At 40.0% G+C, this 288,358-nt stretch overlaps 1 protein-coding gene across 2 annotated transcripts; it reads left to right on the forward strand.

The window, feature by feature from the left end:
- The first annotated feature begins 51,097 nt into the window (after positions 1-51,097).
- Positions 51,098-229,408, forward strand: CA10 (carbonic anhydrase 10). 2 transcript variants are annotated; one of them, XM_050318968.1, is made up of 10 exons: positions 51,098-51,316; positions 51,947-52,436; positions 87,384-87,458; positions 121,543-121,685; positions 192,143-192,328; positions 217,699-217,794; positions 219,036-219,108; positions 224,894-225,048; positions 227,223-227,397; positions 228,195-229,408. In XM_050318968.1, exons 2-10 carry the CDS (start codon positions 52,376-52,378, stop codon positions 228,215-228,217), a joined length of 987 nt encoding a protein of 328 aa, XP_050174925.1. In that variant the 5' UTR covers positions 51,098-51,316; positions 51,947-52,375; the 3' UTR covers positions 228,218-229,408. The 2 variants fall into 2 exon arrangements, with proteins under 2 accessions (XP_050174925.1, XP_050174926.1); XM_050318969.1 differs by lacking the exons at positions 51,098-51,316; positions 51,947-52,436 and adding an exon at positions 57,012-57,066.
- Positions 229,409-288,358: the final 58,950 nt, after the last annotated feature.

Here is a 288,358-nt window from a genome sequence, read left to right on the forward strand (position 1 = left end):
TGAAGCTGGGACCTGATGATAATTCCAAGCAGCCTCATTGCACCTTCTTGGCAAAGCTGTTCAAAAGCCCCGTTTCATTCCCCACTCTGATCAGTGGATCTGATGCTGCTTTCAAGCTATAAGACACATTTTGCTTTTTGATGATGCAATGAAGAAGCTGATGTAAATAAGTAAAAGAAACCAAACTTTTAGGAAAGAAGGAAATCCAAGATCGCTTTGTTGAAAGCTGGAAGGTCTCTAAACTGTATCACAGCACACTTCCATAATGCAATCTAAGATATATATAAAGTGCCAGAGATTTAGATTTCAAAGTTTAAAAAAAATACCCATGCAATTAGAATTGTCAACATGTTTGTAAAAGATTATGCAATAATGTTGTTATGTCCTTTGCTCTCATTTAAGCTGTCATTAAGACAGAGAAAATTCTTCCTCAGATGGCAGGAGCCTTGAAAGAGATGGTAAGATACCTCTGAGCCACTGGAAAATCTCAAAGACACACAGACAAAACCAACAAACCACCAAAACACAAATGCCAAACAATATCTACCATAAGAGAAGTAAAACAGCTCATGGAATGCTGGTGAGGAGGGACACTCACACTGCTCTTCCAGCTTTCCATATGGATGAAAATTCATTAGAGTCTAGTCTTTCTAGGAAACTAAATTATCACAGGTTTCTGTCATAATCAATGTGGCAGATGGCTTGGTTTTCCTAGAGAGATGACAGCATTAGAAACATTTTGAGAGTCATATATTCACACATGAAGCTGTAGCATTCTTTATCTAAAGAAGTTTACATTTCCTTTACAAGCTGTTAATAGCTTCTCATAAAATCAAGGAAATTAATTATTAGCAACTGATCTCTAAAGGTAAATTACCGAAAGTGATTGTAATTCCACTTTGATCCACATTAAATCCTCCATCTCGGTATCGATTTCTCCCAGGCTCCATTTACAGAGTTTGCATTTAAAAAATAAGAAAGAATGATTGGTAATGAATTGGCACAACAATGAAGCAGCTTAAATTCTCAGCACTGCCCACAAAACTTTTCCATACATCTTAAATATAGTTATTCCAAGAGAATCATAAGATGTGTTTTCTTACCCATCCTCTGGAATAAACAAGTTTGAAAGGAAGCTGAGTTAAACCTTAGCAGGAGGTCTCAGAGCCCAGTTCCACAGCCCAGGTTGTTGGAAAAGACACAGAGTAAAACACTGTTCCTCAAAATAATCCGTGTGTAGAAAGCTGGTGCAGTTTGCAATTGAGGATTTTATATCCAAATCCTGACACTAGAAGAGGGCACAGACACAGCAATCCCAAATCCCAGTCCCCATTCCCAAAAATGCTCCTGTAAATCAGGTGCTACCTGTACCTGCCTCTCCTTTCCAGCTGATGCTGCAGCAAATCCTCACTGCAAAAAAACCTCCAGCCACCTGAGGAGTTCACTGGTACAGCTCTGCCATGGAAAGGCTTGGGTGGAAAGGATTTGGGAGGAGAGGGAGGAAAAAAAGGGTTAACTAGCATCCTGTCAGCTCAACAAGGAGTTGGAAATAAACCATTTTTCACCTCCTCAAGTAACAGATTCTCAGAGTTATATTAGTACAAGGATTTGCATAGGCACAATTATATGAGAGGAGAGTTTAATTTTCAGCTTTTGCTAGAAAATTTGCTAATTCACCATACTTTCTTCTCATGGGTATTTGCTTTATAGTTCAATAATGTCAGGGCACAGGTCAGTCACTAATGCTCTGCAGAACATTTACCATGAGACTACTAATTAAATTAAACAATTTACGCAATCTCACTTTCCAGTTCTCAACCTGAGCACAAAGGCAAAGCAAAGAGAAAGAAATTAACTTCAAAACAAACGCCTCATAATTAAACTCTAATTTTCATAAACATGGAGAAAGTTAGCAGCATTTGCTACCCCAAATTAAGAAGTCAGCCTGTTCCCTTCGTGCATATATGCACATCAACCATTAAATTTTAATGTTAATACAGTGCCAGCAGTTCTCATATGCAAGGACTCTAATCCTCACTCCAAGAATCACCTGTTCCTACATGATACCCTTTACCACCATTTAGTGAAGTTTGTGCACCCTCTACACTCAAGGAAAGGAGGGAAGAAGAAAATAAAATTTAATACGGTTCAGTTGAGTAGAGATAAAACACACCATTATTTTCAGGCATTAATTCAAATTAAAGCCAGTCTGCACCAACCACGCTGATTTGCATTTCTTGCTTTCTGCACACAGTTTTGTAAGTAGAGATTGTTACTTGTAGAAAAGCTACTGAGTGACAGAAATAGGAAAGCATCTCTGCAAATTACAATATTCCAGTGTAAAATTCAGCAGGGTCCCTCAGACTTGGGCATCAAGTCCTGCCTGTGTAAATCTCTGCTGCCAGAGCAGGATATTGTCCCACTCAAATCCCAGCCCTCAGAGCACTGTACAACTCCCTGCTGCAGGTGGAAGTCTGGAGTATCACCTGCTGCATCAACCAGCAGGAAATAGGATGAAACCAGAGCAAATCCACCAAATGCATTTTTCTGGAAGGACAGTCCTACTAATACACTCACCCACTGTAACTTTCCAAATCAATAAAGCAGCCAGACATAAAGCTTTTTGCTGCAGATACAGACTTGCCTTCCAGGTCGGAGCCACGAACGTGGCACAGAAGTGAAATAGCAAACAGCAGAGAAGCAGATTTGTGCAGAAACATTGTTCTTGTTGAATATGAACAAATTACACTTGGACACAGGCACACAAGCCAGTTTTCCCAAGTAAGAAATGCCAGATTTGATTAAGCCACAAGTTTTGTTGGCTTCAGTTTCCAAACCTGTAAACACGGACCGACAGCTCCCCAAAGCTTTGAAATCCCCAGGGAGTCCTGTATTGATAAAGAATTGGGATAACGAAATCTAAAGAGAGTTTTAAAATTTCAACACCTTTTCTTTTGTGTGGAATTGGGAGATGAACTGAGAACCACCTTAGTTTTGAACATGGTACAAGTCTCAGAACTGTGAATCACTGCTGGCTACCTGGACATCAGGCTGCTGTGAGACACAGTAAGGATGAGAGCATTATTAGAGTATTTTTAGTGGTTTGATTATTATTTTTCATTATAAAAGATTAGGAAAATGCCCCCCTGCCCTCCTTCACTAAAGAAAAAATAATTTCAAGCCAAAACAGCAGAACAAGTCCACTAGGAAAAGCTGGAACAAAGGTAAAAATACTTCTAGCATTTAGAGATCTTGAGGTTTTTATGCAAGAATGATGAAATAAGGAATTCCATAAAGCCTGAAATAAAATGGACTTGTTTCAATGAGTCAAAGCTTTGATTTTTTTTTTTTCCTGTTCAATCCATTCACACCATTTAAAAACAGAAATCTGTGTTGTCCCCTTTGGGGATGCCCAGTTATGTATTAGGAAATTGTGCTGTAATATTCTCTTCTGTAGGCTACTGGTGCAGCAGTCAGCCCTTTTGCTACACTTTATCTTTAGCATAACTACAGCCCCAATAGAATTCTGCATGAGTCCTTGTTAAAAAATAGCAGTAATAATATTTTTCCCCCCAAAACACAGGTAGGAATCCAGAGTCAGCTGTTTTAAAATTTATGAAAAGAAGCAGTAATTTAAATGCGAGATGGGAGCAATTTTAGTCCCATTTCAACTAATGCTAATGTTCAGATTTTAGTTATTAAAATTAATTTGCTTCAATTATATTAAAATCAGTGGAATTGTGTGCCACTGTATTGATGGATAATAGCAATATGCACTAAGTATGATGTTTGAAACCTCTACTCACTATCAGCAGGAAGCATAAATGCAGCCACAAAGCCAAGAACAGAAAATGGAAAAGAAAACTCATCCCTTTCACAGATAAAAGCAGAAGGCTACACACAAAATACTGTAATCCAAAAAGTAAACTTTTGTCTGCATTTTAGGTAAATCATACTTTGATACTGAGCCCATATTCATGGACTTACTAAAGCTTGGCCAGCTCTCAAAATTCCTCTCCTACAAAGTTCTCTTGTGTTCACCTTAAGACACAGAGTTCATCAAATTCTGCTGTGCACTTCCTTTACATAAGGCAAAGCCAAAGGGTCTGGTTTCCCCTCCACTGTCATTACAAAAAAAAGCAGAGACTTCACTTCCCAGCAGAAAGTACGGGCAGGGCTGCAGAGCAATGCCTGGCAAAAATGACTCCATCATCTTGGTAATCTTTAAAGGAGCTTTGATTGATCTTATTTACAAAAGGTTCACATGGATCTAGCTTTCCTTAAGACTGGAAAGCGTGTAATAGGAGCCCACAAAGCTAATGGAGGTAAAATTCTTCAATATTGTGATCAATTATGAGCTGCCTTACATTTATCACAAGTGACTGTTTTTCTTTGAGCTGATCCTAAGGCCTTTATCTTCCAGATTTCCCTCCTTCCTTTTTTTTTTTTTTTAATATGTTTATTGAATGTTTAGAAAACCTTCAACAGAACACAGAAAAGAAATGAGCTTGTAAAGTATCTGTGCATTCAGGCAAACCCAACGGATAACTGAACCCCCTCCTCATGGATGCAAAGATCCTTCTCAGTTCTGACATGGAAGAGAACAGAATATTTAGGCAAGACCTGGCACAGACATGATTAGCCCTGAGAAGATGCTTCATTCAGTGACAGCTATAATACATCAGGTACAGGCTCTTTGAGGGGCATGATATTATGGGGTAAGTAGTCGTTTTCATCTGTAACATCCCCTCTTGCTATGAACAGAAATCCACATTACTGTGAGGTAGGAGCAGACCCTTACAGACTTCACTCGGAAAACAATCACAAACCTCATTAAAATACTAGCAATTTTGCTGCTGGACAGGTTTTACACGACTTGGAAGATCTCAGCTCTGCTGTCCCAAGGTGTCACACCCAAGGCACAGCCATGGCTTTGTGCCTCCTCACAGTCCACCATCCACCCAGACCAAGCAGCAATTTCCCAGCCTCCCAACGCTCCAGTTGCAGTCACAGCACTTCACTGAGCAGCTCTTCATGGTTGACATTGAGTAATGGGAAGAACAAAACCCAGGATTGCTGGATTCAAAGGCAGGAAGGCTTATCATCTACAGCTCAGGAGTCTCTAAAGTTGTAAAGACAGAGAACCAAATTTTGACAGTTCAGTTACCCAGTTACTTACAGAGCCTTGAAAGAATGCACAGTACTTAAAATACATAGGGTATGGCTCCAGTTGGAAAACCTTCACTGGGGGACAATAAAAAAGGAATAAACTTACAGACTTTCTGAATGGATTGAGAACTTGCTGTTGTATGTTCTCATACACTTCCAAGCCAAGAGAGCCTTTAGACAAGGTAGTAGTCTAGAAATTAGAGTTTCAGAGCTTGGCCTTCATTAACTGAATTGTGGGATTTCTGTTTAAAAGAGTGTTTAAATATGCAGGTTGTTCCTAAGCAACATTGGTCCCTTAGTCCCTAAAGCTGAGAAAAGATCTCCTGGATTTTAAGTGTCCCCTTTGAAACGATCATTCATTGCACAGAGGTTTTCAGCCATGATAAATTATTCCAGCCCTTTAAGTTCACATTTACCTCTGGTTTTTGTTGCCCTTTACTTCTCCATGGAAGCCTTAGAAGGGTTCTCTTTAGGGCTGCAGTATTTTATTGTAAACTAACACAGACCTTTGCTAACATTTTCATTTACTTGTAGAGTGAGTTACGGACCCCTTCAAGGATATTGAATGGCCAAATGATGTGAGGTCAAACAGAGTTTGCCAAAAGCTAATGCATCTCAAACCAAACTGCATATGAAACTTAACTGCTATCATTCTTCCACCATACTGCTTTTTTTTTAATTATTATTATTTTTATCTTCTACCTTTGGAGAGGACAAGACAGTCAATAATACTGTGGGGGATTCATCATACAATAGGCAGGACTTTTCTGAGCAAGGAGCTTGCTAATGAAAGTATTGCAGAATGATCTGTACATTTTAATGGACCTTGAACAAAGATTTGAGCTTTCCTTTCTCATTTTTTTTTAAACACCACATGAATTTTTATTAGTATATTACTCCAGTCTTGTTTTGAATACTTAGGGGTCACCTTCTTTGTTGGAGCCTGCATAATGGCAGAGAGGGCAAAGTAGAGCGGAATGAATAAATAAGGAAAGATTACACTTTACATTTCAAGGACAGGAACTACAAGTACAGTTTGGGGGTTGCTAGTTTTGGTCTTTTCTCCCCTTCCCAGGTTTTAACCTTTTCTTTTTCTTTAAAGTTGTCAAAACCTCTTGCTCTGTCACACATGGCAAACATCTTTCAGACTTTTGGACTAGCAGTTCATTTATTTTTTTGTATAATATAATATTTTTCTGTCAACCAGAAGCAGTCCTGATAATTCAAGCTTTAAATTAAGTTTGCCTAAGGGTACCAAAGAAGAGCTAATGACAACTTAGCTACAGATGTCATTAAACATTTAACCTTATCACATTAAGCAAAGCCCATCCTGCATTCTGCAGTCAGCCAGGAGAAAAAAACCCCAAACACACTCTTTGAGGATAAAACCTAATAAATTCCTAAATATTTGGGGGTTTGCAAACAGAGGTTAAGCTTTGCCACTGATAAGAGTGCACAGGTGTGAATCCTGCCTCTTTGCACCTGGAAGGATGATGTAGGAACAAGAGTTAACCTAAAACGCCAAAGTTTGGCTACCACTGATACAAGGGGAGATCCACAGCTTCCTACAGCTCATTCAGAGCCTGATGGGATCTCAGGATCAGGGAAAAGGAAGGAGGGAGCACACAAGGAAGTGGTTCAGCTTTTTAAATAATAATCCAGATCACTAACATCCTGGCTGTCTCCATGGCAACTGAGCTGGATTGCTTCTGAACGCAATTGTGGGTTGCCAGTTTTTAACCCTCATGAATAAAAGGGCACTGGAGAAGCCCACTTCTGTGGGCTTGAAACCGGTTTTCAGCAAGGAAGTGATTTAGTATGCATGCACTTCTACAACAAAACATATTAAAGTTAGTTTTTATTTATTGTTTGAACCAACAAATGCAGAACTACTCCCAAAATGTTGAAATAAAATATTTTTCTGTGGAGCCACCTGCACTGGAATGTGAAAATCCCACTAAATATGAGCTTAATTGTAACTTTTCCAAGAATTTTTAGAAAGTCGTTTTGCAGTCACCTAAAGAAGAGATAATAAATAATAATAATAATGGCCAGTCTTCGCGAGCGAAGATCCGGGGAAGGTCTTTACACCTTCCAGCCTGCGCATTGGATTTTTTAGGTGAGACCCAGTGTGCGCGGAACTGAGCCCACCCTTTAATCCTAAGGTTCATCTGCCGGGGCCAAGCGAGCTTGGACGGTGGCAGTGAGGTCCTTAGGACGTAGGTGGGTTGCCTTTAAGGGCTAACGAGCCCCACCTGCCCGGGAGTGGCCCTGACCGGGAATCGAACCCGGGTCTCTGCGGTGATAGCGCGGCGCCTTTACCCCCTAGACCACCAGGGGCTCCAAAGAAGAGATAATAATTTCTGAATTACAGCAGACAACACAAGCAGATGAATGTGAGCCAGCCCTCACCCTATGTTAAAATGTTCCCTTGATCATACTATTGTATCAAAACACAGACTGCCATAACAGATCAAATTAAAATGCAGAGCTACCACAGACATTAAACAGCATAAAAGCATTTTTAATTGTCATATTTGTTGCAGGGGGGTTAGGTCAGAAACCTATCATTCATTTCGATCTACAAGTGATGGAGACACAAAAAAATACAGAAAAAAACCCCACCAAGACTATAACAGGGCAAACTCTTGAAGCTGAAGAGCACATTTTACTGTTTTGGGTTTTTTTAAATATGTACTGATAGATTTCAATAAGCTCAGGTCAAATGCTGAAAGGTTCTAAGCACATTTGATAACAAATTACTTATCTCTTGACCTACCCAGCTGAACAGGGCAGTAGATTCTCTATGAGATTCTCTAAGGTTTTAAATAAGATTGGAGTTACATTTGACAGATTCTCACGTGAGGGTTCCCTCCACTAAAACAAGACCTCCTAAGTTTGCCATCAAGTTTGTTGCTGCAGTCTGCTTCCTCTCACTTCAGGGACTGATCTAATGCACTCCTAAATATCTGGTAGCAAGGAAAGTGAGACCACTAGAATAACATTTATTGTGTCAAGCAGAGCTCAGACACATCTATGGCAGAATCCAACCCAAAGTCAGAGTAAATCTATCAACAACATGTCAGTCTTTGCTTTGCTCTGGCCATGAGTCAGTTATTGGAAACCTGCTCTGCAACTGAACATTTTCTCCTTTAGGAGAGAAAAGTAGTCTAGCTTTATCCTTTAACTGTCAAAAAGAACTAGGATCAAGTTTCTGATCTGCCAGGTTTTTATTTTAGCAATCCATTGAGCATCTCTCCGCCTCGGTTTCATGGAAATAGAGTAGGGGTTTTTCTGACCCAGGTACACAATCAAGATTCAGAGCTATCCATCTTAACTTGGACTTGACATTGATGGGAATTGCTTGATTTCACTCCACTGGTGTCAACATTTAAAAATCAGGTGCAGTAACAGACTCCTGGTTTGCTTCTGCAGTGTCAACCAGACTCAAATAAGAGTCCATTATTTCACGTCATAATTTATGAATTCATCAATCTAAAGGGCCATTATCAGAAACCCCATAGAACAGGATGTGGGCTGTGGTACATGCCAATATTGCAGTAATTCTGTCATGATTATTTTATTAAGTACTTATTAGCAGCAGCCAATTCTGCCTCACAGTCAATCCTTGGGCAAAAGGGGAAAATACAGAAAAAATGAACCCACGCTGCAGGCATCTTGACAACCTTAACAAACTGTCATTAGCAAAATTGCCTTTTCCTCCTTCAGAGGTGTCAGAATTTATGCTCTATCTAGACACACTACTTGAAAAACACTGCCATCACCACATGGCAGCCTCTCATTTTATACCAGTTAGAAGCAAAACCTCCTTTGGCCTGTGCTGAGGGATGAGCAGCTGTAAGGGTTTGTGCTACTCTTGCATTTCTTTGCAACTTCACAAGAAGTCTAGCTGTATGAAAGGATGTTGAAAATCAAGCCCACTTCATTGTCTCCAATGAATTAGCCTGAGAAAAAAAAAACCCCATCTATTAAAAATAATTGAAGAGGCTTCATAGAATTATTTAAGGTTTCATTTCTTTTCCAATTACAGCTTGACAGATTCGCTTTCTGACATCTATGGACAACACTAAAAACATCCATTTTCATCAAACACCACCTCAATGTTGACAGAGCCTAATTGAAATTCTCGGTGTCACAAACTACATAGCACCTATCCTAGGAGGAGAATCACCTTAAAACTGCAACAGAGATGTCCATACAGAACTGCCAGAAAGGGTCACAACTTCTGGGCTGCAAAAATACTGTCAGCTTGCTATAAATTCCTCCATCATTTTTCTGGCAGTGTTGCATCTTAATTTATAGTATTGATTGTGCAAAGCACTGGGGTGTTTAAGGGTTTGCTTTGAAAGTGAAATTTCTTCAAAATAGTTTAGCAATACCCTTAACTTTTCGAATTAGATTTTACTGTCCAGAGGTCCTGCTTACATTATTGATCATTCTGTTAGTTTCTGCTTTGACTTATTCTTACAGGTCTCTTAGACCTGTAAAATAATATAATATTTCATCCATGTCCCACATAGCAGCTTCATAATGTCTGCCTCCCAGTCCTGCTCATCAGGAATTACAGAGCTCAGGTAAAAACTCCTGTGAAATGTCATCTCTGATTCTTTATTTGTTTTCAAGTGACTTTTAATTAAACATTGATGTGTGAAAAATGTCAAAACCACCTCTTCACAGATCCCTGAATGCAGTTGTGATTAAATTTTAAATAAATAAATAGTTGTCATTTTAATCAACAGCATAAACACCTGAGAGTTAAAGTAGGAAGCGTGAGCACCCTCAAAACACAACTCAGGTTGTGTTACAGGTTTCCCAAGGATGCTCCTGTCAGGCTCTTCTGCTGTTCAAGAGTAAATAGATCAAGCAGGATGAGAACTAGAAATCAGCAGCTGAAATGGCCTAAGTTGCTCGTAGTTTGTTTTCCAGAAACCACAATTTAGTATAAATTTCATGGAATACCTGGCATCTGCATATTCTTGTCAAAATATAAACTGATTACAACTTCAGTCTGCCAGCAGCCTGAAACAACTGATATATATATATATATTTATGATGGATGTGTGAATTTATATAATTTTAAAGCTGTCAAGAGAATACAGATTTAAAGAACTGCATTGTTTGATTCCCAGTAGATAAAGAAAAGAAAAGAAGGAATATCAAAACAGGAGTCTTGTGTGCTGTCGCAGGTGGGTGGAGCTTGACAGTGCTCATCAAGCCTTCACAGCTAATTGGCACAGAGATAACGAGCAATCCAGGGTGAAGGGGACATGGGAGCAGACAAAGCTGCAGGAACAAATATATCCTCTTGAGTGTGTGCCCAGGGCAGTGATAGATGCTGTTATACCCAGCTCTCATTTATAGTCCTACACCACCATATTGCAATAATCAGGCAATTTTTCAGACCCAACTCCCCCTGCCCCCTCCATTCCACTCATTCTACACAAAACCTCAAACCAAGGAGCAATCGAGTCTATTTTCTGTTTCCTCTATGAAAATATGGTACTGTAGCTTGAATACAGATATGCTAAATCTAAAATCCAGTGGCATTTTTCTTTAATTCTACAATGGCTTCTAAATTAATATGCAGTTCTTGACAGGATGAACTTTATTCTAAATGCTTCTATTAATGCTACCCATACGAATAGCAGAGGTGTTAACAGTGGTTGCTGCTGATTGGTTTGCCTATCATGTTCATTTGGTTAATGTGCAGAAACAACTGGCCTTATTAAAGCATGTGTTTGAGTCTCTAACTTCAACCAGTAAATCAATATAGTGTATTTTCTAGGATGGAGGAGTCTGGGTAGTATCATACAACCAATTCTCATGCAAGCAACCTAAGTGTAAATAAGCAACTAAAGAAGACCATAATTAAATACATGAAAAAGACCTTTATTAACCCCAGTTTTGATATTTTTCACTTGGCTAGAATCCTAACAAACAAGGCAGGTGATGAGCAGCACCATGTAAGTAACACAAGTGCCATCCTCACACTGCTGCACTCCCCCACAAATACAGCAAATATACTTGTGGGTTGATCAAAGAAAGGAAACAGTGTTCAAAAGCACAATTTTGATAATCAGAAATGAATTAATGTTCCTGCAGTGCTTTAGAAAGCATCCCACAAATAATCCAAGTCCATTGAGTTCCTATGCAATAAGCACAATACTTCACATTTCAAATGACCACTGTCCATTCCAACAGGAACTACTGCAATTAAAAAGGTGTTAAGAACAATCATAGTCTGATTCAGAATTAATCATACCATGGTTAAGGATTGTAAATTAAATAGAAGATAACATCCCACCTGTAAAATTTGTAGTACTACTTCTACCATGATTCATTTAAACCAACGAGCTCATTTAGTACAAGTTGATTAGAAATGCCCTGAAAATAATGAGTGGATACTTTCTGTGGGGAGGACGTTGTTCTGCTAGAATGAGAGATGCCAGTGAGCCCCAGGGTTACACACAGCCTCTAACAGCACTGTAACCTATAGTAAAATAGTCCAGCAACTTACACATAACAGCAGTTAAAGAGGTTAATAACTATCCTACAGCTGTGCAGAGGACACACAGAGCTGTCATTCTTGCTGGGGAAATAAGATGGGGTCAAAATAAACACAAATTACTCAATTTACTGGAGGTCAGGCAAGCCAATCTGAATGATCCTTCTTGGCCTTGGGATCTATAAATTTTCTCGTGCTTAGATACAGGTTCCTCTGGCCCATATTCAAGCTTGCTTGCAAGTGGGTTTTTACTGTGTCAGTGATCACACTGATCAATGGATACAGTGCACAGGATAAGGTCTGAAGCATATTTATCTATAAGAGTCCACAAGATTTGAGTTTATGTAGCCCAAGATGCTGAATTATCTACACCAAGACTATTTTCTTCAAGGGAACAGCAAGTCACTGTCAGAGATCCCAAGGGCAAACTTGCCTCCTTAAATCAAGTAGAGCATAGATGCCTTTAGATGCCTAATTTTTACTGGTATTCATTAATAACCCTGCAAACCAACCATTCTTGAGCCTGGCCTGAGATTGTTTAATGCCACAGAACTGAAAGGATAGAAGCAGAGAGAGAGAAAGTGGAACAGCAATCCTGAAGCCAGACCCTTGTGTCAACAAAAGGGCCTTGTGTGGAAAAGCAAAGGAGCTTAGGGTGTGGTCAGTAAAGTTAGTGTCTTCTCAGAAATATTGCAGGTTTTGCCTATGGATCTGTGATGGATGCAAAGCAGGGGAACGAGGAAGACTTTCACTGGAACATAGACAGATGGAAAAATAGCTACCCTTCTTTAAAGTCTGCTTTATGATTGTCATAGAATGGCATGGGTGGGAAGGGATCTTAAAGACCATCCAGTTCCAACCCCCTGCCATGGGCAGGGACACCTTCCACTGTCCCAGGTTGCTCCAAACCCCATCCAACCTGGCCTTGGACACTTCCAGGGATGGGGCAGCCACAGCTTCTCTGGGCAACCTGAGCCAGGGCCTCCCCAACCCCACAGTAAAGAATTTCCTCCTAACATCTAATCTAAATATTCCAAGCCATTCCTCCTTGTTCTATCACTGCATACCCTTGTAATCTTTTTATCTATGGGGAGTAACCCAATCTTCAGAGCACCCTCATCAGAGCAATTAAGACTCCATAAACATCACTCTGAAAAAGAGACTCTCCCCAGTAAACATCCACTCTAATATAATCACATTTCAGCACAAACAGGGAGGAATGAAAAAGAGAATGCCCATATTTGATACATTTATGAATTTAAATTTTAAAGAACCCAGCATAAAAGGCTGTAGCTCCACAGAGAATTTCAGCAGCAGGGAACAAGTTGACATACAAAACCTTTCATCCCCACATAGCTGGGGGTCATTAACACACAGGCCTCAGGCAAGGCTATTCATTTCCCCAGCTGTCTAAGAGTGAGATGTACAAAATAAGCTTTTCATTACATATTTTAACAGTGTTAGAGTCTGCACCAGGGCTACAATTCAGAGTTTTGGCTTAGTGCTGGGTTTTGTGGTTTTTTTTTCAGTTTGTTCTTGGTTTTGATTTTGTTCTTGATGGTCTACCTGTTTTTACCTACTGGAATACGTCCTGCATTCCAAGACAGTCACATGTGGGTCTGACAAATAGCACAACTGGATTTAAAGTTGCTTATCATTCAAGAACCTTTAAGAATGACAAATTCTCCAAAAGCATATTCCTTTATAATCCTAGTCCTTGTTAATTCTTTAGAAATACCTTCTGTGACAGAAGGTTGCCAGATGAGCACAAAATTAATAGCAGACAGCTCTGCTGTGTGGGTCATTGGACTTTCTACTGCCATCCATTCTGGATTTCCCCCACAAAATCCACACAAATTGGGGACACAGCCATTCCAATAATGCAAATGTAGACAAGAGCATTTATTGCATCTTGTAGGTCAGGGAGGGAGCAGGACAGCTGAGCACAAGCACTGGTATCGCTGCCTCTAAGTGCTAGGCCACCCATCCCCTGAGAAATATGGCACAGCCCTGAGTCATCTCCTTTTGGTCTACGTGGCTGAACCAGTTCATGATCACAGTTTATTTGAGTACCTAATAAAACCCCAGCATTTGTGAACAGAACCAGGTATCTGCATTTCCCACAAAATTACATTTTTTTGGTGCAAGAAAAGGCTATTTTACAAAACCCATGAACATAAAGAAATCCTCTATAATTTGATCAAGAAAAAAACCCTGTAGGTAATTTTATTAGGCACCTTTTTTTTTTTTTCCCGATTCTCTTTGATAACGAAGTTGCAGCGATATTCTGAACGTGTTGGCCAATTGAGTGGGTTTGCAAAATAAAGACAGATGGCGATGGATAACCCAAATGTTTCACTGTGGGAAGGCAGCCATTTGCTGTGCCTCCAACAGGATTGTTTCTAAGATCCCACCCTGCTTAGTTTTTCCCACAGCTTACACACCATCCATCCCACCTGCTGCCCTATTATGGGCTGTGGGGTATGAAGAGGTGACCACTGTCCCCTCAGCAATGGCAACAGGAGAGAATGGTGTGGGAATTTTATACATACAGCTTTCACTACAGTGTGGCCAAGTCCCACTTGCTTTGAAGCCACAAGAAGTTGATGTGACACTGAAAGCACCGAGGTGAAGACACCGATGGTGCCCTGGGTACTTTCTGATTCTCCCCAAGCATCAGAAGAATTAGGTCAACAGTGAGTCAGAATTGTCCAGAAACCACAGTATCCCTGATTCTTCACTCACAAAGTGATGCCAACTGGAGCCAGAATAAAGGCAAAGTGTAAAACTACAGCCTGTGCCTGTCTAAGACACAGAGGAGTGCAAGTTAAATAAACTTTCCAGGACATCCATCACTGAAAAGGCATTTCATGCCTCCACTATCCAGGTAAAGAAACCCCCAGGCAATGCCATTTTGGGAACTCAAATCTTTGTTGCTGTTCTGAAGTAGCCTTTTTAAATAAATGTGTTTTTAAAAATAATGATATTGGGATACCAGTTCACATATCTGGTTCTCTTCTACTACAGCACCAAAAAGGTCCCTTTCCAGGCCTGGTTGGTGGTATAATTCACATAAAACTTTGGAGTGGATGGTCCTTCCCATCCTTCATTCCTTATAAATAGACAGACAAAAAGACAGGAACAAGCTCCCAGTCTCTAAAGCCACATTTTATTACAAAACACAAAAATAATAAAGTAGAGGATAAGTCCTTAAACACAAAAAAGTCCCAGGTGCGCTGAGGGAGACAAAGTAAATAAAAGGCTCAGAAACAGCCCCCTTCAACAACATCAGGAAGGATGACTGGAGTTCTTTGAGCATAGTTTATTCTGCAGATTTCCTCCTCTATCATGGCTCTTTCCATGTTCAGAAAGTGCTTTATTTTTCAAATGCAATTAATCCCTCCCCTGGTTTCCACAGCCATAATAGGCACCACTCAGGCATGTTAAATAACATAAGACTGAATCATTCACTTATATGCTTTAAAATATTGCAGCCACCTAAAAGTTTCCAGTCCCAGCCATGGACAAACCACACTGGACATTGATTCTCGTGTCCCTGTGCTTGGCCAACTCCAAATTTCAGCAACCAACTCCTGGTAAGCCCTGGGGAGCTCAGGGAAGGTGATGCTGCTGCTCTGTAAGCCAGGGGTCTGTAAAACACACCCTGCCATCCAACAGAGCTTCCTGGGAAAAAAATAGTATTAGTCTGGATAGATAAGATCAGACAGCTTTTATCTTCTTATAGTACCAGCATTTCACACTGTGTGTGCAGTCTCAGCCCCAGACAAAATTCACACAGACTGCTATCCCAATCTCTTCTTTTCTCCCTTATATTCACACATTATAATGAAGGAGGAAAGAGGTTGTCAAATGCAATAGGAAATCAGGAGAAATATCTTCACATTTCAATTACTTTTACATATCATTGGGACTGCTTTGCAAATGTCTCCCTTGCAATTTCAGGAAACCATTTAAATCATCCCCTTCCAAGAGCACTAATTCAGACATTCCTAGAGCCAGGTATCCCCAGAGTGACTATCTTTGCATTAAACCACTGAAACTCTGAGTGAGGAATTTAGAGCAGCTAAGCTATAAATCTCTTGTTGCATTAAGGGGTTTCTTGTTAAAAAAAAAAAAAAAAGAAGAGGTTCGTTTCTGTCTTGTGATATGACTGAGCACCAGGATCCTTTAGTTTAGGCAATTAACATACCAGCATAAATCTATTTTTTGCCATTCAGTTTCACTCATGATCCCTGTGACACAACAAGATGATCAGGGAATTTCACAATAAAACTGTCCATCAATTCAAACAAACTTGTAACAAATTACAGAACAGTAAGGGTCCATATAAATGTTGGATTATAAAACTATCTTTAAAGGAGTTCTGAATGTGCAAACATTATTAAAAACAACAGATGTGCAGCTATTTTATGCAATATATAAAACATTTTGCCTTTGACAAGATTAATGTGAGGGCTGAGACTTTCATACGAGCAGGACCAAAAAGCCCTACTATAAAAATGTCAGCTCCTCTGCAATAACAACCAAATATCTGAAACACTCTGCTCTTTGGGAAGAACAGAACTAAACTGAGGATGCTGAATTAATCATTGGCAGTTTGGAATGAGGGAGGGGAAAACAAAACACCTTTCCCACAGTGCTTCAAATTTCCCTGGGTTGTGCCCGACACTCTTTGGTCCCAAAGGCAAACAAGGCTCATTCAACACCTTTGACCTTTGCCAGTGCTGTAAGAGACCACAACACTATATTTTTTTCCATGTTGCAGTTAATCAGATGAAATGAAGAGGTTAATTAGGTTAATTAGGTGAACAAGGCTCACTAATGGTAATAAGTGACAGACTGCACCAAGCAGACTTCAGTGGATAAAACAGAGTGGCAGCTGCTGGCACAGACTATCCACAAGTATTTAAATCAGACTTGGCTGAAGAAAGAGTGAATTCTGGTCTAGCAGAACACATAACCCAGAGACAACCATCCTGACCTCAGTACTTACTTGCCAATGCCAAAGTCAGGCCTGAAGAGAATTCATGAAAAAAGAGCACAAATTACAACCTTGTTCCTCAGACCTCTTCAGAAGTTGGAGACACTTCCATTAAGTTTCATGGGCAAAATTTATAGACCCAAGTTACGTCAAGGAGAAATGAAAAGTTGCCTAATTTACCATGTGCAGCTCAGCTTTGACTCAGATTCTATTCTTGAGCATTACATTATGCAAACTACTTCATAAAGCTCTATAATCCCCTTAATGCAGCCCACACTGGTTTAAAAATTAAAAAAATCACTATTGTTTCCATTATCCTCTTAATTGGATGATGGCATGACTAATATACAATATAAAAGTCAACTATATAATCACACATAATCATCCTGTTTTACATTTTATTCATGCCAGGTATTTCGAAATTCAGATGTTATACTGTCAATTAACATAAAATTTGTAGCTCTCAGCTTTTCAGACACCCATTTACCTCCGAGTCAGGGAAATATTGAAGCATGACTGCAACGCATGGTGGGAATGCAGTGTAAAAATCAATAATTGCATACCCGAGCCTGGATGTTCTGAAACACTTCCTTTCAGATTGTTGTGATTCCTCGACGTGTGTGAGAGACATGGAGAGAACGCAGGGAGCATTAGCCCTAATAACAAGGCTTGTTGCCTTAGCATCAGCTGCAACACCCCTGGGAAACCCAGAAGTTCCTTTCTGCTTCTCTGCAAGAGGTTGGAGGAAGGAAAGAATGAGAAGAGCTTCTGCTCAGCAGCACATAAGCCCCTGCCTTACTAAGCATTATGATGAGCTGATTCCTATGCTAAATTGAGCACCATATACTGATGCAGGGGAAAAAAAGGCATCAGAAACTCCTCTAGCAACCCTCAGCCTTCAAGAGAAATTCTGCCTGGCTGAAGCAATTCCCCCATGCAATATTACATTGATTGTGTAAAGATACTGTCTGGTATTTTACAGTATTTAAGTGACTGGCTACATAAATTATTTGGTTAGAGGAAGGACTGCACATGCATTGTAGCAGACAACATGAAAGCAGAACAAAAATATCCCAGATTAAGGTATACAGGCAGCTCTTTCTGGATTGCCAGAGAGACTAGACAGTGTGTTCCCTGTTAATGCTCAAGTGCCTTGTCTGAGTCATTTTATAAAGCATCTCAGCTAGAGCTGCTCATTAATTTTTAAATCATTCTTAATAAATATTGATTTGCTAATCATTTTGCGGAAACAGTTATGCCTTTTTTTTTTTTTTTCTTATTGTTCAGACAAATTTTCTGTTCTGGCAGAAAAAAACATCCAGAACAGAAAACCATTAAGTTGCTGCAAAGCCATGTTTTGACATTTTATAACCAATTTCTTCACACAGACTTCAGAATTACAGAATGGTTTTAGTTTTTGTTCCAAATGTAAAAGGACAATATCTCAATGAAATGCCTTGATTAACCCAGTCCCTACCTTTTTATATTCAGTTCACAAACCATTCCAGGGTTTGAACTTTACATTAATGCTCTGAGAAAAGAAATATTTTTCTTTTTAATATTCATTCTCACTCCAGCCTGTATTTCCCATTTAAAGATACACTTGTATATGGTGAAATATTCATGGATCACAATTTATACAAATGAACGAAACAGAATTCTTCTAAGTTTGTATAAAACATGGTAACTCATTTGAATGGCAGAGGGAACACTGGATCTGTAGAGGACTCATTTATTTGGGAGGTCAGTGTATAAAACATGTGAAACACTCCAGTATTTAATGAGAAAGTTGAGGAATAGAATACAGTTTGAGTAAGGAAAAGAAGGTAATATTTTTCATAATAAAGTAAGAGTAAGTTACGTGCAATTTAAACTGTAAAGCCATTACAGAAAGCAGGAGTTGTTAATGTCTGTATAAAGTTGTTACTACAAAAAAAAAAAAAAAGTGGCTCTTATTAGAAATAACTAGTAACTGGTTGAGTTGTACAGTTCCAAAGGAGACAGATGGAATCAGTCTTTTCCTAAATAAATAGCTACCACCTACAAAGCACATACAAAACCACAAAAGATGTGCAAAATTGAAGTGTAATCTGAAACAAAATAGAAGGAAAACCAAAACATAGTATTGAGAAAGTAAGACTGCTGAAAACCAGAAAGGCCAAGAGTCCGTAATATTTGTCAAACACAGTTTGTAGAGTAGTTCATCACACAGAGAAATAAACCAAGCTTAGGTGTCACCACAACTAAAAGAATCAACTACATAGATGGAGCTGCCATCTAAGAACAAATTTAAAAAAAAAAAAAAGCTTTGATTACATTAGGGAGCTTTTTGGGGGGTTGGGGTTTTTTTTCTAGAAATAACTGTATAGCATAACACATGTAGTTTGTTTTTGAAAGTTTTGTTTCAATTAGGTGAGAAGTGCCTCTGTGATACCAGCATTGTGTAGGAACTAGACTGAAAAGCCAGGATTCTGTTTTGTTTTGGTTTTTATCCCAGTACTGAAGGTTCCAGGTTTACATGGACGTAAGAGATCTGGTTCCAGAGCCATGTCAGAGGGACTGGACTTCCCAACACACAGAGGTTACCAACAGGATAATTTCCAACCCATTCTGCCCTACTCTCTGCTCAGGCTGAAGGAAGAAAAGGAAATTTTCTTGTGCTTCTGCCTGCACTCATTCATTTCCTCCTCAGTCTGATGCACCCCCTGATCCCTGTGTTCCCCATCAACTGCTCTGAGCATCTCTGTTAAAAGGGAGGTGAAATAATTGAACTTTGGAGCTTTTGCACAGATCAGCTGCTGAACAGCCCCCCATCAATGTCCAAAACCCAAACCTGCTGCAAGAGGGTTGTAGAAACCTGAATATTGTTATTGTGCCTGAGAAGGAATAAAAGCCTTCCCTGAGACTGAAACAAAAGATTGTCAGCACCACCACGGCACAAAAAACCCATATAATTCTTTGCTCATCTTTCCTCTCTTGCAAGTGAGTTGGAAAGTGGTCCACAGCATCCTTAAGTACCTTTGTACACAGTTTCTGTTTGCTCATTTGGTTTTATAGGTATGGTGTTTATCAGAGTGCTACTGCATTTTGTAGATGCAATAAATCTAAATAAGTATTCATAAAGACTTTGGTTTCCCCAGAATTATTCCCTTTTACGTGTCTGCATTAGCTCTGCCAGAACCATTTCACCCTAATTAGTATCTTCTGTACAATGCTAATTCATTGTGTTGTTTAAGAACTACACATATCATTGACTTCTCCCACTAAAAATATGAGGAATAAAACCAGCCCATGTTGAATCACAGATATCTTAAAACTTGATCTGGTGGAAATGACAGCTTTTTTCACAACTTCCACCAATCATTATGATTTTTTTTTTTAACTCAACAGTAAGAACAGCTTCGATTTCAAGTTCCAGGTACCGATTTTATGTTTTGTAGGTTCTGCTTTTGTTTTCTTAAGAACAATTTAAAAGCATCATTAATTCTTAGAAAATTTACAGTTTACTCCATATGAGCTTGTTTTTTTTTTTTCTTGCTCTGCAAAGTGTGCTGAAATAATTAAATAATCAAACTGTTTTCAGTAAGACTTTCAGTAGGGGAAAATATTGTAGAATTGCACAAACAGTTACGTAAAAACAGACCAAAAAATACTTTGAGTTTGGTAAACAAGCACTGAACTCAGGCTTGCCTCTGCATGAAAAAAATGTGATTTTTCTAATAGAAAAGAACTCAAATTTCCCCATTTATGTAATATAGAGTCAATGTCAAAGAGAAAAAAGAATTTATACCATTTTTATGTGAATCAACAGCAGCCAGAACCAGCAACTCCTTGCTCACATGTCAGGCATTCTAGGGCTCCTTTGGGCTGCTGGACTGGCACTTCTCAAAGGTGATACCACATCAGCAATTCTGCATCCAGAGCCTGCAGGAGATCCTACAGGAGATCCCCGAAAAGCCTCCTAGCAGGTACCTCATCACACCGAGATAAAGAGGGATTTGGGTGTCTTGGGCTTGCCTTTGTCCAGGGAATTCACTGGGAATCCAACAGGTTCTTTTCCCTTGGCTTTCAGTTTTGCACAAACTCTTCTGTACTCTGTGCCTTTCCCTCTCTCTCCTTAGCCTGGAGCAGAGGCTGGTACAGTCTCATCCCTGTTCCTCTGGGATTATTCAAGGAATTTGCCACACAGTAAATATTCACAGTTCTTTAGGACATTTCTTATTATGCCCAACATCAGTAAATGCATTAGTCCATCTTGCACCACCCTGCCTTGATAGCTTTCTACATGCTCTTTCATTCATAAAAATGCCACAGATATTCACAAGTCTGGTTTCAGTGCTGAGTAGAAATCTCATTTCTTTACGCCTCTTTCTGAAAGTTTAATTTCACTGACAATTTTTGGCGCTATTTCCCATAAAGCATCAGGACCAGATGAAAGCAAGTAAGGGTGGCAGGGTGGATTTAATATCTGCTTCTATGTATAACTTCTGTGAAAGCCATTAAAACACCAACAGAAAAGCCAAAATTTCAAAGGCCATGCTAAGAGAGTGCTTCTGTTTCTACTGGAGAAAAGAGAAAGGAGAAACAGGGTTCATCTCTAAGACTGCTATTTTCAAAGAGGTTTTTCTTCACCTGAAAGCAGAGAACTCCTTTGAAAAGACCAGATTATGAAATTTAGGTCTGAGTTTTCACAGCAATAAGGGTTAATTTTTCTATTGATTTTTCAAGTCAAACCACTTCATGTATAGCATGAGCACATAGCATGAGAAGATTTCAGAAAAATATCTTGGCTGGCTTCCCCACTGAACTGCAATTGCCCAAGTGTTCCTTCATAGAAAAGGCACAATTCAGAAAAAATAATTAAAAAATACACATATGAGTCAAAATGAACCTTCTCCTTCAACGGATCCTTAAAGCATCTGAGTGCAAACCCCTCTGTCTTCACCCCAAGGGTGATGATGTGTTTGCAGGCAGGTGAAGGCTCAGCCACTTGTTAATGCAGTAAATTATACTGTAGGGAAAAGTGAGGGTGACAGCAACCAGCTGTAACAGCAGGCACACAAAATGTAGGCAAATAGTTTAATTACCCAAACATTGTCAGCTCCACAGAGAAACTGATGAAAGATTAAATTTCTTTTTTAATCCCCTTCAACTTCCCCCGTGTGAACATTCACCTCCCAGAAGTACAGCTCTACTGATCAGTTAAACAAACACAAACACAGCCTGACCATTCCTCCTCAGCTTCACTTCACACCAACCTTACACCATCCCCAGTCTTTCTCCTTGTCTTCTGGATGAACAAACGTGTTGGAGGTAAATCAGATTTCCTCTTTGTGGTATGCAGTCGAGTCAAGGGGAAATCAGTCTCTGTGGAAGCTCTTTGCAGCTTGAAAATAGGAGTTTAAGGCTTAAACAATCACACACCCTTCCAAAACACCAAAGTGCCACATGACCTATGGCAGCCACAGGTTTGGGTTTGGTTGTACTGATTATTAACTGGCTGCTGGCAACTTCAGCTGAAACACAATTACTTCCACTGCCCTTGTCCCTCCAAAGCCACTGTCACCTCTGAGTCCCTTGCACACCTTGTCATCCCCTTTCCCCTGTTTGCCACCAAACAGGTTTTACACTGTGAGTAAGCAGAGCCCATTGTTAAGAGGAAAAAAGGCTTATGGCAAAGCCTGTGCCAAGCTGAAGAAGCAGATTTTACTATGCAAATGGCAATTGCAGCAGTCTTTACAGAGAGGCTGTTGACAAGCTTTAGGCAAGGTAAACACAGGCAGAAGAAAGCAATTAATTTATTATTTTCCTCAGTAAAGAACAGTGTATCGGTAATGGCCCATTGTAAGCATGAATAATACTGAAGCTGGGAGCAACATGGTATAATTTTAACATTCTACAGCCTTTTTTAATCAATCTTATTGATGTTCATCACATCCATAAAGCTGAAAAGAATGGGTTTACTAAACTTAAGGAAAATATAAGATCTCATTTTGCGCCTTTCAGTTTCTTCATTATGTTGCCATAATGTCGCCAGTGTAATATATTTCACCCCTTTGCCTCTGTTTTAGCATTCATTTTTTGATTCTGCTGTGATCATGGCTGGTTCTTTGAAGCCATGAGATGAATTATGAATACTGCTTCAACTCCACTACCCATCCAGGAGAGGAGCATGATGTGCTGAGAGGAAAAGTGTTACCTGCTTTAGGACTGGGAAGTCAACACTAAAAAGCAGAATATCTCACCAGCCTACATAACTGCCCTAAAGAACTGTGGGACATTAACAGTGAGAGCTACAGCTGGAACCAGTAGAACTGGCTTTGCAGGAAGGCTTTAGCCAAAGATTTGCCAGTTTAGGAGCATAATCACAGAATTGTCCAGGTTGGAAGAGACCTTCAAGATCATCTAGTTCAACCATCAACCCAGCACCAAAGGTGACACTCTGCAGTATGAAATGAGATCCAGAGAACTGTGTTGTCTCTAGAGCAGAGAGGACAAAGAATCTTTTGCATCTTCAAACCCCAAAAATTGGGGCAGAGTTACTGAAGAGCCACCTGGCCATTGCTGTAACAATGTCAAGAGTCCCCTGATTACCACTGGACAAAGACTGCAAGAAAAAGTTTACTTAAGCCAGTTCTTCCACAGAAGATCTGCAGTGTTCTAGTCTAAGAAGGTAGATCAGCAAGATCTACCTGTAATGGCCAAGTTTCAACATTGCATATCCTTCTGAGCCAGCATCTTACTCTGGAGTTGATGGATTTAACTAGATTATCCAAGGGGGAACAGCTCCACTGGAGGCACATTGATATTTTATTTATGAATTCAAAAGAGAGAGGTCCAAATCCTTACTCCAAATCAGGTAGAAAAGTCACTTAAACTGGGACCCTTAAACCACTGTGGCTTAACACACTTTTGCCAAAGTGTCTTTCAGAGTTAGGATGGAAAAAAAGAGACTTATTATTGTGCTCATCCCATGTCCTCAGATCTTCTTTCCAAATGCCACCCCCTCCTCTCACAAACCCAAGAGAGATCACTCTTGGGTGATCACTGCACAAGAGCTGAGATTTAATTAAGAAAACAAACAAAGTTTGAGAACTGAAACATATTGGACTTTGTCAAAGTTTTCTGCCTGAATGGCACATCAGAATCATTTTAGACTTTCCTTGCAACAGACACAATAGAAAAGGGAAAGAAACAAAACAAAATGAAGGGGCACACACAGGGAATTGTGTCTGATGGATTTTGCTTTACTCAAAAAGTTTGTGTTTTACCTGCAAAGTTTTCAAAGTCATCACTGAGCATCTTAAATGAAATTATTCAGAAGCTGTTTGTAACCACATGCTTGCCCTCAATCTGCCTCATCTTAGTTTGTAATTCCTTGGGGAGAATGACACTTTTTAAAAAAAAAATTTAAAAAAGCAGAATCATACAATGTATTGGAATCCTGCCACTTTCTTATTAAAAATGAGCATCTACGCCCAAGTAGTTGTGTGCAGACAACAGAAATCTGTGAATACATAATTTGAAGCATAACTGCATGCAAATATATTCAACACTTCATCTTGCTTAAGAAGCCTTAGGAAAAAGGCACACTAAACAAAAAGCGTGTGAGGCATTCCAAGTGCATCCTGCTATGTTTGCAGGCATCACTTTATTAAAAAAAAAAAAAAAGGCAAAGAATGGGAATTAAATCACCCATCTCATAATGACTCTGTAAAATGGTGATCCAAAGAGAATGAGACCACAGTTAGATGTTCACCCTCAGTGCTGCTTACAGTCACCCACTTTAATCCATATGGCCCCACCAGGAAAGGGAGGGATGGACACATCAGGCAGGGAAATAAAATTCAGGAACAGCTTATCCCAGGAAAAAGGTTTACATGTAGCTACAGCCCAACAAACTACAGATGAAGTATTAAACTTCTAAATGTGCATTTGAATAATTTAAGTCATCCAGATCTACAAGTGCATTTACTTCCACATCAGTTTAAATTACTAAGATTCACTGGTAGATTTTTATCATCACTTAATGAATTTTAAAGGAAGCATCATGAAGTTCTGAAGTTTTGTTTGCTAAATCAGGTATTTAGCCTGCTTTTCTATTGATAACATAGGAAATACATAGAATTATAAGGTTTCCATACAAGGCAATGAGCAGATTACCTGCTTTTTACCAGAATCACACAGGCACAGCCCAGTGTCCTTAGTGTAACACACACCTATCCAGACAAAAAACCAAACACAAACATGCATTTCCAAATTAGTACATGCCAAGAACCAGTGCCTATCAAAGCTCAACTAGAAATCCAAGATTTGGGTCCAGCCTTAACACAAGTTTATATGTGCTCACTTATCCAATTGTTACATAACATTTATATACCTGTTACCTCAGTAAATAACCAGATAAGTCATCAGAGACTCAGCTGTGCACCACATCCAGGCTCTCATAACTGGGAAGGAAACCCAAAAGTGACCAAAGTCAGGGAACAATTATCACTTTGGACTGTGACTTATCCTATGATAATGAAATGTTCCCAAAACTGCACAGGAACTGTTCTTATTTAATCAAAAGGCATCACGGTCCCCAAGACTTAAACATTCAGGATCCGTTTGCAAGGAAATCTTTCTCATTTAAAGGCAGATGTTTGTAAGGCGGTTTTTCATTTGGGGAAAGGTCACTGACTACAGTCGGACAGGTCACTCTGTGCCACGCAGCAAATTGTTTCTTTGCCTCCACAGAAGATTTAATATCCTGTGAATCAAAGCATAACAAGCTTTTTGTTTGCTTACAAAGGACTTTATCATAAGCACACGCCAGCAATTACTGGCAGAACAGACCGTAACTGCAGCGAGACGGACAAACCTCTCTGTCCTAAGAGCTCCAAGAAACGGGCAGCACCCCCTAAGTGGTCACAGCACATGGAAAAAAAAGGAATGACTTGGACCATAAGAGTAGGATGGCATTTTTTTGCTGTTCATCACTTTTAGCCCCTGGGGCTTGTCCCACTTTCTCATTCAATAACCAGAAGCACTCGACTCCGGGGTATGTGTTTAGACCAACATCTCCCCCTTCCTTCACCATTCAACTGCTCTAACCAGAGAGCCATTCACAATTTCAGTGGGATTGGGATAGCTGGGTCTGGAGGTGACCCAGGTGAGATAATCAGGTGTGAGATTCTTCTTGGTTGCTTCATGACCTTAATATGTGAGTTTAGTTTGCCCTGAGAGCCACGAAAGCATATCAGGTTAATCCATAAAATGTAAACAGATTCCTAGTGTGCCTGGACATTTTCCCATCTGAATTTAGGGTAAAAGATGTGTTTAATACTCCATAAGAAACTCTCTACTCTGGGACTGCAGTGGAAGAGCAGCTGTGAACAAAGGAGAGTTGGTGCTGCTTTTCTTCAATATCTCAGCACCATCAGCTATTTTCATGAGTCTATCTTACTTTTGCTTATCTTTATTGAATAGTTACATGGAGGGTAAGATGTTTCTCTCCCATATCCTCTATCTGATCAGTTTGAAATGTATTAATCTGAACAGCATCAAATGAATAAAACCCATGACAGTGACATTTGTGGTATCAGAGAAAGCATAGACCATCAAAACTTGATGTAATAACAGTGGCTGATTAAATGCTTAACCTCTCCATTATTTTTGCAGCTGATACAAAATGAACACGAGAACCTTGCTAGCAAAGGCAGAAGACAGAACTCACCCCCCCAGGTGCTCCAGATCAACTACAAACATTTAAGCTTCCGTGATCCTTTACTACCATTTTTATCTTGCCTCAATCTTCCACACCCGCCACAAATCCCTGGGCTGTAAGCATACCTTGTGAAAATTCCAGGGAAAACACACCAGTAGAAGAGGCTGAGTCTGTCCCTACTGAAGGGCCTCAACCTGAGGTATATGTTTTGAGGTATTATCAAGCCTTTTAACACATCAACATTTGGGTTAGACATTAGAAAGAACAAAAACATAACTGCAAGAGACGCTTTCTAAAAAATGTGCAGATAAATGTAGCAGGTCCTGCTTGTCAGCAGCTGCAAATTCCACATGTGTAGCTGCTTCTCACACCGCATTTTGGAGCCCAAAAATCTGTGAACACCAAGTGCCTGCTGTGAAGCTGAAGGCACAGAGGTCTTCATGAGAAGAAAGCTGAAAGACATCTCCTTAGACTGCTGAGTGCAGCAGAGCAGAAAACCACACCAGCACACAAACAAGGAGATGGTTTAGAGCAGGATGGCAGAGAGAGCTTTAGGAGCTAATTGGCCGTAAATCATCTCATCACACAAAACACCCAGAGAGCAGAAGAGAGTCCTAGTTTAAAATGGTTTTGCAAAAGACAGTAATAATAATCCTACTATTCAATTAGCAGTGTTCTTTAATGACCTTGTGTTCAATCTCAAGGTCTCACATTCATGAAGTGTTCTAGAAGCCTCAGTTACACTCACTCTTCAGACATTTCATCTCAGACATTTTACAGGCAATCACTGATCTCAATTCCACTTGAGTTATTCTTTACAGCACCGTGCACTTAAAAGGTATCAAAGTATTAAATACAGTACAACAAACACTGGTATTTAATTCTGGTATATAAAATATTTTCATTGCCATTCCAAAGATAATGCAGATAGCAATTATGATAATAGTGCAGATTATAGACTACAGCACTCATCATTTACCTGCTGCAATTTTACCAAGGCAAGCATTCTGTAAGTCTCCATACTGCATGTCTATTTGCAAATCCACTGTTCAGCCTGCTCTGCCTGATGTTAAATGCATTCATACATATTCAAATGAAAACTGAGAAAAGTAAGTATATGACCATGACTGCCTATTGGAATGTTTCTCACACCAAATATATTAACAGGGAGCTCTGGGTTATTTGTATTTCCAGGGCAGTACTGGGAAGAGGAGCATTGCTAGCCTTGCTGTTCTGGACAGGTTCCAAGGCTGGTAATTGCTTTCTGCATACTGGAATCATCCCTGCATTTAGAGTCAAGACCTCCAGTTCCCAAACACTGTAAGCTAAAGAAGTCTTTGCCTCAGCTTGCTGGAGGGACTCTCATGTGTTAAATGACTTACAACATTACAACAGAAAGCAGTGTCACAAGGCACTGTAGTGTGTATTGCAGAGATCAGAAGTCCCTAAGAGTAATTTAAAGGTGGCAGTCTAAAAGGGAAAAAAAAAATATATAAGGCCAAAAAATAATAAGGAGAAAAGGCACCTTCAGTTCTCAGAAACAGCTGCCCTTAAAATTCGTACTATTAAACCAGAAATAAACCCACAGAGAAAAGGGATTTAAAAAACCCAAAACAAAACAAACAACAACAAATAAACCAAACCAAACAAAACCCATAAACCCATATCATCCTTAATGGACACTCATCATACTGGTCTTGTTGATTCATGTTCTTGGCTAGCTCAGCCTCAGCATGAAGGAGGAAAAAGAATGAGGGAAAGAGAAAGATTTCACACTTCCCTTCCAAGATCACTTGTTAATCTCAGGGTTATTGGAGGTTTTTTTGCCTCGGTTTTAAAGAAACTAAGACAATGTCCTTACTCCACATCATCGTGTAGGCACCAGATTCTGTCAAAGTGATGTGCCTCTAGGATTTGTTACACAAGTTGACACTTCAACAGGTTTTGAAATAAACTTTAAATAAAATAAGCTGGGAAAGGAAGAAAGAGACTGCAGGGAAAGGTCTTCAGTTAAATGAATGAGAGCAGCAATGCTGGAGATTCCAGAAATAAGTTTCACTTGAGCTAAAGATCCGACATATATTTTTTTTAAGAGAAATTCACTGCTCAAAGGAAAAACTTTTAAAGAGTATTTATAGCAGCCTGTCTGAGCCATCTACTTGTCAGTGAAAGTGGTTCAGTGCAGTGCATCTTTTCCAGGCTAATCCTCCAAGTCAGGAAACCTCTTCTAGAAACTAAAAGCAACACCATAACTTAATATACCTAACGCAATTATTCATCATCATCATCCTCATCATCATGACCTAACACAATTATTAAGCCTCTCCTGGATCCCTGTGCATGTTAAAATAATCTTCCCCCCCCCCGGTATTTGCCAAGATATTTTTATTATTTTATTGTTTTTACTGTCTCTTTTGAAGGTTTTGAAATTCATAAATTCACTCATGTTGACTGATTGGGTTCCAACACCAAATATGTCCTGTGGGGGCATTAGTCCAGCAGAAAACCATGTTGAGTTCTCTGTTTCTCTTAGTCAGCCTCAGAAGAAACAAATTAAAACACTGAGGGAACTCAGTTCCCTTGTCTGTGAAAGGAAGGGAATGCCAGAGGAGGTTAACATTGTTAGATTTGTCCTTCAGGAAGATCCCTCCTGCTCCTTCCCAAAGAATCTTGACTACAGAGCACGGAAGAAAAGAACTGCAAATATGAAACCATGAATTTAAGGAAGAAAAAAAAAGGTCCCAAACAGTATAAGAAGTGACCCTCATCTTTTAATACCCCTACTTTCAAAACAAATAAACCCTCTTTTAAACCAGCAAACATCTGCAGCCAGTTAAATAAACTCAGCAGTACCTGTTTTGGGGAGCTCTAGCACAGCAAGTTGAAATTTAAATTTTAAATTTCTAAGGCAAATTAAATCTGTTTTCTAGGTACACTTCAGGACTACCTGGAACTGCACCTTTGAGTAAGAATAGAAGGAATCCACCTAATATTTGGCTGTATATAAGATGATTCAGTATGTGTACTGACAAGAACTATGCTAGATGCATGTCCTTTCCATTACAGAGAGAATTATTGATTTTTCCTTGGTTTGCTTCATTTTCTTCCATCTTTATTAAAAAAAAAAAAAAAGTAAGTTATTATCCAAGGGAGACAGCTGCTGCTCAGAGCAGCAACCAGAAAAATAGCATCTAATTTGGTACTAAGTATTCAGGATGATAACAGTCACTGTACTCCCAGCACATCTCACAAAGGGAAAAAAAAAAAAAATCAAGTGTGCATACTGTGGGAGAAAATGCAGAGACTCACCTACTGCCAATGGAGCATCAGAGCAGGGGCTCACAGTCATCAAAGCAGGATGTAAAATAGCAGTGCAGCTCTTGTGAGGCTCTTCTTACTTTCGTGAGACTGAAAGACACAGCAGCCTTTTCACGTAAAAATGCACATTCATGGAGAAATCCACACACTGCAAACAGTAGGACAGATTTCTTCTAAAACAGCACTGTCTCCTGAACAGAAGTTTTTCAAATATCTGTAATAATTAAGCATTAGGAGAACGCTGCACTGGATAGCACTGTTTCTCCTCTCCCCTAGTGAACACATCCTGCTTGATGGTTCTTCAGCCATTATTCACTTATTCCTTACTCATTAGGCAATTCAAAAGCAGAGCAGTAGAAATCCATGCCAGAACACCAAGAGACAGAAACTTAAAAAGAAATATCATATATGCAGTACAGAAACTTTTCAACAGCATTTAAAAAGGTAAATACAGACCCAAGGTCTCTCAGGTTCCAGTTTCTGCTTTCCCCACCTTGTCATGTGGCACTGAGGGACCACCTGAACCCAATCAAAGCCTTGAGCAGGTCTCCAAAGCCTTTTCCCCAGGTGTTCTCTGGTGGGGCAATCTGGCACAGAAAATTAGGTCCATAACTGCCAGGCTGCTTAGAAGTGCCTGTGGCACCACCTCCAGCTGCTCACCATTCACAGCACTGGGAGAATCTACATCTGAGGAGCCAGTTAAGGCATTTTCCTTTAATAATAAATCAATTTAGCAATAAAATGGGACTAATAGGATTCATCCTGAAACTTCATATTGCAAAATATTTCAAAAATCTTACATGACAGTGAGAGGTACATTGTAAAATGGCTTCACAATGTTCTTTGGAAACTTGCTCTGTATCTTTAAGCATTGCAAATAGTGAATGAACTTGCTGCTTAGACTGCAAGAGAAAATTGGCCTCCTAAGGATGTTGGTGGGCATTCCCTTGAGGCTGATGAAGCCATCCAAGCACTTTAGGTGCCTGCCTCCACTGGGAGCAGATTCCCAGACTATTTATGCAAATTGCATAAGGTACTGTCTGCATCTTTTCATGTTTTATAAGCACCTCTGTGAATTTAGCCTTGGGTACAGTACAGGAAAAAAAAAAATCAACAAAGCCAATTAAAATGAGGCTTCCAAGTGGCATTTTAGTTTTCTTTCTTTTCACATAAAAGTGGCAGATACAATGCTTTACCTTCCTGAAACAAATACATTCTAGAAGGGCAAAGCATTGTATCCTCCACTTTTACTGGATTGGATCTCAGAACATTCTCCCACCATAATTAATGAACATCGCCTCACTGCTCTTCTTTAATCTAGATAAGCATCAGCAATATTTTACACAGCAGGGAATAGGGGAACACAGGTGTTAAGTGGCTTGCCCAAGGTCACACAGCAAGGCTGCAGCAGAGTTAGGACTGAAATCAGCTCTGCGGTGCAAGACATCCATCCACAAGTTCTAAAAACACTGCTGAAGTAATGCTGGTCCTCTGAAATGACAAAGCCTTGAAAGTCCTTCTGTGCAGTCTGTGGATGTCTTCAAATCTTCCTGGAGAGAGGACCCTCAATTTATATGTTGTACTGCCCTGACATGGGTTGTAGGGCTAAGGAGAAAGGGAAGGGCTCAACAGGTGTCCAAAAGTGCAGTACCATCTGTGATAGGGTAAATCTCACCACCCAGTAACCCTTCAAAAAATAAGATTCTGGACTGTATTAATTTTTCTATCACAGCATCCTGCTTGTGAGACTCCTTTCTTAAATGTGATCCTGATGGCCACAGAGCAGTGAAGGGTCACTGGAGGTTATGAGGAAAGGGCAGATTTGGGGGCTCCTTGTCTCTATTGCTTGGAAATCAGAGAACAATCTACACCAAAAGGGGAAAAAAACCCCTAAACCAAAGCACCTGTCTGTTATATTTTCTCTCTCCTAGACAGCTTCATGATCTATATTGTTAATATAATGACATACCTTGTTCCATTCTTCAACTGCTTGTCACCTGAACTTGGCAGACTTCAGAAGGCCGAAAGTGGAGAGAAGGCAGCCAATAATTACCTGAAACAAACCCACCATCTTACAAGTAGGAGAGGCAGAAAACATGAATTACCAAATATCTGTCTGTCTGTCTATCTATCTAAAGAAAACAGCAACAAATGACAATGTGCTTCTGTTATGTCACACAGTTAACAGAATCATCAGTTTTAACCAGTATTTTTTAAGCAAGAATAAGGAATATTCCTTAATAAGGAATATGTGTATTCCTTATGATCTTCCAGTCACATCCTTTGTTAGCTGTCCCTGTTACCCAAATAGTGCTGTATCAGTGTTGGGTGTTCAGTGCAAATAGGATGAAACCATTTTGTCCTACAAAGGTAAAGCAGGGTGATTTTGTTTTATCTGCTACCAGGTAGTTTCTGATACAAAGATTTATCCTCCTTTAGCAGTTCCATGATATCTTTCCATACTTCATTAAAAAATAACATGACTAATTAAGCATCACTTTGAAAATTCATCATCTGCTCGGGGGAGAAATGTTTCCAAATACCATGGAATTATTCAGTTTTCCATATTAGAAAACTGATGGTGTCTGACAGAGGGCTGAGTTTTCAGCTCATTTGACTGGTACAACTGTAACCAGACTGTAGCTGTTGGCATTATTTACCATTGTTTACCACAAGCTAAAACTTTATTCACAAGAATAGTTCTTCATAAATACGAGTAGAGATGCCAAAAAATTAGATTTAAGGCCCTATTGCCTGGAACTGAGCTCTTTATGAATAAGGATTACTCGCAAGAGCAGAAGGTGCCCAAGGAGATCACTAAATCAAAACACAGACTCAAACCCAAAAAGGAATATATTATAATGAGAAGAACAGGAGAAAAGTAAACAGGGCAGACATTTGGAGCTGGAGAAGAGTGGTAAGAGAGAGTAAACTGCACTTCCCACATTCTCAGTTGTCTGAAAAGAATCAGCTTGGCCTGTTGCTGCTAAGAAAGTGATGCTATTGCTCTGTTAGCACTATCCCATGATCTCATGCCTTGTCCCCTGCAGAATTCCTCCAGCCTTAAGCCACCTCCTCACATGCACATTAGAAGCAGGTGACAGGGTGGCTGCAAACAGCTGCTTCCAGCAGCTTTCTGATGGTAGAGCTTTTCTCTTAATCAGAAAAATTCCCCAGTACAGTTCTTAGATCACTGCAACAGACTGCACTCTCTGATTGCCACTTGCATCACATAAATTTGCCTAGTAAATTTAAGAATTTGGTCCTGCATTATGAAGAGACGTGAATCATCAAAATGAAATGCTGAAAAGCTTTGCAGGTAGAGTAGACAATAAAAATTTAGCTTGTCAAATCCAGCAGGTCCACAAATGCTACATTAGTCTCTGTCATAAGGCAAAATTCACAGAAAATAAATTGCAGGTGTTGAAAATGTGATCTCTAAGAGGATAGTCTTTGACAAGCAGTAAGGGGATTAGAATAAGAAAAATGAGGTTAAAGGAGTTGCATTTCAATCCTTCGTAGTGTTGTTGAAAGTAAAAGTCTACAAACTGACCTTGTGGTTGGATGACTGGGGCAGGTACTGGGTCCGAGATACAATGATTGCAAAATGGTTTTTACCCACTTTTATTCATTACCAAGACCCCTTGAATCTGAGCATCCTCTAGTTAAGCAACTATAGGAAAGAGAAGTGTGGGAGAGGACTGTGGAGAGAAAGTGGGATGCTGCTGACCTGTCATCCTGGCTGGTAATGGGTCATATTCATTCTCTGGGCACTACATCTTGATGGCAAAAGAGGCACATTCACAGTAAGAACAGTCTGCCCACAGCCAAACTGGACAAAGTTATGGCTCTTGCTCTATTTGTGTGTCTGGGTTTTCCCCTGATGAAAATATAGAGTAGAAAACAAGTAAGAGAGTGTGGAAGCATGCCTGGAGCTTCAAGTTAGGAGAGATTCCCAGATCCTTCCTCTTAGGTGCAGCACAGGTCACATGCATTAAAAAAAATGCACATGTAACTTAAGTCTGATAAAATATTTAATAGAACTGGAAAGCCTAATTACGTGTGGAGAGTTTAAAGTGAACCATCCAGATTGTGAAGTGACAATTAACCAGCTGTGATGGGGAACAAAGGGAAAATAGCCTGTACTGAGGAAGAAACAGCAAAGGCATTTACATAATTTACACACATTCTGATCATTTGTAAATCAGGGTTGGGAAATACCAAAGCATTGGCTCCACACAGGGTCACCAGGCATTTGTGTTTATATCCAACAATTGATTCTGAAGCAATATACACAGGTGTAGGTGGGAATGAAAGTCATCCAGAACTTTAGGAACCAGAGAGATGCCATAAAAATAAAAGAAAGCAGCCTCATATTTGCAAGGTTAAAAGTTCCCCTTAAAACTGTGACACTCAGACACAATGATATGTTCTGGTTATATCTGAAAGGATTGTATATTGATACTGAGCACTTCCTGAGAAGATTTTTAAAGAATCTCATCCTCTTGATTACTTCCCATTGGGATAATTCAAAGAATCATGATTAGTAATGAAATACCAACCAAAAAATACCAACCTTTGTCTGAAAGAGTAATCAGAGTGGAACCATTTACCCATTCTATATAAAGAATATTTCTTACCTCTCAACAACTGTCCAATATTTGATTTAAAGCAGGATTTTTTTCCTCAATTTGATTTGCAATTGGCCAGATCAAGAAAGACATTTTATTCTTTCTTACTCCTATAGAAAATTTCTGCCTTTGTACCACCTTCAAATACAGTATCATATTCCTTTTATCAATTCATAATTCAAATAAGGCACCCTTTCTTCTTTATAGGCTTACACTGCCACAATGCACATTAGTTAGAGATGTCAATGTATGCTTTATTACAAAAGTCAAACTAGGCTTTATCCATAATTTTCTAAATCTCATTAAAGTTTCTTTCATATTGCAGATGGGATAAAGCAGCACTTTAAACTTCACGAATCTCTTTCCGCTCTACAGCGAATCTTTCGCCATCGGTGGCTCCGGCGTCTGACAAAGGGATGCCTTGGGGGTGAGGCTGCTCCAGTGCAGATAAGCTGCCCTGCAATGAATCACTGTCCTCTGGAAGGGGCTGGCTTATTAATAAAAGGTCAGAGATCACAGCATCACTATTTCTCCAGCAGAAAGAGAAACAGGGGCTGGATTTTCTTCCTCGCTCCCTCCTTTTTCTTGTCTCCTCACTGAAGGGCTCTCGAGTAGCTGTTCTTGCTCCCGCTGGCTCGGAGCTGCACACGAGCAGGGCCTTTGGAGGCAGACACTGTGCAATGCATTTCTAACTAGGCAGGGCTGCTACAGAATGGGACTGGACAGATCCCTGACTTCTTGCAGGATGTGATTCAGCTCCGCTTTTGTTGTTAAGAACATGCATTTCTCAGTAACACAAAGCCTCCCTATTTTAAAATTAGGCTAATACCGAAAGATGTGCCCTGGAGGACATTTCTAATCAGGGATTATACTCTAGGCCTGCCAATTATGGCACCTTTATTGCTCTTGACTAATTCCACTGCATTTTCTGAATGGAAATATAATAATGAAAGTTTCTCTATATAACTTAGCAATTTATATGTGGCAGTCAAGGTTATGTTTCCATTTTAAATTTATTTCGCTTCAGGCTCCTTCTGTAAAGAACTAAGATCATGACCAAGTACTTTGCAGCACCAGCATTTTGGTGGGGGCATTTTGACTCCAGAGTCATTTCACAAGCTAAGATTCCATATTCACTAATCAGAACTAGTTAATTCTTCTCATGTAAGTTTGTATTTGGCCAGAGGTCTGGGCATACCCCAAATACTCAGATATGGTTTTATCATGATAATTTACCTAGTGAAATTTGCAGTTAAAAACTCCAAAGAAGCCATTCACATATTTAGACTGAAAAGACAGTAATGCTATAAGAGCTCTAGCTAGCCAAGAAATATTTCCCAACAACATAGTATATAAATTGGTATAATCCTGTTTAAAATTATCAAATGCACTCTAGGGAGCCTGCTCCCAGAATAAAGCAATCCAAAACAAATAGACAATCAGGTCCCAGAGATAATCCTTATTATTGCATTTTACAGCAATTCTTTTTCAAAGGGATCCAAAAACAGCAGGGCTGCAGAAGTCAACAGGATAAACGAGAAACCTTCCCTGAGAAACCTCCTTGACTGACAGATGGGAGTGAAGGGGAGATAGAGCAGAGCTGGGATTCCAAAGGAAGCAGCTGGTCACTGCTTAAAGGGTTTTATCAAGAGTGGAGGATTGGATTTCATTAACCTGTACAGATACAGCAGGTACAATTCACCTGAGCAGAGCAGTGCATTTTATACTATATCAGACTTACAAGACTGTTGAAGTGTTGTGTGGGTCTTGTCCTGATATGAAATTCAAGGAAGAAAGGGAAATAATAAAGGAGAATCTTGAAAGGCAGTTTCTCTCACCTGCTTTTCAATTTCCTTGTTAGAAACTTATATTACATCCCCAGCTCATCTGACCTCATCCTTCCCCTAGAGAAATCTCACGACTTTAAAAGCATCTTTCTAGGCTGGCCAGCTGTTTATTATGTAAGAAGAGAACATACTCCACACAGTGTCTGATGCTTCTGATACCAAAGAATCGCTACCACAGAACTCCAGCCTTTCAGTCTAGAAGGGAATTGCAGAGAGAATCTCTCATTAAAGCACCCTCAGTGATCTCTTGGATGAGTCACTTGGAATGGCAGCCACAGACCCTTTGCAAGACAAGACAAGAAGGGTTAACACTTTTTTGGGACTGTGATTCTTCCTTCTTTGCTCACTTTTCTCCAGCATCTTGGGGCATTCCCTTGAGCTGATCTGTACCATGTCAGACACCACAGTCTGGGTCTCTCTTGCAGTCACAGCTGAGCAAAGGTGCTGCAAAATTTTAAGCAGTGCAGTTTGGCAGCATTTCCACCACCCTTAGGTAGATGAACATACCTGTATGAAGGGGAAAGGTGCACAGTGAAGCCCAGTGAAATTCTCCTACACACAAAACGTTGACTCTGAAAGGCCCGTATTTTCTACAGGGGGAGAGATCCCTGCCACTTTTCTTGCTTAAAATTTTAGAATGCATTCGAAATTCAGAGGAACATGCAATCTACACCACACTGAACTCAATTCTCATTTATACAATGCTCCATTTATACCAGTCTGTCAGCTTAAGGGACCTCTGCAGCAGGAGTAATTACAGTTATGCACACTTCATGGTCCCATTATTCTGACAAAGTGGCGTAAGGAAGCTCCGATGCAGAAGGAAATCAGGTCTACTTATTTTTTAATACAGTGACTTTAATATGGTTGTGCTTTATCTTCAATTCTGTCTATATATCTCAGTCCTCTCCTGTGCTTTTGTGTGGTATTTCTATTGCTTGATACTATACTCAGTCTTCTTGGAGTATTGCATCTTTAATAAAATATGAGAACGTTAGGGATGAAGAGTAAGCTCTTAATTCAAGTCACATACTGAGTGACAGGGGAATGAAAGCCTATGTGTTTTGAACTTGGGCCATTTTCATTCTTTCAGATGTACTTTTGGTTCTGCTCTGACTTCAGGTCTGTTCTCAGTACTTTATTTATCAACAGCAACTCCATACTCACTGCATGGTACAGATTTCTTAACTCAGCTCCTGTGACATCTCAAAGTTTTGAATTGATCTGATTCTCCTTTCTGGCAATATTCCTTGCCATTATCCTTCCCAGTAACAAGTAAACTAAAGAAAAAAGTTATTTTCTCCCTTTAACAATCTTTCTCTCATAAACAAGTGACCGTGATCATGGGAAACTTGATGGGAAAGTTTTTGAACTCTTTTGGGCATTCATTCCACCATATTGCAATTAGGAAATGCTCTTCAAAAATTCCTAGAAAGATTCTAGATCAGTGAAATCCTAGGAATTATTAGAAAGCTCTGAGGAACCTCTAGAAAGGTTTTTGACTGGGAAAATCCTAGAAAACGTGATGGATTCCCAGAAAGGGTCTTCAGGAAGGAACTCCAGAAAAAAAAATATGGAGAAATTCAAAGAAAGCAACAGGGAATTGATCTCTTCTTCATCTTCTGGAGTGCCATACAAAGCCATATCTGTGTTATTCATCTTTAAGAAAAAGGGAAAACTTAGGCAGCAAAGAGACACAAGGAATAAAAGGGGATGGAAGGGTAAATGAAGACATAAGAAGAGTTACTTTATAAGCATTCATCATTCTTGCAGGAGAAACCCATTAGTTGCACTTGTTTTCATGGTGCCTTTCCAGGATCCTTATATCTCCTCACCACAGAATCCCATTTTCTATGTTGCAGTATCTAATGCTACTTTCCAGTCTCTTTGGTGGAGCCCACAAACCCACAGGGACAAGATGTGACGAAAGTGTGGAGGGGGCTTTAACCACCACAGCTTTCATTTGCATCATCTCTGGGTAATGTCTGGCTCTTGATGAATATCTTGATGAATAACAGCTGTGTAATTACTGTACTTCAGAATTTATAAAGTATTATAACAGTCCTGGTAATTCTGTGGCCAGAGAGAGACCTTTCATAAAGAAGAACTGTGCTGAAGAAAGAAGCTTGACTTTAGTGAATTCAAAGGTGAGGAAGGGCCCTACTTGACAAATCTGAGTTGGCAGCATAAACTATTTTAAAAATAAAAGCATGTGGGGAAAAGCATCTTGGAGAAAGGCTCAAGAGGGAGATGAGAAGAGAAGCAGGTGTCTAACTTAGCCTTCGGTCATGGCAGTCTGTGATGCCTTGCAGATGTTAAAATTTCAGGAGGCTGAGTGCTACTGAGTCAGCCCCTGTGCATGACATGCCCCAAAGATTAAAGTAAAGGTAAGGAGAATACTCCTGACAAAGGTCACTTTGAGGGTAAACATCTCCAGGAGAGAATAAATTTCCCCTAGCTGGGGGCCAGCATACCCCCACCAGGTGAGGAGCAGATGATTCACAGACTGGAGTGTACCCTAATGATCACACCCCTCAGTGTACACCAGCCCACATCACACACCCTTCTGGAGGTGAAGCAGCTCATGCCAACACAGCTTTTCTCTATTTTCAGAGGCAAAATCCACAGGTAAGAGGCAACGCTGCCAGAAGACAGAACATACACCAAGTGTTTGTCAGGGAAATACAGATCAAAGCCACAGGATTTCCAATTCCAGCAGTGGAAGGTGTGTTTCTTACAGTGTCAGATGATGTGGGGTTCATCTGTGCCAGACTTTGTACCTCAGAGCCCATCACCCCGAGAGACTGCAATGCAGGCAGAAGAAATAAAGCACAGGTGAAAGAACTGCCTCAGCCATGCAGAACAAAAATGCCGTGGTAGAAAAAGCCAGGTTGGCTTTGTAAAGCTAGGTTATTTGCTGAAAAAAAAAAAATCAGGGTTCTTTTCCTTCTCATTTTCCATTGCTTCCTAAAGAAGAATAAATCCTGTGCTAGAAGCCCATTAGTAGCAACTGTGATTTAAATGACTGCAGGAAACAGGATTCAGATGCAAGAATGAAGGGCATGAATTCTACAAGGCATATTCATGGATATGTATTTTTGTGATGCAAATAGACTGCATGTGAAAGCTTTGCTTCCTGCTGTATCTAAGGGCTCATATCTGACAATTCTGCTGAAGAACAAGGTAATTAATTATCCTACCAGAAAATAGTGTAGTGGTGCTGCCCTTCTGCAGCTTCTGTCTGTGGGCAGTTCCACACCAGTTGTTCCAGTTGCCCCTGTGCAATATTTGACTTTTTGAAAGCAACCTCCCAAATATAAATGAGTATTCCAGATTAAAATTAAAACTTGAATGGAAACACATTGTTGAAAGGTGACTGTTTAGAAGTGATTTCAGGGGGAAACGGCGTATTAAGGTTAACCTCACACTGTATGAGGAGATAAAAATCTTTCCTGTTCTGGTTCACTGTAGGTTCCCTTTTCCAAAGCTTTCTAGCTGCATCCTGGAAAAGAATTTCCTGCATATATATATATGTATATATATATTCCATTATATATATTTTCCATTATATAAATATATGATATTTTATACAAATAATATTTTACATATATATTTTCCATTTTAGGTATAAACAGTCAGAGCTGGGCTCACAGAACATCACAGCAATCAATTTTCCATGAGTTGGTAGCTTCTTATTCTGATTGGCCTTAGATGTCATTGGGCATTTAAGTATGTAAATGCTATATGAATTCATAGGTACATCTTCTAATACTAATAATAAATAATAATAATAATAAATAATGGCCAGTCTTCGCGAGCGAAGATCCGGGGAAGGTCTTTCCACCTTCCAGCCTGCGCATTGGATTTTTTAGGTGAGACACAGTGTGCGCGGAACTGAGCCCACCCTTTAATCCTAAGGTTCATCTGCCGGGGCCAAGCGAGCTTGGACGGTGGCAGTGAGGTCCTTAGGACGTAGGTGGGTTGCCTTTAAGGGCTAACGAGCCCCACCTGCCCGGGAGTGGCCCTGACCGGGAATCGAACCCGGGTCTCCGCGGTGATAGCGCGGCGCCTTTACCACTAGACCACCAGGGGCTCCTAATAATGGCCAGTCTTCGCGAGCGAAGATCCGGGGAAGGTCTTTCCACCTTCCAGCCTGCGCATTGGATTTTTTAGGTGAGACACAGCGTGCGCGGAACTGAGCCCACCCTTTAATCCTAAGGTTCATCTGCCGGGGCCAAGCGAGCTTGGACGGTGGCAGCGAGGTCCTTAGGACGTAGGTGGGTTGCCTTTAAGGGCTAACGAGCCCCACCTGCCCGGGAGTGGCCCTGACGCACATCTATGAAGTAATCTGGTGAGGAACTAACAATTAAAAAAAAAATAAAAATTTAGATTTATCTCTGCTAAAGTGAATACAAGTTCTACACACAGTATACATATTTTACAACTGTATCTTGGGCAGGTAGTAAAAATACTCTCCTCCATGCATATTTCATGTGTGTAAGGCTGCATTTGTATATGCAATAAAATACAAGACCTGTCTTTGTGCTTCAGCTATAGTAGTATTAGACCATCTAGTCTAGGGCAGGATGATACATTTGATGCAGATTTGTATTTCTGGAAATCTGGGATCTGATCCTTAGTAAAAAATGGGTGTGGGCTTTAGCAGTCAGAACAAGCCAGCTCCACTTCCCAGGGCCTGAATGCCTGTATGGATCTGGTTTGTGGTGTGGCAGGAACACTGTTCTCACCTCTAGACTGTTTCTCAGTGAAGAAAAATCATTAACACTGGCCTTGACTCTAGACATTTCAGGAGTTTGAATTCTCAGTCATTCCTTCTTAGGCTAATAGGAATTTGTAGGGAATAGTGCTCGAATTTCCTGTTGCACTTAGGGGGTCTCTGATCCTGAACAACCTCCTGATCCGAGGCTCTGGGTCTCCCCCTTGCTTTTCCATTGGAGACATTATCAGCAAGCAGAAGACAGGACTTGGTTCAAAAGATTTGTTACACATTCCAACTCTTTATAACTAATTTAGTAACAAAAATATGCTACCAATCCCTTTCACAAGGCTATCTGCAAGGGTGACTTCACAGCTGGCTGAACCATGCATGACACATTTAATAGGTAGGACAAAAGAAAGACAGGAGTGCTGTAATAGGAACCAAAGGATTTGGATGCATGAATCACACTGAAAAATGTTGCTATTATGGTTACTAAATCCTCTATTGCCTTTTTTTTTTTTTTTTCCCCAAAACAGAATAAATATTGAAATGTTTCACTTACTGCAGCACTATTAATACCCATGGCTGGAATAGCAACAAGCTGGCTCCTTGCCTTGTCTTCCAGTTGTCCCCTTCTTTACCAATTCTTGTCACTACAGCTCAGTTCAATTGTTTCAGAGCCTTCCCCTCAATGCTGTGATTTCAAAGTAATTCCCGACTACATCCATAAATTACCAACCACTGCACGTGCTCCTGTATCTCTGGGGGGAACTAACCAGCCAGTTTACGTGAGAGCGCCTTGCACACGGGAAAACCACTGAAACAAACTGATCCATCTTAAACTTGTTGGTCAATTCCTGTTTGCTTTATGTGTCTGAACTGCTCAGCTCAGACAGGACAGCAGTTGCAGGCAGAATTTTCAAGGAGAACTCTCTGCCTGACGTGGTAAAGATATCCTTCCTCACCTCGACGTTTTACTTGTGCGTTGACGTTGATTTTGATGAAGGGACTTGTCCAGCGGTCGAGGTTCTAAAAATGGATGATTTCTGTGTAACATGCAAGCCATACAGATTATGTTCTGTGTGGTGTTTCACAGAGCAATACTGCCACAGAAATGCACATTACCAAGCTGTTTTCCTCATGGTGGCAAGCGGTGTTTCAAGGAAGAGAGGAAGAAATCCACACCATGGCAAGACCATAATACCAAGGAATTCCTAGTGAGGGTAGAGAACAGAGGAGAAACAGATGAGAGAAGCCAGCAAATAAACGTAAAGAGGGATTTATTGCAGTGCTAACAGATTGAACGAAACGTGGTGGAAAATGCAACAAATTGGGAGATAAATATTGAAATTCTCAGCTGCTCAGATAGATATGACTAATATTTATAAATTGGGAATGCACGTAATTCAAGTCAGCTAGCAGCAGATAAAATCCTAGAGAAGACAAGGCTTTTAGTAACCTTTTTACCAGTTAACAGGCCACTCATCCCTAAGGTCTTTTGCCTTGATCTGCTAACTCATAAACTGCTGTGATTTAGGGTTTTACTTCATTTTATATTTTCCTAGTGACATTTTACATTTTTGTACTGAAGAGACAAGGTGTGCAGAAAGAAACAGAGTTTAACTGCTTTCACTAGATGAATCTAGAAATTTTAATAAACTAATTTATAAATGATTGTCTGTAATGCTACTGTACAATGCATAAAGAAATCTAATTAACCACAGTGAGTCTAACAGCACTTCCACTGTCAATCAACAGAGCTGCTCTATATGATGAAATCATTATGTGTGCTATTTGCTCTATACACAAATTAACATTTTGGATGGTTGCTACCATGATCCTTCTACAGGCTGCACTTCAAACAAAATAAAACACATAACAAATGGAATTAAATCTAATTGAATAATGTAATACTAGCCTCAGTCCATTTCTCCCCAATCAAAGATGTAATAGGTTTTGTAATACTAATTATTAATGACTTGCAATTTGTAGAACAGATTTTTAATAGCTGAGTTAGGATACCCACCAGCCTGTAATTTGAAAATTATCTTTTTATTTACTGGGATTACAGATTTTAGTTTGTGATGAAGTTGTTTTCCAACAACTAATACATTTAATAAATTTTGGCAAAACATGGTTCCTGTATTCTGTACCTGCAACTCTACCCAGAAATTATGTTATGATTCCATTCAATAGCAAGTTAGTCCTTATGTCTCCAATACTTTGTTTAGTTTACCATTTATTACCACTTCTATTATTTCAATAAAAAGGAAAATTTGTTACTATTGTTAATAAAGTGATTTGCAATGTTATTGCATGTTTGCTCCAAACACTTACCAAGACTTTTTTTTTCTTGATGCAGAGTTTAACTGAAATTGTAGCCTGTATATGCAGCTTACTCATGTTAAATGAGTTTTTTTGTTTCAGTGATACAAAGCAAAAGGACAGGAAGCAAATTATGGGACAGGAAATAACTTGTTCACGAAGGAGTTAAAGTATTCATCCACAGGAGCACTTTGAAAACACAGGAAATTCTGATCCATCACTTAGCTGTGGGCTTAGGTGACATTTACAACAAGCGTGTATATTTTGAGATAGTTGACAATGACATCTTTATGTTTTTGTTATCAAAGCTTCCATCTTACAATCCCCTTTGGTCCTGAGTATTGTTAAAAATGTGCCAGGGTTATGGCTGTTCATACCTTTCCACTTCTAAGTGGTACAATGATCAGAGAAGAGCAAAGCTTTATGATCCCTTCAAGGTATTTGAAAATGACATTAAATGACGTTTATAAAGATTTCTAAAAGTCAGAAGAGTCTTCTTTTCTTTTTGAGGGCTCGTTCTCATCCTTTTGAATTGTGTTAGATGCCAATTCCTCCACTCTGCTTCTAGAAAAATACAAAGCATAAGCTTCACACGTCCCATAAATCCACTGATAGCACCTGCACATCAGCCATCATGGACTTCTCTGGAAGAACAGCTTTTCTTAGGACTTACATGGTATTGATCTGCAGAGCTTTCTGAGAGCATTACCTGGTGTATTTTTGCATCTTGGTGAGGAGTCTCCCCATTTTACAGAGGGAAAGTGAGGGAGATGAAACCAATTTAGAACCAGGCATCAGTACAAGTAATTCATCGTGGAACTTGGAAGATTTAGAGGAAGGAGTTAGAGGAGGGCTGTTTGCTTCTGCAAATGAACACAAAAGTTCAGTTCACACAGTAGCTGAGGAAGTGCCACAGACTGCAGCTATTCTGGTTTGTTGACTATAAAGAAAGAAAAAAAAACCAAAACCAAAACCTGAGTGCATCTCTGTTTTAAGCACATGAATAATTCCATTTGCTCAATTACTTTTGGGATGAAAGTTATCCAGCTGGTGAAAGGCTGAATTGAGGCTTAATTCCAAAGGAAATGTGTTAAAAATCAAAGGGTGAAACTCCCATTCACTTTAATGGGAAGAAGTCCAGGCCCATAATTGATGCTTTATGGACATCTGCAACACATGAAAAAGTTGCAGGAAACAACATCAAATGCTAAGTTGAGCATATAAAAAAATATTTACTGGAGAAGTAAGGTATTTTCTTGCAGAAAAAAGATCTGTTTAAAGAAAACCTTGACTACAAAATGTTGCAAATCTAGAGTGAGACAAGAATGACACCAGTTACTAAGTGTGCTTCTCTTCCTTAATTGCTATTCTTAATTGCAGAAAAAGACAGCAATGTATTTCCCAAGAAAAGCAAAATGCTTTATGGGAAATGCTAATTTGGGAAAATCACAACTAGAAACAGGCAAAAATTTTAACAACATTGTGCCTCATATTCCCCATGTGCACAAATCTAAACTACATCCACACAGAGAAGCCAAGGAATGTGACATTTTTTCCTGCATGTACAATTTTTGGGTCCTAGTACAAAGCTCAGGAGAGAACAACCTCTGATGAGTTCATGCCCCTCTCCCTGGGCAGTCAGGCAGGAAACAACTCTGTGCTCAGAGTTCAACTTTTTCCTGCCAAATGTCTCAGTAGCAAATCTCAGCCCAATGGGAAAGGTGGCAAGATACCTCTTACATCCTAGTGGGAACATGAGTTTCCAACTCAATCCACCCTGAGAGCAGCATAGCTCTTAAAATTTGCAGCATAGCTGCCTTGACTCACACATACATAATATTAATATGATGTTGCAATCACCATTTCTCCATGTGGCATAAGAAATTATATTAAACAGGCACTAGGTGACAACTAGCTGTCAAAATCTGTAATGAGGAACCAGTAAGATCCTTATCAGAATAATTTTCAAGATGTGTGTTCTTTTCTTTTATATTGAGATGACAAAGAATTCTCGATATCAAAAAATACATATTGCTTTTGATCTTTTAATTAATTCAAACTTGCAAGAGACAAGGATGGAGGCAGAAAAACAGAAAGCAAGAAGTTCTCTTTCCTGCTTTGTAGCTGCCGCAGGTGGTTTTAGAAAAAATCTCCCTTACACCAAGAGAAGTTGCCTGAATGTGGCAGAAATGTTCTTGAAGAGGTCCTGGAGCAAGGTGAGAGTGCAAACAGCAGGTCAAACCAGCCCACCTGTGCCTGTGAGGCTGAAGGGGCTGGTAAATGAAGGGGACATTAAAGAGCCACCAACAGAGACCAAACAGCCCTGTGTGCCAGAATGACCCTGCACAGAGTCTCTGGTTTGAGTCAAAGGCAAAAGCTGGACTGAAAGAATGTCCCTTCTCATCATCCACCACTCTTGGACTATACTGCAGCCAGTTATTACAAAAACAACCTACCTCCCAAACCCTGCTTTTTCATCTTTTTAATTATTCCTTCATCTACTCCCCAGCTGTGGGAAGCACAAATATTACATGGACTGTAATCACTGCACCACCTGAAGTCAGTTTTATCTGGTGACTTTGAAACTAGCATAAAAAAAATCAGTTTTCCCACTCTCCATGCCCACTCAGAGAAACCCAGTTCTGTGGGTGCCAAGCTGCCAAAACTCCAAGGAGCCTCCAGAGGTTTATTGAGGAACTGCAGGATTGCAGGACATTTTAAACACCTTTGTGACTAAATTCTCATTCACAGAAAAGCTAAATTACTGCATTTGCCATGTGCCTTTTTGAATTAGAGGACTGTTATTTCAAAAATACTTGATGTCTTAACACTGTTTGCTGGAGTTCAGACATAAAAAAGGGGGCTGGACTGAAAATAAGTCATTATGATAATGAATAGACTGACTCACAGGAAAAACACATTGATTGACTTAATAGTTAAGTGCCAGTCATCTTCCTTCTTATTTTGTTGGGAGTGTTTTTAACCTCAAATAAATTGCATCATTATTTCTACCAGTAAAAATGTAAATTCCCCCTTGGTTTTGATAAGGACCATCAATACAAGAAAATAATTACCTGAATGCCCATTGCACTGATGGGTTCTTAGAGACTGTATCTTTACAACGAAATGTTAAATTTTTTATCAGTTTCCTTAGTGAGGTCAGCACTATTTATAAGCACTGAAGATATCAGAAAATACAAGAAAGCATGGCAGAAACAATATATGAAACAGAAGCATCAGAAATTAAGTGGTAATATTATCATTCAGTATTTATAGTTACATTCTCAGAACTCACCTGTTGATAGTGGCTTTTTAATACTCACTTTCTTAACCTCTGAGCCAAGAAGTTACTTAAGTATCTTTGTAATCTCAGTGGGGCTACCTAAAAGCTTAAGATGAGAGATATGACTAAAATGACTGAGTTCAGGCATAAACAAATAGGAAGTTGTGGGCACAGACTGCTGACAGTGATGAATTCCCAGCAACACTAAAGAGAACTTTGAGCCTCATCCTCCTTGGCTGACTGGGACCACTAAAACAGCACATCCCACACATCCAAAGAGCTGAGCAGGCAGGGCTGGAGCTGGCTGAGTCTTGTGTTTCCTCACATCTGCTCAAAGGAGCCAGGACACTGCTGGATGTTTGCACTCCTGAAGTGGCACGAGTCAATACTACCTTTCTTCCTGCAGATTATTAACCTGCTCTTAGTGAATTCCTCGCTGAATTGTAGCCCTTTTTATAAATGCAAGACAGTGAGATACATACAGCTTGTCAGAGACCACACAGTCAGTGGTGGCACAATCAGCACTATAAATTTCCTAATCCCAGTCTACTCCTTGAGATTAGAGTTCCATGTACAGGAAATAAATAAATACCAAAAAGTTTGAGTAGACTAATTTTTGTTTCTTATTTTAAAAGAAATGTGTATGTAATTCATTATCATAGCTTTAAAAGTTTGCATGGAATCCATAGAATTTTTCCTGGCAGTTTTTTTTTTTTTTTTGCAAGTTATTATATTTTACTGTCTCATCTGAAGTTGAGAACTTGCATAGAAAGACATTGAAATGAAGAGTCTAAACACAAAATCCCTTTCTGTCTTTCCCAAACAATTCAGTTAATTGTAATAAAAAACTATTATTGCAAGTTCTACCTGGAATATAAGTGTAAATTTGAGATAAGGAGGCAGAGTGTCATGTTTATATGATTTATGGCAGCAAGGTTCAGTGCTATCATTATGATAATTTATTGCAGACAACCACTTTCATCTCAGCAGTGGTTAAGGCCCAGTTCTGGTACAGATTGCTAAAGTTCCCTGAGCTGGACACCAATAGACTGATGGTTTGGATGATCTTCAAATGCCCATTAGGATTTGGGGTCCCATGAGCATCCTTTTACCTTAGTGAATCACAGCACTAGCCCTTGCTTTGATTTTGCTGTAACATTGATTTTGGTTCATGCTTGTATCCCAGGCTGCTCCCAGCAGTAATTCAGCAGCTGACTCACAAGTCCTTCCATCATCCCTGCCGAGGGGCCAACAGCCCCTGGGACATGGGGAAGAAAGTAAGAGCAGGAACTGTTCCAGCTCTGCCGGGTTAATTGCTGGAGACATGCCAGAATCTTTAGGCAACTAGAACAGCAGGACCTTGCTGATCTGACTTATTCAGACAGAAATGAGCCAGGGAGTGCACAGGAAAGCTGCTGTACCTGATCGGGGGAACCTTCAGCAGGGCAGGAGTGATGGATGGCAGCAACCTCTCCCATCAACAGGGGAAGCTACAGTTCAAACCATTTTGCTCAGAAGTTGCCCAGTTCAAAACTGTTTCTACAACTGATCTTTTTTGATCCAAGCTAATTTTGAGTCAAATGAGTCGAATGCTGGCTCTCCTCAGAAGGTATGGACCTTAATTCTGCTTTACTGAACTGGAATGTGTTATGTTGGTATAAAAACCTCTAAGCATGTGGATTTAGAAAACACTTTTTGAACTGTGTTCACAGAGCTGAACTGAAGAGTCTTTCTCTGGCCTGAAGAAACCAAGTGTCCACATTGTAATTAATGTATTGGGTGCTTTTAAACTGGCAGGAATCCCAGCCACAGCTTTGAGATGGTAAAATCCTCACAATTAAACTACATAAACATGCTTCAGAGAGCTGTCTAAAACCACTTTGCAGTCATTCTTACCTCTGGATACATGAGTAGTCCAGTGACTTCAGTGCAGCTTAAAGGTTACCAAGATTAAGTTTAAGAAGTTTAGCCAACTGTATAAATTGGAACAGAACTCAAATAAATGCAGTAAATATCAACCCCCTTCCTTTTAGTGAGCTACAGGAGTTTTGAATGGAAACTTATACAGTAAAACCTGGATTATGTAGCCAGCATTTTCTGTTTGTTTGGAATGTCCCACCAATGCACACAAGAGTGATGTTCTGCTCCTACCCCAAATACACCGTGCTGTATGAAACCATTTCTCTTGGGATCACATACACCATACCAAATTCTGCAGTGAAAGGCTGATCCAAACCTCATCCAAGTCTGCAGAAATATTCCAATTGATTTCAGTGGGCTTTGGAATAGGCCTGTATTGACATCCATTCAACTTTATTGAACTGAGCTTTCCTGTGGAGCTGCAGCAGCCAATATGGCCATAACAAATTCAAAACCAAGCGTGAAGGCCACTGCCAGTCAAATAACATCACAGCAAGTAAATGACAGCAGAATGAATTCATTATCATTTATCTAGATTAAAAAAAAACACCATAAGTTTCTGAGCTCACTACTGTGTTTTTCAGGTGAAGAAAACTTTCAAGTTGCCATTGATCCCTCACAGATTTTTCAGTTGGAGTCATAAACTGCTTATTTATCACAGGCCACTGAAATAAGTATAAGTTTTCATGAGGATAATAAGCTTATCATACTAAAAAGATCCACAAAAATTAATATATTTGGGAGTTTTGGCTATCTGCTAGCAACCAACATCCATGTAATTTTTTCCTGCCATTAAACTCATATTAAAGTCCCACTGACATCTATAGGTATTAAAGTTGAGCTTGGTCTAAGGATTTGGCATTCTCTCATCACCAATTCAGTTCTTTGCTCACTTAATGGTCAACACTCCCTTTTAAAACAGATCATCTCACTTGCTCGAGACATTTGGTTTCCCATGAGTAATGCCATAATTTCAAGGAGACTAATTTTGGAACAAGGATGTCTGTAAATACAAAAGACAAAATCTCTTTGCAGGTTTCTTATGTTCTGGATTGAGGTGTTATTGTAAGAAATTAATTGGGAAAACCCAAAAGAGAGTTTAAAGGCAAATCCATGGAAAACCTTTAATCTCTTTGAGCAAAGCAGTTTAGTAAACATCAGTGGAAATTTCTCTGAGCATTTCCTAAAGTGTGCTTAAACATGTCTACACTGGAAACAGAGGATGCCACTCTTGCCTTTTATAATGCCAGAATAGGAGATATTAACCTGGATTTTAATAAGGCATAAAGAAGAGAATTGCATAGAATGCTTAAAACTTCAGTATCAAAATGATACCCATCATTCAGCAATCCTCTCAAGGAAAGAATTCCCTCTTGCTGCAGAGACTCATTGTTCAATGAAAATCCATCAATACACATGGGAATTATTTAAGTTAAGCCATTTGTCCCTAAACCCTTGAATGACTGTGCCTCATGTCCAGCATCACTGTTCTCACTGGGCAGATGATGGCAATTAATTTGTTAAAATCCTGAGTCTCTTTATAAGCCATGAGAAGAGATGAAGCAAACATCAGCAGCGATTGCTGCAGTGCAATGAGTGCTTACAATACCCTGGGAACAAGCAAAATGAAATCAAGAATCACATTGACTATTAAGTGCCTGCAGTCCAATTCTTCCTTCAAAACAGTGATGATTTTGTCGCATCCAGTTGCTTCAAAGCACTCAAGAAATCTGACCTACCACAATTAAACACCATCAGGTATTTGAAAACCTACACTCCTGCACATTTCCCAGATGATGAAAATAACAATGTAGCCTGTGGTTTCTTCTCTTAAAGACACTCTCCTTCCCCATTCAGAGATCCAGGCATCCTCATTTTGCTAGAATACGTACATGTGTTTTAAAAGTATGCCCCAGTTTGGGGAACTGTTTATAAACCAATCTATTTTCAACCCATTATGCATGCATCCCCCGCTGGAGTGTTTGTAATATGACCTCTGCACACCTGCCAAGAGCTGGGATATGAGTTTGATACCCAAAGCATCTCTTTCCCTCCCCCTTCCCTCTGCCTTGCTGGGATCAATGAAGGCACCCGCAGTCGCAGGATACACCTTTTCACACCTGCCCTGAGCCGAGATTTTCGTTCGCAGCCCAAACCCCGTGTCCCCTCCCTTCTTCCACGACATCCCGAGCCACCCGCCGGGCACCGCGGCCCGGGGCAGCCCCTGCCCACCTCCCCGTGCCGCGCAGCCCCCTGACTCCGCCAGCGCTGCCTCGCTGCGCCCACTTTCCCCATCCGCAGCAAGTGAGAACCATCCTCTCCCCGCGCCAGGTGCGCCTCCTAAAAAAAAAAAAAAAAAAAAAAAAAAAAAAGGAGCTGGAGAGAAAAATAAAAAACGGACCCCCTTTTTTTTTTTTTTTTTTTAAACAAAGTGAGCGGCATCCTCTGGAATGCGCTCCCTGAGAAGACAGACCGCGAGGGAAGGAGGGAGGCCGGGGAGGTCGTGCCTCCCCCACCCCTCCGCCCCCGCTCCGGGCCGGCCCCGGTCCCACCGCAGAGCGGCCCCGCCGCCCGCGCAGGCACCGCCTCCGCGGCGGGGAGCGCGCCCGGCCCGCGCCCGTGCGCGCCGCCAGCACAGCCCCGCCGGCCCCCGCAGCACCGGCTGCGCACCGGGGACATGGCGGGACACGGCCGGCGTTAGGGGAGCAGGGGGAAGCCCCCCGAGGAGCGATGGTACCTCCCGACAGCTAAAGGTGGAGGTAGCGGCGGCTGCAGCGGGAGCGTGACCTCGATTTGTTTTTGGGACTGCGGGCGGGAGCGGCGCGTCCGATGAGCTGAGGAAGATAAGGAGCAGGAGGATTTGGGGGTAAGTAACGGATTGCCCCAAAACTGACAGTATTTTATTATTATTACCATTATTTTTTTTTTTTTTTTTTTTTTTTTTTTGCTGGGAGGTTGTTGGGTAGGATCTATGCAGAACTGTTGTGCCTGGGGAATGCCATCAGCTATGCATTGCAGCGCAGGTACTTCGCTAACTCTCGCCTGGAAGCCTCTCGCTGCCCTTCCACCGCCAACCCGACAAGAAGTTTGGGTCTGATTCTCTTCCCCTTCTTGTTTAAATAAGTTTTAAATATCGGCGTCCTTAGCGAAGCCGGCTGGCGATGCGCTCAGCCCTCGCCGCTCGCCGATGTGATTTAGGGGGACACACAAACACCCCCCCACGCCCCACCGTCAAACAGCCCCGACCCCGCGTTCTCCGGGGGCTGCGGGGGTGGGCGCGGGGGGCGGCGGGTGCATCCCGGCCGGGGAAGGGGCTCCGTGAGCGGGGCAAGCCCGACCCCTGCAGTCGCCTGTCGGAAGCCGCCGCGGCGCGCCGGGATTGCAGCATCCGCGGCGGGGCTGGGGAGCCGCGCTCGGAGCTGCGGGAGCTGCGGGAGGGGCGGGGGTGGCGAGCGCGTTGCAGCGGGTATTAATCTCTTTCCGCTCATTCTTGTAGCAGCAGGAGGGGAATCCCCCTCCCTCCGCCGCCTCCCTCCCCCGGCAATGCCGGCACTGCCCCGCTGAGACGTGCAGAGTTTTGGGGTTGACTTGCACCTGGCCGCCCTGGAATAGAGACTCTCCGGATCGGATCGGTTGGGGGTTTGCTGTCTTATGTCGTGTTGGGAAATCTGGTGGATTTTTTTCTCGCTCGTGGAGGAAGAGCCCGGTGCAGGCAGTTGGCTTCGTGGTCTTTTTTGGAGGGCGAAGGAAGGGAAGGGATCTCGCTTGAGCCGTGCGGAGAGAGAGCCCGGACATGTGTTGTCAGCACATCTGGGGAATACAGTCTGCAAGTCCGAAAGGAAATTTGCTGGGATCGTTCAAACTGCGATATTGATCTTTGTTATTTTTTTTCGCCGAGGGATGCACTTGGCATGAGAATCGGAGGATGGAAATTGTTTGGGAGGTGCTTTTTCTTCTGCAAGCGAATTTCATCGTCTGCATTTCAGGTACGCAGCACAGAAAGGGCGAGGGAGGGGGGAAAATACCGTTCAGGGTTCCCAGGCTTCCCCTTATTAAGGGGTAAGAGGTACAGTTAAATCAAAATTGTAGTTGAAAAGAACGTGAATGATGTGTTGTGAGTGGGTCGTGACAGAAATCCACAAACATCGCTTCCCTCTCCCCCTTAATTCCAACACCTGTGTAGTAATTATGATACATTGGTTGCAGTGAATAACCACAGTGTACTGATAAGGAAAATGCTGATAATTCCTAATGTACCTGATTGTGATAATTATTCACAGCATTGCTGTGATCCCAGAATTTCATAGCTCCTGAAGTTCTTAAACTCGTCTGATCTGCAGATCTGAAAGGGTTTGCGGTTCGTTGATGGACTTGTCATGCTCTGCTGCCACAGTTCAGGGTCTGCAAAGAGAGGGATGAGAGTGAAGAATGTGCCTCTGCTTTTAAAGTGAGCTTTACTGTGGCTGTGCTCTGAAAATGGATTTTTTTTTTCCTTTAAAGAAAGCCCCATTCAAACAGCTCTATGGTGGCTGGGATTTCCACCTTTATTTTAAGCTTGCAAAGATCTCTCTCCCCTCCAGTATGTAGAAGTCAGGTAATTTCAGTTGTCACCAGAGCTTGTCCAATTAATGAATAGGCATGGCCAGGTGTCGAGCATAAAGGATTGGAACAATTTATTCTTGGGGAAAACACTCCCTTCGACTGCAGAAGCCCTGGCTCCCTTGTTAATTTGTCATGTTGGTCATGCTGGAATAATTATGTTGTAGGAGGCAGGAGAGGGGAGGTGGCCAGTTTTCTAGTTTGGGACACTCCAGGGAGCCCCATGGGGATCCAGGCTGCCTGTGTCTCCTGCTGTTCCACTTCTCTGCAGGCTGACTCTGCCCTCCAGCCATTGCGTAAGTCTGGAAATGGGAACGCAGGCAACACAGGCAAGGCACTGCCAGGGAGAGCTCGGAGGTCCTGGTGGACATCTCAGTGTCCAGCCTGGAGTGTGCAGGGAGAGGGAGCTCCAAAGCACTCCTGGGACCATGCAGAGGTTGGCCTGGGCTGTGTCCCTGCCAACAGCACCTGCAGCATCTCACCCTGGCAGTGCCGGGCCCCACTGCGCTTCCTGCAGCACTCCCTGACTGATCCACCCTTACAGCCCTTGGACTGGTGACACACCAACACTGGAGGCTCAGCACCCCTGTTAATTTGTATTGCCTGCACCTGCCCCAAAGCTTTTTTATTCCTGAGCAAATAGCTCTGCTGTCTGCTCACAGTGTACGTCAGCCCTTCCCTTATCCCCACAGACTGGCACCATCTGCTACCAGGCACCCGGGTGACACTGGCAGCACCCCAGGCTGACCTTCCACTTGTGCCCATTGGTACCATCAGAATAATTCACTCTCTCGCTTTTTAGAACAGCAAAAACCTGCTGCCTCTTGTCATTAAAATCTCACACTTATCTATTTAGCTCAGCATGATGTGCCACCTGTCCAGTTCTCCTCAAATTAGGCACTTCTTAAAGTGCCACAGTGAGAATGGAAAACTGAAGCTCATCGCTTTCCTGGCCATTCTGACAGTAATATCCTGAGACAGAAAGAAGCTGTCCCGTTCTGTGCAGCTCCTTATGCCATGCATTTAGCTGTCAGCGTTCCCAGAGCTCCCCCCCTCCTTTCCTCCTCTTCAGACGTGGGAGCCCAGGCTTCTGAACCAGTGGGATCAGTCCTGCAGGGGCTCCCATCGCTCTCCATCTCCCTCTAGCACTAATACCTTACACTGTACAGGCTGATACCATCTCTGCTTGCTTTTTCGCTTATTTTGTTCCTTTTTGGGGTGGAATGAAGTGGATAAGTGAATGGTGGGATGCTTCTGCTGCGTGGTTAAAGCTGTGGTTTCAAATAATTTTAACCACACGGAGGATGTGTACATGCTTTAGCCTTTTTTTTTTTTTTCTCTTCCTAGAGATTTTTTTTTTTTTTTTTTTAGGAATCCTTACTATTTGTCGTCTTGGTAAAAAAGGATTAAGATCTGTAGATATCTGACTGGCACTAATGCTTTGTATCTTTCCTCTGCCCTGCTTTTAACACTATTTTTTGTAACATATTATCTACCTGGGATGTCTGGATAACAGTGCAAGTGAGAGAAGGTGGTGTAAAGCCTGTTAAGGGGTTTGCCTCAGCACTGGATTCCAGACACCGTGTATTTTTAGCGCTTCAGCACTGGTTATTCATTCAACATGTTACTTAAAAAAACCATTAGTTGAGCTCTAGTGCTGCAAATTACCAGAATGTAAATTAAGGAGTGTGATAGTATCTAGTTTCTTTTTTTTCTCTTCCTTATTAAGTCAGTAGTTTCAGCAGTGAAGCCACAAACCAGATCTTCCGTGCATCGATCTTTCCTGAATATTAGCAAATGCTTGATTCCAGGTCTATTTAAACCTGTGATGGCCCTCCTACTAATTCCAGTGGTTATTTGGATTAGGGTCTGTTAAGGGCTGCTGTTCAAAGGGATGATGTCAGTCGCTGAATTCAGCAGACTATTAGTTTATTGTTATTAATAAACTTATTTATTAAACATAGGTTCAATGTCACATTGTCTTTTGCTGTGTATTTACATAACATTTAAATATAAATTATGCTGTCTTTCTTATTTGAAATAAATAATGAAGTTATACAATTGATTTTTTTGGTGTCTCTCACACCCATGAATTTCTCGGAGACAGTAAATGGAAAGTAATTTAATATATTAAAAAGAGGTGTACATATATTTTCAAAATATTTTATATCTAATAATTTTATCAGTCAGCTGTGTGTATGAGAGATTGCTTGGTTTGGAAGAAATGATACTGAGATTTAGGAATTGATTTTTAATTTTTTTTTTTTAATTACTGGACCTTGTGTTTGGGAAATAATTTATCTGTGAACATCATAAACAATACTTTTGTTTTCTTGGCATACCGAATTCAGGCTTCTGCTACTTGAAATTGCTTGTTTGGAAAGAAAATGTACTTTCTTTGTGCAGATGCAAATGAGAAACAAGAACATGTTGAAGGACCACAGAAACCATTTCTGTCCTTTAGAAAGAAATGAAAGCCCTTGTCTACCTTCAAAGTCATATTTATTCCTATGAGTTGTACTCTCTGAGGCAAAACAGTCATGATTTGTATTATGACTTCTGAGGTTTTGTCCTTTTAATGATACTGTTCAGGATGGAAGGAACACAGGGGAGTGGAGGTGAAGATGTGCTGTAGACACAATGCTGGAATTAGACCTCAGTGGACGTTGTTCCTTTGAGGATGCAGATGATCATGGTAGAGGGATTACACTGTTTGTATACAAAGAAGATAACTGGTGTTGGTATGATGTCCAGAATTTCCTCCCTGAGTAATAACACCACCAAAGATTAATTAGCATCAGTCTTCTCAGGTGGGGTGTCGTGGAGCCCATAATGGCAGCCACCTTTCCTTGCATAGTCATTTGTATGAAGGATTTTTTTTTTTTTTTTATGATTCTAGACTTTAACAATCAATTTCAAGGAAAAAGCTAGAATGCTTGTTTCAAACCTTTGCAGGATACTTGATTTAAATAAGAAAATGAAGCTGTCATGGGCATTGATAAAGAAGGTTTCCGTGTGTATTTTCTGTTGGTCCATCAACAAAATAATATATAAAACCTCCATGGTCAACATCTGTATGCTTTCCTATGAATTGATGTACTACCTCTTATAGTTTGGGCTTTTGGGTACTAATATGGAAGTATTTTATTTTTATCCTTTGCCATGTCCCCAGGTCACAGAGGGGCAAAACCCTCTTGTGATGCAACTTCTTTGGCCTGCTTGGCAGCGCACAAGTGTCATAAATCATGTATCATGAGCAACTGAGATGGTGTAAAAAAAGCCTTGTCTATCCAGGAATTCCACTGTGTATTGAGCATCTGATGTAGCAATTCCTGGCATTGAGGGCTAGAGGTGGATTTGGAGCACGGTTGCGCTTCATTTTCTGTCTTGCTGCTTCTGCAGTCTCTGAGCTCTTATTACCTGGCATAACACAGAGCTGTCCTGTAGGAACTCTAAATTATGCCAGGGCTTGAATTATCTGTTGAATGATGGTCTGTAAGGTCTGATAACTCTTCTTCTCATAGTATTGCACAGCCTGAGTAATCTTGGAGAAGAGAAGAATATCAAGGCTCTAATGTCCAACATGAGAACAGTGAATGGTTCATTGTTATGTTTGGACAAAAATGTTGAAACCGAGTTAATTATCCTCAAACAGTGTCATAGAAATAGCTTTTTCTGGCACTTTTAAGTAAGAAATGTAATATCCTAGGGGAAGGAATTATTCATAGCACAGATACATATTTATGAGAGAAGGTGATCACTGGGCGTACAGGAGGTGTGAAACACATCTGGTAACGCAGAGTTTTAACCATTAGGGTATTCTTTCCTGCTTTATCCCATCTCCACAGCTTCATGTGTGTGGGCAAACCTTCATGCCTGCCCAGAGTTTGTTGATGGAACTGAAAATCCACGTGGATTCACTCCCAAGATGGAGGCCATAGGTTGTTTCCAAAGACTCCCAGTTCCTCATCACTCGAATGCTTTCTCACTTCAGAGTTGTTGCCGCCTTTTCGAAAGGTGTGAAGATGTTTCTACTTTAAAATTCTATGGAAATAGCCTCCTATAAATGTCTGCTTTCCTTTTGTGTGTGTGTGTGTCTTGTATTTTTCATCATTTTATTTTTATTGTTAGTTTTACAGCTCGAGCGTGCCCAGATAGGCGCTAAAGTGCCGGAACAACACACATATTTTTAGCTTATGTAAAGGTAGTAGAAGGCAACGTTTATGAATAGTTTTGCACATATTATTCTGAGCTATTTTCTATCCAATAAATGACAAAAGGAAACTGGTTATTGCTGCTATTCTTTTCCTCAGTAATGTGGATACCCAGTTTTCAAAGGGACCTCTTCACCTTGTTGTGTTGCATCATTGTAATGCAGTTGAGCCAGATCCCAAACCTCCAAGACAAAATGATGAAAATCAGGAACACAACCCCAACTCAAATAAGCAGTCACAATTTAGGAGTGTTCTTTAAGATGCAACTGATGTTATAGAGGAGTTTTGCCCTTGATATTCTTGGAAAGGTTTGAGAGTTTCATTCTACAACAGCTAGATTTTAAATATAGCAAGGATTGAAATGGCTTTGCATTTGCATTATGAATATTCCTTACATACCAATGAACAAGGAATTCCTGCTTTCCCTAAAAGTCTGTTTTGCTTCTTTATTGTTATTGGTCAAAGTATCTCTTTCATTCTTGGTTGAAAGGTGGTAATTTAGCTGAGGAGGAAGCTGCTGTTTTCGTCGTTGTGATTGTTTATGGCTAAACTTTACATGGCAAAGACTGAAGTGGATGATTGGCCCATCTGGGCTGTTAATAGAAGACTATATAAAACTGTTCCATCATTATCTCATTACCAGCTCAAGCAGCAGACAAAACTAGATGACAGTTAGTTATGGACAACACTGATATACTGTGTTAAGTGTTATTTTGTTCCTATCTTGTTTTTATCTTCACTGTGCATCATGTTGGAAGGAATAGAAACTAGGAATCCAATTTTAATTGACTTGTTTAGAGGCAACAATGTACAGTGGGACTGCATTTCCATTGAAATGTCATCAGAAAGCACAAAAGTGCCTGTCCATACAGAGGGAGAATATCAGTTAGGAAAAAAGAATTCCACTGGGGTAGATAAATTGAAACATTAATGGTAAATAAATAGAAAATCAAATTTTTAAAAGGATAATAATCTGACGTTTTAGAGAGGGAAATTTGCAGCCAAACCTATTTACAGTTGAATTCATAGTAGTAGAATACCTTATTGCTGCTTTAAACATTGATGGTTAAATATCTGCCAAGGATCTTTTATTGGAATTTCTTGAACATAAAATAGCAAGTTGTTACTGTTATAAACATAGAGGACTGAAACACTGTAGACCTATGTGCTGTGTAGTGCCTTCCTGGTGGTGTAGACAAGTGCTGGGTGGCTCATGCACACAGGTGCATGGAAGTGCAACCTTTTAATTTGTCCATATGGCAAACATTGTCCTGCAGTGCTTAGCAGGGGACAGCTGAGGTAAGAAGGTTTAAGGAGACCAATATTTACACCCACCTTAAAAGATCTTGGAACTCCTGAAAATGTTATAAAGGGCTTCAGTGTTAATAAGATTTGGGCCTTAGAAATTGCAAAAATTGAAATCTTGACAGTGAAACAATCTTGAGATGGCAGGTGTCTGTGGTCCTGTGGAGTGCCATGATGACAGCCCTAAAATATTTAATTTTCATTTACTCATCTTGAAAAAGGAAAGGTGATCAGTTTCCACATGTATTGCATTCTGAAATCTATGGTCAGAACTAAAGAAAATAAATGCTTTCATTGTTAGATGTATTTTTCCACATGAAAACATTTCTGGTTTAAATTCATGGATCTTTAACATTTGTGTTTCTGTACTAAAAATAGTATTAAACTTAAATGCCCCACAGTTTTATCTTTTCTAATGTTGTTGCCAGAAAAATTATATCCCAGCAGCTGTAATCCACAAATGACTAATTGGAATGTAGTTTTTAGCAAGATACTAAAATAAGTACAGAGATCAGATAATATCAACAATGTTATTTGTTCATTTGGACAATCTTTTTTCCTCCCTTTATCATTAGTGCTTAACTTTATGAAGCTTGGAAGACTGGGATGTTTGTCATCTGGGTTTTAAGTGTGGAGTGGATGGAGTTGTGCACTGGCTGGACCAAAGTGGCTTCTAAGCACATGCACGGAGGAGGAAGCTGAGAAACATTATCCTTTTTTTTTTTTTTCCCCTCTAAATGTGTTGACATCTCTACATTTTGGAAGTAGCATTTGAGTAGATGAATTTAAAGGGAAACATGGTTTTTGAAAAATCATTCTCTTGTCAGTTTTGTGGGTTGTTTCCAATTCAAGTTCTTTCCTGCTGGTGCCGTGTTCTGCTTCAGGAATAATCATCGGAAGAGGGTGGGTTTTTTTCACTCTGCCTGGGTAGAAAAACTAGCACAGCAGGACTCCCATGGAATTTAGATTATTAATGCTAAAAGAAAATATAATGAGTACTAGTGAAGGGTCTTTTGGTGTGTGTGACTATGGAAAACTGCATCACTGAAGTGATGTGGAAATGACCAAACCCTGCCTGGAGCTGGATTCCCAGTAGGATGGTGGTTGGGTATCTGAAGGAGCAGGTCAAGAAGGATTGTTGCTGCCACAGCTAAAGTTTGTTTGGCAAGGTGACACACTTGGGCTGCTAGAAAGAGCATTCATTTGCATTTGCCATCACAGCAGAGAAAGAAACTTTTGCTCTTCAGGAAAAAGATAGAGCTGGAGATTTGTACTTCCTGGTAGAAAAGGATAATGATACTTCACTAGTGTTCCTGGAAGTGGAATTTTATGGAGAATGAGCCATTTGTTTCTACATGGGTGGAATGCCATACAACTTGCAGCTGAACTGTGCTATTTCCCATGTGGGAAGCTGTGGCTGTGGAAGGGAAGGGCTGCTGCTGCTGGAAGGGAAAGAGGTTTCATCAACCCTGTGCTGGTCCTAATCCTGCTGCTGGAAGGAAAGGGGTTTGATTGACCCTATACAGGTCCTAATCCCACTGCTGGGGAGTGTGTGAACAGTGACTGACAGAGTTCTCTGAAAGGGATTGTCAGTCTGGATTTATCCAAGAATGAAAGGTATGAATGAGAAGAGCTTTGCATTATATTTCAGTTAAAAAAAGAATTTTGTTGGCAGAACTTGGAACAGAATGCACAAAAGTGTTGGCCACACTTTCCCAGATGGAGAAGCTGAGGTAAAACGTTGTTAAAAATCAGTCAGCAGGAATTTAAGTAGCTGCACTCCGTCCCTTTCACTCTCATTTGTGCCTTGTGACTAAAGGATTACTGGAACACCTTGTTTCTGGTTGGGGAGTGAGGCTGGATCACCTCAGGCAGCAGGTGCCTGGCTGTTCCTCACATCCCTTGCTGACTGCACTGTCCAGGATGGCTCTCCAGCCTTTCCATCGCTGACTGGAGGGACTGGTCACAGCTGGGCACACTCCACAGGTTCAGTGGACAGTGAAACCCGGCAGTCTGGCCTCAGGAAACATAAACCAATGCTTCTCAAACCTCTAGAACTCAGAGCCCAGCTGAGCAGTGGCTTGTGGTCATTTCTGCTCCCTTGGCCCCCTGACTTGGGGCACTTTTCTTCAGCCAGATTTGCCCTCAGCCTTTAAGCTCACGTGGCTTCCCTGGAGTGAAGGGTCACAGAATGGGACCTGGTGTGTCCCCACAGAGGATGAATCCTTCTTCTCTGCCTCTGTACTCTGTAGTTTTTCTCCTCATAGTACTAGCACAGAAGTTACCATGAGGTATAATTATGGTATATTTAACCACTATATCAATCAGCATTTAACTTAAATTGGTTTCCAGGAGGTAGTGTGATATTACGGTAAAGCTCAGATCCAGACAAGGTTCCTCCACAAATCTGTGTTATTTAAATTCTGCTAAAATTATTAACATTCACTCCGTTGGCTTCTTTATGGTTCTGTCGTGACTATGAGTAACGAGTGGGTTCCTCAGAATGCGGCACTTGCCTCCCTCGTGTTTCACATCCACTCCACGTGGGTGGAAGTGACAACACACAGTAAAGGCCACCAGAGGTTTTGGCCCTAAATTTTCTCTTTGAAATACTCTCTCTCAGCATCCCAGCAGGTTCCTTTACATCCTGATGCAGTCATTGGATACGCTATGTGCACACATGTGAATTTTTCAGTGGGTGGAAATCCTCCCCCTCCCAGGGCATTTTGCCCATCATATCTGAACCCATCTTGTCTGAACTCCCATTTTTTTATTTTCCAGTATGTTCACCTGGATTCACCATTTCTGCTGGGCCTTTTTTTGTTCACATTCACATTGCATATAAGCATTATCTTATTGTCATATTGGGTTTCATGCCTGCTGGAAAACAAAGTAATCTACAAGGACTTCACAGTCTCCTCTCGTTTGCCCAGATGATCCTGAGGGTACTCTGTGGCAGTTAGTAATTCCAGGTGGGATTTAAAGTTATCTGCAGATGCATAATTTTTATCTTCACTGGCCCCTCTGGCACTCTCTCCAAGTTGTTAACAATTCATCTTTGCCAGTCTGTAATTGTGCCTTTGCTTTAGAGTCACAGGTATTTAGCTCGCTGTGGAACAGGGTGTAAAATAGAGTAATAAATAATATGATTTATTTTATTAGGTAGTATAAGTATGTTTTCATTCTTGGGAGCTAAAAACCGAGTCATCCTCTTTACATTTTATTGTGATATATTAATACCCAGATTCAGCAAAATGCAAAACTTAAAAAAGACATGTTTAAGTGTTCTGCTCTGAGTATTAATATGTAATTGTGTAAAACAACTTAGATTAAGTATGTGCTGAAGTGCTTTGCTGAAGCAAGGAGTAGCAGTGGTATAATTCACGAATAGTACAAAATTTTTGGAAAAGCCCAGCTAAGATGAACAGAATTTTTCATAATCTCTCTTTAAATACAGTTGTGTAGAAAATAGGTTTCTATCCAGGTAAAATCATATCAGTTCTCTGTGTGGTAAAGTGAAGATGCAGACTTTTCTAGTATGACTAACACAGCAAGAGAAATTGTACAATCAGAATTAAAATAAACTGGATTGGAATTTGTTAGTTCTCACTGTATGGATGCCTTGAATGAAACAAACACCATTTTCCATGATAGTGAACACATTTTCCCTGGACTATGGTAAACACAACCAGAAGACTAAACAGTGAAATTACAAGAGGTGAGTGGTAATGCTTTTCACATGTGAATTTCTGTTTCACTTCCTTTCCAGCACAAATTTTAATTTTATCTTGATCAGACCTGAAGTCCTGATATAAAGAGGCCATGCAGGGCACAGCCTGTGCAGGGACAGGGGCACAGCCATGCTGTGGGATGAGGGAACACCCTTTCTACCGGGTGATACCTGCAGGGACACTTGGGAAACCTCATGCCAGTTCTCTGCAAGCAGCTGGCACAGTCTGGATTGGATAAGCAGAATTTAGTCAGACTGATAGAGAAAACTACTTGTGGGGGTGTATAAATAGACTGCAGGTTCTGTCTGTCCCTCTGTCTGGGACTAAACAAGCCAAACGTGTCCCCTCTGCTGCTGAGAGAAGGTGGTGGCATATCCAGTCTGTGTCAGTGGAAATATTCCTCAGGTTTTAAACGAGGTGAGGATCATAAATAACATTATGAATCAATTTCTACCGTGGGCAAGAAAGTTTGCAGAAGTATTGCAATATTTATAATAACAGCTGGACAACTCTACAATCCATTTATGTAGATCATATTTATGTATTTGGGCTGTACCTACCAAAGGGCACAGAGCCTGCCAGCTCTCTGCTGTCTCTCCTCCAGCCATTGTCCTGCTTTGGCTCTACTTGTTGCTTCAGAGACAGCAGCAGGTAACTCTTCCATTTTTAGATCCTTACTCTATGTATAAACTGTACACACCTTCTGCTTCCACTCTGTTTTTATGTTTTTAAGTACTTACTTACTTGCAATAGTAGAAGAGCATTTCTCACTACAAGGTAGTCAGCATCTTCCTTTTAATGCCTCTGAAAAAGAACCTGTGTCTCAGATTTCAGACCACAGCTAGTAACAGCTGAATTTAAATCCTTCTTGCAAGGTCTCCCTTTCAGTGGTTTCTTTACTGATACCCTGATAACTGCTGTGAAGGACCAAATGATGAAGTGTGTCTTGATCACATAATATCATCACATAACTGGCCACCTAAGAATTGATTCTAGTCACTGAATAATCCAGAACTTAAAGTCCTGGAAAGAGAACATTCTTATATATAAAAGCAGACTATATGATGTAATACTATTGCATTATTTTTAAAGCACTTAAATGTTTTGGATATAACTTTCACTGATATTATATAAACTGTACAGAAATAATCTCCTGGCATTTGCTTGGAATGACAGTCATCAATTCCTACACATTTATATAAAATCTTATGTAGAAACAAAGAAGTATTTGTTTGAGACAGCTTTGTTTTGGACATTTTGCCAGGAAAGAAAGCAAGCTTTGCTAATATAGGCTGAAATAAAGTGTAAAATGAAATCTTTGAGCAAGCTGTTCACAGAAGGAGTGTGCAGTGGAGTTACTCAGCCAAAACTGTTGGCACTGAGTTTAGTTAAGCATGAAGCAGAGGTCTCTTGGTAAATAAGTCCCATTAGGAACATCCTGTGACCTCTGCTGTGGGGATTCAGGTATGTGAGGGAACCGTGCTTAGGAGCTTTTCTAGTCATGTGGTCACAATGATTTTCAATCACTTTGGTTATTGCTGGATTAAATTTGAGGCTGCAGAGATTAATGGTCTGTTGTTACTAATCCACTAAACCCCTGTTCCTAGATCATTTAAATTGACTGAACCTATAGATTGTTAAGTAACTGAGAGATATGGATTTGTAATGGTTTTAACTATCTTTCTTCGTGTTTGGTGTTAGCAGTGTCCTGTTACTTATTACTCTTTGAGACAGTGATCTTGGCTGTTCTTGAGGGGAAGTGAACTTCATAATTTTTTATTTCCACTATTCTTTAGCACAGAAGTGTGTATCACCTCTAATGAATGTGGGTGGAGAAAGCTTTACTATGTTTAGGTATGAGCTGGTATTATAGAAGCTAAAATAAGAACTATAGAAATTAAATGTTGTCTTTCCTTCGTTGATACAAATGGTGCCACTGTCCCTGTCAAATCAGTCACTACCTCCCTTCAATCTGTCTGCCCTTTAACAGGGGTCATTGTCCCTTCAAGTGGGTTTTACTGACATTTGAAGATGTGGAGAAAATCAAAATGGTTGTACAAGCTTTTGGGATATTGGAGTTTCTATCATAGTATTTGGAGTATCAGGGCCCAGGGCTTTTCCCAGTGAAATTAAAAAAAGAAGGGTTTGATTTTGAGTTCTTGAAGAATGTGAAATATATTCTTTCAAAAAGTATTTCCTTTGGTGAAAGGAGTTGAGTACCTGGTGCCTGCCAGAGTGGTGTGGACACACACAGTGTCTGCATGACACACAGAAGTTGTTTATTTTGGTTTTGATTGAATAAATAATGGCAACAACCTAGCTCTATACAACAAGGTTTGTGTGTTTATTTAAACTGCAATGTGACTATCTCTTTAATAGGAAACACAGTTGAATAATCATCTAATTACGTCTTGCTCTGTATGTGTTTTTGATACCTGTCTTTCTGAAAACAAGCAGAGTTTTTTTGCCTGCAGAAGATGTGAAACAGTCAAAAGAAAGTATAGTTATGCATTTTGCTGCACTTGCATTAATCTGCTTGGGAAAGGGGAGCAATCTACAGTGTATTCCACATGTTTATATCAGCATACAGCAAGGTAAAGGGGCTTTAACTTTATAATTGACTTAAACTCTGACAGGGAATTCCTGTGATTAAAATAAACCCTTTATTTCATGCAACCATCTCTGTTTCTGAACCCTGGTGACTTGGCTTATTCTTTTGCCTTCTGGTTATCTCAGTACTAGTATGTCTTGATTAAGGACTGCAAGGAGCTTTTACATCTGTTCGTGTCACAAAGCTTTGTAGGATAAAGTAGGCCAAAGATACCTCATCGTGCAAACTGTGGACCTCCAGTTATTTCTTTCCCTCCAGATTTAATACTGTGTTCAAATAAAAACTGGGACTATGGAAGTAAACCCAAAGCACTTAAATGGATTTTTGGCAAGCTCTGTTGAGGAAGAAGAAATTAGTAATGAAAGAATTAAATGTGTATGACTGGATGAAGAAAAGGAAGTTACTGTCCTGCCAGCTATTAGGGAATACTGTCCTTATCCTGTAGGAAATCAGAATTCACTGTCTCAATAAAACAACAATCACTTATTGAGGTGAATAGATCAATGAGAATAATTATTGTGAAACTGAAAGGAAAAAGTGACCTCTTTTTTTTTTACAACAGAAATATCCAATAACAGCTAAACACAAGTCTTGTCCTTGGGTCACGTTCTCCAGGAGACTTATTGCAGAGAACTAGACATTAATTAAAGTTGCACCATAAGAGACTTCATGTTCATAACCAGGCTTTGAAGCTTCAACTGCACTTTGCAAGTGATTTTAGAGCTGGGTCTAAGTTCCAGGTCCACAGTGGGGTGGAAAGACACCTGTGGTCCCTTGCAACCTTAATGATTCTGTGAACCCTGGCCTTTAGCTGGCACTCAGGTCTGCCACTGAGCGGTTCTTCCTACCTAAGCAGGTCCCCAGGGACCAGGGGCTTGTCTGTCCCTAGTCCAGCATCCAAAGTAGTTATTTATAACTATTGGGTAGGGGAGAAATACCCCTCCATTGGAAGGACAGCAGTTTTCACCTGCTTAGCTTGAGTGCAAACTAAAAAGCTGCCAGATCCTGGATTTACACAAATCAGCTTAACTCAAAGGAGCTGTTCTAGTTTGGTGAGAAAGGAGTGACTCCAGGACATGGGTCCTGCAGGGGCAGGTCCTGGGATGTGGCATTTTGGTGAGTTTGAATTTTTGATGAGAAGTAACATGCCCACTACCTCTGTTAGACTGAATGTTTATTGCATGGTTCTAATCCAGGTTTAAGACTGACTTAAATATTGTAACAGTTGCAAAATAAATATCTAGTCTGCTCATTTTTGGGGATTTGTTTTTCACAGCAGTCATACACAGAGAACCCCATTATGGATGGTCCATTTTTCTAAAGCTTCTGCCATCTCTTGCACTTTTGGTATTGCTGTTTTTTTCTCAGTTGCTCTTGGAGGCAATATTAACAGATGGTATGCATTGCTCATTAAATCTGCATCTACACCTCTCCAAGGACTGCAAAGATGTTGGGAAACAGACCAAGTTACTGCAGTAAATGCTTAGAAGCTTGGAACTTACTGTGCTATTCATAAGCAGTTTTCACTTTCGGGGTGTTTTGACCTGTAACTGTAGAGTTATGAATACATTGGTGAAATAGTTATAATTTAGCTAAGTCCAGGTATGGGCCACTTTCCCACAAATTGGGCAAAATCTCTGTGTTTCTTTCCTAGTAGCTTTAGTTGTGCTTTGATGGTGTCATAGTCAAGAGCTCTTCCCTTTTATGTTTTAATGCTGGACATGAAACCTTTATTTTTTTAACGTCTGATGTCTCACCTCCACTTACATGTGTCACCTTTCCTTTTCCCTGAGATCACTTTCTCTGTAATGTTCAGCTCTTCTCTGTGTCCTGTCTGCAGTGATGGCACTTCCAGTAGATGAAATGTAGAGATGTCACTTTTAGGCTTTCTCACCCTGAATGTTCCTTTGCTGAAGAGGCAGAGCTCTGGTTTGTGAGTCAAAGGGGCATCGTGCCAGCGTGGGATTTGCTTTCCTTATGTTTCAGATTGGTGGTGAGAGATGCAGAAATCCAACGAGCAGATAAGAATTCTCATTTCAGGCCTCTTTATTACTCTGATTTGGAACTGATGGGATCTGATTGGCAATCCCAAACACATCAATGTAACCAGAAATAGGGCGCTCCCTTCTTGTTTCTCTTCGGCTTTGCTTTTCTTTAGTAAAAGCATTGGATCAGAAAGGTTAAGCTGTTGTTGATTCCATGGTTCATGGAAAGTTAGGATTTAGTTGACATTTCTTTCATAGTTGACCTGTGTTAAGGAAGATGAAAAGTGGATAGTACATTAAGTGGAAGTGAGATCTCCCCCTACCATTTTTACAGAAAGAAAACAACCCTTCTGTGTTTGAGCTGGTCTAAATGGGCACAGCAAGAAGTAAAAACTCAGAAATCTCTCCTAGTATTCTTTGTTTGTGTTTATGGTTTTCTCTGGGCTGGGGATATTTCATATTCTGAAAGCAAAGTCTAACTAAAAATGGGTATTTAAAATTAATTGGTTTCAATAAAGGGCTGCAAAATGCTGTGTAGGCACTCATAGCATGACATTAACCTGGTTTGTATTAATTTAGTTTGTTTATTTGGAAGAGGCTGAAGTGAATCCAATAAACCCAGTCTAAATTTAGCCCATACAATTTCTGAGCGTAGACAAGATCATCCACCTTACATGCATATTTTTTCCTTGCATTTTACAATAGGCAAATATTATTCTCATGGAGATTTGCAAAATGAAGGGCCAATAAAAAGTAGCATCAAGAAAATAAGAGATTTTTTTAAGTTTCCCAGCTTAGGAAAATGAAGAGTGGGACAAAGTGCTCTTTCAGTGATCTCCCTAAGCATGAAAATATGCCATTGTGTTAATTATCTACATGCCACTGATACTGTATTTTCCAGGAGCACAGTAGGATTGATCCTGATCCATAAAGGTGCAAGATAGTAAATTTATCAGTGCTCCATAATTTAAAGTAGTAAAAATGACAACTGAAGCTGCTCCACTGAGTAACTGGAAGACTTGAGCTGTGCTTAGTTCTCCTGGGAGTCCTGCTTCTGACCCCATTAAAACTGCTGAAGTTTTCACCACTAACTTTCACTCTACAAAAATCAGACTGTAGGGACAGCAAGTGACTTTCTCCTAAGATATTTCAAAGCTTAGGCAGTTGGAGGTTATTCACTTTCAATCCTGAGGATAATTCTCTTCTCCTCTTTCACCCTCTGTCATTGCTTGCACCTGTTCCTTAGTTCTGAGTTAGGAGGGAAAAGGGGCATGAGTAGATCAGTGAGGGATCCACCTTACTGAGAACCAAAGAGTACTTGGTTGTGAGGGTGGGAATAAAAGAGTGAAAGAACAGATCAAAGAATGAGGATATAAACTAATGGAGAGGATGCTGGCAATGGAGGACAGCACTGAGGTTGAGTGTCTTATTGGGCACTTTGGCAGAAACAGAGGAGAAAGGGCATTGATGACAGTCCACTTTCCTTCTGGTTCTGTTCCTAAATAGGAATTGGGTTGGTAGCTCCCATGGGAACCAGGCAGTCTCTTTGTCTGAAGAGTCACAGAGATACAGAGACCTTGACTTTCCAGTCATCAAATCTCCAATTTTTTTTCAAGTCCTTAACTTAGTGCACAGAAACTGTCAGAATCCTTGAAGACAAAATTGTTAATAACTTAAATGCTGAAGTTCTCCACTATGTAGCTGTTGACCTTTGAGGAGTCTGACTGCTTACTGAGATTATTTCATTAGTATTTGCACATTGACTTCCTGCCAAAAAGTCAATCTGCTTTTCCTTTGCATGGTTTTGTTATTTTGAAGGTCTTCAGCTGTGGAACAAAATCCACTATGTAACAAAGAGCTGGCAGAGTTGGAAGCTTTCCAGGAAAAACCTTCCCAGGTTAAACTCTGGTGATGCTGAAATATTACAAGTGTTTTATGTGGCCTCCTTTCCCTTGTGCCTTACCCAACATAGCTGTTCCTGAAGAAAGGCAACAGATAGTTTTAGTTCCCACTGCCCTCAAGAGAATCTTCTACTTGTTACCTACAGGATGGAATTTATTTGAACTTGGGATCTGGACTTTGCTTTTTTCTTTTATCAGCCTCGAAAAAGATTGTGGTGGTTTTTTTTTTTAAAAAAGATGTCTATGATGAGCTTAATGATCCCTCTCATCGAGTTGTTTAGTTATGATACAAATGACAGTATGGATCTCATGTCATATTTAGTTGCTCAGCATTTCTACCTTGTTGAAGACACTTATACAAGGTGTCTAAAATAACATGTAAATGTCACAGTGAACAAAGCATGAGGAAAGGCTATTTCAGAAAGGACTGATTTGAAAGCAGATTTACTGCTAGTGGCCACCAGGAAAATGTCAATTTATTTCTGATACAGAATCAAGAAGGAGAAAAAAAGAGGTACATAATCTTTTTTTTTTTTTTTTCTCTCCTTCCCCTGATTTCCTCCCCAAACCAAAGGAAAGGTCAAAATGTCACCTCAAAGATTGGGATGGAGGTGGCAACTTCCTATGGGCAGTTAAAGATGTCTGAACCACGAATGTCCTATTTATTGAGCCTACAGGGCTGAGATCATTTTTTTTATGCTAGACAGAAATTGATGATCCTGTCAAATACTTGGAGGCTGGAGGACAAAGGTATGTTTTATAACTTATCATTAGACTCCGAGTTCCATCCTTTAGTACATTGGCAAGGCCTGCATTTCACAGGGGATACACTAAAGTAATTCTCATGTTCCAGTCCAGTGGAGTAAACAAACTGCTGCATTCTGCACATGCTGCAGATTCAGGATCAGCTTCAAGGAGAGCCCAATTAGAAGCATATGAAGGCAGCCTGGGCTGTCTCCCTGGGATAGGGAATGCATGGCTAGGGATATTCATCTAATGCCTGATGGGATGGAGCTCTCCTCCTAATTGGAGCTTTTGGATGCTACTACAACCCAGATGATGTTCTGCCCACTCAGTCAGCACAGCTCCACTGATCTTACTAAATATACATCTGGCTCTAGGCTGTGTCTTCCCAGAGGAGAGGGCTGTGGGCCTTTATTATTATTCTCAGTTATTTCCAGGTTAATGCAGTGGAACCTCTGGCTCAGGAGATTCCTAAACCTCTAGCTGTAATGGCTAGCAGCTTTTAGATGAAGGATCTGTCTTTGCTGCCTGATTTTGTATTCTTTCTTCTAACACTTTTGCTGCTTAGTATTGCTGCAGATCAACAATTCCCAAACTTGTTTGCACCTGCATCCAGGGTATGGGATAATGGGAGATGGAGCAATTTTGAGAATACTTGGCCAGAGGAGGGAGAAGAGTGTGAAAGAGCTGGAACAAGAAGTGTTCATGGGTGTCCCAGGAGCTTAGAGCTTCACCACTGCTTTGCCATCTTTCCCCACTGGGATTACTTTCTTTCAGGACCTTTGTTAAAAACCAGCTCAGCTCTTTTTCCTGTGTCCCCTGGTTCTGTCCTTGCTGAGTGCAGTGCCTGTCCCTTTCTTCAAGTTTCTTTTTACTGCTGCAATTGCTGATCTCTGTGCTGACCTCCCCAGGAACATCCCCTCTCCCACCCCCAGAAGCTCTTCCCTAACCCACTCTTAAAGGCAGCGCTCCGGTCTCGTGGACTGGGCTCTTCCCGGGTTGTTTGATCTGACCTGCTGTTGTTCTTTCGCATGAATTACATTCCCATCTCTCATGGTTGCAAATATTATGCCCACAGATGTACACCCCATCACACACAGACGTAGATTTGCATATGTAAGCACGATAAAGATGGGAGTCAGCATCTGAGAGAAACAGATTTCCTTGGTAAGCTCAAAATAAGTTCCAAAGCCTACGCCTTAGCGAGTGAAGGGCCTTGGGCTGGCTTTTGGTGTCTGCTGTAAGTGGGACTCGCTGGCTGGGTGAAGGCAGCTGTGCTGGGTGTTGGGTGGGGAGACAAGCAGACAGTTGGTGTGGAGGAGATTGTGCCCAAATGTGAAGCTGTGGAATGGTGGAAGCAAAGAGAGAAGGGGGAGAAAAATAGCTCTGAGAGCCAGTTAGGTGTGGGGAAAAGAGAGGAAAGATCTAATCTTGTCATCACTTTGGTAGGCACTAAATTATGCTTTTTGTTAGATTATTTCTTTATTTATTTTAGTTTTATTTAAAAAACGAGAGGAGAAGCAAGCGAGGAATTCATACACATTCACAATTTAAAGTTATCTTAACAGTTCAGAAATACCAGTGCAAGGGTTGTGTGGGAAAAGGCACCAATTTAGCACATTCTTGTTTTATTGCAGAGGTTGTGGGATGCAGTGACTAAAGGAAGAGTATTGCAGGAAGAGTAAAAGATAGTCACAAAGGATTTTAAGGGTTATCTAGAGAATAGAATTTTATCACTGTCTCTGCCAGAATTTGTGTTGCTTGGCAACACACTTTAATCAAACTTTTCAAGGGTGGTCACTAATTGTGTGTTCCTTTTTTCCTCTGAGGCCTGATTTGCAGAATTCCTGAACAGTTACAGCTAAAGCAGGTCAATGGGAGAAATATTTTATATGTATCAAATGATCTGCAAGTCTAAATACTGTAAAAAAAATACTGGGGCTATCAACTGGCTAAAAAACGTAGAGAATATTTTTTCTGACTCTGGCATTCACTTGCACGTTTGTAGAAAAGGGACACAACCTCTTCAGGAATGCTCAGAAATCAAACATTTTGGGAGTCTGAGTCATGCAAAAATCCATGCTACTCCTACCTCGAAGTGCCAGGAGGTCTGGCTGACATGGCCTTTCATGGCACTGCTTGGTTGGCTTCAACTAATGAGCCTTTGAGCCCCTTCTCTGTAGCTCAGTCCTGAGGGCTTGGGTGGGGAAAAAAACCCTACTCAAACAGCCATATTAAGGAAAGCATAAAGCAAACCCAATTCCCTCCTTTTACCCAGTTTTTCTGCTTCCAAGTGCCAGTCACCTGAATTTCTGCCAGCTTATCTGACCCAAGAACCATTAGCTTCTTACTTCAGTATCAGGTGCTGATCTGGGTTCAGATCATGCTCTGTTGAAGTCATTGTGGATTTGACCAGACTGAGTGGAGGAGAAAGAAAATCAGACCCTTAACAAGACAGCTTTTGCTACCCTGCACAGGCCAGAGATATCAGAGCTTTGTCCTGGCAGCAAGTCCTCTTGTTCACTGTGGCTTAGAATGAAGTTTGGAGACCTTTTCCAATCCTAAAACCCAGACAGGTCTTTTTTTGAGGGGAAAGAGAAAACACTGAAATTCATCTTAGTTTTGTCATGTTTCTGTAGGATAACAGTAATGTGACTGTGGGCCATATGTAATGAGGTGGCTGCCTTCATCCAGCCCCTAAAGTGCTGCTTAATCTGTATACTGAGGATCATAGACCATCCAGCTCTTCTAAAGCATGGAGGAGTATTAAAGAATTTCTGTATTAGCTTTTTATAAAAGGATACCAGCATGTGTAGGAGGTAAGTAAAACATGTCATCTTTTAATCCATTAGGAGTGCCTGTGTGTGGTTCTTAATTCAAAGCCTAAAGAAATGTAAGCTATTAAAACAGTAGTTTCTATTTCTATTTCTATAGGACCTTTTACCCCAATATCTCAAAATGTTTTCCACTCCTTGTTATAGAGAAATAAAGAGATGCTGCTGCTCAGTGTGTACAAACCTCTTTGGGGAGGTCAGAGATGGTTGACTCATAGTTCACTGCCAAATCAGAATAGCCGAGCTTTGCACTGCATTTCACAGAGATAATTGCCCAGACAAACTATAAAGTAATGAAAAAAACTGCCTTGAGGGTCTTGAGGCTTCCAGGTCCAAATCTTGTATCATTCTTAGTGTAGATTTATGTGAGGCAGGGCAGCTTACAGCTGGTGGATACTTGAAGTTGAAATAGGGTAAATGATGACAGCTTTTATTATGTTAGTTAAACCCAGTGCAAATGTCTGTGTTAACATTTCAAGTGGATTCTGACCTCATTTATGTTGATTTATGGTAGAAATTGTGTTTACAAGTTGTGACACTAACCCAGCTAATACTGTACTAATTTCTATTGACTGAATTCACGTGAATTGATGGAGCCTCTGGGTCTGCAGACAAGACTTTGACTTCGTTGGGACACAGAGCCATGGAGAAGGATGCTGATGAATAGATGATGAATAATACAAAATGCCTGTTTAGGATGATAATTATGCTAAGGAAATAGGCCCTTGCATGTCCCTAATGTCACATACTACTGTCAACCACAATTCACCACAACACCAGTGCACGTGATGCCACACTAAATTCAAGAATGTGGCCGAATGCAGATGGAAGGAAAGTGGTGCTATTATTTAAGCAGTAATTTGGAGTTTAGGGTTAACTTAGTTTCCTTAGCTTGTCTTTAGCATTTATTTCTATGTCACTTTCTGATACGTGTTCAAGGAAGAGGAGAAAGATTGGCACTTGAGATGGGAGGTGACAGGATTTCAGAATTGCTGTGCTTTTTGAGACAGTTAAAATTTGCTGAGCTTCTGGATCACTTTGACATTTACTCAAATCACAGCACTGTTATCTGTGGGTTCCTGCTGTGTTTAATAGCAACAGAAGGGGTAATGCCTAACATTTTAATGTGTGCTTAGCCTCTGATCTGTGACAGGTCTATAATTGTGTGCTGAGAATTCTTTGAAGATGTCTGATGAAAAGTGATTAGTGATCACTTTTAGATTATTGACTTAATTTCTGAAATGGAATGTCTGGTCTTTCGGGGTTTTGTTTGTTTTTAATACTCAGTAATGGAGCTTGATGGTCCACAAAACATTTTGTTTGTTTGTTTGTTTTCAGAATAGCTATCAAAAAATTAAAGGAAATAATAGGTTGACATCCCTATATCCTTATGTGGTAGAGTTTGCTGAATGCCATTCATGCCAAAGTATCATTTTACTCGTGCCAAATTCACCAAAAAGTTCTGCAATTGGATTAATTAAATACCACCCAAAGGAGAAAACGTGTTCTTTTACTATGAGCTATTTCTGGGATAGAGGAGAGGAAGGGTGTAGATCTCCCTTCCACTCAAATCCAATCCACTGTTATCCCTACAAAGAGTATTAGAATAAATATTGCCCTATAACTGCTAGGATAAACAGTGAGAGTTATTGGATTGCCATTGAAGAAAAGTGATATTTTAACAAAGCATAAACCCAGAATTTATTAATTTTGCGTAGTCTCCTGGTTCTCTGGGAGTAACCACACCTTACTTACTTCCTTAATACCCTAGGTGGTTTTGTTTACTGTCCTGACATCTCCCACACACTGAGGCTGCTTTGTAATGGCAGAAAATAATAAGAAGAAATGGTGAATGTTTGTAAAGTAAATATTGTCACCACTGGGTGAACCTGCTGCTGGAATAGCCCCACATTTAACCAGCTGAGCTGTGCAGCAGTACAAGCCCAGTGCTACAATCCTCATATCTTCTTCAACACAACTCAGGGTTGCAGTTTGGAAAAGCTCAGTTAAAGGAATCCTTACTCAAAAAGAGAAACTGTGATACAGATGGGTCACAAAATCCCTTGTGTTTGTTCTGGAACCATAGTCAGTATTTGAAGTTATCAGGAGAATTCCTATCAGTTTGAATGTTTCAGAATGCTCCTGGTGTAAGCTGCCACGAGAGCACCATTTATCAAAATGTCTTGTTCTGCAGAGTGCTGTGTCAGTCTTGTTAAACCTTATTAATCATCACTTGTACAAGAAAACTCTTTGAGTTACATGGACTGCTGGCATTAGTGAGAGTTACAGACTCCAGCTCCTTATTCTGTACCAATAAGAAGACCATAAACAATTTGAGAACCATGAGGTGAAGTGGTGAACACACAGAAAGGATTTGGCCAGGGGTCTGAAGGTCAGCAGAAATTTGAAGCAGGTTAAACTGCTTGTCCTCCAACTAAATAATGGGGTCTCCCAAGTGACCTATATTTTATACTGTTCCTAGCACATGACCTCTACAAGGTTTTGGGGCTGCAAAAATGACAGAAGAAAAAAATAAAATAAATAAGAGCAGTCTTATCAACATATTGCTGCACAAAGTTGCGTTGGGGAAGAAACAAACAGATGCCACGTACACAGTACCAGAAGGGTTTAAGAAAACATGATTCCTTTTAGGTATGTGGCTGGATCAACTCCAAGCATGTGTGGAAGGGTGGGGATCAGTCTGACTAGTGCAAAGTAAGTTGGCATCTTCTGGTACTGAGCTTAGTTTCCTGTGCAGCTGAGTGAAAACCTGGCATTGTCACATGCCATTTGCAGTGAAACTGGGCTGGTACGAGGTTGAAAAGTGGATAAAGGGCCCCAGTGTAAGATCCTTTCCATGCATCCACTTTTGTCATCCAGTTTTGACCCTAAGCATCTGTCTAACGGGGCTCAAAATCAAGTTTACAGAGTCAGTAGTATTATTCCTTGCATAATTGTATGGTCACCCAGGCAGAGATAGTGGGCTGTGCTTTCTGTGCATTATTCATCAGCCCTCACTGGGTTTCCCTCATGGTTACTGTAGAGTTTCATGAACAGGCATTAATGCCAAAGGGAGAACTAAAAGGAATTGTCAGTTTCTTATGACAATTTTAATGTCTGTGAGATTAACATTAAACTTACTTAATTTGTTTTGGCACAAGTAATTGTTTGCTTTAGATTAATTCCAGTATTCCAAATATTTTTTAAAACTGCTGGTCCCCTCACTACTTTGCCTGGCATTCAGGAGGTTATTTCAAGTAGACTTAAGATTTTATAGGCTAGCTGAGATTTTATGCATAAAATTCAGTATATTCCAGTTGGAAGATCAAAGAACTGGACGTAACTTACTTCCTACAGAGTCAGACTTCTCCCATCAGTGTCGTCACTGACTTCTGCTTGTCTTTCCCCCCCTTTCCTTCTCTACTTGTGCTTTTCAGCATCCAGATACAAAGCAGATCTGATATCTGATGCTGCAGCCATGGAGCCGTGTTAGCCTGGTACTGAGACACAGAGCAGTCTGTATCTGCTTGGAGATAGATACAGATATAGATATATTATATACAGAGAGAGAGATAATGTCACATCTGACTTCAGGCAAATCATGGTAAAGAAAGTGGCCAGTCAGTTGTCAGCAGAGTGTGGTTGATACTCCCCTTTCAGCACTGCAGATGTTCTAGGAGGGCAGTCTGGTTGGCCAGGCCTTTCTCATCTGTGCCTGCAAGCCTCTCTGCATACCTAAATCCAGGGCTTGAGTGGGAAAGGCTGAAATACAGGGAAGGAGGGAGGTAGAGGAGGTGCTGTGTTTATGAAATAGATCTATGGATCTGCATATCCCACTGTTCTGTGTTCCCATCTCCAGTGCTCAGCATATGTGGAAGAACTCAGCAGGCATTTGTTTGTGGATAATCAGGTATGGGATGTCTGTGTCTCCAGGGTGTGTGGTGTGTTCTTCAGGCAGCTGCACAGCAATGGATTTGCCAGAGCTCTCCTGCATCATTCATTGAAGCATTCTCTGATCAAAACCGAATCCAGTAAGAATCTTCATTGGAGGAAACAAAGCTGCTCTGAACTGGCCTAAATTCAAGGACATTTCCCTCTCTTTCTGATATTTTGAAAGCTGGTGTGCTGGGCCTCTGGGAGCTGCTGCTGTTGGAGTACATTGCTTTGTACTATTGCACTGTGGGGGTGTTTTTGAAGTTGAAAATCTATTCTATCAATAGATGGACAACTGTTTTGGTGTTTCCATAATTTAAATGTTGTAGGCAATGAGTATTATTGATGGACTGGTGTAAGAAACCTGGGTAACAGGTGCAATGCTCTCTGGATTTCAGAGGACATAGGAAATTACCAGGTGTCTCTGCTTTAGATATGGCAGGTTAATAAGAAAGGAAACACATATATTTGAATTTCTGACTTCTATTTCCAGTCCTGAGTTAGTTTTGCCTTCACTAAAAAATAATTCTTTCCTGTTGCTACTGGCAAGAGTAAAAGACTGTCTGAAATTTCTGTGGATTTTGACTTGGAAAAAACAAGGACCACACAGATGAGAAGAAGGAAAGCCAGGAAAGCCCTGATGAAATCTTTGCAGTGACGTATTTCTTCTTACAGTTTCCTTGACATAGATACATTTTTTAAATTACTACCTTTGGTGGCTTTTTTTTTAATTTTTCCTTCATCTCTATCCAAAGTCTCATCTCTCAAAGGACAGGAAGAGCAAGCTATAAATAACAGATAGATAAATGAAGGTGTTTTGGTTTTTTCCTACCTGGGATTTCTGCATCAATAATTTAGAAAGTGATTAAAATTCTTTGCAAAATGAAGCCGGTATGTTCATCACAGCCAGCGTGAAATACCTTCCATCTTAACTTCAAAACTACACAGGAAAGAGGCTGAGAAGGATCAACTGGGGACATGTTTGCAGGGACCAAGAAGCCAAGAAATGTAGTTGGGTTCAGAAGGATTAACTGCACTCTACAATCACCCAAGGTGGACAGAGCTGCGTTATTTCTAGTCAAGAATATTACTGTTGGTTGGGATTGGAATAACAGAATAACTGCATCAGAGTGCCAAAGTAGCACTGCTGTCTCAGGAATCGGTCCAGAGAGGGGGAAGGGAATAATTTCTTCCAGGATCAGTGGATAAACACAACTATGGACAGATGGATGATAGAAGTAATCTCTGAGGGATACTCCCCAGAAATGCAGGGAAGCAAAAATGGTGGGGGAGAGATATGGAGAGAGATTTGTTTCCTGGAAAGGCTCGGAACATGACAAAGTAAAAATAAATTTAAAAGTTCTTTTCATCTGACAAATGGGATAAACAAGCAATGCCTCCAAACTGGTAACATATTTAGGAATATTTTTTGAACATAGTCTAAAATAAACCACTAAAGGCTGTATGTTCAGGTATTTGCTATGGCTGCCATCACTGTAGTAGCTAAGCAGTAATTAATGAATTGGGATGTTGATATAGTACAACATGGCTGGCAACTGAGATGAACAAAACATGCTCTTTTCCTATCAGTCTTGTGCTAGAACAGCAGCTGTTCTAACTAGAATGACCTTTTCCTCTTGCTGCTCCTCAGTTCCTTCACTGCAGTTCAATTCTTCCATAATGATTTCCCACCTCTAATTTTAGAGGACCAAAAACAAGCTGCTCTTCCCTTTTTCCAGGTTTGGATAAGCCTTCATCCTAACACTGATGGTTACATGGAATAAACAGGTAGTAGTGAAATGTGTACTCTAATTTATTCATATGAATTACTCTGCTTTGGGTTGCAGGGTGGTAGTTTGGTTGAGGAGTTGATAAGACTCCTTAATTTTCTTCTCTACTCTCCTGAACTGCCTCTTGTGTTGTAAATTAAATTTATGCAAAGTAAGTTAAGGCTGGTGATGCACAGTGTTGAAGTTTGTTTTGTGGCCAGTTTAATAGAAGTGGGAATCTGAGCTTGCACTTGGTTTTAGTAAGTGATTTTGGGTTCATTAGTGATGTAGTGGGGAAGTATAACAGCACTTACAACCTGGGATAGCTTTCTATGATGCAGGGTCAGAGTCTCTGCTTGCTTTTTGGGGACTCTAAGAATTATTTCTTTTTGGGAGATGCTCTAACTTCCCCCAATTATCTCAGAAACAAATATCCTTGATTAGTCCTTTTTTCTTAACTCCAGCAACCTACACTTATTTTTCACAGTTTTTCCCGGAATGTGAGTGAAAGAAATGTTTATAAAACCCCTGTATTGTTAACATGGACCTTGGAAATATTTTATAGCCCATGGCATCTCATTCTTTGGTAGCACACAGAAACAAAGCTGGTGATGCTAACCCTTTTTGGCAGCTTAAAAGGAATTTAAGTTCATTGCTATTCAAGATTCTTCTATACTTGCCATGTACAGTAATGGCAATAAGCATAAACTGGGCCCTCTTGAAAATCTGCATGATGTACTGACGTTATTTTGAGCAAGTCAAGATCTCTTTAGTCTGAAACAATAATTCATGTTGAAAAACACATCATTTGTTAACACAAATCTTGTTAACACCGCTGAAAGTACTGTTGTTTACTGGAAGAAAGGCTGTCACTTACCAATTCAGAAAAATTAGCTACAAAGTTGGCTTTTTTTCCCCTGTTCTGTTAAGAAATGTCTGGTAAGTGAGAGCCAACTCTTGCTAGAAATAGCTGCAGTGGTGATGGTGAAGAGCAATTGCAATAGTCACATTATGATGGGTTCAATTTTCTGTCATGATGCCATTGCCTGAAATGGATCCATATTTTGGCTTATCCTCTGACACTGGATTTCTTCTTGATGTTATTATATGGGCAGAAAAACACTTTTTTGACTTTGTGATCTCAGAAAGCGCCAGGACATAAAGTTTAAGTGCTGAGGATTTAGGTGGCCCAGTGAGCTGTGAGATGATCTGGATTAGTGCCCTGACTGCCAACCCCAGGATGCCTGGAAATCTAGGACTCTGAATCCAATTCAGCATGATCAGAATAATTTTGCCTCCCCTTTGCCATCAGCTTTTGAAGGATGGTGTTGTTTGTCAGGGTTGCTTTTGTTTCTGTGTAGCTGCGTCAGCTGGGAGAAAAGGACCCTTCCTGTGCATCACTTTGTGTTGACTGGAGTTGGAGTCATATACATACAAGACCTCCAGACTGCCCCTCCTAGTTCTGCTGAGTTCTCAAGGGCACCTTTTCCTCTTTTTCAGTTATGGCCCTTTGTCAAGACCGTGGAAAATGCTCATAATGGTCTTGCTTAAGCATTTTGAATTCTCTGTGTAGGATGTAGCTCTGAAATGTTTCCATGTCACATTCTGGACTGCAAGTCTTAGTGTGCTGTAGAATTCCGTGGAATTTGGGGCTGCTGTGTATTTTATAGGATCAAGCACCTAATATTGATGCCATGCCATTATTCCTGTGGTTAATTGGAAGACCTTGATTTTTACCCCCTGAGTTTGCCTGAGCTGAACGCTTAAATTCTGAACACTGCTCTCCCATGGGAAGACTGATGAAGAAATAATTTCTCTTTCCTGAAGCCAGAGATCTGAGAAAAGAAAAAAAATGTGCCTGTGGCAGCTAACAGGGCAGTCCCAAACTGTTTGTGCTACTCCTGATTGGAAACTTTGTGTTTAGAGAGTAGAGAGAGCAACTGGGGTCAGAAACCTGATGAGAAGTCAATATCACATGTGCTCCTCAGGAAGGAACTTCGTGGTTTCCTTTTAGAGGAAACCTTATTAATTTAGCATTAATAATGTATTGAACCTTTAAGGCTCCAGGATATTGAGGCCATTTCTTTGAATTTGCTGAGTGTCCCCAAACCACATTGAAATTGATGGGAGTGGAGGGCATGCAGTGCGATGGAAGGAGATGTTCTGAAGTTAATATCACAGGATATCTTGCTGCTTCTTACTGCATTATTTTATAAAGCTCCTCAGACTTTAGATCTAGGCATAATTAAAGAGCTCATTGGAGAGAGTAGGCTGCTGTGTGTGCTGATCAGAGACTCTCTGGGAAACACCAAATTGTATTAATGTGGTTTAGGGCCCCTGAAACCCTAAACATGCCACCAGTGATTGAGATGAAAGGTGCTTGAGTCTCTGGTGTCAGAATTTCCCACCCTGCTTGCAATCAGTACTATGTTCTAATTGCTGCAATACAGCTGTATTTTTCCCCTGCATTAATTTAATTGCTTTGATTTCGTACAGTACTTCAGCTCTGATGCAATTCTGACTCTTGTGCCATGGAAGGAAGAGAACAATACCTCATTCAAAAGTAATGTGAACCCCACAGATATGAAGGGGATCTGAGGAAGCAGAGGCTTTGTATCCCTAGTTGATAGAGTTTGTAGGTAGAACCTTCACTATTCTTTCATTTAAAGCTGCTCAGCTTTCCCAGACAGCAGAAAAAACTACATGGAAGTTCCCTGTCTCAGTTGTTTCAGAAATTAAGAAATTGCCAAAAAAAGAATATTATTTTCAAAATTGAAGCAAATAACATTCAGTGTAACACTGCCCTAGCATTCCAGCCAAGCTAGCCAAAAAGTACTTGGAGAGTGCAAACTACCTTTTACATTCTGTGATCTAACTCTTGTACATGTGTGTTAGTCACATCAAGGGACAGCAGCTTTATAGGGACATTTGGTGTTCTACAAATTGAGTTAGGAACAGTTTTGTGTCCAGTTGGGTGCAGTGATTATCAAGTAATTCACCCTGCAGTGCGCCCCATCATGTATGTTTGTGTATTTCTGTGCTCGGGGAAGGAGGAGTCAAAATGGTTTCAACTTTTTCTGACTAAGCTTTAGATTCAGCCTGTGCTTTTATTCATTTATATTAGAACTCATATAACAGTCACATGATTGGACATGTAAGATTCATGGAAAAAGTGCTTGTTACAAGTTGGCACCTACCACCCAAACCCACATTGATACAACTCCCTTAAACAGCCTGATAGAGCTTGTTCATCTTGTATTCTTCATCAGCTTTATTGGGAATGATTCCTGCTTACACATGAGCTTATCTGAATGGTTTTGATAATATTCAGAGGTCAGAAGGCAAGGAAGTTGGTAAATAATTACATTTCTACCCTCCTCAAAATCCAGCTAACTCAGGGTCAGTAGCTGCAGCAGTTGGCTGTGTTGTAATGTTGCCTCACATTGTCGCTACTCCCTGTCCATATGAGCCTGCTTGTATGAAATCTCACCCTTTGGCCAAGGCTTGTAATTGGAATCTTATCAGAAAACAAAATCACAGTCAATAGAAAATGCACAAAATAGTCATGTCTCTGTGCCACAGCAGAGTTCCCGTGGTAGTGCCTTACTTTTGCCCTCAGATGTGATAAAATCAGGTCACATCCATTTGCCTTGTGTTGAATACTGCTTGGAATTCACAGCAGCAGTGAGAGCTTTTGCACATGGGAATGGGGGGAGAAGGATTTATGGAATTGGAAAGTATTAACTTAACGAAAGAGCATTTGCATGTTTTCTGAGCAAAACATTATCAAAAAAAAAAAAAAAGAGGAAAAAATCTGGCATAGCTGATGAAAGCATTTTATTTATTGATCCCCTTATAATCCTTTGTTTTCTTTTTCCTCCCTCATCGTATGGTGATGCATACAATGCATTCCTAAGCAGGCCAACCTTTCCTGTCCTGTAGCTATTCATTTATAAATGGTGCTTTATGTAGTGCCTCAAGTGTGTGTTGTTAGGGTCTTTTAATATAAAAAGGCTGCATAAAAACATCCAGAATAACAGCTGCAATTATGTACAGACTTGTTTTAAACAAACTAAATATTAATTACAGAGGGCTGAATCTTGAGCTAATTGCATCTGCTTAGTTCCCCTGCTGTCAGGTCCACTTTGTATATGTGTATTCCACTTGCTTTAAGAGGCATTTGTTGGTGGGAGCCAAAAGCTGGTATTGGTATGAATGAAAGTGTTGAAACTTGTATTTTAGATTGAATAAGCCTGTCTCCCATCCAGATTTTAGGCAACCCACCCTTGGGTTTAACAGTGTACAAAATACCCATATGAAATTCAGTAATCAAAGCTGATTATATTAATTAAAAAGTAGGTACATTACCTTAGATTCTGTATATGGAGTTTAGCAAAAATTATTGACATTTTTCTTTTTTTTATTTTTCCTTTTTTTTTATGACCTAATGCCTTGCACTAAGTTTAAGATGAAACCAATGGCTCACAGTTGCAGCTGATTTTCTTTTTAATCTCATAACTATGTAGAAGGGGTAACAGTGATAAAAATGTGATGTACTTAATGCCAGGACAATACTAGTCAGGTTATTAGAAGCAAGACTTAAGTAGGACTGAGTATGCAGAGTGATAATACAGCAATCAGACGAGCTCAGATCAATAAAATTAGGATGCAAAAAGATCTTTTTCCTAACTGCTGTAAGCCTGATTGTCCCAGTCTAGCATTTTCCATCCCTGTGAAATGGCAGTAAAGTGAATGGAGAATTCTGATCTGGCAGGATTCTACTCTTGGCTCATGCCCAGATGTGAATGACATAAATGATGGCATCAGATACAAGCCTTTCTATGTTTCATTTAACTACAGAAAATAAATAAGTGTAGGATGGCTTGTTTATATCTTGCAAATAAGCATTTTTACTGAGGGGTGTTCTGTATTAGTTACAGCATTTTATGTCATGTCACCGTCAGCATTCTGACAAGGTGAAGACTTAGCCCTGCAAACTGTGCAGGTGTTGCAGCATCTGCATCATGTCTGATAAAATGTTACCTGGTCACTGTAAAATAGTTTTACTGACCAAGCAGTAGCTTCTCTTTGAAACATAATGCTGCACATTTTAACCTCTAAGCTAGGCACAGTTAACTGCTGACTTTGTGGGGCATTGGCATCTCTGCTGTTTGCATTCACTGTGCATTTTTTGATCCTGTTTCCCTACACGTGGAAGCCACTGGGAAACAAGAATGCACAACGACTTGCAGAATTTAGCCTGTAATTTTATGCTCTGCAATGAGACATACCCCCAATAATCTGACAGAATGAAAGCAACACGTGGCCTATCAGCCCCAAATAAATATCCTGTCTCCTCCACAGCAGCTGCACTGAAAGAGATCTGACATAATGGTGTTATATCAGCAGAGCTACTAATCTCAGATACCAGTGATTCCAATGCCAAGGGAGAGAACACTGCACAAATGGAGGTCATTCAATATCCTCCAGCACTTTGGACAAACGTGGCATTTTGGACTGTCGCTGCTAATGGCAGAACACAGTGCTGATCCTAAAAATTGCTGTTGCAGAGCTCCTCGTGCAGGTAATCTGCAGTGTCTGCTCAGATGGGCCTGTTTATTTTGATGCCTTGCAGAAGCAAAAGCCGTGCTTTAGGTTTCAGTGGTAAAAGCAGAAGTCTCTGAGGTATCACAAATGAAACTTTTCTTTTAGACATTTAACCCTCTTCACGAATACAATATTGCTTTTTAGACCTTTCATCAGCTCATTCCATCAAGGAGCTGCCCAGGAGGAGCTGCAGTGTTGTGGTAGGACCACAGGAGTGTCAGAGGCCACACAAAAAGCCCACGTGGCTCTTTCTGTGCTCCTCGAGTGGCAGAATTGCAATAAGAGGTACAACACAATAAGAGGTACAATAGTTTAGCTGGAATCAGGAAGATGCTGGGATAATTTTGCTATTTTCAGTGTCATGAGGTGGCACATATGAAGAACCTTTCTCCTTGGCAACAATTCCTGAGCCATAAGGTTGAACCTGTTTACCCAGGCACGGAGCCACTGTGTCAGATGGGCATTGGTACCCCAATTGTAGAGACCCTGTGTTGTGTGTGCATCAGGTGTAAGTGTCCCAGATAGGATTCCCAGCAAGGATTGTCCATATGGTTGTTCATTCTAATTTTATATTCCCTCGTTCCACTACTAATCCAGGTATGGGTCTGATTATGTTTCAGAAATAGGGAACAGCTTTTTTTCTCCTTTCGTAAGTCCTCTTGCCCTCTTGTGTAACAGAGATCAGAGTAATGGTTGAGGAGAAGTTTTTGGAAGACAAACTTTCCTCCCTGGCCTTACCAGACCTCATCCTTCTGCATTCAGAGAAATGAGAGCTTTCTAAATCTTTTCCCTTTCTAAGTAAAGTCCCTGTAGGCTCCATCAGAGTAAATCTCTGGCACCAAGCTGGATTTCACATACACAGCAGAGTGGAAATCTGTGTTCAGTCACTCTCTGCACTACTTTACAGGATGTTTTGCCTGAACTGGTATAAAACATTGAGGTTTCAGGGTTCAAGAAAGAGCATGGCACTGGGGATTGTCTCCCTGGCTGCTCCCTCACAGCCACCACCTGCCTTGCCTCTTGATTTCTTCAGTGGCCTGTTTTCTGTAAATCAGCAGTACTGCCAGCACTGCTCCTGCTCTACTTTAGAGGTGGCTGGGGTACAACATCTTACTTTGCTTATTGCACTTCGTGTGTTTCATTTTCATGTGAATTGAAGAGATAGGATCTGATATCTGTGGAATGTGCAGAGTGATGCCAGGTCATGCTCTTGTCTGATAGCTGAAGCAACTGCACAGGCATCCAATTACTTAGTACAAAGCTTTGATAATCTAATTTTCTTGCTCATCTCATGCAGTCTGTTCCATACTAATGCAGCAGATTTTAAAAAATTGTCAAGAAAGTCTTATTTTTCCTGCTATTCCTTTTGGAATTAGCTTTACTAAGTATTGGGGTAACACACTGAAGCACAGCTGCAGAGCCAGAGTCTTTTGATTTTGGTTTAATTTAAACTTTGAATAATGGATTATACTTTTCTTCTGGACCTGGAATGTATCATTTAGATTGGCCACAGAGTGGGAAAAAGCAATATATTTTTCAACTGTATATGCCTCAATGAAAGCTGACAGTAAGCTATTGCATTTGAAAATACCCATCCTCCTCTAAGTCTTAACTTGCTTTTATCTATATATATACGGTTTTCACCCACTTTTAAAATGCATCTGCCTCTGGTAGGGTGAACCAGCTTTAGCTGTGTATAGGACTGCAAGCTGCACTTTAATGCAATGTAATTTCCCAGGACATTTTAAGTAGAAGAATTATGGCTGTGCTTTGATAGACTCACTTATTAGCATCCTCTCCTACTGCTGGAGCATCCCAAAATCTTTGAGGACTTCTTTTGCAGGGGATAGAGGCATAAAACTAAGTGTTGAGATCCAAAATTTGCAGTTCAGACCGGATAGGAATAATATTCTGCTCAGATATTTTGATTGTGCGTTAGGATTTGCCATTTTCCAAATGTTTATGGAGTGCAGTCCAGCACAACAAAGCTATGCACACTTTGAGTTCTCCAGGCAGTGTTATAAAAACTAAAATAAGGAAGCAAATGTCATCTGCAAACCATAAAGAGTGCACAGAGGAACAGTCCCTTCAGTTTAACATGGCACCACTCAGTTCATGGAACAAGCATCAAGGGCAAATCTGCATCCACACATATCCCATTCCACTGGTGTGTCTGGATTTTGGGAAAAGCAGAGTGTTGGTCCTCCTGTCAGGATGTTTAATTAACTTCAGCTTGACTTTTGTTTCTGCAGTTTACAGTCTGTTAAATCATAAACACTGTTTTGTAACTCGTAGAACAGTATGTAATGGTCCTCATCTTGTATTCTTTTTAGCCTGAATTTCACATCCTCGTTATAATTTTTAATGACAACAACAATTTTTATGATTTTGCTGGAACTTTTCCCAGGGTAATTGTGTCTTTTGTAAATAATATGTGATTTAGAAATGAAACTGCAGCAGAAAGTTGCTAAATCCAGCATCTTCTATAGCTGCATATTTATGTTAAGAAATTCTTGGGCCTGCTGCAAGAGATTGAAAGTGTCTTAAAAAGAAGATCAACCCAAAATTTAATTTAATGGTGCACAAGGTAACTGAGCTTTCTGTATCTCAGTGAGAGGTGCTTTAAATAGGAACATATCAAGAAAAATACTAGTGAAGGCAGAACATATTTGCATATCAGCCCTGCTCCTATGAGATAACTGCACATTTATCTTTTTCTGTGTATGTGCTCTTTGAAAATATTTCCAACTAATGGAGATTTTACATTTTGACCACAGAATTTGCTCCAATTCCAATTTCCTTCAAGACAAAGAGAAGTAGTGACCTTATTAACAGTGAACTGACCAATCAAGACCTCTCTGCTCTTGGCTTTTCAAGAGTTCAGAGAAGTCATTCAGGCAGTGGTCCCATCAGGGGCAAACCTTATCCAAAGATTGGCCTTTTTATTGCTGAAGCCTTCAGAATATCGACCAAAGAGGCCTTTTGTTGTGTCACTGCCCTGTGCTGTCAAACACAAGTGTAGAAGAGCTGCATGTCCCACACAAGGACCAGCAGCAGGGTGGCCTGGGGGGGGGATCAGAAACAGGGGCTCTATTGCAGACAGAAAAGATGGGAAAAAAACCCCATATTCCTGCCTCAGCATATCAGCACGAGCTGGTATTTGGGAAGCCATGGGCTGTGCCTTTCTGCTCTGGCTTTGGAACTTGGAGCACAAGGGATGAGAGGGGAAGCAATTACAGCTGTTGTTGCCTGTGGTTCATTCCACCACTTCTTCCCACTTAAAGAGAGACATTGTTAGAGAACTTGGGAGAAGAAAGGGAGAAACTGCTTTTCAATCCACAGCTTGGACTCAGGTATTGATTACCGAGCACACCCCTTTTTCTCTTTTATCCCATACTGAAATTATAGGTGGCATAAAAACCATCGGTAGTGCTAAAAATCCTCGTTTTCTACTTGAATTGTTAAGTTTAGTGATCAGTTCTTCAAAAGTAGAGTGTGATTTACTGCACGAAAAACAGGGACAAGGTTCTCTAGGATACAGATGCTTTGCATGATTCTGTACATTGAATAAAAACACTTGGGAGCCTGAGGAATGTCTCTTCCTTAGAAGATGGTACCCTGGTTAGAGTTTCCAAAGTTTGGCTAATTAAATCCTATGTTTTGCCCTAATTTTATGGTTTCTTTGATTATTTCTTTCTAGCTCAACAAAATTCACCAAAAATCCATGAAGGCTGGTGGGCTTACAAGGAGGTGGTCCAGGGAAGCTTTGTTCCAGGTAAGTGTAATTTTAAAACTTTAGGTTTTATTACATTTTTTTTCCATTAGAATTAATATTTTTTGATTCAGGGAAGATTTTTTTGATTTGGTTTGTTTTATTCATTGCAAAGTTTTGAAGTTCACAAGGACTCAACATCCCATTATAGTGAATATAGGCTGGTGTCTGTCAATACATCATCCAAAGACCATGGCTGTTTTCCAGGAAAGGAATCAGTTTGGTGACATTCCTGGTTTCTCTCAGTAAAACTTAAGTGATGCTACTGGGTGAGTGTGTGTTCTGTGAATAGGAAAGGGAGGACTGAAAAGCAGTACTGTTAACTGGATTAACTTATCTGATTCAGCTCTTCTAGATAATCACATTTCTACAAATTTAGGAGTACACGAGGACAGGAACCTAATTGAAAATGAGCCCAGCCTGCAAGTTTCACTGCTTTTTGTTTTGGAAACAAGAAACAGTGAGTGAAGAAAATTAAATCATAACTTGGCTTCAGTGAGATTTAGTAAATGATAAATTACCAAGAGGCAGCTAAAAGGATTCTGTTCAGTATATTTACAGTGCAGTAGAGGTGAATATGCATTAATTTATGTATATTAGCTGTCTCTTAGAAGGTAAAGTAGCGCTCCAAGTTTTATCATGAATGTACCATAAAAATTGTCAGATGATCATGGCTATTGTGTGAGCCCCATTCCTAAAAATGTGTAGATTTGATCTGTTGTCAGCTATTTTCACTGTTGAGAGAACTGTAACAATCTGACAGTCTTTCGAAATACCCAAAATGCTGAATGTCCTGATAGGAATATTAGAGCAAATGAGGGGAAATATTTCACCCCACATGTTTCTGGCACTGAAATACCTGTGAAAAGCACGTATGAAAATCAACATCAACAGGCCTGGAGCTTAATTACATATTGGTGTAGCATAAAGTAGCTTTTCAGGTTTACTTGAGATTGGTTTGGGCTGTCAGTGACACTCCAGTGTGTTGTTGTGCATGTTTAGTTCCTAATGCTGGCAGCAGGGGAAGAAAACTGGGGAATATAATCACTTGCTTTCCAGATATTTCAGCCTTCCTGGTTTGCATGACTCAGGTAGATGCCCAGGAGAAAAATTAAAAAAAAATATTTGCTGAACAGACCTAAGCTGAAAGTTATTGAGAAAAATAATTCAATTTTCAGGATGTAAGGAGACAGATGTGATCAGGTAATAGTACTTGTGGTATTCTAGTCTTAATACTGTGAGAAATTTGGGCTTGGGAACATCCTTAGAAGATTAAGGAGGAAACAGTCATGACTCAAGCTTCCAAGAAGGAAAACCTTTTAGACTGGTGTGGAGGGACACCTGCTTTCTGAGAACACCCTGAATTACCCATATCAGCTGAATATTGGACTAACCTAGCACACATCCTCAAGAACTGCTGCAGAAGGACAGTCAGGAATAGCTCCCTGAAGCAGCCATGAAGAAAGCAAGGGTAATCTGGGGACACCCAAATTCTTTCAGGCTGCTCCCTTTCTTTCAGACTCAGCTCTGCAGCCTGTAACCCTCAGCAGAAGAGAGACATGGCATGAAATTTTACAAAACAAACTTCCCCCCCTCAGCAGCACTTAGACTTTGGAGCCTTTGAAAACCATATTTAAAGCATTTCAAGGCTGCATTTATGGTTGTGCTCTCAGACTAACACATCACAAAGGATATGTTAGTGCATATTAAGTTTACCCATCCTGGTAGCAGCCACATATCAGATCTCGCATGAGATGCTAATTAGCACCTGAGAGGTGATAGCTGGAGGCAGGCTGAGGAGCTATTGCTGAAGTTGCTGACTGATGTGCACTGAAGCAAACAGCTACAGCCATCTGCTAAGATGTTTTCTTTCCACAGCTGTTTGTGCTGACCCAGGGCTGGAAGTTAACACCCCCAAAGATATTAAAAGGGAGTCTTTGTCCAAGAGTCTGTCACTGAAGCTCAAAACTGGCATCCAAGCTGATATGATTGACGTGCAGACAGCTCTTGAGCTGCCTGGGGGAGCCCCCACAAGCACAGAGATGATTAACTGGGGGCAATAGAATTGTAAAACGCTGCAGGAGGAGATGCTGGAGTTTGTCTGTCACAGCTTCAGCTGGGTGAATACTTTTGCCTACTTCAAAGCCAAGTCAGTGTCTCCCTTTGAACTATCACTCCTTTCATGTATAGCTGTGTAAGAATGCATTCAGGAGTGTATCACAATATGCCCAGGTTAGAATATGCCATTCATAAGTTTTTCTGCTTAATAATCTGTTTTGAATGTGTTTAAGTCATGTCCTAAAAAATGCTCTGGATTCTGTGCAAATTTGTCATTGAGCAGTTCATGAAATCAAATTTACCACATTCCCCAAATCCCAGGCTCCCTGTATTCTGGGATAGATTTTAGAAAAAACTATTTTAAATCACTAATGTTTGTCTGGACACAGGGCTTTTTCCTACTGTAAACCACTTAGAGTCACTGATGTGTATCTAAAGGCAGGAAAGGATGCAGGCAGAGATGAGACAGAAGACTCCTCACACCATCTTTCCCAACTTCCCTGCTTGTGCTGCTCCACAGAGGAGGCAGAAGTTGGAACGGGCAGGTTCTCTCACTACAATAAATTACTCAGGTCTGTCTTTGTGCCCAGCCTTGCAAGAGTGCAGAGTTGTCAAGTGCAGGAAGGAAGGTGCATCGAGGCTGGATTTGTGTGTGCTACTCAGGCGTAAACCACCCTCCCATCTCTCACCTTCTCTACAAGCAAAGAATTGCTCTTATGGTTTAAATCATGTAGGCAAACAAAGTAGAAAGTAAGTAGTGCTTTAAAATGTTAATCGAATGCAAATTAGGTTCCAAATTAAACTTCAGGGAATGTTCAAGGATGAAGGAGGAATACTTTCCTTTATGCATGGGGATTTGCATAATAATCAAATAATTTATATTATTACAAACTTTCACTACATAGACTTTTTTGGTATGGAATATCAAAGTAGTTCACGATGGGTTAAAATACATTTAAATAACCTTTCTCTTGTCTTTTGTTTGGCTGAGTAGTGCTGTGACTGTGAACATGTTGTGTCACTGAAATAGTGCAAGCAATTTCAGGGTGGGCAAGACAATCACATTTCAAATTATTCTGTACCATTCCTGGTACTTCAAACAGATGTGCAGAACCTTTGATACTTTGTTCATGTGTCTGATTGTATTGATGCTTTTCATACTGTTCCTGTTTTTATTCTTCCCCTGAGATCCTGAGATGAGAAATCCCCTGTTCATGGTTCCTTTCACAACTCATTTTACTATAAAAGGGGAAAGGCTGTTAGAGTTTGGTGATGCTGTTCCTGCCCTTTGCAAGGATCATGTTGATGGGATTATGCCCTAACATAGACCAGCTGGCAAAGCTACTCTGACTGAAGGGAGACAGGGGCAGTGATTGTGAAGCACTGAGAAACTCCCTCCAAGGAGGAAAGGCATGGATTTGGTAATGATTTACAAGGAAGAGGAAGTCTGAAACAATTGACAGGCTCAATCATGAGTGCCAAAACCTCATTTTAAACTTCCTGCTATCGCCATGTGCTGTTGTTATGTCCCACAGAGGCAGCTCAAGTGTCCCTGGTTTCCCCTGTGAGCTTCAAGATTTCAGCTTTGAGATTTCTTTTAATCTACACATTTCTTTATGTACTTGTCCAAAAATAACCTTTGATGGGCAGGTCACACTAAGAACCATGAACTGTTTGTTCATGGCTTGAGACTGAGAGATGCAGAACTTCAAACCCACACACTTCAGCTCTCAGTTTATGCCATCCTGCAGTCACAGAGTCTCAAACATTGAAACTGCCTGAATATTACAAACCAAACCTGCTGATTGCTACTCCTGCACTGCTGGTTTTTGTACTAACTATAAAATTTTTTCTAGTCTTATTTTGGGACTTCAGGAGGCTGCAGCATCACTCACCATCTGGTGCATTTCGCTTGTCAGTGAAAACAGTGGTGCTGTCTGAGCTACAGCAGTGTTTTAAACAGTCTGCACACACTCTTCAAAATCATGCAGTCTGGTGCTGACTCTGAAGAATTAACCAGCCATATATAATTATTTATTGGAACAATAATAGCAGTTTTTCTTTTAGAAAGCAATATATTAGAGCAGCTCATTTCTTCAGGGTTATAGAGCGTAGATCCTGGAAATCATTCACTTATTGATTTGAACTTAGCTTAGTGTATATATATATATTTCAGCTTTGGTTGTCAGTTAAAGTTAGCTTGAAGGAAATATATTTCGTAACAAATATTTTCTTGGTTTCTTCCTTCCTTTGGTGATTCTGCAAAAATTGGCAGTTTACAAATCACACAACCTAGAAAGGAAACTAGATAATTTTTTCTTGTTTTCACATGGGAGTTAAATATGATTCAATCGTGGACTTTATCGCTGTCACAGCACCTGGTGGCTCTGTGATTTGGTTCCCACAGCCACTTCACTGGCAAGGAGCTCAGGACTGAGGGTCACCCTTTCCAGGTGCTTTTGTTACTGTCATGAAACTCAAAAAGTTTCTGTTTTCAGGTCCCTTCATTCCTTTGAACACCCATCTACACAATCCTTTTTACAAGAGTCTTTCCAACAGAAGAAAAATTGTGTGTAACAGATGTATCTCAGACTTTGCCTCATTATCCCGATGTGACCCAATGATTCAAGTTGTCTCCCTGCCTGTTTCCAGCCCCACCAAGCACTGCAAAGGTCAAACCTTCCCTTTATAACCAACACATCGAATAGCAGGTTGTTCCTTGCTGTGTTACCACCTGTCCAGGGCCTCTCCTGCTGAACCTGCAGGTTCCATCCAGTAAGGCACAAACAGTGTCCCTCTTCTGCTTCAGGAATGTGCTAATAAGGAAGACCTTCAAGGCAGGAATCTGCAGATCCTTGTCAATTATTGTGCTTCACATTTTGCTGCTAGGTTAGACACCCATTTTAGGGATAGCAGCGCTCCAGGTACTCAGTGTCCTGTGGAGAAAGAAGTCACTGTTAGAATAGTATTTTTCTGTGGTAATGAGATTCTCCCCCCGTGGTGTGTAATTGGACTTTATTAGAGAAGGGCTACAATGCTTTAGCTCATGTTTGCTTAAGTACTTCTCCCATAAATCAGAGTGGGGTGAGATAGAACTGGAAGGGATTGTTCTATAGCATGGAAATGGGGATAATGAGTTGTGCTAAGATGTTGCCTCACTGCTCCTCCTTTCATTATCCCACTTTTAAAAATTACTCTTGTAAAATGCTTTGATGAAGAGAGTTATATTTTAAGGGTACTACCATTACAATTTGCAATGGTTAGGTGGGAATCCACCTCCCATTTCACTGAAAATGTTCACATCAGGAAGCGACTTCAGGAAGATTAGTCCTGTGATAGACTCAGCACCAGTGAGGAATTTATATAAATACATTTGCAGTTGTTAATTCATACATCTCATTAGTACAACTTAGTGTAGAATTGTGACTTCCTACAGAGAAGAGTATGGTCACTACAGCTGCACCCTCATCTGTGTTTAAAATAATCTGTGTACTAAGACCACACCACTGTTCTGTGCATAGTTACACAGAGTAACTCTGCTGTTGTTTCTTGTCACTGAAAGCTTTACTGTTCCTTACAAAAAACTTCCCTGTCAGAACCTCTCCCCTGCCTAAGATAGAGGCCAAAGAGAAAAGGAAATGAGACTCTTACCTAAAGGTAAAGACATCCTATGGTGCCCAAGTACTCGTAGACTGCTGTGATTTAACTTGTGAATAAGGAATCAGAGGATTGTTTGATCATACCATTTATTCAGTAACCTGCTAACCTGACTTTATTTCATGTGTGTATGTGTAGGATTACTTAATCTCCTCAATTAAGGGATTGACAGAGACTTGACAGTCCTGAAACCACTCATTTGTACTCAGTGAAAATTTCCTCTTGTAACACCTCTCTAAAAAAGGTCAGTTGTGAATTCACTGAACCATGAATCCACTGAACATACCTTGGAGCATACCCATGCTCATCATTTACCACGTCTGCCAACGAGCACCTGGAATTATTATTTGGAGAAGTTTTACTGCTGCTACTTACAGGGATTAAAATACAGCTATCATATAACATCACCCCACCACAGGATTTCTGGGCACACGCTATTTGTGGTCACTGAAAGATTTACAACCTCTAACAAAGGAACTCACCATAAAATACAGTCACCTACTTAATGCATTTCCGGGTACCTGCTGCCCCCGTGCCGAGCTGTAAATCGCATTGTGGGGAATGACTCTGCCCAAAAAAGGAACCTTCCTGAATGGTATTGATTGGGGTTTTTTTTCTACTACTGAAAATACTACTTAAAATTGTCACCTTTTTGCTTTCTGAATAGAGTGGTATTATATTAGGCCGCTTTTTCATTTTATATTTTTAAAATGTACAAAAAAAAAAAATGCATTAGTGTTTCCTGACCAAGAAGTCACCAACTTTATAGGCAGGACATAAACCCTGAAAATAACAGCATAACATCATAATGGGAAAGCTGACAGGTCGTTAACTACGTGTGCATGTAGACAAGAGCACAGCCTGCAGCCTTCCAGAGCCTGGGCAAAAGGGAGGAACACTGAAGGATGGAGCACAAAATCACCAGGTCACACTGGAAGTTGTTCACTTGACACATAGCTGATAGATGAACCCCAAACACAGAGGCGGTTCTTTAGGACCTTTTCCTCCTCCTAATTTATTTTTCCTGTGTCTTTAATATGTCTGAGCTTCAGTTACGGGGGTTTGGGTGAAGATTGAAGGGCTTTACACAGAGAGGTAATTTTACAAATATTAAGTGAGGTGTAGGTATAGGAAGATGGATAAGGTGAGTTCAAGGCAGCAGCATGTGAAGGCTGGGAGAGAATTAAGCAGCCAGTTCAGATACCTGTGTCATCAGGCTGGTCTGCCCAGTGCCCTTGTGCTGTTGATTAGAGCAAGGGCTCATATGAATAGGGCTGAGGAATGTCCCAGGATTATTTGCAGTGGCATTTTGGCATCACCTCACACTGTGTTACAAGCTCAGAAGTGAGGAAGGAAGGTGTGCAGGCCAAGTGACAGCCAATTGCAGGGCCACAGTTTCAGTTCAAACCCAAAGGCTGAAAGCACTTGCAGTGAAACAGTGACATTTCAAGAAGGGATTTTTCCTCCTTGCTTACGAGGTATACCTTGGTCAAGTTGGGTTTAGTAATGTCTCTGAAATCCAGGCAGTACTTTGTCCCTGTGCTAGAATAATTAGGAAGCAAGTCTGACTGAAGTAGTCCCTGCAAAAGCAAGCTGCTGCCAGTTTGTGAAATCCTAGGTTATTACTTTTGTCTGAAAATAGGTCACACTGAAAACAGTGGGATTTGCTTGCTGAGACAAGTGCTATATCCCTTGAATAAAGGCCATCAGAAGCTGACTCTTTAAAAAAAAAAAAAATCAATATTTACAAGATTACATTCCTTTTACAATGGTTTTATTTAAAACCATCTCTTTCCAGCATCTTTAAGTGCATTGAAATTGCTTATTTACACAGCTGTGTAGTGCAGCCTCCATCTCTTTTCTAGGGTGTATACACTGCAATTACATTAATAATGTGCTTTTTGAGGAAATCACATTTTAATACTGTATCCTTTGTTGCTCAAGGAGGAGAGAGGAATAAATCTTTGTACTGGGTTCATGCTGGGGTTGCCACAGCACTAGCAGGTACAGGATGAAGGAGATGCTCAGCTCTGAGAGGAGCTGCTCCTGCAAATCTCAGTCAGATGCATTTAAAGCCGTATCACGGGCCAGCTGCCCCTCTACAACATGCAGCTGGGAGGGATGGCTAATTCCCAGCTTTACTCCCAATTTAGAACTGCAGGATTTAGCTGTTCTGTATGACTCAGAACACAGCAGATGACATAGGAGAGAACACATCAGATTATGTAGTCAACCTTTCTGTATTTTCAAACTGGGCTGCACAGGCTATGCCTACAGAACACCCCCCTTCACTGGTGCATGTCAGGCCATTTCCCAGGAGGGAATTCTGATTCCATTTTGCTTTTCCTGGCCAGCAGTTGAGCATCTTCAAATGGCTTTCCTTCCTAGTCTTAAATTAGGCTTTCTTAAAATAAAGAAAGAATAAATGACTGAAGTTTAATAGGATATGGCTAAAACACTTACATTGCATGGCCTTGGCAGGCTCTATTATCCACATACTGACATCTTCAGAACGACTTGGTATTTTAATGTGCATTTAAAATTGGTTAACAGGAGTATAAATTAAAGTAATAGCGAAACTAGTCTCTCAAGATTTTATTGCTCATTGTAATTTTATGTTTATGGGCTTATTGCTTTGTGGCAGGACTTGTGGCATTTTAGTTTTAGAGAGTACAGTAGTGAGAAGATGGGGCCTCACCCAGAGCCTGTGAAAGCTAGTGGAAGTCCTTCCACTTGACTTGAACAGACTCTGTCTCAGGACCACACTCACATCATTTTCACTGCCAACAGCTTGGATTCAGTTTCCCAGTTAAGAACACCATCCTGAGAAAATTCATTTTTACACAGAATTTTAATTACTTAATCCCAACTAATTTTGCATTATTTTTCATGCAATTCCTATGCCTAGTTAAGAAAAAAAATTAACAAAGAGGGAAAAAAAAAAGATGAAAATGGAAGTTTTGTATTTGTTGAGACATGACATGAGATAAGAGTTGTGTGCAGAGACAGGACTCAATTCCTACACCTGTCAGTGCAACCACAGTGGAATTCTGGAGAGGACCAAAGGAAAAGTCCTAATTAAAGTGGCAACAATTGCATTGAACTAAAAGACATGAAGCTCTTATCCTGTGTTAACGATGCTCAGCTTTCTGTCTGACATACTTGTCCTTTGTTGCTAATTCTGTAACTATTCTTTTCACAGCCCTCTCTCAATTAATAGAACATTTGGGCAGGCACAGTTACTTAAGGAACGATACAGAGCTCTGAGTAATAGCTGTGAAAGATAACACAGAAATTCTCCAGGCTTGGTTTATCAAGTCATGAGTATTCATGCTTATTTGTATCCATTAATTATGACAAGCACTTTACATTTGCCTTAAAACTCTGCCTAAAATATCATTGGATTGTAAAGATAAAGACATGGAGGAGCTCCAGAAGGTGAATATTATGAAATACATAAGAAAAAGAAAGTTCCTCAGGTTCCTAAACAACACCTCTTGATTTAGAAAGTCCAGTCTGAAATACAGAATATTTTTTTCTAATAGTTTCCACTTCCAGAGCTGGTTTAGCAGTCTAAGTCCCAGTGGTTTTTTTAAGATTGATGGCCAGCTACAAACTGCATTTAAGTGCTTTAAAATGCAAACGACTGGCCAAGGAAAAGGAGGTAAGTACCTAAGACACACAGTTTCTCCCAAAAGGCTCTGGGAGCTGGGCGTCCAGCTTGCTTAGGCAAGGAGATGAGAAGAGCCCAGGAGGCACCTAATGTATCATTTAGTGCCTGAAGACCATCGTAATTCTGTCTGTAAAGTTTCACAGTACTTAAATCATCTTTAAATAAGAACTTTCGTGCCTGGAAGAGTATCCTCTGTTCTCTTAGGGGTTGAAAGTGGGGTCAATAATTGAATATCAGTTAACCCCCCACCTCCCAAGCCCTTTAAATGAAAATTCAGAGAAAGTTAAATAACTTTAAAGCAGAATAGGCAGAAGAAGTAGGTTCAACTGAACCCATTGTTCACTTGTTCTTTGCCTGCTTCTGGGAAGATTTCTGGTACGCTGTTCCTAATGTGCCCTTCAGGAAGCTGTTGCTGAGATAGTGGCATTTAATTTTCAATTTCCTGCTTGACCTTGTTCTGCAACATGAGTTTGCATTGGTTTTCATGCCTAATGTACATAAAGACACCTTCAGCTACTCAGTACATAACAGTGTTGCTGGGCCACATATTTACAGCCAGGATTTTGTGGAGCGTGCCGTCCATAATTGGGGAAGGGGGGACTCTTGGATGCAGGCTCTCCAATACAAAGCTGCTGGAATAACATCAGCTGGCTTTAGTAGGAAAATATTTTCACAAGTGTTTTAAAGATGTATTTTTGCTTACTAACCACACACCTACAGTCACATTCCCTAAATGTGCACGATACCATCCTCTGTGTCACATCTGCCTCTGGGAGAAGCAGAGCACTAAACCTTGGGTCATGACCTGGCTGCAAACATCCTGTCTGTTGGATTGGGCTGCAGAAGGGGGAAACTGGGTTCTTCTTTGCATTCTGTGTGATTTTATAGACAGAATAGCTTGTAGAAGCTCTGCCATTTTCTGTCCTTGGATAGAGAGAGGCAATGGACATTTCTGTCACAGTTTTCTGTCCTAAAGGCAAAAGGATTGGCTCAAGAACTTCTGTCTCATTTTGTGTCAGTAAAGGAAAGCTCCACTTTACCTCCAAATGGCCCATTCTGTGGCTTGACATAATTGCTTTTAGAGCCAGAGTCTGCTGTCACAAACAGTCCAGCCCACATGTTCTTCTATGATTATGAGAGAAAGTTTTTACTGTTGTGACTTCTAAAACTGTCTTGAGCTGCAACAGGGGTCCTGCATACTGTAGTGTTAAATATGCAGGAAATTCATATTTTTGGAAAGTGCTTTCCTTTTACAGCAGAAGTTTCACAAATACAACCAGATTCAAGTGTCCTTATTCAGAGAATCTCTAAATTTAGTGTGTGTTTTCACTCCCTAACTTGCCTCTTCACTTCGTGACAGATATTTAAAGTAAACCCAAGATGATGCTGCGCCTCACCTCCAAGTGGCTGTGGGTAATCTTCTCCCAGTACAACTTGAATTTATATTCTCTCCCTGCCATACTTTGTGTGAAAGTAACTGTTAAATATATAATTTCATATTATGAATAGATGTAATCCCAAATGTATAAGGAATTTCATATTATGAATGGACATAATCCCAAATATATTTGTATCTCCTCATTTGCTATCTCAACTAATTCCCAAATTTTTTCAGAGTCTGCACTATGAGCTAAACAGAAACAATCAAACTTGAGCCTTTTCATGAGCTCAGTTGGATTTTTCATCCCAAAAACCCCACTGCTTCAGCAGAGACTTTCAGCCACCTGGGGAGCTCCTCAAACCCTCCTGCTCCAAAGAACAAGCAGAAACACCTTTAGGCATTGCACTAATAAGGGATCAAATTCTGCTTCTGGTATTTCCTTCTTCTAAAACAACCAAAACCTCCAAACAGACCCAGCTACTGTGTAGTGCAAACCAAAGCACCAAAGACCAGAGAAGATGATCACAATATTACATTTTATCAGCCTCTAACACCTTAAATTAATTGTTCTGCTCATCCTGATCATAGGTTTCTGATTTTTTTTTTCAAGCAGGTTTTTCAGAATCATCTTCTTTGCTACATGGCTCTCCAGTTGAAGTTCAGACACATTTATGTGTGCATACACTTATATCTGTAGAGATTTTTAACGTTTTTAATATTTAAGATTCAAATGTTTGATATACAGAATGATTATCTACAGCATTCCCTAGGTAATACTAGGAAATAATACATGTGTGGTACAAATTAATCTGGTGGTTGAAGAACAGCAGATATAAATTATTCTACAAGACAGAACTTAATTAGTGGATTTTTATGATGTGTGGAGATGGATAAAGCGCTCCTGGAATGCTGAGGCCTTTGCATGAAGATGCACAAATAATTTCAGGTTGGATTTTTTAATTGCTTTTAAGAACTGAGTCAACAACTGGGATGCACAAGATGTCTTCTCAAGAGTCAGTCACCTCATTTATGCATTCTTTTGGGGCTTTTAACATTGTATATTTTTTTGCAAATATTTTTCTGTTTGAGCTTTTAAAGATCAGGTTTCCAGAAATAAGCCACAGGAAACTGGGATAATAATACCTAATTCTACATTAATATCAGCCTATTGTCTTATTTATAGATGCAAAAGGTGGGTCATCTTGGAAACTTGTCATGTCTCTGGCACTTTTACCCTATTTCTTATTATTCCCAAAGAATTTTTACTCTCTTCTTTTTTGTAGTTCCACCACACTTGGGTACAAGACTGTATAAAGTGAACAGCTCTAGCTTCTTCATATGCCTTTGGAATACTCTTATGATGATTTTAAAATGGCTTGTACACTGCCAAGTATTGTATCCAAAACAATGTTTCCATTGATATCTAAATTGAGGATTTGAGCTTATTTTAAATCTCAAACACAACGTAAATCTTTGAACCCTCAAACAACAAACCAGCCCAATTCTACTGTCACCTGCAAAAACACATCCCAGCTTTACAGCTGTAAACTATGAGCACTTTTGTACATATTTCTAGTTAGGAATCCACTGCAGGTAATTAGTTTGATGGAAGATCAGAGGAGTTTGGGTATTTGATTCCCTCATTTATATCCTGGCGAGCACGTACACAGTAGAGAACACTGGGGCCAATCAACAAAGGAAGAAGAGGATGGTTTGGATAGAGGAACAACAAATCCATGCTGTGCAAAGGATAGCAACAGAAAGGCAGAGAGTTACCGCTTTCACAGTTGATTTAGCAACGCAAGTTGGGATGGGCTCGATCCAACATCCTTCCCAGTTGCTGCGTCTAAAGTTAGGAACGTACTTGTAGGAGGACCAGCAACCCACAACGAAGCCTAAGAATGTCAACAGCAGACCTAGCTCTGATTGCAAGGTCCATGAGCAATGGTTTTATGCAAAATTGGGTTTTGCTTTGACCGAAATAAATGGAGAATTTTATTTAGTAAAAACATTGAGCCCAGAATTTTTTAACTTTCACAAAACTGGCAGCTGAATCCAAGAACATATGTCCAATTTACTGTGTGGGCAAGGCATTTCTACAGGACTCTAAAAATAAGTTGTTGTGTATGTTTTCTGAAGGTGGGAGTGACCTTCTGGAGATACTTGAGCTTTTAGGAATCATCTTCAACAGGAAATGAATGAATCACGTACTGAGTTCACCGTGATCTGTAGGTATTTCTTGTTCTAAATTTAAGGTCTGGGGGACTAAGCCTCTTCTCACCATTTTTGCTTCAGATTTGCCCCAGTATAAAGGGTGTGGGCAATAATCTGGGTGTGGGGAGTTGCTTTTGGATGCTACCAAATCCAAAATTATAGTAATGAAATATAAAAACAAAATTTGATTGGAAAAATTACAACCTGTTGTTTGTAGGTACACGTCATGTATAATCTTGTAAGACTGGTATGTAGCTTCTGTTCTAATCTCCATTTTCAAGCTGATTATAACTAAATAAATAAAATGAAGTAAGATTTCCTGGTTATAAAAGCATCTCAAAGTATGTCAATCCAAAGCACTAACTAGAATCTGCATGTTTTGAGGTTTTCACATACATTTTTGTTTCTCAGCTCTGCGTAGTGTTGCCATTCAGCAGTGTTAAATGTGACTGTAAGAGTAAAAAATTGATAGTGAGCCTCAGGATTCAGTTCTTGCTTCAAGAAAGAAAAGAGTTTCATTTTTCTCTGCTGTGTAAAGTCCTATTTGATGGAGAGAACAGAAAGGTAACAGTCAACATGGGAATCCATCACCTGTCCTCACAGTACTGAAGAGATTCAAGAATATGGAAGACAGTGTAAATCAGTAGATATTCTTCAGCCATAGGCTTTGTTTGGAATGGGCCACGTGGAAGTATTCATGAAGGCAAGCCAGAAAGATTGGAGAAAAGGTAAAAGTCCTAAGCAAACACTTCTAGTTCTGCTGCCAGCAACTCTCCCAAGACTCACACTGCCATGGCCCCCACACAACCAGTCAGGAGGAGCCCTGGAAGTCTGAGCTTTGGAAAGAAGATCTGCTTCTCTTCAGCTTTCAGAGTGAAGAAATATCAAGCACTACTTGTTTTGGAATACATGCTATGATTCCATGGGCAAGCTTCCCAGAGATTGTTTGATGGAACAGAGAAGCCTCATGGCAGCAGGCCAGCTGGCACCCTCAGCAGCACTTCATGATCTTTGGAACCCATGAGAAACAAGCAAAGCTTCCTCCACAGATGGCTACCAGCCTCCTCCTCATCCGTTCCTCAGTCTGTGACTCTGAAATCAATATTTTCATAGGCAGTGCAAAATTCCAGCTGCACCTTCCATGGACGTGCACTCTTCCAGCTTTCTCTGGATCCGTTTCTTCCACTGTCACATGGGCTTAGCCAGTGGTTCCTGGTGTTCAAGTCTTCACCCCCAAATAACAAGGATTCCACTTTCCAAAGTAAGTTATTGCATCATCCGGTTTGTCTTCAGGGAACCTTTCTCTCCTCAAAATATCTACCAAAGCAAAATAAATTGATTTTGCCATGGCAAGGGACTCAGATTCTAACTGGAAGAACAAATGGCTTTCCATCCCTGGTTTCTGTGTTTGCCTTTGGTCCTTGTTCTGAGTTCCTTGAACCCATCCTTCAAAACATGGAAAGAATCAATGGTTTCAGAGGGGGACCTCCTACTATCTGCTGGTGAATGTCTTTCACAGTGCCATGAATGCTGGAATTGGTATTTTAGCCTGGCTATGGCACCATCATATTTGAGTAGAAGAAAAATCAAGATCAATCTCTATCTTGCAACTTGTATCATGAAACAGAGTTTCGAATACACTATTTGCACACTTGAAGTTCTGTTTTAGAATATTACAATTAAAAGGATACCAAGGGAAAAAGTCACATCAAAGCAATATTAGAGGCCTTGCTGCACCCTCTAACCCTAACTGAAGGTATTCTTGCAGTTTGAGTTAAGAAATATCTGCTTCACTTTCATTAGACAGTGTTTTCCTTTACTGATTCATGTTATTACATCAACTTAATTGTAAGAAGTTGTTTTCCTGGGGACAGAGAAGTGTAAGCCATGAAAATAAAAACAGAAGTCCCAACACATCTATAAAAAGATACTTTCTCTGGGCTTTGTGTTCTCCAAAGACACTTTGAAAGGATTGTTCCTCAGTTGTCTTTATGAAATAAAGGGATTACAAAACAACATGGAATAGTGAAAATGCAGCATTTCTGTGTTTTGATATGTACTAAAACTTATCATCCTTGATCTCTGCTACTATTTAAATATATTTTCCGTATTCTGTCACTAGTTTACTACAGTGTTTTGTTTAATTTCACTGAAAACCTCCTACATATGGCCAGGAGCAAACCCACCACTGCAAAGCTTATCAGAGTATTTCAAGGCTGCTCCTGCAAGGGCTCTGCATCCTCTGCCCTGAAAATACCAGAGTAGCTTTTTGTCAGACCTCCAACATGGCACATTTTAAAAGTGCTTATCATTATTTTTAACAGTAGAAGCTTGTGACTTTACACACTTCACGGACTGAATTCCACATTCTTTAATATATGTCAGTACCAAACTCCAGTCAACGTAATTTCATCGTGTTTTGCCAGCTCAGCAAAGGATGAAAGAACTGAGACCTGGCTTTCTGAGAGCAGGGTGCAGGAGTAACCCCTCCTGTCCTGAGAATGTCGAGGTTTTCGTTGTTCTTGTTTCTAAACCATTGCCACTGTCCTAATTAGCTTTGCTCGTGTTTGTCTTTGAACAGCTAAATAACTGAGGTCTCTCTCAGCTGTCTTGTCTTTGAGATTAATTGTAAACATCTGCCAGCTGGTGAGGACAGTAATTCTTGTACTTGTTCAGTAGAGCTCCTGAAAGGACACTGGTTTATTTATTTTGTAAAGCCCTGCTTTATAATTTCTTTGTAGCCTGAGATTCCCTGCCTGGATTTTTCCTTTCTTTCCCTCATTAACAGAGGTTTTATATCCAGGTTTTTTGAACGTTATAACAATATCAGCAACAAAGCAAAATGCAAATTGTCTATTAATGCTGTATTTCATTCTTAAGATGGCATCAGTCAAAAGTCTATGCTTATGCAATCTACAGAATCTCTTTCTATTGTCAATGAGAAGGATTAATTGAAACATTTCATTGAAACGTGTTCTATAAGGGAATAAAGTTTTTACAGTGTCCCACAAACATTTGGCAAAAGCAAAAATACTTCTTTCAAAGGTCAGTACAAGTAGGAATAGATGGGTACCTACATAAGCAACCTGAGCAGATGGCTAGAAAAAAATGAGAGTGGATGGCTGAGAAAAGGTCCCTCTGACATTCACTATTAGAGACAACAGTGGCTGTTAATAAAGCAGAGTTAATTCTATAGCAAGGAGTGAAATATTTAATCAGCAGTACTTCATACATAATTCAATTAACTGCCTTCACTCATCAGTATTAACGAGAGCTGGAGCTTGGATTAATGTGCTTGAGCTCCATAGCAGCACTCCCAGGCTGCTTAAATCCTGCCAAAACTTAATAAAGCGCTGCCAGTCAAATTACAGTATCTGTGCCCAGTGCATCAATGTGCTGATATTACAAATCATCCTCTGCTCACATCATTGTTTGCTAATTCCTTATTTATGCTGATCTCTGCACTAAACAGTTTAATTAGTGCACAATGGTAGAACAAGTTAAATTTCTTCTCCCTTTCTTGATGACGTCTTTAGGATCATTCAAGTTGCTGAGCAATAAGTATAAATGGTGCCTCCATGTGTTTCCAAACCCTTAATTTTTTAATACACACATTGCCACAGCGGGGTTTCTATTAGCCTGAAAAAGGAAGAAGCTAAATTAATTTCTGCTTTGGTTCTGAAGAACATTTTTATTGTGGTCTGTGCTGTTCTAGGCATAACACAGAGCTCACCCTCAGTTCCCGTGAACAACCCTGATTGTGCCATTCCCTGCTGGTCGTACTCCCTGTGCTTTCTCTCCCTCTCCAGGAAGAGAGAAGGGACAATGAAGGTTTACAAAGTATTTTCCTTTCTGCCACTGAGGGATTGGATTCTCAGAAGCTGATGAGCCCTCCTCAGCAGAAGCTGAGAAAATGCTGCTTTGCCATTATATCACACTCGGTGCTCCCTGTGACCAGCCTCGTCCAGGAGAGTTCAGAGGAGCTAAGCCCAACCTTCCAGAAATGCTGAAGCGGGAGGGAGGCAGCCTGAAGCTGCTCATTCCACCTTTAACTCCTCTGAAATAAATCTCTGCTGCTCCTCAAAACCCTGGGCCACGTTTCAGCTGGGTGAACTGAGGCCAGACCACGGCATCCAGAAGGAGATTTGCAAAGTGCTTTGAAATGCAAGTTCTGGAAGCATTACAAGCTGTCGGAAGAATCATAGTGAGATAAATGACATTACAGAGAAAATGGGGAAGAGCGTGGCTTTTTTATGTGTTTCTTTTTAATCTTAACAGAAGAAAAGAAATGAAGGTGTCAGAGAATTACAGGGTTTGTGTACAGCCAAGGGCATGAGGGTTTCAGGAGTCCACAACAGGAGTTTGAGGGAAACTTTGTTGAAAAGTAATTTGGAATTATAAATCGTATTTTGGGGGACAGAAAGGCACGTGCAAGTCACACTGGACTGGATTCTACCTGTATAGATTCTACCTTTTAGTTTGTCTGTTTGACATTATTCCTGTCAGCTGGAATACATGAAATCCAAGGAAATCAAAGATGTCATCACCACTGAGTTCCTCGATTCTCGAGGTGAAACCAGTTGAGGCTGAATTGGAACTGGTGTCGTTCTGTTGGGAGCTGTAGCACTGTACTTGGCATCGAGTCTCTTGAGGACAAGTGAGGATTATAGAAAGCAGCACAATACATAAAAGCTACATAAAAGCAAGAGACAGCAGCCAGAATTTCTCAGAACAACAGCGAAACTGGGTCAATCAAGAACTACGTAAGGAGGAATGCTATTTATGCTATATGTTCAGCAAGATGAGCCATCAGAGGATTTAGCAATTCATCCAAAAATATTAGAGGTTAAGGACAACTTGGATATAATTAAAAAAAAAAAAAAGAAAACAGTGGAGAATCAAACCCTCGTTTTTTTAATAAATTCAGCACAACTCCATTAACTTAAACAAAGCCTCACCAGTTTGGAGTTTCCTTACAGTTAATATTTCTCCTTTATAATGTTTTTAATGGGGGTTTGAGCAGTAGTAAACAGAATGCTATGTTGAAAACAAATATTTCCTGTCCCAGAATCATTATCAGAACCTGGGTGGCAGATTTTCAAGGGTTCAGCACTGAAAATGCCTTGCAGATGATAAAAGTTTCTCTTAAAAGAGCAGAAAATGAGCTACATCCACATGGAAAGAAATTATTTGAATCTGCTGATAAAGTTGAAATGCTACTTTATCCTTTTACCTTCTATTTAAAATATAAGAAATAATCTAAAGGAAAAATACAGTGTCTACACAAAATCTGGTTTAGCCTAACAAAGAGGCACTCAGGCTTTCAGCCACCTAACAGAGGAAGGAGAACCCTTTCTAAATCAGTTTCTGAGATTCAGGCACTTTGGTGACATTCCAAATAAAAATTTGACCTAGAAAATCAGCAGACAATACATGATGTGGAAGTTCTAGTGCAAGTACTATTGCAAAGTGGAAACAGAAGACTTAGTTATGAATGGACTGCACCAGGATGTTTCTCAGCAGTGGCTCTGTTTGTCAATGAGATAAAAACCTGGCAGCAAATACAGCACTATTGACTCATGAATGATCCAGACAGACTCAGTTTAAAAACAACAGAATAAGAAGCTCATGAAATTCACTGGAGCAAAAGAGAACACGGTGCTTGCAGGGAGGGGACATGTAGAAAACTGTCTCTATTCCCCATCTGTAGTTCTAATTGCAACTGTCAAAAAAATCTGCAGTGTGTCAGAAATTTTAATAGTTATGATAAAGAAAGAAAAAAAAAAAAGAAAAAAAAAGAGTAATAGATCCTCCTGACAGTCTTTTCTGCCTGTGAGTTTTATGCCCTGCACAGGGCAGTGACACAGGCTCCATGCTGAATGGCACTGTCGGCCACAGCTCCAAAGGCAGCTGTAAATTCACAGATCTCAAGGCTGGAAGATGCTGCCAGATAATGGGTATGGATTTTCTGTACATCATGACTGCGTGTCATCCAGCTACCACCTGTACTGAGCCTAATAATTTGTCTGAATAAAGCAGTACTCCATAAACTTTACTGCTGAGCAAACAGCATGCTCTTGGCAACATCATACTTTGCTCTCCCTTTCAGCTCATCAAAAGATGACTCAATTACCATTTAAAAGTTTATACTGCCTATGAAGTCAAGGACTGTAGGATTAGTAGTCAGCTTGAAGGTGTTTTGAAAAGAGTAAATGTATCTTAATGTGAAGAACTGACAGGTTTGCATGTAAGTGTTAAAGGACAAGCTGGAAGCCAGTGTTGGTTAATTTTAACTAGCAGAATGTGCACAGTCAATAATGGGCAGATGAAAATGATGGAGTGTGTCAGCATCTGAGAGGGGAGGATCATCGTGCTAGTAAAGAAAACATTTGAACAGGACTGCCTTGTGTGAGCCATTACCCAAATTGAGAGACACCCAGATTCAGGGATTGGAAACAGAAGAACTAGAAAGGACAGTTTATTTTCCTTCTGGAAAAGTCAAGGCAAACAGTAAAATTGGTAATTAGAAACATGCCTGTGAAACTTTGCCTATTTGCTTGCTTAAAAGCTGTGGCAGGTATTTGGCTCTAAGGTGCTTTTATCTTATGGCAAAAATTCAGGTAACCTGCCTTAAAGTTATATCTTGTTTAATGTTGAGCCTAAGTCCAGACTGTGGGTATCATCTTGTTTAAGGAGTGCAAAGAAGCTTACTTCATTTTAAACCTATTTACTGTACCCAGTGCCACCTGCTCCTGTATAGTCAGTGGCCAGAACAATCATTGCCAACATCAGGAGCTGTGGAATTTGTTTTCTAATGCAAAATTTAGTAGGATTTCTATACAATTTAGAAGTGCTGATGTACAAGAGAAAACGAGAACTAGGAAAAAGAAGGAAGAATTTAAAGACTCTTTTGATAAACTCAAGAGTTTCAATTTGTTTCATTAAACCTCGTTCATGACGAAATACGAGGATATGTGTGTGCAGATTGAGAAGCTCAATGTACTTAGGAGGTTCCATCTTGAGGGTTATTTTTTCCTTGGGAGTGGAAGAAAATTCATTATTAAATGTGAGCCACGGGGCATCCTGTCAGATACTGCTTCACAGAGCTGAGTTAGGAGAGAGGTGATTATGTACGAGAGCAGACAGGACAAGACAAGCAATCTGCACTCGTCTGACATCAAGGTAATGCAGCACAGCTTATCTAATAGATGGTTTGTCACAATCAAACTTTCATGCACCTCATACTACAAAAATATATTTAAGACTCAGCTTAAAAATAAATAATATGGTTTCCCCATTACAGAGGGACCAGCCACGATTTTACCAGGAACTCCTGAGCAGCCAAAAGAAGTAGAGAGGTCATGCCTGTGTGAAAGAGCCACCCCTACCATACACATAAGGAATAATTCCCAGGAGGAAGATTGAATCCTTCAGACTGTTCTGAGTTTTTAATTCTGTTAGCACCTGCTTTGATTGTGAGCTTAATGCATCTCCAGCCTATGGAGAGCCACGGTTGCCTTGGAATTGATATGTTTGTTTTGAGTGCAGAAAATGAGGTTCATCTGCTTAATGAGTTACAGAGTGTTTTCAGGCTTTTAAGGACTCATAAGAAGTGTTACCTCAGGGAAAAAAAAAATAGGTCTTAAAGAAGCCTCACTAGGCTGCAAAAACTGTGCTTCCTACTTTTTCAAAGAAATTTCGAGAACTGGAGATTTCCTAATCACTGGCATCTTTGGAGATACCCAGGCAGGGCTGTGATGAGTGCTGTGGACTGGTACATTAGTCAGTCCATCTGAACTGCTGTATCCAGACAACATTTCATAAGAACTTTTGATTTAAAATGCATCACAAAAATCCTTCCACCAGCAGAAGCAGCTTCAGATGGTATCAGAGAAGCAACTTCCCAGAGGTTACAGTTTATGGAGGTTCTTTTTCTGTAAATTGGAGTATATTTTTTGAAGGAAAAGAAACTGAAAATGGGCAAACTCAATTGTGTGACCAAAAAAAAAAAAATAGAGATTATTCCTCAGCCACCTGCAAATATCCCCTCTGTTTGAAAGGTTGTGTCCACTTTGATTTTATATGCTGCATAGCAAAAATAGAACATGCATGAAACATGCCAAAAAGTAGAAGTTAAAGAGAGAATTTCAGACCTTGTAAGAGACATGAAACATAAATTTGAAATTAGATGTGAATAGTTTGTTTAGTATCTTTGGGCAAGTGATGTGTATTCAGAATGTATCTGTGATTCAGGAAAGCATTTGAAGTTAAGCACTACAATTTTATTTTGTTTCCTTTTGAAGCTGTTAAGATTTTCAACCTTAGGATGTGTTGCTACTGAAATCATCAGACTGAAGTTTCAAAAGAGTGATTATTACTAAAATCATAATCATAGCAAATCATTGAAGTAACCAGAACCAGGCATTGTGAAGGGGTCTGAAATAACTCACACACAAATATAGCAAAAAGTGTTACTGCACATCATAACACTGAGGAGCAAATCACTGGGCCAAGTCCCAAGAAATGATGTATAGAGACCATTTTCCTATTAAATTGGCCACAGTTAATGCTACAGAAAGTAAATTAATACTCCTCTCATACATTAGGTAGCAGGTTGGTTGTAAGTGGTCCAGGAATTGTCATTATATTGCTCTGCTGGTTTCCTCTGGCAGCATAATAGATATATCTGTTACCCCAGCTGACAACAGCAAATAGTGCAGAACAAAGGAAAGGCAGCACTACTGATGGAGGTGAAGCTTCCAATGACAATTGCCTGCCTGAGAGACTCAGACTTTGCCCTGCTTCTCCTGCACAACAATTAAATTGCCAAGGGAGGTTTGGGCAGACTGCAGGAAGGCAGTGCAGCCAACACCAGCCCTGAGAATGTTTTTGTTTGTTTTGCTGAGGGCTTGTGATTTGTGTTCACTTTTTTACTTAGCAAATACTTCTGAAATAAGCACTTTCCATTTTCCTTATAATATCTTCAGTCTTTTTTGTTAAAGAAGAAAGGCACACTGGAGGAAGTTTAGGCACTGCACGTAGCTTAAGAGTTGCTAAACCACTGCTGCTCTTCTGAGATGAGTGCAAGCCAAAGGGGATTTTATTTCCATGTGTACCGCTCCAGTTCAACAAAATTTCTACAGCTCTTTGAAAAGCAGGGTAGGAACTTCATAAAATACCTTTCTTACAGCTCAGGCTGAAATGTCATTGTATGTATTGATGTGAGAGATCAAGGTGGAAAGCTTTTCTTATAAGAAAAAGCCTCAAATTCATTCTGTTTCCTGCCTGGGACAATGCAGAAACTTGGCTAAATAAACCAGAAAGAAATACAATTTTGATTGCAAGAATGATGTTTGCTTTCCTCTGGGTCCTTTTAGGTCATACTGAAAAAAACTTCTTGATAGTAAACACTTAACAGTGAATTTGTGTTTAAAAAGGAGCACTTTTGAATTTTTGCTCATGCTAAAGCCAGGCAGGTGCACTGATGGAAGAGACTGGCCAGTATGTGGGACCACAACCTTTTGGCAGGTGCAGTTTCTCTGCTCTTAATAAACCTGCTGCAATAGGTTTAATCAACTAATTCAAATTAAAACTGGAAAAAAAAAAAGACAAACTCCAGTGGGAACTTCAGTCAGAAGAATTTTTTTTTTTTTCTTAAAAAACTATGTAGGAATGGTTAAGATGTGGTAGTTCCAAAGCCTAAGGAACTAGTTTGATTAGTCCTACTTCCAGGATTACTCTGCTCATATTTTGATTTCTAAAAGTATTAGCCTGTGACACAGAGGTCAACTGAAACTTATATTTTCAGTGATTGTGAAGTTACAGATTTTGCCTCTAGGCAACTTTTTTTATTAAGTGGTGTATTTGATAATCATATTCATAATAAATTTTGGAGTTGATTTAGGAGCTTGGGTCCATAAGAAGGTACTTCTAGTCATCTTTGCAGTCTTTTCCACGTGCATAGTCATAAATTTTCTAATCAATCTGGATGTAACCATTTAACAATTTTCTTCCTAAACCTCTTTTTGCAAGGCAGGTATGATTTTAATCTTCTACTGCTAGAAAGACCATCAAATGCTGTATCCACAGGCTGAAGTTATTCAGAAAATAAGATGTATTCGGTTCTGTGTGAAGGTCACAAGTAATAAAGCCTCCAAGGCACTATCTTCCAGTGAATCTCTGCTGCCAAAAATGCAACATACATTATCTTTTACACATCTCCCTTGGAAGCAATTGATGCTCATTCCTTCTGAGCTGTTACAATCTCTGGCAGAGAGAAATAGGCTGAGTGTTCTAGAGCTATGGGCCTTCTGTTCTCTCCGTGACAACACTGGGAAGTAGATTATGGTCTTTGTGCCTCTAAGATTTTAGAATTCTGCACCCTGTGCATTGCACCTCTGACTAGTCCCCCCACTGCATTGCTGAAGTGTGTTGGGTGCTGCTGTGATGCTCTTCAAGGTGGAGCAGTTGCAGCTCAGAAGATGCTCGTGCACTGCTGTATTTCTCACAGAAATAACGTGCTGGCTACTGTCATCCTTCACAAGCTGAAATAAGCCACTATAAACCACAGAAAAGAAGTGGTAACTGCCTTACAAACTTCATGCCACCTGCCAGCAGTGGTCGGATGAGCGGCATTTTTTTTGTGGTGCTCTGTGATTGCCACAGAGCCAGGCACACACCCACAGGTTGGGAAAACAGCTAGGGAGGGGTTCTGCAAAGATCACTGCTGTGCTAAACAGCTTTTCAGGCATAGTTTGTGTGGCTGCCAGTCGGAAATAATAGAGGGTTCTGCTTGCAGGGGCTGTTTGATCTAACCCTGAGCACAGATCTGACGTCCACAACTCAGTCTCTCCTGTTGGCTTTCTGCACTGAGGCTGTGGCACTTGCATTTTCGTGCACTGGTGACAGCACAGCAGCACATCCCCAAACTCTGTCTTACATCAAGAGGGAGCATCCACTCCTTGCCTGCAACCTGCATCAATCATTGCTGATGCACACAGAGCAGATCTGATCTTGTGATTCAGTTCCTAGATTGAGTTGTGTGTTTGCCAGCACTCAGAGGCTTCCAAAGCAATTTGGGGCAGTCGCTCTTTGTGGCTGTCCATGTGTGTGTGTTAACAGGGAGATCAGGCACAATCAGATTAGGAGCAGCAGTAGCAGTATATCAGAGTCACAGCAGAGATGATAGTGTCACCCTGCAGCTCACAGGAGGTGGCTCCCTGAGCCTCCATCACTAGACTGTCCACACTGTGCTGGCACTCTGGCTCACACCAACAGCCTCCTTGGGCTGTGCTCAAGTAATCCCCCTGAGCAGCCTGTCCTGGGGGCTGCTCTCTGACCTCACGCTCACTCCTGTAGCTACTGGGCCCCTGCCAGCCCCTGGGAAGCTGCTTTAATGCACAGCCCTCATCGTTGTCCTGCTCTGGCTCCTTCTTTATGTCATCCCTGGCCTGTTCTGCCCCATTCATCCAAAGAGCCATTTACAAGGAGACTGAAGGCACTGGAGTCAGGGGAAGCACTAATCAGGTCCTGCCCCTGTCAGACCCCCAGCACAACGTGCAAACCCTTTAAGAGCACCTGATCTGCCCTCTCCTGGTTAATTTTTGGTGGAATATTGTGGCAATATCTTGACAGGGTTTAACTCAGCACTTCCTATTCAATAAGGCATTGTAGCACATGAGAAAGCCTTTTCTGAAACACATTCAAGCATTAAAACAAATGTCATCCATGTCCTTGTCTTCCAGACTCTTAGCACTAAAGATCTAGTCCCTGTAATGTAACAAAGTAAGGTAGATAGACATATATACACTTTTAATTTAGACAGCAAAACAATACGAGAGTAAAGGTCAAAGTCTGTGTTCTGTGTTAAACTCAGCATAAATTTCAGCTCTACAGTCTGAATCTGTGGCTGCTGAAATTTCTGTGCTGTCTTCATTCTTCCCAAAGTGTGTGGAATGGCAGTGGGTCAGTGTGCTCCTGCCTCACCTCCCACTGCCCTCCCTGCACTGCTTTGTAGGGTCCTGTCCATATCTACTCCCATCACTTCCAACACTCTCTCCTCTCTTTCCTCCACTCCCAAACAATCTAGAGTATTTATTTTTTGGGATTTGGAGGGAGTTGGTTTGTTTACAGACAAAACCAGCTTGAGAACCTTCCCAGTCACTGTCTGATGGGAGTGCTGCAGAACACTCCTCTGCATCTGACTGCAAAACTTCGAGGTAAATGAAAAAACCACGAGTATCATTAAATACATATTTAGGTGAGTATTTAAGAACCTTCACAGCCTTGTGAAAACCAATATATTTGCTAAATGTTTCCCCAGTGACAGCAGAACTCAGCAGTTTCGTTTGCTGTATCTCTGTCCAAAAGCAGCCTCAGCAAGATCAGCAAGGTTGTTTGGAAGCTCAGAATTCACAGCACCATTCAAAACTGAGTGCATTAATGGACCAAAAGGTTTGAAATATGACCTTGTCACTAAAAAACCTGCAGTATATTTGAGCAGCACATACTACAATCCAATGGTAGAGGAGTTCCTAATGATAGCAAGCTCATATAGAATTAAACACAGAAAACTTGTTTAAATAATAGCTAGGCAAAAATGTGAGTTGTTTATACAGGATTTTTCTGGACTAGACACCACACTGATAGACTTTTCAGATTATGTAAGTGTCTGTCCTAGTTTTTAAGAAAAAGTGCATCCTTTCCTATCTTCCCTTATTTTCACCTGATTTCAGAGAATACATTTCAACCTTTCTGAAAATTGAGCCAATAATGACCAGCCTTAAACTCATCATACCAGTGACCACCTGTCAGCTGATTAACAATACAGCATTTTTTTGGGTAGGAACTGTAGTTTGTATGCAGTGTATCTGCCCTGTGTATGCACACAGGATACAGAAACCAGATAATGTGGCATGAAACAAAAAAATACCCTTGTACTCAGCTATCCCTTTACATCCCAGGCAGGAATTCCTGTGTGAGGTGTTTCTCAGATGTTGTACAGACCCATCAGATACAAACACTTGTTCAGGAGGAAGGCAGAAGACAGCAAGTGAGACTTTTAGAGAAGATCCTTAGTTATTACTTAGTATCACACCCAACCAGGTTCATCCTGAGTCAGAGGGACCACAAAGCCCTTCCTGCTGCTGCCTGTTGCTTGCACAGGGTACCAGAAACACCCCAGGAGTATTTCAAATAAAATCACCTGGTACAGGAGATCTAAATTGTCCCTAAACATGCAGGTCTTCCTAGGTAAGGATTAAGCTGGTTTCTGTGCTCAGCAGCAGCCCATCTGCAAGGCTGATGGTGCCACATGCCATGTGTACAACACGTTGTCAGGGAGGCAGGGACCAGGTTCTTCCCTAACAGAACTATCAGACCTTCAGAGTCCTCTCCACACAGAGGAAAATGAGTAGATCACCAATGAAAGATCAATCACTGGACAGCAATTAGCTGAACAGTTTGATGTAGCAGCTGAGGAGAGGCTGTGGTTTCCTGCCATTCCAAAGTATTTTGTAGTAATGGCTCTGTTTGGAGTTGTGGCTTGGCAGCACCGTGTTGGACTTCTAAGAGACCGGTATTGCCCAGACAACATTTTTTCCCCGGTTTTTATTATTAACTCGCCAGGTGAGTAAGTGCCTCAAGTCAACTGTCCTCAGGACTCCTGGTCTTTCCAAAATAATCAAAGTTACAGAGTTTTGGTAATCGCACTGTGGAAACAGGATCCCTAGGCAAAGCCAGAGCCCCGTGGGATGGGGTCAGAGAAACCTGATTACTCTAGAAAACACCAGAGCACAGAACATCACTGTTCCTGTTGTGAACTGTCATTACAGATACAAACTGCAGCACTCGCTGGTGAACTCTGTTCTTGCTCCTCACTTGTCTTTGCAAGTCAGCAGAGTCAGGGCATTTCTGCATTCCTTGCTGTCATTACCTGTAAGAGTCTTGTGGGAAACCAAAATACTGCAGAGCTACAAGTAATTCTCAAGAAGCTGCCATCCCACACAAATGTTTTGGAGAGTGGGACTGGTTAACCCCTACGAAATGCTCCTTACACCTACCTCTCCAAACTGAATCCCTTAATACCCTGCAATTTCAGAGTAAGATGCTCATTATACTCATCCTAACAAAGGAAGCACTAACAGATGCAGACATACACTGAATTTGGCAGTAAATAGTTAAATTCCTACTCATTACCTGAGAGTTATGTTTGTTTTGGTAACAGGATGCTGTGAGCACTTTTGATGGAATAAATACCCTGTCTTTTGTTATTTTTTATGTTCCTTCTTTCATTTATATTTTCCAGCAGAAGGATCGATAGTATCCCAGAGACATTAAAATAAAGCTGAATCTACAGAACAGAGCTCAAGGTATCTGCTGGATAAGCAGTCTTTCCCCTCCCCTTAAAACAATAAGTTCCAAATTACTTTTCTTTGAAGAACTTTCTCCTCTGTTCCAATTTCATCTAGGTGAAGAGCTTTCTTCACCTTTCTTCTGGATCTTCTCTCAAATCTTACATCTCACTTCCCCTGCCTCAGAACAGTCATTCATTTTAATAGCAGCAGCCATAGTGCCCAGTTTTACAGCACAGAGAGAAAAGCCAAAGATGAAAAAGCATGAGGAGGAAAGATTAGAGACCATATGATAGCCCAAAATCTGGGCTTCCTGCATTTCAATCCAAAGCCCTGTTTAAAGTCCAGAACAACCATCAAAGCTTTTTTTTTTTTTTTTTTTTGGCATTTCATCTTTTTCCCTTTCAGCCTACACGTAAATCCAGGCCAAACTCCCCCTCTTTTCCACCCCCCAAATTACAGTGAGTGTCAGGCAGATGTGCTCAGTTGTGATGGCCAACTTGTTCTTTGCCTGCTTCAAGGGGAATCTGTTGAGCCCTGGCAGTGATTGATGACTGAGGGACTGACCAGACCTGATTAGAACCTGCCAGCTGAGTGGCAGGTGACTGATGCAGCTCCTTTCTCATAACACATCCCAGGCACTGGCAGGCAGAGGTTAGGGAGCCCAATGTCCCCCAGTGGCAGGAGGTCCAGTCCATGTGTCCCCTCTCTGCCATGTGCTGAGAAAAGAGGGAAAGGGTGTTTCCTTCCTCCCCTCCCCTCTTTTATTATTAACTCTTTGCCAACAAGGATTTACTTTACCCAGGACTGACACTTTAATGAGCCATTCATGCCAACTCCACTAAACATCCCAGTTTCTCTTTAACCTCTAAACCAAACTGTCCTTTAATCTGTTTTCATTTCCACTTCCTGCCATAGTTGTGCTAAACCTTTCAGCAGCAGGAACTTCACTCCCATTACATGAAAAGACCATTTTCCCCAAGACTGCAATATCCTTTTGACTGGAATGAAAGAGAAGCACATTATATTTTCACAGTAGTAGTAGCCATGGCCCTAGAAGGTTTTTACTTGTTGCTTAGTTTTGGACCTTCCTACTCCTGCCATATGAATAATGCAAAAAGAAAAGACAATAGGAAAAGCATCTGTAAGTGCCTTTATGAGCAGCTGACCTATATTTTTCAGGAGCAATAAAGTAGCATTTGATTGTATAGTTTTAATATGTGTGTTAACTCGCCACAGTGTGGCAGAGAACAGTGGAATTACATACTGTTGTATAACTACTCTTTACCCCAAAATTAACGTAATTTATAGAAGTGAATTAGTCTGGTTTAATCACTGTAATGAAAGAAGTGGAACTGTGTTCTACACTGGTATCCCAAATGTGTAGATAAAAATAAGTAAAAGCTTTGCAAGGCTAGAGGTCACTAATTGTGATTGCTAAATACTTTTTTCCAGGTAATACTCCCAATTTAAGAAAATGTTTAATTAGGCAGAAATAAGCAGCTATAATTTAAAAGGTAAACTGAAGAGGGCATTGCAGGATGTGTCTATTAAAGGCATAGCAGGAAACTACCACTTTTTAAAAGAAAATATCTTTCCAGAACCTTAAATCCTAATTTCCCCTTCCCAGTTTTCTGTTCTCTCATTTAACCAGTGCAGTTGTTGAACTTTTCTTGTCATTGAGAATCCTTCACAGAGAGGGAAGATGACATTTGAACAGACCAGGATGGAATTAGGAGAATGGAATTACCAGTATGTAGTATGATGCCGATAGAGTTCTTCACAATGTCTTTTTTTTTTTTTTTTACATCTTTCAAGATTTATTGATGGAAATTTTTTACTATCTCTTGAATAATGGCAATGCTGTCTTACTCTTGAAGATATATTTCATCTATCAACTCTTTGCTTCTCAAAAAGAAATCAGAATACTTCCAGTTCTCAAATTTGATACCATTGTGATACTGTCTAATATTACTGCAGTGTGGAGGTTTCTGTGACCAATTACTGAGATGAATGCCATTCTATCCTCTGCCATTTCTTTGGTGTCCCTGATTTATCTCTCAAAGCCTTTATGGCTCTACGTTTGGCTTTTATGTAGAAGCAGAGCAGGTCATGTGGTTATCCAGAGGCATTAGTATGATAATTTTCTTCAAGCTGAGTAGGTGGAAATAATTAATGGACTGCTTTATTGATGTACATAGATAACTGATTCTCTCTGTGGTTTCAATTCCCAGCTTCAATAAAGTAGCTGGAGATTTTATCTGAGGGACCAGTAATTACACAGGGCAAGAATAATCGCTGCACAAACACAATCCGATTGTGTTTTATGCCATTGCCAGGCCAATGCTAAAGCTTAAAAACATAAACAAAGATCTGCTGCATGAATAAGTTGACGCCTTTCATTTAAACTCAAATTCTGAGGTAACTGAAAAAAAAAAAAAATCAAAAAAACCTGTGCTCTTGAAAGTTGAGCAAACTTCAAAGAGGAAGTTACAGACTTACTGCAGCACAACACAGAAATAACTTCACTGTCTTGACTAGACTCCATCTCATGCTATTGACAGTGACCAGTAGCAGATACCTTGGACAAAATAAGCATCTAAAAAAATAAACTCAATAAAAACAGGACCACATTTGCTGGTTTTTGTCTCTCCAAGACTGATGCAGATTTTAAGTGAGGGCTTCGGTAACTGAAGTTACTGTGGTTTTCATCCTAGAGTTCTGACCAACCCAAATGAATGTTAATTTAGAATCATTAAGGTTGGAAAAGAACTCTAAGAACACAGAGTCCAACCATTAACTCAACTCCAGGTCTACCAATAAATCATGTCCCTGAGCACCCCATCTGCGCATTTTTGATCAAAAAAAAGTGTTGCTTCTGTAGTTACTCCTAAACCAGAGTCCTTGCATTGCTCAGAGTGAATCAGTTAACACTGGATTACCTGTCCACAGCCCTTTCACAACCTTGATCTTTGAGTCCAGCATCATTTTTTCCGCCCAAGATTAAGCAATTAAGATGCCATACCCAGCACACACCTACATTCCCATCCTGGGAGAAATGCTGCCTCCTCTCCCAGCACAGATGCAGCCTGTTCCCATCAGCACACACTGCAGGGAATACCATTATGCTTATCTGCAAGTTTGCTGTACCTGCAGAAGGGCATCCTTATGGGGCACTCATTGCTTTTCCCTGGAGAGGGGAGGCCTCATATTTATTTAGGCAAATCCTTGGTACTCATCACCAGGAGAATAGCATTCAATCCTTGCTTTATTGTCCTAGCTGCTATTATTTCACTGTTGTTATGCATAGGTTTGGTAAAAGCCATCAGAATCCCTCATTCTATTGTGTCATGCTGATACTGGAGCATCTTCATATATCTCAATATAAATTGTTCCCAGTAAATTGAAAAGAGAGCAGGTGCAGTAAGATACAGACTGAATAAAGATGTCAGAGATTTCTGCACAGGTATAAAATATAAGTAATCCCTCTCACCATATAACACACACAAAAGTCTGTTGTCCACAGTGCACCAACATACAGAGAAAATAAACTCTGAATTCCCTTTTCTGCAGTGAGAAGGTTGGAGGCATTGATCAGACAGAACCTTATCACCTTATGTCTATGTAAGAGGTTTGCAAAAGCTCAGCTCTCAAGTGGTGAAAGTTTAGGGGGATTTATGGAGGAAGGCAGAGATGACACGATCACTATATATAGACTTTTGGGACAATAACCAGTAGCTGGAGCACCTTGTTAAATGAGATTTTGAGCTGGTATGTGGGCTGCATGCAAACCAGCATGTCAGAGGAGCTCCTGTACAGCACAGGAGCTGTCTGAAATGCTTCAGAGAAGCAGCATATTCCATTCATGATTAGATTTTTATGGAAATACAACATAATTATGGGGAAGGAGATACTGTTTCATTAATGGTTTAATCCCTAGTAGAACCTTATTTGCTAGCTAAGATAGAATAAAAAATAATTAATATTTTTATATGTTTTCCTAGATTCATGGACTGATTTCTTTAAACTAAACAGTTAATTCAGTACTTGAGCTTAATACAAACCTTGGTTTCCTACACGAACCTCCTTAGATTTTTCTATTACAGTTCTTAATACTTTCAGATTACTTTTGAGCATCTAAGCAGCAGCACTAATTACTTTAATTAAATGTAATCAGACATTAATATTGCTTAATATCCCCATCCACTAGTTAACTTAGGTGTGCAGTCTTAGGCCAGTCATCCTTAATTAACCTTGGGTTGAAGCACAAGCAAAGTCATTCTGGTCACTGGGGTAAGTTTACCATGGCTGCACTTTTTGTGCACACAGACAAAAAAAACCAGCAACAGGCACATGTTGGAGAGGTTGGGAAGCACAAGTGTCCAAGGCATTTGGAAAGGAAGCAAAGATTGTGGCGCAGACTTACGGGTCTGGTGACAACCCTGCCCTTTGCTCCACATCCTCGAGTTCCTGGGGGCAGGCTGGTGTGACAGGCACAGCACAGAGGGCAAGTTCCCTGTCAGAACCAGAAATAACATTATAAAACATCCCCTCGTAGCAGATATTTTCCAGTGAGGCTTTTCTGGGTCAATCCCGGTTACATCATAAATTGTTTAACTACTATCAGCTTGAAGGTAATGGACTGGCCTGTTTGGTTTGTCATTTTATTGCACTTACCATGTCTGGTTTGTTTATTTATTTTTTAAAAGCTTGCTAAAAACTTGTTTCTTACCAATACCAACGGTATTTCTGACCAGAATGGATTTTTTTTTTTTTTAAGTAATACCATAAACCATTGAAGCAACAGATTTCCCTTTTAATGTTTTCCCTCTTGATCCCACAGCCCTACAGTTTCATCATTAATTCATTTTTTTAAATAACAACACAGATAATACCCCAGGGGAGTTTATCAAGGGAAACCAGGCTCTCTCAATTAACCTAAACTTTTATTTTAGGTCTCTGTATAAAGAGGGATTTTCTGTCTGACAAAAGCAGAAGTGAGCCCCTACGGTATTTCCCTTCAAAAAAATCCCCAAAAATAAACCACCACAAATAATTAAGTGTGTGCTGATTTGGTTTTAATTGCACTACCTGTATTTTATTCATTTCAAAGCATTAGCCCTATCATTTGATATATTCTGTGAACTTCCATAGTCTTGTAAGTCAGCAATGGAAGTGGGAATTGACTGGAAGGGTAAACAGATGAGCTAGGTAACTTTAAGACCATTCACTGCCAATTCATTTTTCTAGTCACAGAAAGCTTCACTTATTTTAAAGGCCTTCCACCTGACCTTCTATGGGATTGTTTCACACGGGGTTTATTATTCAAATAAAAAATTACTGACATAATTTGATGGGAGCATCTGCAATTCTGGGCATTTCAGGGTGCTATTCCCTGATTGTTGCTTTCCCATGGCTGTAGGGCATTACAGCACCCATCCCTCTGTGGAAATTCCGTACAGTACATCCTAAGAGGAGTTTCTGATTTCAGTGGCTGCTTCAGGTGTTAAGAAAAGGTATGTCACCAGTGAATTTAAGGTTTTAGCAGCACACAGTCACTTCCAATTTGTATGCAAGGAAACCTTAAACTTTGCTGGCTGCACCATTTTGGTGTTGACTAATTGAGTTCATCTGTAGCTGCACGGACAGGCTGGCACAAAGACAGACAAAGTTTCAGCTGAAAGTTGAGTTTTTGGGTATTTTGTAATAAAAGTAACATCTGTGGACAATAGCACATGAACTACTGGAGTAAGCAAATACTCAACAGCTGCAAAACGCTTTCCATCACTCCTGCTTAGACACTCACGCTGAAGTTTTGCTGTGCAAGCAACAGCCAAAGAACCCCCCAGAAAATTTATCTAGTTTTGTAGAAGAGTTACACAAAGCTACAGATTAACCCAACCAAAGTTTTACATCTACATACACTCAGAGGGCAGAAAGAACTGAGGTCTATGAAACACGTTAGGAAAACACTCACCTGGATCACCTGTTTTCCTGAGGCCACGCTACTCAGAAAATATTTTCCATGTGAGGTTCAAATCCAGCCAAAATTCCACGTGGATCCCACGGGAGCACCCAAAAACTGCAAGCAGGAGCAACCGTTCTCACCGCAAAGCCCTGAACACAATTAACTACAGCAACCAAAAAGCCTTTTATAGCCCACTGATGGGTTGTTTGCAGCTCCACCCACCAGGAAAAGCACCTGTGCTCCTGGCCAGGGCCCCCACCAGTCCACAGTCAGGGATCCCTCCGTGTTCCAAGCCAGTTCTGTTCTGTTCTGTTCTCTGGGATCACCAGGTGTGATTTAACAACATTTCTGTGGTTTGTAATGAATTCTTCCAAACATGAAGGCTTTTAAAAAAGCTGAGTAGAATGGGACAGTTTCAGTCCAAGGACACGTTGAATACATGCAAAGTTAGCATAAGGACCAGTGAGTCACATTCCTATTGCTCAGTAAATATTCTATAGTACCAAAGGAGCTATTTGTTATTGAATGTGGGATTACTTCAAAAGAGGAAAAAAACCAACAAACAACCCAGCCGTCTTTCCTAATACAAAACTATATGAAACAACACGTTTTAGCCTTTGTGTATGAAGTTTTGAGTTCAAGTGCTAGATGAGTTTGTCTGTTTTCGGTTTCACCGTGTGTGTGCAGACAATCTGACAGTTCAATTACCTGGCCATCTGCCCTGAAGGTGTTGCTCCAGTCCTTCCAAACTTTCCTTAAACTTGCACTTTTCTTCTGTTTTGCAGTGCCCTCCTTTTGGGGTTTGGTGAACTCAGCTTGGAATCTTTGCTCTGTTGGGAAAAGACAGTCACCTGTCAATATTGAAACCAGCCATATGATTTTTGATCCCTTCTTAACTCCACTTCGCCTAAACACAGGGGGAAGAAAGGTAGGTGTTCATGTTCTAGTAGACAAAATAAAGGAAGTTAGTAGACTTAAAAAACATTTGCTGTATTTTATATTTTTAAAGTATTTACTTTCATCTGTCAGCTTCGAGACAGAATAACAATGAGTGCATTTTAAGGATGCTCCTCAAATAACTAAATTATCAATTCTGTTTATCCAACTGAAGGGTTGATACTTCAATTCTGAAATTATTTTATAAATAAAACATCTTGAACCTGTTAGTGGTCTTGGAAATACTCATTAGTTTAAAATGTTTTTGCATTGCTTCCCTTATTGTGGGGGGTGGTTAAAAGGGTATTTTAAAGTTTTTATTGCTTATTCCATGCAGGCAGTTGTCTCTTATTCAATCTGTAGCACAGAACAATGCAGATGAAAAGGCTCTGTAACTTACAATATCAGAGCAAGCAGAGACTCTAACAAAAGGTTATTTGAAAATGATTTATCTGCCTTAGCTTGTTGTCATGACAAATGAGATATCTGCTGGAAACAGCAGAGATTTTAGGAATTTGCTCTGTACATCCCGTGGAGGTTCTGAGGGTACATGTGCAAATACATCAGAATTGATGTAAAGCTTCATCACAGAAATGATGCAAAGGTGCTATTGTTATTACTGAAGGACAGTAATGCTTCCTGCTATGGCCCAGATTTCAGGGTAATATATACATTTTGCTTTTTAAACAGAAATGTGTTGAGGTTTTTAATTTTTATTTATAAAAAAAAAAGGGAGTTTTATTGACTCTGCTGTTTGTGTAAAGGCTTGCATATTTCCCATTATTTATAAGTTACAGAATGACAAGAAGAGACAGTCAAGGACGTGGAAGTTGTCAGTGAGTAGAACCCAGGAGATTCAGAATATTCAATGTCCTTAGCAATTCTAAGAATTCAGCTGGGTTTTTGTACTGGCTCAGAGTGAGGCAAATGTCTGATTATTGATAAAATTTCAGAGGCACTGACAAGCTGGGAGATGCTACATCAGTAGTGAGGTGTTCTTACCCTGCTCACAAATATTATCCTGCAGTGATACCCTTCTACCATGTCACAAGAACAGAATTTGTGTTGGTTGTGGTTAGAGAGGTTTCTAAAACATTTGAGGAAAAGACTGCAATTTTCTTCCCTTCTAAAAATTCTTTGCTCGCGGTTAAGGCTTCAGTGAGGGTTTGATTTGGCAGGTAGTATATTTGTGTTCACTTCTTGGGGAATGTTTTTTATATGTTAAAAATAGAGGTGTGTTTCAGATGGGCTGAAGCTCTTCAGCTTTCAGCGCTCTCTGAACCAATTGCTACAGCAGCCAAGGAATTTCTTAGACAAGACTTAACTGTGATTATGCTGTACATGAAAGGATTTTATGGAACTGATCCTAAGAAAAATGGTGAATAAATAAAAAAGGGATTTGATGTGGTTTCAAATCAGAGTTATAATAAGCTAGCTTACATGCACAGTGAACAAGAGAGACAGCTAGATGCACACAGTCAAAATTATAAACCTCTTTTGGAAAGGGTGCTGGGAGGAGAGTCAAGCTGTAAGAGAGAGCTAGATGGAAGGAAATGTTCAGTGCAGTTGTTCTTGGAACAGTAACTTCCACTTTTTAACAGATTTTTTTTTTAATATTAAATTAGAAATCAGCTTTATCTGAGTTTGAAAAATATTTACTTAGTTTTGAAAATAACATTTGTACTTCGTGTGCTTCACTTTTGAAATTAACTTAAGAAGGAGCAGAATTGCTTCACTCACAGGAACAGAATCCAAGACCAGTCTAGACAAATCCAAATAACTGGGTGATGTGATCGCAGACTTAATAATTCCTCTTACCTCTTTCATTCCCTACCACTGATTTCCCTTGGCTTTGTTTATGGGCAGTGAGGAGCATTGCTTAAGTTCTGTAAACCAGTTACCTGTTTAGTAATTTCTGTAAACCACTTACCTGTTTAATTCTCACTTTCCACCTTGGCAGATCAAAACTGTTCCAAGCCATTCCGCTACAAAATTTCTGCCTAAAATTTCCACTTTAACCACATACCCTTCTAGTCTGTTCCTTTGGACAGTTTATTTTATTTCAGTGTTTGTAATGGAAGCCTTATAATAAACCAGATTGAGACTTTCCTGCAATTTTTTAGACCACTTGGAAATACGATAATATTTTTCTTTTTCCTAAAGCAAAGGAATGGTCTGACAGGAGAATCTGAAGAACAGCATCACTGTTTTCCTACCCCACAGCCTACAAGGGGAAAAAGGCACAGTCTGTGGCCTGTTACACATCAGGTGTCTTCACAGTTACTTCTGCTCTAGAGGCTTAGAAGAAAATTTTCCCCATTCCATTCAGGAGCAAAAGGGATGGCAATGCAATTTGCCAAATGTTTATACCACTTTGATCCAATTTTTAGCAGTAAAGTTTCAGTGAGCAGTAATATATTGCTTTACATGCTGTCCGACAACTGCAGGGCAGTATCAGGTCACACAATTTACAATTCAAGCACCATCAGATGTTATTCTGAATTGTGCTGTGTTATTCTGTATGTGTGATTCTCCATTTCCTGAGAAGGTGGCTCTTCAGGTCCTGAAGGCTGAGCGTCATTGATAGAGATAATTGGATTTCAAGATCCAGAATCTCAGCACGAGATACTTAATGAGTTTACATGCAGATAAATTCCCCAGAAGAAATCGTGCTTTTGAGGAAACTCCCCAGGTTTCAGTTCTCTCTCAGGCCCAGTTTTGTCTCTTGATTATCCATTTTAGTGAATTTAGCAGGCAGCCCCTTTCAGATAAACAGCCCTTTTTAATAAACAATGCAAACCCTTATTAATTTGCAAATCACACTCCTTCACTCTGTCACAAACAATGACATCGTTTTACTTTCTCTGCCTTTTTCTTTGGATTCACATAAGTACCAAAGCAATCAGCAACAGCACAACAGAATAACTTCCAGTGTGGTGTCTGGTGGCATTTAGGCAGAAAGCACTGTGGGTTTCAGTCTCCAGGGATTCCCAGCCTGTTATGGATGATTGTGGTGGATGAACATCCCCCTCACTTCCCACTGAGCGAATCCTCTGCTGGGATTCCTTCCTCGATTCACCAGTGCAAAACCTCTGCCTTTGGTCCCCCAAAATTTGCCTTACTGTAGCCCAACTGCCTTTGATCTCCTGGTTCTCCGTGGACTTAATTTCAAAGCCCTATTTCCATGATTGTTTAAAACTAAACTGCAGGTCCTGGCCGTGGTTTTTTTTTTCCTCCTAAAAACATGTTAAGCCACAGCTTTTGCTTTAGACACTAAGTGCATCCCTGCCAATTAATTAAACCTTGTCACATCAGGGATGCTGTGTCTTACTAATCATTTTAGGTCACACTCAAGGACTTAAATTGTGGCCTAAAGCAGGTAAAACTCTGCTTAAAATCACTTTATTTTTAAGACAAGGAAGGCCATTGTACCTGATGTTGACCTCTGGGGAAATAAATAAATCGATATCTGCTGGCCAAGGACTGTTACAGACATTCTATAGCTCAGTGTGCATAAATGGAAGCTACTCAGCAAGATCCATACATCTGCCTGCTCACATGGAACATTAATGAATGCAATCACGTATTATTTAAATTAATATCTTTATAAATAATTGGTTCATTCTATGCATCACAAGATAATGGCGACATTTAGCAGCTTCTAAACTAAAACAGGGTAGGAGAAAAGAGATTTATGAATTGAAATCAGTTAAATGGTTTCTCTGCCAGCTAGCTCTGATTCCATGCTGTTCAATCAATTCAGAGTATTACTAGCATTTTTCTCAAGAGTGCAATATATGACAACTGCCAAGCTTTGCTTTGGTGATTACTAAAAGGACAGATACTGGTGTGAACCATATTTCAGCACTGCAGGAATATAAAAAATGAATGGTTAGAAATGGTCCAGGAGGAATGGATAGCAATAAGACATCAATGTCATCTGTAAACTGACTTGTGATAAATTTTTAGAGGGCTTAATAATATGATTTTTGATTTAGAGTGGCTTTAGAAAGTCAAAAGTCTTATGCAAACATCAAAAACTTTAGTGAATAAAAAATTAAATGCACTGCTGCTTAAGTAATTGTTTCTAATGCTTCTACAGTGTTTCATGTTCTCAGATGTGTTAGTAAGTAAGCATGAAATGAAAGCAGCAGGTAAAGTAACTTGTTTATTCACCCTCATCATTGACTTTAGAACAGGAAAACAATGTTAAGTATCATTTCACAAGTACTTGCAAACTTTGCAGTTAGTAGACCATATATAGGGAAAAACATATGTTCAGAGTCTAGATCATACTCTGTGTTAGGACTTCTCTTTCCCTGTCACTTCAGTTGTCCTTGAGACTTCATCAGTTTGGAACATGTGAGGACTCAGATGTGCCTCTTGGTGTGCTCTTAATTTCTGGTTGTCTGTGATAAGAGAGCAACACTGAAATCCTAAAGGAGCCCTGAATGGGCACAAGAATGTACTTCTACAGCTTCTTCATAGCATAAAGGGTTTACTGCTCCAGTATAACTATTCTGCTTGACATTTCATCGTGTCTAGTGTCATAGAACAAGCTCACTTGTCTGTCATGAGAAACTTCCTGGGAGATCCTGGACTTGGCAAGAAGTGATTCAGCAGGGCTGACTCCACTGGTTTGGAGCTCTCAATTTGGCAGCAGTACCTTTCAAATTATATGTAAAACCATCACCAGCTGCAGTTTTGTAGTAATTCAAAGCAGCCCATGGTGTCCTTGCAAAGGTGGGTTTGCTAACCCTGGAATTGCAATGGATGTCATCTAAAACACCAAGGGGATCTGTTGTTCTGGACACTGGGCAGTCAGTCCATTAGAAAGAAGGGTAAAGCCTCTGAGGTGTTATTGAAGCTGTGATAACTGATACCACCAAAGGTCTTGTCCATTCTTTGTCCCTCCTCATGTTTATTCCAATAAGTTGCTTTCCCATTTTCAGTTCCTGATGATGAGACTTCAAAAAAAAAGACTGGAGCAGCAGCTGGCCTCCAACTACTAAACAGTTAATATTGTTCTTAATGCCCCTTTTCTATCTTCTAATAGACATTGTGCATTGCTTTGATAGTATCTTATTTGGATTTATTTCATCCTGCACTTAGGTCTACTTATAAACCTAGGTATTTATTTCAAGCCTTGCAGAAGTAGAAGGTTACTTGTGTTTGCACATGATTCTGTACTTGTGGCTGTACTCACTGATATGAAGAGACTGAAGATTTTTTCCTCTCACACTGATCCTGCTGTTATAGTAAAGGTGTGCAAGTCTCCTCACACCGTGTGATTTAAATTAAATACAGTTTTGTATTTTAGCACTGTTAAAACACATTCCCTGGTCTCAGAAGGATGATTCATTTTTTGCTTTTTTGGTTTTGTTGTTACAAGCATTAATAAATGTATAACATGTTGAAACTTAGTAAGATATAATAAGATTTTATCCTGGCCCCAACATTTTACAAGTTTGGGTTTGCAATTCAGTGGCAAAAGGCTGCAATTTACGTATATTGGAGACTTCTTTTTCTTCTCAGAAAGCAAATGTTGGTTCAGTTCTGCTCAGTTATGTGCAGTTCTGTTCAGTCATCAGTCCTTTAGGAAGGTGACATCCACAACTTTAAATAGCTCCATAGCTGTAGTAGCTGCCATCACCTGTGTTTGAAATTGCTCTGGAATTCTGTAACTGTGGATTAGGGTACTTGTGTGTATGGAGAGAGACTGTATGAGGTGTGTTGGGTGTCTGCTGCCCATGTAGGCAGGAGATCACTTTGGCTGAAGGTCTCTTTGTGGCAGCAAGGTGCTGATCCAGCTTTCCCAACAGTTCTGCAGACAGCAGGCACAGGGATTGCTGGTGGCAGCTCTGGAGGGTGAGCTGTCAGGGACTCAGTCCTTGACAAATTAAGGAAGCTGGGGAAAAGGTTTTCTTCCTTTTTTTTCTTATTTTTTTTTTTTACATAACTCTCACTTTTGTCCAAAATGGCTAAATCAAGAAATCACCAGATATTTGGTGGGGGTTTCTGCCTGCCTGGCAGCTGGAGCTGGTACTGTATAATAGGCACTTGTCAATTCTGCTGTGACATAAATGAAACTGCTGCCACAGTGAGATACAAATTGCCCTGGCACTCAGATGTGCTGCTCAGAATTCTGAGTAGAACTTGGTGTTAGAGAGAAGTACGAGTTCATTGTTTCTCCTCCCAGTACTGTTAATCCCAGATGGTTGAAAATTGAAGCAGGCACAGTTTGCTTATAGATAGAAGAATTAAACTACGTATTTTCGGATTAGATGCTAGAAAGGAGCTTAAGGGAAAAAAACTGAAAAACAGTCGTCAATGAACTGTATCTAATAATCAACAACAAATCTGTGGATCAGCAGCTCCTCATCTAACTGGGATCTGGATGGTAGAGCAGTGGGGGCAGTTAAGTTGAGTGTCATCCAACAGGCTGAGGAAAACCATCAGCAGATGATTCTGGAGCAGAGGAGGAAAATGTGCATAAATTGGGGGTAAGAAACTGTTCTTAACTTAAGGGACACTGAATACTGCAGGGTGTTACAGACCTGGCAAGAAAATTAGGAAGATAAAATAATCCTTTTGCATGTACCCTGTTTTATTTGGGATGTGTTGTTCCTGTACAGAAAGTGTCAGGGAATCAGAGCTCATAGTAGTCCTGTTAGATGTGTGGTAGCCTTGTGTCACTTAGGTAAGTGTTTGAATCAGTAACTCTGGTTTGTGTTATGTAACTTTGAGCTGAATCCATTATAACAGAGCAGTTTTACCTCCAGCCTTTTTATCAAGTTATTCCTTCTGTCCCTGAGCAACAAACAGACCCAAATTATCAAGTTAGGTCCGATAGTAGAAATTTTAGTTTTTAAGCTGAAAGGAGAGAAGAAAATTAAACTTGCCTACCAGAAATCATTGGGGAGGTTGTTTTAACTACAAAATGTGAAGAGGATGATTAAAATAAACATTTTCTCTTGTAAACTTGCATAGAAGAAGAGTGCATACTGCACTCATTCATTTTAACAACTCAGTGCCACCTGTCTCAGGGAAGCTGTTCAGCAGAAGAGGATGTTGCACAGAACACAGTATTATGGCCTGTTGCCACCCATACATTTGGGATATGCATTATAGCTGTTGCCTAAAGATCAGGAGCCAAAAGAGACTCTCTGGGTAAATGGATGAAGAGGAAGAGGAAGGAGAAGAGTGGCCAAGTGCTAATAAGGACAAATTGTGTCTCTTTGCTTTCTATGGGTGTTTATAAAGGAATTTTTAAAAGGTTTGTCCTTTGTATCCTACCTTCTGTACCCCAGCCAGCAGCTGGAGGCAGCATATCAACATCATCATTTGCTGCTAATGGTATTAAATCCATACACTCACACTCTGCAATCCTCCTTCCCTGCCACACAAAGAGTGCAAAGAAATTCATCACAGACATGACTTTAAATCACAGCACCTTCCAGGGCTATGCCAATGGCAGCACAGCTGTGCTGAGGTGGCACTTAAAAGCTCCTTTGAAGATACTTTTTTGCCTTAATTAAGCATTTAGCCTTAACTAAGTTATTTCATCTACTCCTATTTCATGTAGGACTATTTAAGACCTCTACCCAAAATAATGCTCAAATGTACTGAGCAAAGAAGCCTTGGGGGGGGAGGGAAGAAAACAAAGAAGATTAAAATGAGAATTATTTTGAATCATACAAATGTACTTTTGATGTCATGACAGCCCTTCCAAATAAATGTAGTTGTGTGTTTGGTTTTGTAAAGCATATTATTTATGTGATGGACTTTAATAGCTGCCTTTGAGTGACAAAAGCTTTTGATGCAAATACACATTTGTGATCTTTTCTTTCAGTGTGTTACTAAAAGGGCCAGGCTGCCCATGCTTTCTATTGCCTGAAGATGGATTGGGATGTAAATCCCTGTTTGACACATATGGGGCTATTTATTGGGTATTGCTCAATTAGAAGCACAGAAACACTGTTAAACAGGTCTCCTGGTCTGATGTTGCCCAGGGACACATTGAATGCTCCACGCTCAGAACCTCACTACAAAGATGGATTTGGCATGGACGGAAGCAGTGATGTTGGAGAGATGCTCAGATTCATCAGCCACCAGCAGGAAAATCCATGCCTCTAAATCTCAACTTTAGGCTTAAAACTTTGGCACTTTATCTTGTCTATTTGAAATCTTCTCCGTGTGAGTAAGCCACTGTTCTACCCGTGACCAGATGGATGTTGCATCCAGGCTTTTTATAGTGCTTACACCACGCTCCTTTTATAGAGATATATTTACAGAAGAATATTCTTTGGAAGCAGAGGGATGCATGCCGGTTTTAGATGGAATAGTCCTCTATTATCATGCAAAGTTTTGTGCCATCCACTGACCCCTTCCTTACAGCCCAAATGTCCCAAGTCCTTGAAGTAGCTACATAATGGTCCTAAATGATTTTTTTATCTTGTTTGGTTTTTTTGAGAGGCCTCCTGGTGACGAGTCTTCTGTTAACACAAAGTGTTCCGTAGACAGAAGAAATAATGCAGCCTGGTTTTCTACAGAATCTCATTTTACCTTCTTTTCAGCCTCTGTTTCCCATTATCACTTTGCTGCTGCACAGATCCCCTCCATTAAAAGACAAAGGCAGAAAATGCTGTGGCTATTTCCAAGTTCTTTGTGTCAGCAAATGCACCTGCAGATTGCCCAGTTGACTGCTGCTAAAACAGCAGTCTATAATGCCAGAGTTTTACCTGCCTGGTCCTCAGCACAGGGTTGGTTTGGTCTTTTCTTCTGCACAATTTTCACAAAATACATTTTGACAAAGATTTCTTCTTTGTCAAAACTGGATGGAACTGGCCAGGAGATACTGGAATTAGTGTGGGGCAAGTAGGAAACTGTTCCCTAAGCAGTTAGTTACTATTATAATGCAGCATCTTTTGTCATAGGCACTTACTAAAAGCAGTGTGGGTCTGTAAAAGCAGGAGCTATCAAAGCCAAGGACTTATGTGACAAACAGGGAATTTCACAGGTAGATGCACATTAAGGAAAGAAATTGCCTGTCCTACAGATTTCCTCTATTAACATCATCACATCAGAGTTTGGCTGCTGTTTTCACCAGCAGAAATGTGTCATTTCCAATATCTTTCAGGAAATACAGCACTGAGGACTCATCATCATAAGCAAAATCAAGTTAATAAACTAATGAGAATATAACATTGCATGGATAAAAATCTTAACAATGTACCCAAGGAGTGTCTCACCCAAGGAGTTTTTCTTCTACAAAAACTTCCTTTGGAAAATCCTGCAGCATTTGCAGGAAGCACAATATTTGTTGTTTCCCTGCAGCTGTGATAAATGTCAGTCAGGGAGGTAAAGCCTTCTGAGAACCACTGCAAACTGCAATGCCAGGGCACCTGTAAGGACTGTGCAAGGGGTCCTTAACCACTGAGCAAGGGCACAGCTAAAATCCTCTCCCAGCTCTGTGTTAAGGCTCACAGGCTGGAGGGGCACAAGAAAATCTGCTGAAAAGTACCAAAGCTCAGAGAACAGGCAGAGTTAAATTATGAAAACAGGATGTCTCAGCTGGCACTGCACAGCTGGTCTGGAGCTCAGCCAGCCATGGTGGGCATCTCTGCATTTCTGTCAATGGTCTGGGGGAAACCTCTGCCCAAAGAGCAGGATATTCGAATGGACTGGTATTTTTCCAAATGTCACGTTCTTTAAACGCTGTTTGAAGATGAAGGTTTACTCAGTTCCCCTTGGAATATCACTGCAAATATCACCAAGATGTTTATATGTGTCCAGCTGCTTTATGACCTCCTGTTCCTACTCTCCCAAAACGTTGCAAGAAAAGAGGAGAAGTTATTTAGCAGCAGGAAGTCTGAAACCATTTTCATGATGAATGCTCCCCTCTGCAAGTGAAGGTGTAATATCCTCACGAAAGGACCAATCCTTCATTCCCAGTGACTGTCATGTTGTCTCTGTGGCTGCCTGGACCACTAATGATTGCCCCTCGTCCCCCACAACAGAAGCAAAAAATATAAAATCAGAAACACAGCTGTGAATGTCTTTCTTCACCACAAACTCCAAAATATTTGTTCATTGAAGACTGTGCTAATGAAAACCTGCACAAGGCACTGGAGAAGAACCCAGAAATTATCATAGGTCAGGAAGTATTTCACTTGCATGTCCATCATTCTTTGGGTAAAAACCTGATTCATTCCCAAATCTCTGATAATGCTGCTAATAATTAGGTATTCTCAATCCAGTACCCTTTCTCAGCTAGTTCTGGGCTCTCTGATTATCTCATTTAAAGGATTATGTATTATTTTGGCCGATGGAATTTGCTGATATCCTCTCCTTCCCTTAGACTTGTCTTTTCCTGAAAGCGTTTGAGCTGTAAAACCACATATCATTTCAACATCTAAAATCCTTTGGCTGGTCCATTTTAGTGCCCAGTTGTGCCCTGCATAACTAATCATGAGTAAAGGGTGAACTGTGTACTGGAGAGATTCCTAAAAAGAAGAACTACTGGGAGGAGCAAAAAGCCAGCACTTGGACTGTTCTTCCTGCCTCTGCCAGATACCATCTGTTATCTTTGGAAGGTCTGGGACTGTGATTTCCCTGTGAGCAGCGTGGAGGTGATGGTTGGAGAGAGGGAGCTGTGTTGTTGAGCTGTAAAACTGGAGCTGCCTGGTGTGGAAATGAGCAGCAGCCTTTAACTGAACAGTCCACACAGAAATTAGGAAAAATATTACAGCATCTGGCGTGTGTAATGGGAGAATAAACCAGCTGTGCTGGATGAAATATTGAGTATGTCAAATTATTGCAACAAACTTTATAAATATTACTGTTAGTCTGACTGCAATCATTTTTTTAATAGCAGAGGACAGATAGAAAAAGGAGCTCTGCACATCAAATGCTGTGAAAAAGAATTATACTACTGTAAAGAGCATGAGAGCCAGCACCCAATTAGAGCAGACAGAAACTGGCTGCAAACAAGAGGGGAATTGGAGCAGCACTTCCAGAATGGAAAGGATAGTTCTCATCTCAAGATCTGCCATGGTAGCAAGAGTCCACAAAGCATTAAAGAGATATATTTTGCAATTTTTTGCAAAATGAAAGTTACATTTCATTGGCTTTTTATGGTATTTTGAGCCCAATCAATAAGCTTTACGACCTGCATCCTCTGTTGGCTCATTGAAGCTAACTGGGCTATCAGCTTTCTGTCTTGGTGCACTATAGATGGGCAATCACACTTTATTTAATGACTGAAATGGACATCTTTGGTGATACAGGATTCTTCAATGAGATATGTAATTGTTCCCAGCTTATGCAGCTTTTATTGAATTATTATTGAAAACATAATTTCATGCTTGGTTAAGTCATAAATTTAATTCATTCACTGGCGAGATACAGTAACAAATATGCCACCACCAGTATTACTTGGAGGAAAGGAGAGGAATTTCTGTGTGGCCAACGAGTGTAAATTAGCTGAGAACTCATTGGTTAACTTTTCAGCATTTTCTGCTCGTGGATTTAAAAGTGCAGGAAAAACTTGTCCATCTCAAGTAGATCAGTTTTACAGAAAGTTGTCACTTAGTTGTAACATGTAGATTGAGTCTCGTGGGTGCATTACAACCCCAGGTAGTTGGATAAATAGGAATTGCCACTGGTTCTGCTTTTTGGTGGCTTCAGGACACAGATGAGTTATTGACTGGGTAAAGGTCTTGTGTCTGCTTTTATTAACCACATTAATTAATTAATTATTTCATGAACCACAACTGAAAGTTTAACATCTCCGTTGTGTGTGCATCTATGGGGCACTTTCTGAAGTGCCTGCAAAAGGCAGGGAATTAAAAAGGTGAGGACTCCCCTCTGTTAAACTGATGTCAGTGAGACTTGTCTGAACATGGACTACATGCAAGCTGCACCCTCTTTTTCCTTTTCAACCCAAAATCCGTGAGAGACTGGGCTGGCTGAAGCCCTGGATTGCTTTAGGCAGGACTGGCAGTGGTGCTGCTTGGAGCAGGAGGTTGGACTGGAAACCTCCAGAAAGTTCTGTCAGCCAGCACTGCCTCGAGTCTGTCTTTAATCCTGACTTCCCTCCAGAAACATTAAATAGCATTCCCCTGCTTTAACACAGGCACCTGTGAACAGCCTGAGGAAATGCCTGCTTTTCTTGGGAAGGAAAACCCAGCTTTTAGATGCCTGCAGTTTAATGAAATTAATTTTCCCCCTTATTTCTTGAATATAAAGCAATTCAGACTGTCTTTGACACCTCAGAGTAAATGCATTGTAAATGAAAGGCAGCTGGACAAATTTTCAGTGAATTTGATGAGAGGAGAGGGTAAAGCATTCACTGGAAATATATTTTTTCATAATAGATTGGAATTTATGGAAACCTTTTCTGACTTCACAATTAAACCAGTTATTTGGCATCTGCAACATTACTTACTTCAAAAGTCATAATTTTTATCTTATTAATTCAACTGATCGTCTTAGAAGCACAGTGAAATATACTTAATATATTTTTTTCTCTAAAAAAATCAAGATTACTTAATTATTTTTGCAACTTTGCACATCACAAACATGTATTACAAGCTTTATGGCTTTGACTCTTACTAGCTCAGCTTGCACAATTTCATTTTAAGTCCAAGTCCCTCAATTTAGATGAAGGAACAGAATCAGACACTGATATTTATGCTGCATCCCTAAAAGTAACACATTTAAATGATTGGACCTTTTATTTCACAATTTCCCAAATTATGTCTTCTCAAGGAGCCCTCCCTACCTACAGAATGTTTCATCATTTTTCTACCAAGAATCTGGGATGATATTTTTACTTTAAGTAGCAAAGTTTTTCTTTCTCTCTCCTTGAAATTCTCAAATTCTGCACCAGCTCTATAGAGGGAATTTTTTTCTGGCCCGTTGCTATTTGCAAGCAAATTTTAATTCAGAACTTTTGGGTTTGAGTTTCTTCACAACCTTTTGAAGTTGAGGTTGCAATACACCTCACTGGCCTAATCTTTTATTAACCACGTTTTGCTTATTTTACTTTAACACAGAATCTCGTTGCTTTCAATGAAGTGGCTTTTGGCAATCAAAGGAAACTATTTGAAGGGGATAACAAACAACCTTTGTTCTAGTTGAGGAATTAGTAGATATATTAAGTAGTATAAATACTGCTAGGGAGTAAAGAAACTCTGATTTTTGCCAAACATTTGAAACAGGAAATAATTTAATGCATAAAAACAGCATAACATAGTGAAGCTATATCTTTTAATTATTGAATCTGTGTTTCTACAGTAGAACTTCTTAAGTGTGGGCTTGAGAAGTCACTGGAAGTTTAAAAATTATTACTGAGTCAAATACCATAATTTAATGAATTAGGTTGAAAAATAAGGTAGTTGTTAGAATTTTCCTGGCATGGAAAAGCCACTCAAAAGCCAAAGTTCTAAATAAAAGGAAAATATTTTTTAAAAAGCCACTCAGGGAGCAGTAAATTCATAATTTCTACTGAGTAGGAGTTGGCAACCTTCTTGTCAATAGCTGTAAAACACCTTGTGTGCAGAAATATTTCAGGACATTAGAGACAAAGAAGTGTGTTTGGCCCTGTGCCTTTACATTCAATATACAATTTATGTCAGCTTTATTTTTTCCATTTTTTAGTAAGCTTTTTTTCCCCATCTTCTCTCTAACAAAGGGTGACACAAAAGACAAGAAGAGTAGCAAGACTGGACTTTTTATGCCATGGGGAGATGTGTCAGTGCCATTCCTTTGTCTGATGTTTTACTGGATACCTTTTTGTGTCCCTGTTCTCAAACTCAGCAGCAACCCAGCTGCTGCCTGCCTTGATATTATGATGTACTTGACCAAAGTAAAAATACCTGCAAAATAACTTTAAAGGTATTTGCATTGAATTCAGCCATTTTGCTCTCTCTGCCTGTTGCAGGAAGAAAAACTACTCTTTTATACTAAAAAGGCTTGATTACTTGCTCCTGGTCTTGCTATCCTTTCAGAAAAGGTTCTTTACGAGTGCAGGTAGTCCTTCTCTATTGCTAAAGGAAGTGCTCTAGATCACATTATCTCATTTAAATACTTTCTCGGTGTTCTGTATATTTTTTCTTATGTTTGCAGCTGTTTTAAAGCCCCTCAGCTGAAGCCTTCAGAAGGAAAGTACACACGAATGTCCTTTATGAGCCTTTCTGGCTTTGTCTCTCCCGATCCCCGATAATTTTCTTTGACTGCATGCATCTTCCTTTTTCGGTTCATGAGATTGCCAGCGTGGCTCTCAGCAAACAAGGGCGAGTTTGAAAGGATCGGCAGAGTGCCTGTGAAATCATTGCCCTGCATTATTATGGCTTATCTTTCTACTTTCATGGTCTGCAGTCCTCATATGGATTTATTTCATCTGTGCTTGCACAACAGCCTTGTACCCGGGCCTGCTTAGACTCACCATAAAGCCTCATACTTAAAGGATAATGGTCATGATGGGGGAAGTATACAAGGCAATAAACAGCTTTTGCAGGTGATTAAACACACTGAAGCAAAGCTGAGGCATTTGAAAAACCCCAAAAGCTGTTTACTGTAAGCTCGGCAACGCGTCAGCTGTGTTCAACAAGCCACAGCATTAAATAAAAGCTTTCACCTTGTCTTGGAAGGACTGGGAAGTTTTGTTCACCGAACAGATCTTTCCTTCTCCTTTTTAATAGCGTGGGTGGCTTCCTTTGTGTCACATGCAGTTTAACAGGAGATAGCTCCGGAGTAATTGCTTGGGATAAAAGCAGCAAAATGTCTTTCTTCGCATTGCTGTGGAGGTTCTTGATGATAGTCCTTTCCTCCTCTCCCCACCCCACAAGAATCCTGCTTTATTCCCAACTCTTTTTTTGCTCCTGCTACTGCTTCCTTTGTCTGTTTCGTGATTTCATTTCTTGGTTGGGTTTTTGGTTTTGTGGCTGGTTTTCTTTTTTTTTTTTCTTTTCATTTCGATGGTATCTTCACCTCCACTCTCCCAGCACTTCAAAGTTTTCCTAACGAGAATGCCTGAGTCTTGTGAGTCACAACATTTGTAGTGCTGGGGAATCTCTGTTACTCAAATAGCACTGTTTTGGTAATGATGAGTTGTCTAAAACCAAACAGCCTTTTTTAGCAACACCAATTTACCAAACCACATGATCTTGAAGATTATCTTCTTTAAAACGTGCTGCGACTTTTTCTTTATTCCAACTTGGGCAGATTTCTGTGGGGCTTCCTATCAAACGCAGTGAATCAAACTGCACTTACTATTTTCCAGCCCCAACTTACTGGCACTTATAATAGTTGTTAGATACCACCATGGCTATTTGTGCAAGTCAGACACTTAAGTGATACTATAGTTAACTGCTGGTACAAACTGTGTGACAGAGGAATAAGTCAGAGGCCAATAACCCTCACAGAAGACTGTAATTTCCTGTGAATATCAATGGAAGGAAACTTACAGTCTAAGGAAAGAATATTTAGTACTTTGCAGTGGTTCACACAGACGTTTTTGCTCCTTACTGCTAAGAATTACAGCACAGTCTTTCTCATTTATAAATTAGACCTTGAGGCAGTATCTTCTATGAAAGCAAAATATGAAAGGAATAAAGGAAGTTCGGTAACGAGCTGAGCTTGAAGCTGTATGCTGTAAAACAGAATTCCTAGATAAAGTGATGGTCAGGAACAAATATGGTTGGCAATTCCAGGTGGTGGTTGGTTCTTTCGTTTTGTCCTTTAATCATTTCTACAACAGCAATGTGTTTGAGGGAAACCAATATTTACTCATTTATGCACAAAACCCCCACATTATCACTGTAAAAAAAACCCCTGTGTACGTTACATCCTTGTCTCAGATAAATACAAATCCAGTATAATTCTGGATTTGCACCAGTATTACTGAAACGCAAATCTATCCTTGAATATCCTTATCCATTGTGCCCTGTTAAGTTTATCTAGGGCAAATCCTGAATCACTGAAATTAAGGCTAAACAGGGAGAGGTGGCAATTCCTTGGCCTCCCAGAGAGGTGATCGAGTGTTCGTGTCGTGGCAGCTCCTTGGGGAATTTTAGGAACTGCCTGCAGATGTGTGCACTGGTCTGTGCTGGCTCCTTGGGAAGGCAGACTTGGAGCAGATAGTGGGATCATAAGGAGAGACACACACAGGAAAAATGTGTGCCATCTGCAATCACTGGAATACAGCCAGAGGTATCTGCTCGTCCCCAGATTGTGCTGGACCATCCAGGGAAACTTCCCATGTTGTGTCTGCGCAGGGCAGAGAGGGTGAAGTGCAGAGGAGATGTCAGTTCCTGAATAAAGAAATACAGAACTGACTGTTTCTGTGGACTTTCTGTCTTCCCAGAAAATCCTCAGGTGTCATTTGAAGATGCTCCGAGGATTTCAAGTGTCGCATTTACAGCGGGAATTAAGGCTAATGAGAGTAAACATGTTGAAGGAGTTGTTTGTTCCCATTTCAGGTTAGGAAAGAAGCTCTCAGAGACTGATTTGGATTGTTTATCACAAAGGTTAATCCTCAAACTCTGTTCTCCATTTACTGTTGTCTTGTAATGATGAAGTAAATATATCAGGTAGCTTTTGGCATCTATTATATACTTTCAGATACACTCAGAATAATAAAGAGAGCAGATTTGAAGAGATAGAGTAGAATGTTTATTTTTCTAATTTTTACAAATTATTTTTGAGTTAACCAAGACTGGTTTTTGTAAATAGGTTTGTTTGGTTTTTTTTTTTCAAAAGCTGTTACATTTTTCGTGCATGAATTTGGCCTGTGGATTATATATAACTAAAAGAATCCTTTTCTGATGGGCAGTCAGTAAAGCCAGATGCTTTTAGAGGGAGTTCTTGGGTTGAAAGAGATTTGATGGGGCCTTTCCCCTCTCTTGAATTTTCCATCAGTGTTGCTCATTTTATTTAAAAACATAAATTCTATTATTTTCTGTACTATAGGGATAAATATCACAGTAAAGACTATTTGAGGAGAAACAAAGCTATTCCTTTCTTTTAATCTGAAACTTAAAGCCATTTCCATCACAGAATTTTCAGAGGAACCTTTGTAAGATTCCTGGGGCCATATTTTCAACATAGTTCCATACCTAATGAAGATTTACAAATGTCCTGTATTTCATTTTCATCAACAGAACTTAGTGCCAGGATATGTCTGTCTTTCAAAATCACTTCAAGTGTTTATTTTCATCTCAAGGACTGAATTAGTTTTAAAACTCTGACTCTTTGACTTCTGTGAAGTAAATGATCACTTAAGGCAGTGTTGTCCTTCACTAGATTAGACTTCTAATATTGTATCTTCATCTGAATAGATTTTCCCTTCAGCCACAGTTAATATGAAATATACTGGCATTTTGTATTTGCTGCATGAAAGGAAAATTGATTTATTTCAGGTACTTTATAAACTATTTTATTATTCACATCAAGATCTCATCTAGTCCCTCTGCATTCATATTTTATAGCACTTTAACTGATTGATTTGATTTGACCCAACACTTTCATGGCACCTTTGCTATGGAGGCTGCACACACATAACACAAATCATTTACTTGGTTCTTTTCAAAACTATTTACCTTACCCTTGGGTTATTTTGTGAATTTCTGGACTTTTGGTTCTGACCAGATTAACCACCAGGCAAATAAAGGTAAAACACAAGTACCAAATCCCCTTTCCCCAGGAGTAAAATCCATAGTCACTCACATCACCATATTTACAGTGCTGTACAATAGAATTTATTCATATCAATATAGCAAAGACTTCAGAATTGAGCCCTGAATTTGTCTGATTTCCAAAGCACCTCTTGGTCCTTGTTTTTTTTCTGTCTGGCCTGCTGGGAACAAAGCAGGTCTGGATGAAACCAGAAATGGTGTCATCTGAAGTCAAATGAACAATATTGACTCTCACCCCTGTCTGAACTCATCTATTTTGTGACACAGAAAGGCAAGATAAGTTTTCATTCCCAAAAGCTCAGGGGTTTTCCTGCAATATCTGAGCTAACTGTGATGGTGAGGCAGAAGCAGAGCTTCGATCTCTGCTCCCAAAGTAGGTGTTCTGCGTTACCCTTCCTCAACATGAAACAAATTAGAACTCTGCTGCCCTACCAGGGGAATCCCCTGGTAGAAATTGCTGCTGTTCTCAAAGGTATCATAAGCTTATAAAGAAGTCACATTATTATCATAAATTTCAAGATCAAATTTCTCTCTCTGTTGTTATGACTTTTAAACAATTAACTCACATACTTTATCCTAGGTTGACTTAGTAAGAAATGCTACTGCAAACTGTTACTTTAAAATTCTCTTTTCTAGATCAGGTTTCTTTTTGCTGCTTGTGGGTTTTTTCCCAAAAATCTGCATGCTGGAGTACATTCTGCAGCCAAAATCTTTGCATCACAAGGATGTAAAACTGTTGGTGACTGTGTGTTTTCTAAGTGTCATCTTCCTTTACAGATCTTGTTTTGTGTTTAATCTCTGGCTTCACTTCAGTTTACAAAACATGGTAAAATTATTCCAAATAGCAGTTTATAAGTTCTCAGGCTTTTTGTAGTGGATGTGCTGAGGGTGAATGGCTTATTTCTCTTTGACTGGAAAGCTTTCAACATCTGGCTTTGGCAAACAACAAAGGCCATTCCAAAATGGTTGTGTTTGGGCTGTGACTGTTATATTTACAGTACAGTAGATGTCAAATAACAGTCAAAGTAATTTGGGCATCACGGGAAATAATAGGAGTGATTCTAGTGCTTTCTGTGAAAACCTTCAAATTCCCATTTCATTAAAAATTCCACTCTGCAGCTGGTAGCAGAGATTACCAGGTTTCACCATCTGTGCAGATTAATGTTTCCTAAAGGAGAATGAATGCAACAGATGAGATGGCTGGCTTTTCAGATCAAACAAAACCCCAAAGTAGAATCTCTTCCCTGACTCTTGCATCTTACACCTGTTTCCCTTTTAATCACGTGACTGAATTGCTTAGGGTGAACAATTCCAGCTTTCCTTAAAGCTGATTAATTTGAAGATTGCAGATCACCAAAACGTTTGTGGGTTTGTAAGTGTGTAGAATTAGTGATAGGAAGAGATAGAAATCAGTTGAACACCTTCTCTAGATGTTATTCTGCTCATCTCCCAGAAAAATGTCTTCACAGCATGTGTGGATTGCAGTGAGAAACCACCCCAGGGAAGCTCAGTTGCCTCCAACCCACGCCTGTGTTGTTTTCATTCTCATCTCTTTCTTTTTTACTGGCCATAACTAATCTTTCCAGGGGACTAAGCATGTGATTCATTTAAATTGCGTTTTTAATCAATCCTATGTCACTACATACCTTACAATGTTATAATTTTCAAATTACATTGGCTTCACCACACATCAAACACGGAAATAAATTCCTGGCAGTGATCGCTGTATTAGGATTCATCAGGAAAATTAATAGAGTTTCTGGGTTTGCCAGGAAATGGGATCATTAATTCGATTATTTCTTGAGGGCAAGAAAGGAAAGCCAGGTATCAGTCCCTGCCTGGGTTTCCTGATATATATTCCTGGCTGTTTCCCTGGAAGACAAGATGTTTTGCTCTGTTCTCCAGCGTGCTGGCCAACAGTCAGATGCTGGTATCTGAGAGAAGGCAGATCATGGCACAGTGGGGTTGGCAGCCTCTCACAGAGGTGACACACGTTGGAATGGGGAGGGGGAAGCTGCCCTGTGCAGGGCAGAAATTGCCAGAGCCTCTCTCCATGGCTGTAGAGTTCCATGTTTGTTCTTAAAACACACACCCATCCACAAGGAGCAGCAGCAGCACAGGGTATTACCATCCATACGGATTAAACATTAAAAAAGCCCAACACCCCAGGAACCAATTACTAATACAAACATGAAAGTGGGTAATTAAACTCACTGGCAACATTGGTCCTTGCTCTCCCTTGCATTTTGCTTTTATTGAAACCCAGCTGTTCTTTGGCTGTTGCCAGGGGTAACCAGCAGTGACATTCAAGGTCATGGATGAAAAGCAAGCCATTCTCCCATGAATATTTTCCACTTTCTTGGAAACTTCATCCTAGAACAAATTTCCTTTTAAAACGACATATTTGGTCAGTATAACACTTGGTTTGTTGTTTTATTTTTATTTCCATTCATTAGAACTCTTTGGTCAGGCTGTTGCTGTTCTTCTCTGTTAATTGGACAGACCAATATCCCAAATAGCTCATTGTTCAAGTAATATCTCTCAGAAATGTGTTGCAGTGTCACCAAGGCTGCTGTGTCCTCCTTTAGGACAGACTGGGGACATCAGACTGCACTTGGAAAGCTTCCCAGAGTCTCCATATCACCAGAGTGCTGTGGCACCAGCAATCCTCATCCATTTGCATGTATTCTACTTGAGCAGCACCAAATCTGTTCATTCTAGGATTTTGCATATGTTACAATTGTCTTTTCCCCTTTCTATATCATTGGTGATTCACTTATAGAGCTTTCTGCCAAGCAAATAGTTTATAGGATTCATTAAAGCACTTTCAGAGGTAAAAAGTCAGAGTTTCATGGGAAGATAGGGAAACAGTCCATTCTTCTAGATGGAAATTTTGTGGTGATTCATCATGCAGTTCTACTTTAGATGATTTTCAAGTGGTTAGGGATGTGCTACGTGGTTTAAATTGGGTTTTATTCTGTTTTTTGTTTAACTGTATTTGTGCATTGGTCTTTTTACACTTTTTATGTAAATCAGCTGCCTGATTATGAACTAGAGAGAAATTAATGTTTTCAAATATGTTTGATATTGACTGTGAGCTTCCCATTCAGTGTTCCAAACCAGTATTTTTCTCTAAAAAGATGCTGCTTGAGAAGTGAGTAGTTGAGATCGGAGGAACCAAATTACAGCTTTGCTTAGGTGAACATAACTCCTTTTGATGCAAGTGGGAGTTCCACTTGTTTACATGGTGTGTAATTTGGAAAAGAGCATTTTGCATCTAGTTTGACCCAGATTTTCCTATGCCATATTTGGGAAACAGAGGGAACAGTCACAGCAGACATCAGAGTCTGTATTTGGTACCTACCCTGGCTAGAGAGTATAAATTCCAAAGTGTTTTGCAGCCAGCAACTCGGAGATGAAGAGACTTGTGTGCTTACCTTGGAGGGAACTCTCTGTCCCAGGCTCAGCCTGGATTTTCCAGAGCTGCTTAGGTGGCATCTAAAAGCACTGAAGTGGTTTAAGATGGATTAGAGAAAGTGCAAATGACAGTATTTACCTTTTTTACAAGCAGATTACGATGATTAAGTATTAATTGCTTACAGTGTAGGTGGATAGGCTTTAAAATTCACCAGAGGGCTTTACAGCGTTCCCACGACGTCCCCTCGATGGATAAATGTCAGACCTCATCTTAGCAGAACAATTGTCACTGTCAAAATGTTCCAAGTGCTGGTGAGACAGGTGACATGGCAGGGAGTGTGCCTGGATGGGAACTGGGGCTGGAGCTGTGGGATCATCCGTGCTGGAATGTCTTTGCAGCAGGATGTGTGGGCAGAGGGATGGAACCTGCACAGGTGGAGCAGGAGGTAAGAAGGATGCAACAGCCAGGCATCCCACAGCAAGAGCACAAGGTGGATGGGATTGTCATGTTTTATAGACTAAATACTGTTGTTTTATTTATTCCCCATGCATATTCATAGCAGTCTCTCAGTGGTGGGAATTGGAAGGTGCCTGTGAAGCACAGCCTGGATTTTGAGAGAAAGCAAAGACATCTTTCTGAAGCCCAGAGCAGCTTTATGGACTGGTACAGAAATGCAGAGTGTAGAGCTTAATTGGAGCAGTGTTTGGGCCTCACTGCAGGAGTCAAGGCTGCTCTTCTCTTTTGTTTCATCTTCCCTTCTTTCTTCACTTCACAGTTTAAATACTTGCAGTGCCTTTCGAGTTAATTTACATCCTGCAGAAGGCAAATGGCACAAGCTATTTCTTCCATTTTTTCATTAGAACTGACTCCTGGAAGTTTTGCAAGGAACTCTTGTCACTCCTTATTCTGTCAGGGAGAGGCACATTGCAAATATAGTTACTCTCCGTTACCTGTAAGGTAACATTTCTCTGATGGGCCTCATTTTCCACTCCCACCTGGGTGAGGTGGACGTTGGCACCTGTCAAAATGTGCTTGTTTCATGCTGTGAAAAATAATTAGTTGGACAATGGAGCAGAGGCTTGTTGCTTTGTGTCTGTGTGTGTGACTCATTCCACAAGCCTTCCTGCATCAGTGTTTGAGGGATTGGGCGCTAAATTTGAGGGATGACTGATAAATACTCTTTTAAACACCTATGATTTCAGAACAATGGACGTTGCTGAAAGGTCAGCACTTCTGAAGATGGTAATTTGTTCACGTGCCAGGGAGATGAAAGAGCAGCAATGCCTGTGTGCTCTTGAAATTTCAGGAAAATATATGCATATTCTATTTTACTTTGATTATAGTTCCCACACACACTTGGCATCACTGGTAATATGTGTTAACAGAACTACTCCTCTGGGCAGATTTTGAAAGGGTGGGTCCAACATTAATATAAACTCCATTAACTGTAGCATATTTTCATTTGCAGAAGATTAATGGTGTATGAAAGACCCAAACTACCTCCCCCCCCCCTTATATAGATTATTGCATTTATTTCAGTACATTTTTCAAATGAATAATGAAATAGCAGGACATGACCCAGGAACACCTTGCAGTTAGCCATGAATGCAAGTCCATCAAGTGCTTTGCTCAGTATTAGGGACTTTGAGTAGAATTGAAATTTTCCTGCAATATATCCACACATAATATGACACAAACTGAACATCTTTGCTGACTTGTGAAATAAAATGTTTCCACGTGCCTGTTGTGCCACTACCCTCTTTTTAGCAAGATTAAGAAATCAATAGTTGTCCTGTCAAGAGAATGTAAATGTTTCAAACGATACTGTGGGATATTTCTGCCCAGTGCTCCATTCAGAAATGAAAAGTATTCTGACTGTACTTCAGGGTCAGAATGAGTCAGAACCATTTCACTTCTCTAAAATTCAGGGAAGAACTGTTAAAATACAGGCTGAACATGACTAATTAGGAAAAAAATAAAACCCCATAACACGAGTTAAGCCTATTTGAAACCCCTATAGACATGTAGTGATGTAAATCCATGCATATATAGCTACAGTTTTACTCTGACACTACAATTTTACATTGTTCATTGAATTAATACAATGCTAAAAAATTCCTGGTACAGATATGTTGAGAAATGTTTGGGTTAAACATGTCACATCACTGAGCCGACAGACTTCAGCTTTGTTGAACATTCACAAACCAAACCTATTTTCTCACAGCTGTCTTGAATGCCACAAATCTGTGTTTTTAGAGTATTCCCATAAGAACCTGTTCCACTTCTCTGTTCATCCTACCACTGACTGCATTGTCTGATGCTCAGCTCCTTTTTGGTAGACAGCTGACTGATTAGCTGATCAGAGACAGGTGCAAACAAGTCTTCATGGATATACAGGCATTTTTAACAGCATATTCTGTCATTTTTATGCTTTTTCCTTATATTGCAGTCTAAAATTGGTGAACCTTATGCACATTCCCACATACCCACTTCATCCCATTTAAAAATGGCCATGCTAATACTGTGGTTTCATAACAGGACAGATTTGGAGTTTTCTGTATTAAATATGATGAAAGATGCATCAGTAATTAATATTTTGTTCTAGAGGAGATATGTTCCAGGCTAGAGAAAGTGGGACCAGAAAAGAAAGGGGACAGTGTCAAGGCTGTGTTTATATTTCACATTCCTCATGTTTATATTTCATATGAGGAAGTTGTAAAGAAATCTAGAGAACAGATGTAGTGCAGGGAAATGCAGACAAACAGCAATGACAGCATGGGTTTTCAGATAACTACAGAGAAAGCTATTTTAAGTGTCCAGACATGGTGACAGAAGAACCTAATGGAAGAGTTCTGGTTGTGTGGAGAGCTGTTTTTGAGCATTTGCAGTGGTTTCTCAAGGCAGAAGCTTCACTAGCAGAGTAGCCTTGTGTAAAACTTTCATATAAAAGTGTCCTGCTCCACCTGTGCAGCCTTTGCAGAGCGTTGTCATTCTGTAATCCCAAATCACTCCAGCACAGCACAGTGAGGACCCTGTGCCAGGTGCAGGAGATGCACTTTAAACAGTCCCTGGGGGGCTGTTTCTGCTTGTCTTCTTCTGGGATCAAGGTTGAAGACACAACACAAATCTGCAAAAGGCAAACTATTCCCTCAATCAGCGATTCGGCTTTTAGAACTCTGGCCTTGAAAGCAGAGGGATACAAAGGAGGTCTTATGCAAAACAGAGGGGAAATAATTATGGAAAAGCAGCAGTAGACAGGTAGATTTGGGAACAGGGAGCTGTTATCCACCCTTTACCCAGAATTCAGGTTTCACTGGGGCTGCATCTTTATCTGCTGTGTGAAGAAGCATCAGGAGAAGCTCAAGGGAAAACACATCTGCACTGTGATTGTCCTTTTTTCCTTCATTTCATCCATTTTCAGTGGAGCTTACAGACCCAGCACCAAGACTTTGCAAGAGGCTTACCCTTATCTGCTTGCCTTTTGAAGGCACCTGCTGATCTCTCATCATGCCCAGCCACCTAAGGGCAACACAGGTTCCCACTGCCAGAGCAGATCTCCACAGGGACTGGTTGGTGGGTTTAACCCCCTTGTAAACCTTACATCCCATTCTCAGTCCCTGTGTCCACACAGGACCTTCCCAGGTCCCACAGCTGAGGATGGAACACAATACAAGAGTTAAGTGCTAATAACACACTGCCCACCTGCCCAGATGGACATTCAGGATACATCTCCTATTACCACTGTGTTCTCAAGTACTTCTTCAGGCATCTCCCCACGGCAGCTGAGCCCGTCCTAATGGACTGCAAGCACTTTCCTGGTGAAAGGATCCCTTTTTACCTGCATGATCAGCCCCTTATAATCCCATCAAGCCAATGCGGTTTCTCGTATTTATAAGGGAAGAGGGAGATGCCACTGTAAAAACTCAAGAGCCAAGGGTGTGCCCTGAGACACCAGTGGCAAATCACTGCCTTCCTGAGCAGATTTGACCTGACAGCCCTATATAAAAATCAGAAATAAAGCCATGAGTTTACACACCACACAGCTGCCACAGTGCATGTGATGATGGCAGGGGAAAAAAAAAAAAAAAAAAGATAAAGAAAATCAAGACTGCTGAGAACTTTCCAGAGCTGAACTGGAAAAATAAAAGCCACCATTATATAAGTTTAGCACTGTAAAACTTTCCAGGTAGTTCTAGAAAGTCTTAGAATGGTGAAGCAGCCAACACCTGCAGGGTACTGATGAGCTGAAGCCGTGGGCCTGGCACCCTGGGTTTTGCCATGCTCATGACAGATAGGCATCAGCTGAATATTCTTATTTTTGTCCATTTTAGAAACAAGTATTTCCTCCATACAGAGCAGAATTAATTGGAATTCTGCATGTAAAAATGTCAGCAGTTTGATTCATCTAGTGGCCTCCTATGGAAATGGTTTTTTGTCACTGGAGCTGGCTGTATGTGGCCTGTGCAGCCCTTCCAGATTCATCTGAACTTGGATCAGACTCTTTATGGTATGTTCTGCAAACAGCCAAGCAGGTATTTACAAAGGCTTCACTTCTAATAACTGATCTGAAAAGCTACCTATACTCAGCCATGTGTTTTATCCATAGTGTCATTGGTATGTGTTTTTTTATCTCTAGTTCCTCAGAAAGCTAGTCTGTTTTTATCAAGGTTATTTTCGGTGTATATTTATATTGGGATGTTCTCCTATGCATTTGTGTAGGTATAGCTTCTGTATATACTCCCAGAGTATTCAAAATAAGAACTCATCTTAAAAAAAAAAAAAAAAAAAAAAGTTGAATTTAATCATGATCTCATTTTTTGCAGTGCTGTAAAGTCACAATATTCTCACCAGCAGTATTGCTGGCCAGAGTCTGGGCTGATGTGTTCAAGAAGGAAAGGGGAGCAAAGCAGAGAACCGAAAGCACTAGAGGGTGAAATCATATGTACATCAGTGCCTGCAGTACAGACATTAAGATTACTCCAGATTTATAGTAGTAGAAGCAAAAGTAGTTTCAATTCTGTGCCCTTTGTCCACTGTTCTATGTGCTCATCTGCACTCTGCTGGCATCCCTTAAAGCTGTCTCAAGCATCAGTTTGAGAAATGCATTTCCAGAGTGAGCTGAGATGGCAGACAGCTACAGGAAGCATTTTAACAGTTGTTTAAAAAAAAAAATGGATGATGGAAGCAGTCTCTTTGGGAAATAGCTTTACATATTTCATAGCACCTGGCTTAATAGCGGTGATGCCCAATCCATGTTAGCAGTCCCCAGGCACAACAAACACAAACAGTGAGCAGCTGCTTTGTGGAGACCACAAACACATCATCAAAAATTAAAACAAGGTTCAAGGCTTGTATAATGGAGATTTACAGACATACAGCAATATTTGGGCAGTTTTCACAAACAGCCCTCCGGTCAGGCTCCTTCAATAAGCTGCTCCTTGTCCTAATTTGATTCCCATCACTTCTCTTTGGACGAAGCAAAAGAACACCTAGAAGTTTTAGTTTGATATTCTGGGAGGGTTCTCACCTGGAAACAACACAGGCATACCCTGGGTAGCCCTTTTGGAGTCATGGCTAAAAGAGGGAATACAAGAGAAAAAGCCATTTTCCCGTTCTCTCTCACAAGTAAAGAACACAGGGCCTGTCCTTTAATCTCTTCTGAACCTGAAACTTTATGAGTGATTGGGGCTTTTGATAGGAGGACCTTTTGAGATGCTCATCTTGGATCTGCCTCAGAAATTCCTAAACTGGGCTAATCTACCTTCTTAGGAGGGTTAAAATAGAAGCAAATGTTTCTCAGCTCTGCCTACTCCTTCTGTTTCCTCCTCCATCCTCGAAGCAAATTAGCGGCGATAGCGCAACTGAAGAGGAGCAAGCACTGTAACTTGCCCAGAAATAGCAGCATTGTTTGCAGGTTGCACCTGCTCCTCCGAGCTGTAAAATACAGGCATCGAAGCAGTAACGCTGTTTATTGCTCTGTAGAGTGTCGATGCCTCATGGCAATACTTTCCTGGGGGGAAAATGGGAGAGGGAAGAAGATGCACAGCAGGAGCATGAGCAGGCAGGAAGGGAGCCCTGCTCCTGCTGCAGCAGGGCTGGCTGACATCCTCAAACCTGGCAGTAAAGTTTTACAGCAAAGAATCACTGCAGTGTTGAGCAGATTCAGTAGGAAATAAACTGCTGATGAAGCACACAGGTTTGGGGTTGGGAAAAGTCGAGTGACAATATTTTGTCTGGATGAATCTGTAGATTTTTCTTTTTCAGGCTTATGCCATCAGTTAGGAATTGACCCTAAATCAAATTGTCCAAGTCAAACAGGCCAAAGTCTTAATGGGTTAAAATCTGATGTTTAGATTTTAGACCCTCAAAGTCTAATGAGGGTTAACATCAAACCCTCTCTAGCTTTAATAAACAAAAAGTGTAGCTCATCTTCACTGACATTTTCTGTGCTTTGTGTTTAAAAAAGATAGGATTTTTATGGGACTGTTTTTAACTTTTCTATCACATTTGCTTTTTTAGTATGGCTGAGTAAAGACTGCTTGAAACATGCACTGGAACCATATTAAACTTTAATGAGTAAAGTGCTAGAGTACCAGGGGTTTAGTGTTGGGCTAAAAATGTTAGGTCTGAAAAGAGACCAGAATTGCCATTTTTATTTACTAATATAAACACTAACATTAATAATTAATCGAGTTTTCTATTAAGGAAGACTTTGTTGTTCAGGGAAAGGATAAGAACAGTGGGCAGAGGAGGATCAGGGAGGCCAATGTGACTTGGTGCAGACCTGCTTAGTCACCAGTGGGAGCAGCAAGTGGGAACGTCTTCCTGATAATGCAGAACTTCAGAAAAACATATTGGTTTTGCAAAAGAATCTTTACACCTCTTTGTTTGTTTTTAATGCCTTATACCTTGCCAGCAGAATGAATAATTGCTACCATTCTGCTTTTGTTTTTATTTCCTTATGGTCCAACATATTCTGTACCATCAAGATGTAATTCCAACACCAGCAATAAATTAAAGTACCTGCCATGGCACCTTTATTGTTTCTGTGGATTCCATCAATTGACATTGGATGAATGGGACAAGATAAAGAAAAATGCCCACACCAAAAGCTCTGAGGGGGAATTTAAAACTTTCTCAGCACCTGAGCTTGTTTCAAATGCTGATTCAGGTTTAAGTCAAATGAAGTGTTACTTATCAGCTCTGAGCCATCCCAATAGCTCCAAGTACTGCTGAATAGTGGTTTTGTTTCTGGGATGTTCACCTACAGCTCAGAAAAGGGGAACCAAAGTCCAATTTAGCCCTAGATGTGTATTATAATAAAAAAATTCATGCTACCCATGGGCAGGGTTCTAGAGGCAGGATAGCAGATCCTGTGCCTGTCATTGTATCCTCACTCAGAGGAGTAATGTATCCCAGATTATCCTGCCTCAGGTAAGTCCCAAGGCATTGAATTGTCTCTTCTTTTCCAATAAGCCACTTGAGTAGCTCCTTAGAGAATTTTGCAGGTTGTAAATTATAGGAAGGCAGTAAAATTCTAAAAGGAAAGACAAAGACTCTGATCCTGGATTACACTGCTGAGCTGTAAGAATCATATTACTGGAGTTATGGGAAGAAATAAATAGAAAATTGAAGCTGAATGTCAAGAAAAACTTCCCAGTTACTAGACTATGAAGGAGTCTCCCATGTGGAACAGTAGATGATCTTCGTGTTTGAGTCTCAAAACTGAGATGGACAGAATGTTCTAGGAGGAACATCCTGAAGAAGCCTTGTAAACTGATCTCTTTTTTTCTGCTGTACCCAAAATACCTATACCTGAAGAATACAAAAGCCACTACGGCCTTGAGAGGAATCCCCTGTTCCTTTGCTTTCCTTGTCAGTGATGCTCCTTAACATTGTTATTACATGAGGTTAAAAAGATTCAGTTAAAATGTTTATTTACTCTTTCACTGTATCAATCAGTAGCTGCTGCAAGAGGAGGAGTCTTCATAAACACGCTGGTACGTGCCAGTGTCTGAGATAAACAACACAATGCGTTTATTTTTCAATCAGAAATTTCTCTCCCCCCTATTTTATTTGTCCTTCCTGGTAACACAGGGCTTGTAACATTCATCTTAAATGTTTTAGCCTAAAATGTTTGAGTGGGCTCTATAGCCTTTTCCAGGGCAATTTTTGTTCTTATTAATGGCATTCCAGAAATAGTTTATAACCATCTATATGCATTTCTTTCAAGTTTGATTTTGCAGGTCTAGCCTGCATAGCACGGGCTGTGACAGTTTCTATCTGGTTTCATTTTTATTGCAGAATACAAATGTAGAGTTTGTCTGTGAATATTACTGCTGCCCTGCAGATCTGGTGGTTTTTTATGTTCTGGTTTTTTAATGAGTATGTGTAGTTTTTCTTCCAAATGCCTCTTCTGCTGTTTACGGGAGTTGTGAAGTATTTACCAACTTCATGAGATGTGACCAATGCATAAGGAGGAAAGGGGATCTTATTATTTAAATTGCATGGAAAAATATGCATACTGTCAAAACAAAGAGCATAGTATTGTATTCTCTCTTACACTCTACAAATCAGGAGTAACTGCATTGAAAACAGTGGAGTAAGATCTCTGCAAACCCAATTTAAGTACCAGTAAAATCAGATGTCCCAATTTGATATACAAGAATATCGTTGTTCCAGAGTTGACAGTTTAATTTGAAAACTGTTTACCTTTTGCTTGCTGTCAGCAAAGCTAAAAGTAATTAAAACTGGCATGAAATATTTTCCAAATCCTGGTTACTTTCTTTCCTATGACACCACTTCTTACAATCAGTTTCTCTCACTTTATGTGGATTTTCTTTTGCAGCAGCAGCAGTGATTGCGTGTTACTATTTTTGCTTTTATTATTCATTATTGTGAATATGAAACTGCACCAATTGGCAAGGATCTTAGGGAGTGTTTTCATATCAAATCTGGTTTAAAACTTTCCTTCCTAAGCTGTGTATTTTGAGCTGATTGAAGCGTGCTGAGGTGGGGATTGGCTTGGGTCACGCAGCATAAACTGAGCAGTGCAGCTCAAAGCACTCCAGATTTATACCAGTGCAACTGAGTTAATGATCTGATTCCTAAAGTGGAATTCATCTCCTGTAGATGTAAGTGTTGAGTTTCACTTCGGCTGTGTCAAATGGGCATTTCCATCCTACCTTAACGTAGTCAAAAAAGATAGGGGAACAAATTTTACCCTGTAGGTACCTGTCCCTCTCCCCTAAGGATAATGCTAGACAAGACTATTAGTTTGAAACAAGATAATTAGGTATTAAATAGCAAAAATAAGATTACTCTAGGCCCTAACATCATAATAAAAGGGGAAAAAGTAAACAGGACAAGTGGTCTTCTCAGGAAAAAAAAAAAAATCTTTTAGCCTTTATCTGGCTGATATTTATGTAACTGCAGAAGTATTTACTCTGTATACAAGGTGGTGCCACTGGTTATCTTGGCCAGCCCACCCTGCAGCCCCTGGGCCAGGTACAAACACATCAGCACCGTGCAGGGGGATGTGGTTACTGCAGTCCCTGAGCTGCACACGTGTGCTGGGAGGTGCTGCTGTTCCTGTCCAGCCTGGGCTTAAATCCTGACATAGAAACATCTCTGGAATATTACATAACTGGGAAAAGGGACTTCCGCTGGTTCAGTTTGGTTTTTTAAAATGATCCAGATTTTGTTTATTAATAATTCTATGTCGTTGTTGATGCACAGTGCAGCTTATAAGAAGACAAACTATTTATGCTTTCTTACAGTTATCTCAAGAAAAGAAAAGATAACATTGAGGCCCATCTGATTATATTATAGTTCTGTACTTTAAAAGATTTTCCAATTTTATCTATTTATAAAATTACTTGAAGCTGAGGATTAAAGAGAAAGGTTTAAAGCAGAAAAGCTGATTTAAGACTGAAGATCTTTCTTAGCAGCATCCATTTAAAGTTAATCTTTGATCATCTGTGAAGCTGATTACCTAACATATAAAACCTATAAAAATTATCCTCTCTTTTATTATGCAATAGAAATATTGTATTCTTTTAAATTCAGTTGATCATGAATACCATTCAGAAAACCTGTTAACAAAACATAGTGAGGAACGTTAGAGCTGCAAACAGACCATGGTGAGGGAAGGAGGCGGGAGGACAGTGGAAAGCTTTGTCATTGTCACTGGCAGCAGTGGAATAGAATCCCAGGATCACTGAGAGGGCTTGTAAAGCAGAGAGTTTCTTCTCCCAAGATAGAGAAAGGTTTAATATTTAAACATACTTGACAGAGAACATACAAGAGGTCCATGGTACACTCCTGGAGTCTATCTATTGATTTCACGTGCTCCTCGACCCATCATTGCCAAAGTAAAAATAAAGAAGTATGTTCAGTTTACCAGAGATTCTCGTTGGGCCTCCTGGATATTTACTGCTTCTTTCACCTCAATAACTGTGTGATACCAGCCAGCCCTGTCTCTCTAGTCCAGTTGTCCACAACAGCACTAAAACCCACCAAAGGCCATGACCCTCCCTACAGTCTTGATAGCAGAGCTCAGAAAGCTGCTCTACTGTGGTGCAGAGAAATTCTGCCCCTTGAAAATTCACTTTCTGAGGTGGTCCACACAGAAAGAAGAAAAGTTTTCTGAAGTTTTCATATCCTCAGACTTGTGGAAATGGAAGGGTTTTCATAGAATCTTCTACTTTATTCCCCAAAAGCAAAGAAGAGGCAGCAGGAGGGAAAAATGGGAATCAAGGGCAATACTATTGGTTATCAGAATCCAGGCAAAAATTAAACATTTGAAGAGTCATTTCTGAGTTTATAAATCACTTTTTCTCCTCTCTGCACTTTTATTTTACACCTTTGTTTTGAGTTGTGTAAGAGCTTTAAAGTCTTCTCTGCTCCCATCTTATTTACATTGCAAAGGTTCAGTTAACAAAGCGCTGTTATCAAGATGTGAAACCTTTCCATCTGATTTCTGTATGAAGGTGCTTGTCATGCCTTCAGTCACACAAACCCATCCCACCTGGGATGCCTGTTATGTGCCCCTTGGCTTGAAATTAAGGGCAGACTTAGTTTTACATTTAGGCAAGCTTTGGATAACCATTCAAACAACTAATTTGGACAAAAAAGACTGAGCATAGGATATATCTGGGTAAAACGTGTCACTGGCACATCAGTGATGCCTTGTGCAAAGTGTTTTCAGGTTGTCTGAAATTGCAGCTGTTGGGGCGATTCTGGATGAAACCACTTTGCTCATTAAATGTGGCTTTGCTGGCACAAAACTCTGTCCTGGGGAGTGCATTTCCTGAGCTCAGGTACAATTAAAGAGGTTGCAGCGGTGCAGGGATCCAGTCAAGGGAATCCAACTGCAGAATGGGGGGGTTGTGTGCTGCTTACAGTGCTTAATCCCTTGAAAAGAAGGAAGAGGGGTTCCCAGGCAGGATTTACTGTTTTAAGAACAGATTTTTTTCCTATGAGTAGGTCACTTTTGCTATTTTTTTCATGCTTAATCTTTGTTTCTTTATGATTTTAGGAGGCTTGGTATCAATGAGCATTAAATTCCATTTCATGGGCTTTATGAGACCTGTTTTCTCAGAAAAATGCTTCTCAAGCCCTAAAGTTACTGTCACATCAGAACAAAGACGTACTATTTTGAAAATGCTTATCTCTTTTCTAAATGACTTGGACTGTTTAAAGGGTTTGTGTTTTAAATAGCCCAAATAATTCCGTTTGCTTGCTTAGAGAAATAAAATCTAATTTGCAGTAATTAAAGCACATTAACCTGATTAAAAATTATCTCCATCATCCTATATTTAATACCTATCAGCTTTGCTGCTGAGGCAGTGTTGGTTTACGCTGAGAAGGGATTGCTCTGTCAAATAGGCACGTTCAGCAACAAATAAAACAGGGGCAACTGGAGAAGCTGAAAGCGAAAAAGGATTTGGTAATTTTAGAAGTGGTTATTTAATTTCCTGTGAGTTTATCTGACCAGCAACAACAGTTTCATGGGAGAAAACGAAGAATATCTTTTAGAAATAGCTTTAAGTACTGGAGGGGTTTTCCTCTGAGATGACGACTCAAGGAAGATTCTTGAGAATGATGCGTAACCACAACAAACTACTGGAGGCTCAGAAAGCTCCATCCTGTCCTGGGACAGCTGTTTTACAGTGACATGTGGGAGGGATGCATTTGGCTCCAACTTCCATGTCCAGACTGACAGCCAATGCAACAAAAAAGAAGTGGAGTAATGCCAAGAATTTCCAAGGGGCTTAACATCTGAACTCCAAAAGAAATTTAAACGTGTTAAATTCTGTTACTGCTGGTTTAGCACATCTTATTTTTCTAAGTGGAACAAAGAAGTAGAAGGTGTGAAATATAGCCATAGGATTCCTTTTTTTTTTTTTCAGAAATGAATGGGATCCTTCTGAAAGAAAGTGTCTATAAACCTGTGAGCTACTACCCTGTGTTAGGTCTGAGGCATAAGTTATGACCTATTATCACAGAAAGTTTTAGAAAGAGAACTGGTGTTAATCTTTGTTATTTCAATAGGAGTGAAAAGAAAACCCTTTAAGCTTTTAGGTTCACATTCCAACTTTCTGTGTTCCTTTGGAATTTAGAGGTAGGCATTTTTCTCCTGAACGCTAACAGAAGTTGGTGGAGCAGAATCACTACTCCACTGCACCGTAGTGTGTCGTGCAACCCCGAATTATTCCTTCCAGAGGATCAGATTCTGTGAATTAGAGCTTTACAGTAACCTTACAAAATCAGAGGCATTTCAAGTTTCTGAGTGCAATTCAGTCTACCGTCTAATTACGTTGTTAAAAAGATCTTCCTGGAAAAGAGGCAGCAAATAGGTTGGAGATATTTTTACCACCTGCAGTTATCTGCTGACTGTAACTCATGGTTCGGTTTCAAAGGAATGTAAATGATACTTTTTTGAGTGAATGGGGAGTTCATTAGCTAAGGAACAATAGGCCATTTCCCAGAGTCATAGATCCTACATAATACAGGGAGCAAAAAGAAATACATAATCTCATAGGTGTCTATTTTTTTCTATATTTCAGTTTCCAGTGAGTAAAAAAGCAAGTTCAGTGCACACTTCTACCTTATAAACTTGAAGTATATAAAAAATAAATCATTCTCATGCATCATATGCTACTTTTTAAAGGAAAAATATGCATTAAAAGATTTGTTCAATCATAGGTCTGCCTTCTAGCATCAGAGATCAATGTGCAGTCTGATTAAGTTGTGCTCTATAGATTTCTGCAGTCAAGTTCATCAAAGAACCCATTTCTCTTCCTCTAATGATGCTTGAACCTAAAGTTCTTCTCTGAAGTACTTTAATTTTCACTTGGTCATTACAAGAAGACAGTGACTTAATGAACTGCAAATAGGAGAAGAAAGTAACATAAATCATTTTTGCATCCTTTTTTGTGGTATTAGCATAACTCTTCTTTCATCATTTTAATGCCTCCAGTGATTTCTCCACATATGATGGTAAAAATTAAATTACACTGCGTTTTTTGCAATCCAGTGTACCAATAAAAATATAAAATCATTAGAATAATCAAGATAAATTAATGCCAGCAGACTGTAATATTATTTTACATTGTGCTACAGTAACTGTAAGAGTGAATTTCCTGCTGAGATAAAAATCACTAAACATTTATCATAAATAATCAGTAAAAATTTGTAAACTGTTCTTCTGTGAAGACCTGCTCCAAAACATTTATTTGATAAATACAAGCCACTGGTTTCTTGCCTTAGTGCTTCTAACTGAAAGTAGTATTGAGGACTATAAAGTGAGATAGTAATTTAAGATGTTTTCTTTCTGGTCTCTTGTTTCTGGCTTCTCACTGTAGTATTGTATAACCTTAAAAATCATGTTACCATTATATTTTCTAAAATAGCAGATTAAATCAGTTGTGGCAGAGAAAACACCTGAAGATGTAAAAAAACAATATAAAAGCATGAATCACATCAAAAGGTAGTAAAAAGCAGACTGAAAGGATAGAAACAATTGCAGGTGTACTTTTTCTCAGGAAATTTGGAGCCAGCTGAGAGTGCTGATGTGCTTTGTGAAGCAATACAGAAGCAGTAAAAACCACAAGCAGGTTCTTGGCCATGTTGGCACACGGTGCATGGCAAATCCCAGGGATTTTTGAGAAAGATGCTTTGTTTCAAAGTCTTTAAAAAGTTTCTACAAATTTTATACTTAAATTTTTGTGTGAAAATCTGTAGTAATGTCAGTAAAGAAAAGGCAATGCCACATGGTAGGAGAGAAGAAGAGTTAATACATTTGTACAGTTTTTACACTTCAATTTTGGGCAAACATTTGTAGTGATGTCAGTGCAGAAAAGGCCGTGCCACATGGTTTGTGTTTACTACAAAGAGTACTGAGCTTACTGAAGGAAGCTAAAAAAACCTCCTAAACGTCTGAAAAGGGAAAAGCAGACCCAAATATAGAAATCTGGCAGCTCTTTACAGCAGGAGATGGCACAGGGGTGGCCCGAGGCAGCACTGAGCTGTCCCTGGGTGGCTGTGGCTGTGACTCAGTCACCCTCTGCCACTCTTCCCTTGCTCACCCTCTTCATCCCCTTTGTGCTCTGAAACCAAAGATGAATTTTTCTCTGATGTTTTACAATATTTTTTTTAACGATGCACTAATTTTTCATCCATATTTTTGTTTTTACAATCTGCCTTCCCATTAACGGAAAAAAATGTTTTCAAAATATTAAATTATTAGTCCATTCTCAATACCAGTCAAGTGCTTATTTTAACTCTTAAATGTTGATTATAGGTGATGAGGTCCTTGCACTTTCCCTGTTCTGGAAAGGCTCTGACATATATGTATAAATAAAATTAACATTTCCAGTCACTGCAGCCTTTTAAAAAACTGAAATTAAAAGCTCAACTTAATTGCAAATGAAAGATTCAAAATTGTCATTTGCACTTGTGCAATGGAATGTTTTGAAAGCAGTAAATATTTTTAGCATAAGTGCTCAGTGAAAACTGAAATCAGTGGCTAAAAAGGGATTATGTGTAACTTCTGGAAAATAAGAGTTTTCTGAACTTGGCACTGCTATACTTCAGTCTGCCTAAACAGATTCCTTATAAAACCAGGATGGGGTGAAAATCCCTGCAGTAGCTGAACAAATGGGTCCCCCAGTGGCTTTAGGCATTTATTATTAAACACAAAATAACATTTAGAGTACTGAGCATCCTCAAAATGAAGGCATAAATCCTTAACTAGCAATCCTGGGCAATCTCCTATACAGGTAATACTCCAACAATAATAACTGTTTAGCTTCATATGCTTTAATGTCTTTTATGCATTTTTCTTCATTTATTTTAGAAAAAGATCTTGTTTCAGTAGTAGCTCCGATGGGAACTATCACACTGTATTAGGCAACAGAGGCAGCTTAGTCCTAAAGACACACCTTTAAATATCATGTGGTATTTTTGAACAAGCATAAAGCTACTAGAGATTTCAGTTCAGCTTTATGAAGCTCTGTAGTAAATGCAGGATAAAGCAGTTCTTTATTAGACTCCTCAGTTACAAAGTACCAAATGCTGTTACTCCTACTACCACCTGGGATTTGCTCTAATAACCATCAGTGAAGCCGAAGATCTTTTGCCTTTTAATTACACACAGTCCCAGATCATTGACATTATCCAGTGGTATTTAAGACTGGAATGTAATCCTCAAATATAATTTCCATCATCAAAAAATTACCATTATTCTTTTGTGTATTTTGTGCAAGGGGATTTTCCTTTCATTTTGAGAAATCTATGCACGTGTCTGACTTTGTTATGAGGTTGCTATTATTTTACTCAATGGTCATTGTTACCCTTAAAGCCAAAAATTTAAGAAACCACAGTCCTCTGTGTCACTCTATAGTCATTATCATAGAGTCATAGAATGGCTTGGCTGGAAAGGACCACAGTGTTTCACCTCTGAAATGCAAGTTTAAAATGATAAGGGTTCAGTCCAGATTTAAGTGTGTCTTACTGATGCTGTAATCCAACTACATCAGTGATTTAATTTTCCTGACCAGCCCTTGAGAAGAGCTGGCCAGGCCCAGGGCTCTCAAACCACTGCCCCAATTTTGATGTTTTGATGACACATAAACGTTTCTGAGGGCTGTGTGCACTTGATTCCTCTCACACGTTACACTGAAGAGGACCAATATTTTCTGGTAGTAATTCAAAATATAATCTAAGGAAAATACACTTGCTCGTGTGTAATTGAAGACAGAGCTTGTCTGGCCATATCTATAGGGTTTGTAGTCACATGAAAGAGGATCATTGATAGGTTCAGGTAGTGTCCTGGATCCTGACTCATTCTTATTATCATATTCTTGGCTCATTCTTATTAAAATACTGTTTTGCTGACAAGCTGAGATGACAGCATTGAAATGTGAGATGTTAGAGTCACTTACTGTGTTATGCTATCTGTGTTGTAAAAAAAAAAAAAAAAAAAAAGAAATTAGAACTAAAATAAATAGTGCCACTTCTCCTGTCATATTTAAATACTGCAGTACATGGCCTTGGTTTCAAACCCTCTCAAGTCATTGTGAGAAGTAACAAAAGACCCGTTTAGAAGATTTCTAGCTAGGGTCCACAAGAAATGGAATAGATTTCTCCTCATTCTCTAATATCCCTCTTACACCCTCATCAGGCAAGCAAACAGAATTTTCGAGCAAATGCCTCTCACTTATTTTCTGTTCATCCTCCCTAAGAAAAAAATCCCAGCCTCTTCTTTCTAGGGAATAGAGTTTGCATTAATTGCTGCTTCAAACAGCATACACTTAAACATGGAAATTCGGCCTGAGAGATGAGACAGTAATGGAAATCTTGCCCCAAAAAAAGGCAACAACTTTTCTCATAAGGATTCCAGTGCAAAAGAAAAAGAGACAGAGAAAATATGCTACAGGGCACATGAAGAATCGATTCCAAAGAAAATGTGTTTCAGAGATTTCCCACAAGGCATCAGCAACTTCTTAATGCAGTTCATTCCCAAATTCCTCCAGGGACTCAGTAAAATAAAGGCAGCTCATTCCACGTCTCCACAGGTCCTTGGGAAGGAGTGCATTAAAATGGAGGTGAGGACTCAGAGAGGTGCTCAGAGCTCCCAGAGCAGCCCGGGCTCAGTTGACCGACAGCTTTGAGCCCAACAGTTTAGGCTGAGCGAGGGTCAGAAGTCCCTGGTGATGCTGGGGACCATTTCCTAATTGAAATTCAATGGCAGTTGAGCAGCTCTGTCCCCTGAGTGTCCAAATCTGGAGTCAGGGATGGCTAAATGAGCACAAACAGCTCTCGTGGCACAGCACTCTATTTGTACCTCCACAGTCACCTCTCACTCCATCTCAGCCCTCTAAACTCAGGAACAGTGCAGAAATCCAGAGGGATTTCAAGGACTCTCCAGCACCACTCAGGTTTTCAGCAGAGAAAATTAGGCTGTGACAGTAACTTAGATTTGGACAAGGTGCTTTTCTGTTTTCTTTATGTTTATTGATTTGGGTCTGAACAGATCTAAAGAGAAACCGTGGGCAGTGCGTGAATGAGAAGGGAAGGACCAGTGCAGGGCTGAATCCAACTACATTAAAGACTCAATTCTTTCTACAATAAGTGGTAATTTCTGTTGCAAACTATGGACCAGAAAATCTGTGATTTGCCAAGACCATCCACAAGAACTTAGAAAACAAAATGACACATAAAGAAAATATTGGTTTTTGTAAACTTTCTTACGTGGCAACTCAAGAGATTTTTCCAAAGCCTGTTTTCTGAGGGTTTAAAAAGAATACAAAACCTGTCCTAAATTAAAAGACTTTACACTGTGAAAGAGTTTCTGAACTTGAGAGGAAGCAACAGAAAATCCATACAAATTCAAAGCACACAGTCATTCCAGACTCTTGCAGTAGTAGCTTGGTCACCCACACATGTTTTCATAAGTCTCTTTAAAGGTTTGGGCTACAGACTATTGAAAATATTTTTATCCCTCATACTATTCCGTCTAGGGAAATCACAAGGTGAACGTTTTGGCAAATTTCATCTTTGTAGGTATGAATATCCTGAATGTACTTTTTGTTGCAGAACAACAGGTCAGTGTTTTTAATGCCAAGCAAAGATGATAAAGCCAGAAAAAAATTAATGAACATCTGTAAGTGATTGAAAAGGGCTGGTGTTGGTCACTGCACAGGATGGGGGATTCCTCGTGTAAAGAAGGATAATTAATCAGTATGAAAAAAGGTTTGTGGATTAGTTCTAAAGAAGTCCAAAAGGTGAAAATACTACAGAAGAAACAATGATGTTGCAAATATTGCATATGGTTTGTAGAACATCCACTGAAGTTATCATATCTATCCTTATGCTTTGTAATTTGGTGTTTCCAGGATAAAAGAGATACCTCTATTTCTCAAGACTTCTAAGTCAGCAAAATTCATATGTGTTAGCTAGATTTCTCTAAAAATTGGGTGTCAAATCCCTCCTGAAGTTCAATGATATCTAATTTCCTCAGGCTTCTCTGAAAAACTTGGTTTCAACATCCATAAAACTAGTTAGTGGTTTAAATACCATAAAAAGCTCAAAGCAATAGAAGACTCGCTGACCTTCTCGGGCTAATGCTGGCCACTTCTCTTCCTGAAAAAAATTAATGAAAAATCACTTACTGATTATAGAAATAGTCAGCATGAAGCCTAGAATCTCCTACCACGTTCACAGAGGACGTTCTTTTACACCTGGAGTCAGTCACTAATCAGAGCAGTGAGCAGTTGTGTTTCCCTTTACTACTGTTTAAATAACAGAGGCGGGTGTTTCCTCGGGGAAGTTGTGCATCACACAGATGGGGTGTTTGTTCATCAGCAGGCTGAGCTGCCACTGTACTGGGGCTCCAACAGCCGTAACTACAGATTGGTAAAGCACATAAACCTGAAAAATCCCTTCTCTGCAGAGGAAATGTGTGTGCACTGGCAGCCTGCAGCCTGCTGCTGTCTCCTACCAGCTCTGCCTGGATGAAATCCGCTGGCCAGAGCAGCAGCACGCCCTGGGTATTCTTGTAGCATCCAACTGCCAAAAACCATCCTGTGGTGCTTCGAGAACTGGGCAACCAGCTGTGAGACAGGAATTCAAATGACCTGGAAAGAAAATTTGGCTTCACTGAAATTGATGGCAGAAGTCTCTTTTTCTTCAGCGAAGCCAGGATTTCGTTCCTGGCCCTTGCCAAGCTTCTGTTTGTACGGAATTGTTTTCCTACTGTCAAGTGCTGTTAGATTTGTAGGGGGAGGAGGCTGTTTCTCCTGGAATTGTTTCTGTAACCCAGCCAAGATCTAGAGAATTTATCTACAGCAAACCACTTCCACTTTTAATTTTCAAAGGAAACTTGCAAACTTTTCTTGCCTAATGCCAAGGAGGCTTTTTTTTTTAGCAGAAATACTCAGCTCGGGTACAATTTTGTAAGCCAAAACAAGATGTCAGTAATAAGGGCTTCAGAAGCAGGAGGATTTATGAAGTTGTTTGCTGAGCCATCAACAGGCCCCGAGGAAAGGGTTTGCATCCAAATCTCAGAGAAGTCAGAGGTCAGCTCATCCTCCTATTAACCCAAATTGTGCTCACTGACAGAACCATCACTGCAGCATTAGAATCTGAGAGCTCCTGGTGTGCAGCTCTACGTGCTGGTCATTAAAGAGCTGTGCTGTTGCTGGAGGCTGCGGTGCCCCTGGTGTTATTATTGTACCTCCTGGTCGGTGCTGAGGATTCACATGCCCTGAGATGAGTGTCTTGGTGGCACAAGTGAAATTCTGATTGTCCCCATCCCTCCCTCGGCCAACGTGCGACGCCAAGATAAGCAGCCCTCAGACACGAAGAGGCAGGCAGGGTGTGTTCTGCAGCTGTGTAGAAAACTCCTAAATATTAAGAATGAAATCCTGTTTTCTGTGCTAGTGAGGAGGCAGAGGAGCCTGTTGTCCCCCCATAGCAGCAGAAGGCCTTCATGCACCTGGCTCCCTGGGCACTGGGAGCACCTGCAGCTCCAGCCAGATTACAGCAGAAGTGTTCCAAAGGCTGCAAGGAGGGATCACATTCCTGAGGACCCTTTGGAACCACTGAGCATTGAATAACCTTTATCCCTGCTGGAAAAACCGCTTGTACATGTCAAAGTGCAATTGTCATGTCTAGTGACCAAGAACTTGCCACCAGTGTAAACTACTACAGCTTGTAATTCAGCCATAATCATCATTCCTGTCCCTGGCTCAGTGGTGATAAGGAGTTTTCTGTCGTGACAGAATAGGTGTTGTGCAACTTTAGAATCTGAGAGATTTTCTCTAATTCTGTTTTTTTAATTATTTCAATAGGGGAACAAGTAGTCCTTATGCTACTGGAAGGGGTTAAAAGGGTAATAATAAATGTTTTAATACCTGGTTTTGCATTTTAATTCTGTAGACTGTCACTTGATTGTAAATAAGGCTACTTTTCCCTATTTGGGTTTTAATCCTTCAAATATTAAGGCTATTTAAATAGGCAGGAATTTTCCTTCTTTAGGCTCCTAGTTTGTCTTTCATATGCAGTTTCATGTCTGTATGTGACAATTCACAAGAAGGACACTGAGATGAATTCTCATTATCCCAACAAATAGGCTATTTATTGCTGGATAGAGTTACTCAGACCTAGTAGACAATGTATCAGATCAAATCACTGGGGTTGACTCGAATTTTATTAGAGTATTAACCTCTGAGCTTTCCATATACCGTGTCATTCTTGCTGACAATAAAAAGGGAGAGTCTCAGCCTCTACCTTTATTTAGTTGCACCTACAGTGTATTTTACAAGAAATGTATTTGCCACTGAATGCAGTAACAAATCTTCAGATTTATTGAACAACTTAGGGCAGCAACAACTCTCTAAGGAGGGTAACCCGTTTATGGAAAAATAAAGTACAAGTTTAGAACATGAGGGTAAACCAGTTGACTGCAGCTCTCTAAAACTTCATTTATCATTGGAATAGTAATTATAATTCCAACAGAACGGACAGACCACTTTAGAGGCATTTAAAAATTATTTTACCAGCCATTAAAAATTATTAAATTGGTGGATCACACCCTACCAGTGACTTCTATGGTGATACTGCTTTGATAACCATATATGAGCAGACTGTGGCAACATTCACTATGGTTGGCTTTATTTTCCTTATTCATGTGGATGTTTGCATAAGGGTTGGAGACTTATCTGCAGTGCAGCTCATTTGGAACTGAAATTTATTGTTCACTTACCTCCTAAAAAATAATCTAATGTTTCAAGCCAATAGAAAATAGTGTGAATTATTCACCTTGCTTCATTATTATAAGATATTTTATGGTGACACCAGAGAAGTCATTATTTATAACATATAGGATCATCTTTTATCAAATGTTTTCTCCTTTATCTTCTTGTAAACATCTTGAAACTATGAAGCAAATCTTGAATCATCCAGTCAAAAGTGCCCAACAATGATAAATAGTTGCATTATGTGCACAGGATTGCAACTGCAATGTTTCTCTCAAAACTGCATATTAGCTTTTACTTCTGAGAAACGAGACTTTTGATATGAATTTTTCCATAAGTGCTTCACTTTATCATAACACTGAATATCTACCCTGCAGTTTAGAGGGAAATGGAACAAAAATTAGGGCTAGGGGTACTGTAGGCTACTGCTTTTGAAAGAAAGGGAACCAAAATTAAAACACAGATTTAAGTGTAAGAGAAAACTTATTACTTGCCAGAAATAATCCAGCTGGAGTAGTGAGTGTGTGAGAGAGACTTGGTAAGTGTTTGTATGTGTGAGAGATAAATTGTGGGGGTGAGTTTAACTGCAGCAGTCAGAGTTTGGCAGATGAATGCAATGGAGAGAAGGTGACTTTTAAAATACCAAACCAGAATTTTTCTTCTGGAATAAGGACTGCAGCACAACCAAGGGTACTGTGACACCGAGTTGGAAAGCTCATTTTGTTTAAAGATTAAGTGCTCACCTGATATGTTACTAGAGGTGGTCAAACCCAAAGACAGACACTTAAAACTTGGTGAAATCTTCTCATTTCATTGTTTGTAACCTAATTCAGATCAGAAGTAATTTTCCTAGTTTCTGCAAAATATATTTTCAGTGAAACACCTGCTTAGAGGCATCATTCCATGGTGTTTTGGAAACACCACATTCCTGACAACATTGGAGGCTTTGTCTGAAAACTGACCTGCCAGTTGAGTCAAGCCATCTCTCACTTGTGAGTTATTCAGGTCCCACTCTGTCACTGTGCTCACAAAGACACCTGAACTACAGCAGTTTTTTGTGCTCAAGTCTTGAAAAAGGTGCACCAGGCAAAATGAAGCCATTTTTCATGTTACTCATCACATGTTGTTTCTACCTTTAAACTCCCAGAACAAAATTAATAGGGATTTTGCATTTATTTTGGGACTAGGGTTCCATTCTTTGGACTTTCTGCCCTCAGACATGTCCTTGGACATGGGGAAATCCTGAACACCAGGGTTTAAATCAATGTTGCTGCTCTATTACTGAGAGCAGAATCGAGTAGGGAGGCAGGACAGCCTGTTGTACGTACATGAAACGTTCTGAAAGCAGAACCAACAGGGCATAAATAAGAGCAGAATTTAGTTAATATTAGATAAAACATTATCACTGCAGTAAATGACGAGGCGATGTCTTGCTGATTTAAGTCTCTGAGGAGCACCAAAATTGTACTGTTATGTGCTGTATTGACAGGTTCATGTAAAATTCAGCGCAGCTGCTGCCCCTTGGCAGCCGTTCTCTGCAAGAGAGGACGTGTCAGGGCTCATCAGCACGGTGGTGGCCAGCGCCAGCCCTGCCTCAGTGCTCCTGGAATCTCCTCCCTCCCAGGCTGCCGTGTGGGTGCTGTAACATCCTTGTCAAACGGACAGGGGGGAAAGGCCTTCCCACAGGTACTGAGGCTGGCAGATGTTTCCAGTGTTCCTTGCAAAAACAGTGACAGTTGCACTGAAGAGGAAAGACGGCTCCTGCTCAGCTCTGTGGGTGACCTGGGAGGGCTGCAGAGCCACCCCCTATCAATATATCGTGTTGGGAAGGTGGAGGGGGGGATGTAAGTCAGTATTCCTGATGGATCAGAAAGAAAACTCCATCTTTACAGCCATTAACCATCTATTCCTACTCACTGCTGAGACTCCAAAGCGTGAATAGAACATGAAGCGAAACAAGGCATTAAAATGTTGTTTAGATTTTTTTCTCCAAGAGAGCTTTACTTATAAAGTATTTTTTTAAGATGGACTAAAAATACCTGGCTCTTCCAGTTACATTCCAGAAATCAATAGGCAGGAAAGTAAATTACTGTTCCTTCTCTTACATCTCTGCTATTATGGTCTCAGTGGGGTGAAATTACTTTACAGTTAATTAGATTTTTAAAAAATATCAGATGGTTTCTGTATAATTCCCCTGGGTGTTTCTGTACCTCCCCAGCTTTTTAAATCCATTTCCAGGAGATCAGGCATTGATTTTGAGGAGATTTAATAACCCATTGGTAACTGTATAATCACCTGCAGCTGCCATGATAGCACTGGTTAGACTTTCTAATAGCAGTAAGCAGCAGGTCAATACTTTCAGTAAAAATATGCACAACCCAGTCCTATAAAATCATCTGGAGTTTTTAAAATGTGCATCTACTTCAGAGTCAGTTCAGCTCCCAAGTCTGCTTTCAAAGCAAATCTCATCTTCACTGACTGAGATTTAGTTCACAACTAGGGAACCACCCAGCGTGAGAGCAGAGGTGAAGTAGTCTTACATCACTGTGTGTGTGGGCAAGAGCTTGGATGAGGATGTGGGGGGGGATTTCAAAGACATTTGAAAACACACTTCTCACAGCAAGTTCCTTGTCCAGCAATCTAAAACTTCTGACATGTGGGGCAGTGTGTCAACTCACCCAAGGTCTTGCAGTTAGGAAAAGGTTCTCTAGAGCTCGAGATCAATTTGAGAGGCAGAGAAAGAGCACAGAACCATTTTGAAAGTATCCTGCTTTCTCATTTTTAGCCATCACAACTCTGTGGCTGACATTTTATCTGGGTTGCTTAGGTTGGTGCCTTGCCTTGGATTTTAACTTTATGCCGTGGATAAAACATGAACTGGGAAAAACCAGTTTAAAATAACCCTCACACGGAGATACTGCTGTGGCTGGGCAGTTTTCACCAGCCATCCTTGGGGATGCCTGAGCAGTGGTTTAGTTTGTAATACAGAGATGTGCTCAGTTCCAATCTCCTCTTATTTCATCCACTTGCCTTTTGAGTTTGGGGTGAGCTCTTCCAGCAGACATGGAGTGCAGTTAGCACATCCTTGGGAAACGTTCCCCCAAGTGCTGTTATTATCCTTAGGTGTTGTGCAATTCACAACAAATAGGTGGAAAACTATATGACCTGCCAGGGTGAGAGACCACCCTGGAAAGTGCCCTCACAATACCTGCAATCCTGTGCAATTTAGTGGAGTTTGTAGGAAAATATTTGTTCTCCAGAAATCCCTTTATAGGTAGCAGAGAAAAGCCTTTAGCTGCTTAGCAGAGGAGCATCTGGAGCATCAGGAACTCCGTCGGCATTGGGGAAATCATCCTAATCTTTCCTTTTGTTTGCACTGACATTTTTATAGGGGCTCTTCTTTTTAGCACATCATTGATTGAGCTTGAAATAGCATAATCAACTCAGTGGGAATTACCAGGCGTAGACTCCAGCCAAATTCTGCTTTCAGTTATGGCTGGCTGAGTCCACATAATTCTGCTGCAGTTACTGTGTATTTACCTCGGGGTATCAGTGATCAGAATCCATGAATCTGCATTTCCAAGGCAGCATTATATGTATAAACCCTGGATAGTAATTACTAATTGAACTTCATTGTTTAACTGGAGGTTGTTTTCCTCCTGAAGAGAGCTACCCATTATCATTAATTAACACTATTTAATCAGGATGCTGCTTCCCTTCTGATGTCTTTGAATACTTCTTTACTGCATACTGTCAAACCATAATTTTGTTTCTGTATATTTGACTTTAAACATATGTTATAGTACATTACTACTTTTTTTTTTCCTTCAGTCTTTATATTACTTCCTTTTCTTGTGTGTAGTTAATTTAGTTGTGCTGAGCTTGGTTGTCTGTGGGGCAAAGAGAGATCTGTGCTTGGGGTTAAATGCTTTTCCCTCATTTTAACAGTTATAATTATTGAAGTTGTGTTTTAAATACTAGGGGTTATTCACAACCTTTCTCAGATTTTTACTTTGAAGTCCTGTTTTATGGAGAAACTTTCCTAGTAATGTCTGGAGTACAGATTGGAATTTTGTTATTTTTGGTCCCTTCCTCATTGTACAAAACTGAGGGATGATAATATGGCTTCCAAGATCCTTGCAATGGCTCCAAGTCCTGCAGTTTGGTATAAGAAGTCTATGTTTCAAAAGAAGTGCTTATTTTCAATGGATATAGGAGAAAAAGACGAAAATACGACATGAAAACAGAAAAAGTTCTGTGTTAAAAAAACCGAATCCCCCCATATATTTCTTAAGCCACTCATTATTTCAGTGTGTTTCTTGAGAGTCTGGAATAATTCAGAGTGGCCAAAAAATGAACAGAACCAGGCAGAGATGCTTAAATATGTCTTGTTTTCCTTATATTAATGCGTACATTGAGCCCTTTGAATATATGAGTGTTAAAGTCATACCTTAACAGATAATAAGAGGTTTTTTGGATGCCCTTGGCTCTTTTTAGTCAGATTTTCAAAGAAGTAGATGGTATGGGAGCCATCACTCTTTCTGAACCCCCAGTAGCTTCTGCTGTTCTCAGGTTGAATTCCTACGTTCAAAACACTTCTGTAAATACGGCCCTTGTTGGGTCTCTCAAGACTGATCAGAGCACAGGTGGCATCCACAAAACTGGAGAGGACATGAGCTTCACCTCGAACCTGCTCTGTGCTCAGAGCAAAGCTGCTCTTCCAGCATCTCTATCCCATGGAAGAGCTTGAGTGGCACATCTCAAACCTGCTCACTTTTCCCAACTTGCTGAAGAGTTCCAGGCCGCCAGCGGTTGCAATAAATAACAAAGTGCACGTAAAAACTGCCTGTGTGTGTCAGGTTTGTGACTGGAAGGATGTCTGGGTCTGAGATTATTCAGAAGCAGATGGGAGCCCAGCAGGTGGATAAATGCAAACCTCACCTTCAATGAGCACTCGACAAAGAAAGGTCAGAAATGAGGTGCCAGTAAAGAAGTCACAAGTAACAGGGAGCGTGTGCCTGATGACACCAGGGAGGAGGAACTGTCTTTTCTCCACAGATAGACTGTTTTCCATATAATAATTTAGCTATCAACGTCTATTCGGTTTTTAAACTACTTTAATACTGACTGACATTTTCTTTAAGTTGTAACTTGTGCAATTTAATGATAACCTTTAATTTTCTTCTACCTTTGCGATGTAATGGGAAGCAACAAAAATAGTAAGAACTAAATTGCAGTCATTAGAAATACTTTTTATCAGAAGAAGGTAAAAGAAATGCATTCAGGCACTATAATATGGGAGAAATTTAGGTGGCTTTCAACACTTTATTTTCTACAATAACTGCTCTTTGGCACTACTTTGTGTGTGATTAATGTTTTTATTATTGTATCACGAAAGATCCATTCTACCCTAGACTGCAGACCTAGTTTTCGTGTCCCACTGTCTAGTGGGAACTGAAGTTTCAGAGCTTCCTTGTACAAGACCAAAGTGGTCACAAGTGCCCATTTACCCGTTTGGTCTGTCCACACACACAGAAAAAAATTCTCTGTATCGTAGTTTCTCTTGGCACAGAAAAGAAGCCTGGGTCCTTTCCATCAGTATGTTCAATGACATGAGGTTTCTGGCTCTCTTTGTTTAATAACACAGGGCAGAAAATACTCTGCAGAATTGATTAAATATCTCTGTGAAATACTGGTATAAGTGCTTTAGATTCCATTTTTTTCTGAAATTATTTGCATGTTTGAAAAACAAATCATTCTTTAATACAGAGACAGTACTTGCCATAGCTCTCATTTTTTCCCCTTTGTCCAATTTTTATGTGTTGCTTGAGTGTGACAGCTCTCATATCAGAGAGTCTCAGGAACCTGTAACTTTGGAAATAAATCTGAGCACTGGTTTACAGTAACTAAATTTTCCTGCTTTCCAAATTATGCTGCTGGTCCTGTCTGCTGCCCTAAGTTGTCCCCTGGAAAGCCTGCAGATAGGAAGGAGGCTGGAAGTCAAGGTGTGATTATATAAAGTTACCCAGGAGGTTTAGTTTGCACTTCTGCATTCCCCTGAACAAGCAGGGAGGTTCACTGAGGTGAAGGGTTTGGGTTTTAGGTCTGATGCTGTGGTTTTACCATGTGTGCACTGCCAGGCCTAATCCCAGCCCATTTATGTATTTGAGCTTGTTTTATTTTGTGCAACCAAGCTGTACTCCACCTTTTTCAAATAAAACTTAATGGGAAAATGTTGTCCAGGGCACCTCAGAAGGCATTTTTGTAACTGGCAGTGGGAAGATGATGATCCCTTACAGTGAGGGAAATTGCACTGAGCAGGATTTGGTAAAAGGACATAGGGAGGCACAAAAGTGTATAACTTTCTGACTTACTGTCACACAGCCCACAAGTCAGCCCAGGCTGAAATTTTAACAATTTAAATGCAGAATTTTTAAGACCTTTTTCACAGGTGGCATTAACCACAGAGCTGTGCTATTGCCATTGCTGTGGGTACAGTGATGCCGATATTCAGATTTAGGTCAGCTGATGGCCCAGCACACCCTGCTCACACAGACAGTTCTGTGCTTCTGAATTGAGAGAGATACATACAGAAAAATATACACAGAAATATTTACAGAAATAGCAGAGTGGTTCAACTTAGTTCACAAAATCAATCAGTTGATGTAAGTTCCCCTTTCATTTCCTGGACTGTTTATGGACACATATGGATATGGACACAAATGACTTGGAGGGATACAAAGATACTTCAGATGACTTGATCTATTTTTCTCCTGAACCAAGTATTTTCCCTTTTTCACTGACTTTAACACCATCTGAGCTCCTACTTGGTTTTCTACTACAGTCTGCAGGATTTGATATGTGTAAGGTTCTGAGGTATTTATCAGATTCCACCCCCTCATGACCCAGCCCTCCTCCCAGTCACTGGGCCAGCAGCTCCCATGGAACTGAGATCCTTGGCTCTGTCACTGTGTGTGTGAGGACTGCACTTCATCAGCATCATGAGTCTCCCCTGGGTGTTCCCACTGACATTCCTAATTGGAAAATGGGGAAATCAGTGGCCCAGAGTGAACTGACAGAAGAATCAGAGCCCTCTGTTCATTCATCTGTATTAAACAATAAAATAACTTTGACCTGAAACCAAGCACACAAGGCACCTGCTGCCAGTCTCACACCCACGTGCACTCCTCTTCCCTCACCCACATCTCCCATGTATCACAGAATCGTGCAAACATGCTTATTTATAGCCTGCTGCAATGTTATTGCTTATTTTCTTGTGCACACAGGCCTAATTAACAGCTATCACTCAATTTATTCTTGATTTAAACTTAATTAACAATATGCTTAAGTAATGATTTTGCTTATGTCTACTAACTGCAGCCAAACTTGTCAAATTATTGCTCCATTAATTTAATTCTTCCTCTTGATTTAGGGAAATTCAATTACTCTGATGCAGTTAGTCATATAGTAAATGTTTTCAAGTTCTCTTCTGTTGCTTAGATACTTCCAGAGTATTTTCTAGATTATTATAATTTGTTGCCAAGGGAGGTGAGTGAGCAAAAAATGATATCTTTATAAAACTGTCAGGTGTACCTGGCATATTTCTATACAAGTTCTGTAGCATCAATAATATTAGATTTGTTTCTGCTGTAAATAATCTACCAAATGTCTTTTCTTCTACAATATCATTTTACAACTGGGGAAGAAAGGAATCAAATAATTGTTGTGACTGATGGTCTCACATGTCACTGTCAGCACAGCACAGGTTAGCAGGGGATTGTACAGAGGTTGGAGATGGGCAGGAGGGGAAATATCCTCCAGAAACAGAAGAGGAGCCACCTTGCACCTCTTTTCCCTCAAAAGCTGAGGCTCCAGTGGGAAAAGCTGAATGCTGGAGCACAGGGTGAGGCCTCACCTCTGCACTGTGAGAGAAAGAAGTGTTCCCTTAAAACCCCTCAGTTGTGCCCCACACCACTGCTGTCACACACATTCCTACTTGGCTGTTCTAATTGTATGTTTATTCAAGTTTTTAGCCATATGAACCTTACTAAAATCATGGAATTGCAACTGCTCGAGTCATTAGTGAATTCTTCCACCAGACTGGCTGGAGGGAATTCTTTCAAATACAGAGCATGTCATCTTAGGCCATTAATATGCTCCAGGATACACTGCCTCGTTCCATGCTCTGGTTCCTGACACCGGGTGAGTGTTTGAGGAACAGAGGCAGTGTCCTTAAGGTCTCTGAGCTGCTACACTGGATGACTAATGCCATTCACTTGCTAGTAAAATCCTGACTCTTTGACTGGTTTTTTTAGCTGTGTTCCTCTGTTCAGCTGCCTGGAACAAGGCGAGACAGAGATGCTGTTATGTTGTCTCCCAGGACCTGAAAAGAGAGCCCAGTAGCACTGTCTCTATTGATGTAGTGATAGCTGCCTTGTGCATATTGCTGCCACTTCAAAACATACCCTGAATAAGAGTAGGGAAGGACCATGTGGGAATCCAAGCACAAATGTTCTGCCTTAGAGAGCAGAGTGTTGTTTGCTGCCAGCTTTTGAAAGGTTTGTGGTCATTTGGGGGGAATCTTCAGCCATCTCTGCCGCAACGCTCCAGCTCAGGGAAGGCTTGTTTTATTCAGTAGAGCTGAGGATGAGGGCCTGCATTTTCTAAGTGATTAGGCCCCCTAAAATCTCCCTTGATACATAAAATAAATGATATGTGCCTCTGCTGTCATCATTTTGAGTTTAAAAAAACAGGTTTGAAACTTTCCCAGCTCCCTGCTAGGAGATGTTAGGAGAATTCCAAATCAGAGGGTCCTGTCTGCACTGAAGTTTATATCAGTTTATTTAACAAAAAATCAGCTTTGTTACATAGATATAATCCCTCTTAAACCCTTATCTATATGCCTTGAATTTAGTTTCCCTATCAATTAAAAATAAACCCATGTAAACTACTACATAGTTTTCAGATAAAGACTTGAAGCGATTTAAGTAAATTGATGGAGAAGTAACCAGGTCTTTCACATATATTTATATATACACACATACACATATATACATGCACACACACTTGAATGTTATATATTAGGAACACAAAAATGGTGGGAGCTCACAAGGGAAAAAATGGAAAAGGGAAAGTGTTCTAAGAGCTCTAAATTTGGCAGGATGCAGAAGGCAGAGTATTAGGCAAAGGGAAGTCCAACTGTGAGCAAGATTGCTGTGCCAGGAGTTTTGATTAAATGATGCCTGACTGAGCTGTTTCCTGTGAATACCTCACCCCACCTGGTGCACCCAACCTGCCCATTGCAGATTTCCCCCAGGACAGAGCAAACTTACCCGTGTGGTGCTGTTCACACATCTGGTTGTGGGAAATTGCGCTTCTTAAACCACAGGCAAAAGCTGCGTCGCGTCTTAACTTGCATATAAATGTGTCCATACGTGCAGTTCTTGCTGAAACTCCAAACATAAAAGCTCTGGCATCTGAACACAATAGATCAAGGCCTGTCCTCGAGACATCCAGAGGGGCACAGGCAGGGCATTGCACTGGGCATTTCGTGATGTCTCACAGAGAGCACTTGGTGTGACCTCTGCTGATAGCTCACGGTGCCCCCGAACAGGGGCTCGGGCTGGGTCACTGCAGGGAGCTGTGAGGGGGCTGTTGACACTGTGATGACATGATGTCATTTCAGCCTGACTGCAGAGCCCTCCTGTCAAAACTAAATAAGATGTGAAGCTTTGCTTAAAGCCAAAAATTTCACAAGAAGTTGGGGTAGCTGGGTGCCTCTTTCCTCAGTAGGAATAGCCTAATTCCAGCTGTTCTGGCTGTAGTTTTGAGTCCAAAACCTAGATTTTTTTTTTTTTACAGGATGTTAATTAGCATGATTTACTGCATGTTAATTAGCTTGTTGTGAATGCATAGATCTGCAAAACTCTGTTTTTGCCAATAATCCCCAGATCTCCAGTACTGTCAGGAGAGATTGCATTGGGAAGGGAAAGAAACTACAATAAAAACAAACAAACAAACAAAACCACCATCAAGGAATCTTGAATCTTAGAGAAAAAAAATACTTGGGCGCAATGAAGCATTTTATTTCAAACCAAACTCCAGGTATGTGGACCAAACTGCCATGTGATCTCCATAGTTTTTAGGTAAATTCGTTTGCCTAAATTCGTATCTCAGGTGTGCCTTTGCTAACAAGGGGTGAGTAGCCACTCAACTTGTACAAGTAAATACACACACCATTTTTTTTTACCCTAAATCTGATTTAATGTCTCATAAGCCTGACTTATGTGTGCTCTGCTATAAATGGTCACTGAGTGAGCATTCAAAGCAGGAAACCAAGTGATCTGTAAATAAAGAATGACCACTTACCCTCACAAGGCCCCCCTTCCCTGTGCATCCTGAATGCTTTATCTTGTGCAAATCCTCAGCTATAAACTCTAGGTCTGATTCTCCTCTCACAACAGTGTAAATCAGAACTAGCTCCTCTGAAGCCAGTGAATTTATACTAGAGTAAATCCAGCATGAGAAGAGAATCGCTCACTTCCTCACTGACGTGGGTAAAAAGAACACCGGGCTCCATATAAACAAATGGCAAGAAGCTTCCTTGAGTCCATTCCAGCTAAAAGAAGTTATTTGATAAATACATTTTAATGAGGCCTGTTGAAGCTGTGTTACATTTCACCTGATGTTTATATGGTAATTCTTAGAAACTGGTTTACTGCATGAAATATAACATACTTTGATGCAGTCATCTATATGTATATGTGAGAACAGGAGGTTGGATGTGCCACATATGGAGAAAATGCACAATTTAGGGTTCCCAAATGGCATCTTTACATAATTGTTAGAAGACTTAGAGGAGATGAATAGCTGTAGTGGTAAAAAAAAATGAAAGAAAAACATAAAGCTAATGATAAATAAATATTTGCACACACATACCACACAATAATCACTAATTTAATGTCAGAAGACAGAGAGGAACAGCTGCTAAATATATTTCCCATAATAAAAAAGTTCATAGGAATCCGAATGTGGCACAAATACCAGATTTTAATCCCTTCCTGTGTTTTGCAAGTATTGTTAAATATTCCCTGAAATTTTCCTTTCCCATATATTTTGTGCAGTAAGCAAAAGTTCTTCTTTTTAGAAGTATGTGGATTCTGTGAAGTGACAGGTTTTGCTGTAAATAGGATTTTGCTTTAGAACAATAAAGAGAAAATTCCCTAGTTAGCAATCCAGCACATTACATGGATTGCAAATACCTCAGATATTGGGGCTCTTGGCAAAAATAACATAATTTGACAGTAGTCTGAAGAAAGAGCTCTTGCATGTCAGAGACAGTATGAATCCTCAGCTGCACAGGTTTCAGCAAAGACAGTTTTTAAACAACTTTCTAGTATTAGCTCTCCAGGGCCAATTACCTGCCAGGGGGATCATATTGTTTGTGGCTCCAGGGCTGTCTCCACCAGCAGCAGTTCCAGGTTCTCTGGCTCAGAACAGGCAGCAGGGACGTGCTCACTGTTGATTTAATTTTTATTTCCCTGAGATGCTGCTGTTTAAGTGGGAGCAGAGCAGGTCTGGTACCAACACCTCGTGAAAACCCAGCCCAAAAGTCTGCACACATTGGTGACAAGGAGCCAAGCAAAGAAAAGAGGGAACAGAGGCCTCTGGGATCTGATGGATGAGTCAGTGTGGTTGCAAAGAAATGTCCTCCTTTATCCCCCAAACACTGCAACACACAAGTTAAAATAGGAGACATTTTCAGCTCTGCTCCACCAGCCCGTAGCAATATGGAAATGTGGTAACCTGCAGCCGAAAATGGAAATTTAAGCAACCCCTGAGATGTTTGTAACAGAGGAGAGCCTCCACCTGTGAATTTGTCCTGGGAAAGGGAATGCAGTAATTCCACAGAGCTGAGCATGACAGCTCCGTGGAATTGCTCATGTGTTACCATTTTGTACGAAGAAATCAACGCTTTGATTTTGTCTCAATTCACGTTGAATCATGTTGCATCTCATCGTAATAACAGTAATTTTCAGATACCATTAACATTTTTAGAAGCAACTGTTTCCTATTCAGGGCTTCCAGTGTCATGAGCCGGGGGGGGAAGGAGGGGCTTCAAGGGGTGGTGTTTATTTGTGCTAGAATACACACAATCAGTAAAACCCTTTCTGCTTGACAAGTCAGCTTCGCCCCCCTCATTTCCAGAGTTTTCATTTGAAACCAAACTGTCTAATCTTTCTCTAAAAATTGTTTACTGCTCTGTTATCACCACTTGCTTTCATAAATGCTGTCAGTGCATATGATACCCTCTCTACTTCAGAACCTGCTTATAGCTGTACATTCACAGAGGTGATAAAATACATTTGATTTCCACTGAAACAAGCTTAAGGGCCCTGTTTATAGAATATCTCATCCAGTCATATTAATTCCATTTGTGTGGAAGTTAAGCTGTGAATTCCAAACAAAATAATAATCATTCTGCCTCACTGGGGTGAAGGTTGAATCTTACAGTGTAATCAAGTTCCAGAAAATGGAAACACCCTGTGTCATAAATGAGAAACTGTCTGCATAGTAAATACTGTAATTAAAAAAATGATTAATATTAGTAGAATTAATTAATATCAATCAGAATTAATTCTTCCCTGCTGCATACTCTTAACCTGTAAGTGGAGTACATGCGGTTTAAAACTTTCAGTGAGCCGACTGCAAGATTGGAATTAAAATTCCTAGGATGTAACTTTTCTCATTGCAGTGTCTAAGTTGTTGCTGCACACTCTGTCTGTACCACAGGCTGCCAAACCAGTCCACAGCCACCACCTTCACAAAACTGAGCCCAGGATTCATTTTGCTTAACTCTGGAAGACAGAGGAGATGGATCAGAGGGGAGCTTGGACCTCTCTGCTGTTTTGTTGGTTTGAGCCAGTTCTTGGCTCTGGGTATTTCTCCTCCCCTGACTGGGGCTGTGTCAGAGCTCTGCTGTTACCTCTGGAAGGTTCTTTATCAACTCCCTCTTCCAACCCTACAGTGGAGCAACATCCCACGTGTGCCCACCACCAAAGAACCACTTACTCATGGTGGTGTGAGCCTGGAAAGTTGATCCTCCAGTCCACATCTCTCCCACTGCTCCCTGAGATAGATCTGAAAGTGTGGAACTGGAAAATAAACCCCAAACCGCCAAGCTACAGCTCTTCCTAAAGCCTACTGATAATCCTTTGTAGCATTTGTGATTTGAACTATCACTAACAACTGCATCAGGAGCAGAGACCCTGAAGATAGGCTGGTCACAGATCAGAAGGATATCAGGAAACATGAAGAAGCTCCTTAATTAATTTCTAATCCTTTTTCAGCCTTAATCTTCTTTTTCATAGTAAGATCTGGCATTACACATTTTCTGCACACATGCTTTCTAGATGATGTAGATTAAGTCCTAGGTCTCTGATTTGCTGGAAGCAGCATGTTAGTAGGTTAGCTATTACTGCAGCCTCATGGTGGAATACCCGGGATTATTCTCTCTGGGCTGATATATTCCACTAAAATATTCATTAAAAATATGTGAAGTTGGTCCAGTCATCCAGGCTTTTAATCCATGCTTTGTTCCGTGCTTCACAAGGGTTTGTTCAATCCCTTTGCCATAGCTGGGGCCCTTTTATTTGTGCATTTGTTCCAGAATTGGACTTACATATAGCAGTGCCAGGATGGGGGGCAGGAGGGCTTAGAAATGAATACCTCGTGGCCAGGGTAGGGGTCCACATTTCAGGAACAAGAACAAAAACACTGCAGATATTTTGAGTACATGTTGGTTATCCAGTTATAAACCAAAGATGGGGGTGTTTCACCACTAGTTAAGGTATATTGTCTTCTAAATCATTTTGTGAATACAGAAGATAAGTGGATAGGCCTCTTCTACTACCATAACAAATAGAAGTGCAAGAAATGTAACCAGCAATCATCCTCCTCCACATTTATCCTGTGGCAGAATCTGAAGCCTCCTGATTTGGGACATTTGAAACATATGTGAGAGAATTCTTTCTTTATAAAGTTCTGTAGCAAAATAGTTTCAGGATCCTATAGAAGGACCATAGTTTGGCTTTCTAGAGAAGCTTCTAGATTTCCCTATGGTTAAATAGGAATTTTCCATAGAGATAGAGAGGTTTTTTTTAATAAGGAGTTTGTCAAATTTAACAACTATCTGGACAACTATCACCTGATCTTGCTTCTGACACTTCCAACAGGAGAGTATCAGGCTGTAACTGCAGTAGGGAACGGTATGTTCATCCCTTCAAACTCAGGAACGAAGGTAGGTCAGTGCTGACAATGTGCTTTAAATTGCTCCTGTCTCATGTGCTCTTGCAGCACCACCAGATCCACATTTAGATAAGAATTTGTAATCTGTCCCACCGCCCTGATCGGGAAAAAAAATGTGTTTGCTACCTTGGATGCGGAATTGTGCTGTGGAAGTGAAAGGCTCAATGTTTCCTGAGCACTTTCTGTTGAGTAGAACATACATATCCTGGTTGAGGCACATTTCAGGCAGAAGATTGCAGAAAGCATTCAGTTCTTCTGCCAATATCACCAAGAATAGAAACACAGAACAGAACCAGGTTTGCCCAGAAGAGCAGGAGACCCCCAGAGTCCTCCCACATGTGTTTAACTTCCTGCTGATGTGCACAGGAACAGGGACCACAGGAAAAGCAGACTCACAGTTATCACTGTGCTGACTGCCCATATGTGTGGGACAGTGAAAAAAAGAGAGATCAAACTAACCAAATCACTGAAAGATGAAGGAAAAAAGAAATCACTTTGCACAATTACAGATAAAAACATTAGGACTCCCGTTTTCCTAATAGCCTAAGGGATATATTTAGGAGTTTCTGATGACTATTAGAAGCCTGGAATGTTATGACTTATAGAATTCTGTGTACTTAGCACTTCAGAGAATGAGGTCATGTCTGCTGAAGGTGCCTAGATGTGGCAAAAGTTGGTCTAGATCAGTATTCCTCAGACTTTGAGCACGTGTGGATCACTTCTGGTTTATCAGTCTCCATGTGGCTGCAGGTCCCTGCACTGGCCTCCAGTGCTGACAATTACTGGAGGCAGTTCCTGGCCCTACATCTAAGGGCAATTAATTTGCTGACATGTCTCTTTGTGCCTGACTTCAGTATGGTGGCATCAGGGCCCAGAGTTTGAAGAACCCTCTTTGGCCTCAAGTATAGAAATTTTATCTTAGAGGCTCTTGGTTTGATTTTGTTTTGCTTTTGTGTACAAGGAATGAAAGGTAGGGATTTAGGAGTATTAACTTTTTTTTTTTCCAATATATAAATGAAAAAGACGACAAACAACAGTGTTTAAACCAGCCTGAAATCCCTTAAAGGTGATTTGGCCATAACATTTCTATTCAGGTTTTTACTCAATACCTATTACTATGTCGTCAATTGTCAGCTTGTATATATCACGTTTGGTTCAGTAATCCCTCAGTGGTTCTGTTATGCTTTATCCTCTATAAATTTATGTTGCAAGTCCTTTTTTTGTGCTATGAAAGCATAAGCTGGTAGGGAAAACAAAAAAAAAAAAAAAAGTGGTTTTGTGAAAGAGCTGGAATTATACCCTGAATACATATCCCTGAAACGACATACAAATAGGCACCTATGTATTTGGATAATTATATGCATATATATGCTTTTAGTCTTGGAATGGATCCATATATATACAAACCCACACTTTTAATACATGAGCTATGTTCACTCTTGAGGTGGAACTTAGAATATCAAAAACATATTTCTGTTTCAAACTGGAATGTTTTAAAATATTTGCCCCTACATATTATAGTCAGATGTGTGCAAGAATTTCTGTTGTGTCAATTTTGTTTGCTTGCATTATCATCAGATGAACCTTCTGCCCAGCTACCCAAAGGGAAATCTGAGCAGTCACTCAGGTGTGTGGGGGTTTTTCAGGAGGCAGGCTGAGCGGACGGTGTTGGAAGATATTCCTTGACATGGGCAAAGGTTTCACGTTTTCAGAGAAAAGTAAAATAAATTCCAACAGTGATGAAAGATATTTTTTCAGTTAGAGGGAAGTTTTTAAGTGTTCCATGTTGGCCTCACCACTGGGTTCCCACCACCTTTCCTCTCTGAGCAGTGTGATGGGCCTTAGTGTGATCTTGAAGTATTGTGTGTACCAAATCCCTCCAGCAGGAAGACCTAAAGCAGAGGGAAGAAATGTGTCTGCCTGTTAAATGGGGAAAGTTCTGGAATTATTCTTCTGTGCATGAAGAAATCAGTTATTGGAAACTCTTTGCAATTAAGAAAAAGAGCATCCCCTCACTGTGCTGACTCATCTCTGACTCCCAGAAGAAAGCACCGCCTTTCTCCACCCTTGATATCTCACATTACCCTTGAAAACTTCTGCACTTTCACTGCTCATGCTGAGCAAAGCTCCTGGTGAACAGCTCAGCCCATTCCTGGGGATGGAGGGTGTCACTGAGGCTGTTTGCACAATTCGCTTTGCTGACTGAAATCACCTCTGAAAGGAGGAAATCAACCACAGAAACCTGTAGGTGTCCATGCCTGTCTGGTTTTTAAATGCAGCAACTTTGGCCCCCATGTCTTTATTGCAAATGAATGTCAACAATAGAGGGATAATGGATTAGAGCTCTAGCAAAAACTTCCCTTATAAATTCAGTCATTTGCCAAGTCAGTTGATGCCCTACTTTCAAGACTGTCATAGCAAGCAGTTCTGAACAGTCTCTGTTTATTAAAAATGGAGTGCTAAAATCAATATAGCAATATCTTCTTGGAGAAAATTCAATTTATCAACAGGTTTGTCATTTTAAAGATGATTAAAGGGCTTGTTTATTAGGCATCATCTAGGCTTTAGAAGTAGTTGGTATGAAAATAATAAGGCATAAGCCCCATTAGACTTACAAATCTTTCAGTTATATCAGGGAATGGATATTTTTCTGTAAGTGAAGGCCTGGGAGCATTTCCTATCTTTACTTTAGACTGTGTCAGTCACCAATTACATATTAAAAACAGGTACTGCTCACAGGTTTCAGTGGCTCAGGGGCAGCAGAGTCTGTGCATTTAAAATGGTTAAAAAGACCAGGCGTGCTGAAATTGTTGTTAAACTCTTGTAAGAAATATTTCTTCTGATCTGCAGGAGTTCATTTCTGAAAGCTCCAGTTCAGCTTCTGCCTAAGCCCTGCCTGGTTAGTAAGAACATGAGCACATTTGAAGTATTTTCGTGTTCTGGTGGTGAGAACAGCAAATCCGAGTGTGAGAATAAACTCTAAAACTCATCTTCATCAAGGACCAAGAGAGTAAGGCTGTCTTTATACTGCCAATAATACATTCAGTACCTTTCAACTTGTCAGCTATAATTAATCACAAATAGGAATGTGAACACACATGTGCAGACATCCAGAGCTGGGGAAGATACCTCTTCACAGGCATTTGAGAGCATCCAGCCTCCAGTTTGCATTCTACAGAGAAGGAAAAAGGTGCAGAAAACAGGAGGAAAAGCAGTTGCTGATAAAGAGGAATGCTGATCCATTACTGAATATGGACTACTATTTTAAAAGATTCTTCCTGGGAAGATTATAAAGATGAACCTGTGAACATTATGGTTTCAACAGATTAAACATTCCTGAAACTGTTAGAATAAGCATGATAAAACACTTCTTAAAAATGAACTTGTGTCTGGAAAGCTAAGATTCCTTCCAGTCTAAATTGTATCCCTTTTGGAAAAGCATTTTCATATGCTGATTCCTAGATACCTTTATCCCATAACCCTTTCCTCTTTTCCTTAGGATTCTTCTACAAAGGCAGATAAATCCGTACTTTGTTAAGCACAGCAACCAAGAGAACAGAGGGGAGCTGATGGCAAACTGGCACAGTAGAAAAACTTCTTTTCTGAAAGCCATTTTCAGAATAGTTTCTCACCATTTCTTTCTGATTTGAGGTAGCAAAAAAGTGTCTTTCACTCTGCATGGAATAAGACATGAGGGGGAATGGTGTAAGAGGACTAAAGTGCTTCTGGGTATTCAGAGCCTTGTTTTTGATTACTTATAAAAACACTCATTTACACAACTGCAGCACATGGAGCTGTACAGGTGATCAGAACGTGGAACAAAGAACCAGCTCTGCCCCCATTGCTGTGCAATCTGTAAACATGGCAGGGAATGGGGAAAGACCCAACCAACTAAACAGAAAACAAAACCAAAAACAAACAAACAAATTAGGAGCATATTGGAACATAGAGAAGAATCTGGTTAAGACAGAAATGCTAATTCCTTAGGGAGCTCTGTTGCAAAAAGAGTGTGGCTTTGTAAGGGGTTTTCTTTAAAGTGCATTGTCAGGAAAAAAAATGAGGAGTTGTGGAATGGAGAGTGAAGCGTCAGGAAAGGCAAAGACAGGTTCAGGATAGGCCTTGTTTGTTTGTTTTTCTTTTTTTCTACTGCAGTTCCATTGTTTTCTCAACATAAAATGTACACAAATGCTTCTGAGGCAGATGAAATGGGAAAAGTAAAACAGTCCCGTGTCAAACTGGAACAGTAATATTTGGAGCTGGAAAGGCTGATTTATTCACCTTATTTAAAGAAGTAGAAAAAGCAGGCCAGGACAAAACAGCTCTTTTCTGCTCAAAAAAAAAGCCCATTGAAATATGCTACTAGGCAGAATAGCTCATGATTTTTGCATGCCACAAAGGATTTTCCTTGACACATAATGAATTTTATTGAGGTCAAATTTCAAGTTATCTAAATACTAGTTTACCTCCAGAGATACAGGGCTTGGGAAATTATTTTGCAGTAACTATGCATTTTTGCCGTGGCAGTGATTTGAGAAGCAGCTTGGTATTGTGAATACTGCTCTCAAAAACTTGCTAAAAAAGCTGATAGAACTTTTGTCCTTTTCATGGCTAAAAAGCTGAGCTTGTAGAGTCCCCTTTTCATTTCCACTGACTTATAATTTCAGCAAAGCATTACCGTGTTTCTCTTGCTACACCACGGCTCAGACACTGCAATTTCCCTTGAGCAGGGATTGGTACATGGAATGTCATGGCTGGAGTGGGCAGAGGATCCCAAAAAACAGCAGCAGTCTCTTCATTACTTTATAAAAACTTAATAGGCGCAGAAATTTAGAACATCCTGGCGGCAAAAGAACAAATGGACTTTTGTAGCTCTTGTAAAATTGAGTCATTAACCTTAATGATGGTATGTTTTGACTGTGGGGTGAGACAGATGAGCCTCGAGGGCACATCCTTTACCCTGTGCAGGAAGCTCTGAGCTTCTCAGCCACTCACACAGGGATGCACAACAGCAAGAAGGTGTTGCCAACTGACTAACCTAGGCCTGTGTGTGAGGACAGGCATTTCTCTCCTTCTTGCTGTTGACAGAAGGTAGTTAAAGAGGAGAATATTTTATTTTTGTATCTGTCTATATAGTAATATATACATATCAAGATATATAGATGCAGGTAAATGAAGTGGTGAGTGCATTTCTAACCTACACAACACCCCAGTGTCAATACCACTTAGCCTGAAAGATACTTCCCAGCCTAATTTAGCACAGCCTCTTTGCTAATGCTACACACAAACAGCAAAGTAGATGCACCAACAGTTTAAAAAAGAATTTAAGTCAATCAACTAGCTGTACCTCATCTGTTCAGCAGGGAAGGTTCTTTTAAAAGTTGTGTTAGGAATGAAAGTACTGAAGAAAATGTACCAGCAAAATAAAGATCTTAGAAAGTCTGACTGCATTTATTAATATGCAGTTGATCAAATGAGTCATTAAGCACCTAATGTCTAAAGTCTGTCTTGCTATATGGAAAACATAAGGAAAGTGAAACACACGCTAATTTCAATATATGTCCTATAAATTTCCATCTGATCTGGATTCCAGTGGAAAACCTCTGGCTTTCTCAACCAAAGTGCTCTCTGAAAGAAGAGCTCTGAAATCCAGGCAGCTGCAAAGGTCAGTGCATCTCACTATAACTCACTAAAAAGGAACTCATTTAGGCCCTCTGGATTTTAACATATTCAGTTTTACATTTTGAACCCATATAAAAAATGGAAGGAGCAATTTTTCATTGATCTGGATTTCTCACAAGTTTGTTGGCTTCTCTACCATTTACAAGCTTTTGAATATTTATGTAAGCCTTGAGATTTTGAAAAGGCAGCTCTTTTGACATCCCTTCAGCAGAGACAAAAAATTATCCTTAACACGATTTTTTAATGCAGATTCTTCAAACCAAAAATCTCTTTATAGATTGCAAGACCAAATTAGGGTAATGAGATCTCCAAGCCCCAGTTATTCCCTCAGTTACTTATTGACTTAGCCTAATTATAAACTAAGGTTAATAAACTAAAAGGAGCATGCAAATGTAATATTTCCCTCTTTCATATAATGCTGTGTCACAGCACAGGATGAGACTTGTCAGTGGTACAAAGGTGGCTGTGGACATGCAAGACTGTGAATAGTTCTGTGGTCAGAACTATGTGCAAGTCTGGCTTAGAACACCCCAAAACATCCTTTTTACTCACTGGAGCATGACACTTCACAACAAAAGTGAGTTTTCTGCTCATAAACCAAAGTCACTCCAGCATTTACCACAGTGGAGACACATCCTGTGTCTGCTGTCGAAGCACTCACATGTTTGCTGTTGAAACACCCAACAGTGTGGAGTGTGTGCCCCATTCTATGTGTGATCACAAAGGATTTGGAATTTACCATCATCCTGTCCCTGTTGCACCTGGCTGAAGGCACCTGTGGCTGTTGTGGCTTTACCTGTCAGGTCAGAGGTGAAGTCTCCTAAGGTCCCATTGCAACGTAACTTTCTTTCACACATTCCCCCTTCCACACCCCAGTTGGCCTACAAATACTCTGGTTGTAGGTATCAAGATACTACACAGAAAAGGTGATCACTGGGATGCAGTCTGCTTGCCTACAGCAAAACATGCTTCAGTATGTCTTCTTTTTCACCCCAAACAGCAGGTTATGGATCCTTCCATCAGGAAGCTCTTGGCATCAAGATACATCCCCACTTAAAAGCCTCACTGGTCCCCCAGCCTTCATCCAGTGGTGGAAGTAGATCCCTTTTCCAGTCTCTGAAGGCAGTTTTTCTACTTGTCTGTTTCAATAATTTGATTTTAATTTTAATTTTTAACAAAATTCTAGTGAAAGCTATGGGACGAAATTCCCCTACTGCGTATGATATAAACATAGTTGCAATATTTCAGATTAAGGAGAGCATGATTTAACTGTAGAGCTGGAGTCAACATGCAGAGCAATTATTAATGCCAGACACCATAAATTTGGCTGCATCTGCTTTAGGCTTCATAGTTACTAACAAGCAAAAATCATTGCATTAATGGAGTAGTGGAAATACAATGAAGCCCTTTATTATCCCTAAAAGGCAGCATGTGGCACATAGGCTCTGTGGGGTGTTACCAGTGTCCTTGGAGAAGCTTCATTCCTTCACATCCTATGGAATTTAATTATCTCAGAATAACCACGACCCTGCGGGTCCTCTATTAAAATTATATTTTGTTACAGAATGGAGTATACATTATTGAAGCACATTATTTTGATCACTGAAATTTGACATATTGTGCTCATTAGCCAGTAAGCCTGAATATTTAATTTATGAGGTTCACTCCACATTTTTCACAGATCAGTCACTTAAGGGAAGTAAACAGGCAAAACTGCAGAGGAGTGAATGGGAAAAGTTCTTACTGAAATCGGTGCTTTAAAAGCAGGAAAAAAAAAAGTGTGTCATGCCATATGCTGATATGTGACACGTTACATTAGGCAGGTAAATGGGTTAATTGGACTCATTAGCATCATTTCCTTTTTAAAACTTTTCAACTCAGAAGATGAAAAGATTATGTTAATCTTTACACTTCTCTCTTAACATTTTACATTTTTCACACGGGCCTTTTTTAATCAAATATTGATGATGATGCCTGTTGTTCTTCAAAGCCCAGCAATTAGATTGCAGCTCCCTCTCAGTAAGTGGTATTTCCTTATCTTTATTTCCCTCCCTTCCACAGGTTGTTTTTTTTTCATAAACACAACATAAGGTCCATTGAGTTGTTGCCAGAAAAGGCATTCTGGATGTTTTGCTGATCTGATGGCCAAGCAACCTGCAGAGGCTGCATCCCCCAAACCCTGGGCTGGAGACCAAACACCTGCCTGACCCCTGGAACAGATCCCACACTTCTGTCCCACAGCTGAATCCACCACTCCTGAGGTTAAACCTGTGGATTACAGTCGTGTCACCCAAAACAGATTAGTTTTCATTTTCTTTCAGGCTGTGGCAGTCCCGAGGGATGTAGGTAAAGGCTGTGTGGGATGGGTGGACGCTGCTCTCTGCTGGCAGCAAGGAAAGCGTGCAGGAAACAGCTGGAATTTCCCTTAAAATTACCTTCAAAAATAAGGCATTTCCGCTATGTCTTTCTGTACTGTTGTATACAGTGATTAAACATCAAGGCAGGGAAAAGTTATTAGGTGAAATAACCTTTCAAATGTACAAGTATTCATTAAAAGCACCTAAATAAAACTGGATGCTCTGTAGAAAATAATTATTTAAATACAATTTAAAAATTCTCATGTGCATGTGTCTCTGTATGTACAAGCACAGAGAATATCTCAGGACAAAGATAGAGCTCTGAACAGTTTGGAAAACTGATAGAACAATTGTATCCTATCTGAAGATGTCAATCATCTCTTTAAGAAAAGACCTCAAAAAACAAGAATACCCTTTTAACAACTGTTAAATAACTTAGAAGACTAACTCTGTAAAGTAATTTTATCTTCCAGCCTGGGTCCCTTCTAAGAGCAGCTGGAAGGTTCAAGACAGCACCATAAAACTACTCCTAAAACCAACTCATGCCATGAGCATGATGCTAAGAAAATGAATGTTCTTGTGTAGCCACTTCTGTGAAGTAAGGGAATGTTCTGGTGCAGAGAGTTAAGCATCCTGCCCTAGCAGGTTACCTTTGAAGTTCCAGGTTGGTGCAGGGCTTTGTCACTGACCCTAAAGTCAGATTTCAAATCACAAGCCCTGCCTTGAAGTCCATGTAAACTCTGTTTTCAAACCCTGGGGCAGTCTCAGCTTTGCACAAGGGAGGTGAAGGTACTTACTCCAGGCCCAGTCAATTTAAATCAAGGAGGACAGTACTTTATATCACAGAAAATGGTCTGGTTGAGATACTGTGAACAACCATCAAAAAACCCAAAGAGGTAAATGAAAGGGACTTGCTTGAGGGACTCAGAAAAACATGATTCAGTTCATTACCACATGGAGAAACCCAGGTTCAGGTGGCCTGAGCTAGAGGGTGAAATTCTCCATTGGAAGATCCTACCTAAGTATCAGGAAGAAAATAAACCAAATTGGCACTGATGTTAACTGTTAACTGACCCCAGTGAGACAATAAACAATTGCACATTTGTTTTTGCATTTTTTCTGCTGGACTCCGGGAGGAAACAGTGGAAGGCAGTTGGCAGATGATCAAAAATTGGTGATTGCAGGACATGGAACTGGTGCACAATGACTCCTTCAACTCATGGTGATTTGCTTCCCTCCAGAGCACTGGGCCTTCACTGGACTGTATCTATTTTCCTCCTAAAGAAAGGAACATCTAACATTGCAGATAAGATCCAAGGACACCAGAGCAGGCAGCCACACACAATTGATTTTCTTGCTCTCTTACATTCAGTGCTGCTCCACTGGCAGGCACTGACACAAGTTTAAAAACATTCTTGGAACTAATCTTTAGACCACTCTTACTTGAAAAAATCCCAAATATATTATTTCACTATTTGTAAAGGCCCCAGGAAGCAAAGAGCCTTGAAGAAAGGTGACAGTGAACTTGCAGGCGTGGCTTGGGATGGAAAGGCAAAGCATCCATCCCCATTCCTTCCCTTTTCCTCTTGCATTCCCTGCTTACATTCCTAGCATGACTTCACCCTGAAGCATGCTTCTTTTTCTACTGCTTGGGGTTTTGAAGGTTTTTTTAAAACAGAGTGTAATCTAAAGATGTAGGACACAAAGGAAGCTCTGAAAAATAGTTCAGGACTATTTGTGGAAAAACAAGATGAAGGGAATGGGATATACAGTTAACTGGGACAAAATAAAAATGCTTCCACAAATGCAGGGCTAAAGAACATCATTGGGAAAAAAATTTTGGGATTGTTTTTTTGGGGCTTTTTTTTTTTTTTTTTAGTTTGGTTTGGGATTTTTTGTTGAGTTGATTTTATTGTATTTTTTTCCCTAATGGTCATAAAGGTCTGTAAAGTTTCAAGAGTTCATATTTCTTATGTATGCATTGACTTTACTTGTGTTCCCCCTTTCAAAGGGCAGAACTGGGACTTTTTTGTGGGCACAGAAGCAGCAAGTTATACCACAGGAGTATTCAGATCTCCCTGGGAAATGTAGTCTAGAATATATCAGCAGCATTTGCCCGTGTGGATGCCTTGCATCAAGATAAAGGGAGAGAATAATGCTACTGGGGAATTGTGTGCACAAAGCTCTGCGAAGCAAGAATTAGAAGCAACGAGATTAAATAGAAAATAACTACATCAGGAATATGTTAATAAATTAATTAAAGTCTACCAAAGTTGAACTGTTCCATAATTAAGGGTGTAGCCCGAGAACGTGCTGTGCTCTCTTCTACTCAAGGATTTTGCCACGGGTAAAATTACCTGTTTGAAAATTTTTCTAATCTATGAGGAAAAATGGGGTCAACTGAGAATGTGATCTGATCACTAACTTTGATGATTTTGGACTTCAGACCAGCTTAATGGATGATTTAATGTGTTTTCTTTACTGCAGTCTCATTTCTAGTTATAAGAATAAATGTGAATATTGATCATTTTTAAAAACAGGAGGTCAAGATTTAATGCTCTTTTTCCCCCCAAGATTTGTTTGCTGGATTTCCATCTTTATATAATTTTCAAGTCAAACTTAAACAGAATAAAACAGTTACTTCACAGCAGAGCAAGAAGTGGCACAAAGCCCATCACACTGAAGGACTGAGCACCTGAGATTAGTCTGACACATTAAAGAAATAGTTATATAGATCTAAAGAGATTTTTTATGTGAGCCTTTTAAACTACCCTGTAACATTTTATCCAGTCTCCATATATAAAAAATAAATGCTGTGCTTTCTGGGGTAGCAGATACTATTGACTGTTCCAGGCAGAGGCAACATCTTTCCCATAAGGCCTTCATACTGTTTATTTTTTAGGGGAATGTACAACATGCAGAAAATATCTCAGTAACCTCTGCAACTGTGACATTCTACACTTGCAGCTTTGCTTTCCTCAAAACCAGCTCAGTTGAGAGTGCAAAATGAGAGTGCACCATCACTCTAAAGGCTCAGTACCACAAATGTGGAGAATCCTTCTCTTATCAGTAGGTTCACATAGGGAACAAGATCAGAACCTCATTTTCCTGCAGTAGCAGTTAAAACTGTGCATAGGGAAGAGGAAATGTAGTATTTACTGGGTAAAATGCATTTGTGGATGCTGAGGGTGAACACACTTGTGTGATTCTGTGTCCTAACTGTAAATTGTTACACTTGAAATGTTCACCTTTAAAGGTGATAAGACATTGGGTTTGTATATAAACCAGACAGATATCCTGCACTACAATAAAGAAATTCAGATGGTGTTATGGTGGGCCATCAGCTGTGGAGCCTGGGCAAGTCAAAGTCTCCAGAAAATAAAAAAGTTCCTAAATATTTCAGTCTTTTCATTCAGATGGAATCTAAGTAGATGGAAAATATAAGACACTACTTCCTGTAGGCATCAAGTGCCCGTGGAAGAAGTGCCCATTGAAAGTTGCTGGTGATGGTGGTACATGTTGACACCCCCAAGAAATGGGCATGTCCTGAAGGTGCAGTTTGGTGCTGGATCTCAGGTGGTTTATGCAGCTACTCTTCCCTTGGGCACACCCTCACAACAAAAAAAACAGTGCTTCACTCACACCTAAGAAGCCACAAAAAGGACAAGACCTTTTATTTTTTGTATTGAAGATCTTGGGTTTTGCCCTGCCTGGTGTCCAATTCTGCATGCCCGTGCAGGAGAATTTCACAGTCTCACTTCCAGTGTTCTCCCTCCCCACGGGCCAGAAATGAGGAGTGTCAGATGCTTCACTGCATTCCTGGTATTCTCCATCTGCAGCTGTGCGGGGAAATTCTGTTTTGAAACAGTCAATATCATCTCATTACAAGCGTTGCATTTTTATGAGGGGGGAAATGAGAAAGACAAATGTTGCTCCTGTTCATGAATTTGCCTCTTATCGTTTCACTTCTCTGCTCTGTGGAGAGTTATTTGATTCATATTAGGGGTTATTTGGGTCACTTTTACCTCGAGAGAGAAAATAATGGCAACCTCATTTGAGATTTGTACCAATTTAAGTAAGGAAATGGATTCTGCATATTTTGCATAGCTGCTAAATTTAACTGAGGGTTCAGTGAAGCATGAGCTTCCAAATGTAAGAGGCTCTAACCATTTCCCCCTATTTGTTTTTAAACTACATTTGTTACTTATGATTAGCAATTTTGTGTCATTCATATGCAGTGTGCTGAAACAGAATTCAATAAGCTGACCTTCTTCCACCTATTAAGTTAAACTTGGTATTTAATTATGATGCATGCCAAGTCAAGCAGAAAAACTAAGGAGCATTTATAAATAAAATCATTGTGGGTTTTTGCAATGAGTAGGAATATTTGTCTTTATTACTTTTCGTAGGAAATTTATTACTGCTTATTTTGAATTGGAAAAATACCCAAAAAAAAAAAAAAATAGAACATCTGTATCAAAGTGTAAAGAACCACAACAGTCAAAAGCTGTTTAATCTCATCCATTTCATTCTAGTGCACAGTCTGTTCAGTGTAACTTTTTACAACGTACTGTGCAAGAAAACAGGTCATTTAAACTCAGTAATTAGTATTACAGATAAAATGACACTGCAGCAATGTTAATTACTCTAGTACTGATGTAGTAAGGGATATAATACATAATAGTCATGTCTTTAATTTTAAATTGAAGTGCAGCAAAGCATATTATTCCTATGCTTCCACTTCTTAAATTAAATAGATCTTATTCAAGTGTACATTTGTATCCATGCAGAATATTTTAAAATAAATCATAGTTCTGCTTTAACTTAAACTGGCATATTTTACTTTCTAATGGCATAAATTAAGCAACTTCTTGATCTATAAACTTTTCCTATGGCAGTGGAAATCATCATAGAATTATATTCCATATGAAAAATTCCCACCATAATTTTCTTTTTCATTACAGAGGCTGTAAATCAGTTTGCAAATGAAGCACAACATTCAGTCTTTTTAAAAATAAAGATGACTCTCAGGGAGCAGTAGAGTTTTTGGAGGTGTAGTAAGACCTAGACATATATGATCAAATTGGAATTCATTCCGTACTGCTGTGGTTAAAAGATCAGGCAATTGTACCTATAAAATATTCATAACAAAACAAAGAGACTTGCAGAGCAAGACAGTGAAAATTTTTACCTGCAGCTCCAGGAGGAGCAGAGTTCCCTACTAATGAATAATTATGTCTCTGCTTCTTTGCAGCACCTTTACTTTTGGGTAACTTAGTTATAAATATTAAAAGAAGGGAAAAAAAGAGGTAAATTTCAGATTTGTTCAAGTGTACTTAAATAATTTATGTCAGCTGAAATGTTCCCATTTTCAGTGGAGAAATTTCGTAATGAAGCCGCTATTCAGACCTCGCATAAAAAGTGCTCTAAAAGCTTCCTTATTTAAAAGTGTAGCAATCCTCCTCACCATGCTAACAACGTGCCCCTGGCTAAAATGTGTACATATGGATTTAGCAAAATATTTGAATATCCAATATAAGATTCAAAGGAGAAGCTGGAGTGTTACCTCGGGTCGGTTATTTCATCTCCCAACAAGACGCGTCGCTACATTTGAACGAAGGTGTGAGAAGAGCAAAATCCTCAAGTACCTACAACCAGTTCCTAAGATTTGCAGATTATTCCTTTAAAAATGCCTTTTTTTTTTTTTTTTCCCTACCCCATTTTAGGTCAGTGGGACAATGTATAACACAGGGAGACACGTGTCTCTACGGTTAGACAAAGAGCATTTGGTCAACATCTCTGGAGGGCCGATGACCTACAGTCACCGCCTGGAGGAAATCCGGTTACACTTCGGGAGCGAGGACAGCCAGGGGTCAGAGCACCTCCTCAACGGGCAGGCGTTCTCTGGGGAGGTAGGTCACCCTTCTGGGAGGTACCAGTGTGAATTACTCACTTTCCATTTCTGCCTGAAGGTATTTGCAAATTAATTTGTCCCCCCAAAAAAAAAAATTGGTTTTCCCTGTATCCATTCTGCAAATCGGGGAATCGGTTGTTGTTGTTTTTTTTCATCGCCCCTGCACTGCAGATTGTGTGATTTGTATCTAAAAATGAAAGTGCTGTGTTTATTGTATGCAGAGACACCCTGTACTCTCATCTGTGCTACTTACAAAGTAATCAAGCCTCTTCTCGTGGCTCCTTTATGTCTCTTGTAAACACAAATACGAGATTAACCACAAAGAAATACTGAAAGTGCCTCAAATTCGTATAGAAGTGCTGGTTTTGCTACACACTGATGTGTAACACTTTGCACTGAGTATCATCCTGCCTTTGATTCATGCAAAAATAAGGAGATACTTAATTTCAGAGATGGTTCCACAGAACTCTGCTCAAGAAATAAAGTTGACTGCACAAGTAATCCCTGGCAGAATTGGAACTCGTGTTGTATTTTAAATACATGTCTGTAAGTGGCCCAGGAAAGACCATAACTCCATGATCCTGTTACCTCTTGCAGAATGGCCCACTACTCCTGCTGAATAAATATTTTAGTGTCTTGTGTGGAGTACTTTTTCAAGATGTAAATTAGAGTTTGCAGACTTTCTGGGACAAACAGGGCAGAATCTTTCCATTTTCCTTATATAGGAACATTTTTACGTAGAAGAGATGCACGAGGTTTGCAGTACCCCATCCTTCTTCAGCTTGGGCCGTGGCTGTGAACTCCCCAGCCTGCAACTCCACTCCACTACTCAAAATAATGCTTCAGAATAACTTTATGTTAGTGTGGGGATCATTTTTAAATGTAAAATGTGTATCCCTGTTACCATTCTTTCAGAATACCAAAAAGAATATTTTTTTTATCATAAAGCACTCATTTTCTTGGAAATGAGTAATCAACTTGACATGTGTACAATCCATCACAGGCTCTGGTGATGAGTCAGTTAATGTGTGGCATTTTCTTTGGCACTGAGCAACAGCAGTTATTTTAGAGTAAGAAATTAATTGCAGAGTTGCCAAATGATGGTGTTATAATTGATGGAAATCATTGGTTTTGTTTTATAAGCTACATAAATGTATAATACAGCCAGTGGCAGCTTTTGCATGAAATTACTCATGTCTGACACAACTGAATTCTGGTTGCCTTCATTAAATTCCATGATAAGTGAATATATAAAGTATTGCTCCTTTAAGAGTTGAAAGTTAAGTATGTTGTAGTAAATAAAGTCTTTGCTTTGTGTTCTTACACAAGAGCAATATTCAAACAACAGAAAATTGACTGAACAAGAAAGCAAAAATCTGGTTGAAAGATACCATTGTACTTGATATGATGTATCAGTATCATTTCAGATGGTTTTAGAAGAGTTTCTAAGTTATAAATTCATCAGTCCTAAGACTATAACAATGAAAAAATATAGAGCCTTGTTTGGCAATATTCAATATTAACACTCAAGTAGGCTCTTCTGGTTTTGAAAGTAGGAGTTCTGAAATACTATTAATATTAGGTATTTGCTAACAGAGACCTCAAGTTTTTCTTAATAAAAGCAGAAAATGGAGCTGTCAGTCAGTCAGGCAGGCAGGCACAGCTGGATCTACAGTATGTGCATGTAGTTATGTGAATTCCTCCTGCAGTGAATAGGAGGAGATTAGCATCTTCAAAGGATGATCAGTCCTGATAGCCAGAGATGCACCTCTTAGGACAGGGCAAATCACTCTGTGGAGATGCATCTCCCTTAACAACAGGGAACAGACAAACAACAGGCTGAGGAGTTTAGACAAGACACCTTCTTTTCAGATGCTGAGATGATTCTGTCCTTTGAGGATGTGCTTTTCAAAGTTTCAAAAAGCTGTTTTGGGCAGCAGGGCAGGTAAGTTTCAGTAAGGTCCGGCATTACTTACTAATTTGAATCTACATCTACACAGCTAAGTCTTATTTACAGAACACATACTGTTCCCAGAGTACAAGCACAGGTGCAAATCAATCATGCTGAACAGAATGGCTGTAAATTTTCAGGGAAGGACAGCAACTAATGGTGTTCTTTGTACATCCACCCATACAAGTGCTGTCTGTGTAAATGAGTGATCTTTGCTAAGCTCTCAGCACTGGAAGGTGAAATGTCTACAGCTCCCAGCAACTGGAGTGAGAAAGCTGTAAACAAGCCAGCTGACTTCCTGATAGAGTGTGTGCTCTATATTGTAATGTGTGCTTTCAAGACTGTTGCTGCTAATTACTATTCACTTCTGCACTGGATAATGCTGTCAGAGGAGATGGGATAAAGAAAAATAACTGCATGGGCTCATTAGTTTAATTTAGCTGGTGCAGGTAAGAATAGCAATGAGTGTTAGCTGGCTTAGGCTTTAGCAACCACAGAAAAATCATGGCAGGGTTGCAGTGTGTGACTGCTGATTGCACACTGAATTCCAATGGCACTGATCTCAGTTGTGTTGGTCAAACTCACTGTGGGTTTTACCGAAACCTCTTGTTTTACCATGGAAACAATTCCTGAGGATGAAGTTACCCAAGGAGTGTGATCCATTCCAGTAGATCACAATCAGATTATTCCTACTACTCCTTCCTCCACTCCCATCCACATCTCTCCCCTCATTTTCACTGAGGTCTCCAAGACTTTAATATTAAAGTCAGCACATTGCAGAGAGAGAAGGGGAGCCTGGGGAGGGGTCAGGGGAGAGGGCAGCACCTCTCCCTCACAGCACTGGCAAACTTAGGTTGGCTCACACAGACCTAAATTAAATCCAAGTGCAGACAAAGCAGAAGCTTTTAAACAGCCCTGATATATCTTGAATCAGCTGCAATGTTCTCTACACGTGGAAATCCCACCTACCAGACATGCTAAGGAAGTGGTTTGTTTTGGGGACCTTTACTGCCTAGTGAAGATGTTCTGCAAGTGGGCAGGCACTCAGAGGAAGCTGGAGAGCATTGGAGTGTGACCATGGCATGAAAAACAGCCCAGAAATAACAAATTTCTTCAAAATGTGTTGTAGTCTGAATGATACCAAGAGGCTTGTAATTTCCAGGTTTTAACATACAGCTAGGTGTTAAAGGCTGTCAAGAGAGATCTCCACAATAATCTGGTTACCTCTTAGCCCCCAGTTATCACTTTAATATAGACAGAATAACTGAACTAATTCTTAAACAGTTTGAGTGTAAAGGCTTTAAAACATTTAATGAGAAAGACCACTTTCCCCTCAGACAGCAGCAGTACAAACAGCAGAATTGAGCAGAATGCTGTTGTTCGGGCACTGTCTGCCTTGTTAAAATATAAAGGCAACCTCAAAAAAGGTTCATGGTGAAAATGGGACCCTTTAACTTTACCATGTGGCAAAGTCATAAAAATCCAAACCATTTTTTCCTTCTTCTAAGCATAAAAATGAAAAATATGCTGCAGGAGACCTCCAATCGCTTTATGGCTCTGCCTTGGAGCAGCCTTATCAGTGCAAAGGCAGAAAGTCAAGGAGTTTAATTATTTGAGGTTATGCCCTTTTCACAAATTCAGTGGCTGGAGACTTTTAAACAAGAGACCACAGTCCACTACACATGGAAAAAAAGATAGATTTCTTCTCTTCCCACCCTTCCAAAAAGCCATGGACAGATTATAAACACACAATGACTTCATCTACTATAGGAGAAGTAAAATGAAAGTGAGAAGAGGGTCTAAATAAATAGATACATATTGCAAGCTGTACACACAGCTAAAAAAGCCACTGAGAAAACAACAAGAAATACAAGAAAATGGGAATCAAAGGAAGAAGCTGAACATTCTGAAACATCAGTCTTCTCCAGCTACTGCAAATTCTTTAACTGCAGGTGTGTTCTATGTGAGTGGAGAACTTCTAGTGATAGTAGAGGATTACTTATGAGAGAGATCAGTGTCTCAAATCCAACTTGTGATATATTTGGAAGCAGGACTGTCACACAGACAGCCTATGAGAACCATCCAGCCAGCTGGAATAATTTAATCCATCCTGCTGCAGAATTAGAGTGCTCTGAACTGTTAAATCACAAAGAGTAGCTCTGCCACTGAGACCTTCTGTACACCTCTGGCTTGCCTGTGCAATTCCAAACAGCCTCCCCAAAAACCTGATGGCTTATCCTTGGACTGTGCTAGTACATAGTCCTTCCTCTTCTTTTGGAGCCTTTTTTGGAAATGGTGCAGGTCCTTTTTAAGTGTTTCAGCCAGAAGATAAGTTTACTGCACTCCAACATTTGTTAATGTTGAAAAATAAGCCTCTGAGGAAAGTACCAGATGAGGGAACACATGTCTAATGGAATGGGGGGGCTTGGTAAAATATCTATAACCTTCAGATTAATGTTCAGCTTCAAAGGAGAAAGTCAATAGGATAACAAATTAAATTGATATAGAAACAGAATATAAATCAGGAAGAGGTGGTGGTATTGTCATCACTTAAGTATAAGGAGACTGCTCACAGGAGTAATTCAAAACTAGTGGGAGATGAATATGTGCTGCAGTTGTAAGAATTCACCTCTGTCCTCCCTAAATAATGTCGGTGGCTTCAGCTGACATTTTTTAAAATATCCATAGAAAGCAAGTTTAAAGTCCAAAAGACACATCACAGAATCTTCTGAGCTAGAAGGGACCCACAAGGTTCATTGAGTCCAACTCTTAAGTGAATGTCCCATACAGGATTACTGTGTTTTTCTAAAACAAATTCAATTTTATGTTTTAGGTGAAATAGGACTTTATTGCTTGTCAGAAGAACAGAAAATAGGATTGAACAGTGTATTAGCACAGATTGAAGAATATTCACACCTGACTGTGGTCTGGTAATTCAAGAGCTCTGAATCACCCAATGGAAATTCCTTGTCATCCTCTGCTGACTTTTAAAGGAAATGAGGCTCTTAAAGAGAGATCTATTTTAGTAGCAGCCTGCCTGGTCTGTCTCCCCTCCCAAACTACCTGGGGATCAAATGACCAACCCCTCCCTCTGGACAGCAGAGCCCTTTGGATTTGTAAGCGTCATCTCCAGGGAAAAACTGGTCCAAGTGTTGTGGTTTGATCTGGCCTCTGCCTCTCCTGGCAATATTTGCCAGGTTTTATTTCTCAGATTTCTCATATTATTTTGTTCCTAAGGAATTCAAAGTATGTGAACTGTATGCATTTAACCACAACTTCGTTGATGGATAAGAAACAGGTGTGCAGATAAAAATGTAAACTAATTGCTGCACACAATTCCATTTACTTAATTTCATGTTCCATTGGAGTTTGTAGGCTTTTTTCTTTTTTTTCTTTTTGTGGGAGATTTTCAGTATGATGTATATACTTGAGTGGATTATGGAGAGAATTATGAGGAGATGAAATGATGAAATCCTTGAAACCAAAAGCTGGAAATGGGTGCAAAGCCAGGCAGTAACTGAACCATCTAAACATCCATGGCTTCATGGCAGCTATAGGAGTGTTAAGACAGCAGTTCAGAGCAATGTGCTGACATCCAGATATGTTGTAAGCACAAAATCGGCAACAATTAAAATGCAGTTGGTGTTTCTTACCCAGGAAGCCTCTCCTTTTGAACCACTGTATTGGAGAGCACAAGAAAGATGACTTTCCAGGAATATGGAACAGAAAATTTTGTGGTGTATTTTACATCAAAAGGCAGTAAACTTCCTGCACTGGCTACGTGCTGAAAATACATCTTAATCCTCAGTGACCTTCAAAAGCAGTTTCTTCTTTAACTCTGTTGAAGTGGAATAGTTGACTTTTAACTTATGTTCCTTCCTGTAATTTTTTGGCCTAGGCAGTCATCTTCAAGTCATGGGTAATATATGCTTGTTAAATAAAAAAATCCCAGAACTCAAGAGCCAGGAGAAGTTATAAAATCAACCCAAGGTGTAGCAACTATAAATCACTGATCATAAATATATAAATAGAAAAAATACATGGCAAGTACAACTCATTTTTATATGAGTGGCTGCATTGCCAGGCAGCACCAGGGCACTCCTGCAGTCAGGGTCTTACATTTAGTGATGTTGTACTCACACTGCTACTTTTAAAGGAAAATTAGATTCTAGAAATAGCCTGTTTTATCCTTCCCTTAGGAAAAACCCTTAATTACACAAATCAAGTTATATGATGTCCAAACTTTATATCAGCAATAAAGACTTTTATTTCATGTATAATCAGCTGCTCCTATCATAAATACCAGTCCTGTTACTTTTTCACCTTTCTAAAACTTGATTAGCAGTGGAAATACAAATAAGGCTTTTTACTTTTTATTTTTTTTTGTGCAAGGGGAAAAATTTACAGTTCATACCATAGGCCTAAGTGTGCATTTTATGATAGCTCAGGTAAACCAGGAAAAGTTTAATGGTTTTGTTTGAGGCAATTTGTAATGGGATTTTTCTCTTGGTGTGTAAGGCTCAGAAATTCAGTTATTGCCCCAACAGGTATCAGGATTGGACCTGATGCAGCTGTGGCTCTTCAAAGATACAAACTAAGACAAAGATACAGGGGGAGAAATGATGTATTTATGTCTTTAGCAGAAAGACTGACAATAACATATAATTGAAAGGAACAGTTGTTTAATTTTATAATCCCAAACAACCATTAAATACCGTCTGGAGATCGAACGATGCTTTAGAACAAGTGTTTACCCCCTTATAAAATCTGAGACTAAATTTCAGGTACCCAAATAGGATTTTGATCTTTGCTTCAGGCTTGCGTTTTTTCCTTTTGTCAGATTACTGAGGTATTTGTGTGGTCATGGGAGGTGAAAATTCACGATTCACTGTCACATCAAATAAATGAAATTCCATAGATACTGTTTGCTATGTACTGAAATTTAGGAAACTGTACTGGCAGACTTTTAGAGGGGTGGTTTGGGGTTGTTTTTCAGTGTCTACACATACAGGGCTGTTCCCTGCCAGAAAACTTTCCTTTGTTGGAAGCTACTTCTCTGAATCTTCTGAGCTCTCCATCCACTACCAGGACTGTCCAAACAAATTGCAGGCTCTGTCATGACGTCAGCTTATATTAATGTACACGTGACACAGCAAAATATCTGCTGTGGGGAATAATAGATGCTGAATTTCTTAGATACTGAGTGAAACAGATCCCTTTAGTAATAAATATATTTTTTGCACATGTTTACTTTTTGGTTACCAACTGTTCTCTTTTTTTGGAGGGAGGGAGGAGTGGAAGAGAGTGTCAATGTACTGAGAGCACAGTCTGTCACCGACTATAATCTAAATCCCTTTGGTGCCTCAATTTTAAAATCCAGCATCATAAAGCAATAAGGTGGAGTTTTTCTGCTTAGAGTAGCAGCTGTAGGATTTGCTCTTTTAAACCACTGGGACATGAAAACATTCAGCACTCTAAACCTCCAGTGTCACTTATGAACTATTTGCTTTACCTCATTCCAAATTATTATCATTTGCTTGGGGTGACTTCACTTGCTACAGGACGATTCCTCTTTAATTAAAGAGTAATTTACCTCTGTAGGCAAAAAAACCTACACTCATTTTGAAATGGCTTTTATGTTTTATGTTCCTTGGTAATCATTTTTCCAGTATACTTTCTGTAAGTTTTGACTGTTTCCCCAAATATATTTCAAGTAACATTCCAAAGAAAGGAGGAATCAAGACAAACAATCTGTACAAAAGCTCTTGCAGCTACTGTGGACAACAGGAAAAGAAAATAAAAAGTAAACGTGTGAATTTTTATCATTTATACAATTTACCGAAATGATAAGCAGGGAACAATTACTGCAGATGTTATCTTGGACAAAACTCTCATGGAGGCAATGGACTTTGGGGTAAAACTGGTGTTTATTTGCTAACCATGGACATCAGACTGCAAAAACACCTAATACCCTGTTTGTTATCCCAGTCTGTCCTAAGTGGCAGTGCTCATGTGCTGGAAGATGAATGCTGGTGATCAGATCCTAAACAGGAGTCCAGAGTTAATGGCAGGTGAGGCCAAACACTGAAGAGACAGTGAAGTTCCTCAGGCCCATTTGGTGCCGAGCACTCACACACCACATGTCTCTGTTGCAACAACTCATTAAATGACCAAGTGGAGCAAAACTGATTAGTTCTGAGATTAAGAATGGCCCCTGTACTCAGAGAGTGGGAGTGTCCATTTGGGAACTCTCTTCTTCAGCAATTTTTATGTTACTCACTAAAAATGGAAGAGCTTCAGACAATGAACGCGACCCTGACTTGGAACAGTCTGAATGTGTTGGCAAAGTCCTCTTGTGGGAGACAGGAGCTCCTGGCTCGTACTCGTGGCCAAATCAGGCAGGTCTTTCCCATCCCACGTGGATGTGCTGCTCCCTTTGACTTGGGACCTGAATGGTAGGGGGGAACCACATCTTTTTAGGTCACAACTCCAGATCACAGCTCTCCCTCCTCCCTCACAATAATCTCTGCTCTCTAACACGCAGTGGCAGCTGTGAACCCTCACCATCAGCTCTCTGACCTTCAGTTTATTTCTGTAGCTTCTGCTACTCCTTCACTAGGTCTTTGTCCCTCACCTCGTGTTTAGCAGTTTCTTATGAGGCATTTTAATATCTTAGTAAAAAGCCAACTAAATCGTGTCATTTCTAGCTGCCTTTTTATTACATTTTCAGGAAATGCTGGGAGGTTGCAGAGTTACAGTTTTCATTTAGAATGAATGAAACTGTCTTGACCTTCCTCCATCACTGTGGACCTTTCCTGGCATACACTGCCTCCCAGAAAGTCAAAATACTTTAAATTTGAGGTATTTCATTTTATCCACCTAGGTAATTTCGATACAGCCTGAGAAGGAAATACTTCTCAATTTCGTTTTCTTTAGGCAAAATTGTGATAGATAATGGAATAGGATATTTTGCAAACAACAAAGGGAAGCAAAATTCAATTTTGTTATCATTTCAGAAGCATGTCTTTCTAAAATTATTACAATTAGAACAGTTGCTCAGGCATAGCTACCCTTAAAATAGCATGTGAGTGATAGCAGCCACAACAGCATCAGTGCTAACACTGCATAGAATTAGAATTGACAAGGTTAAACCACGTTTATTTGAAGTCCATTTTCTTTCCACTTATCTTTTAATATCTCACCTTTATCTGTCTGCATTCTTATCTCTGTATAAACTAACTGAACATTACTGCATACACCTGCCAAGATTTGGTGGTTTAAAACTCAGGAGAAATTAATTCATTACATTCAGCTACTTTTCAGTGGTTTGCTTGGTTGTTTTTTTTTCAATCCAACTGCCATGGAAACATTTTGTAACTGATGATTTGCCACAGGCACATTAGAAAAGTACCATATACAAGTTATTACTCTGAAAGTTCTATCAAAGGCAAAGAGAGTTCTGGATTTTAGCTAGAAAGGGCAAGTCCATTACTGGCCATCTCTTTCCATCATCTCAAATTTTATTTACTCTTTCTTATCAAACTATGAACATGCTCCTGCCATCTAGTCCCTGGAAATTCTGCTAATAACAGAACCAGTTGGCAACACAGCCTTAATCTGCTTAACCTTCAGTGTAGGACTGGCCAGAAACAGCTGTCACATTCTCTCAAATGTGAAGTTCTTATGAATCAACCTCCCCTTTTTTTTTTTTTATTTTATTTTTCAAGCCATGTTCAATGTGAACAGTACCCATTTAGCGTATTTTGTTACCTAAATTCCTGCTCTTTTCACCTTTAGCAATTTCCTTCCCATTTTCCTCTGACAGTCAAAGCACAGAGTGATCAAGGCCTGTGCTATCAGTCCCATGCAGCACCTCCAGCCCAGCTCAATGCTTTGAAGTCTACATCCAAAGCACAGCATGCAGGTATGGTCCCCAGAGGCCCATCATTTTCCATGCTTATATAGGAATTAATCTTGCAGCATCCCTGGCTACAAGAGCTCAGCCACCCAGTTCTCATTACCCTCTCTGCTTTTTTGCTTCCTCCCACGTAGGTCTGAAATACCCTGGTGAGTTGTGCAGACAAAAGTTTCTTCCTCCTGCTCCAATCCACCAAACTCTCAACTCAGAACTTTCACTGCACTAAAATAGCATTAGAGGAGCGTGGCTTTTAAACTGGGGTTCTGCCAAGTTTCTCCAGAAGAATCCCTTTTTTTTAAAATATTTTGAGAGAGCAAACAGGTTTATGGTACTATACATAAATGATGAATTAGGGTACTTGCCTGAAATAAAGAATTCTGATTCAGAAAAGGATAAAAGACTTCTTAGAACTACCTGTGCTACTGTCAAGTGCTTTAAAAGACAGGTCAGTGTTCATTGTTCATAAAAAACAGGGAAGGGTCAATAAAATATCAAGAAAACATGCTACCAATAAAAAAACATAATTAAAAATACATAAAGCATTTGCAGAACAATCCACTATGGGTGAAACCTGAATCCCTCTGAACACACATTCCTTTGGCAAGACGTGCCTGTACTTCAAAGACAAAAAGTAATAATCAAAGAGACAGGCAGAGCCCTGGTCCCAGTTCTGTGCCTTGTGAAATTACTCTGTGGCTTGGGGGTTTGTGGACTGTCCTAGAGAGGATTGTGGCATTGACCTGCAGAGCCAGTTTTACTCAAAATACAAATTGCTACACCAAGGCTGCTCCAGCTATTCTAGATTTTGGCAAATATTGTTCCATTTTCACCTTCAGAGCAGTGGTCACAGCGAGATGTTTCCAGCAAGGGGGCTCATGGACAAGGCTGGGAGGATGGTGCTGCTGTGGTTGGAACAGGGCACTCCATCCCTGACCCTTCCTGCTTCAGGCATGATGGGTACCATAAAAGAGGCATCAGGCAGGAATAATTCCATGTACATCCAAGGCTGTCCTGACCCTGGGAGTTGTGTTAAGGTAGAGTTCTCTATGGGAGTCTTAAAGCCTCCATGTTCTTGGTACCCAGATTGTGCCTTTGGCAATCTGTCTGTACCCACAAACATGATTTAATTCACACTCAGCCCTGCTGAGGGGAGGGATATCCCAGGAAAACCAGCTGCTTACTGAGGGTCAGAGGGATGGAGGCACCAGGTCTGCAGGCTCTTGGCTACACCACAAGACAAACTGGCAGGAAATCAGGGAGGTTTCTGACAGTCCCAGCTTGTCTTTCAGAAAGATTTCTTTGAAATCAAGTTCCCTCCACGAGGTACTTTGGTTTTGACATATAAGCATTTTCCAGCAAAACCCTGTTTCAGCAAAAAAAAAAAAATAAAAATCCCAACTAGTTCTGCTTATGATCAGTGTAAGGCCTTATTCTGTGTGAAGCCCAAGGGTGTGCTCAGTTAAAGAGGATTTTCACTGTTTGATTTATAGCTTAGAGCCTCCCCATCTACTGTTCCTAAGTCACAAAAGGCACAATAGAGGAGCTGTTCTTCCTCCTGACTCGTAGAGCCATTCCCTGGGGCAGTTAATTAGAAAGAGGAAAAAAAACCATATCACCCTTATTCTTCCAGATTCTAATGAATGTCAGTCTGTTCTATTCTCGTAGGATTTTCTTTTAGAAATCCAGGAAAATGATGAAAGGAAAAATGGCAGGGTAAAAAAAAAAAAAAAGTTCCAAAAGCCTTTTTCCTGTGGCCTATTTGAAAATACATTCCTATTTTCTAGGTGTACTCAGCACTGAAGATGAACACTTCAAAGTAGGTTGGAAATCTTTTGTTATAATTTTGAGCTTTCAGGCAGCACATTCAGGGTCTGTCCCCACGAATCTCCATATGCATTAACAACCCCATGGAAATAAGTGAAACCACGGGCATGCTGACAAATGGAAGGTTGGGATGTCTGTTTACAGAGCAGTTGTTACCTCAGGACCACAACACTGTGGGTCACTATACAAGGAAAACAGGATGCAATCCCTCGGATTTAAAATATTTAATCCATCTCAGTTTAGAATGTGATCTCCACTGTGAATTTGTATATGAACTTCATTTTTTCTCATTTCATGCACACAAGGTATTACCAAATTGTAAAGTCTCTAGAAATTGCTAATACTGTAGAAATTACCAAGAGATTAGAGTGAAAAGAGAATTTTTAAGAGGACACAGGCTTCCTCCCTAGCACAGAACACCAGTTCTGTGATGCCATCCGTCTTTCAAATGATCTTGTAAACTCATCAGTATTTTGGTTGTGATCATCAAACAATCTTTGGGCAGCTTGAAGTCGATCAATTTTACCTGTGTGCTGCTAGATGGTATTCCTTATTTTGTGCTCTGAAAGTGGCAGCTTATAACTCAAAGTGAATGACCGTTATTAAATCTAAAGATGTACCTTGCTTAAAATAAAATAAAATAAAATAAAATAAATTGGAGAATTCTAGAAGACCATCACTGAGCTGAAAATCTGTCCTTTAATGTTTGTGAAGAGGAAAATAAAAGTGCAATGAAGAGCTGGAAGAGACCATCTGTCTCCTTTTAGTGTGTTTTGTTTAGAGTTGGGCCTGAACCAAAAACCTAATTCAGACATGTCCAGTGTTTGGAAGCTGTCATGTCATGGTCCCCTTGGATATTCACAATTGCTGATGGCTGCTCACAACAGGCACTAATGATACCCCTTGGAATGCTTTTGGCTTTACAGCCATTAGCACGTTGCCCATTAACTACCAATTATCTCGCAGGGTAATTATTTTGCCGATTTTACAAATGGGGAGGCTGAGACAGAGGGGCTGAGTCAACTCCAGTCATGACAACAGACCACGGCAGGGTGGAGACCAGGACATGGGATTTCATGGTGTTTGCAAAGACCCAGGGATTTTGGCCACCTCATATCCCAAAATTCGTTCCTAGTGGAAGATGGAAACCATAGACAGGCAGGGCTGGTCACTGTTACTGCCACAGTAAAAGCTGATCACCACAAGACGCTGCACTGTGCAAACCACAACACCCAACTGTGTTAAAGGACACTCATGAATCTCCCATCAGATATACACAATATTCTGGCCCCCAGGAAGTCTTCTGCAGTCTGTACCTGAACCTGCCTCTTATCAGCTACTCCTTGAACTTCCAAACTTGTAAATGTCAAAGAGACAGAGAAAAACAATGCCAGATAGAGAAGACTGTAGTATAATAAATATGCCGAATAAATCTCAGAGTACTTTCTTCTGAATTGCAGTAGGGCTGTGAGCATTGACAATATTAAAAATCAGTGAAGCAGTGAAAATAATTCACAAGATGTATCTTCAAAGTTCATGGAATGCTGATAGGGTAAATATCTCTTAAAATGTCTTCAAATGTGTAGTAATTTTTCTTTGGATGTATGGCCTCAGATTTATTGAACCATTTAATTATTTTGACAGTCTTCAAACTTTGAGATGCTGATTGATCCTAACCAGGGGATCTGTAACTGGACAACTGTTTATCAAATTGCTGTTAATGAAGCAAGTAGAGAATCCTTAACATGCCCACATTTCATCTGTACACCTTACTTACACCATTCATCTGTGGGCAAGTGGAGCCATAGCAGTTTCTACAAAGCAAACTACACTATGATAACAATGACATGCTTCCTTTGTAATTTTAATTCATATTGGCTGTGTGAGCACCTCCAGCTGCAGACAGTAAAACTATTGCCCATGACTTGAGAAAGAACAGCACAGCCTTTGAAATATGAAGTCTGTGACCTGCTGCAATGCATCAGCTTTCAAGTTTTTGGGCCAACTTTTCTCAAACAGTCAGCACAGTGAGAGCTACAAACTATATGTGTGTGTATGCATATATATATATATATACATGTATGAGATAAAACCAGCAGCAAGTGATGCTGAGCTGGTTTGAATGAACAATCCACTGCTAATAGTTGGTTAGGTGAAAATATTTTTCTTTGTTGCTTAAGAAGCTGTCTTTGGTGTTTTGATCCATGAAAATTTTTCCTCCTCCTCCTATTTTGAAGCAATGTGAGCAGCTCCTGCTTTAGGTAGATGGCACTGAGGTCTTTCTTGTTTTTATTTCTGCAAGTAGCTTTACCCTTCTCCCCATTTGTTGTTAAAAGTAGAGGAATCATAAAGAAATGAGTGTCTGAGGAGCTGGCAGAGCCCCAGCTGCTGCCTTCCCTGCCTTTGATCTCTTTGCCTCACTGACTGCAGAGGAGTTTGTCCCTCATTCCTACCTTCCTTTGCTCTGAAGTTTTGTCTGTACTGAGATTAGAGCTTGTTTTAGTGACACAGATGGGCCTGCATGGTCAAAGGTACTTTGTTGGAACAGAGTTCCTGGAAGGCACAAGCAGATGCTGCAGAAGTCATTGGCAATTGAGTGATTCCATAACATCACTCCCATAACATTGTCTCATCTACTCTGCAAACTGTGACCTGTAATCCAACCTCAGCCAAAGGGACTGGGGTGTTTTATCTGGGTCTTTTCAAGGAATAGCAACTATGCTGTCAAATCAGATCTATTTTTATCCATTGTGAAATGGTTTATTCACCAGACCTTAGACTGGCCAAGAATAGTGTAAATATGATAAGTGGATAAAACTGCACAGATCTGTGAGCAAACTTCTCTGATGTTCTCAGCCTCCATAACTTGTCCCTGTCCCACTCATTAAACTCCTGATATCAGGAGGATTTGTGACAGTCACCAAATTTCAGGCCCCAATTCCAAGGTGTTCCCCTACTACAGAGTAGAAAAATGTGTTGAAAAGTATTTTCTGTTTGATTGTTCCTTACTAAAACCTTGAAAGTTGTAGCAAATATAGTAAGAGCATTAACTCCTTAATCAAAAGTAGTTTTCACATCCCTACTTTCACATCCCTACTCGGAGTATGAGCAGATCAAGTTCATACCGTTCTCCCAGTTATCTTCTACGATAAAGGCAGTTCTTCTGTTATCTTTTTTTTTTTCCAAAACAGTACTTTGGAGTGCTTCAGGTAACACAGAATAAACTTTGCTAAGAAATTACAAAATGTGAAAGTTTAGTGCTCTGAAATTGGGAAATGGGAACAAAAAAGCCGGTTGTGCATCCAGTAGTTTTCTTGCCTCCCTCTCCGCTGTCTCATCTGATCTGCCACGGAGAGAGATCAAACAGGGTGAATCAAACAAGTCAAAGCAATTCAGGAGGTTTAGGGGGTTTTTTTACAGCCTCAACAACAGTTCTGCTGAATTGCAACATCACTCCTTACATTTAGGTTGCATGTCCCTCTTTGCACGAGAAAATAATGTCTTTAAAATGCAGTTAAGTTAATGCAAAATTTGGTTTTGGTGTTTCTGCAATTTATTGATCCTGATTACGCAACAACAAAGCTGAGAATCGGAATGCAAAGGCACAGTTTAGCCGTGAAAAGAGAAGGTGAGACACTGCAGCCTGCCAGAGCACCTGAACTTATTCTTCTGTGCTTTCAGAAACACTTGCAAGGGCAACCTGGGACACGCTCAGAGCGCTGCAGATGGCAGAGCAGCAGCACTGCCCCTTCCCACTGTGACAGCCCCTTGGAAAAGCAGCAGTCTGGTCTCAGACACATATTCATAACCTCTGAACACCACTGTGACAGGAAACTAGGGGATATTTAAGAACCATTTTGCTTCTCCAGGAAATGCACAGTGAGGGAGGGAACAGCTGGATAGCAGTGCTAACATTAGGAGAGTGACAGATTTTAAGCGACGGGAAGAAACAGGTCAGAGAAGGAGAGGGGAGAGGTTTGGTGTTCATAAAAACCAGGGAATATACAGGTCTGGATAAGGGCAAGGAAAACCACGTGGACTTAGGTGGCACAGGCATCATTATAGGACAGTCTGGTTTCACATGGCTCCGAGGGAATCCAGCCCCTGCTGGGCACAGACATCCCCGAGCATGTTTTTGATTTCATCGTTTCATCTGCTGGCCCAGTCCAGAGTTGACAGGGGCTGCTGGAGCAAGATGTAAGTCTATTAACTGAAGGTGGGCAGCCTCAGTTCCACACAGAAATACAGACTGACTTGATAAAACAGACGAGTTTAGTTGAAATTACAGGGGAAAAGGTAGACAGATTGAAATTTGGACTGGAGCACAGGAGCCAACAGCAACTTTATATCATGTGTTTGAGAGCTGCAATGCCCTGAAGTACTAACAAATGCATTTTTACATCTCATCCTGAGAGTCTCACAGATTTTTTTTTTTCTGGAAATGTCCTGAAAATCTCAACCTTGATGTTCAAACTCACGACTGTTTTGAGCAAACCTATTTCCCTGATGAGTTGCCCTCTTTTCTTCTGCAGCAAATATCTTCTACTTGACTCCCAGTTCTGCACAAAGTGATTTATCAGAGAGATTGCATTTTTTTTCCCCTTCTGGAAAGTGTCAGTTTCTGAGCAAGATCAAATAACCTCCTGTGCTTCAGTATTGACTAATTTTAATTATTAAAACCTTTCTCCCAGGAAAAACTCTTCATGCTGTTTGCTGAGAAACTAGCAATTTTTATTAGAATTCAGGGACTTCTTGAGGAGATCAGGGAACACTGGAGACAGAATTCTGGCTTTATACTGAGCTCACAGTTCTATAACATTTCTTTAGAAGTAGGAAGAACTAGCTTTTTCCTTTGCCTTCTTTCTATGTGTCTCCCTTTAAACTTGTGATAATGAGCTTTGCAAAGGCTGGAGAAACAGCAGCACATAATTTGTTACGCCATTAAACTAAATTGTATATATTTAAATGGATTATAAAGCTAAACACATACTTTGCATATATACTACGCTTATTAAAATCAGAAATCAATATTTTATTAGGAATCCTTTCAACGATACACAGTCCCCATTGACATAATTTCATGTGGAATCCTTTCCTCCCAAGAGCCTAGCAAATTGATGTTGTGAAAGTGTCAGTGACAAAAAATAATAGCTACATTCATGTTGGAATTTCTCACACGTAAGTTCTCAGGTTTTCACATCATTGACAAAATAATTAGATGCTTTAGCAAAGTAATAGAATAATTACACTGTTGCTCCATAACTCAAAAGCTAAAGACAGCACTACCTGCATTTAAAGTCTAACACAGCTTTGCCTACAGACACTACAGACCAGCCCATCTCACCACCACAACAAATTGTTTACTGCAGGATAATGAAATGAAATACATGCTTAATGATGTAAGCTTGACAAAGTAATAAAGTTATATAGAGAGTTAACATTATCTCCAATTAGGTGTCTACTTTGGTTGAAGAAATCTTAGCATTACAGTTCAAAGAGCTGGATTTTTATCTGCAGTAATTTTCAGCTCCATTTCATCTGTGCACCAAGAGAAAGGTTCTTTTTCGCTGTGCAAAAGCCATACCAGAGGATATGGCACATAACAAAGAAATTAAATAAAGGAAGAGGTGGCAGGCACAACACTAGGAATAACTGAAGAAACACAGCTGGGAGGATTTGTGAATAGTAATTTCATGGGGGGAAAAATAAGACAAAGCCCACAGGAGACATTGCTTGTATTAAGTCATCTTTCACCATTCCAGTCACTGGGCACCAACAGGCATAAATCCCTGCATGGGTTTGTGAGTTTGGCATGAATTCAAAGCCAGCCACAGGGCGGTGGGCACAGCATCAAGGCTGCCAGAGCTCAAGAGGTGTTTGGACAATACTGTGGGGCACAGGGTGTGACTCTTGGGGATGGTCCTATACCAGGAGCTGGACTCGTTGATCTTTGTTAGTCCCTTCCAACTCAGCACATTCTGTGATTCTGCACCTCTCACAATCCCTCTCTTCATTCAGACATTGTTCTCCCATGGAAGCCAAACTGCACATCCCCACTGAGTTGGTATTCCAGGAGTTCCAGTGGGAGCTGGAAGCAGCAAGAAATGAATGTGTGTGTTTTTTGCATGGCAGTCAGGAACATTCTGAAGGCCAGGCCCTTTGCCAGCCAGAGTAAGGAGCTGCTTTCACAGCCTAACTGAGGACAGGCTTTCTGCCAGCAGAAAATAGTTTACTACATGGACAACACAAACTTCAATGAATTTGGAATTGAATCCTTGCCCAAATCCACCTTTTCTAATCGCAGACTGTCCAAGAAATTAAAGTTTTCTTCAGGAATTAAGCATTTGAGAGCATGGCACATTCCCTGATTTTCTTTCATTAAGGGAAAATATCTCTTTGACATTTCAGGTATTTCCATTCCAGCATTTTCAGCATCTCAGCTACATAAATTAACCTACAAATGAATACAGGCTGTGTTTTCTAATGGGAACAAATAAAGAAGCTTTGACTTCTGTTCTCTGAAGTAGAAAGTCTGGTGATACGAAATGCAAATGTGACTTTATTACTGCCCCTTTCACCACCATCAATCCATGTACTGCATTTGTTGAGCAGTGTTTGCCAATACCTTGCTTTCTTTACCAAAGCCTTCAGAGAGAGCTAAAGGGCTTATTTTATAAAGATAACTGGCTTAGTTATGGCTTTTAAGTGTCAGTTATCTTCCCTACTGAGTAGAACGCCACTCAAGGCATTCAGAAACAAGAGAGTTTTATAGTTGTCTGCTTTAAGCTGTGCTATCTCATTTGTAGATAATCCATGTCCTCTTGTTTTGTCTGTGCTTATTTTTTCTCAACTTCAAACTTAACTATTAAACTACAAGTGTAAAACTGGCTCTTACACAATTTACATAAACACCAAAAGGCAGTTGCACCTTCCCTCAGCTTTAAAACAAGCTTCCAGGATGCTCTTAAACAAAAACGAAAAAAAAAAAAAACCTTATCTTCTGCCTTCAGGGCAGATCTGTGCCTATTTTCCTCTGAATTTTTGACTCTGCACCTCCAACAGGAAATCCTGGTGTGAAATTTCTCGGAATTATTTCTAAAAACTTGACTCTAATATATTGTCTCATCTACCACGGCATTAATATCCTAAGGGACCTTTGACAATTCAATAAAACATTCATTCCAGAAATGCTTTTGGCTGTTTTGAGTCAAGCTGGGCTTCTTCAAGCTTTTCTTTGTTGGAGCCCTCAACTTACATTCAAATAGCAACTTAACATCACTAGCAATTATATCCATTTCAATTGTTTTGCCTCTTCTCTCAGGCTTTAAAGTGCTGGAAAACAAATGTCCCACTGTCTCCTGCAAAAACTGTTTGTATTCTGAGCTTCTTTTTGCACCTTTTATGGGTGATTGTGGCACAAATTGTTGTTGCCATGTATCAATGACACAGATTGAGCTCCATAACATCACAGTCATTGTTAGATGCTTTCCCCGACACCTTTAATGTTACATCAGAGCCTCTCACGTTGTTACTCTCCCATGTTGGAGATGGTGAGCTGGACAGAGCTGGTAGGGAGAGCTGCTTAAGGGTAGAGGAGTTGAACATAATTTTGTAAAGTCACAGGTGAACAATCCAATCAATAAAGGGGAAGGAGACTCTTGAGAGAAAACACGTCAAAAAATCGTAGAATTTTGTAAAATGCATTTAAGTTCATCCAGTCCGTCCATTAACCCAGCACTGCCAAGGCCACCACTAAACCATGTCCCACTAAACCAACTCCCACCTGGCTACAACATCCTTTCAGGTAGTTGTTGAGAGCAGGATGCTCCCTTTCAGCTTCCTTTCCTTCCAAGTTCTTCTCCCATCCTACACCTGCCAGGAGGGAGTGGGGAAGGAGAGGTCACCAAGCCATGCCTCGTGGCAGGAGCAGTGATGACACACTGGCTGCCTGTGCTGGGCTGAGATCAGGCAACAGAAGAACATTTGGGAAGGCAGGCAGGAGCTGCTGCCCACATGGGCTGGGCAAAGACTTCCACAGACATCTGATAGACAAGACTTCTTAAAATGCATCCTCAGTGTTATTCTGTGCTTACCTCACTCCAAACATTACTGTCATTTTAAGAATATAAAATCCCCTGCTTCATTTTTGTCACAGAAAAATAATATTGTTAATTTAACAATATGCTTCAATATTCATGAGAGCAGGTAAAACTGACAATTGTCTGCTTTCTGCTTCTGGTTTGTAGTCCAAACTCTAACCTTCTCTTTACTTGTTATTTAACACTGGCTATATATTAAACCTCACCATTTTTTCCTACGGATTATGAAATGAGGACAGGAGGGATAAGGCCCAGATCAACAACTAGATTTTCACTAGATCAAATTCTCTTCAATTTTTGTGCTTGTTCTTTTATTCATCAGGCTGTGATGTTTCTCTGTCTGCTCTTGCCCATCATTCCCACCCTTTGAACAGAAATGGAGCTACAGATGGTATTTTGGCAAGGTAGACTGAGAGCTGTGGTGGCATCACATGTTTTTAGAGAAGGCTTGAACTGCTGATACCTCTCTGTTGGTGACCTTGCTCATGTGTCCTTCAGACTCAATGTCTCAGGGCAACGAAGTGAACAACAGAAATAGCATCAATTGCTACTTCCCCACATTTTTGATTTGCAGGAACCTTTTTCTGCTGCTTTCTGGACTGATTGCTAAGGAAATACAGAACTCTCCCAGAAATTCAGAGCACCATTATATAACTGAATCTACCAAATGGAGCGTTTATACTGAGTTCATCATCATGGTGTCTGAGCATCTGTTGTATTTAAAATGAGAAAACAATTTAAAATGCAGTGTTTAGTCAGAAAATCCTGCACGAATCCAGAAACGATGATAGACTCATCTAATAGTGGGTTTTTTCCTACATTACCCCTATTCTCTTTTAAGATGCAACTTTTGTCGATGACGGATTGGGTCGGTGCCAAATTACAGCTTGCAGTGAAATTTCGCATCATCCAAGACATAATCAACATCAAGCATTTGAGCCTAAAACTTCATTTTGATCCTCACACGAAGTGAATGGCAGAACAGTGTCATTTATTTATGTTTACCCAGCTCTGGCTCTGTCTGCTAACGATGAATGACAAGAGTGGTTGAGTGGCAGGTCAGCCAAAAATATCCACGCTTTAGAGCAATCGGCTGCAGCAACGGGTGCCCTGTCAAAAATTCCCCCAAAGTCACTCAGCAAACAGCTCCCAGACACATTTATGCACCTCTGGGGCTCAACTGGGATTTTTCCTTCCTTGCATTTCCTGCTATGTGGAAGAGAATCCAAATGATTGTGACACTTGCAACAGCTCCAGCAGCATTTGGATGGCAGGAATCCATCACCTTTCGCTTTTGGGGGTTTTTTTCAGCCTATCATTTACATAATTTTTTGGTGTTAGCACAGAGGTGAGAGTCCTAATAGAGAATTCTGAGATGTGCACAGTCAATCTGACCTCTTCAGCCAGTAATTTGTACTTTTTACTGTAGTCCTGTGGATGCTTAAGAGAAACATCAAGTTTTAAATATTATCTAAACTAGTCTCATTTCCTACTTGCAAATAAATTAATGTAAGATTTAGAAAAGGAAATTAGTATATACAAATATTAAAGAGAAAGAATCTTCTACATTTTATTTGGGTCATAGTTTTTATTTTTTCTAGCTGCAATGGTTGCATATAAACAAGGCATAAATATGTTTTTCTCTATAAGTGCTTCAGTGTAAGGTCAGCAGCCAAAATGGCATCTAAAGATAACTATTTTAAACCTAAAGCAGGTTATAGCAGATCCTTTTTTTTTTTTAAATCTGTATTTTTTTAAGAGCTGTAACACATGCTGAAAATAACCCAGTGTTCATGACTTCCCAGGGAACCCTGGGTAAAGCTCACTGTTGAACACCATTTACTGCAAGTTAGTTCTTTGTTACCAACTGGTCTAATGGAGTGTTAGACACCATTTGTAGTTTCACTGCTAATTCCTAGCATTAATTTCAGTAAAGTAGATTTTGCAGCCAAGTATGGCTAACCCCTGACTGCATTGCCACTTTACTGCATGATCATTATTACATTTCCCTGCATTTCTCTCTGCTCAGAAGCAGGAGAAAACTCAGTTCCTTCCATGCATTCTTAGTCTTATTCTTTTAAGTAAAAAAATAATTATAGTCTCTTTTATTTACCTAAGATTCAGTTGTTGGCATATTGCTGAAAATGGAGTGACATGCCTTTCTGTTAAACCAGCAGTTTATATACATTTCCTCTAAATCACAAAACAACTGTCAAAGCAGTAAACCCTCCCCCTAAACTAAACAAAACAAAACACAAACCACATTTGTCAGCAATAGCCTAAATAACTTGAGTTTTAATAGAACATCCAAGAGATTCAGAGATATAAAATTATTTCAGACAACAGGTTATTTTGGCTGTTCTCCTTAGTTTAATACAACAAAGTTAATATTTTTAACCAAGTTTAATCTTAAAACCGCAGTAGTTTGTTAAAACACCGAGTGAAGTGCTGGAAGTATAGATGGACATGTACAAGTGATGTTAGCAATTTACTAACAGAGTAAGAGAACCTCTCTGCTGTGGGCAGAATAACTGACAGGGAGACTTGTAGATTAATTAATCAGGATGTGGGTAAGATCACCTTGTTAAATCCTAACATTTCATGGTAGAGGATGGGACTGTGAGTATGAATTTGTTCTCCAAAGACTGTTATTGCAAAGATAGGGATATTTCCCTGCATCACTGCCAGGTGTTGGTCCAAGAAAACAAGAACAAATCAGGAGCACAGGTTCACCATGCAGAAACGAGATTTCTTTTGCTGTTGTTATTAAACTTCGGATAAACAAAAATGTATGATTTTCTTTCCTTAATGAGATCTTAGACACTTCTTACAGGGACTCTGAATCAAAACAAACATTTAACTTGTCTTCTTGAGCAATTTCATTTGCTTTTGTTCCCTGCTGTGCTGGAAACGTACTTTGTGCTTGTTCTCAGTCAGGTATCCCAACAGTTTATCAGGTAGCACAGCATAATACAAATATTATGGTTACAGATGAGCTGTTCCCTGCTGCCATTTACTTCATACTTTACCTCCCTTGTCATTTACAAATCAAAATGTTTATGCACTCAATTATAACACTTTGGGTGAGAATAAATGGTATTCTATTACTCCCAAGAGGACTATGGAAACATTTGTGTGTAAACGATCGTGATACTCTAAATTCTCTCTGTTTTATATCACTGCATGTCTTGCTGAAGCAGAACTTCTGACTTCAGTACAGGCAGAGAACAGGTTATTACCATTATAAACACACAAGCACACGTGTTGGGAAAGGGACTTGGGTGTTTTTCCCGGAGTGCTCAGAACACGAGCCATGATCTCAGCCCATCTATATTATTTTGCCCCAAAGACAGAGCCTGCCAGACTGTCAGCAGCTCCTGCTCCTCCCCAGCATCACCAGCCTCGAGAGGCTAAAAAGTGCTGTGCCTGCTCCTGGCCCAGTGCACGTTCCTGGGTGATGGAACAAGAGTACATTCTGGCTTTTCATCAGCTAAAAGAGAGTAATTAATCTTAATTCTTTTCTTCTTCCTGAAAAATGGAACTTCTGTAGCTGGAGGAAAACAAAGAGCTATCAGTTGCTCTGTGGCAAATTAATCTTAAAGGGGGAATCTTCCAAAGAAAATCAATAGCTTATAACAAGATTCAGTCTAGTGTTTGAGTCCTGAAACTCAGACTAGACTCAAGGGGTACTTTCAGCTTTGCAAGTCTGCTCCTGTTGTGCTTTGCTTTTAATACAATGTCATCATTTTAAAACTGAGATTTTCACATGTGAACAATTTTAGTGACTTCACCTTCCTGGAAGACTCCAGTGACCTTTTATACAGACCACAGGCTTACAGGTATTTCAGGCAACTTAGAAAAATTATTCTCCAAAGAAGGGATTAACACTGAATTATAATTTTTATCCTGTAATATTGTGTATTTCAGACACCTTTGTTCATTTGTACCTTTCTAAATAAGCCTGTTTCATATGAGAAACTTTGAAAATTATCTCTCCTTTCATGGTCAACCTTTTTTTTAAAAAAGACAAACCTAATGAATTTAACCATGGTGCCATGGAAACAGCTTTAAAATTAATTTAGGTGCAGGGAAGAAGGATACAACTCTAACACAGAGAAAGTGACAGGTTTGAGAAGAAAAAAGTCTGTCTTTATTCAGCATGGGGATCTTTGTGTGGCCTGTATTTGGTTTTATATACATATATATACTTGAAGGGGTTTATTTCCATAAGCTCCATGAGTAAAAATGAGAGTTTGACTCCCATGGGTGGAAGAAGAATCTGTTCTTTGCTTGCACCCATTCCTGCACTCAGCATTTTGGTTTGTTATATAAAATGAGTTTATCTAGTTCATTGTTATTCTGGGACTTTGTACAGGAGGAATTCTAGTCTAAAGCAGATTTCATCACCTATTTCCTTGATAATTCACAAGTTAGTTTCGTTGCCAGAGTGAAGAGTTGTACATAAAAAGAAAAATATATTGCTAAACCTGAAATTTTCAGTGAGAGCACAGTCCCCAGAACTCTGATGTTATCAAAGTTCAGTAGTACCAGAAAGTGATGACTAATGAGCCTTATAAAACCTCCCTGTGCTGTAAAGCAAATGCTCTCATTAGTTCTTCATGAGACCTTCATTTGTCCTGCTTTCTGGCTGTCAGAATTTAGTAGAGAACTCCATTGGCTCCTCTGACATTTTTATATTTTTGTTTTCATTTCAGTTGGGTTTGCTTGCTTGCCTTAAAAAAATGCCAATGTCTAATTGACATCTGAAAACTGAGATCTTTTGGCTAAATAAAGCTGACTAGGCTTTCAGCTATTTAGAAATACTTAACTGTCTCAAGAATTCATTGGAGTTGTTATTTTTTTTAAAAAAGGCTACAAATTGCAATGTAAATAGATACAGTGCCCAGTGACCCCAGACAAGTCAAATACCATGGTTCTGGGTGAGACATTTACATATACAGAGAGAGGAACTGTACCTTCATAATTTAAAAGTTCCAGCAAATCATCCAACTGAACAGCAAAAGTGAAGCTGTAGGAGCTAAGGAGCACCTGGTTAACAATAATACAGCAAGTGCCTAACTGTAGGAGCCTTTATAACCAAATTTGTAAAATATGGGGGCAATGAATATTAGTATTTTGAATTCTGCAAGTGCTGGTTTTAACAGCTCCAAACTTGTATCCCATATGTTTCTTCAAATATTTCAACCCCTGACTCCTCTGTGTTTGGCTTGAGGCTGAAAAGTAGAGATTACTTGGTGCCTATGGCAAGTGCTGTTGGAACAGGGAAATGATGTCAACCCCTGCAGTGCAATTCCTAACTGGATGTGGGTAAATTCACTTACTGGCAATTTAGAAGAAAACATGCTGGTGCTGTGCCAGTTGGAGCCAGATGGCGACTGAAATTATTAAAATCACGAGTGCTGCAAAATGCCTGAAAAATTGCACTGTTATAAAATACCCTCAGCATGGATGGGATCCTGACACAATCCAGTGGGGGTATGGAGAGTATTTAGCAAACACTGGATGCTGTGATTTGCTGCTGGTTAACTGTGATCTTTGGCTTCCCTGTTTTCCAGGTTCAGCTGATCCACTATAACCACGAGCTGTACACAAATGTCACAGAAGCTGCAAAGAGCCCTAATGGGTTGGTGGTAGTTTCCATATTCATGAAAGTAAGTACTCAGTATTATTGGTTCCTGATAAATAGACAGTAGACTTCTTATCCCTGAACTGTAAATCTAGGAGTTAGACTCTTCCTTATAGTCTAGCAATGCCTGATGTGGAATCCAGAGACAGCACCGTCCTGAGCTGAGCACAGTGATCTAGAAGTGAACTCAAGACTTCATAATTTACTCAAACCTCTCTAATTACATTGGAGAAACCTTCTCTCTGATTTTATATGAAGAATGAAGTTCTCTCCTCCAAATGTTGTTAACAATCTGCCATTATGTATCTGTTTCATCAGCCTAAAAAAAGCATGTATTTCTGAATAAATGCTTCATGCTGAAATAAATAACTTCCCTCATCACACCTTACATATTGGATATCTATTACTTCCCTTTAGTACTCTAATCCCATTTCCTAAAGTTCCTGACAAAACACTGACCTCAGAGTTAAAATATGCATTTCACAGAGCACATTGAATAATTAGATATAAAAGGGCAATTTTCACACAGGGCTAATATCTAAGGAAGATATTTAGTCTACCTTTTCTTTTTTTCATCCAAAATGTATTGTATCATGACCCAACAATGTGACTTGAATTCATGAAAAGGGGAAGAACTGAAGAAAGGCTTCAAAGCAGCCTGGAAAAGAGAAGACAGAGGGAATATTTTAAATGTCTAGAAGTATCTGAAGGGAGGGTGAGAGGATGGACCAAGCTTTACTCAGTGCTGCTGAGCAATAGGACAAGAGGAAAAGAGGGAGAAACTGATGGACAGGAAATTCCACCTGCACATGAAGTGTTGCCTCATATGTTACCCATGTGTAAAACAAAGGAAGACAGCTTTTATTTGAAATAGTCTGCTGCAAGAAAATTATATTTATCAAGAGATAGAAAGGGATAGAATACTCTAGGATAATCCTGCCTAATTATACCAACCACCTGCAAATCCCATCACAGCTGTTGGAGAAAAAAAACCTGTGCTCATGGTTTTATTCAGGCATCAATTTCTATTCACTCTGTTCTCCCCTCCCTATTTTTTGGGGATTTATTTTTGGATACCAACTTTCTATCAGGCTTTCTTAGAAAGCCGAGTAAGTAATTATTTCCTCTTCCCATAAGAGTGGGGGGAAAAAAAAGGCAGGTTCAATTTGGAGGAGTGTCAGGAGTGAGCATGACAGAACAGCTACAGTTCTGGAAAGGAAATGTTTGTAAGAAGGCTTTGACATTGTTTCATTTTCTCTTCTGTAGGTATCTGAATCATCAAATCCATTTCTAAATCGTATGCTTAACAGAGACACCATAACGAGAATAACGTATAAAAGTAAGTTTCTTTTCGTTTCCTCTGGCCAACAGCTGCTTGATTTCTGTCTCAAATACTGTATTTGGTGATCCACTGAAACAGGAGGCACTTGGACATGGGCAAAAGTTCCAAGTTAGCATTGCAAGCAACTCTGTGTGATAAACTCAGGAATGTGAAAAATCAGTTAAGTCATCACTTTATCAAGCGAATTCTGAACTTCAAAGTCTGTTTTATGTCTGAAGAAGCAATAGATTAAGGAAATTATGTTTGACACATACATATACTGTGTTCACACAGGATGCTCAGGAGAAACTGCCTACTGCTAGCAATAAAAGGGACATGCAGAGCAGCCTGGATCATATCAAATCAAGTTATGTCTAGATGGTGCATCATTAACTGTGGATTTAATATTCATCAATGTTTTCTTTTTGTACAGAAAAGTTATGGCATTCCTATTCCACTATTGCTGCATTTAATGGATATAGAAAGAGGTTGTTAACATAGCTTGTATATTTGTTTTATTCACATTTGGAAAGCCTTTAATTGATGAGGCCCTATAATTCCATGTTGGTATATTGACCTTGTGGTTATCTAGAGCTTAATTAGGATAATTTAGAGAAAGTAATGAAAAATACATGTATCTCAATGCAACAAATTAAACCTCTTAATCCTGAAAATCTCATTCCCTTTGTCAAAAAGTCACTTGAATTCCAAGCTGCCATTAAGTCTGTAAGTTCAACAACATCAGAAATTAACTTTTAGAATGTGCACAACAAACTGAAAAAACTAATAGTTGCTTGTCCTCTCCTACAACACACACACCTTTCATCCCACTGATGTTTCTCTGCTTTCACCTGACAGTTAACAAATCTTGTTACATCTTTGGTCCAAATAAGAGGCTTTTATAGTGATAAAACTCAGTTCTCCAAAGTACCTATGGAAAGGGAGGCAACAGAGGGTTCCCCTCAGAATGTTTTTTCCAGATTGTTCCATCAGTATAAAATGTCATCTTCTCTGCATGGAAGCAAGAGATTAGCCCCATTTTTCAACTGCCTATCTTGATTCCTTGGAAAAACACAGCAATGCTGTTCTGTAAGAGCTTCCTGCCTACCAGTGCTGCTGCTGCAGCATCCTGGAGACAGGACATGATTGTGCTTTTTGCAGCTCTTTCACTGACAAATTCCATATTCCCAGTTTCAGTCTGTGGACCAGCCAGAAGTCCCCTGCCTGTACCACTGCAGAAGCTGCTTTTCCCAGCATACAGACACTGTTGGGTCGTGTACACTGAGAGAGGAGGCTCCTGCTCCGTGTTTCCCAGCACAGCAGCTGTACCTCACCCATTCCTTGTGTGTCACAGCCTGCTCTGTGCTCCTTGGCCCCACGTGCTGCAGGGGACAGGCTGTGATTAGGGACATACAGCTCCACAGGGCAGGAAGGCACCTTCAGCACCTTTCTTCTTGCACGTGTGAGCCCAGAACCATCACCCAAGAGCAGCAGCCAAGTGCAGCTCCCCCATACCAACTATTTCATTTGTATGCTGCACTCACACGAGGGCACTCCTCCTCTCTGGAGCTGTCAGCATCCTGCAACCCTTCATTGCCTGTTTTGTCTCCTTACAAGAAAAATGCAGTTCCCATCACACCTCATTTGGGTTTACTAAATGAAATTTCGCATGATGATGAACAAGTAACACAAGGCCGCGAAACCAATGGTTAACTGTTTTAATTTTTAACCGCTGTTTTCGCTAACAAGTTTATCTGTTCAAATGAAATTCTTTTGGTAGATACAACACACGTGATATTCTGCAGGGCACTGGGTTACTTACTGTAGTAACAAGTATTGACTGGGAATTTTTAGTGTAAATTGGCAGAAGCGAAAGTGTTATTGAAAGTAATTTTGCAGTTGTCTTGCATGATGGATTATAGCATCATGGCTGAAAACTAATTTTACCTCTTACACTGCGAGGATTTCTGTTCTGCCTTGAGCTGCTGGAGTTTTTCAGGTTGTGCTTTAGGGGTCCTCTCCTGAAGTCAATACTCAGCACGGCGCTGACAAAATGACCAGGCCCAGTGCTCAACAGGAGCATGGAGGGAATGATAAGTGGAGTGTTGGTTCAGAGTCAGGACAGTTTATAACATAAATAAAGTACTTTTTTTAAAAAACAGCAACAAAATTAAAGGCTATCTCTGCTGCCACATGAAATTTCCACGGGCAAAATGCATTAAAAGGGAAATTTCTACTCTTAGATATTAATGGCTACAGTGAAGCAAAGTGGACCCCAAGGAATTTTTAAGCAGATTTTAAATGCTTATTTTATTTTGTTATTGCAGCCCAAAGAATCTGCTGTGAGCTGGTTGAAACAAGGGTTCTTTCAAGCATGCTTTAGTCAGAAGCTATGTGAATATCTCTAAAGAAAAACTGCTTTGTTATTCCTCTTTAAGCATGCCATTCAAGGGGATAAGTTAAGCTTCCTTTCAGAACAGTTATGCTGCATGAGTTTTCATCCACTGTTTGCTTAACATTGGAAAGAAAGGCAACGTTGGGTACCCAAAATTCCACATAAAAGTTTGGGCTTGTCGTTCTCCTCCAGAAATACTGCCACACGTTCAGCGAGGCAGAAAAGCTATAACATTCTGAATTTCCTCAGATTCAGTCTTTAGGTATGTTAGAGATAATATATAAGTGAATGAAGTATTCTGATTTTAAGAGACTATCCTGCAAATCTTAAGATGCAGATTTCGGATCTGGAAAAAATAAAATAATAATAATTTTTCCAGGCTCATGTTTCAGTGTGTTCTCTGAAGGACTGAGTTCCTGCAGCTCCTGTCACAAGCAGTAAAGGCTCAGCACTCTCCAAGCAGATCCCCAAGGGATTTACCTTGGGTGTTCACAATGACTCCCTGTCAGCCCAGGTCCAAGAGACTTGGGAAGGTTGATAAGCAGGGAAACTCTGCTTTGGGATTAAAAAGCTGAGGATCTCTACATTCTTATCCTGTAAATCTAAGCTGGGTCCTTTTCTGGATTATCATTGTATGAATTTCAAAATCAAGTGTCCCTTCCTTCACTCAGTAAACAATACATTCCCTATAAATAATATTGTTTTAAAGAGAACATACAGAGAATTTGCTGTGAAAGCCGACCCCACACGCCTATCACAAACCCAGGGATAAAAGGATTTCCATCATTTGCTACGTAAATTCTCAGAGTGAAGGCCTTTATGTAAATGAATACAAAATCTAATGAAATCTAATTTGGATAGAGAAGAGTTCATGGGTTCAGAAATCACCCTAAGGCACCAGCAGATCAAGAGAAACAGATTGTAGACAGGAATGATGTTGAGAATCTGGTAGATGCTGGATGGGTTTATTAAAGGAAGTTTATCACTGGCAAGAGATCACATGGGATGATTTTGACCATTTTGAACTACATATTTGCAATAAATATAAGACAAGGCTTTGAAGTGTTGCAGTCTGGCTTTAATGCCAACCCACCAATTCTGTTTTCACTTCCAGAATGGGAAACTTTTATCGGGATGTGGGGAGAAGGCAGATCTTGTTCATGGGGAAAATGTTGATAACCAAATCTTTATTGTAAAGCATTTTCTCATGGAATTATCTGACTTCCCATGGGAATATAACCTCTCTGCAGGCATTAATAAATTCTGCTTTTACTTGGACAAACTCCTATTTCATTCACCCCTATCTTCCACTCTTCCTGAAGTGATATTTACTCCCAGTTTTCCATTTCAATATCCCTCATCTGTATTAATCTTCAATTAGATTTCTATCTCCTAGTAAACATTCCGGGCAAATTCTACCTGGGCTAAATCATTTTAGCCCAACCAAAGCCAATATGGCTGTGAGAAAGCAGATTTGGTCCTTGGAGGTTGCAACAATCTATTGTGCCTGACTCTGTGCCATTTGGAGCTAACACACCACTCTCCATGGTTCATAAATAATGAATAGGATGTTCATGTGGGAAAGGAAAAAGTGTGTGATGACTCATTAAAAACTGGCATTAAAAAAAAAAAAAAAAAAAGGCATTAATTGTCTTCTGATGCAATTCTAGCAAAGTTACCAGTGCACTGCAAATGATGTTTTTAATGGATAGGACACAGGTGTATTGTCAACTCTAGCTGTTCAAACTGAGCTGCACTTTGACTCTGATTTCACATTTCTGTCTGGAAAATTTGGGTTTAGAAAGACTATCACGGACCATGGGCCAGTGAAGACTGAGCATGTTAAAAAAGGTGACAGTCAGCTACTTAGAGCCAGACACTAAGACCACTTGCCCCTCTGCCTGAGGATCCAGCCAGCACTGCAATCACCCTCAAGCTGCAAGAACATGGCACAAGGGTCTGTTTCTGACAAACACGAGGGGACAGGCCAAGATTTTATTCTGTAAAATAGCAAACACATTTAAAATATGAGATAACTGAAAGGCACTGGTCAATGAGGCATGAAAGTTACACTCTCACCTTGACACTTTAACTGATGCTTTAGCTGCTGATATTGCTACCCCAGAACCCTGTGCCCCGCTGACTGCACTATGTTAAAATAAAAAACAAGGTCACATTTGCTTTCCCTGCGTTCTTTGATTTTCTGTTGCCCAAGACAGTAGTCTGCAGTCCTTTTTTATTTTTCTATTAGACTGTAGGAGACAAGTCTTTTGCTCATCTAAGTTTTGTCCTTCAGCTACAATATGTTAAATTCAGGTTGAATCACTCTTTTTTTTTTTTTTATACACTTACTCTATGGTTCAGATTTCTCTGCAAATCAAGGCCAGCTCACCTGGTGCACTGAAAGGGGAAACACACCTCGATATGCAGTTTTCCGTCACTCTGCAGATGAACTGAACTGAAGACAACACACACAAGTGAAAGTGTGCAAAGAGATCTCACGAGGTCACAGCTCGTAACCACCTGAGCTTTCTCTGAGATACACACTAGCAGCAGTGTATAAGTAATAAAGCATGTATATCCCAGAGTATTTCCTGTGAAAGAACTCCTACAGCCCAGGATTTGGCAGGAAAATCCGAGTTTTAGTTTCGACAGCACTGCCAAATGTACAGTAGGGCCGGCATTGCCCAAGGGAAACAGTGCACGTGGTGTAGAAAGGGCTGAGGAACTTGGATGAATTTCAGAAGATAGAACCACATCTCATTATATTTTGGTACATATCCACAGAGTGAATTCTGGTGTAGAGGGATAACTTGTTAATTCCCAGGAAGACTCACAATAAAAGCAGGGATCCCAGTATTGCTGGAATATTTTCCACCCCGATTTTAGCATTCTGAGTGAGCTCCCACTGCATCCACCCCCACTGTGCACATGAAAGGCCAGCAGGCTTCATCGAGCAGCTTTATTATCATGCATTAACCTTAACTTCCTCCTGTGCTAGAAGAGCAATTAAGTTTTAACACTCTTGGCCTTCCCGAGGCTTTGTTGAGCAAAAATTGTTAATCACTCCAAAATATGGGAAGTGCACATTCTCCAAAGGCTGCTGCATCTCAATCAATAACTGCAACTTCAAGAAGCTTTTAACTCCCCTTCTTAAATGTGATTCAGAGTTTCCTTGGGAATTCCTGTGCTCAGCTCACAGGGGTGCAGCTGAACCCAAGCAGGATTAGCGACTTAGGGTTACTTTTTCTTGTCCAAACCGGAGCATTCAGAAATGTACATTTGTTAAACTTCATACCTCGGTAAAACTGAAGAGCATGTTGTGGAATAAGGATACATCAAAAGGGTTATATGTTTTCTGGTGAAGCTTTTGTTTTACCTCAGGTTTTTTTTTTCTTTATTCTCCAGATGATGCATACTTACTACAGGGGCTTAATATTGAGGAACTTTATCCAGAGACATCTAGTTTCATTACATATGATGGGTCAATGACAATTCCACCCTGCTATGAAACAGCAAGCTGGATAATAATGAACAAACCTGTCTACATAACAAGGATGCAGGTAAAAAAGTTTAAAAGTTATTCAATCTAGTATTAGTACAAAATAGTATCTTAAACGTATTTGTATCGCTTTACATTAAAAATTAGATTCAACCCTTTGCTGTGGGGATCTCTGCATGCATTTTATACAGTTTGCAAAAGCATTGAAAAGGGTGTTTTTTTACAAAATGGGAATATTAACTGTTTAGAGCTCCATCAGTATCTTTGATGTGGGCCCTACTGAGGGGTTGAATCAAGTGGTTTCCAGCAGTCTGTTCCAAACTCAGTTATTCTGTGATGCTGTGAATAGTTATTTGGGGATTCTAGAACAAGTATAGAAGTGTTGTACTAAAATAACTGAGGTTGTTGTTTATAATCGAGGCCATTCTTAGGTCAGAATAAATTTGTGTTGATAGCACATTAATGGGACAGAAATACAATATCTGGGGCCTCCTTGAATAAAAATCAGCTAATGCCTTCTGATATGGAATAAAATGACAGGATAGGCACAGCAAATACCTTCAGAAAAATCAGACTGATATGTTGAAGGCCCTGTCAGAGACAAGCTGGATACATTTTGCAAGAGAAAATAAATTTCTCATTCAAAACTACACTGTTGAGGAAACACCAGGGGAAAAGTCTCAGACTACATTTCTGTACGACTTGCTTACAATCCAAGGCCTGACATCAGAAAACAGCAAGTTTAACACCAATCACAGTCTTCTCCAGAGTTTCCAGCAGTGAGTTGCCTACAGAGCTGTGAGCTGAACTAAAATCTACTGTCTTGCATACCAGAACCCCAAAGGAATACTCAAACCACCATCTGCCTGCCCCAAGCATGCAGCAGAAGCAATCTGGCCTGAGAAATGAAATGAGGAACGATATAACCAACCCTAAATATCACTTTGGGATTTAAAATCATATTAACATTGTAAATAAGATGACTTTAAAAAGCCTAGGATGTTTTATTTTTGTGATATTCCTTCTGTCCAGTTTTGTCTGGATGCAGAGAAAGCACTTTGTTTCTTTTCTAAATGGGTGATTTGGGAGAAGGACACAGCTGAGCACAGGCAAACATGCTGAACATTCTGCACTTTTCAAACACAGGACATGAATATTTTCCTACAAGCAACATTTTTAGTTGCAACCCCAGTGTACAAAACAGGGATTGGAATATTTCTAGAGTCTGTGCTACTACCTATGGGTTATAATCTCATGATACTTACTCCTTGTCATGCTTTAATGGTTAGTTACATCCTCCATTATTAGTGCTGCAAATTGATTTCGTGGAATACTTACTAATTACATTGTGTGCTCAGACTGGAAAAGCAATGCACAGCTCCAGTTTTCCCTGGAAACTGTTAAGGATTTTCAGTGCATAAAACCCCAGCTCCTAGATTTCTCCACTGAAGCATTAAATGCCATAAACAAACTTCTTAAATTGTATGCTGACACGGAAAATACTGTCTTTTTATGACTTTAAACCAAAATATTTTGGGGATTTCTCATTTACAGATTGCAGGCTTTTGCAACCTCTCTGGTTTGGGTTGACTTTGCCTTTAGCACAGCTGCACAGTCACCATAAGAACCACTGCTGGATGCACTGGATGACTAATTCCCTCTGATCTGTAAAACCATCCCAGAGTCTGCTGTAAGAACAATAATTGTCACAGCACAAACAGTATCATGACAGACCTGTCAAGAGACAGAGGATCTCAGTTTTTAACATCATTAATTTCGTGACTCCAGCAGCAGGACTGTCAGTTTTCCTTCCATCCTGACTGCCCCTACCTGGTTCTGGAGTAACATCAACCAAAACCATGACTGCTCAACTGAAAGCTACACTAATAGCTACAAAACTTGGGAAATTAGCTCTTGTCACTCATAAAGTTCATTTTCCCTGCTGCCATCCAGTACCATGGATTCCATTTGTTTCCTGCTCAGACAGGGACACCTCATACCATTTTCCTTTGCTCCACACAAAACTAGTTGCTTTTGTTTGAAAAGGGGCTCAGAAACAGAGGACCACAGAAGGAACAGTTTTAACTCTTTCAAACCCACCTCTGGGTACAAACCGCTGAAATTCTGCTTTGCTTTCATTTATTAACCATTCTATTTAATAGTGTTTTGTGGTTTGTTTTTTTTACTTGCAGGAAAGACCAGCACTAATCCCCCCTTCCTTTGTATTTGGTACAGATGCATTCTTTACGGCTGCTAAGCCAGAATCAGCCATCACAGATATTTCTGAGCATGAGCGACAATTTCAGACCAGTCCAGCCTCTCAACAACCGATGTATCCGAACTAATATCAACTTTAGTTTACAGGGAAAAGATTGTCCAAACAATAGAGCACAGAAACTACAGTATAGAGGTATGTTCTGCATCCAGAGTAACCCTTTCAGTGCCAAGACTGAGCTCTTTTCTTCGGGAAATCCAAGCATATAAAGCGCACAAATAAAACCAGATCTGAGAGAATAATGGTATCAATCAAACATTACATATTGGAAATAGATGAGGAAACTTGCCCAGAAACATGGCAAAGAAAAAAAGCCTGGGATATCTAATGTGTTTTTAAAAGCAAATAGGACAGGCCTTCAGTTTTCTTGTCTCCTTTTAAAGTCTTCTCACCTTACAAAGTGCATTTTGCTCCGTTTTTCCCACCCACAGAGAGGGATGAGCTAGTCTTGGTGACAACTGACTTAAAAAAAAAAAAAAAAAGAATGAATTTCATTTGAAAGGTGCAGCACTATAGCAAGCACTCAGATGGAGAAGTGTGATGTTACACAATGGATATTAAACCATGAACCAACTCGGTCACCTGCAGGAAGAGTCTGACAGTGCCACAGCTGCAGCTCACAACTGGGCTTTAGTGTGTCTCAGGCACCTTTCAGCCTGTGCACACAGCTGTGTTGCCTGCAATAACGGTGTAAAAGTGCCTTCTTACCAGTAATATTAAGGTTATGAAGGGGTAGTGAAGGTTGGAAAAGAAAGCACATTTTCAGCGGCGATGCAGTGACTGAGTTACAACACTTCAAAGAAACAGCCATTCAGACTTAATTCTTCTCCAGGAGGACGAGGAAACTGAACCTCCTGGGTTTTTTGTAAGGCATTTAAAGTGCCTAATACCTGGAGTCTGTTGAAGCCTAATGGTTTTTGTTTCTCTTTCAGTAAATGAGTGGCTCCTCAAGTAAGCAAGGCAGGGCAGGCAGAACCCGTAAGGACAGTGGAATGCTACTGCTGGGAACTGACATCATCTGGAATGCACCCAACCTCACTCCCTGGGTTCACAACAGCACGTGCTGTGGGAAAAGAGCTGCCATGCTGGAAACTCAACTCAAAATTCATTCATATGATCGGTGGAAATTTAAAAAAAAAAAAATAGAAAAAAAGAGTAAAAAATAAAAAGACAGTATTACAGTAAATGTGATTACGATTTTCCTGAACTAATTTAGAGTCACAAAGAAAGACTTTTCAGCCTTTGTACATATGAAATTCTTCCTCTTTTCCCCCCCTCCCTCAATTAAAAAAAAAAAAAAAAAAGAAAGAAAAAAGGTGGCTCGGTACAGCATCAAAGTGGAGTTGTGTTCTGTGTGCCAAGTAATCCTTGGAAAGCTCTCATTATTTCACTATCATTAATGGATCCTGACAAGACAGAACAAGACTACTGTAAAGGAAACTTATTTCTAGGTTATGATCTTTCTGTTAATTTAATTAAAAAAAGGGACAGACTTTGAGAGATAAGTATTGTAAATATATCACTGCAGAATATAAAGGAAATTGAAATATTTCCCTCTGTCACATATCTGTAGTAGGATTTGCCAAAATCAGAATTGATCCATTTTCTGTTTCTTGTTTTACAACAGGTCATACGTTGTGTTGGTTACTCTTAACAACTCAATAAATGTGTTTAACAAATTAATTTAGTAAACTTGCTTTGATTTATTTTTTCCTTTCTGAAACAATAAGCCTCTGATACTTGTGGCTGCATTATTTGTGTTTTTCTTTTGTTTCTCTTTTTTTTTTTTTACTTCTTTTTTCTTTTCTGCAGCCAGTTTAAGTGAGTTAATGACAATTAGGAATGCACTTAGAGCTGGTGTATCTTTAACTCCACTTTATGGTCCATCATTAACAATAACTGGGCTCAGAAGCAGAAAGCAGTTGAAACATATCTCAGTTTAAAATTGCCATTTTCCTTGCTGAAGCCATTACTGGGACAAACATTCAATCCTGTAAATTGGTGGTGGAAAGGGATATTTTTTCTTTACAGATAAAGCAGGAGCTGACCAAGTAAAAGCAAATGCCTTTTTTCTTGTTTATAATGGTCATTCACTGTGTTTGGTTACTGTCAAGAACTCAATAAATGTGTTTAACAAGTTCACATAGCTCATGTTTGACCTTCTTGCATATTGAGGGATTTTTAAATTTATTTTTTTTTAATCTGGAGAGGGAACAAACCTCATGATATTCCATCCCTAAAGCTCACTTTATAACCCATAACACATTGAAGATGGCAGAAAGTACCAACTAACTGTTTATACCAAATGGAAGAACAGGCACTACAAGTGTGAGGGAACTGAACCACCCTGAAGAAGTTCTAGAAATTGTAGGCCAGTGAAATTTACCATAAACACATAAAAGTTACTGAGAGTATAAAATCCACAATGTTTCAATCTATTTTTTGGACAAATATCTGGCAGTTGTTGGTCCAAGTTTGTCAGTGACAGAAGGTAGGGAAGATAAGCCAGGCCTCCATTATAAAACTTTTAATAAGTAATAAAACCTATTTTCTCTTTTACTAAAAGCTGATTGAAGGGATTTAGGGGGAGGGAGAGATATGATAGAAAGGACTAGTCCTAGGAAGGAGTCCTGCTGTGCTTTGGGTTAGGCTGCAATACAGGAGCCTTGCAAACAGAGAAATGGAGCAATCATACAGGAACACCAGAAATGCATTTGTCAACATTTCCAATCTCATTTTGTGAGCTAACAAACTCCATCTTGCCATGAATTGTTTGGGGTTTTGTTCTAATCACGTATTGCAGTAGAAACAGAACAAACTAAAGCTTAAAATTAAATATTCTCACATTCCTCCTCATGTTTCAGCAGTGCTCACATTTAGACACCTGGCTCCAGGTCTTCAAATCAGGCATGTGGCTCTCTCAGGAGACACTGAGCATCCAAAGGAAGCCCCACCTTATCACAAAGCCAAGAGAAGGTTCCAGTACCAAACAGCTGGCACAGCCTCGGTGTTCAGAGTCCGCAGAGCACAGCAACGATGTGCCACAGGAACCCTCCAAGCTGAGCACTTTGTGTCCAAGTGCTCACCAGCCTGGCTGCAGATTTCACTGCTCAGCAGAAAGTCCTCAACTTGTGGCCTCATTGCCATCCCTGCCTGAGCCATTCGGATCAGGAGTGAGAGTCTTTGCTGATAAAAAGGCTCAGCACAGACATGGCTCAGCTACCTGGGAATGCACATCTGGCAGAGATCCGATGAACAATCCCCACAGGCAGGACCAGGTTGTCATACCATGATGATAACACACATTAAAGACCTGATAATGGGGGGAAATGCTCAGATTTGATCTTCTGGTTCAAGAACATGATATCAAAACAGGTACCAAACTATCAAGCTCACTTGATAAAAAACTTATGCCACTGCAAACCCTCTGCTTCAAGTAGTAGTCAAAAAAGAAGTAATAGTAAAGTTTCATAAGAAAAAAAATAACTAAAAGAGATCTGTGGGACAAAGGCAGAAAGCAAAGACCTTCAGCATAACTGGACCTATGGATACCATGCATGTCTGTCTTTCCACTCAAGGATCTGCCTAGAAGCTTGGGTATTTTATTATAAAACAAACTCCTATGAAACAAAAAACATCCTTTCTCACCGTTTAGAAAGTCTCACTTTTCTACCAAATAGATACTCTGGAAGAAGAGGGGATGAGGGAAATTGTGCTTAGAAATTGAGACCTGAGATCAAGGTACTGGGAACAATTACACTTGAAAGTGTGAAAGGTTGCACTCTCTGTTCTGATCCAAACCCTCAAAGGCAGACAAGGAACTCAATCAAAAAGCCAAGTTGGTCAGCAAAGACCAGAATAACTTTAAAAAAAAAAAAAAAAAACAGCCAAATTCTTGTTTTTATGAATAGCACTGCTTGCTCTGAGTGTTCCTCATATTGGTCTTAAGAAATGTCAACACTAATTGCTGCTCATGTGACATTAATTTGTCAGGCACCAGAGACACTGGGGACCTGGTGGAAATGGGCTGCCAATACCAACATCATTTTCAAGTACTTTGAATCCAACAGCGTATGTCAAACCTCTCAGAATATTTGTTATAAAACAAAGAAAAAACCTGGGATAATACATCAGAATTCTTCCTGCTTTTGACAGATCCTGCCTTTATTTTCTCCATGTTGGTTTTCTGGGGGTTTCACTCCTTGCTACTTCTAACATCAGCCTTCTCTTGCAAAATTATAAGCAACTCTAAGCAAGGCAGTAAATGCTGCCATAAAATATGAGAGCTGACAAGTCTTTTGATATTAACTGTTGCTAGAATCAACACATTTCAGCTGCCATTAAAAAAAATTAAATAATAATATAAAAAGAGTTGGTACATCTATTAACTGGTGAAGACAAGCTGGAAAATAGGATATGATTGTACCCAGTATGTCAAGACCGGAAAGCAAATAAAACCCCTCCAGCCTTTAAGGTATTCCTCATCATCTTTAATATTAAAGAGAAGGGGGGTCTCATTTTTTATTTTACTTTTTAAAGTTCTCAGGGTTAAAATTACTGAAATTCCATCATAGTCTGAAAATAAAGCTGAAACTTCCTGTTGCTGCTTTCAGGAGCTGAACCGTAACTGGAAGTCAAGAACTGAAAGGAAAACTGTAACTAGTCAATATATTTTATTGCAAATACCAGATTTGGAGTAAAAAGGCAGATTATTTGAGTGTTCTACTCTACTGTTGTACATCAAAGCTTTAGTAGTGGACACTGCCCCCAAAAACTCTCAGATATTTGGTTCCTAAACTCAAAACGTATTTTTCAGGGACATAAGTCATAACTTCTCCATGTTTGGATTTTTTCTTGAATAGATTTTATTCCCTAGATACAGTGGCTGACAAAGCATGGAGAGTTTGCTGCAGGAGATGCTGATTTCCTAGCAAATGGCTCAGCACAGTTCTCAACAGCACACCGTAAAATTATTCAAGGAGCCTGTTTGTATGACAAAGAACAAGCACCATTTATAATGTGAAACATAATGCAGGCAAACATTTTCTGTTTCCTACAGTGTCAGGCTTCTATTCTAATAACTAAGGATGTGTCAAACACATACTCAGAACAGAAAATGAAAAACAGGATAATAAATCTTCTAAAGACAGGAAAATAACACTTAGTATTTAAATAGAGGAAAAAAAATCCTTAGAGGATACATTAGAAAAATAAAAACAAACAAAAAAATTGATGTAGTTTATGATTTTATGCAGATGCCCCTACTTTGTAAGGGAAGAAAGAGTTGGAGTCAAAAGCAAATCCAAGTGGAGCCAACTTTCAGATGAAAAGTGCTGGAGTGGTCCAGAAAGAAGGTGAAGGCTGTGAACTTCAGCCTTGTCTATTCTTAGCATAAGGAGACAGCCACCACCTCACAAAGAGATCCCAGTTTCTGAGGATTCAGGTGTTTGCAGCCACAGCACGTGTTCAAATGCACCAGGGTGAGGTTTGGGCTTGGTCAAGGGAAAGTGATGCTGAGTCATGATCAGAGCATCCTTCCCAGTTCCCTGATGGTTGTCCTGGATGTGCCTCCTCAAGGCTGTACTGGGTGATTCTGTGAACCCATCTCTAGGGTTCTGCAAATAAATCACAGCCTCGTCCTTCACTTCACTTGCTGCACACTTTTAATGGCTTTAGTGGGACTACTTGGAAGTCCATTCTGCAAAGGTAGCCTAAAGCACTCCTGGATAAATGTCAGATTTGATGTGCAAGGTGAGAAAATGATTGTAAACTGCAATGGTAAAGGGGTGGGCATATGTCAACGTGATGAGGAAACATTAATATTCAAATATGTGCTGAAAATCATATGAAGGTGTGTTAAGACAACATAGGAAGTCATAAGCATGAGAGCAGAAAACAGAATTTGGGAGAATCACAAGGGGGAAAAGATTGATCTTTTTCCTCTGTCCTGAATTTTCCCACTAATGATACAGCAATATAGCAGCAAGCCATGTTCCAGCTTTCTGTCTCCTTTCAGGCATAATTTAAATTTGACAGCAATACGAGTAGTGACATTCTCAGACATTCATGCCAAAGTTTTGCAATACTGGAGGCCTCACTCATTAAGCATTTATTTATATCTGTGTTCTATGAGCTGCAGAAAGAGATACCAAAATGGATCTCCATTGACAAACATTTCACCCAACTGCTGTCCGTGTTCCTCCAACACAGATGGCCGGCTGAAACACTTGCACTGGAAACTAAATCCCTGAAACTCTGCCATCCTGCAAGCAGTGGCCTCTCCTGAAAGCCTGTGAACTATCAAAAACAAACATCCCCTCTGGAGATCTTAAATCATCTAGCTCAGGCTACAGACCAACAAGACTTGGGATTTTAGAAGGCTTGAGGAATTCCTGCTTAATTCAGAATACAAATGATGAAGAAGTATAGAATAATTCCAGACTTCAGCTTTCAGAAATTGACTCTTCCCCCTCCCTCCTTACATGTCCCTTGTCTTACAAAGAGAGAACTTCTTCGTGTGGGACATTCCTGTCAGCATGGGAAACACTGGAGGGCATCGTGGTTATCCTAGGAAAGATTTCTGTGGGGACAACAACTGAAATAACACAGCTCTGCCTTTTGGAAGGCTGATACAGCCAATGAAGTAAACCAAAATAAAACAAACCCCCAAACTGAAGCACATGGAATTCACAGAGTCTTCTAAAATACAGATTATTTCTGCTGAAGAGCTATCATTAAGCTGTTATTTCATCACACTGCACCAGAGAGGCACCACATGAGGGTTTCAATGGCATGTGGGGCACAGCTTCACTAAAGACACACAGCCCTGGTACTGGCTTTCAGCTCAGAGCCCACCCACCTCCTTCCTACCCTGTGTCATTCTGGCTCTGGCAACTCAGCCAGCTCTTTAGTTTAATTATTAGTGTGTCTTCCAGATTCTTCTATTCCCATGTACTTTCCACGCACAGCAAAATAATTACCATCAGGACGGGGATATATTTTCCCACCAACCATTTAGAGCACCATTTTCTCATTGTCTGTTTAAACAGTAATTGTCTCTATCTTTAAAAAAAAATAAAATCCTGAACTAGCCAAAAGAGGCTGGCTCATAAGGCAGTTACAGCACTGTCTGGATTTCCATGCACAGGCAAACAGCAGCTGCCTTTGCACCGAGGGTAACGATACAGGGAAGCCACGGCTGCCCTGTGTGACTGTCACTCAGGGGTTTTGCTGTGCTTTTGTGTGAGCTGCACCTCGCAGGAGGCTCATCTGCAGAGGCCAGAGCCTGAGGCTGCGAGCCTGAAAGCGAAAGAACCTCCAGCAGCCCGAGAGCCAGCGCACAGAAACGCATCAAACAGAGAGCCAGTCCACAGAAAGACATCAAACATCTGATCTGCAGAGCTGCTCCTGGGATTCACCACCCTACAGTAACGACAGGGATCACACCCACTGCCACTACCAGGGCACACCACCAGGAATACCAGGCATGCCTGGTGCTGCCCTGCTGGGTTTTCATCACAAAAACTTGATCATCAGCCCCAGCAGAGAGCAAAATGCACGAGCTGGTTACTACTGGCCTGTCCTGCTGCCCACACCTCCAACAGGTGTTGTCCCTCAGTTAGGGACAAGCAAGCCAGCTTGTTCTTCCTTCCCTCCCTCAGAGCGTTTACATACACATAGCAACTCTGTTTTTCAATTGTCATTCACAACTACTTCAAAACAAAAAAAACCCATGTAAGCAAAAAACATGGGAGAGCTGGGGCCAGGTTAAAGTTTGGAGAAGTTTGTAGCCAGCAATAACTAAACTGTCTGTGCTCTATTTACAACTCCTTGATGCTGCACTGTCACTTGGAAAGGACTGTGATTCTGCTACCCACATGAAATGGATGAAAAGGAAACATTTCAAAGACAGGAATAATGTTAGATTAATGTTAGACTGTAACAGCTTGCTTCTTTGTGAGATTTGTTTGCATGATTACTGTGAGGTTTTTTGATGTTTTATTACCTCTTCAATTTTAATATCTCAGAATAACGAGAATCAAGTTCTTTTTCCTCATATTTGTAATTTATTTCAAGTTTTATGATAAATTTCCACAAGATAATGAGAAAGTTGCTTATTTGAGGCATTTAAGTGAAAAACATGTCCCACAAAAACGATATCAAAGTTCCTTACATAAATGATCCTTCAAAGTTACACTGTAGAGGGAGAAGGGAACACATTTGAGATCACCTTCATGATTCTCAAAGACACAACCAAGAAAAGAAACTCCTCCAAACTTCACAGCATCAAAAATAAATTTTCTTTTAACAGAATTTACCTGTAGTTGATTTACAAAACAGAGCACAGGAATAACGTTCTCAGCAAGCAGCACCATAAATACTGGGAAATGACTAACAGGAGACACACAGCAATGGAATCTGGTTGCTTTTATAGTCTAGGATTTGTCACTGCGAATCAGAAGGTGTTGGGAAAGGGCAGTAAAGTTTGGTGAGTGATTGTGACAGGCTGGAGCTCGGCAAGGTAAGCAACTTCTCTGAGTTTCAGGAGTGGGCATCTTATCATGACGGGTGGAAGGAAGAAAGAGGAAAAACAAAAAAAAATCAGACAAGATTGACTTCAAGATGTTTCTCTTAATGAAAGTTTTGCTGTCAACAGTCGTTCCAATGCTAATGTCAACATTTTTTTGGAAGAAGTAGTACCCTGTAACATTCATTAGGGATGTCATAAGCATTCCACAGCATATGGTGTCTCAAATCCAATTACTTTTCTATTCAAACCGTGACCTTGAATAGGTTTTTAAAGGAAGAAAGAACACAGAAACAAAGCTCCTTTTGCTTATTTGATGGCTTTGTGGCATACTACTGAAATTCAGAATTATGTCAAATTGTCTCCGTTTGTTTTGCTTCCTGGTTTTTTCCTAATCTAAAAAAGTTATGGAAGCTTATTTTTAAAAAAAGCAGTGGTGGCAAAGTCTACTTCCTGAGACTAATTGCACTTTAAAAGCACTGTGTGCGTAGAAAAGGGAATTTTGAAATACTTTCAGCATCCATTGGCTGGATTTCAAGTATCAATAATTTTGAAGGCTGACACTGGAGTTCTCTATATCCTCATAGCCTCATATCTCTCTGCTGTGATAACCTCACAGCCCAGATGTATAAGAGGCCCCCACTGACCAGGATTCCCTCACTGCAGCTCCCTCCTTTGTGTCATTTCTGGACAAGACCTTTCCAAGTTCAATCCATGCAAGAAAAGGACAGAAGACTTAGAAGTGTTTCTAGGACTAGAATAAAGGCCCTACACCTGGTTGATTCAGGAAACAAAAGAAACCCTTTCCTCTATAATTTAGCTTTTGAAAGCACTAACTTCACTCAAAAATTATTTGGCAATACTTGTTTGCCAGATAGAGTTTTTCTTCTGTGACCATCTTCCCTGTATTATTTTAATAAAAGGTCCAAGGATATTTTGCTTACGTGAGGATCTAAAAATCCAACCCATTCTATGTCAAACACATTATACCTCCAGAAAATAAGGTCTTTATAAGTATAAATTATATCTGATTAGAACTTCCCCTCTTGCCACAAGAATAGGGATATCACTGTGCTGCTAACACAAATCCATACAGAAATAATACTGGGATAGAAAACTTACAACAACTTGTCATGTTTTTGCAAGTTCTTCCTAAACCAGATTATATTGCTAAAATATAAACACTCATGCCTTTAATGGTACAATTAAATCTAGAGCAATTACTGCAGATAGTGAAGAACTATGGTAACTGAGCTTTGCTGAAATATCTGAAATCATTCTTGCAGTTTAATGCATTTAAATATGTAATTATGTTTAGCATATGTCCATTTATTATGCACAGTCACTGGAAACCAAGTTCACTTTGAATATGTTTTCTAATTGATGTTTAGAAACACTGGCAGACAAAATAAGTGCTGGGGCTATACTAATGCACAGATAAATACATTAACCTAAACCTCTGTTACCCTTTTTAATGACAAGAACATTAATTCAAGACATTCACTCATGAAAATATTCATCATTTTCCTCTTAACTTTAAAGTAACCTACAAGCTACAGAAAGATCAAATATGATTAATATTTTAGAAAAAGAAATATTGATGAAAGAAAAATCCAGGGGAATAAAAGGAACCCAGGGTATATACCATGCAAAAAAATGAACTGAAAGAGCTGACTTGTCTCAATAGCCATCAGGATTATTCATGGGAATAGAGCTCAACAGGAGAGGCCAACTTTTAAAATATTCCACATTTGGAGTGTTATTTATGATGTGAACTTTGCAGAATGAGGAGCTGACAAGCAGTGCAGAAGGAAATATCGTCATTCAAGACAAGTAGTAATCAGCTTTTTGGGATTTCCCCACAGCCTGGGGGCCTGGCCACCAGAGGCTGTCCTTGCAATCTGTGACAAATCACTGCCCTCTCTCAGGTCCCTGTTCACACCTAAAAAATGTGATAAAACCTTGGCACAACAGGGAAGGGCTGATGTAAGAACCACCCCATAAACAACTCAGATGCTGCAGTAATGGAAGCCTTTATAAAGTTTGGGGTAGATTTGCAGCACAGGCACAGCCAGACCTGTGCAATTTTTCCCATCACTGTGGGGTTGGGTTTTTTTAAATGATACCTCCAGGCACACAGAGAGAGAAACCCAATCCTGTCCAGTGCCACGAGGAATTGTTAGATCTGCCTGACCAGCAGGAATTGAGCTTTCAAACTGCAGCCAGCAGTCTTTAGATAACAACATTTAGCATTTAGATAATTATGTGAATTTTCTAAATGCCTTCAAAATGACATACCACCCTTTGCAGATGAGTAACCAAGGCAGACTTCAGTGACTGGTACAGGGCTATTCAAAAAGAGTAATTCCACCCAAATACCAAGTTCTGTGCCCAGGCTGCACCTTCAGATTGTCATTTTCCATTTCCAGCCCATTGCACTCCTTGCATATTTTTCTCTGCGTCTTCCCACTCCCCGTAGTGAACATAAAGATAAGGGCACTGAAAAGCTTGCTGAGCGAGATCAGATAGTGTAAAACATATATATTTATATATAAAACAAAGATACCAAAGTCTGTTTCATCCAAGCTCAGAGCAGACTTTCATAACATCCACAAACAGCAAGATAAACAAAATATTATGAGAGAAGGAAAACGTTACTTTAAAAGCAAAAAATGTAAGGTTAGGGATTAAAAAACAAAAAAAGAAGAGTGAAATGAAACAAGTGTAAAATAAAAACAGGAGGAACTTCTCTTGTGTCATGTGGTTCAGAATAATTGAAGTGAGACAGTAACAAATGTTTCTATTAACATTGAATACTGGCCTTTCAGGATGCTGTTTAATACAGGCAAAACACACAGAGAACAGAACTAACAATGCCTGACAGCAAATAGAAAACAAACACATTCAGTGCTTAACAAGAAAACCAGTGTAAGTGATATGACTCACCTTAATTAACAATACTTTTAAGAAATATTCAATGTCTACACAGTTTTTAGAGTTGGGAGGTGATTTGTCTGAGGGGGACTGGAATACAGGAACATGAGTGCCCTCTGTATTGTGGAACAAAGACATCTTTTCTGCAGCCCCTGCATCATCTTTCACTGTGCTGAAGAGCCGTTGCCATGAGACAAATGCTGCCAGACTTTTTTTTGCATGCATTTGGAGGCCCAAGTTCAGCAGTGATTGATTTTTGATGGTGACTTTACAGAGACCACACAATATGCCAGCGCAGAAACAAGTTACAGAGCAACACTTACTGAAGAAAGAAGTGTGAAGCACCACAGAAGCCTCACCATTGACAATGGCTTAACTAATGCTCTACAGCCTGTCCATGATCTAATTGGAGAACAGGGCTATCCTACCCTATAGTAACACTCCTCCTCAAAGCCCTGAGCATTGTTTTTATTTTCTTTGTAATTGCATCCTTTACCTGGACATGACTGAGAAGGCCTTTTCTCACAAACTGTCACAATTGCTTTAGTTTTTATTTTCTGTCAGCAGCTGTGCAATGGCTATTGTTGCTCAAGGTTGAAATTCATGGTCTAGCATTTTATAGCTGTAGATGGGGTAACTCCTTTCTCCTGGAGGCATCCCAGCACCCCAGAAATATCTGCATTTGATTCCACTGGGGAAAAAAAAAATCCTCTCTGAGTGGCAACCATTTTTGTGCTTCTTAAAACTGAAAGGAGATACAGAAATTCAAGATTTAGGGGTTCACAATTCACCTGGGAGTGGTAATGAGAAAAACTGGCACTAAGACCCAAGATACCCCACACAAACCTGTTGTGTGCCTACAAATGCATCAGAAACCAGCTAAAATTAATGCATCTGATCACATACACTGCTGTCACTCTTGTTAACAAATGAAAAATAATGCAGAATCTTGTCACTAATATATGCTGTATTACTGAAACCTCACCAGCTGATACCCAGGACACTGCACTGCCCCATCCCTTCCCTCACATACCTGGTACATTCATTAACCTGGAAAAGGACACCCAAGCCCTTCATTCACCTTCTCCACCAATATCAAATGCAAGGGAGACAAACACAGGTAAGACCTTAATTTAAGTTCATTTATTTGACACTTGAAACTAGAGCCAAAGGCAGCACAATGCTTATATTCATTTATAAAGTATCAGAGATGGGCAGATAATTAAGGAGCTCACTGCTTTTAGGAGTGAAAACATTAAAAGCGTGTCGGGCTGAGACCAGCCAGTGTTCTCAGGGACTGGGAGTGCTTCAAACTTGGTGTCACCTTCTCCCCTCAGATTTCCATGGGATATCTGTGGTCTCACCCAGTTAAAATAGTCAAATCCGAGGCCTGGCCTTTCTTTTAGAAGGCCCCAAAGAGCAGAGACATCACAACCTACTCAGCACCATTCATAAAGCACTCTCCAGTTCCCACCAAGAGGGTGCAGCAGGGATCCTGATTTGACCACAAAGTCTCATAAATCCCAGTGCCAAAACTGCTGAAGGAACAGTGTTTCCTGCAGGAAGCTGAGCCCTGATGCGTCAGCATCGTATCCTCAATCCGTATTTTCTGGACATGAAGAAAGATCCCTTCAGCTTTCTGAAACTTTGTCATGCACAGCAGATGAGGAGGAGCTTAAGTCCTAAAGACAAACCACAAATGAATAGAGATCAGAGATAAACACAGTCCTAACTGAAGATCTATCACCAACATTTGAGAAGAACCTTTTTTTCTCCACCTTCACTGAGTCAGCCCAAACTTATTTCAGGACGCTTTCCTGGACAGAAAACCCCAAGAACCCACAAACTTGTCAGAATCTGTGTGAAGACTCAGATGTGGTGAAACAGAACATTTCCATATACACCCACACAGTATGTCTATACTGCAGAACATAAACCCAACAGTACAGGTCTGAAAAAAAAATAGCAGAGCCAGACCAACTTTGTGTCCTCACATAAAACCCCTCAGGTCAGCATGTTTGAAGTTTATCTGAGCACTCCAAGCAGAGTTACATTTACTTCTTTCTTTAATAGCACCTTTTTCTTGTATATTCCAATTTGTTTCTTAATTCTACCAACCTAAATTTTGCAGAGTATTCTAAAGTACAAGATGAACACGTTTGCAAAAATCTCATTAAATTATTACCTTATGCATTATAGTATTACACAAGCTAAAATTGACTACAGATTTCTCCTAATTCTGAGGGCTTTTTGTATCCACCTGTGTGCCCATTTCCCAAGGAACCAGTGTCAATAGAGATACCAATTCTTCTCTCCCCTGCTGCTCAAAACACTGTAACATTTATTGATGTATTTTTATACACGCATACAAAATGCCATACATGTGGCAGTCATTGATTGTTTTATAATGGTTAGGGGGATTCATATATCACAGCTCTGGCATACAGATGTTATCATCTTCATCTCGTGTTTTCAGAGCCCTGAGCATTTTCATTTTTTAGGTTGAGACCATAATTTCTCATGTTGTCAGTTCCAAACACGTGTATTGACAAGACTGTCAAGAAGTTGCCTCTTGTGCATTTATTTTCTCTCCTTCAGTTAATTCAAAGCTTTTCAAATTATGAGAAGGATAATTCATCCTTTAAGTTGTAAATAAATCCAATGGAGACAATGAACTAAAATTTATTTCAGTTATAGTACAATTAGTTGGTCCTTTCCAGTGGAGCTTTATTTTTATATGGCCCATTGGCAGTAAACCAAATTCAGCTTTTTGGTCCAGGACTTAGGGAGAACTCAATGGATGATTTCATTAAATAAGCTCCTATGTAGTTCCACACAATAACAAAGCCATCATTATGCCATGAATAACCCAGAGAGCTTAAGCTAAATACGATGTAGCAAGAGCTAAAATGGCTGGAGCTCCCCCAAAATATAACAAGTGTGCATTTTGATCAGATGACATTGAACATCGTTGCTGAAAACCAGAATTGTTCCATCAAGCAACAAAAAAACCATCCTAAAGCCCTGATCTGGAGCCAGCAGTGACGTACATGGAGCATGTTTGGGCTGCATTGAGGTAAAGCAGCAGCAGTTGATCCCACTCTGGAAGGGCAGAGGGTCCAGGCTGGGCAGTTTGCTTGGATCAACATCCGCCTCAATCTCTTCTTTTTGATTAAAAATCCCTCCAGTCTAAGCTCCCCCCAAATGTGTCTTTAAACAGCAAGTTAAAAGGTTCCTTTAAAGTTACAGCTGCTGAAGTCTAAATCTCTCCTTTCCTGATGACATTATGCAGATCTGTGAGAAGGATTTCCGTGCTCTTTGTGCAGAGGAGAGAACTGATGTTCCCATGAAGGCTTTTAATTCTTATGTCTCCAGAAAACTTTAAATCTCTGCCACTAATATCTCTTTCTTTACATACTCTGAAAACATGGTCAGGCTGACCTTCAATCTTCTTTGCTTTCTGCACTTATCTCCTTTTTCTCCTTGTGATTCTCTGTCTGCTCCCTTTCAGGATAGTTCATGTCCTCAATTTCCCCCAGTGATTTGATGCCCACAATCTTTTTAGTGTTAAGGTTTGAGCACTCTGGGATGCAACCTTGATTTCCCAGCAAAAATTCTGGAGGATCAAGGACAGTATTCCTCAATCTGTTTCAAGGTAAACACTTACTTGGTTTTGTTTATTTTTAAGGAGCTGGTCATATAATCTCTCCAGGAAGCAGAGTCTAATAATTAATTTCATAATACTGGACTAAAAAAACAAAACAAAAACAAAACAAAACAAAAACCACCTCTTTCTTTACAGGAATAAATACAACCACCACAAAAAAAAAAAGTATAAAAGGCATTTTGGGAATAAACTGGGGGGATCACTATAAAAGGTGATTTATATTTCCTCTTTTAAACACACAAACATGGTGGGGGACACAGGTTTTCTTAAAAGAGAGTTGGGTTCTCAGGGATTAAGCAGCAGCTAGTTCTGTGGCCCTAACTCAGGAGCTACACAATTCCTGCCACAGACTTATTTTAATGAATGCTAAAAATGAGTGATTTAATCCAGCTAGGTTGGATTCAGCATGTAAGGGAAAATCAAACATGTCAGATCCTACTCACCAAGCAGATCAGCTGAGTACAGATAACACATTTAGCCATTAAACCTGTAGGGTGTTTTACAATTTGTAGAAATATTTTTATTATAGGAGAGGTAATTGGAATGTCTTCTCTTTCCAAGTCAATTCCAATGGTATATACATTATTAAAAATTAATGATTAAGTATTAATACCTGAACAACATAGGTTATAAATAAGGTATGAGGACTGGATATTAGTTTCCACATTCTGAATGCAATGTCTCCTGTGACTAAAGGGTCTAAAGCACACCATAACTTCAATGTATATTTTATTAATACAATAAGTCTATCTGACTACATGATGTACTGATGTTATGTTTGAGATACCAGTAAGTGTACAGGGTAATATTCAATAACACAATTAATACCAAGAGCAACATTTCTTGGGCGCTGAAGGAGTTGGTAAATAAAGCTGCAGAGCGAATCAAAAGGTGTTGTAGCAAAACTGACACCTTAAAAGCATATTTTGAAAGCATTAAGTATTGCTACAAATGATTACTGGAGGAAATAAAACACGGTTTGCAAGGATCTAGTTCTTCCCTTCAGAGGGAAGATGATGAAAGAGGAGAGTTTAGAGTGTCTGTGCACCCTTTTAGAAGAACTCTTTCAGAAGTAAAATAATGATGTGTCCTAAGAGGTAAGCTAGCAGGTGAACCATAAACTTCATGACCAACAAACTGCTGCCTAAAACACCTTACTTATCCCACTTGTCCCCTCTTTCAAAACAGAACAATTTGGTAGACACTTTTCAGAAAAAAATGTCCATGGTGGGGAAGCACAAACCTTCCTGTTCCATCTCAAAGCACTGAGAAATCTCAGCCTAAATCTTGTCTTCACTTAGAGAATTGACTGTGGTTGTCTCTGCCTGAACCCCTGAACTACCAAAATCTTTTTTATTCGTAGCATGAGGACCTTGGAATAAGATCACTCACATATTTGTGAGCCAAAGGACTGGACTTCCAGGTACAGATTACATTCAGGTCACTGTTCAATTTGCTGTTGAACTCAGCATTCAAAAGGGCAGTAAAACATTTCTGCATTCAGCAAGCAGAGCTTTCCAAGGTTGGTATCCAAATTCACTGCTCAATCATTCGCAGAAAATAATCTCAATGCAAATAACAGACACTGAGTTACATCTTGACCACAGCTTATTTTCAGATTGGTAGTGTTTTTCACTTTTTCTTGTATGGGAAAAAAAAAAATCACACAGGTTTGAATTAATCTGCTTGTATTTGTAGTAGAGAAAACCTTTTCTTATTCCCTTTCAATTAAGAAGAAAAACAGCAGGACCACAAGGGAAGAGAAAATATGAGGAATTCCTATAGAGCAAAATGCAAGCTCACAAATGTAGCCTCCTTCTTGGTTCCCTCTCTGTGGGTACGTGATGCTGGTGGTATTTGTAATTATACATCTATCAGCAGCAGCACAAAACATTTAATTATATTTCTGACACGTTTATTTCCTTACCCTCTGATTCCCTCAAGTTCTGGATGTGATCACCCTGCTGGACTCCAACCTTCTATAAATCACTTGCTCAACGTGATTTGTCACTTCATTTCTATAAGCCAGAAAACCCACAGTAAAGCTGAAGGTACCAAACCCCCCTTCTGAGCAGCTTCTTTACATCTCAGGCCCACACCTGGATGACATTAAAACATCAAAACTCCTGCTGCAAACCCTGTGGGACCCACCTAGAACTTCCTTAGTGCTCCCTGTCCCTCACATTTATGCTGGAGAGGGTGAAGGTGCTCAGCTCCACACATCAGGTTTCTTTCATGAGCACAGAAACATCCCTTTTGTTTTTGTTTTTAAGGGCTTGGAGGCTTTATGATACCAAAACCTTTCCATGATTTTTTGGAGCTCAAATAGGAGAGGTCACCCCCTCAAAGTTTCCACTGAAGATAAAATTTTCACTTTTCTGCAAGTAAGACATAAATGTTTGTCAGTTATTTAGAGGAGAATGTAAGGGGGAAAGTACTCAGCATTTAAAATTCTAGGAAAAAACAACTCTTCTTTCAGATGATGTTTTGTTGAGTAGTGACCTGAAAGAGGCAGAAGGTGTCTGTTGTTTTGGTATTTGTTAAAACAGTGTCTACTGTGTAAACAACAAGTATAAATATTTTTCCTAATGCAGTCAAAACTTGACTTTCATTTGGTGACAGCTTTAACAATTCTGAATTCTGTAAGAGCTGAGATTAACCATAATTATGTTCAGTATGGCAAGGGATTAAAAAAAAAACAAAACCCTTCCTATAAAAAACATCAAGGTATGCACAATGTCATCACACTGTTCCAAGCATCATGGTATGTGTATATATACATATATATTTATATATATAAACATATATATTTATATATATATATTTTTATATATAGAATATATACTGAGCAAGTGTTCTCAGAAATTGAAATGTCACTTTACACAGCATTGGATCTATAGAACTTGTACTGGCCAGAAGGTCAAACATAAGGAAACCTAAGAGGGAAAATGTATGTATCTGGTATTCAAAAGAATTAGTATTAGAAGATCCCTTGTGAACCATACTGTGCAGTTTTCTGGTTTTAAACAGGCAGCTTGATCATTTTCTAAAAATAAACCTTGGGAATCAGCAAGTGTTATGGTTTGCTAGGATTTTTGGTAGCCACCTGGCTTCAAAGTAATTGGTTGCCAAATTGTTGTCTGCAATCATCATCTAAGGAACATATCCTGACACATTTCTAGCTCATCCTAAAAAGCCAGAGGTTTCATGTGGCACAGACAGAAAGAGAAAAAATAGAGACATGAGCTGCAAGAAAAACCCACAAACAAGGCATGAATTTGATAGCACTGTAGCAATGTATTCAAATGAACTATTGCCCTGCTACCATCCCAACAGGTCCCACAAAAACACATCTGCATTCCTACTTGATAAGTTATCCACAGCATTCCTAAATCAGTGGGCTTGCTGTTGTTTATGAGCAAAACCAGGTACAACACGACAATAAACTTATATAAATCTGCATACTTTAATAAGGCAATTAATTTATAAAGTAGCTTCTACAACAAGGGAAGTAAAAATATATTGATGCAAAGGGACATTTAAATGTTTAGGTATAAGTCAAAGTCTAGTTTTCTACTGCATGCAGCAAGAATTTTCAGTATTGTTTTACAAAGAGTACACAGATTGGATTTCAGGTCAATATATGCAAGCATTGATTTGGTAGTACAAGAAACTTAAATTTTCTTACCACAGCAAAAAAAAGCTTTGAGGAAGGAGGAACTTTTGTCGTATATCAGTCACCAAGGTATCAGTTTAGAGCTCTTTATAGCCCTGTGCATAAAGCACCTTTGACTTCTTTACTCCCCTTTTCTCACTTAAATATTTTTGATTTTACTCCTGTATGGAAGCATCACTGTAGCTACAGGACAGACCTGGCCCATTTCAGCTCCTTAGGTTTCCAGACAAGGATTTTGAAAACACCTTAAACTGCATAAGCCTGAATTTGGAAGCAGCCTTTATCTTTGATCACACCCTTCTTCCAGTTATCCCCTCCCCAAACTGTTCAGACTTGTATCTGAAGAAGCATTTCAGAGACACATGACTTAGATCAGGAAACCAAACTGAAATATGTCCATCAAAAATACATACTCAGTTTTAACCTGGCTCCCTAAGGAAATGCCTCTGCTGGCACAAAGGATGGGGCAAGACAAGCCCGAAAGTGCCACCTTCAGCACTCACAGCATTAGTGAAATTAAAGCTTCACTGACTTGACAGGGACAGCACATACAATGGTTTGTCCAATTGTGATGGGATTAAATGGAGCAGAGTACTTGTTTTGGACTCCCACTAAGCACTTAGTTCTTCCTCAGGTATTCAGGCAAACAACAGCAGAGTCTGCATTGACATAAACAGACAAAGCCAGGAAGGCTGAGCAATGTGACCTAAATAAAATATGAGTTGCTTCAGACCTGCAAGGAATCCCAAATGATACAGACTCTTACATTAAATGCTAGGAAAAAGAAAAAAAATTCTATTAAGCCCTACTCTGTGTCCATCAGAGTGTCATTACATTTCCTTCAGTAAATACTAAAGGTGCTTCAAGTGCCATTTCAGGGGTATTTTAGTGCTTCTTGGCACCCTGGTAACAGTGCTGAAACAAACAGAAGTGATAAAATATTTTAAATACTACATGAGCCTTCCCTAACCCCAAAGACCACTGGAAAAGTGGGAAGGGTGGAAGGGGTGTAGGGCAAAAATAGATTAAAAGGAAAATTAAGAACTTCTTGGAAAATGTCAAAACTCCTAAAGAATTCCCCATTTTGCTAGTCTTTTGATAATGCCACTCTCAGGAGCCCATTTTGCATGGGGTATCTGGGTTTCCCACACTGGGACACATCCATCTTTCAGATGGGGTGACTGCCACAGGGATGCAGCACAGCAGGGCCCCAAGATTTTAAGATCTCAGGTGCTCTGAGCCTCTCAGTTCCAAGCTTTCTTCTAACAGCCAAGTCATTCTCTGTCCATAAGTCACGTGGGTTTTTTTGACTTCATTACAAGAAGCCATGTCCTTCTGCTGCATTTCAGATCAGTGCCCCAGACAGACCCCATCTTTTCCAGCAAAGGTTCAGTCCTTGATGGGCAGTTAAGAGTCTTTCCCTGCAACAACCAGGTTTGGTTTTGCAAGGTAAATAGCTTTGTCTTTAAGCCTCTTCCATTATTTCATTCACCTTTGCAGTGTTGCAGAGCAGTCAAGTAACCACTCCCTCAGAACCTTCCTGTGCACAGCACAGATCACCTGCCACACGATCATCAAGGCTTGATAAATAAAAATTTATCACTAGTTCATTATCACGTGTTCATTACATTATGGTTTTGCTTTAAAATAATCTCTGTGCTTATTGCTGATGTTCAAGCATTATTTTGTAAACTTCCTGGTTAGATTTGGTGTTAGATTCGAATCAGATTTAAGCACCCTATAAAAGAACCCGTCCTCCACAGGGAATTACCAAATCACGGACACGAATTGTAATGCAGAGGATAAAGAAATTACCCTCTTACCATATAAATTGGATTAGATAATCACAAATTTATCATGCACAGTCAGAGATGTATCTCAGAATTTTAAAAGACTGAGATTCTTCAAAGTCCACAGAAGAACAAGAGAGAATGGAAATGCACATCATTAGTTGCTTTGTGCAATTCTCCCTTGACATCTCCAAGTTGGTTTTCCCATCAGCACTGAAACAGTGTCTTAGTTTACCAAAACAGCCTCTAGTTCTAAGTCTGGTCTCATCTAAATCCATCTGTCATAAGTGTTACTTTTGCCTCAGTGACTACATGTGGTTTGCAATGGCTTCATACTCAGTGATAAATCAGCGATGGAAACAACAACCTTGGATCAAATATCACGTAAATGCAAAAATTTACACTGTGTTAAAAAAGCTGTTTGGTTTTAAATTCTGTTACTCTCTTGACTATACACTAATACCTTTCTTGGAAGTTTCTTACTCTCTTCGCTAATTCAAAAAAATTAAGCAAATAAAGCAAAATCCCATACACAAAAAAAAACCACAAAACACACAAACCAAAAAAAAGATATTTAGCGATTAAAATTTTCTCACTGCAGAGTTTTTCTGAATATTGTCTTGGCCAAAACTGTGACTGAAAGAGCTTAGGCAGAACTCAGGTCCTGCTGCCAGTTTATCCATAACACCTTGTAATGCTGTCATGCAACACACCACCTCTGCCAACGTTTTGTTTGCTTCTCAACCTGAACTGTTTCTCTTCTCATTCAAAATTCTCATCCAAATACAACATAGCAGAGGATCTCTATCTGCACCCTTTGTATCCACATTTGGGGTGTGTATGAAGAAATGAACATCAAAAATAGTGCCCTAGAAACACCCTGATAAATAGAGTCAGTATGCAATTATTTACAGAAGTAGGGTAAAATGTTTGTTTAACTTTACAGAAAGATCTTTGGTATTTTAAACTATTCATAAAGTGTTTAATTGATGTATGTTTCATTTCAGTGTAAGTTCTGCCACTTAAAAAAGTAAATCTCAGGTCATGACAGGACTTCCAGGGCACAGGGAGCTTTACCCTTCTCCTGCTGTGCATCACACTCAGCCTGTGAAGTGCAGCTCAGAGACCCAGTGTGTGTCATCACAGAAACAGGAGACACACAGGACAACATGAATAAATGCATTTTCCTTTAAAGATAATGACTTTTTAATTCAGTGGGAGTTAGATCAGACTATAACCAGGAATCAAAGTTCACAAAGCCACAGATTGAACTAACCAGCACACAGCCACACTGCTACAGAACTCCATCTCTCATAAAATTTCCTTTGTTGAAAAGTTGGTGTTTATGCATTCAAGTCATCTAGAAGACTGAAGAGCATAAATTATTCCACCACACTTTGGCAGTAAATTTGCACTTACTCGACTGGCTTCAGATCTGATTGTTTCAGGTGGCAGAATAGGAAAAACTTTGATGTTTGACTAAATCTTAAAGTTTCGCCATCTGTTCACAAGCAATTTGCCAGCAGAAAGATGCCAAAATTCATTTAGCATTTGTCAGGAGTTGCTCGCTCTATTATTGATTGTGCATGACTGTAAGACAAAAAGCAGCTCATGACCTGCCTGGATTACAACTGACTAATGATCAGACTCACAAGTGTAAGTTCCAGAGGAATTCAAGTGGATAAAATAAATACAGAGTAGCAACACCACCAGCCCTCCCACAGACTCAAATAAATAAGCAGAGGTTTTATTCTTGCAGGGGTTTGAACTGAGAATTTACCTCTTCACACAATAAGGGAACACTCACAACTAGCAATATTTCTGGCTTCAGAGGAATTGATTCTGTGAATAAGAAACTGGGGCCAAGAACAAAACCTGAACAATGTGAACCGCTGAGCAAAATCTACTTGCCAAGTGCCTACACGGAGCTGAATGGGGCTCCCCAACTTGGCTTCACTTTTTTTTGATATGACATATCTTTTCATTCACAAATTCAAGAGAGTCTCATTCATGCTGGCTCTGCCAGGTTTGGCCAACAGAGAAAAAAACTGAATATATAACAGCACACCAGGCAACTCAGAGTAGTACATGCAAAGGTATCTTCAGAAAAAAAAAAAAAAAAAAAACAAACAAACAAACAAACAAGGGGAATACAGCCAACTTGTTGAAACTTTTCCACATGTCAAATATTCAAAATATCAAGATGGAAAATAAAAATATTTCCAAATCCAAAAATGTTTCAATTAAAATGGTTTGTGCACTTCATTGTGAAGGATTCAAAATCCTAAGAAAGCACCCAAATACAAGAGAAGGACTCAGCTGTTTCCAAGACCACCACAACAGATATTCCATTTTTAGTTTTTGCCAGCTGGCTCATACACTATATAATCTTCTGAGCTGTTGGAGCATTTCTAATGGCTCAACATTCTTAAAATCCAATGATGCTAATTATAATAGGGACTCAAATTATAATTTAGCTGTAGAACAAAATGTTACCAAAAACTGGATACAGAAAGACACTTTAGACTCCTATGTTCAGGAAGAAATTCTTGCTCATTTTAGCTGAAGTGGTCAGCTAGCAACATGAAAAGCAGCAGGAGTTTAAAACATTAACTTTTCTATTTTCAAAAGGCTTACACAATGTGTTTACTCATTGAAGAAATCTGAGCCCCTCAAAAATTAAATAAATAAATAAATAAACAAATAAATAATATCTTCAGAAACTGATAAAGGAAGCTTGAAAAGTAATGAACACTGGTGGTAATTGCCTCTAAAATTCCAGCCAGATGATTAAACTTATAGTTGTTTGGAGCATCCTTAATTGCAACTAATGCTTTCCAAAAAATAAGGGGTGAATTAAAATGGACACTTCTTCATTCAAATGAGGACTTCTCCTCTCTTTAATATTCCAGTCAGTTTTACAAATGGATAAAAATGCAGACAGGGCAGAGGACAAGCACTGCAGCACCCAAATGAAAACTAACTTCCAAGATATTTGTCATTTCACTTGCAAGTGGTAGCAATTCCTGCATTCTTGTACAACTACTGAAGAGTCAGAAAGCATCTCCTTTAAGCTCCTTAACCAAAAAAAAGCTTCTTAAGAAGTGTAAGTTTTACTCAACACCGACATTCCTCCCAACACAGGGAGATAAGGACAGCATTGTACACGTCCTGGGAAGAACAACTCCTCAGCAGAGCCTCTCAGACCCTCCTGGCTCTGCACTGCTTAACTGAAAACAGGTACAAAAGTTAAAAATATTTGTCAAATAACCCTCTGGCTGCTTGCAGGCAATGGCAACTATTCTGCACGTGGCAATTCACCCAGACTCCTGCTCAGCCTGTGTGCATATACAAACAGGTCATTATCTTTACATTTGCTCTATGTACAACATTAATCCACAGACAGGTAGATCTTAAGGTGAAATAGAATTCCAGCCTAATAAAGACTGTATTAAACAGCAGCAACAACAATAAAATATCTCAAAAAGCACATTTTAAACAGATATATTTCAGAAAAAGGAGTCATTATGAAGATGCAATACTACTTTGGGCAGTATTTTAAAGTCTTCCTCATAGTCTTGTCTACACAGAACTCACCACAAGATTTCAAGTGTTTTAGGTATCCAGTGCATTACAGCACTGTTTCAAAGTATTTTATTAGTTTTTATGTGTATTTATTTTATTTTTATTTGAATATTACAGTGGCTGCAGAGAAAGGGAACTATTTCCATTCCAGCTCCAGTTGATTTGCAGACAGAACCAACTCTTTTCATCCAGCAGTAGTAGCAACTACAGAAAAAGAAGAAGAAGAAAAAAAAAGAATGGCTAGGCCAACAATCTGTTTTGCTGTGAAATCCAAATTTTGAGATGCAGAGATGAGGGCAAATGTGGACTGGGGGAAAAAAAAATATAAATGACAAAGTTTAATAATGTTACATCTTTGCCAAGCACCACTGCTTGTTCTTATCAATTGCATAAGGCACCAGAACACATATTTAAGACTTGTTCCTAGTTTTAAGTGCCCTTTAAATCACCCAAGACAGCCTTTAGGACTAGGATCTCCCAGGCAGCTCTTCCTTCATTAATCAGATCCTATTGAATTTGACAACTATTGAATAGCACAGATAATACTTCTCCAAGACTGAACAAAATAAATAAAACATGGTGAGGTCAACACCACAATAACAGGAAAGACTAAGGCTCACAGACACAAGGAAAGCCTTCAGCACAAAATGATCTGGTATTTTATGGGAAGTGCAAGAACAAAATAAAAACAAAACCAAAATACAAAAAATAAAAAGAAGTAACCCTGAGAAATTCAGGATATTCTGCCTTAAATGCTGTCACTGCCACATTGGCAGATGATGTATTGGATGGTAAATCAGATTGGAAATGGACTATAAAAACAACTTGTTTGTGCAGTTATGGAAATGGTGTATTTTGGAAGTGTGTCATTCTATTCTAAGACAAAATAGAATTAGTAAATTTAAAGTTATATTGCAGCTCTTCATAAAGAAAAACAGCTCAGTGTTCAGAGTATGGACAGTTTACAGGAAGTATAATGTGAGCATGTTTCCTCTTCCTTATCTCTGCAGAGTCAATTGTGATTTAGGAATAAATATAATAAAATTAAATTTAAAACAACTGCTCTTTCAGTGAAGAGTTAATATTAGATGTGGCTCTTTATGGGGACTTCAGGCGTGTGTTGTTTGTTTCTTTTGTCTTTGATAATGGCATTCAAGATGTAGAAATCAACTTTCAGGAAGATGGGTCTTGCTCCAAATTCAGCACTGAGGCTGGAAATTACTGCATGCACATGTGTATATGCACATAAATATAAGGGGGGTGTGTATAAATAAATATATATATATACACACACATGTAGTTTTACTACAGAACCTTTTAACCTACTACTTGCAAGGTGGGAAAAAGCGACTGCTGTTCCTCTCTGCATGTATGGCAATGATCCACCCTCCCAAAAGTATTCATTGCCCCTTTTCTTTTTTTTTTTTTTTTTAATCTTTTCCCTCCACAGGCAGCTATTTACATACAGTTTTGAATTTGCTGGAAAATCTTAAAACAAACATATGCACAGCCTGCAAATTGAGAACATCCTCAGTGAGATGGAACAAGAATATGGTCTGGATGTACAGCCTGATTTTAAAGTAAATGACAAGGTCAGGATCATTTACCAAAATGGGCTGTTTAATCATCCTCTCAAAAGCACTTAACATTTTGTTTAACTTACAGAAGGGGGAAAAAATAATCCAGGCAGGAAAAAAAATATGTTGTGTGCTGGCTTAGAAGAGCCTGACTGTGAACAGGATTGCTTGATACTCTCTAAATAGGAAACCTGACTTCATTCAGCTGAACACAGAGTGAAAAAATTTAAAAGTTCTATCTGGAAAAGTGGATGATAGAAAATATGAAGACATATTTAAGTCTTTATTTTGGTAGCATTTGAGAATATCTGTATCCCCCCCTTAGCCCATATGGTGCATCAATAAGATCTACATTTCTGGTGCATCAGCCACTGTGAGTTAAGTGATGCCACTTCCTGAGAATCACTTGAGCCTCATAAAACATCAGTTTGTTATTTTAGGTATAAATAATCCAGGGTTACACAGTAACAACCTGATTCAAAGGATTGTTAATCAGTGGCACAGTGGCATAAAGCTCAGCAGAATGATCCATTGCAGACAATGAATTCTTCCAACAGATTCTCAAAGTTTCAGAGTCTCCAGATGGCTCATCAAGAACACAGAGACCACAGATCTGCTCAGGTTTGTAGACTGACTAAAAGAAGAGCAAGCAAAGCAGGGCAGTGCAAGCAGGGTCTGATAAATCAAACCTAGATCTTTCAATGGTCACTGAGATTACTGCTCCAATGTTTTTGAATTTCAAGCAAGAAAACAGCCATCTCCAATCACCCAACACAAAGCTGACTAAATCAGTTTTGCATGCTGCTGTCATTGGTGTCAGTAGTTGCTCACTAAGCAAAGATAATAATAATAGTAAGATGGCACTTATCTATTTATTTCCATCAGCTGCACACTTGCCCATGTAGGAAGAGAAGAACCAGTGAGGACTTGGATGGCTCCAGTGTGAAAATATCACTTTGCTGTAACTGGCAGGTGGGTTTGATTCACTTAATCTGATTTCTCCCCCCAGTCAGAACATATAACCAGATATGTACCTGAGGGAGAGGGATCCTGTCTGAAGTTAGAGTTGATTTTAATTTCTTTCAAAAAAAAAAAAAAATCAGAGAAGCCACCCATCAAACACACACACAGACCAGTCCTCTACAGGCAGGAGCAAACTCATTGGCACAGAGGTGGTCAAAGGCTGTAACTGTTTGTTTGCTTGGGCTGAGGACAGGCAGACTGGAAACATCAATGGCCAGACATCTGCCTATGGTCACATTCCTTTTCACACAGGAGTTACAAGTCTCTGAGGAATGGGCTCTGTAATGAAAGTGCCAGCACAGCCTCCACTAGAGCAGCCCTCAGATGTGCTACTTAAACGGAGGGAATTACAATGTCCAAGAAAATGATGCACTGGGGAACCCGTAAAGATGATTAGTGAGGCTTGGCATGAGCAGCCAGGCAGACACGCTTTTGGAGGAACCTGCTCCTTGCCAGATTTATTCTGACGTGCCATCAGTATTCAGGTGGCACCAATTACAGCCTTATCAGCCACACTATATTGTAATCAAACCATGTTTCACCATGATGACACCCTGACCATGATTTATCAATGCTGCTGTGATGTCTGTCACATTCTGCCTGTAACACCACCACAATTCAGTTTTTTTCACTGGATATATAAAATTGCCTAATTTTGTCATTAGTAAGTCAAAGTCTTCACCCATAATTTTCTTGATTTGTACAAACCAAGCTTGTATTATAAGAGTGGGTTTGACCAACATGTCATCAGTAAAAGATTTAAGTTAATTGCCACTGGCTGGATGCGAAAAGCTTGTCAGTCTTCTTCAATTTTATTTTGCAGGTGAATAACAAAGTAATGACTGGCTGATGGATACATTGAGAAAGACAGTAAGATACAGATTATGCTTTAAAAATATGAGATGTTAGCAAAATAATAATTCACTTTCGAACTGTACTGGTTATTTTAGTTATGTTTGGATACAGAATATACTTAATATGTTAGTGATCTGCATTTTAATAGATATTTATCATGCACACAAACTTGTGGGACCGCAGCATCTTTTCTTTGTGTTTGGAAAATGATCAGTGATACTGAACAAAACCCTTCCAACAAAACATTTATCTTCAGAAACTGCAGCAAGACAAAGAGAAAAAAGGATTTTTAAACAATGGATAGCCCACCCCAAGCTAACTTAAATACAGTTTCCTCTTCATTTACAGGGATGGAACAGACTGAATTACCCAATCACACATGAGGAGAGCTTGGCTTCTTGTTGGGGTCTATTTTTCACTGCAAAGCTAATTTAGGTAATTGTCATCTGGATTTGCCTATTCCAAGGCTGAGCAGCCTTATACCAAAGGACGAATAAAGATATGTTCATTGCCACTAGTATGGGATCCTCAGTGTCACTGGTCTGAACCCCTCAGGATGAGCCTCTGGGGAACAGAGTGGAACATGCTGGCAATGGGATAATCACAGCACAGCATTAGCTATTAAAATTGCCCTATTTTTTGTATGTATCTCTGGCACACACCTGGGTACCTCCTCAACAGCTCAGTACTGTGACTCCTCTGGCATAAAGAGACAGGGAACACGCAGCATCTGCTCCACCCTTCACTGGGGTGAGTGGTGTGTGTGTCTCAGATCCAACCAAACCATGAGCAGGCAGTGAGACATTCAGAGATACAATGATTAGCATAAATATTACCTCATAAATACCTAAGTGGACACATAAATGTATGCACAGATACTCTGTATTTACATGTTAATGTGTCACTGAATGATGTCACCAAGGAATCCCAAGAGCAAAAGGAATTACTGAAACTGTCTTTAAGGATGAATTTCTGTTTGTTTCTCACCACACTCTAGTCTGGTAGGAGAACAGTTCCTTGAGATTACAACACCCAGGTGAAATCCTTGCCCCACAGACAACCAGGAAATCTTTGTACTGGTTTTGTAAAGGCCAAGACTTCACAATTGGTAGAGAAGCATGTCCTCTAAAACTTCCTTAACCGTATTTCTGATTGTTTAGCCGGTTGCTTATGCCTTCCTAGTGATTTGCTGACTTCACTGTCCACCCCACCATTTGGATTGCTCTTTGTTTAGCTGTATCAAGGAAACCACACATTTCTATATCACATATTTTGAGAATCATTAAAGGGAAAATTCAAAACACTAAAACCAGAAATTGAAAGGCTGCCATACTGTAAGAGGCAAGGAAAACATCCATGCCATCCAGAACAAGACATTGAATGTCTGAACAATGAAGAAACTGTCATAGATTTTCCTGCTAATAGGAAAAGGCTATCTTCCAGAACATTGCTCAGACAATTATTCCATTCTTATTAGAGGGGAAAGCCAGCAAAACAGCAACATGTCAGCTTTTCAGGCTGCCTATTTTTAGGAAAATGCATTTCACTTCTTTGGAGAGAGCTTTTTATAATTCACACTCCTGATGAAAAAAAAAAGTCATCTTTTCTTAATCAAGTTGTACATCTAATCAAATGATTAATGACTTTGATTGTTACATGAAAATCAGTCCTTATTACATACATTTAAATTCGGGAGATTATAAGCTACATAAATTTGAAATGAAAAAAAAGCAACCTAAAACACAAACAAACTAAATCCTCACCACTTACTTGTCTGTTTGCTTGCAGCCAGACTCAAACAAACTTTACATGAAGACAAAGGAGAAAATTGCTCTTAGGAACTCCACACAATTAAGTTTATGAGAGACCTAAGCAGTGGACAGGACTTGGCAATTAAGGCTTTTTTCAAGTAATTTATAACAGAGCTGATTACCATTGCCTTTGTGGATATAAATACAGATAAAGCTCTGAACAGAAGGATGCAGTGCCAATTCAAGATACCCTTGCCAGTTGGATTTTGCCAGAATAGCATTGAAGGACTCATTTCCTGGGAAACCAATTTGAGAAAAGCATAAAACCTTTCATATTCTAAACAAATATCAAAATTAAAAAGTAACTGAATGACTTGTTAATTATTGTCCTGATTGTTTATTTCTGTTTTGAAGCTTTGGAATCATAAACAAAGAACTGAAAAGAATTAATCTGAGAGCTACTGGTGCAAACCCATCAGAGATTTTATTAAACAATAGAGCAGCCATGAACACAGCTAAGTGTCTGCTATTCTACATATATATACATACTTTTGAAGGACAGAGATGACATGGAATTGTTTCAGCAGCAACAGCCTCCTTTAGGGTTTGATCTTGCACTCACTGATGTGAGTAGCTAAGTCCCCACTAATTTCAATTGTGCAACACCAGGGATTTAGGAACTCAGCTATTGTAACCCATTTATTTCAGGTTTCTAGGTGCACTATTCACCACAGACATTAAAGGTAGTTTAAAAGTGTGGGACAAACAAAGAAAAAAACTTGCTTGTCTTTACATTAAACTTTTTCTCCTCTCTTTTAAACTTCCATCATATAACTGCTCCCCTTCATGGATGTTTTTTTCCTTTTTACATCTTCATTTTTGGGTCAGTTATGTAAGATTGTTTGTAGTCTATTGTGTAGTCTTGTTTGCAATATTTAATTAAAATCCAAATTCAATAACAGCACTAAAGCCAGGCCAGGGGCTCACCTGCAGTGCCTGGGCACCCAGACCAGTGTGCTGGGCTCAAAGTCAATGCCTTCACAAACCTCCCATTAATAGCAGGTGGCTGTCAAATATTTCAGAAAACAACTCAGAGTTTCCATCATATGTTAAGCTTAAAAAGGATGCAGCAGGCAAGTAAGGAAAGTTTATGTTGTGACTTTTGATATATGTGATAATTGCAGTGATTGACAAGAGTCTGAGGAACAAGCAGGAAGCTATGGAGGTTTATAATGCACTGACATTTACAGTCAAGGATGACTGTCACAATTGTCAGAACTTTAATAAATATGTAAACTTTCCAACTCCTGCAATAATGAGATCTCTTCTACTTTCTGATATTTTGTTATCAAAACTCCATTATCTGTCCCTCCCAGCCCAACACACAATGAAACATTCACAATGAGTCACCTTTTTAAATGTGATCAGAAAAAAAAACACCTGACATTTCAGGCCTGACTCTAAGGTGGGCTGAGCACCAGAAATGCTTATGGAAATAAAGGGAAACCTCAAAAGCCTCAGAGCTTCAGTTCCCCTCCACTCTCCACATGGCCAGATCAGCAGGAATTATGCACAGAATAAGGCAGAAATTTCCTTCTTCACATCTAGGTTTGAATTTCCCCAAAGCTTGACCTATTTTTTGTTTTGGTCATCCCTCACTTACAATGAAAATCCAGGAATTACATCAGAAGCTTACAGAATCCCTAAAGTAGTTAGAGTTTTTCAAGAACAAAGCAGGCAGAGCAGAACTCCAGAGGGCTTTTTTCACTCACAAACTGCTTTATGTACAGCAAAGATTAGTTTAACTCTTCTCTCTACCTTCACACAAAACTGAGCCCTTCAAAGTTTGACAGGTGTCAGATTTACCAAAGAACAAAAGGTTATAAATGCAGAAATAGAAGATAAACACCTCATCCAATTTAGTGCAGAACTGTAAAGCAATATTGCCCAAAGCAGCCTCCCACAGCATACTGGCCACAAAGAACTAATTGGATAATCTCTAAATCTAAGTCATTGCTATTATTTTAGAGATCATGCTACAACAGAAGAAATGAAGAAGACATGAACTGTGATTAAGGAGACTAAGGAGCTCTCAAATCAAACGTGAGAAATTGCTTTCACACAAGCCACGACTGCTCATCACAGAGCAGAACCACAGGAGAGCAGCTGAAGTCAAGACAGAGAAAATAAAGTACTTCCATGCATTCCCTGTTACAGAATGGGTCAATAAAGGACCCTTCCCACCAACTATTTCTTCCCATGTGTGAAAAACTACCGGTGTCTGGGACCTTGGGAGAAAGCACATTATGATTTCTTGGCAGTGCTTATACCACTGAGCTCACCACCTGAATTTCCACGTTGGCAGGGAAAAGAGATCATTGGGAAGTCATCCTTACTAAAATATCCAGGGAAACAACTTCAGAGAAAGAGTGGTTTCCTGCCCCCACCCCCAAAAGATAAAAACCAGGTTTTAAAATGTACATAAGCAGGGGAAGGATGCAGAGTCTGAGATAAAGCCATGTAGCATTTCCCCAGCCTAAACATCAGCATTCTTCTGTCAATATAATAATGACATTAACATTTAAACCAGAACTTGACCAGAGTGCCCAGATAAGATTTAAATTTTGAAAATTCAGGTAGGGCTCAAGCTACTGCTTTGAAAATTGCTGTATTCATACCATCGGGGTTGGTGGTTGTTGCTGTTGCTTTTTAAATGAAAAATCAAGCATCTAATCAGCTTGAAATTATTTTTTATTCCCTCTTCATTTTAAAACAACAAAATGAAAAACAGCAGTAGCACAGAGCTTGTGTTAAAGAAAAAAAAGTCCCAGTGTTTTGACAAATAGCACCCACTATTTCAGGTGGGAAATGGGAATTTGCATAAAATCTATTATAATTTTAACGTGTGGGGGGTTTATTTTGCTTAACAACCTCCGCAGGTATATAAATTAAATTACAGATTTGCTGCATGTGTTATTAAATGAAAGTCTGGAGTTGTGCTGGAAACTGAGCTACAGGTTTCTCTGACAAGATTTGGGAAAAAAAATCAGTACATCTCAGTATTTCTGTGCAATTGTAAAGCACTAAATCACCCTGACATACAGTATATTACTGACAACTTCCAGATCCCATATAATTGTGAATTATTTATTTTAAACCAACACATTTCTGTAATATTCCACTAATGAAGAGCAGATCTGTTCTGCAAATAGCATCAGTGGAGGAACCATTTCTGTAAAACCTTCAACAGTTAAAAGGATGGGGAAAAAAAAAATCATCAGGCTCCTACAATATTCTCTCATAAACATCACACAGTCCCAAAGTTCCTTTATGCTTGGCTGCAAAATATTTGATGTCAAGATTGTTATTTTCACTGTGGCACAGCGAAAGGTCTTCCAGAACTAGGGGTAATTTTTGCAAGTTAAGACATATTAAAGACACGTCATCATACGTTCTCAATCTGACCTAGAACTTAAAAATATGTATTTTTTTGTGCTTCAATTCCTGATCCTTCTGCCTCTAAGTCCAAGTATCTCTAAAGTGCAATAAGTCCCACTGGTCTAATTTCAGGTTACCAGCTCATTGGTTCCTGTTAACAAGGCAATTTTCCTAAACATTTTTCAAGTCTATTTTATTTAATAGCATTATCATTGTCTTCCAACTGAGTTAATGGACTCCACAAAAACAGACCCTTGTAATGAATATGCCTCCTCTCACCTCAGTTTTTAAACTCCTTGAAGAATTAGGTCCTTAAAGCTGAAAAAGTAAGTCATATGTCAAGTTCTGCTGCCACTGAAATCAAGAGTCCTGTTGGCCTCAATATCTGTCCAATGTAATCAAGAGTAAGAACCTCATTATTGCCCAAACCTGTGCTTTGTACTACAATGCTTTTCTCACAAAACAAGCATAAAACCTTCCTTCTGCTCAGTGCACAACCCTCTGCCTTTGCATTCCACCAGCACAACATACCCTGAGAGACCTCCCCAGCTTACTCATTTACCACCAATTCCTCTTAAAAGTCAAGAGGGAAATAAATACTCTTTCTTGTCTGCTTGCTGCTTCAAAATCAATCCCTCAGATACCCAAACAAATAAATTGCTATTTTATCAAAGGACAGAAGGAAATAAGTTACTGGCTACTCATGACTTATGAGGCATCTTCAGGTAAAGTAATCCTGCTGAATATTTCATCCAATTATGATTCACATACTTCAGGCATCTGTATCAGACAGAAGATGAGGATAGGCATTACCTTTGATGAAATGTCTGAGTATCCAATACAACTGTATACTGCAATATCAGAACACATAATCAAACAGTTATTGTATTGAACAGGCAGACTTATGGTTTCAAGAAATCAGTGCAATAGATTCAGAGATGATTTAATGTGAAAGACTCAATTGTGTTGTCTGTAGTCTGCTTCTCAGACATTTCCTTGGAATTAAAGAGCATGAGCTGAGTCCACAGCTTGTTCTACACAGCATTAGGACTGGAACGTGGATCTCCCACATCAGGAAAGCAATGGGATTGTCACACTTAGATCCTACCTACTCATCTACCAGGTGGTTCTGGTTTAGGAAAAACAGAGATCACTGAAGTCATCACTACAGCACACAGCCAGCAGGGCAGTGAAAGTGATGTTACTGCTGACTACACTCTGGACAGAGGAGCAGAACTCAAACCAACAAAGTGGAGAGGGATAAGGAGACTGCTTGGGGACACCAAGAGAAATCTCAAGTAGGGAAAGGTCTAACTCTACAACCCTTAAGGGTACCGTGATGACCCTTCCATGGCAATTTTCTCAATTGTCTTGATTTTTATCCTGCACTTCAGTAAATACACCATCCCAGCTAGTCTGAAGAGACTGACACACAGTTGGGTAAGGAATCATTAGCTGATGGCACCCAGATACTTGACAGCCTTACACATAGAGCACTCAATAATGCACATTATTGAGAGAGAGAGTTGAAATTTAACAGCATCTCAGCCCTTAAAAATAAATAAAATCCTTCCATACAGTTTGACTTTTTCCTCACTGAATTCTCTCTAGAGCTATTTTTAGCCAGCCCAGCTGCAGAAGCTGGTGCAAAAGCGTCAATACAATCTGTAAAGCCAAACCTCCCCATGTCAATGGCACCGACAGACAGGGCTGCCCTCCTCCGAGCCATCTTTCTGCACAAAAGGGAGCTTGCAAAGCAGTGTTTTGTTTCTTTAGAGAAGGGAATAATGAGCACTTTCCACAGGACACTGAGGGCCAGAATATACACAAAGGTCTTTAATTTCCCGGCTTTAAAAGCCCCTGCACAGCTCTCCAGGGAGGGGTTTTCCCTGAGGGGGCAGTGGCCTCAACAGGACTGGGTGAGGGAACCACCATCACTGGGCAATACCCCACACACAGCCCTTTCCCAGGCTCCTCACAGACTCCACCTGAGCTTCACCAGTTGCCAGGCAACAGCCTCAATTGCATTTTCTACATATTAAGAAAAAAATTACCAAAAAAATTGTAGCTATGTGTGTGTAACTAGATAGAGGTACACGCTCAGCTCCCAGCCACAGGTGAGCAGGGAGATGGGTCAGGGGAGGAGAGAAGGACCTGGATCCCCAGGGAAAGCCCTCCTCAGATAAACCCTTTTTTTTGTGAAATAAGGCCACATCATCCTCACAGGTCTCCTCTCCTCCTACACAGGTTGTGGGGTTTTTTTGCAGTGGCAAAGTGCACGTTTAGCTCTGCCATGAAGGGACAAACCGTTCCCAAGTGGCACTGGAGCTACAGCTGCCACAGGTGCCCTATGGCAGCAAAGAGATTATTGAAATGGAGATAAACACTGCGTGAAGAGCCAGAAAACATTTTAAAAATTAAAAAAAAAGCCCAAACACAAAACAGACTTCCCACTTAAAACAACTTGAGGTTTAAGCTGCTGCATTTCAAAGCTAGACAGAGACTGGGCACTCAAATCTCTGTTCCTTCATTCTCCAGCCAGTCCAAGCTGGTGTGGGATAATTTCACCCACATGCTGCAGGGGAGGGGGTTTATAGACACTTGGTGAAAATTGGACTGTAGAGCAATATAAATGTGGAGTTATCACAATTTATTGGTTGGGTAAATACAAAGGAATGAGTTTTTGGTGACAGGGAGAGATGACATGTCAGCATCCAAGTCACATCATTTCACTTGTGATGGGGAAACAGAGAAAGAGCAGCACCAGCATGAACTTCTGAACATAAACATGTGTAAAACCTGCAAATTTATACTATGGACAAGTCCAGTAGAATGTAAGTCCCCAAACTGTTTCAGTATTGTGAGTTTGAAACAACATGCAGTGTGCTGTGTGACCTGCAGAGAAAAGAGAAAGAAAAAGACAGAAAAAACTCCAACTTTCTTGCTGGTGTTTCCTGCTGTAACAGCCCAAAACACACTGACAGGCTTGGAGAACCCACACTGGAGTCAAGATTAGGAGGGAAGCCTCAAAATATTTTATACCTTCTACACATCCAATACTTTTAAATTCTTATTATATTCTATCTACAAGACACTTTCCAATGTGGTTTTTAATGGCATGTTTTTCTTGTTTCATTTTGCTTTGGTGGCAGATATTTTTCTCGTTTACTTGAGAGAAATGAGTGCAGAGGAAATCAGAGGGAGAAAATATATGGAACCAAAGTTAGCACTGTCTCTAGACACTGGTTTTGATAAAGAACTGATATGGGAATTTAAGGTGCTCTGAATTGTAGAAAGGAAAAAAAATGCTTTTACTGTTATTCAGGGGCAAGGAGGGAACACAGAGTCTAACAAGAGTTAGACTCTTATTAGTCCCATAATTTGACAATCCCTAAGTGATGCTTTCTTGTTACTGGACATCTTATTGTTGAAAGCTAAGAAATATATTTATTTCTTTTTAAATCCAAGGCCTTACATTATTGCACTAATTTAACCAGTTATTTTCTTGCATTAGGAGACCATAAACAACAAAAAACAGCCTGGACACAAAACATAAATCTCTACATTGATCTCTCTGCTCTTGAAGAAATTCACATCTCTTTCACTGTGTTCAGGCACATTTAAATCACTTCAGCCTCAAGCAAACCAGAAACAGGAATACTAAAGTATTTTAATACTGTTTCTAACTCACTCAATAGAAAGGGTTGTTAGAAATTTCAGAAAGATGGGCTTCAAGTCTATCAGCTTATTTGTCATAGCTGGTTCAGAAGCAAAATTCTGACTGAAACCCCTTTCTTGTCACTCCACCCCTTCAGAACACTTAGAATTAAACAGATTTTGATAAACCAGCCACAGAAAGTGGAAACTTTAAAAAAGAAGGTTTCTAAACTTGCCTAACTTCCTCTAAAAGTAATATTCTACTTCAGCTGTCATTTCCAGTATTTACATAACAATGTGAGTTAGAATGCCATTAACTACCGTTCTGTATACAAGCATGTTGCTAATTTCAGTCACTTCTTCCATACTCACATGAGAATTTTAAACAAAGAATTCATCTTAAATGGAATTTCATGGCTTTGGCAAGTCATTCCAAAAGCACCCACAGATACAAAGCAATCACAAGGTATTTTTTACCTTCATTCATATGTAAAATTGGAATGAGGAATTCTCTAAAACCCCACAACATCTGTATTTCCATAACTTATATTTTTGTGTGAATATTTTGAAAAGTCCTTGATTATTACAATTTTTAATGACAAGAGATGAGGGGAGGAGAAGCAGACTGCAGATGTTGATCTGCAAATTTAATGCTAAATATTTTTCCCTTCTGGAGGTTTATCATATTACTACATGAAACTTCCTCAGAAAGAAACAGGTATAATGCAGGTCTGAACACCTGTGGAAAGTTCCAATGTATCTGCCACATGATGAGAAGGACAGCAAAGCAGCTCAGGCTCAGGAATTACATCCCCTGTTCCTCATAAATTCTCTGTGTTTAAAGCTAGGAAGTACAAAGGTAACAGAATTAGAAATGTGCATTTTACCAACATGTCTGGAAGGAAGGACAGTCACTGGTACAAGCAGTTTGTTTCTAATTGGCCTTGTTGTGGAAAATTAAAACTCCAGCCCTGCAAGTCTCACCAGTCAGAAGCTTCTCCACACTATTTTTGGCCTAATTCACTAAGAAAATGAGGCTTAAGCAATTACTATACCTGTTTTTCTCTCAGTCCTTGTAGTAACAACTTAACCTGTTGTCTGGTCTTAATGAAGTCAGCACAGGGGTAGCAGTCTCAAAGATATTAATTTCCCATAAGTTTAATGAAATAATGGATAACTCCATCTCAGGTATGACCTGCTCTTCCATTGCAAATCCTTCAAGGTATTTTAACAGAAGAAAGGATAGAGTTTCACTTATTTCTCAGCCTGTATTTTCCTACCCAACAAGGAAGCAAGAAGTTTCTCAGCCTGATATACCAGAAAATGCACGAAATTCACATCACTGCCTTTTTGCATGTTAGGTCTCTGGAGTCATCTGTGAATGACACCTCAAATTGCTGTGACCATCCAAGGCTGCTGGACCCAGACAGGGCACAACCTCATCCCAGCATTTCCCCTTCACAGTCTGCTCTCAGGCTCACTGGGCACAGCAGAGCTGACACCTGATCAGAATCTGGGCAGGGAGCATTTGGCAGATCGCTCCTGCAGTGGGAGGCAGAACAAATGAACTCCATTTTCACAGGATCAAAGGCTTGTACATTGAAGGGAGACGTGGGCACCTTGCTGGCATGAGGAAGCAATAAAACGTGAATTATTATCGCAACAGATTTCGCTTTAGAACATTATATGATAGTTTGGGACTTTGCAAGTTGCAACTCATGAATAGTAAACTGTGATTGATTTGTTTTCCCCACATGGCATCAAATCATCATCATGATATGAGCTCAGCAAAGGCTGCTTTTAATGGGGTGAAGAACTACAGAGATTTCTCATCAAACTAATGTGGAATAGGAAGTCTGCTACATTGAAAATATGCTACTAACTATGTAATTAACAGAATCATCCCTCTTAAATCATTGTGCTTTTAGTAGGAAAAGTCTCTACTAGCTTTGGTGTTAAGCCTCACTCCCGCTCACATCCTCAGAAAGGGCACTGACCTCACTTTCTTGTTTTGTGCACTGTCCACAGCTGCAGATTTTATTTGTCATTATGAAAAGCAGAGTAGCTGAGAAGGACATCTCATCTAAAGTAGGTAACACTCCCAAACACCACACAAGAGAGCACCCAAGCTGGGGAGGCAGACCCCAGGCTCAGGGAGAAGGATGCCTAAACACTGGGTGTTACTGTGGAGCATCCCCAGTAACATCTCTGGGATCTAAGCCTTGTGATTTAAGAAAATCCAAGGGATCTGTGGCCCAGCAAAAGCCAAATCCAGGTACTTCAAATCCCCCATTCCTGTGTCTCAGGCAGTGTGTTCTCTTTGCTTTCCTTTAATACTGTGACAGTTATGAAGAGAAAGGAATAAACATATATATATATGGTCATAGTTATGAAAGAAAGGAATAAAATCACCGAAAAAATCCCTCACTGGAAATACCAATTTCTTTATAAATCTCTTTATAAAGAAAACGCCATTCTTGAACAGGCCTGAGTTGTGAGAAAACACACCAGGCCTATGCAAGGTGACAGCTATCATCCAATCTGCAGAGGAAGAAGTGATTGTGAATTCTATATTTTCTCATTGACATGTAGTGAATACTGTGATATTTCTGAGTTATAGCTCTCCTGCACAAGTCCTGTATGGGAGTGCTGAATGCTTAATGAAACAGAATCATCTTTAAACAGTATCTTCTTTCTCGTGCATCCCTCAATCCTTCTTCCAGTTCCAAACAACTCTGAATTTCTAATATGTTCGCTCACAATCATCATACCCCAAGTCAAGAGGTGTTTTGGTCATGTGCTGGTTCAGACAAACACTGCACTGCTGCCTTTGAGGAGGTGATGTGATCATGGCCAGGGAATGAGAATGTGCTCTATTTCTACACAAAGTCCAAAAGGTTTGTTTTCCACAAGTGGAAGTCGCCTGCTTCAGCCTCTCCTAGGGAAACTTTTATTAACCTCTTGCCTGCAGAAAAGTTTGACTTCACTGAAACTGCACAAGTTACTAAAATTCACCTGAAAAAACACAAACCACAGTTTTCATCTTTTTTTCCCGGCCATGAGGTTTGCCATTTAAAAGCAAAGCAAACACATGAGGGCAGTTCAGCAGAGTCTGCAGTGGTTTCAGGGCCAGCAGTGAGAAGAGGAATGCTAAAATCCTCAGTTCTCATCCTCTTCTACAAAATCTTTCTGCCGCCTTAGTAAACAAGGGTAAGTCACACAAAGATTTGCTCAGCATCTGTTGATAGCTGTAAGTACTCAGCACTTTAAAAAAAAAATCAGATTTCAACTACAAAGAAGGATCTATTTAAGTGTCGTTAATCTGCTGGTTGTTCTAACCTCCTCTGCCAGGACTTGAGGATAATAAACAAAGAAATGTCATAAGAAAAGGGAAATACATCTTTATAAAAACTCTCTCCCTCATTTGCAATGTGAGGTGATATTGGAAAAATGCTCTGTTATCACCCACTGCCCCCAGGATATAAACAGAGAGTTTTAATGGATTCATGCAAGAAATTCATGGAAGTTTATCCTCTGTAAACAGCTCTTCTTCCTATTCTATCAAAGGCTATTTCAACATCAAGCAGCACAACCACCTCCCCTGGTGAATCCAATTTTGTATCTGCAATCACTGCTCCCAGATGGTGGGTATTATCAGTCAAGAATCTGTTTTTAATAACAACTTGTTTGATCTGTACAGCCTATTGCAAGGAGCAGATCCCTCAGGCACAAAATACTTTTCACTAATATTTTGCAATTATCATAAAAGTGGGCTGTACTAAACCCCGTCTTGAAGAGATTCTTCACAAGTTTAATTCAAAAAGAGTGGAAAACAAAACCAGATGCTACATTAGAACCAGAAGAACTGGATGCCTTCCCGACCTCTTTAGCAGTGGTCATGGTTAAGGGGGTGTAAATAAAATATCCACAGTAAAAATTAAGTATTTGCAAGGTTAGAATGGATGGATTTTGCACCAGCGCCTATAAATTTGAAGCAGAATAAAAGTACTGGGTTTTGGGATACAGAGAGCTGCATTATCAGTTACCTGCCCTCACTCCAAGGGACACCAGTTCCTCCACTTTGTCAAAACAGTCAGTTTGTGGAACAAACAGGGAACTTGTGCAGCTCCCCATCACACAGCCCTGCTGCCCAGTTCCCTCTGTCACCCCTTGTCCCAGGGAAGATCACTTAAGAAACCAAAAACCCAGGTAATTAAGGGTGACATTACCCAATGGCTACAGCATTATAGGTAATCTTAGTTTATAATGGTGACATTACTCATCTTCCCAGGAGCTCACCAATGTATACAAACCTTTAAAAACGTTTTGTGGTTCCATTCCAGACTTTTAATCAAAGTCCTTTCACTGAAATCAAGCCAACTCATTTCCCACTATTATAAAAGCCTGTGAAATGCTCAGTTTTTATTACGTGATGATACCTTTTAGAAAAGCTCAACAAAACAACAGTAACCACTAAAACAACCCCTTAAGAGAGGCTCAACTCTATGCCTAGTAAAAGGGTTTGTAATTATTGCTGCATTCATCAAAACAAATCTATTAAGTAAACAAATTACAAACACAGAATGTTCAGCTCTTATGGAGCTTTCCTTTATGGTTAGCCCAGCACTGGCAGAATTGGACACATTAAAACTCTTCCCAAACTGTGAAGGAGAAATTCCTCTCATGAGTGATGAATCATGCAGATGATTCCCAGCTGGATAGTTTTCATTTTTCATATTGATATTTGTTGTGCTCAGGGGACATTGGCAGCACAGCATGCAATGGATGGGGAAAAGCTGAGACCACCGCTCTTTAATAGCCCCTAAATTGTTTTAAAAAATTGGTTCCAGCTCATGTGTGTATATATATATGCACACATATAATATAAATATAATACATATATAAAAATAAAGTGGATATGGGCATTCCTTCTTGGTTAAAGAGGTGGAGAGAGAGAGAACTGCAAGTGACACCACAGGATGCAAGGAGATAGGGGATCTATACTCCTGAAGCTCATCAGAAGCCTTTGCTGCAGAAGAACTTGCTCTCACAAAAGTTATCTGAACAGTCTCATCCCCAGTTCCCTAAGGAGACCAAACAGACCCACAAGGAGGAAGACTGAGGTGTGGTGAGAGAGCACAGTTTCACTGCTTTCCCCAGCATGTGTATTTATTCAGGGAAAATTACTCCCCACTCCCAATTAAAAGCTTACCAGGTTCAGATTTCGCATACCAGTCTCCCTTAAAGTTTTTTGAACAGATGGTCACAATAAGAAGCCGCCTTAATTCCGTGGATAAAAATGCCCCTTTATTGCAGGGGAGAGAAACATTTTTCCAACCACTCTTATCTTTCATCAGAACTGAGCAGCAACCGAAACGAGCGAAAGGGAGCTGCAAGATTTCTGTGCTTGCAGGTTTCTGGAGTTATTTTTGCAACCCAAAAACCCGAATGTGGTCTTTGGATTAGAGGGCAGAAATGGGATCAGGAACTGGAGAGTCATTTTCATGGCTCAGGGGATTTGCTGTGCACCACTGGTCAAAGCTCTTAACCACTTTGGGCCTCCCTTGCTTGTATAATCGGGTTGCTAACACTTCCTAGCCCTTACTGTGATGGGGGTAAAGCATTATTAAAGCACTTAAAGATCCCCATAGCAAGGCACTCAGAGCAAATACAAACTATACAATTATTGGCCTAACAGCGTTGTAGTGCTCAGCATTTACTGCGTTACTGGTGTGTGTTAGGATGCAATCCCTCACGTTTTGGCTTTTGGAGCTCTAAAATGACCTCCACACCGTGACAGGTTTCTCAGTGCTGCCTTGCCTGATCTCAGCAATGAGGCAGGAAATTCCTGGTGCAGAGCAGCAGAAGTTTGTCACAGGTCACCACCACAGGATTTGTGTCTAATTCCCCCACTGGAAACACACCAAAGGTGTCTTGTACTCACTGACTGTGCAGCCTTTTGTTGCTCCATGTTTGGCTTTGTTTTGTGGTTTGTTGTTCTTTTTTGGGTTGTTTTTTTGTGGGGTTTTTTGTTTGGGGTTTTTTTTCCCAACCACAACATTTGATAGTTCCGAGTTTTCTCCAAAATCCAAGAGCACTCAAACCCCACCAATTTTTATTTAACCTCTATGAAACAGTAAAGGCTATAAGCTGGTCTAATTGAGAAGCAATTTCTTCCTTCTCTATCCTTGATTAACAAACCTGTCCTCAGATTGGCATCAACCAAGTGTCTAAGGAACACCTCCTGAAGTGGATCCATTCTGCAATGCAGGTGTCCAAGCTCCTGAGCTATTTCCCCTTCTTTTCCATGTTGCTGGTAGGTCAGAGTAGGAGAGAGAGAGAGCTGACTGTGTGTGGGAAAGTCTTTAGGAAATTTAAGTCACTAAGGAAAGCTTAACTACCCTCTAACTTATGAGAGATACAAAGGCAAACCATCTATGACTTTCTTGGAGTGCTCCCAGCACACAAAACTGATGGCCCTTGCTCTGCCATTGCCACACTCCTGAGAGAAGCCAGCAAGGGGCACCAAGACAGGAAAGGGTTTTCCATTAAACCATCAAAACTATCGAAAACCTCAGTTCTTCTCAGATGGCAGAAGAGAAATAAAGGCTGCCTATGTTTTTCTGACAGTTTTTAAGAAGAAATTCACAGTTTAGGGTCCCAAAATAACTTTAATTCCAGGCACATTAAAAAATACCCCAATGCTATGACAACACAGGAGAGATAGCAAGAGATAAGCAAATTTTGTTTAATACATTTTCACAAGAGAACACATTGCTACCCCAAATTCAATACAGCCAGCTCTGCATTTATAAACCATGAGCAAAGCCATGAAGATTAGATTACGGTTTTTTCCCCCTTTTATTTAAAACTGAGATTCCCATGGTTCCAAGAGCTCAGATTTTAGTAAGAACAGCAAGCACTGCTAGACTGCCATCACTGCAATCAGCTTAACTGCCAAGGAACGTGCAGCAAAGCAGTCCCAGACTCCTTCCCCTCTGCTCAGTTAACTTCATTTCTGGGGCTGCCTGCTGCCTTTTTTAAAAGTTGAGTTATTGCACCAAGCCCTGAGGTGGCTGCCTGCTATCAGCGTAAAAATAGCCGTGGTGTTTCCTAGGTACCCACAGATACAGCCTAACACTCATTTCTTCAGGAAAAGAGAGTGTTATCCCCATCTTGCAGGAGAGCAGGGGAAGCACCACTAGTTTAAATGACTTGCTCAAGGTCACAGAACAAAAATTAGCAAGTCAAAGTTGGAGTCTACTCCTTCTGTTACCCAGCCCATGGTGATATCTCTGCTCTGATCCCATATCACTGCAGTTGTAATGCTTCTCTAACTACTCTTATTTTTAAATAAGCAGTTATAAAAAGATCTGAACTAAGAAAAGAAGCAACATTAAAATTTATTACTTTTGACCAGAAGCATAAATATCAATTTTTTTTTGCAGTGGGGATCCCACCAGATCCCACATAATATTGTCACTGATTGCCACTTGAAATCCTTGTGGCTGGCAGAGCCCATCAGTTCAGCAGTTGATGTATAGCTGTTGGAGATTATTTGACATTTGCTGCTTCAGCCTTGACTCTTTAAACAAAACAATAATTCTCTTAATAGCACTGAGATGGTTCCTCCAGGTAGTACAGGAATAGGTAAAGCTATCTAAATGCACATGAGCTGATTTAATCATATTTTTTAAATGGAAGGAAAAAAAGAAATTAAAGAAAAATAAAACAAAGCTGATCCCTTAGCCAGGAAAAGGAGAAAAAGAAGCCACATGGATTTATTTTACGACTGCAGGCTAAAGTCTTATTAATTTTATTGAAATTGTAGTATATGCTGGTGCAAGAAGGAATTACTGCAAAAGGTTCAAATCCTAAATCAAGCCCAGCTTCAAGTAAGGTCACTGGTGACAGGAGGAAATACTCTGAAGATGTGTAACCCTGATGGATACACACAAATAATGGAAGGGGGTGGCCCTGCACCAGCATAGAGGTGACCAGCACTAAATTGCCTACAACAATGTAATTGTCCCATAACATTACTCAGATTTTTAAACGAGAATCTGCTGAAACTTCACAATTTTTCACGTTTCATGAGAGCTGCACTGAAGGCTCCATTTGCTGTAAATGAATTCTGTTCGTGTCATCGAGTCTGACCTTCCATCCCTCTTCCATATCTTTCTATACACATCAGGTCATTAATCTCCAAAGCATCATCCACAGTCCACATGTGCTATTTAACATCACTACAACACTGCAGAGCACTTAGTTTCATCATCCCAGCATAACTACAGTTTGAATCACTGGAGAAAAATATTGTGATTTGGCAATATTCAGGTTTTATGTCAACAGTTGTTGAAATATTAAATTGAAGAGTTAGATTTTTCTCCCAGAAACCAACAAGGATGCTTTGAATTTACATTACAGCAAAACCTAAACAGAAGAAAACACCCAATATCCGTTTACTTGTATTCACTGTCACAGAGAAAATTTGGCACTGGTTAAAAAGCTCTGGTTTTGTGACCTGGGGATCAGTTTCTCACATGGAAGGATCAATGCCTTCTGAAAGAGCTTCATTTTTCTTCACCTTCACTTTACATACAAACTAAAATCACTTTGCAAGAGTGTGGTCCAGACCACAGGACAAGAGGAGTCCACCCACTGCCACAGGGCATCACCCAGAGTAAAAATATTTGGGAAGCAAACCAGATCTTCTGGATCTTTAACCCATAGATAGACTTTCAGCCTAGATTTGTATCTTATTTATCTTCAGACTAAAACCCTACTCTTGACACTAAATAATACTTCAGAACATACTTGTATTTCTGGACTGAAGCACAGCTGTATCCCATTGCCTCTGGCGAGCACAATGCACATGGAATTTGGGAAGCTGTGCTCAGCTGAGCCTCACATGAGCCCAGGTTTTATGAGGGACAAGAGAAGAAAGATAAGCTAACACTGAAAAAACAGGTGCAGCACCCAATTTGAGCCACTTTTTCCTACTTAAAAAAGCTTTTTCAGAAACCTCAGGAGAACTTTAATTGCCATTGCAAACATGGTGAAGCAACGGGTTCCAACAGACTTCTCCAACAAAATTTATCATTTATATTTTAAATGGACAAGCTGCAGAACAGGTAAAGTCCTTAACTGCACCTAAACAGCAGTACTGGCAGAAGACTGAGAAAATACTTAAAATGTTTTCAGGGCAAGGGAAGAAAAAAAAAAAATGACTGCTGATTTAAAATCCCTTTTATGGCTACATTTATTGCTGTTCTTATTGTAATGTCTAGGCTTGCTCTGCTGCATGAGCCTCAGGCCTCTCTTCCCATCAACTTCAAACAGGGAATTTATTACAGAAATAAGTGTGGCTTTTGCCCAGAAAAGTACACTCAGAGTAGTGCTAACTGCGAGCAGCCCTAAATACAGAATGCTCACAGCATAGCCCATTAAAAGCCAACCTAACAAAGCTAATAAGCAACCATCCCAGCTACCGAAAACACTCAACAGTGTATATTTTCTTTACAAAGCTGCAGTTTATTTTCAAATCATCAATGTCATCATGTGTGAAAAGAATTCCAATAGTGCAGAGGTCGGACGTTTCGCTGGTGCCAACAGGTCCCTACCCTCTCTGTGCATCTGGTGGAACCCTTATTAATGGGACATCAGATGGGTTTCAAGTCCACAGGATCAGAACAAACAGGAATAAATGATGTAGCATGCCTAGGGACAGGCTTCCTTTCAAGCCACTGACAGCTGAAACAGCCTGGCCTTGGTATCTTGAAGGGTCAGAGATAAAATGGGCCCTCAGCAGCTGGAGAGGAGTCCCGGGGCAGGGGATGTTTTTAACCTCTGCTGTGAGTTTCCAGCAGAGGAGAACAGGAGATGATAAAAATGAGGATGTAACGAGCCACTGTGTCTCGATGGCTCGAGATAGACTTGACACTGCCAGGACAGCCATATCAGCCTGAAAGTGTGCCAGCTCTATTAGGGAGCACAAACCACATTCCATTCAATGTCAGAAAGGAAACAAAATAGAGATGTGCTCTGGGTACCAGCTATGGCAAAGATACAGATAAGGAGTGTTCTGTATTCAGCTCTGAATCTGAGCTTTTCACTTTCCCGACCTCGGTGACAGTTTGGATCTCACAAAACTGAGAGGATTTAATGCAATATCTTATCTCTGTAATTCCTTTTAATTAAAGAAATGAAACAAAATACTGGTTCTTTAATCTTTTCATACCTGCCATATTCCAACCAAGAGAAAGCTATTTCTTTCAAGACTTTCATGTCTACTGTGCTTTGACTCCCATTCTACAGGTCTAAACTTGAGACATCTGTAAAACAAGATGGAGATTCTGGCACTGTTACAGTTCATGTTTAGGCTTTGAAGAGTTCAGAGAGCTTTTACTGGGAAAAAAAATAAAATCAATATTTAGAGGTGACACTTATTTGGGCTGTTTATTATACATTACTAATTTATTGTTAGATTCAAATTTTTCCACTAGGTCCATAGGTGTTTCTTTGCCATCCCACACCCTCATCTGACCTCTTGAGTTCTGATTTCTCCCTCTGATTCTCTCTATTTTACAGTCCTGCATTGCCACAGGGCGATGTCCACTCTCCACACACACCTGGATCTGAACATCCAGCTGATGGGTCCAGGAAAGGAAGCAGCACTGCGAGTTTCTGGCTGCAGAGAAGAGGAAAAGACCCACATGGGGAATAAAAAGCCAGCAAGCACATCAATTGATTCTTTTTTCCAATTATTCATTAAAACATGCATATATTTAGCCTCCCAATATCACACAGGCTCCTCATAGAACCAGAAAATGTCATTCTTTCCGATTTCAGTCTGGCACAAGTCTGAACTTGCGCAAATTGATCACCCCAGAAATAACAATGCCATGACAACAGTTAGAGGAAAGGAGCTAGAAAGCCTCTGCATGGTGTTACACCACAGCACAGCCTCAAAGCTAATGGAAATACTCAAAAACAAGCTGGACGTCCTCCTGCTGCTGCTATTTGTATAGTTAACTGTTTTCCCAGGCTCACAAGGTGATGAGTATATTTACAAACAAGCTGCTTAAAAGCAGAGACCCCTCACTCCCTGCTTTGATTCTGCAGGAAAGTGCAGCTGCCCAAAGCACACCCAGGCCAGCTAATCTGTACATCCCTGGTCATGACCTCACTATCCCACCATGGCAGCTCACATCAGACAACAATGGACTGGACATCTACTGGGTGCTCTGCATCTAAACAGTATAACAGGTAACTCTGGCTACTCCCTAAGTTTAAAAGGTTACCCAATAACCCCCCCCACCTTGTCAGTATATTAGGAGGAAGCAACAAGATGTGCTGCTCAACACTCAGTTATATCAAGATTCCTTTACCTGGAAGCCAATCTGGATCCAATCTGTTCCTCATACTATTATCTTCCCTCAAGACATGATAGGGGAAAGCAAAGCCTGTTCCTCCTGTGCTCCTCTGTGCTTCCCCAAACTTCTTTGGCAACCATTTCTTCCAGAAGGTGACACAGGGCAACCACTAATTACCAGATACACCGTTCATCCCTGTTTTGGAGAACACAAGTGTGCACATGGAAGTGGAACCATAAGGAGGCACTTAGAGACTGAATCCCATCTCCAACAGGACAACAAGCCTGTGGGCTGGATCAGAGCCTTCCAAAGAGATGGGCACAGGCACAGGCAGCCAAGAGACTCTGCACACACATGCAGTGGAGGCTGTAAGCAGGATTGCCAAACAAGCTCACCTGAAAGGTTTCCCGCTCCAGGGCAGCACATCCCTGCTTCAGAGGATATCGGCCTCTGCAACGTATCCTTAACTTCCATTCATTCCTGCAGCCACATGAAGTGATGCCTGACCTTTGCAGATTAAGAGATGCAGAGTGAGATGCAGGGAGAGGTATTTTAATGCCATGATCACGCTGTGTGGGCTCTCAGATCCCCACAGAAGAGGCCAACACTAACTGTTGTTTCTGTAACAATTTCATCAAAATCAGCGCACAGCACCACAAATCAACTCTGATAACACTTCCATATCCATTCACACAGCAAGAAAAACGGGGAGAAAGGAGAGGAGCTATTTTGCAGGATGTGAAAATGGAGCCTATAGCAGTGACGTACTGCAGAACTTGTTATTTTCTCTGTAGAAATATTTCATGTCATGCCTCTGACCCGTGAAAATAGTTTAACAGGGAACATTCCAAACTGATTTTTACAGTTATTTTTTTGCCCTCAGGACTGAAGTATAAAAGTAACCAGACAGTTTGTGCAGCTTCTGGTAAAAGAGATGAAATAAAAAAGGCCACTATTAAACAGTTTTATAGTGACTACAGTATGCTGGAATCATCATACGTATATTAATGTAATACTGCTGCCTTCCACTTGCCTCAGCCCTAAAGTGATAAAGATAACTTTTTCCAGTTTATCCCAGCAATTGCCTGAAGCAGTGAACAGTATATTTACATACAGCACAGGGCATTTGTGGGGTTTAGTGAGGGAATACCACTTAAACAAGCACATGTACATTTTACATATGCATTGCACAGCACCTTTCCCTGCCCGCTGTACCATTTATATTTTATAGGAATCTTTGCAGCTCCAGGAGCCCGGTGTTAATTTAAACTCTGCATCCCGCAGAGAAGGATGGCATTTGGATGTTCCTGCTCTGTGATTGCCATCTTGTGGCCACAGAAACCCGTCCTGCTCCGTGTTTACTGCTCCAAAACAAATCCACCTCGGAAAAGCTAACCTAACCTTTTGGCTACTGCTTGAGCTGCAAGGGATGATTTAGAGCTTTGGCTGTCAAAGAGGCAGGCTGTGGTGTCTTAGTGATATGCTAAAGTCATTGATGACAAATTAAACACGGCTGAGGTCACGCTGCAAGTCACCACAAGAAAAGAGTTCAGCAATTCCCACAATAAGACCCTTTACCTTTGTATCATCCCACCTGGGAAAGCACACATACATTTCTTGAAGTGCCATTTAGCATCTGTTGATTGAAACCACATTAAATACTGTTGGATGAGCATCTAGTTGTGCTTAAAAAAAATACATCTCTTCAAATATATACATTTCAGAATATACTGGCTTGGATTCACATGTTGCTACACAGCATAAGCAGAGAAAAAAATAATTTTATTAAAATACCACCCACAGAGTGCCTTGCCATGAGTTTAGGGCATTTCATATAGAGAGACACCACAAATCTGAAGCCAAATGAGACTTTTCTGCTGTGGTTATAAAATTTATCATGCAAAACATCATTTTATCCATGCCACCAACTGAGTATTTTGATCCTTGCTCTCAGACTCATTGTGTAGTTTAGCACATCTCCAGCATGAAATATGAATACATTGTAATTCCAACAACCACAAAACCCAGAGGCTGGAGCTTGGAAGGATTCCCAGCAAGAACTGCAAGGCAGAAAAATCACCCAAACTCTTTAATGCTCATTAAAGGGACAAATGTAATTCAGTCTTAAATTTCACTAACAGGTTTCAACCGAAAGGAAGCCCTAAGGCTTCCTAAAGCAGAGTTGAAAGGTTAAACAAACAAACCCACACAAACCCAACAACAGCTTTACAAGTTGCTCTCTAGGTTGGGCACCCTTCTAGATCCCAAAGTTTACTGAACCCCTTATTGTGTTCTGGTCTTTTCTGAAAGCATCCACCATACCCACCCCACAAGATGTTTTTATTTTAAGAATTCTTATTTTAATAAGTGCTTGCAGGTGCTACACAGAAAAAATAGTCTAAAAAACCCACCCCCTCTATATCCCAAGGACTCATATGAAGGGAGACACAAGAGATGATGGCTCTTCCTTGGCTCTCCCAAGTTTTTATGTCCTCTAGGACTTCTATGATTCTGCCCAATTATGCCAGTTCTAGCAACAAATTACTGCACCTATACATCTTATCCCTTCTGTGTCCATATGGCTACAGCAAAATACCACAAGACAATTTTCCCTGTTTATCGCCATTCTGGGATCTTCCAGCCTCTCTTAGCCTCTCCTTTTCCAAAGAACTGTCTGGAGAAACAGGAACATCTGTTAATGGTACCAAACCCTTTCAGCCAGGGAGTGGCATTTGCAATCTCACAGCACAGATCAATATGTAAGTGCTTTCAGAACGAAAACAACTTAATTATTCCACCCAAGGCTCACACACAAAGAACAGACTCGGTTTAATTATTTTGGGGGAGACCATTTATTTGTTCAAAGAAGAAAAAAACTAAGGCCAAATACATTAGGTAGAGCTTTGTCTTGAGATCAGCACTAACCCACCAAGCACAAACCAGGAGGGCATTTAGTGCTTCAGGCTCACCCTCCTTCACCTGCTCCAGAGCCAGGAGGGAGCAAAATCTACAATTAAGCCTGAAAGGAGAAAGGACTGCACACATACACACACAAACATCACTTTCCTCCTCCCTTCAGGAGCTCTCAGCCTCCCTTCCCTGCTCTCACTATTGAGCTCAGCAGAGGACTTGAAGACCTTAAAGTTCCCTCCTCCTCTCCTCAGAACCCCTCTGGAGAGCAACAATCCATATGAAGTTCACGAAGAAGGAGCACAAAGCTTCAGGCTGGCAGTTTTTCCCCCCATCTCTTTCCAAAGCTCCTGTGTAAGCAGGGAGAACATCAAGCTTGGCTTGCAATCCAAGCTGCTCCTTATTCATCTTCCTTATGACATTTGTAGCTTCGACAGCCAGCCAAACCCACCCAATTAGTGGGTTTCTCGGCACAGATACTCCACAACGCTCAGATCAGACTCAATTTGTTTGCAGACAAAAGGCAGGAGAAATTTAAGTGTGGATTTCCCTCCTTGTGAAAAAGGGACTTGGTTTTTAAAAAATAATAATAATTAAAAAAAAAAAAAAGCTTTGCAGTACATTAGACAAAAGTGAGGAAAAGCTGCATTTTAAGAGGCAATTCCACACCAGATCTCTCTGCAGCTGTGCTTCAGAAATTCAGGGACAAAGCAACAAAGGGCAATGAGTGAGCCCAAGGCCATCCCTGCAACCCCCACCAGCCCTGATGCTGCACAAGAGCCAGCAGCCACTGTTCCTGCTTCAGGAATTCCCTGAAAAACAACGTGGGATGCTGTTTTAACCCTTAGAAGTTATAGTTACCTAAACTGAAGAACTTCTTACAGTGGTCAGAACTCAGATCCACCGGCCAGAAGAGCGATGTGAGGAGGGGTCTATAAACACCCTCCACACACATTTGTTCCAAGGCTGGAGGAAAGAGCCTGCTCTCATCCCTCAAGCTGCTCTAGTTCTTCAGAAAAACAACTCTTTCAGTCCCCTGAGAGGACAAGCAGCACCCTACACACAGTCACCCCAATATCAGCTGTCCCCACAGGGCCCTGCTCCCTCCCCAGGCAGGAGGGAGCTCCGGGGATCAGGCTGGTCCCTCTCCCCTCTGGCACAACCAGGAGAAGGTAAAGACAATCTTCCCCTCCATTGCCCAAACACTCCCTTCCCTAAAGGAAAATAAACACACAAACCTCAAAGCAAATAGAGCTGATCTATTCTATCAAACTCCTATTCAGAAAGGTGCCCTCAAGTTCAAGAAAACCAAGGGCTCCGAGTTCAAACTCATAATTAAAATTGAGTTTGGGAGGCTGTGGATAGCTGGGATTGGAGCAAACACCCTCTGACCTCACCGTCACCTTATCCCCAAGGAATGGAGATCTTGCAATTATATCTCAGTCTCTTGGCAATCAAACATCAAGGGGGCAATGGCACAGGGACACACCTTGGTCAATCCCCAGCCCCCAAAACAGTGACAGTGCAGCATCTGGAGGATTTACCCTGCAGAAGTGATGGGGGCATTAACAATTCCAGCAAGGAGAGTTGTTTAAACAAGGTAACACGAAGGTCTCCCTCTGGAGGACCACACAAATCATAAGCTGCCTTTCCCAAGGACATTCAAAATGCCACAAGGAAACTTCTATCAAAGAAAGATAAACACTAAAATGGAATTAGGGATGTCCAGCACTTTGACATGTGATGTGATCCAAAATTAATGTGAGCAGCAGGAACAGTAAAAGAAATCCTAAATACACTGATGTAGTTTTCCCTTTAATTTCAAGAGGTCCAGAAACTGAGGAAATTAGTCTTTTCCTCCACATTCTTCCTCCCAAGTGTGACCTAAAACATCAGAAAGGGGGTTAGTTCCATTTTGTATATGATTTCCTTTTAAGATTCCCCCCCCTTGTACTCCAAACAGCCAAAAAAGGATCATTATTTCTTTAAAAAAACAAAAACAAAAAACAAAAAAAAACCAACAAAACAAAACAAAAACAACCACACACACAGAAGTGCACACAAAAAAACTCCAAACAAACCAAAACACTTCACCAAAATTTCTCTAAAACGGTATAATAACTTCCTTTGGTCTGAGGAGATAAAAATCCCAAAAAAACCCCACAAAACCCAAACCCACAAACCACATAATGGGGAAAGGGAAATGGTTGGCTTTGGGTTCTTTTATTCCTATTTTTACATTATGTAACATCCTGATTCCAAACCAAATATTTAGGAAAAAATTGATTTTCCATTGAAATGTTCAGTAAGATGAACAGGAAAACACAAGTGCCATCATGTGGCACCAAAGTGTGCAAAATTCATTTTTTTTTCTCTAAATGTATTGTATTATTAAACACATACACACAGTGGGAAAACCTTACAATTAAAAATATCTGTGAATATGTCCCAGAAATCCTTTGAACTTACGATGTCATAATCAAGTTTCAGGAGTATCAGCCCACAGTCAATTCAGTTACAGAAATGGATTGTAGTCCCACTCTAATCACCAGCTTCAAAATATTTCATCATAAAGTGCTATTTTTTTCCTGAAGATCCTTATCCAAAGAGACAACAGTCCGGAAACAGTGTGGAGTAGATGCTTCTCTAGACACCAGAAAGCCCGAGTCAATTATGTGCATAACTATGAGCAATTCTAACTTTGAAGAGACTTCAAATGAGGAAATACAGTATTGAATTAAAATCAAGTTTTTAAAAAAAGTGTCAAATTTATTTTCTTTTACTTTTTTTTTCTTCCACTGCTCCAGATGAGGCTTTGTATTCCTACTGTAACCCCTCCTGTGACAGGAAACCACAGCATAATTATCCCTTTTATCAAACCCCAAGCTTTATCTTAAAACCAGATAAAGTTTCTGCCTTCCACAACTGCAACAGGAAGGCTGTTTCAAAACCTCACTACAAATATCTTTCTTCTTTCATCATAAATTTGTCTATAAACAGTGACATGGATAAATAATTGTTTCTTCACACCACTGTTGTCCTTCCATTTGGATACCACATTTTTTAACTCTTCTGAGAGAATTTTGCCACAGGGTGCCCAGGACATCACCAGCTTCTCAAACCCGTGATACCAGAATTTCCCTGTAACCTTTTATGTTCATTACTCATTCAGGTTCCATTTCCTTGCTCAAATTCCCAATATTAATACATGGATATTGGTGGGTAACCACTTTTCCCTGACCTTAGCCAGAACCTGGAAGCAAGGCATTGTCTGTACACAAGAGAGCATTAAATGGATACAGATTATAAAGCAAAAGTCTTCAACAGTAACAAATACACAAGGACTGAACAACCAATTTTCTGGTCAGATGATACTTGGGGCAAATAATTTTAGTTGCAAAAAAACAAGAGTAAGTGTTAATTGAAAGCACTGCAATATTGTTCACTTGGTTATTTTTCCAATATCTAGAAGGAAAAGGATGCACTTCATTTAGAGCTTCTAATTTACACATGTTAATCTTATTAATATATACAGATTACTGAAAATCTTCAGGTTTTACTTGTTTGACCATGTGGATTTCCTGGCTGCCACATAAGCTCTGAGTCCTGGCTCACAAAGACTGACCTCAGCAACGAGCACCATCAGATGGATGTTTCTTTTTCTAAATTAATCAGATCATCCTTCCCTTTTCCAAGTACCATTTATAAATTTAGTTGCTTGCAATATTCGAGGGGATTGCATATGTACAAACAGTGAATAAGGAAAAAATAGCCCAATTTCTGCTTGTGTGAAAACATTTCTAGAACTTTAAGTAAGATTGTATTTGATATGGTGTCTCAGGCATTAACTAGACTTTATTTAAAAGTCTTATTTAAAAGCACAAACTCTTAATTAGATTTTACCAAATGCACTTTTACCTGTCTTTTATCTAACATATAAAAACCAGACTTGACTCTCTGGGTCTTGCAAAACTAAGAGACCGCTGTGAAGATTTTCAGTGGGAGCTTTTAGAAAGAACAAACCACAAACCAACAGCTTCTGCTAATGAAAGATGCTGCTGTGTCACAACACAAGCCTCGTGGAGAGGCTATCCATGAAGACACATCAGTCCTTTGCCCAGTGTTTGAAGACTCTTGTAGTGATAAAATGAATGACATCATTCAGCTGGTTTGCTAACCTGTATTTACACTGGCTCTGAAAATGCCAGTGTTTTCCCAGGTGCACTGCCCTTTTCCCAGGCTCTATCATTATTACCTTGTTACACCCCAGTGATTTCAAAACCCTAACTTTTTGCTGCTGTCATATTCGCTGTTTTATAATCTTTAAAAGAAAAGGGAAAGGAAGTCCATAGTAGCCTATAAAATATTATTTACTCAATAGGTGGATGGTTTCTTTCAAGCAGCCACTACCTACCTTCCACAGCTACAAATAGAAATGATGAAGTACAAGAAACCTTCACACAATTCTTCTGAAAAATGCAGCATTTCTGTGAACAATAACTACCTCCAATATCTCTTTCCTCATTCCCATAAAAACTTCTATTACCCTTTTTCCTTCCCCTAAGAAGATGGGAGAGCACGTGTGCCAGTGGCCACTCTGTGCATCAGCACAAGAACATGGTATGGCACTGGAGCCTGTACCCTCAGTTTCTGACTGAACCAACAAATAAAACCAACATAGAGAGGGAAAAAAAGAAAAAAAAAAAAAGAAGTTGGAAGATTAAGATCCCAATCTTAGAGATAATGTGCTTGCACCTAAGAGGAGAGATCACAGAGGAGCTTTTTCCATCCATACAAATATCTACTTAGCACTTGCAGCAAAAACCAGGAAACTATGTTATCTGGGCAGTATGTTCCTGTGAGGTTCAGTCTGGAGCACAGGGCATGCAGATAATATCTGTGGACAGACTGCCAATAAAATGCACAGGTGAGTTACTCCTGGGATTTAAACCATCCCCACCGTGCTCCCTCCAAAAGAGCTCGATACCTCCATTCCTAACAGCAGAAACACTGATATCCACAGCTGGAAGGCTCTATCAAACCAGAATTGCTCTATTAGCAATAAATTAGAAGTTAAACACTTGCTAGGTCTGGGGATTTAGGTGAGGAACACGAAGTGGTTTTATCAAACTAATTTCTTCATTTAACGAATGAAGATTCCTAGGTCCTGTGCATTTGGAATCACACTCTTACAGTTTTAAGAAGTAAAAAAGATGATTGCAGAGGGCTAAGGCAGGTTTACTTTCCTGGTGTTCTTCAGAGTGGATATCTTGCATGATTGAGCAGAGCTTTGTTCAATTCTCAAAGCAATTTACTAGAATTGAGAACAGAACGTTTGGTAGAGCAACTTGTTCAGTCCTGGATGATTACTTCTTATTCCAAAACAATTACAATAAAGGGAAAATGGGTTATGTTCCTGTAAAAATATGACTCTTTCCAAATAGCAGCAGAGAAACACATGGATACACAATCATAGCCATGGAGCCCACTGAAAAAAACAGAGTCAGTCCATATTTTGCCAAGTACCACCGAATTAAAACTCATTGAGTTCTTCATTTTTAATAATTTTACAAGAGCTATATGAAGTAGGATATATGCCCTAAAGTAATCAGAAATGTGGTTTTTCCCGTTCTGTGTTATTAGCTCCAATTCCATGCAGGTTGGAAGTAGCTGGTGCCGTGCTGAACCACAGTACAAGCAGAGCCAGGGTATTGCTTGAGATTGAACCTCTGATTATTGGATCAAAGAAAATGAAAAGCCATTGCTTTGCACTGCACTTGTTCCACTGACAAAGGATTTCTCCCAGCTCTGGAAACAGGAACTTTCAATTAAAAAGCTCTGGGCTGTGTTCCTCATAGCACTGTGTACTATTTACTCTCTAGAACTGCAAATAGGGGAAGGAAAGCAGCTTCAATTTTCAGAGGCTTCTGCAACTGTAAATGAAGCCTATTTGGAAAATTGAGACCTCATCAGCTTCTGTCTGAGGAGAGAAAGCAAGGGATAAATTCATTTCAAGTCTGTGATAAGGTTATTGAATGAAATGAAATACAATAAAAATCATTTAGCAGTCAGAGAAAATGTAAAGAGAGACAGAGGGGTTTGAACTCTTAAGCTCTTCATTCAGGCAGTCAAATAGTCAGCAGAATTTTAACCTTTCCCTAAATAGCTTGCTTTCCAAAATTTACTAAGCCAACAGCACATCATGTATATACAATGAAGTCACATTCCCAACACATCAACACAGAAACACTGTTCTGTATCCCAGGGTTTGATGAGACCCCCAAAGCCCAAAGCTCCACATTTCCCTAACACACTTGTCTATCTACAGCACTGGGAACAACATAAGGAAAGTGAGACTTGAAAAAACAGCCTGTGAGCTTGTGGATTTGTAAGGATCAAGGAGAACTAGAGATGTACCCACGTGTGGGTCTGTCAATGAATCCCAAGGGCGGATTCCAATGCTCCAGGTATTTGCCAACGGCAGGTTCCTTCAGGGGAAGGCATTCCTACATGGCAGATAGGATAGATATCTACATGATAGATAGGCTTGTGGGAGGATACAGTAAATTTTCCCCTTTTCACAAAGTTCTTCTGCATAACAGTCTCTTCAACAGGGCTTGAATCCTCCCCACCTGTGGCTTCAACCCAAAGTGCATCATCTGCAAGCGACTGACCTAAGAGCATTTTGGCCCACAAAGCACTGGCTGTTCCCAAGGCTTCATAAAAACACTGAATGTTTGCAAAAGTCACTTTACCAGAAGACAAAGGGCCACATCCCTTAACCTTCACAGTGCACAGATGTAAATGACAACAAAGTACAAGAGAAAGCACAAAGTACAGGAAAGACAGAAAAGGAGCAAACTCTGAGGATAAATGGATATTTTAACATCTGTGTTTCTCTCTCATTTACATCTCTGGGCAAAGACTGCCAGCAAGGCAGCTAATTAGTGCTAAATCTGGTGAGCAATTTTTGGATGATGAGTATACCTGTCTATAAAGAAACAAAATGAGACCAGCAGCTTATTTTGCAGGCTGGAATGAGCAGCATCAGGTGGTGATTATTTTCTGTCTATGAATTAGAAATTGTCTGGGAGAACTAAAAATATTTGGAGTCCATACCCTACCTCACCTCCTGAGCCAGTTTTTGACTACCAGCCCTTCCTTGGTGTGTCCAGCCCAGCAACAAACTCACACTTTGCAAGTCAGAGGAAGCTGCAGTACTTGTAGCAACATGCCAGCTCTACAGTGTTTTTTTTCTCCCCAGTAGATAGATCCATATATAAATTAATTAGGTGCCATTGAAATGCTGCTTGTTGAATATTAAAATGCCTGCTTTTGCTGCCCATTTGTGCAGAGGAGCACGTGCTGTGCCAGGCTCCTGCAGTGCCAGGTTGCTGCAGTTGATATTCCAGCCATGTACCACAACAATTACTTTCCAATGAAGCTGACATCACTCGCCCTCCTGTACTGGAGCTGTTCATCAGATGTCTTACCTCTGCCATGTATCACTTGATTCTCTCTGAATTAATCTACTGGGTCAGGAAACCTGCTCATTTTAAGTTTTTAAAAGATTATAACAAATTTTTAACCCTCTTCCGTATACTCTTCAAATGACTTTAGAGTCTAACTCACGGCTAAACAGCAGAATAGATTAACTTATCACCTCAGAATGAGACAAAGTTGAAGAAAATGGATTTCCTTTTCTAAAATATAACCTTGCAAGCCTTTTGGGGGCAGACATGCTTTTGCTTTGTGCTTGCCTACTGCCTCCAGCAAAGGGGCTCTGGTCTGTGGCTGGGCTTGCAGATGCCATCTGAATACACAGTAAAATTATACAAGGGAAAGGAATTCAGGCCTTACTTGGGAGAAGCTGAAAATGGATTTCTGTATATGCTCATAGAAACAAGAAAAGCTCCAGGTAAAACAGAAGGCAGAACAAAAGAGGAGGGGAAGAAATCCAGCCATGCAACCAATCCTTGAACAGCCTCCTTTCCTCAGCTTCCCTGCAAGGCCACGCTGAGGTCTCCCAGCTGTTCCTCCAAGGACACATCACTCCTGCCCTCCCCACCTATGTCATCATTACAAAATCAAATTTTGCTTGAACCCTGGAAAAATCTGGAAACAGCCCTGGTCCATATATGCATGCTTTGGACTGCTTCTAGGATTTTAAAAAAAACTCCAATTTCTGTGTCATGACCAAAATTGCTGCTAAGAGACATCACATTGGTGTGTTCAGAGGAAGAGACTGCTCAGTCTTTTTCCCCTTCCAAGCAGCAGCACATGAGGTTATTAAAGATTTACCTCTTCTAGCTCCAGTCCCAGGTTACAATTAACATCCTGAGCCACAGGAGCTTTTCAAAAGCTATAAATTTTACCTGGGGTGCAGAAACCTACTCTTTGCCTTTATCCCACTCGGCCTGGTTATATTAAAAAGAAAGAAGTGAGGTTGGAAAGTAAAGATTTAGAGGGAAAAAAATTGAATTTATCACAGTGAAAAGGCTTTAGCCCAGCAAATGAGTTTTCTGCAGCAGCTCTCAGCAGCAGGAGTGGCAGAGCCAGCATCCCTCAGTAGGGCTGCTGGACCAGGGAATCCCAATCCCACAGGGAGCTGCAGACAGAACAGCCTAGAGGATCATAACCAAGCATGGGGTTGGTTTGGCAGAAAGCCTGGACAGCTTCAACAGCTGTTTCACCCCTGTGTGCCTCACACTGACCAAAAAAGCTGCCTCGTGGCAGAAATTCTGTCACACAATCTAACAGTTACTTTTTTCCCTCCTTATCTTTTTTTTTCAAATCCATGTTTTCATTCAGATGGAAAAATACTCATGAGAATGAGAATCCCTCTGCCTGGGCAGAGAAATAGGAAGGGCGAAAAAAATAAATCCACCATATCAGAGCTGTGTGTTTTTACATACTATTAGGTGAGAAGAACGTGAGAAATACTTGCATTTTGACTCAAACCCTAAAGAACATCTTGTTTTTATAAAAACCTTGATGTCCTTTTTTCTTTTTTTTCTGCTGAAATTGTCACAGATATTTGTACATAAAATCATGAAGCTCCTTCGAAGAGCTAAGACAAGTTTTTTTCAGACAAAATAAGAGACCTTTTTTTGTGCTTACACACCATCCATTACTCTTTTAGCTCTGGAAGGACCACAGCAGCAAAAACACTGCCAGAGCAGAACCAATCAGGATACTGATTTCAGGGGCTCTTAATGCTTATAAATGCTGTGTTGCCACTCTGTGCAGGGACTAGCACTTCATATTTATGAAGTCTTAAGTAATTTTGCCTAATAAAGTTAATGAAGTATATGCTAGCAGTTGGAGTACATCAATCTCTTCCCTTTTACCACAATCTATATAAAATCATTGCCACAAAAATTTACCAAACTCAATTTCTCTAAGTTTTGCTCCCTAGCCCTTCTCACCAGGCTGATCACTGGAGGAGTTAGGCTGTAAGTGGTATTGCCACCTGCTCGACAGAAACGTGTGCTCCACGTCCTTGAGAGCAAAGGATCATTTGGTATCAAAATGCAGGAAAAATATGAAGGGAGAAAACTAATGAAGCAATGACATGCTCATCAGGAGCATAATCTAACTGGAAAGTAGCCCCATTAAAACTGCTGGCAAACTTTGCACACGCTTAAACCGTTATGAGTGTTAACAGCAATTACCTGCCTCATATTTTTAGATTAAGGGCTCTGGCTGAGGTACAGACTTCCTGAAGTCTCCTCTGAGTCTGCCTGAAAGCACAGAAGAGGTTCCCAGAGGATAGACTGGGGGAAAGGGAGAAAAACCTGTGAATTTGGGGATTCCTTAAAGTGTCAGCCTGGAGCAGCCACAGCCAGCATGGTTTTTACTGGAGCAGTAGCTGGACCCACACCCAGGGCCACCCCAGACCTGTGGTACCAGCTCTCTCACTAATTATCACAGATTGAAATACTGGTGTCCAGAGACACCCAGTGCCTGCAAATCTTGCAAACTATAAGCATTAGAAGAAAAATGAGGCGTTTTTGCCCTCCCCTTGAGCATCTTCCCTGCATTGAACTGCTGCCTTGAGGTTCACCTGTGGCATTAACCTTCTCCTTATCCCACAGCCCTTTGCCAATCCTTCTGCAGCCTCCTTGCATACAAAAGCATATAAATAACATCCCCTTGCATCCAAGCAGGATAACAGAAGCTCTTTCATGGCAAGAGCAAAGGCTGTTCACGAGGCTTAGCAAGGAGTGCCTGGCTGGGCTGTCCCATGCTGGGCACATCAGGCAGGAGGGTCTGGGCAGGGGTTCCCTTTCCTGCAGAACCCTCCATCAGAAACATGTTAATTACTGTAG

Source organism: Myiozetetes cayanensis, unplaced genomic scaffold (genome assembly GCF_022539395.1).
Source record: "Myiozetetes cayanensis isolate MyiCay16 unplaced genomic scaffold, myiCay2020 scf22, whole genome shotgun sequence".
Lineage (NCBI taxonomy): Eukaryota > Metazoa > Chordata > Aves > Passeriformes > Tyrannidae > Myiozetetes > Myiozetetes cayanensis.

Excerpts from the sequence above, each read along its gene's own strand:
- CA10 (XM_050318968.1), top strand. The coding sequence starts at position 52,376 with ATGGAAATTGTTTGGGAGGTGCTTTTTCTTCTGCAAGCGAATTTCATC. Across the intron at positions 52,437-87,383 it reads TTTCATCGTCTGCATTTCAG|CTCAACAAAATTCACCAAAA; the intron begins GTACGCAGCACA and ends ATTTCTTTCTAG. Across the intron at positions 225,049-227,222 it reads TCTACATAACAAGGATGCAG|ATGCATTCTTTACGGCTGCT; the intron begins GTAAAAAAGTTT and ends TATTTGGTACAG.